Raw genomic sequence first — 249,262 nt, 5'->3', positions numbered from 1 at the left:
ATATTTTATGATGCTTTTCCTTTTTGGAGCTTGAAAGCTCAAGTTCCCATTCATTGTTATTGCGTGGAAAAGAGTGACTTTTCATTATTTGGGTGACCTGTTCCTTTAACAATATCCCAGCTAACAAAAATATGTTCTAAGAACGTTTTGCCAATGTTCATATTAAGTAAGAAAAAAAAACATTTTTTTGATTGTTCTCTGAATGTTCAAAACCAAATCTTCAAACTACATTCAGAGAACATCTGACTCTTTGGGCAAAATCAAACAATTGCCTTAAAACCATTTTATCTGTGCTCAAAATCAAATAATGCTTTCAGATCATATACACACAGCCAGTCAAAATATAAACACTACAGATCTTTCATTAGACACTACATCAAAAAATGGAGAACACGGCATCCAAAGCATGCAGTTACAGAAAAAAACGTAACTTGGCGAAAAGTAAAAGGTGAATTGCACTGCAAGTATTGTACTGAATACTACGGAATGTCTGTACATTCAGCATTGCATACTGTAAAAATACAGTAGTCCAACTGCAAAAGCCCAAAAGGTTAAAAAAATTAAAGTGTTACAGTTCACTCAAAAGAGTTGTGCGACTGCAAAATCAAAGTCAGTGAGAGATTCTTTCTGCCTCAGCATCACGTCTTTGTTCTGGGTCCAGCCTGAGGACTTTGTCCACATCACAGGCAATGTCGTCTCTTGCCAGGCAAAGGGAAAAACCCTTGTGTGCCGGATCCAGCCTTGACCACTGTCCACATCTTGCTCTTTCTCGTCCTCATCCTCTTCCACCACATTTTGTCTTCCTCTTCTCCCTCTCAGATTGTTTCCATCCATTGTTCATATCAACATTCAGTGCACCTGTGCACTCTGAGCTGGCTTATTGTGTACAGTTGGTTTAATCACAACATTAGAAATAAGTGTGAACAGTTTTGAGTCGTTGTGTGTAAACGATGACAACTGTGTTGTGTTTAACTTTTGCCTGCCCGTGTTTAGCGTTTTGCAACACAAGTGCATCACAGTGCGATATGTTTTAGTGAGTGAGAATCTGTTTAGAGGTTTGCAAAAAGAGTGCATGAGATGTGCAAATGGTGTCTAACTGCCTGAACTTGAAAAAAGAGGGATTTATTTGACCATTTGGTTTAGGCTATTGAAGATTTGACTCAGAGAATGGGGCTTAGTGTTTTAGCAATTACTAGACAATTTTCTTCCAGTAATGTTACTGTAATTGCCCATTACTGACTAAAACTGTGTTTTAGTTCTGTTCCTGTTTGCCTGTTTACCGTGTAATTTGACCCAGCTTCCTAGTGTGTTTGATTAATGATTCCGTTCACCTGTCGTTTGTTAATTACCTAATTTAATCTGTGGCTGAACCCGAAATTGCCCTCTAAACCCTCAATCACTATTCCCTAGGTTCGTCCACTAATACAGTTCACTTGAAGGAGTGAATGAAAATGAGTGAGCGAGTTCTGACAGCCGTTGAGCGTACACTCGTTACTGCGGTGCATTGTGGGATAGAATGAATGCACTTAATTACGTCCACTATGGTTTCGGACACCACTAGAAATGGCTGTCCCTTCAAATAATGCCCTGTTTAAGGTAATAGGCGGTGATTTCTGGTTTAGCCTGTTTCGTTCAGTTCTTTGTCCAGTCTCGTCTTTGTGAAGTGGGTGTGTTACCCCGTGTTTCCGCCCTTTGTCGATTATTGAATTAAAAGACTATTTCATTGCCTTCCTCGTCTTTGGGTGCTCTATGTACTGCCACTGTGACAAAAGACCGGACCAAAAATACAAAACTGGTGTGCACATCCCAAACACCCAGATTGGGCTCAGGTGCAGGACAACTAAGTAACATAAACGACAAAAGAAGCGTGAAGTCCGTACACTGAAAATAGCTGGTTCAAATTAATTTATTAATAGCACAATGTTTCGACCCTCAGGTCTTCATCAGGCACAAAAGACCGGACCAAAACAGTAGTGAATTTTGCCGCGTTTTCTTTCTCGCCTTTTGATTTCTTTTTTCCCCTCATGGATTTACCTGCCTTTCAAGTACTCTGCATGGAGCAAAGGGACCGTCCACTGGAGGACCTGGCGTGCCAGACTCGCTATCCAGACCGCTCGCTCTCTGCTTTCTTTTACACCAGCCTTAGCGAGCGGTCCAAGGGAAGAAGTGCCTGAGTCTGAGCTGTAGGATTGAAAATAATCCAATATATTTGAAATTAACCAAGACATTTGCTTTACTGTTTTCCACCCCTTTTTCTACCACAAGGATCATTTGGAGTTCCTAAAGGCACAGATGGGCTGATAGTGATCTAGGCCTGTAGGCCAAGATGTGTGTACTTTGGGGGTCGATGAATTGTCACACCTTTAGAACGGTGGGGGAAGTTGTAATTATCTGGGCCCGGTTCCCCAAAACGTTCTTATCGCTAAGTAGTTCTTAACCTATTCCTTAACCTCTCTCTTAACGTTATGGCACGATTCCCGACACGTTCTTACGCTAAGTATATCTTTTGTAAGTCACACTTTCGTAAGGTTGGTCTGGACCACTCTTAGCTTTACCTTATCACTGTTGCAGGTCTATATGAATATAATTCTGAAGTTTTAATACAACCAGACAGTATTCAGTTAGGCTAATTCAAGTGTTTTCATGCAAAGAATAAAATTGTCATTACACTGATTGTTGTTAGATTTTTAATTATATTATTATACAATATTATTAATTTAATTAAAAAGCGCTTTTAAAGGCCAGTGAAAGCATAGGCTACTGTCAGTTAAGTCCTATTCGGACGCTAATATTGTTTCTCATGGGCTTGTATGGTATTTTAAACATTTATAGGGGTGAGTCTGTGATTTTAGTGCCGTCCGAATCCATAATATCAGTGTTTTTTCTCACCCAACCCGCGTAAAAATCCCTGACCAAATTAGTACCTACTGTTTTTTGACAAACAGGTCGTGTGGTAATTTAATTGCCGTCTGAATCCACATCTCTGAGTTTACAAGAGATTCAAAATCCACTGTTTAAACCCTTTTTGATCACTGCCGAGCACCGAGATGTAGGCCTACACTTTTATTACTGAAATGCTGGAAAGTATTTCCAAGAACAATATTTCATCGCAGCTCCACCTCAGCGAACAAAAATGGGAAAGAGAAGAAAGCACGTACAAATTTGAAATGGTTATTATGGCAGCAATATATGATACAATTTAAAAATATGTAGGCTAGGCTATTGTAGTTTGGATTATTTTTTATAATATCCCATGAGTCCTAATAAATGCAATTTCAACTATTTCTGAAGTGCTTCTTTTATAAAGATCACCGCTTTCTCACATAAACAGCCCCTGCACGAGAGAATAATTGATTCTTGAGCCGTCGATATCAACCAATTCAGCACCATCGCCACGGACAGCGCCGGGTAACGTCGCACGTAAGAAGGTATATCTTAAGCAGCTTCCTAAGGTATGGTTCGGGGAACACACTTAGGAACATAAACAACTTTGGTAAGATATATCTTTCGAGTCTTCTTAGCGCGCTAAGAGTGAGCGTTATCGGGGAACCGGGCCCTGATTGGTCAGTTTGAATGTCTCATTTGGGTTTTAGTCACATGGTCACGGAAGGGGTAAAAGAAGATTGCTCTGTCTCTTTGGTGCTCTGGCTCTCTAATTCTCTGGGTCCCTTTCTTGGGGCTCTCTCTCTTTACCTCCTCTTTCCTCTTACTCTCTACACACTCTCTCTCTCTCTCTCTCTCTCTCTCTCTGGTAACATTTTACATGCTGGGTAAGATTAATGGTATAAGTTATCATCATCTCATACATCTATTTTGTAACTATTTTAAGTGTAACCATAACAATATTTTGTCATTAAACCTTTTCAATTACAAATAATGTGCTAAATAGATTTGATTTGGTATTGACTTTGAAGTATCCAAATTGCAATACAATATTGTCACTCTCTATAGCAACGCTCTCCCACATATTAAGCTATTGTAACTGAGTTTATTTCCGTCGTTGGTATAAGTAGCAGTGGGTGGAATAGACAAGAAATGTGCAGTTTTCTACTATCTTGCTAATAACATTTCTTTAGTCATTCGGCAGTCTTGCAGCTTGAACCCCTGCAGGAAATCCCCCCTTACAGAGCCAAGGTCTCACAGAGAGTCTGACCAGGTGTGTTCCCGTGGGGCTGCTCGTGGAGATCTAGGGCATGGAGTGGAGCGCCGTACACACCACCGCAGTCTAGGGAATGCTGGGTCCAGTCTCTGTGGACATTCATGGCATGAATGAGTTTAAATAGGATGCTGCCCTGTGTTTCCCTTTCCCTCTGGTCCCACCCAGCCCCAGTTCTCCTATTTCTCTGTTGGTTCCGTCCAGTTCCGATTTTCCTGAGTCCCCATCTAGCCTCCATCTCCAATCTCCTCTACCAAAGCCAGCCAGTGCGTCTGCCCCACCTTTGCTGATCCCCTCCTGCTCCCCTACTTATCCATCCACCCTGCTGCGCTGCATGATTGCACATTTGAGCTTCAAGTCACCAGTTCTGTCCTGGCAAGGGGATCCCCTTGCTCTGTATCAGTCCTCCAAGCCCTTGACTACACCTCAACCCTATGACCCTTCAGCATCTCCTTGGCTTCACGTTCCCTCAGCTCCACTGGGGTTCGTCAGTCCTCTGACTCCACCTGGCTCCCTCGTCCCTCCAGCCCCGCCATGGTCAGGCATCAACCCCACTACACCACGGTCTTCCACTTCTCTGGCTGCACCTCATCCCTCCATCCCTCTGGCTATGTCGGGCTCCTCCTTCCCTCCAGCGTTGCCTTGGTCCTCGTTCCCTCCGTCTCCGCCCGGCCTGCCGAACACCCGTCTCCACCTCAGTCCCGTGAGCCTGCAGTTCTGCCTAGGCCCTCACCTCGGGCCTCCGTCTCCTCCATTCCTCCTGGGACTCCTCCATCTCCATCAGGCATCACATGGTATCATCACGTGAGTCTCCACCATGGCTCCTCCCTCCTTCTACTACACCATGGAGTGTTTTGCTTGCCCTGACTGTGTCCGTCCCTCTCCTATTCATCCCTCCTCAGTTGGACTGTTACGGCACGAGGACACCTCTTTCTGGGAGGGGGCATACGGTCACATGTTCTGTTTTGGCTTAGTTTCTTTGTGTTTTAGTTCTGTTCCTGTTTGCCTGTGTGCCCTGTAATTTGACCCAGTTTCCTAGGCTGTGTTCAAAATCATCCCCTATATCCTCATTTACTATTCCCTGCATTACTTCACTAATATAATCCACTTGAAGGAGTGAATTCGGACACTGAGTGCGCCGGAAGAACTGCCGCTTTTGCATAGTTTATGCTTGCTGTTTAATAATAATTTGAAATTTAGCATACTGGCAGCTCCAGTAATGAAAAGATTAATCTTGAACTCTGTCATGGAAACTTGCATGTATACATCTTAATTAAACAATTTATTTATCAAGTACAAATTAATTTATACCTGTTTCATACATCGCTGTACCTACATCAGACCAGCTGTTTGGAAAATGGATAGATGGATGATTCAGCTGCAGGCGCAATCTTCTGGTCAGACGCGGGATTTAATTCGCCGCAACGTCACAGTGCATTATGGGTATTCTCTAGCCGTTGAGCGTACATCTGTTGTACACTCGTTATTGCGGTGCATTGTGGGATTGAATGAGTGCACTCAATAACGTCCACTTTGGTTTTGGACACCACTACAAATGGGTGTCCCCTCAAATAATTCCCTATTTAAGGGTATAGGGGGTGACTGTGTTTGATTAATGATTCCATTAATCTGTCGTTTGTTATTTACCTCACTAAGTCTGTGAATACTCCCTATTTCGTTCAGTTCTTTGTCCGGTCTCTTCTTTGTGAAGTGGATGTGTTACCCCATGTTTCTGTCCTGTGTGGATTATTGAATTGAAAGACTATTTGGTTACACTTTTATTTTGATATCCACTTTAGACATTCTACTAACTATAAGTAACTTTTCAACTACATGTCAACTAACTCTCATTAGAGTATTAGTAGACTGTAGTAGACTGTCAGTAGGTTATGGTTAGGTGTTAGGGTTCGGGTTAGTAGAATAAGTTGACTTGTAGTTGCCAAGTTACTTATAGTATACTATAGAATGTCTGTTGGAGGACCAACAAAATAAAGTGTTAGCAGATATTAAGCAGACAGTCTACTAATACTCTAATGACAGTTAGTTGACATGTAGCTGCAAAGTTAATTATAGTTAGTAGTATGTCTAAAGTGGACCATCGAAATAAAGTGTTACCGACTATTTTCTTGCATTCTTCGTCTTCATTTGCTCTATGTACAGCCGCCCGTGACACTTGCCAGAGCTTTGAGAACATTGCCTTTTAGCTGGATTTAAGTTAGATCTTAAATATACATCAACAGTATTGTTCTCTGTATTAAGACTAGAGAAAAAATCACTTAGAATAATAATGCATGCTAACACTTAAAGAGTCCAAGTTCTCATGCATTTTGCATGCACTACCATATTGCATTGTCACATGCAATGCACAAACCACTTTACTTAGGCATAAATATTAATGTGCATTAAAGAGAATCATTCTGCCCTATTTACATAAGTGCTCAAATCATGTGCGACAGTATGTAGGTGAAAAAAAAAACCTAATGGACCTGCAAGACGGTGGTTCTTGTTATCTTTTACAACATACAGTATGATCTCTCTTTCTCTATGTTGACGAGGAACCATTAGGCTATTGCAGCTCAGTTTACTCAGTCTGAGTGCCTTAACACTAAACCCAGTTGACAGACATGTGCGCTGGAGGTGAAGAAATTATGACATCTGATAATGGAGCAATAGAAGACTAAACACAGACTGCTACAGAGAGACTGAAAGGCTCTACAGAGTGAACATTCACCAAATTATCAGCTGCTCACAAATCAATCAGTCAGAAATATGAAATATCAGGAATTATGACGATGACACATTTGCTGGCCTAAAGATTCAGGGGTAATAAGAAGTTGAAGTTGTTTTTGTGCCAGAGAATAGAATAAAAGAACATTTTTTACTTTCAAGAGACTCTGGGAATGAATGTGTGTTCTCAAAGCCACCTATCCAGTCTACACATCAATTTTACTGTCAACACGACCACAGGACCTAGGCCTACTGTATCACTTTAGAATCATCATAATCAGGAAGGAAAGAAACAATTTCCAAGCACTGCAGCCTCGAGAACATCAGCTTTAGACCATTTTAGTGTACATTGTTTTTATTAAATGACTTTTCTTAAAAAATCTTTAAAGTGTTCTAGGCAAATTTGAACAGTTTAACAGTTTTAATCAGATTAAAATGTCCTTGATTGATAAAAAAAACCCTCTATATCAGGGGTTTGGGTTGCTTATATTAGTTCTGTGACATGAGTCACTGGTGGCTGTGTATTTTTGACAAACACTGCCACCTTGTGCCATTTGCATTGTCCTACAGCTAAAACTTTAACCCCCGGGTTTCACATACAAGGTTTAAACCTAGTCCCAGATTAAAATGCATGTTTGAGCTGTTTTAACCGAAAGCAACTTGCACTGATATATCTTAAAATATGTCAGTGCAATTGTTTTGTCTCAAGATGCACATCAGTAATGTTCTTTTTCTAAGGCATGTTTATAAAAGCTACTTAAAGGGATAGTTCACCCAAAAATGAAAATTTTGTCATCATTTACTCACCCTTATTCTGTTCCAAACCTGTATGAGTTTCTTTCTTCTGTTGAACACATAAGAAGATGTTTTAAAGAATGTTGGTAATCAAACAGTTGATGGTAGCCATTGACTTCCATAGTATTTTATTTAATTTTTGTTCAATTCAATGGCTGCCCTCAACTGTTTGATTACCAATTTTTTTTTAAATATCTTCTTTTGTGTTCAACAGAAGAAAAATAACGGCGTTGCTAACACAATTCTAAATCATAAATCAGATGTATGTACAATAACATTACGATGTCCAGCAATCGATTTAAATAGTACATTGGGTTTAATTTGTCGTTTAATGGGGTCTAATATGTTGTTAGTGGTGAGAATTTTCACGTGACTTTTGAGTGGGGTCTGAGAAATCTCTGAGTGAGGTTGGATAAACTTTTATTGTAGTTGTTTAATGCATTAATTATTAACTTCGATAATTAATTCAAGTTATTAATTCGTTTTGTGATGATATCGCGAATTATGAAACCTGCAAGGTTTAGTTCAATTTATAACAATTTGGTGTGGCAAGCCGAATTACTTTTTTCTACCGTTTCACAGACAGGAAAAGAATGTGAAGTGACCGTGTTATGTGCAATTTAGGGATGGATGGTATATTACATATTACAAATGGCAGAATTCAATCAAGGACAACATTAATATGACAACATAAGTTCAGTGTAAATGTTATGAAAATGGTAAGGCATTTATCATATTGGTAATTTATGTATCTATTTATTTGATTCAAACTCTAAACTCTCTCTTCCATCACACACGCCCTCTCGCCCCTGGAGTTCCGCCCCCTTTCGCAAGGCGGAAGTTGTCATTCTAACCGCTTCCTACTTCCTGCGTCAAAACATTCCGGTGTGTCTATGCGGCTCTAACGCTTTTTTTCGGATTTTATGAGTGATTATGGCTGCGAACTGCAGCACCGGTTCGGCTACGGAGCCTCCGGGATTAGAGACCCAGTGGCGGGAGATCGACAACCTGAACCAGCAGCAGCTCCGGGCCGGAGACAGCTGGTAAGAGAAACTTCAGCCTAGATAACAAACAAACAAACATTCATTAAACAACAACAACACAGATAAAGCTCTAGCATAACTCTATAAACCTGATAACATGTTTGGGTTTGTGTTGTTTGAGGGTTTCCAGGTTCAGTAGTAGCCTTGCCAAGATAACTGAGAGAGTTAAAAATGATTTAAATAAGAGAGCGAAACTAACATACAGGTGAGGTTTCAGGCCTGATAGATCTGTTAACCTGGTTAACAGCTTCCTAAGGATCATTACGTTTTGACATGTTGGTTGTCTGACCACATTCCCAACTCTGCCTGCTTTAAACTCTTTCATTTCATTTTCATTGAGCAAATGTATTAACACACTTGCTTTAAGTTTCACTTCCATCTCTGGAAGGTATGCCAATCTGTTATGGGAATGTTACTTTCGGTTTCTGCTCGTTCCTTGGAAAGGGAAGGCAGATCAGCCATAAATTCATTCTCGTCCTGAAAGACAGATGGGCAAGTGTCTTAATCCGTGTCTTTCACTGGTGCCCTGTGCAGTTTGCATTAAACAGATTTGTCCTAAAGCTCATTAAATGATGTTGGACTGATATAAATAAGCAGTGCAGAATGTGTGACAGGTGCAAGTGTCTTGTATCGCAGGTATTTGTTGGACAAGAGATGGTTTGATCAGTGGAAAGAGTATGTGCACACCGGGGACCAAAATTCCTCCTCTTATCCCGGAAAGATTGATAACACTGAGCTCTTTGAAGGTAAGTTTTTTGCTATTCTGAGATGTTAAAGTCACCATGAAATATAAATGGACAATTCTTGTTTTTATATGGACTATTGCAGTATTCCTTTAAATAATTTATCTGTGCACATCATTATTTAAAAATAATAATTTCGCCCTCAATTGGAGTTAGGGCGGGGCAACCTGTCAATCACATGAGATCGACCAATATCATATCACAACTATTAAAATTAACCAATCAGTTCCTGATGGACGAAATCAAGTCCTGTCCTATTTTTTTTTTTTACTTTTTTTTTTTTTCATTTGTATATATGTCACAATATGAAACAAAAAGAGTATTGCAACTTCCGGTTCATTCTGACTTTTAGAACATGATACCATAGTTGCCCCATGAAAATGTGTAATGTCTCATTCTCTGTAAATCTGTTCCCATAAAGGCAGGGTAGGCAATTTTCAGAGAGGCTAGCAATAGTAAGCTAGCATTGAAAACATAAGATTCCTTCAGAGCGTCTCTACAGCCACGCCTCCTTCAAAACACATGAACACGTACAGCAGGGATTAAAAAGCATCACGAGAGACGGCGTTAAACTACCTCATGTCTCAAAGCACATAACATTACAATAATAATGTACTTAAACAACTTAAAAGCTATCGTGATTTTTATTTTTTATTACGATTCTAAAATCATTTGTATTGATATTCATTCAAATTCAATAGCTTTATTTTTGTCCTTGCTTGTGGATGAGGTTGACAGAAGTTAGCCACTTTCCTTCCAAAACAGAGGATGAAATGTGTCGTTATCTATGAGTGTTTAGTGACGTAATATCCCAAGTGGACGCGTGGAAGAGTGAGACTGAAAGCACTGAAAAGCCCTCGCGCTACTCATGCTGAGAGAGATAAGACGATAGAGCTGCACGATTCATCTTTAAAAGACTGTGATCTCGATTCAAACACCCACGCGATCTTTCAATTCGTATGTCTATTAACCTTTGACAAAATCATATCGCAACATTCAAAGCTGTGTTGGCGCTGACCTGGAGAGAGTTGTCATGAAACAGCTTCACAAACAGTCTTTTCAACCTCATAGTATCATTATTTCTGTGATACAGTAGTTCAAGTTATCATAGAAGTACTTGGATAAAAGTTTAAAGTTCAAATATGAACACTGACGTCTACGATAGCGATCAAAATCAGCTTTTGATATAAACTTGGTGCTTAAAATAACGCATTTATCATTTACATTGTTTTGCCACTAAAGTGGCGACAAGTGACTGTTAAAAAATGTATTTATTATTGAATCATTTATTCAAGAGAATGTAGTATTGTATGATGCTTCTGAAATAAAAGTCAGAAAAGATGTGGTGATTTGTTTTTGTAAATATGACTCATCTTATAGGCTACATCATGTACAGTCTGTATAAGTGTATGATTTAACTTTTCCCGATGGTCTAGTGTTAAAAAAAATTGCAATGTATTCCAATATCGAATCGCAATACTTGTAGAATCGCAAATCTTAAAAAAATCGCAATACACATTGTAAATATAAAAAATAATTTAAAGAGCGTTTCAAAGTTGCCATTTAAACGCATAAATTCGATTCACGAACCGCTCCAAGTATAACGTCACAGGTTTCCAAATCTATTCCAAATCACAGTAGTTATGGCGTAAACGCAGCATTAGCTGACGTTGATGTCTCCGGAGGTATGGAGATACACACGTTGACAGGCAGGTTGGACATTGTATCATTGCATTTAGACCGAATGCAATGATTGGATGAACATTTTATGGTCCTACGCCTTCTACAGACGATATATGTACATATAAATACATTTAAGCCACTTAACTTAGTGATTGCTATCAGGATGTGAAGAGACTTTTAACCAGCTTCTGGTACAAATCACCTACCCTGCCTTTTAATAACTGTGGGTGAAGAATATGTTTGAGATATTTGTATGCTTTTTGTAGATTTGGATTCCTACCACCTGAAAGAGAGGCTGTCAGAGAATGAGGACTTCATCCTGGTCCCATCAGAAGCCTGGCAAAAACTCTTGTTATGGTATGACTTGATGGATGATCAGCCTCCTTTGGAACGAAAGGTAGTGTTGACCCGACTGTTAACTTTTCTTTGTATTGGAGTCCAATTAGGCAGTGTTTGCCATTTAACTGAAGATGATGTGAAAGTCTTCATCTTTCTCTTTCCAGGTCGTTGATCTTCCCAGCACTGTTAAAGTAGAGGTCTACCCTGTGGAGGTCTACCTCTGTCTCTCTAGTAACTTGGAAAGCACCGTAGCTGGACAGTTCAGTCGAGCAGACAAGATACGTGAGTAACGGCTGTTAATGTATATACTAGTTTCACAAAGTATTGGGACATTTAAAGATGCAGTCTCACTATGTACAATCACTGCAATGAACATCATAATAATAATTCTAATGAGTTCAGTCCACTTCATTCATTGTATTGAGCTCAGTTTGTGACGTTTAGATCTACTGGTGTACTGGTTTTGTTAGACAAATTCACAGAGTTAACCAAACTTAAAAAAGAAACTTCTTTGCATGTGCTTTTTCCCTCTCTCATGCATTCACATGCATATGGCGGGTGGCACAGATCCAGTGTTCATCCATTGGTTTATCATTTAATAGATAATCTTTTGTAGTAAAATCTTCTGCTTGTAAAGCTGCTTGTACTATGATCTTTCTTTAAGTTAACTCATCATGGTTTTATATGTTCTTTTATTGAATGACATTCATACACTACCACTCAAGTTGAGATATCATTACAACAACGTTTCTATTTTGTAATTTATTTCTATGATGCAAAGCTGAATTTTCAGCATCATTACTCCAGTCTTCAGTGTCACATGATCTTTCAGAAATCATTCTAATATGATGATTTGCTGCTCAAGAAACATTTATTAGTGTTAAAAACTGCTGCTAAATATATATTTTTTTCAGGGTTACAATTTTTAATGAATAGAATGTTCAAAAGAACCACATTTATTTAAAATAGGTTTTATTTGTAACATTACAAATGTCTTTACTGTAATTTCTGCTTAATTTAATGCATCTTTGCTGAATAAAGTATTTATTTATTTCAGTTAAAATCTTCCAAACCTTTTGAACATTAGTCTATGTTATTAAATGTAATGTTATCAAGCTAGATGACAGTAGCCTATATACCTCATTTTTTCTGCTCATACTAATTCATAGCTATAAACGGTGAATTATGCCTGATAAACTGCTTCTAAATGTCTTCTTCAAAGCATCAAAGGTTTAGCTCAAGCTCTGGACTGCCACATGTTTTACAGAATGTTGTTCTCTCAGATCTATTTTATATTTGGCGTGTAATTATGTTTTGTAAACGGATGTGTGAAACCCTTCACGACTTTGGCAGCCTGGTGTATCTGAGCTGCAGATCTCTGAATGTGTTTTCTCCTGTGTGTAAATCACTATCGTCTGTATCTGTGTTTCATAGACACTATACATCAAAAGATACGGCAGCATTTTACTGTGTCAGAGACTGCTGAGAGCCGACTGTGGATGAGGAGTACGGATACGAGCTCAGAAAGGCTACGCAACCTTAACATGACTGTCCTAGACGCCTGCCTCAGTTCCGGCATGGTAAAATACACACCTACCATTTACACTCCTTAACTCTGATCATCCGTCATTTTGCTGTAAATGTCACCAAACGGTTATGCAATAAGCACTGCCGGCAACCTCGCCCAGTTGGTTTGTCATATAGACAAACATTTCTACTAGTACTTAGAAAAAAAGAAAAAAGAAGAATGCTTTGTCATGGGCCACCCTGCTTGTGTTTGTGGGTGTGTTGTGTCTTAACATGCTCTACCCACTCCACAGACGGTGATTATGGAGATCAGGAATGTGGACGGTACGTGGCCCACGTCCAGGCCTCAGATCATGTGAGTATGAAGGCACCAGCTTCCTTCTCTCGTGCACTAGCGCAAGTTTCCTTTCTGTTTTTGTTTAGGTAAATGGAAAGTCACGTGTCTAAAGCACAAAACACCCAGTCATCCATACAGGTTTCATCAGCCGCAACTAGTTGTAGTATGTTAGACGCTTCAAAAATGGCAAGGAAAATGGGATCAGTATAGCACAAATAAACTTTACAAGATCAATCTCGTAGTTTGGGAAAAACATTGTGTGACAAAGATCTTCTTATATGCCCCTTATGCCAGAGTCCAATATCTCTGAAGCATATTTTGATTGACTGTAATGGTTTCTCTCCTCTAGGCCTCTACTTTTCGATTCATTCTTATTAAGATATTTTAATAAAGTGTGGGCAGATTTAGAGTTAGATTTTTCTTAATAAAAAAAATTTAAAAACCTTTTATAAATTGTCTTTTTATTTGTTGGTTATATAAAGGTTAGATTTTTTTATATTTATTTTTTACTTTTTCAATTTTCCACTTGTTTCTAACCATGAATATAACCATAGTTGTTGGCATGGTGCTAAATTATAAACAGACAAACAACTGTAGTCGGTTGCGAAGGAGATTTTACCCAATACAGATCAGTTTAAAAAGATATGGGACATGTTTTAAAGAGGTCATATCATGAGGAATCAAATTTTATCTGATTTTTTTGGAATTAAGGAGCTTAATGTGCTATTCATCCCCAGTTATCCCCAAATATTGAACCTAAGCTGCAAAAATCACTTGATCTGCACTGCCTCAACCTTATATTGTAATGCTGTATTTGGTTTCACTTTATTTCGATAGTCCACTTTAGACATTCTGCTTACTACATACTTTGCAACTACATGTCAACTAACTTTTATTAATTTGCAACTACATACCAACTAAATCTCATTAGAGTATTGGTAGACTGTTAGGTTAGGGTTAGTAAAAGAAGTTGACATGTACTTGCAAAGTTACTTATTGTTAGTTAGATATTTCAGGTGAACTATCGAAATAGTGTTACCCTCTATTTCAGTGTAGAAATATACTATATTATAGTCATATATTGTGTGTTGAGCCAGTCATTTAATATATATAAAAATAGTAATAATATAATGCATAGTATATATTTAGATCAGCTAATATTATAGCAGATGACGTTTACATTGAATTCCTAAAGGTAATCAAACCTAGCTTATTCTAGTCATCAAAGAGAGAGGGGGAAATAGTCATATAAAGATAAATTATGATGGTTTTCTCTGCAGAAAGCTTTAAAAAAAAAAAAATCAAAAAGAATTAAAACCTAGCTAGCATTTTCGTAGAGAACTTTCAAATCTAAAGTTGGTATGTGGCTATCATAACCAGAAATGCTCTTTTAGATGGGCAGTTCACTGGACTTTGAAACATAACTTTGATTTTATTGAATATTTGGAATTAATATGGAATTTTGTGTCTCCAGGCGGAACTCTGCTGACGAGGACTCGTATCGAGGGCCTCCTGGAGTGTGTGGCCTCACGAACCTGGGCAACACCTGCTTCATGAACTCAGCTTTACAGGTCAGAGGTCATGAACATCTTTTACAAAAAATATCTATAAGGCTCTTCTTAAAATGAAGTGTGCAATTTTTTCCCCATAGTGTCTGAGTAACACGCCGCCACTGACGGAGTACTTCCTGATGAACTTGTATCTGGAGGAGCTGAACTTCTCTAACCCTCTGGGCATGAAGGGGGAAATTGCAGAAGCCTACGCAGATGTCATCAAACAGATGTGGTCAGGGAGGCACTATTCTGTGGTTCCTCGGGTATTTAAGGTAACGTAATTGTAGTGATCACTCTGCATTAGCATTTTTAGTGCAAAACTTGTTTGCGAACACCAGCAGAGCTGAAATCATTTTGTCCATTTCGAATCTGGTTTGCATCAATTCCCAGTCCGGTTTCCCCCTTCTTTCATATTAATTAAGGTAAATCAAAAAATCTTAATATGCAAACGTTACAATAACGTGATCACCATTCAAAATAACTGTTTTCTATTTGAATGTATTTTAAAGTGTAATTTATTCCTGTGATGCAAAGCTGAATTTTCAGCATCATTACTCCAGTCTTCAGTGTCACATGATCCTTCAGAAATCATTCTAATATGCCGATTTGCTGCTCAAGAAACATTTATTATCATTAATGTTGAAAGCTGCTGCTGAATATTTTTGTGCAAACTGTGATACATTTTTATTCAGGATTCAAGAAAAAGAAAGTTCAAAAGAACAGCAGTTATTTGAAACAAAAATATTTTGTAACATTTGAAATGTCTTTACTGTCACTTTTGATCAATTGAAGTCATTTATAGGCTGTAAATATGGTAATTATGCGTGTTTGAGTTTTGTTTTTAGCTAATTCTCCATTAGTAGTGCAGAAATTAACCAGCATTGCCTTTGTGTGTCTGTGCAGACCAAGGTCGGCCACTTTGCGTCACAGTTTCTGGGCTACCAGCAACACGACTCTCAGGAGCTGCTGTCTTTCCTGTTGGACGGTCTTCATGAAGACCTCAACCGGGTCAAAAAGAAGGAGTATATTGAACTCAAGGATGCTGATGGAAGACCTGACCAGGTGCTTTTTACACATGAACACTATAGTACATGAAGAATAACTTGCATAGTGTGTACCTCATGCCATTTATAACATATAACAATATATATAATATATAACAATAAATTGTTTACACTTATGAAATCGCAAAGGCCCGGAATTTTTTTTTTTTTTAATGCGCAGCTTGTCAGTGACGTACGGCTCTGTGATCAGTAGTAAATGCTACTCCATTGGAAAGCACTGCGAGTTTGAGCATTTAACGTGCTTTTGAAAAAGCAACGCGTGTGAAACATCTTTCCAAACATGAGAAGCATTTATGAACAACAAAAGACAACATTTAATAAATCAATCAAAGCGTTTCAATCTTCTGTTTATTCAGCTACAGCAATAGTATTATGCCCATAGGGATTTCCTGGAATGAAGTGCATTATCTACTTCTGTTGGGGCATATTTTGGTGTGTATGCGTGAAAGCGCCCTCTGGCGTTCAGATGGAGCAGCATATACTACTGATCAGCCGTGCTGCACTGACAAGCTGCGCATAAAATAATCCCTTTGCCAAATCGCGTGCGGTTTTATTTAGATTAATCGTGCAGCCCTAATAATGATTTAAAAAAACATTGTTATTGGCCAGTTTTCCAGCTTAGTTTAGCAATATCTGTAAAACCACTATTGGTTGACCTCTTAACGTGTTAGAACAAAACAAAGTGTTACTATGGGAATCACATTTCTATTTTTGTGTTACAGGAAGTGGCTGAGGAAGCGTGGCGCAACCATCTGCGGCGGAACGATTCGGTCATTGTCGACACATTCCACGGGTTGTTTAAGTCGACATTGGTGTGCCCCGAGTGCAACAAGGTCTCTGTGACATTTGACCCCTTCTGCTACTTAAGTGTGCCCTTACCAGTCAGTAAGGAGAGGGTCATGGAGGTGTTCTATGTCTCACTGGATCCCATGGCCAAACCGACACAGGTGTGTATTATGTTTTATACACACAAAAAAAACTGCAAAATACCGTAATGCTCAGTCATTTCTAGCAGGAAACGCAGTATATGTGCAGCACGACAGACATGCTCATTATGAGTGAGCCCATGCTATGAGTTTAGCAGATGTGAATGATGTAGCGCTGCACATCTGTAAACAGGAAGACAGCTGGTGGTGTGTGATGTTGTCATCAGAACCAGTTTTGCTCAGGGCAAAATAGTCTGAGAGTTCTGTTGAACAGCGCTTAGTAAGGATGCTTTACATCTGAGTTTTGTTCATCCTGATGACTGATGAATGTGTGTGACTTGCCTCTGCAGTATCGTCTGATTGTCCCTAAAGCTGGCCGAGTGATTGACTTGTGCACGGCCCTCTCTCAGGCAACAGACGTCCCACCCAGCCAGGTTCAAACAAGTTCTTTCAACTATTGAAACATTGTTGTTTCGAATTATTAGATTTGGTTAATCATATGACCCTGTCATTTTTTCGGAACTAATAATTGATCTATTTCGCACAGATGGCTGTGGCTGACGTGTTCAATCATCGCTTCTATAGGATTTACCAAGCTGAGGAGTCCTTAAGCTGTATACTGGACCGGGACGATATATTTGTGTAAGAGAGGACTGAGTAAACAGCCTTAATAATACAAACACACCAACACACACAGATGTAATTAACTTATAGCAATTTTTACAGGTAATATTGTATACTGTAACTGTATATAAACTGGTTATAGAGGAAAAGGTGCGTGTGTGTGTCTGACTGTGTTTTTTCTGGTGTGTTGCTGCAGGTATCAGCTGAACAGTGGCGGTATGGATCAGGCTGATGAGGAGGTGATTCTGGCCATCTACATGCGTGAACGCTCCCATTACAGAGATTACGGCTCAGGCAGCAACAGCTACAGCACCTCCCTGTTCGGTCACCCGCTGCTGATGTCTGTGCCACGCGCCCAGTGTACGCGGGAAGATCTCTACCAGCTCCTCCTGAAAAGACTGGCGTAAGTCTAACCGGTCATACGGGTTTGTCACAAGCTAGATTGGACTTTCGAGATCATTTAGTATTCAATGTGCTGTACTTATATGATGTTTTTTGTTTTTTTTTACTGCAAAACTGTATCAGTATCTGCATTCTATTATCTAAGTTCCTTTGCATCTGATAAATAACTACTTCCTGTTACTTCTGTGATCGTATGGTGTTATTCGGTATCACTGTTTTTTGATTTAAAGTAAAGTTTTCTTGATCAGTTTTAGTTTTTTTTTAAGCCAGAGTTGGGTTGCCATTCATATGTGTCATGATTATATCCCTACACAGGCGTTATGTCCATCCCCTAGATCCCTCAGAATTAGAGGAAGAAGATGAGGATGAAGAGTTGTACACGGCACAGACCAACGGAGTTAGTGATGGTATGACTGCATTTTAACTGCACAAGTTAAACATTTTTGGGGACAGTAAGGTTTTTTATTTTATTTTTAAAGAAAGTAACAATATTAAGAATTAATTTATTCAGCAATGATGCATTAAATTGATCAAAATTGACAGTAAAGACATTTATAATGTTACAAGTGATTTCTATTTCAAATAAATGCTGTTCTTGAAATTTATATTCCTCAAAATCTACAAACATATTAAGCAGCACAACTGTTTTCAACATTGATAATAATAATAAGACATGTTTCTTGAGCAGCAAATCAGTATATTAGAATGATTTCTGAAGATTATGATACTGCACATTCAGCTTTACCATCACAGGAATAAATTAAATTTGAAAATATATTCAAATAGAAAATGGTCATTTTAAATTGTAATAATATTACATAATATTAGTTTTTTCTGTACAAATACAGCCTTGGTGAGCATAAGAGACTTTGGTAACTTTACTTAAAGCCTTTGTGTATAATGCATAATAAAGATGGTTGCATTATATCTTTTCATAAATAAACGTAACCAACGTTAAAATGCATTATAATATTTGCAGATTCCTTGTTACTTCTAATAATTGGTTGTTTGTCGTGTTTTAATGCATTATACTTTCTTAAGGGTTTAACAACGAATAGAGAAGTATTTATAATGTATTATAACTGTGGTTGCAATTATTCATGATATGCATTATAAAGTGCATTACAAGGCATAATTAATGCATTAAAATGACTTTTATAATGAATTATATATAAAGGCTTTAAGTAAAATGTCACTGAGACATCTTTCAAATCATAAAGAAATTGTACTTTCCCCAAACTTGTTAACAGTATGGTACTTATAATGATTAATTTCTGAACAGATGAGGGCGAGGAAGACTCGGAGGAGGCGGGGCCAGCCAAGAAAGAGGAACAGACTCAAGAGAGCAATCAGGCGGATGGGCAGAACAACGGCCCGTTAGAAGCCAGCCCGAGCAGCGAGGGGGAGGAGCGAGCTGAGGAGGAAGAGTCGAGCAGTGAACCGGACCGGGCCAGCAGTACAGAAGAGGGCCAATCAGCGTGCGGCAGCACTGACACCAACTCCCAAGATGCCAATGATGGGGACCAAAGTGCTGCCGCAGAACCTGCGGGAAAGGAGGAAGAGGATGAAGAAGAGGAGGAGGAGGAAGACGGGGAAGGGGCAGCAACTTGTGTGCAGGCAAATAAGAGGGTTCCGGGCAGACGGCACTACACCGAGAGACGGAAAAAAGCCCTCTTCACCATTCAGGCGGTGAACTCTAATGGCACCACGGAGCGAGGGATGGCAGAGGCGGGCAGCAGCTTCTCTTTCAGCTGTGAGTACACTAATGAGAAACTCAATTTATTACAGACCTCTCTACTTCTGATGCCTTTGTACAACTTCAGGGTCATGTGCGCACAAGCGAGGGTCATAACAAAGTGAGATTATATGTCTTATTTATCCGGCTGCTCAATTCACACCTTTTCAAAGTTGAAGAGCGGCTGTCATGGTGTCTTTTAAATCAGAGAATACAAAAGTGTAAATGTTCCTTTCTCCAAATGGCGTGACTCACTGTTTCTGTTTAGCTCAGCCATACATTGCCATCGACTGGGACCCTGATATAAAGAAGAAGTATTACAATGAGAATGAAGCCGAGGTAAGATTGCTAATGAGCTCTTTGATCCTTAAGAAATGCTTTGCGTCTGTTGTTCGCACTAGGAAATGAATGTCACCTGTCATACAAAGCTCAATACAGTCAATTCGATTCGAGGTTTAGTTTCATGCTCATTTTAAAGTATAGCTCCTAATGCAGTGATGTGTGATCTGTATTGTGTCACTGCTATAAATATGAAAACCTCATAATGTTATATGCATTACCTAGTTTTGTCTTTGTCAAGTGGTTTTCAACTGGTTTTGCAGCAACCCAAAACGGCATCAAGGCACAAGTAATAACGTAATAAAATAAAAATGTGTCTCTTACCCCCTGGGTAATATTTTGCAATCCTAAAAAATTATTGAACATTTTCTTATTTGCATTTATCATGGTTTTTCAATCAAACCTTTACTCACCAGTCAAGAACCACTGGTCTTAAAGCTTTTTGCTATGCTTAATTTGCTTAAATGCAGTATGAAATTGATTCTTTGATTAAATATAAATCAAAATCCATTGTTTTTAATGATCTTTTGTTTCCGTCTTGGTGGTTGAAGTTATGCACTGCATCATTTTTGTTGCAAACACATGTTGTTTATGTGTTAATGCAGAAATACATAAAGCATCAGAGCATGGACGTCCCTCACCTGCAAACGACAGTGCAGCTACAGGAATGTATAGAGCTCTTTACCACGGTAGAGACACTGGAAGAGGAAAACCCCTGGTAATTTCACAGATTCTAGGCTTTAATTCCAGTCTATCCTTTATTACATTTACAATTATGCTTTTATTCAAAACGACTTACGTTGCATTTCAAGGTACACATTTTACAGGAAAGCTTACTAGTTGTGCAGTGGCACTGTAATCACGGGTTTCCCGTTATAATGTAGGGAACCATGTTATACAGAAATCATGTAACAGTTCATGTTTTTACTTAAGCTACACATACTATGTAGTTTTAATCCAGCTGTCGCGTGTGCTGAGCAAGCGATCAGCAATCAAGCACATGCAACACACTTTACTTTCTTTGCTATTGACATATCCGACTCACCTACAAACTTTATGAAGGAAGGGGAACATCTTGTGTTGTTTGTTGCAGAATTTAGAGCCAGAATCATTCGTTTTATAATTTCTAGTGATGTATTGTAAGTTTGTGTTTGTTTATGTGGTTTGTAGGTATTGTCCGACATGTAAAAGGCATCAGCTTGCTACTAAGAAATTGGATCTGTGGTCTTTGCCAGAGGTTTTGATCATCCATTTAAAGCGTTTCTCCTACACAAAGTACTCTCGAGAGAAACTGGATACTATTGTGGAGTTCCCCTTGCGGTAAGATGAAGTACTGTTTTGTCAGATTAAGATGTACATACACTACCATTCAAAAATGTGGGGCCATTACTCCAGTCTTCAGTCACTTGATCCTTCAGAAATCATTCTAATATGCTGATTTGCTGCTCAAGAAACATTTCTTATTATCAATGTTAAAAACAGTTGTGCTGCTTAATATTTTTGTTGAACCTGTGATAAAAAAAAAATCAGGATTCTTTGATTAGAAAGTTCAAAAGAGCAGTGTTTATTTTAAATGTATATCGTTTTTGAGACATTATTAATGTCATTACTGTTACTTTTGATCAATTTAATGCATTATTGCTGATTAAAAGTATTCATTTCTTTCAAAAAAAGGAAAATCAAATCTTACTGACCCCAAAATTTGGTGTACATTTGTATAGCTCTGGTTGTTTTAATGGTGCCGAGAACTCATAGTTATAGTGGGAATAAATGCATAGTGAGTAATAAATGTTCCTTCACATCCAGTTAATATTCACGTTATTTTCAATGGTTGATTCTTAGACTATTGCATTTGTTTCCATTTGGTTAATATGTCTCATTCTCTGTCTGCAGGGATTTGGACTTCTCAGGTTTCCTCCTAAAGAAGACCATGAACAGTACTGAACCTCCCTGTAGATATGACCTGATCTCTGTGTCGAACCACTACGGCGGACTCCGAGATGGACACTGTAAGCATCAGTCTTCTCAGCTTTTATTAAACCGCAGATAAAAATGTCATGCCAAAAATGGTATGCAATTTTTAGGGATGCACCGATACCAAAAACCCAAACAATGCTCTTACTATACATTTTAACTGGCATAATTAATCCGTTAAAGGAGAACTCCGGTCAATTTTAACATTGAGCTCATTTTTTTGTACATTTGGAGTGCTGTCAGCACAGAGAACAACGACAAAAATCGGTGTTGCCTACACCATGTTATCCTCGTTTTAAAATGTGCACCCTGTTGACTTCAATGGGGCAAGTTTTAAACCTGCTTTTAGCCTCTTAACATCCTTGATGTGTCATTACAAGTGCACAGGTCATGTGAGTGATTCCTTCAGAGTGAACGCGGGTGAATCTGACTGCAGTAGATGTGAAAGAAATATATAAAAAATTATGTTTATTCAGCCAGCGCACATACCTGTATTTACATCCTGTTTTCGGTCGAAGTCCACAGTAATCGATTGTCGAGTTCACGCGCATAGGTTTAGTACCTATGATCACACGCGTGAACTCGACAATCGACTACTGTGGACTTCGACCGAAAACAGGATGTAAATACAGGTATGTGCGCTGACTGAATAAACATCATTTTTATTCATATCTTTCACATCTACTACAGTCAGATTCAGCCGCGTTCACTCCGAAGGAATCACTCACATGACCTGTGCACTTGTAATGACACATCAAGGATGTTAAGAGGCTAAAAGCAGGTTTAAATATTGCCCCATTGAAGTCAACAGGGTGCAAATTTTAAAAATAGAATAACACGGGGTAGGCAACACCGATTTTTGTCGTTGTTCTCTGTACTGACAGCACTCCAAATGTACAAAAAAATGAGCTCAATGTTAAAATTGACCGGAGTTCTCCTTTAAGAAAATAACTGAAGAAAACATCTATTTGCTCAACAAGTTAAAGGGATAGTTCACCCAAAAATGTAAATTCTGTCATTACTTACCCTCATGTCATTAGTTCCTTAGTTCAAGACCTTCGTTCATCTTCGGAACACAAATTAAGATATTTTTGATGAAATCCGAGAGGTTTCTGAACCAACCATAGACAGCAACATCATTGCAACTTTCAAGGCCCAGAAAGATAGTAAAGACATTGTTAAAATTGTCCATGTGACTGCAGTGGTTCACATGTAATGTTATGAAGCGACGAGAATACTTTTTGTGTGCAAAAAAAACAATGACTTTATTCAACAATCGCATGTGTCGTGGTGCTCACGTGAACAGCGTCGGTCAATAATGAGCTGGCGGAGAATGACATGGAAGAGAAGAGATTGTCGAATAAAGTCGTTATTTTTGTTTGTTTATCGGCGAGTGCCAAAAATGAAAGTATCAGTATCTGACTCACTCTGAGAAAAGTGGTATAGGTGCATTCCTAGCTTTTTTGTTTAGTGATAATAACATTACAAAAATATTTCCCTTTTTATCCCTTCTAGATACTAGTTATGCCCAGAACAAGGACAACGGCCAGTGGTATTACTTTGACGACAGCAAGGTGACCTTTGCAAGGGAGGAACAGATTGTGGTGAGATTGATGCTTCTCTGTGGGTTGAGTGGTCAACATGAAATCAAAACAGACCCTTTTTACTTTTTAATACATTTTCTCGGCCTTGCTGTGCATGATTCATCAGTGCATTCTCTCCTAGACAAAATTAAATGTTTGTTTTTCCTCAAAACACAATAACTTTCTCTGCCTCTTGGCTGCACGGGTCCAAAAAGACCGTTAAAAAAAAAAAAAAAAACCTTTTGAAATGGTCATATCAGTGGAGTAGAGCTGGTTTATTCTACATCATAAACTCATGGTGGCCTCCAGATTGAGATCACATGTCGTCCAGCCACATCTTGGGAGTTGACTAATATTAATAGGATTTAAAAAATACAATTTGTAAATTTACTATATGCTTTCACAGGGTTAAGGTGATTTACGAAAGTAAATCTAAACAAAACAAACCAACCAAACTGTATAAGCAGAAATGTAATTAAAGCTGGCACGAAACTTGTGATAGTCTTTTCTTTCCTAATGTGATGAATAATCCGAGTGAAACGGCTTCTCAAACAAGCAAAAATGTAGGGCGGGACTTGATTTTGGAATTAATTGGATGATTGCTATTGCTGTGATGTCATGTGAGTGACATGTTGTCCCGCCAGTAAACACATCATCAGCGAAGAGATGTCGTTGCAAAAGGAAGGAGAAGTTATTTTGATTAAAAAATAAATAAAAATGTGCACAGATAAATCATTTATAATAAATACTGCAGTATTCCCTAAAATAAGAATGGTCCATTTTGATTTCATGGGGACTTTAATGCTGTTTCTTGAGCAGCAAATCAGCATGATTTTTTGAAGGATAAAGTGACACTGAAGACTGGAGTAATGATGCTGAAAAATCTGTTTTAGTTACAATTTTAATAACATTAAAATTGAAAACACTTATTTTAAATTGTCATAATATTTCACCGCATTGCCGTTTTCACTGTTTTCGATCAAATAAATGCAGCCTTGAAAAGCAGTCACTGAAACGTTCGATCTCCATCTGCTCTTGTAGACCAGTGCCGCCTACCTCCTGTTCTACCAGCGCCAAGACAAGATCCGCCAGCCCACCGTCCCTCCACCCGTCCCAGAGAACCACATCACGTCCCAGACCCATGATGCCGTGGACGGAGCCTCGTCCTGTGTCAGCATGGAGACGGACTGATTTCTGTCGTTTTCCCACTCCCCTTCATTCTTTCTCACTCTTATCACTTCCAACTTTAATCTTTAATCTACAGAAACTTGAACCTCGGCCTCTGCTCTGACTCCGACAGGAAGTTGGCGAGGCTGGGGCTACTCTCTCAGGCTGGTGCACAAGCATCATGGGGTGGGAATGCAGAATTTTGTGTTTTTCTTAATGACGAACTCAAGGAAACGGGTTAAGCTGGTGGTGGCGGATGCATAGATCGCATACCGATTCGTCTGCATCGCTTCAGCAATGATTTAGAATTCGGAGAATGAGGTTTGCGCTGTTCGTCGTCACCAACTGTGTTCTTTATTTTTTTTTCCTAAGCTTGCTTTTCTGAGCTAGCTAAGCTGCTGTCCACAATGGTGATGTCTGAACGCCCAACCTTGGGGGAAAGCTGCACCGTTTAGCATCACGAATCAGGCCTCCTGTTTATTCCATCAGGCTTTTCAGCGAGGGCGCGATTAGCAGGGATGGTTTATCATATCAGGGACATCGTGATCAAAAATCCTTTTTCACTATGATTTCTGAGATCTTCTAGTAAAGTCTGTCCACTCACTCGTGATCTATTTATTTTCGTATTTGCCAGATGCTGATGTGGAGTGAGAAATAGAGATGGTTATAATTCACCAAATTTTTTTTCCGTCTGTCCGTCGGTCTGGGAAAAGCCCCTCCGTTGCGGGACACAAACGGAGGCCTGTTTTCCAGCGAGAATTTGCTTTTTTTTTTGCTTTTTTTTTTTTTTTTATCTTAAATGAAAGGAAAATGCGCAGCAAGATTTAAACATTACATTCTTTTTTTTGACTAACTGTGTTGAATTTATAAACTCTTTGGAGCGATGAGAATATTTCAGCAAAGTGCTTTCTGGATAGAGCTCTTTACATGATGATTTTTAAGGCACCTATGTACAGTATTTTTGTATTGTAATAAATGTTGTATTATCTTTGATCATTTGGATCAGATGCTGGGGATGGGGCGCTTTCATTTTATTTTGTTAATAATTATAGATTGAATATATAATTGTATACACAGCTTTTGATATGAATAAATGACTATAAAGTCGAGGTTAGATTGGACACATTTGGCTTCCATTTACGTTGTTTTACCTCTGAATGAAAGGACGCGTAGATCCTTTGGCAATGGGGAAATGCATTCATTTGTTTTTGTACCGACTGCATATGAACACTTCTCTGCAGCGTTGTAATTAATTTGGCCCACCGCGTAACGATCTTATAGAAAATGCTTTTTTATTTGCACTGCTTTATTGCATTCCTCAGATTATAATGTAAACCGTTCACTTTTCTGATCTCTATAAATATATCACTGTATGTGACAGGAGCACTTAATACCTTCAGGATGTTCTAATATAATATCACACGGGAATCTCACAAAACCTGTACAGAACAAAAGTAATCAAAACCAGGCAAAAATATGAAATTATATTTTTATACAATACATTATGGTAGTATTTGTTTACTCCTTTTAATTTATGCATATTTAATATTAAAAAATGTGGACCTGGACATGTTATTGACTTGGTTTGTGAGATTTAAAGAATTTTTCTTGTAGTCTGCTCTACAAATGGACAGTTTTCAAAATAATTCCTCAAAGATTTAGCACATTTATTTCTCACCTATAGTCTTCCATTTTGTACAAAGTTTACTGAATGCAACAATCTATTTAAAGATAGTTTCAGCTTTACTATTTTATAGTAATTAAATGGCTTAATTCTAGTATTTCAATATAAAATAATTAGCTAGTTCTGGAAAAGGCAGCTTCAAAAAGTCACATACAGCCTAATTTTTTTAATGCAAGCCTTTCAAATATCAAACCCAAATATTTATTAGAGCTACTGTTTGACCTGCAGTCGTTTCATGTTCTTGTGAAATTAACGAGATGGTCGGCTGTGTATGAACGATTGAATTGTGTGAGCGATTCAATTAGTTTGATTTCAGAATTAGACTGTCAATGCAACACATAATTTCACAATATTCTGAAGCCCGTTTCACAGTAGACTTCACCATATAGTCGCCAAATTTTCATATTTATGATTTTGCATTGTGGAGGCATTTTCTGTATATATATAAAAAAAAAAAAAAAAGTGATCAAATAAAAGCTTATTTGAATTTTGAGTATATGTAGTGTTTTCTCCAATTACAACATGAAGAATATGATCATTTCAAACAAGTTTGTGTTTGAAACGTGGAGTCATGCAAGTGTTAAATATATGATTCACCAATATTAGACAAACCATCTTCCGGCCCCATTTCCTCTCGAATGATTCGATCAGAGACGAGCACAAATTGATTTCCTCCTCACCTTAGGGTTCCATAATGTTTATTAAATTATTACATTCCTCTCTAGCACGGAGACCAAAATAGAATCTGTTTTTACATTCAATTTGCTGTTATATCATCTCTGTGTCTGAAACAATGGCTTGTCCATAAGGAACTGTGTGATGATCACCAACCACAAAGGAGAAAACTGCATAGCAACCATTTAATGCACTGACGTTTTAAGTGAAAAAAATATATATATATTTTTGATTTTTTATATTTTTTTCCCTTCAAGGCACCATTTCACACATAAACTATTAAGACATAAAACATGAGGAATTCTGTATTAATTTCTTTGGCTTAATTTCTATCATTTAGATCTTTACTGTGACTGTATCAAATTAAATGTTTATGCGCAGTTCACACACTTAATTTCAAACACATTGTAGATTCTTTGCAGGACATTCACATGGGTGAACAAAAGAAACTCAACACTATCAGGATCACTGCAGTCAACAAGTACCAACGATTGAATAATATTAAGAAATACCAGCTGGTTTCATATCAAAAAGGTGGTTTGCAATCAGGCAGACGTCAGAACGTGGTTGTTCTTACTGTAGATCTTAGCTAAAGAGTCCTCTGAAGTTCAGATCCTGACACATGAGTTCCTCTTCAACGTTCTCCAGGGCCCATTTGTGCTCCACAATCTCCAGGGCTTCCCACTCGCTCTGAAACCACCATAAAGGAGAAGACATTCAGAGCACCGCAGAGCTTTACACACGCACATCCTGCTAAACGCCACGTCTCCTTTTGTTTTCCGCATGGAAAAGAAAGCCATGCAGGTTTACATCGGCATGAGGGTGAGTAAATGAAGACCAAAAGATCTTATTGTGTATGATATATATATATATATTGTGTAATGGAACTGCATCGACTTATTGCACCTAATACAATCAGGTTTCAGTAGTTCTGTAATTATGCGAGCTTCAAAACAGCAAAGTTTAAGGTTTCACAATTATCTTAAGATGATAAGGTTATGAAATTAAAGCGAGCACGTTTCCACATTGAGGCTGCTGTTGCATACATCAATCCGTCCACTGGGAGCGTAGGCGTGATTTCCCAAGAAAATGTACTTTAACTAAATTTGTGCTAAACACAAATAACTGCTGCTGGCATTTTTTTTTAGAAAGTTTTTGTTTGTGCATGTTTGGCATGGAAAAAGAATTCATACTGATAAAATAACAAAAACAAAGATGTACATCACATAATAATAACGCAAATCATGTTCTACTCACCTTAAATGCTTTATTAGGATCAGGGGGCATCGCCATCGCAGCCCCCGTCATTTGATCCTGCATAATTCTTGACTGATCTGCAGCTAAAAATGAACAACTTTTAGTTTAAATATCTGAGATCTAAAGCTTATCTCAAATGCCATAGCCAAGATTAAAATGTAAAAAAAAAAATATATATATATATACACATACAATGGCCTGGCCAAAGTAGCTGTTTGGATTTAAATAGGCAAATGCTTAAGAGTCAATGATTGGATCATTATTGTAGTGATTATTATGTTTCTATCATGTTATACACAACAGTTCTTCTAACCCTAATTGATGGAGTGTGTAGCTTTTACAGGGACTTTACAGAGTGCTGGACTCTTGCATTGTCAATACAAGATCTTGACCAAAAATGTATGCACCTCTTGATGGAAATAACATCACAACATTTATTTGGTCAAGATCTTGTATTAACAATGCAACTCTGTAAAGTCTCCTCAAGCACATCCCAAACACTTTCAATGAGTTTAACTAGTTCTGGTGCCAATTCATGTGAGAAAATGATTCTTAATGCTTTACACAACCATTCTTTCACAATTTGAGCTTGATCTTGGCATTGTCATCCTGGAATATGGCCATGATGTGTCTTCCTACATGGATGTTTAAGAAATGAAAAGCTACACACTCTTAAGCATTTGCCTATTTAAATCCAAACAGTGACTTGTTTTGGCCGGGAGGCGTATGTATGTAAATATATATATATATATGAAGAGTTCAGATGCAAAAGCCTTTAAGTGCCATCTGAAAAATTCCTCTAGAATGGTCATTTTTATCAAGCTTGTATATTTAAGTTCAGTAATTTCACTTAAATGACAATTAATAGGTAATTTGCATTGCCATTTATGCCAAATATACAAGCTTGATAAGAATGATCATTCTAGAAGAAAATTTCAGATGGCACTTAGAGGCTTTTGCATCTGAACTCTTCATACATATATATATATATATATATATATATATATATATATATATATATATATATATATATATATATATATATATATATATATATATATATATATATATATATATATATATATATATATATATATATATATATTAACATTTAATATAATAGAATAAAGTTGATGTTCATAAAAAGGTCTAAATATCTTAAAACCAACCAACCATTGTCTTGTCCAAGGATGAGGGTGTACATGCTTCTGAGTCCAAACACATTGAGAAAATACCATGATGCTGAACTGACCCTAAGAGCGACAAATTCAGATTTTATGCAAAGTTTTCAGCTTCTGTCAACAAATAAAAGAAAACATCACATCAATACTGTACCATGAGGCGTCCAGAGAGAGCAGCTCAATTCCTCTCTGTAACATGGGCTTGAATCTCAGAGTCAGAGGAAACGGAACTTTAGCTGAAAGCAAATAAGCGGCACAACATTGAGGCTGCATTTATTTGATCAAAGAATACTGTAAAAACAGCAATAATGAGAAATAATATTACAATTTAAAAAAACTTTTCTATTTGAATATATTGTAAAAATGTATTCTTGTGATGCAAAGCTGACTTTTCAGCATAATTTTTTATAACTTTTTGACATTTTTAAAGTCCCCCTGTGTCGAAAAATCCAGCTTTTAATGTTGTTTATATGTCTATGTGGTGTTTTTAATATGCTTTAATACAAACTATGTGTAAATTCATAAGTCAACACCATTCCTGAGTATTTTCTCCTTAAAACTGCAGAGAACCAAAGTCTCAAAAAATGCGGTTTGAAATCGCTGGTGTTTCTGACGTCACAAACTACCTTGTAACCAATCACGTCAACGAGTGGATCTCCGAGCTGGTGGGAGTGAGTGGAGGCGGGGCTCATTTGCATATTCATAGAACCACTTATACTAAATGGGGCAAGGGTGTAGAGTTACATTCAAGCTATTTTAAGGCAGGAAGACTTTTTTTTCAAGGAAAAAACTTTGAAATGTATCATTTTGGTGATCAAAGATGAGTTTTTAAGGGATGAAATTATTGACTACAGTGGGTTTTGCTTGGTAACATTGAGAAAAAGCAAACTGTAACCACTTTAAGACCAAACACAAGCCTCCGCCAACCGCTTGCATCAGCAGTGGACTGAATAGGCACGTATGAAGTAATCCTACTATGGTTAGCGCCCACTTACCAACGTCTGGCTTTCAGAAAATGAGTTATGAATGTACTGGGCAAACGTTACATCACCCAATTAAAATTCATGAGCCGGCTGTTAAGGTTTAGAATGTCTCCCTTAACATTTCAGATCCTTCCTACAGCCCTGAATTCGATCACGTTTGCAAATGATTGTTTTAGGAATAAGACCACATTTTGCACATGATCATTCGATTCTTCTCTTCTAGTTTGCCATTTTAATTCTACCAAGTAACAAAAGCTCATACTTGTGACAAAACCAGAAAAGGCCCAGTTGATCCATCCTCCTATCAGAATCATTGGCAGCACATTGGTCAGATTCCCTTTCATCATGTCCATCAACATGCTGGGGTCTGGGAGCAAAAAAAGGACAGGTTTTCAGACATAGTGATGAAGCATAGAAGGTCATTTCCTCTAGTTCTGGGATGTTAGAGTAACATCTCACCGGTCATGGGGTTTTTGGGGATCACTTTTCTTTTGACCGTCTTGAAGAATCCAGTCTCAGGGTCATTGAAATAGTGTTTTCGCATGGCGAATGACTGCAACGGGACAGCATCGTTTATCAGTGACACATTAAATCAACAAATAAAGGCCTGGTTTAACAGACAGGGCTTAGATTAACAGAAAAAAACAGAAGCTTGATGCGTGAGAACCAATGAGGTTCATTCTCGTGTTACGCAGCACGTTTGAGCTTCTGCAAGAACCAATGAGGTTCATTCTTGTTGTGTCAAGCAGGTTCGGTTGGGCTTCTGTTTATGTTCGCTGATCAATGTTTACATATGAATAAAAGCTTAAATTCAATCTGTTCATCATATAAAGTGATAGCCTGGAAATCCAGACCCAAATCTAAAAGATTAATGGTCTGGCGTCGACTAATAAAAATTGGCCAGCTCGAGGGGCGGCACCAAGCATGCATTTGAAAATCTCACTGCACGCAATTGGATAACACTACGACCAATCACAACAAGCCCCATACGCTTAGCTACCAGCGGAGCTAACTGGTAGATTAGACTCTTGCCGTATCCGGTCGGCAAAACAGCAAAAACGTCCTTCTTGCAGAGGAACGATTCGAGCGGCGTCTTCTGTTCCTCTTTTAGATAAAAAGCCAAGTCTAACTCGGTCATTGTAGCCGTTTCAAACAACTGGTGTTCATTCATAGCCATCTTGCAATGTTTACTAATGACTTGGACGTCGCAGCGCTGTCGTCATCTGTTTAGCTCGCCTCTGGCCCGCCTATATCAGATAACCCGATGTGATTGGTGCAGCTCAGATCGAGGGGCATATTTAATGAGCATCATTACTCGACACCAGAGTAACTCGCTGAGCAAATTCAACTTGTGCTCTCGCGAGAACTCTGGATTTCCAGGGTAATAAAGTGATCGAGTCTCTTCAGAAAATTTGGACTAAACCGCTCATTTGGATTAGTATTACAATCTTTTTATGAACTTTTTGACGCGTCAAAGTGGTAGTTGCGTAGCTGTCAATGGAAGGACAGAAAGCTCTCAGATTTCATTAAAAATATCTTCATTTGTGTTTCGAAGATGAAAGTAAGTCTTACGATTTGGAACGACATGAGGGGGAGTAATTAAGGTGAACTAATCCTTTAAGCCTTGTCTGTGAAACCAGGGGAAAGATTTAAAAGCTGACTCCACGCAAATATCCTGGGAACTGTTATTCATAATTAAAGTAATTAATACCTGTTTGGGAATATATTTTCCATTTTCTCTCAAAATGCGGCTGCGTAGCAACACCTGGCTGTGGATTAAAACAACAAATGAATTAAAGTCTTAAACACCTCTGGTTATAAGATTAGACTAGATTAAAAATGTTAGTCGAGACAAATTTTATGTTGGCTTGAGAAAGCCTAACCAGAAAGTTTGAAGTGGTTTAAAAATCGTGAAGTTTGAAGCAGTTGGAAGTTTTAAATAGTTTTAAAGTTTAAGGTTTTAAGTAGTGTGAAAAGCTTGAATTTTGATTATTATTAGATAAATGCATATGTGTTAGGTGAAAACTGCAACAGCTCCAATGAGATTATAAAACACACTTCCCTCAAAATGTTTCCTGCAGCACTAAGTTATTAAACTCTTAAAAATAACTTCTCTAGGATTGAATGTGCTTGCAAGAAATTAAATTGATTCATTGCATTTCCATTTCCATAGTTCGTAATGGGAATGAATTAAAAAGTTCTGAATTTAAGAAATGTCTCCTTTTCAATTCAGTTGTATTTTGCATTATTAATTATACATGTTTATTCCCTGATAATGCAAAATACACAGCAATAAAAACTTTTATTTATTTTAACTGCCGAGATAAAGACTTTTTTTAACGTTAAGTAAATTCTAATTTACATATATTACTACATTGTAAATGTTTTCACTATCTATTTTCTATGTAAATGTTGTGAGTTTGATAACATGTTTATGGCTGAACATTTGCATCAGTGATCTCACCTATCGGACACCTGCTGCAGATCCACTTTCTTCTCATTATGAATCAGCTGAGTGACGTAATGCCGCAGAACTCCGACGAAGAAAGTGATGAAGACTATGGGCAAAACAACCCACAGGCGAATACTGGAGTCAAGCAGCAGCTCTGGACCTGCCATTCCTGTACTGACTACTCCAAAACTATCCTTTACAACTGTCTGAACTCAAAACACTGACACTTTAAAGTTTATTATAACGCTTGAGATTAAAGCACGGTGAAAATTCAAACTATGTTAAAACTATTACACTTTTATACGAAAGAAACGGCACATTGCTGCATTTACATGCGCCTTCTGCGCAGCTGCTGTTTGACCTTTGAACTAGTAGCGATGTGCGATTCGTGAACGAGTTCTATTGAGTCGGATCTTGAACATGTTGACGATTCACGAATTGGAATGAATCGGTCCGTGCGCTTCTCGCTTCTCGGGTCCCCATTGAACCGAGTCTCTTTTGAACTTGACAGTTTTACTATGATAATAGAGCTGGTTTTAATAAATAGTAATGTGTGTACATGCATACATATTTATATATATAGCTTTACTGACGTTTTGAGTATGTAATATGCCAAGCGAGAATGTCAGAGATCACATCATGAGATCAAAACGTTTTTAACCCGTTCCTTGAGACGAACAATTTCCAAGAACCGATTCGCAGAAATGAATCGGACCGTCGTCCCATCACTACTTTGAACTATGACGTATTTACATATGCATTTACGCTTTATTATTAAGATATTTTATATCACTAACCGATAGGTAAAATATGCCTTACATATTAAAAATTGTTTATATATTTTAAAGAAGAAAAATAAAAAGTTAGCTAACGCCATTTCCGGTTTCGAGTACGTTTCCGTGTGTGTCTTGTAAACAAGTGGAAAGCCACGTGACAGACATAGGACGGGTTAGCTTTGCACAGACGAGTATTTTCACACTAAAATAAATTAATCTGTCATCTATACGATTTTAATCGCTGCGTCAGCCCCGATGTTTGATGTAGATTAATAATAGAAACGTTGATTATTGTTCAAGAAAGTATCTCTGTATTATAATCTGTCTGCAACCATCTTTCTTCTTACATCATGACTTCTGGGACGCCAGATATTGATGAAAAAGTATTGCAGTATGAGACATTTATCAGTGAAGTGTTGAGACAAGACTTACAGTAAGTACCATCACTTGATTATGTCTTTGGTGAAATACATTTGCGTATTGCACGTACAAAGGCTGCCATAGTATTACCATGTTTGTACCATGGTAATCCCATGAGTTCAATCGCAATACCATATTTTTACATGTAGCATGGTAATACCATGGTATCCTTTGTGGTACCACTGAGTACCAAATAAATTCCCATAGTGCACAATAATGTATATTATTATAACCTATTGTAATATGATATGTATATCTTATTCTACATATTAAAAAAAATCATAGTTTTGTAAAGCTTATCTACTGCTATTTCGATTCTGACAGGAAAGTGTTGGAGCAAAGAGATGCTGTATATGAGAAAATAGCACAATACCTTCAGCTGAAGAATACAATACAAAGCATTCAGGTAGTTTTAAATCCACTAAACCATATTTTGAGCTTGTTCTAAAGTCCTGCACTTATGCGTTTCCACTCATATGAGTGTTTTCTTGCTCTCATTCTGTATTATGTGTTTATAATATGTTGTGTTGCTATATTTTATTCATCTTTAGGAAGCTGACAGCAAAGAACTCAAAACTGATGTTGACCTTGGCTGCCATTTCTATGTGCAGGCTCATGTGTAAGTATTGCAAGTCTGATGTCGGCTCACTGTGCCTCAATACCTCTGTCTAACATTTTGAAAGGGCAAACTCATAAACGATTCATTTGTTCTAGACCTGATGCATCAAAAATATATGTGGCAGTTGGTTATGGATTCTTTGTCGAATTCACCCACGCAGAGGCTTTGAAGTTCATAGAAAAGAAGACGAATCAGTTAACCGAGTAAGAGGACTTTTGGTTTTATCTTTTGATCGTTTTGAAAGTTGCATGTATGCCCAAAGATGTTTATCATTATTTAAATTCTTTAGGCATACCGAGGTTCTTACCAAAGATGCAGCAAAGATAAAGGCCAACATCCGCATGGTTCTGGAGGTACAAATTATTCTGCTTTATTTATTTTTGTTTGTTCCTTTTACAGTTTATTGTGATGAGTAAAAATAAATCTGTTCTCACAGGGATTGAGGGAATTGCAAGGTCTGAAGGATCTTCCAGAGACCAGAAGGAGGGAGGTGTTGTAGTACATTAATCAATCACAGCACACACAGTGTATTATTTTTGCACATTATGACTGTAATGTTTGTTTCAAACAATGTGAACATTATGGCAATCAGTTCAGAGGAACGTTGCCTTTTAACAGGTTATACTGTTGTTTTGAAAATTTTGCTGAATAAATTGTAACATTTTCAGTACAACTTTGTGGCATTGTGATCATTTTAGATTTATATCGCTGTTTTGTACATGCAATACACTAAAACACATAAATTCCTTCATATAAGATGAGATGATCTATATGAATAGATATGATGTAGAAAAATTAGGCTTACCTTGTTTAGGTATGACAAGCAATTTATTATTAAAATTGTTTTACTGGAAATGAAGAATGTCATGATCTGGTCACATTTTTGGTTCATTTGGTATCATGTATTCCATATGCATATATAACATTTAAATACAGTACCAGTCAAAAGTTTGGAAACATTACTATTTTTAATGTTTTTGAAAGAAGTCTCTTATGCTCATCAAGCCTGCAGTTAAAAAAAAAAACAGTAATATTATGAAATATTATTACAATTTAAAATAATGGTTCTCTTTTTTAATATATTTTAAAATGTAATTTATTTTTGTGATGCAAAGCTGAATTTTCATCAGCAAGTACTCCAGTCTTTGGTGTCTTATGATCCTTCAGAAATCATTCTAATATGATGATTTGATACTCAGTTATTATCAATGATGGAAACAGTTGTGCTGTTTAATATATTTTTTTGGAATACTTTTTTCAGGATTCATTGATGAGTAAAACGTTAACAGCATTTATTCAAAATAAAAACATTTCCAACAATATAAATCGTTACCATCACCTTTTATCAATTTAACGCATCCTTGTTGAGTTGAAGTACTAATTTCTTTAAAAAAAAAGAGTTATTGTTCCCAAACTTTTGAACGGTAGTGTATATTGTTACAAAAGATTTCTATTCTAAATAAATACAGTTCTTTTTAACTTTTTATTCATCAAATAATCCTGAAAAAAGTTATTAAAAAATATTAAGCAGCACAACTGTTTCCAACATTGATCATAAATCAGCATATTAGAATGATTTCTGAAGGATCATAAGACACCAAAGACTGGAGTACTTGCTGATGAAAATTCAGCTTTGCATCACAAAAATAAATTACATTTTAAAGTATATTAAAAAAGAGAACCATTATTTTAAATTGTAATAATATTTCATAATATTACTGTTTTTTTTTTTTTTTTTTTTTTTTAACTGCAGGCTTGATGAGCATAAGAGACTTCTTTCAAAAACATTAAAAATAGTAATGTTTCCAAACTTTTGACTGGTACTGTATGTTGGGGAAAAAACCTGGTAATGTGAGTACAGGCTGATTCGGAATTAAAAAAACATATTGAATCTAAAATACAAGTAGTATTTATTTGTTGGTTGTATCTACAAATAATAAGAGGATAAACTGTTTAAATCAGTTCTGTGCTGCATTTGGGATTCAAGAATTATGCTGAAATTAATTGATTATTAATTAAACTTTTATTTGAGCTGTTCTGATTGACGAAGACAGTGGTTAATGTTAAGTTTCTGCTGCATCCATATGATGGCTACCCTGTCACACTAGTAACAGTTGCCATGGAAACTGGATGTTGAATTGTGGCAGCACTGTAAGACTTGCTTCCTGAAATAGATTATTTTTCTTTGTACAAAGACTCACTGCCGCATTTGGGCACAATGACAATCATTATAATGTGACAGTATCAGCACTGGCTGTGGAATTACAGATTATATATTATTCAGGATTTACAGAGACCTTTCCTATGAATCAGTGTCTGAAGATCATTTATGCCTCCTATATTACTCTATTACATATGCAGTATGCATTGTTTTGGCCATACATTATGTCAGGGGTTTTCAAACTTTTAGATGTCACACGGACCCCCAAATATGATCAACTTTGTGCGAGGGACCCCAATCCTAAAATTAAATTGGCAGCTATAAATTATCCTGTTTAAAGACCCAATTTATACTGTGAAAAATTATCATAAATCTGTGTAAAATATATATATTTTGTTTACTATGTTACATTATTCATTTAGTTTCTACTTACTATAGTACTGTACAGTTAGATGTATTATTTATTTATTTGCTCAAATCAAATGTACATTATTTTTTCTTTTAATTATTTATTTATTTTTGATCACATTTATTTATGTATAGTTAATGTATTTATGAAATGTTTAACACTGTTTTTCTCTAAACTTCTCCACGGACCCCCTAGCACTCTCTTGCGGACCCCCTGGAAAACCCCCGCATGCAACATATCCGGCCAATCCTGCAGCAGCAACCTGTGTGTGTGTGTGTATGTGTGTGTGTGTGTAGGTAGTAAAATGTGAGAGAAAAAAAATTTATGTAAAAATGCATAAAGTTGTATGTGATGGGTAGATTTAGGGGTAGGGTTATGGTTAGGGGATAGAATATACAGTTTGTACAGTATAAAAAAACATTATGTCTACGTAAAGGTATACAACCTAGTTTATATGTGTGTGTGTATGTGTGTGGGTGAGAGAGAGAGATAATTTACGCATTTTCTTTGTGCAAAGATTTTCACTCGACCTTGGTGCTGAATAAAAAGCCTCTCTTTCCAAGAAGAAAGCAACACATGAAAGTTTGTCCTCTCATTCATTTTGCTCTGCTCTACAGCTGACTCACGTCATGCCTGTGCAGTGACGTCACGGCCGCACAGGGGACTCGCGGACCAAAGAGAGGTGGAAAAAAAAAAAGAAACAAGTAGTCGAGGCGTTCGTGGAAACAGGAAGCAAAGAGGGAGAAAGCAGAGCGGAGGTTGTTGTTGTTGTTACAAAAAAAAATAACTTCGGAAGGGAGCGCTCTGTCTTTTACTACCCCGTTATTTTGAGCTCTTTGGACCAACAGTGCAGCCGCGCTTGCGGTTGGCTAGATCGCGAGGACTTTCCGTCCGTTGCCTGGACACCGCTGAGTGAGGGAAGATCGCGCGCTTCGCGCCGAAGTGGACGGAGCAACGGCTACCTGATCAGGAGTCTCGTTTTATTTACCCTCCCTGACCGTCCACCACACTGGAATGAACCCCACATTACTGTTTCTTTATTACTTTAAAGGCAGGGCGTGACATTCCTCCTTTTAAACCGCGGCCCTAGTCGATTCTACTGGAGTATTTTGACGTTTGAAGAAGTCTTCAGTTCGTCTGACAGGAACGGTGCACGCGCAGGCAGCGTGAGCTAACGAGAGCTAGCGACTTAGCTGCTAATGTCAACTAACATGGAGGGAGAGGTGCATGTGTTACATAACAACCAAACGCAATTAAATCGCCGACTTCTGACACCCAGCAAGCACAGTAATGGACGTGATTTAATCTCCAAAGAATAAAACCGCCCATAGAGACATTTATTTGGGAGAGATGGAGTCCAACCCGCTGATCAGCGGTAAGTTTTATTCCACTTCAAGGAGGTTGGACATGGAGGAGTACGTTAATTGCATTCGAGTTTAATAAAGTGCTTGTTGTTAGTCAAATAAAGACATACATTCACAACAAGCTCTGTTTTATTCACGGTTAATTTGTCCTTGAGTTGGATGGTGATTAATCCTGGTGTGAGCCAGAACGTTGTATTCAAATCAACGTGATTGACCAAAAAAAGTATTAAAGGGACCATATACATTAGTGGCATTTACTCCTTACTTTGGTCAGGGTGGGTTAACAAAACCTGTTGGAAGCCTGATGCACTTCAACTGTGTTTGAGTACATGTTTTGAAATCCAAATGTCTGACAGTGTCTCCACATGCCGCTCTTTCTGAATCAAATACAGTATATCAATGTTTGGCTGAACGTGTTTATTTCTGTACTAACCAGCAAAAGATTTAGGATATATTTGACCAGAATTACATTTGTTTCAATTGTTGTTGTATATTACATATTTTGATATTGAGTATCAGAGTTGTCAAACAAGCTCGTGCCCTGTTGTAGTTGTACTTGCTGCTACATGATTGTGCAATGCACATTGCCAGCTTGTCTCCACTGTGTTTGTTTGTGTAAATAAAACCAGTGTCATCTTGATATTAACCAGCAGACAGCATGTTAACCCAGGGAGACAGGCTGGGCACATTGAACCTTCCAGGAACTGCAATGTATGCCCTACTTAAGACAAGAGTACATTTTTATTGGGGATTTGTTTGGTTTTTAGCACTGGATTAATTCTGCACACATCACAGTCCTGTCTGACTCTCTCCTCCTTTCTGATGGCAATTCATTCATTGGCTATAAAGTCATCATGCAGCCTGAGAGCTCAAGATAATTGACTATTAAGCATTGAGGTCCCCGAACAGTCTTAAGGCAACAAGGCGGGGGAAACGGATCTGTGTTGTTCAGTGCCGGTTTTTATTTGCTTTTCTCAGATGTACAGGCTGATTTAAGAGGCATTAGACTAAGGCAAGCTGTGCAGTGTTAGTCCCTTGATTAGTCATGCTGGAGCTCTTCAGCTAGAATGTAACACTGCAAGGAAAAATAGGGAATAATCAAAGTATAAATAAGACAAACGTGCATCTGATTCTTTGGTTTTGGCACCACTATGACATTTTTATCTTAAATACAGTGACCCTAGAGTTAAAATTGCTATTAGATTTGGATGGCGGAATTTAGTAATGAAGGTGTAGAATAGATGTGTGGTTAAATGAACATAGCAGTATAGGTTTTTCATGAAAGCTTCAATGTGTTATTGTGCTTTTGGGGAGATCTGAAGCTGTTTGTTTTACTGGCCTGAGCAGTTCAGTAGATTCTGCTGTTAGTGCTGCCTTTAAAGCACTTTATAATTTTTATACCATTATTTATTAGCCTATGTTGCCGCATTACAGAGGAGTTTCTCATGATGGTACTCGTTCTTTTAAAGTGCCCCTTTTATGCTATTTTAACGGCTCCTTATTTTGTTTTGGAGGTCTCCTGCAATAGATTTACATGCATCCAAGGTCAAAAAACACTTTAATTTCATCATAATATAAATTGCAGCATCACCTCATTTATTAAAGAGTCTGAAAACGGTTAGTTTGAAGATTCAGTCTCTAAACCCCTCCTTACCGAGAGCCTACTCTTGCTCTGATTGGTCAGATGGCTCAGTCTGTTGTGATTGGTTTACCACTTACAGCGAGTGTCGGAAATGAAATGCCCATTCCCGTATCTGAATTTCATCTCCAGAGGCTTCCTCAGCCCTTGATACACATTGATAGGAACAGTAATGTTGGTTTTACCCCAGTCCTCATCTTTTGGAGGTGCATGCAATTCGATTCGCAGTGCTGAAAAACAGCGTCTTCTCGACGTGACGACAACACGAACCAAACTCTTCCAGTCTCAGCTACAACTACAGTGTTTGAGTGTCAAAGTAGACATTCACGGGAAACCAATGAAGACCATGGACTGACGTTATGCAAATTTGAATAGGGACACTTTAAACAACTGGCTTTGTTTTTTTCAATGGCTGTTTATTTAGGGAAGTAACCAGATTCTGTCTGATATGTTAAGTCTATACTGTTTTCTAAGTCTAGTTTATTATTAGTCTAAACTTGAAAACTAAAACCAGTCATTCTTGTCAATGTCAAATCAATGTTGTGATGATTAAGTGAATTTAGACATCACAATATTATAAAGTACAGAATAAAATATTGGAAATACATTTTGAGCTGAATTGTTGATGAAAAATGTAAAATGTGGAGATGATACATTCCGATAATATAGGTGGGACTCTTAAATATTATATAAATGTTAAAATTATATAGCAGCTAAAGAACTCTAAAATATACAATATTGATTATATAGCCTATTTAAATAAATAATCTTGACAAATAACTGGTATGGTACAGATTGTTCATCTAAAAAAATAAAAAAAATACTTTTTTTCTTTGTGTTCATTTTACAGTATAGTTACACAAGCACTTTTTAAAATAATATTTTATTATACGTTTAGTAATAGGTGTAATTCTACATTTAACACATTTTTAATTGATCTATTCATATTTATTGCTTAAAACTAAAGTGATATGTATTCAGACAAATCTTTCATGTAATATTTTATGGATGAATAACATTGAGTGTTCACCGTTATTGGTCAAATTAATTCGACTTTCAAGCCAATCTGCATGTTCTCAATGCATAATTATTGTGTATATTTCTAGCAGGAACAATTATGAAAAGTGTTATAGAAATGTCTTCAAAAAACATATTTTTTATGTTCCACTTTTTTGTCAGCCTGTATGGAAATGAGTAACTTCAGCAGTATCGCAATGAGATGTTTGATTTGATTAGTAAGTGTCGATAATAGGCTAACAGGACAATATGACATTTAAATCCTGAAGTACAGCTTTGTAAAAACCCTCTGTTTGCCTTGGTGTGTGTGTGTGGTTGCACAAGCTGCCCACAGGATATTCTTCTGGTGTTTCAGGCCTAGAATGACACCGTTTATTAAAGACATTTTACTGTAAATGAATGCACTCACTCAATCACTTACAGCTCATTTTAATGACATTTTAATTAATTAATGTGTTAATGAGATTTTGTGTGCTGAGTTAAAATGGAAACGGTTCATCAGCAATGCCCTGCGATTTATTTGGTTCAGTGTGCTTAAAAGGTGGCGGGGTCTTTTATATTCCTTAGAAACTGTTGCTTAAATGCTTTTACCATGGTGATCGTTTCTAAGGTGTTGCTTATGAGTTACGTAAATGAAGGGGGGGGGAAATGGTAATCGGGTTCATTTGCATTCTCAACATGTTCTTCCTGAACTTGTGATACACGTCCTCTGCTGACTGTAGCGCCATTAATTCATGCCTGTTTTCCCTCGATGTCACTGCAGATAAAATGTTCACTCTCCATTTACACTCATCTACTCAATCCAACCATAAAAAATGCCTAAAGAAAGAGGATGTAATACTGTACTTAGTTAAATCCCAAAAGGCTGTTTTTTTCTCTCTAACATGGCTGCAGTTCCAGAACATATTTGCCATGACAATGAAATCTAGGTATTGTAGATGCAGTATTTTTCACAACATAGCTAGTAAAACCAGTGCCTTTGTTTTTACAGCACATATGACTTTGATTGTGAGATATCGGCATATATTTCAGTAAAAAGTTAGTTATCACAGGTTGTTTTACATTTAGTTAGAACTAATTGCATTGTCCTTTGTAGTAGTCCCTTTTTCAAATCTTAACATGGTACTTAGCACCCCTAAACTTTAAGCAGTAGTTTACAAATACTGCCTGGCTAACATAGTGTGTTTTCTGTGCCCTATAGCGATGGATCCGTCCATTACATTGTGGCAGTTCCTGCTACACCTGCTGGAGGATCAGAGTCAGAAGCACCTGATCTCCTGGACGTCTGGGGACGGGGAGTTCAAACTGCTGGATGCTGAGGAGGTGGCCAGACTCTGGGGGCTTCGCAAGAACAAAACCAACATGAACTATGATAAACTAAGCAGGGCACTTCGTTACTACTATGACAAGGTATGCATAGGAATCACTATAGAGCTGGTAAGTCCCGCCCCTTCCGCTAACCCCACTGGACCTCTAGGTTGAAAAATCGTCAATGCAAGTGAATGTGAGAAAATAGTTATTTTCTGGTCCCGTTTGAATTGTGCCATGAATGTGAACATATGTTGTCTGTGAATTTTTTTATGTAATTTTTCGTGTGAAGAATGCTACAATTTAGCGGGTAGAAGTTTGATACGGTTAGACTTTGTGTGAGAGCACTTTGTGGACTACAACTCTTCACTGCTTTCGATTACATCAGACGGGAATCTGAAGAAAGAACAGCCCATTTTGTTTGAATGGTGACATTTGGGTACAAAACACACAGGCATCTCGATCTGTCTCCATAGATTATCGCAGCATTAGCACCGTGATTTGACAAGTGGAGGGAAAATGTGTTATGGGGTGACGTCACATAGGCCAGGGGTTTTCAAACTTTTTGTGTGTGTGGACCACTATTTGTAATCAAGAATTTTTGCGGACCACCTCATAATACACATAATATAAAATATGTCTACACAGAGTCCTACCTGAATTAATCTGCACCTCTAAATAGGCTTACTAGCTCTAAAACTATCATTGGTCATCACATCAGTACAACAGGCTTGTTAAAAGAAAGTTTACTGCACACAACGGCTGCCACATATTTAATTTATTTATTTACTCAAGCGCCCGAGGGCATAATCAGGTTCATTTGAACAACAGGCTTATTCCCATAGCAATGGAGTATGAAATCTATACAGTAATAAGAACACTGGAATATAGTCAACATTTCAAAACCTTTGGCGATTTTAGGGGATTATTAATCTTCAGAGTTTTACAAGTCCTCAAAAAGTACCTAGGCTTTAGTTTGTCCACTTAACAGCACATCCGCAAAACATTTCAGAAACACGAGATCAAGAAACTAAATGGAAATTAAAATAATAACAGGCCTTATTCATTCCATTTATAAACATTTAGTTTCATATAAACTGCCTATGCCTAACTGTGCGTTCACACCGGACGCGAATAGCGCGTCAAATTCAAAAAGGGATCATATGTCAAATTCGCGCCTGTCGGCGTCTAGTGATATGCTTGACCACTTTGTATCAATTCACGCGTAAAAACAAAAGTTTGAAGCGAAATTTCGTCCGGTGTGAACGCACCATTAAAGGCTATGCGTGTGATGTAATAATGAGAACATATTTGCCTCTGCCCTTTTCTCTTCAGAGAACCTGTTGCTATCCACCGAACCAATGTTGTGGTTCTAACGGCACTGAACTTGAATGTCACGGCCGAACACCACTAGGCTATTTTAGTAATCACACAATAACTTGACAATTTAATTAAAATGTTATATCAATATAGGCCTACATATTCTTTTTACTTTTTTTTATGGGAATTTCCTGGTAAAATGAAGGTAAAAAAATTATTATTTTATTTTGCCTTTCCACGGACCACCTGCAGTACCCTCACGGACCACAGTTTGGGAATGGCTGACATAGGCGACATGTAGTCTTTCTCGTTATGTCTTTTCCACAACTGCTAGCCAAAGAATCATACAATATACTGTCAAACTCGTAACATGAAAAATTATATAAAAAATTCACAGACAACATATGTTCACATTCATGGCACAATTCAAACGGGACCAGAAAATAATTATTTTCTCACATTCACTTGCATTGATGATTTTTCAACCTAGAGGTCCACTTGGGGTTTTACGGATGGGCGGGACTTACCAGCTCTATGACTGTGAATCAGGCATTTGGTCTGTTTCATTTGGCTCTATTCGGGGTGGTATGACCATAGATATCTTTGTTATTAAAAATAAGGAAAAAGCTAATTAAAGACAATAGGACAAATACAATAAATAAACCGTTTTTTATGTACAGCAGATTTATTTAAAGGTGCTCTAAGCGATGTCACGCGTTTTTTAGGCCAAAACATTTTTTGTCACATACAGCAAAGCAAACATCTCCTCACTATCCGCTAGCTGCCTGTCCCCTGAACACACTGTAAAAAAACGCGGTCTCTGTAGACAGCCCAGGCTCCACAAACGGCAACAAAAACAAACTGGGCTAACCCGAACCACGAAACATGAAACATAACAAACTGTTCCAGCCAATAACAGACAAGAAGGATTTGGGGGTGGGGTTTGGGGGGTTAGTGCGCGGATGAGGAAGAGGGAGGGTCTAGCTAGCCTCCGTTTTGTTTGACAAGACTTCGATCGTCAACCAGAAGTGAGTGACGTCACCCAAACATCACTTAGAGCACCTTTAAAGGGATAGTTCACTTTGAAATTAATTTTTTATATGTTTTAGCTTACCTCAAGGGCATCCAAGATGTAGGTGTCTTTGTTTCCGCAGTAGTTTCAATTTTGATATTTTTAGGTCAAACCGTTCTTGTCTGTCATTTCATGCAGGTCGATGGTCACTGTCTCAAAACACAAGCACAGAGTCCAAATTAAAACAATTCCCCATCATAAGTACACATTGATGGCCTAAGACACGAAACGAGCGGTTTGTCTGAGAAAACGAACAGTATTTATATCGTTGTTATCTCTTGAAAACAGCACACGTCCCAATGATCTGACGGCGCGGGCGGGTATAGAAATATACATAGAAGTCGCCTTGGCTACGGTTTCGTTCCAATGAACCGTAGCGAAGGCAACATCTAGTGTATACATCTATACCCGCCAGCGGGCGGGTATAGATATATACACTAGATGTCGCTTGGCTACGGTTTCGTTCCAATGAACTGCAGTAGCCAAGGCGACATCTATGTATATATCTATACCCGACCCGCGCCGTCAGATCATTTGGACGTGTGCTGTTTTCAAGAGATAACAACGATATAAATACTGTTCGTTTTCTCACACAAACCGCTCGTTTCGTGTCTTAGGCCATCAATGTGTACTTATGATGGGGAATTGTTTCATTTGGACGATGGGGAATTGTTTTAATTTGGACTCTGTGCTTGTGTTTTGAGCCAGTGACCATCGACATGCATTATATGACTGACAGACAAGAACGGTTTGACCTAAAAATATCAAAATTGAAACTACTGCGGAAACAAAGACACCAACATCTTGGATGCCCTTGAGGTAAGCTAAAACATATCAAAAATTAATTTCAAAGTGAACTATCCCTTTAAGATGTAGTAAGAAATGCTACAGAAATTAAATGTAAAAATAAAACACTGCATGGTCTTTACTGTATAAATTAAATATAAATTGATTCTTATTAGGGATACAAAAGTTCATTCAGTCAAGAGTAGTGAGTGCTTTTCTCTTTGTCTTTTGGGGCTCAATGTCTCTTGAGCAATAAATCGGCATATTAGAATGATTTCTGAAGGGTCATGTGACACTGAAGACTGGAGTAATGATGCTGGAAATTCAGCTTGGCATCACAGGAATAAATAGCATTTTATAATATATGCAAATAAAAAAGACATTTTAAATTGTAATAATATTTCACAATATTACTGTTTATATACAGTATGTACTGTATTTTCGATCAAATACATGCTGCAATAATGAGCATAAGAGACTCCTGTCAAAAACCTTACTGACCCCAAACTTTTGAACAGTATAATAGCCTGTATATGTGATATATTAATTTAATGATTGCAATTGAGATTAAATAAATTGAATTAAACATTAAATTGACATTATTTACTCAAAATTCATGAATTTCAACCATTTAATCAGCCTGGACAATATCTTTCACTATTATTTTCCCATGAATAAATGATAAATTTCTGGAATTTTTTATTGTATAACTTAATAAAAAAGACACTAAAGATGAGGAAGGATTAATATAAGGTGAATATTATTATTGCTTTCATACTCCCACAGAATATTATTAAGAAAGTTAGCGGCCAGAAGTTCGTCTACAAGTTTGTGACCTATCCAGACCCCAACTCTGCTGATGGTCTGAGAGGGCCTGAGGATTCACAGAGGGCCACTGCGGGAGAGAAATTGGAGCTGTCCGTTCAGACCAAACCTCTAGGTGCTGCTAACAGCACCAGCCCGTGTCTCTCCAAGAGCCTGCAGGTTCAGCGCTCCTCCCCCAGCTCGGTGCAACGCAGCTCCCGCAACGATTACATGAAGTCTGGTCTCTACTCTACTTTCACCATCCAGTCCTTGCAGTCACCCTGCAAAAGCACTTCGAAATTCATCAAAACAGAGAACGTCTTGATTGACGGCAGCCCCAAACCTGCCCCTCTGGACAACACAGTGCACGAGGTCAGCTTTATTCTGGATTTCATGTTTTTGTCTCTGTTCTGATGCCACAAGTTATTAGTTAAACGAGTCATCAACGGGTTGTAAAACCTTGTGAGGCACATCAGGTATTTGATTCACAGTGATTATGTATGTGTATGTTTGCAGATACGAATGTGTCAGACAGAAGGGCAGCAGGGAACTGTTCAGGCCCAGTCGACTGTGGAGAGCAGCAGTCTGCAGGTGATAGTGACCCACTCCTCCCCATGTGCTACACCCGCTCTCAGCCCCCAGACACCCTCTGGCTCAGCCACTGCAACCACAGTAAGAATGGCTTGTTTTGGGCAAAATCGTCCGTCTTTGATTGCCTTGTGTGACATGTTTACAGTGAATCTCATCCTCTGACGAAGTTCTGATAATGTCAGAAAGCCCTTTTCCCAATTAATAAAATCAAGTCCCACACAACAGTTGAAAATGTCACAGTTTGGATGTAAAAGAGTTACACACTAGTTTTTATCCATTGCTCATTGAAGCACTCATTGTAGCCTCCTGGTCAACATGACATTGTTTGGCAGATTTATAAAAGATTATGCATTATGATTCGCGGAAAATGCCTAAATGTCAGCTAATCAGCATGCAATCCAACACCCATGATAAATACTGTTGTTATTAATAAGACATCTGTGCATAAAAACACTGTTTTAAATTAATCTATCCATCCATCCCACAGAATGCTCAAGCACAGAAGAGCCAGAGTTTGGGTGACCCGCCACAGATCTACTTGTCCGATCCCAGCTCTCTGACCTCGCTAATTCCTCTGGCTCATGGTGAATGTGTTGTCAACCCCTCTCAGCCTGTGTTTGTGGTCATAAAGCCTTCTTCTGTCGGGCTGCCCAAAGAGTCTAATCTCCCGCATGAGGAAGACTTGCTGGATATTGTCAGTCTGGATGAAAAAACAGATGTTGAGGTGAACAGACATGTCACGGTCATTTAGGAATTATTCTGTGTGTGTGGTTGGAATGAAATGCATATTTATTTTATTTGCCATACTCAGTCGGTGTCCACAGTGCCTGTCCCTGGAGATACAGATGCCCCAATCCCTGTGGATTCCCCGTCACCCTGCGTGGAGCCAGTGGCGCAGCCGGTTGGAGAAGGGGAAGTGGAAGAGAATCCTGAGTTACTTGGTTAGTCAAAAGTTCTGGTTGATTAAATGTTCTGGTTAATTCTGGTTTGTTAAAGGATAATTCCGGTATTTAACACTTTGAGTCTATTTTGTAATTTGTTTTGGATGAACAAGAGTGGTGGACAAAGAAATGTTGACAATGGTTCCTGTCTCGACTTTTTGACTATTTTAGAATTGCCCATGACCGCTTTAGAATGGGAGTCGATGGCCATGCACAAACATGTCCGGTTTTCAAAACTGTTCAACTCACCGAGTGGTTAGTGGTGTTCGTTGATGATTAAAAACAAATATATCGGCGCAATATATGATTTTCAATCCGTTTTGTTTCTATAGTGGAACTATTTTTTCAGATACCTCACAACCACGTATAAACTTCCGCTCGATATTTGAGTCTTTTTCATTCCCGGTAGCGCAGTTATATCAACGAGCAATGAGTCCTCCAACAGAAATCAATGGGATTTTACAAAATGGCAAATAAAACATGACAGAAACTGTATTTCGCAACTCTACTTGTTTTGGAACATCAACGAACACCACTAACCACTCGGTGAGTTGCACAGTTTTGAAAACGAACGTTAAGGGTTGTTTTAATGACATGTTTGTGCATGGCCATAGACTCCCATTCTAAAGCGGTCATGGGCAATTCTAAAATAGTCAAAAATTCGAGACAGGAACCATTGTCAACATTTCTTTGTCCACCACTCTTGTTCATCCAAAACAAACTACAAGTGTTAAATACCGGAATTATCCTTTAAAAAGACTTTGAGCTCAGATGGCTTGGCAACTGCAAACAGCCTAGTGTTAAGCTAATTAATTGCTGTTTTTGAAAGAAGTCTCTTGTGCTCACCAAGTCTAACTTATTTGATAAAAAATAGATTAAAAAAACAGAAATATTGTAAAATATTATGACAATTTAAAATAACTGTTTTCTAATTTAATATATTTAAAATATTTAATTCCTTTGATGACGAAGCTGAATTTTCAGCATCATTACTCCAATCCTCAGTGTCACATGATCGTTCAGAAATCATTTAAATATGCAGATTAGATGCTTAAGAAAGATTTCTTATTATTGTCAATGTTAAAAACAGTTACCATGATAAATGTTTTCAAAATGATTTTAATGTTTGAAAGAGCAGAAAACAGAAATCTTTTGTATCATAATACATTTTTTACTGTCACTTTTGATCAATTCAGTGCATCCTTTTCCTTTAAAAAAACTCTTAGTAGTGTATATTGAAGAATTTATTGTGATTAGTTCTTTATCAAATGTGTATGTCTTTTATCATATTGCTGATTCCGCATTTTTATAAAAACAATGAACAACTTCAAGGAATGCTTTACAGTTATTCAGCATAGTTACAGGTCAACAAAGACCGCAGTGTTTAAAAATCATTTGCCAATTTCAGCCCTTTATTCAAAACTGTTTTCAGAGGACACCAATACTTCATCAGCCTCCCTCTCAGAGAGCATGCAGGAAGTCCAGCCTCCTAAATCAAAGAAGCCACGTGTGCTGGAGCTGCCATCCTCGTCTACACTGCTGCCTGTTGGACTCTCACTGGATAAGGTCAATGCAGCGGTGAACAGCCTGCTGGCCTCTGGCAGTGCCACAAACACCTTAACACCCACAGTCATCACCTCCCATTCCCTGGTGAGCCATCCAGTTCATTATTATGGTTGTTTAAAAACGTGCTTACATGTAAATGTACATTTTTTTAATGCATTTAATTGAGTTAACAAATTTAAATTAATTTGTACTATTTGATGGAATTTAATTAGTGCTGCTTGCAATAGCATTGTTAAGATGAAACCCACATGAACACCTCAGAAAATATAAAAAATAGTTATTTTAAGCAGTTGACAGCCATGATTTCAACACAATGCCCTCTTTTACCACATACAAGGCACAAAGAGATGACTTTTAAATGAGTGATCACAGAGCTTTAGCATTATATTAGTCTTTCAATGGAATTGTGTTTTAAGAGCTAGATCTTTGCTTTTGTGATTCTTTTTATAATTATCAGCAATATCTTGTTTTGTTTTTTTGTTTAAGGCAACAATAGCATTTGCGTGGTATGAATGGATGCTTCACATGTACCAAGCTCTTACTCACACAGTCTGTATGTGATTTTAACAAAGCCAGAGAGATACGAATGCTTGTGTTACCAGATAACCAAGAACAAAAGAGATACAGCACAATGACCTTGGAAAATGGTTCATACACACACTCACTCACACACACACACACACACACAACCTCTTCAAATCTCTCTCTCACTTAGACTCCAGTGCTGTTGACACCGAGTCCGCTGCCATCAACCATTCACTTCTGGAGCACGCTCAGTCCTATCGCTCCACGCAGCCCTGCCAAGCTCTCCTTCCAGGTGAGACTTCCTGTCCACACAGTTTCTGTCCACAGCATGGCAGCAGCACACCATCTGTCTCCTCACACTCCCTCGGCTCATCACGTGGCTGAGAATTTACTCTCTGCCCACTCCATTCATAACCATCAAATGCATCACAACATATTTTCTAAACTTTTCTAATTGTCATGGTACCGATATCTTATTTACACATTTAGTTGACACTTTTATCCAAAGCTACTTGCAATAGAGATACATGCGCACTGTCACAGAGCCTGCAATATTCATAGCATACTATGGCAGGGTCATTAGAAAGCTGGATTAGGAAACGAGCTGGAGCAGAGGAGAAATGCAGAGAACCAAAAGATGACTCCCCCCCCCCCCCAAAATATTCATGTGATAATTTTTTTTTATGCTGAAATACAAGGAAATTAATATCACTACATCAGTGGTTCTCAAAGTGTGTGTGGGGGTGGGGAAAGAAAAAGATGGAAAAAAACAGCCGTGGCAACCGCTTCAGCGGACGGCATCACTAGTTGTTTTTTGTGAACTCTCCGCTCCCCTGCCGTTTTCTGGCTGGAAGACATACAGGAAGCTGAGCTTGTGAGGCGGACGATTATGTATTGTTCATGCAACACCACATCACTGGAATTTTTTATTTAGTTCTGGTCTAATAATCTCTCTTATTATTATATGTTTTAATGTTTCAACAGCGACACAAAGTGAAACAATTGCAGGTGTTTTTCATTGCAGTTTTTTCCACAAAAAAAAATCTTCAAATTTTCATACTTTTTAGTGAAATTATTTGGTAGTCAGAAGTGGGGTTGGGCACCCGATTTTATAAAAGTCAAATGTGGGGCGTCACCAAAAAACTCTGAGAACCACTGCATTACATGGATGATTTTTTGGAGGATAAATGGTTCTGTAAATTCTGAATGGATGAGAAAAGTTTCAAGCTGTTGTAAGTTAGCCAGAGATTCCCACACTTATGAATTGAATTATGTGTTGTTTATATTATTGTTTACAATAAAACACAATAAAACTAACCTTCAATTAGGCTAATTAACTTATTATTACTACTAATGATAATTCTAACAGTTCATCACTCTTAATTGTCGATTACAGTTTTATTGTTATTATTAGGCTATTTAATTATAATAAATGTCATTGTTACTGAATTTGGTGCCTTATCACATTTCTGTTGCCCGCTTTTTTTTAATTAGTTCATTAAATTAACTTATTATTACTACCATTATCAATAACTAATACTAACAATAAATATAATTATTACTAATTACTATCACTGTCTTTTATCATATTGCTCCCATTTAAAAAGAAATGACATAACCTTAAATAAGGCTCTGCATTGTAGTGATTTCACCATGTTGTCTTTCACTTATTCCTTTAGTGGATGTCAAATCTAGTGTGCTTAATGTTATGAAGGCTTTGGTTTTATTGGACTCTTGCTCAGAAAAACATGTGAGCATCCTCTGCTGGACAATAGCAGCAGCGCAGAGTTTGGAAGGTTTAAACCCTGTTAGTTTCACAGGAACAGGGCCATTAAACCTAATTCTACATCAACTAGTTATCAGTTTTGCATTTTTATTATTGTCTCTTTAATATTGTCAATGTACATATATTACTGTAAATGCGTGCATTCATTTATACTGAAAATGAGTAAAAATGATTAATAGCAAGCCATGAATGCAGTACATTAAAAAGTGTATTTTAATAGAGTCAAGCTTAAATCCTAATTAATACCGTGCCGTTATTCTTGCAGTTCCCCTCCAACGGAAGCAATCAGATCCAGATCCCGGCACTGAGCGTGGACGGCCTATCCACACCTGTCGTTCTCTCCCCTGGACCACAGAAACCTTGACTTGCGATTCATTTCGATTTAATTCATTTGTCTCTTGCCGTGGTGATTGGCTCACTCCCCAGCCAATAAGACGCTGAGGACGACCAATGAAAGATGAGACACTCCATGACAAGTTCTGCTTCGAGTTGGGCGGAGCCTCTGCTCCAATGACGACTCGACAAGAGGAGTGCGCTCTCAGCTGTCCTTTACGATTGGTTGACAGAGCAGCCCGCTTCTGGGCTTCATGGTGGTATTTCATAGACTATTTGCTCTTTTGTTTTTCCCTTTGCCTTTTTATATGATCATCGACGGTTATTTATTTATTTTTGATGTTTCTCGGTGCATCATGTGATGTGCATTCCGGAATGCTCAGATTGTGAATTTGGAACTCTGAGATCTCACTTTATTTTTTTGATTTCTCACCGTAACATTATGAGTTATGGACCAGACGAGGTAACCTCTGATTGAATCAAGGCATGAAATGCCATTTACAGACGGAGCATTGCTTTCTTAAAAACTTCTTTCTTTTTGTGAAAATAGAAAGCATGCATTTGAAATCTGACAGATTAAAGTGCAAGATTATTTTTTTTCTTTGCCATTACAAAGACACAAATCAGTTTTTTAAAGGATATGACACACTGTTGTTTTAAACATTTTGTGTTTTTCCATGGACAAAAGGAGTCCATTTTGCTAAAGAGGCATTGAAAATGCCAGAGGAATGTCACGGCCATTCCCGGGATTTGAAGAGGTGGAACCAGGGAGGAAAGGACACAAAAGAGATTCAGAATGATATCAAGATCCTGGAATGTGTCAATCTTTTTCTTCAATGAAATCATTCCTTTATTTCAAAATGTCCTTCTTGTAAATATAAGTTGCACCCATTCCGAGATTTGACAGATTCAATTTTTTGTTCTCACTTTCCTGTTTTTGTTGTTGTTGTTTTTTTATATTTCTTTTCAAGGAGCCCTTTCTCTGGCAAAGCAGGTTTCAGAAGTGTCATGGCGAAGCGTTGCAGTTTCATGCTTCTATTTTTTTGTTGCTTTTTTTTAAGGAAAATGCCAGAGGAGACCAAAGACCAGCTGATTATATACAATCCATCTTTGCATCTCTATCCTTTTTTTTTCTCTTTCGTTTCACATTTTCTCAGTCTCTTTCTCACGCTGAGTTTCTATTTTTACTCTGCCACATCAAAGGGCTATAAGAACCTTCACACAACCAAAACGCTCTCTTGTTCCGACACTGTATATAACTGATACGTCGACTGGCCAGCTATAAGTGTGAAACTCAATAAGCGTTGTAAATAGTCAAAGTAATTTATGCAGCTGCTTTTGATATGGTTAGTAGTTTTGTGCGGCCTGCCTCTAATGCTATGTTCGTCTGATGTGTTAAAATCACACTCACGGTTGTTACCTCAAAGCTGTCAAGAGCTCGACGCGTCAAAGCAGGCTCGCAAATACATTGCGACTCTTTCCTACTGACACACAAAGCCAACGATTATTTGCATATTTTCTAGCGCCTGTAGTTTGTGTATGAAGCTCAAGTTTCCTGTGGGGAAATCATGGTGGTTATATATAGCGTTCTACAGAAAGCTGTAGTCAGTGTTTATGGACAGTAACTGCCTCCACGCCATGCAGCCTTTTCTGTCGTTTAATTTGACCTGAGTTTCTAAACTCACGCATAACATACAACATTTGGGTGGTCAGTGTCTTTCAGCTCTTTAATTTGGTGCTTTTGTTGTTTTATATCTGCGTAATTGTAATCAAATCGGGAGGATTTTCTCGTAGCATGCTGCAATTGCCTACACGTGTCACCTCTCAGTCCTCAGATTGTTCTCTCTTGCATTTCGTGCAACTCATGACTGATTTTGTTACGTGCGATAACCAATGCGAACCGTTCTAATCTCAGTTGAATGACTGTTTGTTAATATAAAGCTTTTGAGAAAGGCCTTGAAGATCAGTAATTGTTCACCACGGCTTTCGGCGGGCCATGATGTGTACAGATGATGTCACATTGAAGTCGACACATTGAATGTTCAGTTCGAGGACGCGTTTCGGGAGTCGCCGCCTCGCGTGTTAAGCACATCGACCTGCTATATCAGCTTAAATAGCTCACACAAAACCGATCGACTTTCATTGGTGAGTTACTCGTGGTTCTTTTACGCCATGCATTGGGCAAAATAACAAGCCTGCAATATCAAATAACTCACTGTGACGATGAGTTTAGCGATTTGCGAGTAGTACTTTCCCCATCGGTGTGGTGAGTCTGCATACCGCTTCCAGCCGTCTTCTCAAGCTTGTCTGGATTTCTGGGATTGTTTGTGCCTCTGAATGTCTGTGCAGCTATGCTCTGTAATGCACTGCGAATGCGTTTTAACAGCTGGTGTCTTTGAGCTAGACTCCTCTTCTTTCCCCTGCTATGGTGCTGTCGTTACCTTTACCGTATAGATCAATACAGTGACAAGCACACTTCCCCGAATCAAACTATTACATAGTGATGACTTCATTTATCCCCAGATGGGTTGTTTACAAACTAGCAAGCTTAAAAGACAGAAATAGCGAGCCATATCTAAAACTATTTCTGTTCTACAAATGTAGAAATAAATGATTTAAAAATCATTGTGTTAGTTCAGACAATGTTTAATATTGTAATATTAACGAGCCTTTGTCATGTTGATGAAATCGCTGCCCCCCCCCTTTGAGATAATGAATCTAATGCTGCATGTCTCTGAACCTACAAAGACTGTTTGGATCTTAAGATCTTAATACCACATTAAATAGGCCTTAAAGTGGGATTTCTGGGTATGTGCTCGTCCAGTGACTATTATTTACTGGTATTAATAGCTTCTAAAAGCTTTGTTCTTTTTTCTCTAAAGTCATCCCAGAATATTTTAATGCGGAGTAAGGTTTATTGTGCTTGTAACAAGAAAAGCTCCAATTGAATATTAATTTAAAACGTGTTTTCCCCTATCCTATTTCCTCATTAGAACCAAAATTGTGCCGAAATTGTATTTGTGCAAGTTTTAATTGTGCAGAAAAAAAAAAAAAAAAATTGTTGTAAATGATTGTTGGTAACCAGCATGTGTAAATGTTCTAGTCACTGAAACCTTTATGCAAATGACATTACATAAAGCCATTTATTGAATAATTGATTGGACCGTAGAGATGGTGGCTGGGACGGTTTTTCTCCTTTGTGAAGGAGTCTTTAAATTATTTCCTAATACCAGCACAGATTTCGTACCATGTACAATTTTCCATTGTAAGACAGTCAATCATTTCAATATTTCTCATAGAGAAAACCTGTTTAATGCTTGTTACCTGCTTATGAAGTCACAAATCCAAGCACCAAACTGGAGATGGAGTTGAAACGATTGTGGCTCAAAACTGTTAAGACATTTGCCTCATTTTGCTTTTCAAGTTACTGAATTTGAACATCTGCGGTTGCCAGATGCTGTAATAAGTCTTTTCACTTGTTGTTTCCTCTTTGAAATGTTACGTGGGAACTGTTCATGTATTCTATATTCAATAATGTGTTGGGAAATCTTGCGCTCCGCATATATTTGTGTAAAAAAAAAAAAGAAAAGAAAAAAGTATGCTAACTTGCGAAGAAGGAACACGTGGTCCTGAAGGACTCTTGGACTGTTGGGAAGCAGATCTCTGCGGCCTGAGCTCCCTTTCCCGGATGAGAATCTCTCTCTGGGAGTTTATTTCATAAAGGGACGGAGAGGCTTTTATTTTTCTGAATTGTCTAAATACTATATTATATGTACTGGAAAGAGACAAAACTATTTTTCATCTGCACATTCTACTTTGTTTGTTTATGTGATAGATATTAATCTTGTTTTCTAAAGACAAAAAAAGACTCGGAACTAATATGAAAATGAATAAAAGGCTATTTTGTTCTTTACCTTGTTAAATATTTATTTTCTATCTATCTATCTATCTATCTATCTATCTATCTATCTATCTATCTATCTATCTATCTATCTATCTGTCTTTTGTTCTATCTGTCAATCAATGCATCTATCGTTCTGTGTGTGTGTGTGTGTGTGTGTGTGTGTGTGTGTGTGTGTGTGTGTGTGTGAGAATATATAGTCACACATTTTAATACTGACTTCTGGTTACCCTTTAAAGAAAATATATATTTTTAATTATGTCTTAAATGTGTATAGACAGTTATTCACAAATGTATAGGCTATAACTGATTGTAAGGTGTACACACACACACACAGGCCTCAAGTAGAGTAATAGAAAAAAATATTACTAAATTATGTATAACAACAATTTAATGTTATTGGTCTCGCCATATAAGCACTGTCATTTAAAATGTCATTTGCTTGATTTAAAAAAAATAAAAAGCATTATCAAGACACGAACTGCCTAAAAAACACTTGATCGAGCAAAGAGAGCAATATATCCATAAATAATCCCGCTTTTTTTTTTTTTTTCTTATAGCCTCAAAAATTGGATGATATTACTACACGCCTCTTCCTGGTGTGAGACTGTGAAAATTAACACACAAAAAAAAAATCCAAAGAAAAATCCCTGAGGGACTCTGTTTTGTATGTCATGCCTCCTCCGGGACAGCAGCCCTCAGGAAGCAGAGAACAGATATTAATTAAAGTCAGGCTATAAGACTCAGGCGCAGGAGGACCCGAACACAACGCTGATTAACCAAACCCCACAATACTCCTCCAAAAACTCACTTTCATTTCTGCTGAAATGCAAACAGAAAGAATGATGAAAGCGTCAGGCTTATTTCAACGTGTTGACGATGTCGGCGCCGTAAGCTACAGAGAAACTGGGAAGAACTGTTGATATGAAGAGATGCAGCATATACGAACCTGGAATAACCTCATGAAGATAAAGCACGGTTTAGAAAGTTTGTCAGGTAGAACTTTTAGTTCATGAACTGTGGCTGTGTGTTCAGGATAGTAGCTTACTTTTCTTTACATCAAACTGCATTTGTTAGAATGTGAAGTATAGGCTATACACTAGGGTATCGCTACACGGAATAACAATGAATAATAACGAGATAGAGTTACAGTCAAATAAAAGTGCAGGACCAAAATCAAACGATTCTTCTTTGTAAATTTCAAATAACAAAGCAGAGACTGTAGAATAAATGATATTTGAGAGCATAAGGCCTTGTTTTATTGCCCTGGTGCCTCGGGCGCAGCTGCAGATGCTCATAAGAGACCTGAGCATCGGGTCGCTGCTTTTTATTGCGCTGAATGGACTTCATGGCTTCACGCTGCAGGTTTGCTTTAATTGCACCTCACCCAAGGTCCCACAGATGAAGATCGTCAGTAAGGCTCATTAACTCCCAATTAACAGTCTGTTTACCCCAGCCACCACCTGTAAGTGCTCTCGGTTTATGTCTGTTCAGCATGGATCCACAACTCCAGCAACAATAATCCTGTAGATTAAATGAGCACGCTCCAGGGTGGAAGATGAAAATATGTGTCTAAACGCATATCAGGGGACTGAGTACGTGACTCCTCTGTTTGGTTTATTAACTGCTGATGTTTAGTTTTTAAGAACTGACAGCTCACTATCCGTGTAGAAGGCCTGATAATTGGGTTGTTCTTAGAAGGCTTTTGTGTATTACAATTGTTTTTATTGGGCATTTCATTTGAAAAGGTTACTGTTGAAATTATTATCATTGAAAATTACCTTTGAATAGAGCATATTTTCTCACTTCAGGCCCAAAGTACTGGAGATGTAGGCTACAAGTTGAAGTTCTCCAAAAGTTCAGAGTTTACATGTTCTTCTAAGTATGAGTTTTACAAGGATGTGAACCTTTTTTTTTTTTGTAATTACGGTAATTCCGACATGGCGTGAACGCAGCACACCTTATGCTGTGCGTTATATCTCCCAAGTTGCACTACACGAAATTGTTTTCAAACAGGTTTCCTAAAAACTCCAGATGACTTTCAGTCAAAGAATAGCTTTATAATAGTTACTGTATATTTTGTTGTTTGAAATCAAATCCTAAATTGCTATTTTAACTTTATTACAGTAATTTTAGAATTCATATGCTTATATGTTTTTCAAACCATGTGGTCAAAATCATTACCTTAAAGGGAAATGCATGAAATGGAAGTTCAGATAGTCTTTTCTTCCTTGTTACTTGTAGGACACATCAGGAATTGATTGGTTCATTGAATTGTTGTGGTTTGCCATTGGTCAGTCTCATATCTATGGAAGTCAACGGAGACCAGCATCTGTTTGGTTACCAACATTCTTCAAAATATCTTCCTTTATGTTCAACAGAACAAAGAAGTTCATACAGGTTTAGAACAACTTGAGGGTGAGTAAATGATGACAAAACCTTCATTTTTTGGGTGAACTATCCCGTAAGCAATTTTTTAAAAATAAATGATGCAATATTCCATTAAAAAAAGAATTGTCCATTTTGATTTCATGGTGACTTTAAACATTATGTCAAAAAGATTAGAAAAAAGGGACTGCCACAGCTAAGGAGAAAATGCATGAACATTTTCAATAAAGTGACAAATATGACTTATTAAAATCTGTATTTAATCTGTTAAATGTAATTGTGATAAATGGGGACCTGAAAATTTGCTGATATAAAAACGAACTAATGTTTTATTTTGCACTAAACACTATAGGTTAAATAGCATCAAATCTGTCATATAATTGGACTGATTTTTGTAAGTGGGAAATTTCAAAATCCAGTAATTATATCAGTAGTAAGTCATGGGGACACAAATGGCACCAATTCTTGAAAATGACCTAATCACCATATCAATTCGAAATCTCTTGAAATGGTTCATTCTGTAATAATTAATCTATCATTTTGAGCAGGTCTCTGAAAAGCCTGAGACAGCATGGTTAATTAGTGTCTGAATATTGGTTTCATAAGAGGTAAAATAGTTCTGCAGTGATATTTTTCTGTGCTACTTATACAATGACCTTTTCCTCTGTATAACAAAAATGAGTGGAGAAGAAAATGAGGCTGCTTTCAAGAAAAAAGAGAGAAAACCTTGTTAAAAAATTCATAATAACTCAGAATAGAAGCTTGCATGTGATTGTGCAAAGCCAGAGTTCAGATTCCTTTCAAACCCAATGTGAACCAGAGTCCTGCAGTGATCCTGGTTTGTCTCTCTCATGGGTTCCCTTCTCCTCGCTCCAGTGCTCCTGTGTCCTTTAGCATATACTGAATTACAATGACCTATTTTGTCAATGTCGAGCCCTAACGAGGAGAACAGGCGGTCTGCGGCGCTATGACAGTCATTAGAAGCCATGACTGCAGCAACGTCTCATAAACGCAGCAAACATCTTCGCATAAATAACTGCACTCAATCTACCGCACGAATGAGACGAGACGGTGGACATATCATATCAATATACACAAACGTAATGTGTTTGATTGTGCAGAGGTTTTTATTGGATTGTTAACTTTAATATTGCGGTCATTTGCTTTGTGAGCATACGATAGATTGAATTTGTACACTTTTACTTCACTTATAATGTTAGTCAAGGTTTCTAGTGCATTGCTATGCAGTTGCTCTGACATTTTGACTAGTTTCTAGGGAATAAAAGACAAAATGTGAGTGGTGTTTTTCCGTGCAGCACTCACTGGCACAATGCTAGTGTGTTGTGGGTGGTTGTTGTCAGGGCATTGCTATGCAGTAGCCAAGGTGGTTTCTAGTGGTTCTAGTGGTTGCTAGAGCATAAAGGACAAATTTGACTGGTGTTTGTCTGTGCACAACTCACTGCCACAGTTCTGTGGTGTTTATCAGTGGTTACAGGGTGTTGCTATGCAGTTTCTAAGGTGCTAGTGGTGTATAGTGCTTTGCAATGCAGTTGCCATAGTGTTCTGACTGTTTATTAGAACACAAAGGACAAATATGAGTGATGTTTGTTTGTGCAAAACTCACCATCACAATGCTAGTGTGTCGTGGGTGGTTGCCAGGGTGTTGCTATGCAGTTGTTAAGGTGTTATAAGTGGTGTCTAGTGCTTTGCTATGCAGTTGCCATAGTGTTCTGGCTGTATACTAGAGCACAAAGGGCAAATGTGAGTGTTTTTAGTCTGTGCAGCACAATGCTAGTGTGTCATGGATGGTTGCCAGGGTGATGCTATGCAGTGAGTGTGTTGCTATGCAGTTGCCATGGTGTTCTAACTGTATACTAGAACACAAAGGACAAATGTGAGTGGTGTTTGTCTGTGTAAAACTCACCAGTACAATGCTATAGTGTCGTGGGTGGTTGCTAGGATGTTGCTATGCAGTTGTTAAGGTGTTATAAGTGGTGTCTAATGTTTTGCTATGCAGTTGCCATAGTGTTTTGGCTGTTTACTAGAGCACAAAGGGCAAATGTGAGTGTTTTTTGTCTGTGCAGCACAATGCTAGTGTGTCATGGATGGTTGCCAGGGTGATGCTATGCAGTAGCCAAGGTCTTTTGAGTGGTTTCTAGTGTGTTGCTATGCAGTTGCCATGGTGTTCTAACTGTATACTAGAACACAAAGGACAAATGTGAGTGGTGTTTGTCTGTGTAAAACTCACCAGTACAATGCTATAGTGTCGTGGGTGGTTGCTAGGATGTTGCTATGCAGTTGTTAAGGTGTTATAAGTGGTGTCTAGTGTTTTGCTATGCAGTTGCCATAGTGTTCTGGCTGTTTACTAGAGCACAAAGGGCAAATGTGAGTGTTTTTTGTCTGTGCAGCACAATGCTAGTGTGTCATGGATGGTTGCCAGGGTGATGCTATGCAGTAGCCAAGGTCTTTTGAGTGGTTTCTAGTGTGTTGCTATGCAGTTGCCATGGTGTTCTAACTGTATACGAGAACACAAAGGACAAATGTGAGTGGTGTTTGTCTGTGTAAAACTCACCAGTACAATGCTATAGTGTCGTGGGTGGTTGCCAGGATGTTGCTATGCAGTTGCTAAGGTGTTATAAGTGGTTTCTAGTGCTTTGCTATGCAGTTGCTATAGTCTTCTGACTGTTTACTAGAGCACAAAGGACAAATATGAGTGGTGTTTGTCTGTGCAAAACTCACTGGCGCATTTCTGTGGTGTTTGTCAGTGGTTACCAGGGCATTGCTATGCAGTTGCTAAGGTGTTATAATTGGTGTCTAGTGCGTTGCTATGCAGTTGTTATGGTGTTCTGCTGGTTGTTAGGGCATTAAAGACAAATTTGAGTGGTGTTTGCCAATGCAAAACTGTATGGCACAACACTAGGGTTTTGTCAGGGGTTACCAGGGCATTGCTATGCAGTTGCTATAGTGTTCTGAGTATCGTTGCAAGGGCATATAGGGCAAGTGTGAGTGATGTTTGCCTGTGCAGAACTGTGCTGTGAATCCACATAATTTGATGTAACACGTCTGTTTTTTCCTTAAAAAAATTATACAGACATCACAGAAAGAGTCTAATAATAGATGTTTGAACATTCAGATTTGTTCTATCATTACAGAACAGACACCTACGTCTCTTCTCGAGTTCACACTGGTCCCCAATGGCCTTCACTGAGTCAGATGCATGGCTCATCCTTTTACACAGCACTTCATGATTCAGCACTCCAGCCCTACATCTGCTCCAACTACACAACTACATCACCAAAAGAGCACACAACACAAAACCGCCATACAGCACTGCATTGTTCAATAAAGAAAAGTAATAGCATTGAAAGGTTACTTGGTTGAAATGCAGCTCGAGCCTCATGAAAGAGCACATGTAGGACAGACTTTTCTCTGATCATGGTATTTAAAGGAAACACACTTGGCTGTGTGTGTATCAGCGGGCATCTGAAGTCACAAGCCTCTCCCACGGACCGGCCCTGTGGGAATTAATATTTGCCTGCTTAATCCCTCTTAATCCCAGATTTCAAAGGATGTGATTGTTTTTCATTGAGCGTGGCAAAGCTGTAAAACAGCCACAGGTTTCTCTTTGAGAGGCCATTAATGACAGTTAAAATGGGCTGCATAGTTTTTATTTAATACTTGTTTTAATACTTTAAATAATACTGCTCTATATAACAAAACATATAAAACAAGGGCAATCTGTCATTATTATTACGTTATCAAACTGGTCCAAACTTTTCCATAAAAAATTTTTTTTCAGATAATTTTTTCAAAATTATATTTTTATTATTATACATTTTATTATACATTTATTATGATTTATATATATTATAATTTTTTTTATTTACTTTGTTTTTATTATTATAAATTCTATTATAAATTGATTATGATTTATATATATTATAATTTTTTTACAATTTTTTATTATTATTTATCATTTTTTTATTATTTAGGCTACTTTGTTTTTTTATTTTATTTACTTTGTTTTTATTATTATAAATTTTATTATAAATGTATTATGATTTATATATATTATATTATATACATATAATAGCATAATATTTTCTTTTAATATTTTTATGCATTTACATAAATGTATTTTCATTATTATTATTTAATCAATCTGGTCTATATATATATTTATGTTTCAGATTGAATAAAAATTAGGCTCTAGAAAAATGGTCCCACCACCAGAATGATGTACCGATCAAGTAACAATTACTTTTATCATGAAAAAAGTGCTTTAACAAAAATATGAGCTGCAAGTTTCATATAGGCATCACTGTCTTATTTTTTCTTATGATTTTTCAAACTATGATTTATTTTCTCTGGCAATTGACAGCTTGTCATATACTGTCGATAGATCTTACGGGCCGTGAATTGAACCTGGAACATTCCTTTGATGTAGAGGTTTCAAGAGTGTATTTTTATATCTTTTGCACATCAAAGTTTGTGATGCTGAAATACAGCAAACCTGCGAATAAATAAGTGTTCTGATGCCTAGCACTTTGAGGTTTTGTCTGAGGGCTCGATTTTTATCCTTGGCTCCCTATTAAGCTGGCAGTACAAACACAAATGTCACTTTGGAAAGAGAGCATCTGCAGAGAACATAAATGTAAATTTAAAGGTTTCAGAAGCATATGGTGTTGTGAAATTTCTTTTCAGAGACTGACAATCTATGACAGTATGTGTGATCTGTGAAACGCATGCCGATTAAAAATAGAAAGAGAACGAAGGCCGTAATGATCACGGGAAGGTCACACACATTTTTCCTCCACTAGTGGATGAGAAGAGATACAAAAATGGAGCCAATCAGCTCAGCAAGATAACATGCATACAAATCAAATACCCAATGTTTCATTATCTTTCAACATCTTTTTAATCTGTTCTCAAACCAGTTCTGGTGTAGAGCACATTGACCTGTGGGTCCATCCAGAACGCATTTACATTTCAGAAAAAAATATAACATAGTTTGTATGCTTGAAACTTCATAAATGATTTTCTTTTGACATTGTTTTGAAACATTGAACAAATTCTCTCTTCGGTAAGAACATGATACGACCAACCATAATGACTCAACAATGACATCACATGCTTTACAAGCAATCGTTCCTTAGGAAGAGAGGAAAGATGACTTTTTGCTGTTATGTAATGAGGCTGTAAACATGATCTTCCCCTGGCAAAGCCCCATGGGTGACGCTATTAGTCACCCTTGGTTTTTGTTGTGTATTACAAGCTGCTTTCAAGAGCCCGAAACAGCTGGAAGAACATCCAGAGATAAATAAAATGTACATCCTCATAATGCAAAATGTTCATTAGAACAAAGGTTGATGGTTCTAATCTTTTATTTTACGATCTTATAAAGTTGCCATACATACAGTCTTAGTGACAAAACCAGCATATTTGATCAAACTATCAGCTGCTGAAGATCTAGAGAGGAGCGTTTCATCATATGAAAGGCTACACTTTTAATTATGACTAAATAAAACTGAGGAACTGAATCTGTCACAGTCAAAACACATGCAATGTTTGAAACTTGCAGGCAGAAACTGCAGTATGAATCATTATAAAGATTGCCTGATTATTTTCTGAATTAAAAAAACTAAATATTATAAAGCAATACAATAAATGTTACTACAAAGGATTTAAAAAAAAATAGAGAACAGTATAAAAAAATCTATATCCACATATCATAACATGAAAAATGTCAAAAACTTTTTTGTTTTCTTGGTTTCAGATTGTCACAATAAAATAGACAAAATATATAATAAAGGTTCAATTCATGAGGAAAAGAAAAACGAAATAAAAAACAGCACAATATGTAGTAAATCAAAATTTCCAAATAAATAAATAAATAAAAATCGAAAAAATAAATAAATTGATGAACAAAATAAGAAAAAAATAATAATAAAGAAAGAAAAATAATAGCCTATAAAATAACATTTAGGCTATAGTTATAAAATGGTCACTAAAAATACATATATTTTTATCTTTCTAAACAAAGAAAATATTAATATTTTCCACAAAGATGTAATAAATCTTAAAAATAAACGTTTCTTATTGAACACTGTTACGGATGCCAAAATCTTTTGTTTGCTTGGTCCCGAGAGGATAAAGGTTTACGAGTTATCTCTGACATCATGCTTTTGTGTTAAACAGAAACCCGAGCGTGTATGAGCTCAGCGCTGATGGCAGGGGTTATTCTTCATCCTTCATGCCTGACGCTGCCGCAGGAGCTCAACCTGGAGGGAGAGCGAAAACTCGACCATTACATCATTGCTATGGGATACACCGATGCCCCGCCCCCTGTGTGTCATTGGCGGAGCGACCTGGCTTGACGTTCCCATTGGTTAATGACAGCGTAATGGGAAGCAGCGAGGGGGCGTGGCCTCGGCGTGTAGGGGCGCTTCAAATACACTGTAAAAGATGCATAAGGGAGCGATGCTGATGCTGGTGATGCGAGAATAATTTCACACCGGAGGCAAGCTTGCGAACGGACCGAGATGGTGATGATGGACTTCATTTTTAGGTTAAAATAAGCACACGCAAAATCAAATCAACTGCCTACCGTAGACGCGGTTATTTGCTCAAATCGCAACATAATAGAGAAATAGGTGAGAGTGAGACCCTGGATCGGATCTATCCTACAATCGCTGGAGGTAAGGGCGTTTCTGAAAGCATCCCTTTGGCGTTTGTGGTTTCAGATCAGAAGTTACAAACTCACAAACTGATGCCCCTTCTAAGAGGGAATAAAACTGCTGGTAAATGTACTGTGTATATATTAAGAGTTTCTGAAGTTTCTGAGCTCGTGCCTTTATTTTGGATTGGCTTGATTTTTTTAATGGAGGTGATATAGTCACTTCGTCTTCACCTGCTCTCAGTGACCCTGTAGGAAGCATCCAAAGAGCCTGAAATATTCAGAACCACATTAGAAACCAGCCTTGCTTATTTTGTGTTATGTCTTTTTTTCAATTGGGTCACACTTTAAATAACAGTGATAATAACAATGTACACAGAAATTAGTGAGAAAACTATTCTCACTGTGTAAATTTGTGGAACTGTTATTATTGGTCTTACATGTAAAATATGACACTGTAATTTAAAGTATTACGTGCATGTGTATATGTTTAGAGGTCTTTCTGCCATGCTATAGCCTTTGACTTTTAATATACCAGATGGAGCCATCAAAACTCTTTACTGAAGTCGTATGTACTTTATAAGAATAATATTATTTAAATAATATTTTATCTGTAATTATGTTTCATCAAAAATGTAACGAAATAACATGACGTTATAGAAGTGCAGTTGTATTTATTTATATAATTTTATATCAGGCACATCTAGAAGATAATGCATCATAACCTATCGTTGATAGCCCAATTTCGGCGGTGATGTTTTCTTGTTTAAGTGCCTTGTGTTTGCATGCGTTGAACAAAAATGCGCTGTTTAATTATAGCTGCTCTAAATAAAACCGTGCAGAAGACCTCTGAAGTAACACACCCGGAGAAAATGGCCCATGGGAATAGGAGTGAACGGAGCAGAGACGGCACAGGAACCCTTAACAGTCGTAATGGATGCTTACATCCTCAGTTCATGTTATCTCACACTCCATTTGATTACTAAGTGCAGATTTATTTCCTTGGGCTGCTTTCCCTGTTTCTTCCTTTAATGATAGAATCCCAGAGTGAGATTTTATTGCCAGATCTTTGTTCTAAATTGACAACAGTTTTGGGCCACAATGGTGGCCAATTACTAAGTGATATTTCATTGCCCATGAATCTATTTTATTGTATTATTATTATTTTTACATTTAGGCATTTGGTAGACTTTCTCTAAAGCAACTTACATTGCATTCAAGGCGTATTTGGAAGCAGGTTTATTAGGCTGCTGTCACTTTAAGACCTGAGGCACAGATCCATTATAATGTTACGCATGCGTTTTCTTTCTCAACTGTTTACGTTCACTTAAAACATAATTGACTGTGTTTACATGAATACTCGACATTTTGACATTAGTTTGTGTGTATTTGACTGTTTAAGCGCAATAAGCAGCGAACAAGAACTCATACTGAGAGGCGGCTTTATGTGCGTGCACTTTAGGTGTGAATTAGTAAAATTATGCACAATATGCGCACTTCGAAATTCAAGCCCTGTAACACCAACAATATCAACCTATTATATCTATCTAATTCTGTGGAAAATGAGTATTAGAAGCATTTCAAATATTTCAGTGTCGATATGTCGATGATATATCTAAATAATCCAGGTTGGCGGGTGTTAATGTCAAGCCCTGTACATTTATAAATATATACTTTTTTTTTTCTTTAAATAAAATAAAATATTTCCTTGTTTGGGACCATGGAAAGCTTTTATCGAACAGTTCTCTAGTGGAGGTGTTTCTCAGGCATTATCAAATGCTAATGCCGATCTCTGTGTGAGCAGTGGTTGTGTGTTTTGTGTGTGATGAAGTGTCCCACCTCTGGACCATGCTGGATGTGGGATGCGTCTCTCAAGCCTGAGTGGTGAAAGGGTTGCTGCCGGTGCTTTGCATAATGCACTGAAGAGTTTGGGCTGTACAGAGGCACTGTTGCATTAGTTTGGAGAGGTTATTGAGAGCTAGCGGTGCTGTGGGTGGAGAAATGCATCAGGTCTTTTGTGGCCCAGAACAAAATGAACATGAAATAACTCTTGGACTTGTCCTTGAGCGAGTCCTGTCCCCTGAGAGATACTTTCAGCTCCATCTCTCTCCATGTCTCCGTCAACATTTAAGCTTATCTGTCTCGCTCACTTTCACTCTATCTCTCTTGTTCCGTCCACTTCTTATCTTTATCTTCTTAATCAGAAATGATTCTCGCCTTCACAGGGCAATGTTGAATCACAGGAAGAGGACAGTGAGAAAACAGCTCATATCACTTACCATTTAATACAGTCGATGAGTAAGAATCTAAATAAGCCGCACTCCACAGAAGTGGAATTGGAATGGCTGGAATAGGAATTTTAAATGAAAAGAAATCAAAAGAACTTTAACACAACAGATGTATTTCATTAGTCCAAAAATTATATAATTTTTTTTTTTACTAAACTCTTTATTACCCTTTTATTCAAATTATTTTACAGCACCATACATCCACCACACTGTTTTCAGATAACAAACAATAAATAAATAAATAAATAAATAAATATTCACAGTAAACTGTGGGGTAAAATAAAGGATTTTCAAATATTCTTAAATGAATTATACATTTTGAAACATTGATTATTCCTATTATCTTATATAACTCTTATGTTGTGTGATGTTTGCTTTTATGGGTATGAGTTCCTACTAAAAAAATAATTGTATTAAAACTATGAAAAGCTATAGCTTTTATATGCACTCCTTTGAATTTCATTCTATTTTCATTGTATTTTAACAAAATTCTGGATTTGAATTGGACTTTAAAAGGCATTCTCAGTCCGATCCAGAATAGCGCACAACTCTGTTTAGTAAACGCTGACTCTTGCCAGAGATTGCTCATGTTAGTTTTACAGCCTCAAATATTGCCAGATCCTAACTTTACTCTGTAATGTTTCATTGGAGACATTTAAACAGTGACTCATAAGTCTATTTTATTCACTCAGCCCACTCTCCCAGCAACAGTTCTCAGTCCTTTTTTATACACCAATAAGTGTATTAATGGACAGTTATCTGCTGTATGGTGGGTTTATGTTCTGGGCCTTTACATTTAATACTCACTGTTTTTTTCACCCCGACAGCCCAGTGATAGGGCAAATAATTTAGTGGGCCCTACAATTGCATTTATTGGCATAAAAAAAAAGAAAGCTTTGAATTTTAAGTGTTTTTCACTCGCAAAAATGCTTACGCTGGCTTTTCTTTGATTTAGCATGCATCCCATTTAATTTAAGCGCTGAACTAGCTCCACCGCACATTTTCAGCTTTTATTTGGCTCTCTTCACAGCTTTGGATGTTGCAGTGATGAAATGTATAGCGACACTGGCTCATGTCAACCTAAACATCCAGTTCTGACTGTTATACGTGTGTTAAAGGTTCACTGCTGGCAAAATGGGCTTTCAATAAAACTTTGCTGTCTATGCAGACACAGTGAAATCGGTACCTGACTAGAGAAAATTGAGAAAAAAGGCTTGTTGTCTTTCTCTTTTGCCAAAACTTCAACACCCATAATGCACTGGGCATGTTGCCATCCAAGACCGCTCCCAGTCTGCTATGGATACACTTAAGGCTTGCCCACACTAAAAGATTTTTAAAATCGTATCATATTTTCCAAATTTAAGAGACCACAAACATGACGATAAAAAATCATAGATTTAACAGTTGTGTTGCTATAGTGTGTGGAGTGCCGCGATGTGACCAGGAAAACACACCACACAGTAACAGATTCCATTCAGAAACAACCAAATTCCCGACTGTGAACACGGGAAATCTCACAAAATCTCTCACGGTCAAATGTGACTTTATAGTAAATAAACATGGCGGACGACGGGCAAGAGGAAATAATAGTGTTTAGATTGCTTTTTACAGAAAATTGTCGGGGGAAAAAGAAAAAGGTTTGGATGAAGTCGTGTTATGCTTCCGTCTTCTGTCAGCTCGCTTTCTGATTGGCTGTCGTTTCGTTCCATTTGACAATCTACAGAGTGTGTGCGCGTTTGTCCACACAACAGGATTTCTGATCTTGTTGGATATTTATTGTGATTAGAGATTGGTGCGGCCCCGACGTTCTTCCGTGCAGATTTAATAACTCTTAACACACCACAGGAAAATCTGATCTGTAGAACCATCAAGATAATCAGGACTTTACCTAGGATTGTCGGAAAAGGAGAATTGGGCCCAAAATCTGCCCGTGTGTAAAATTTGTAGTGTGTGAGTGCCTTTACTAGATTCAAATACCGCCTTGCTTTAGTAGGAAATACTTCTTAGCAAACTTTTAGTTATAATGGTGTCGACTTTATTGTTCCCGGTGCAAGAATTAAAAGGGTAAACGTTTAGCGGGAGTGAGTTCGGTTTCCAGTGAAGGATCCAGCGTGTTGTAAGCAGTGGCTCAAGAATATGGAGAGAAAATCTGGAATCTTGTTGTCAACATTTCAAACACGAACACAGTGTTTTTAGGCCAAACTCATCCAGGGGAAAAAACTGAAAGAAACTGTCGTTCCGTCAGTTCTGCACATACAGGAAAAAAAGCTGTTGCCATAGTCTTCCATTTTTACCACAATGCTGTTTGGAGTAGACAAAGTATGATATAATTTTCAGTGATAAACTTACAATAACTGTTTTATTAATAACCCTCTGTCGATCCGACTGTCTGTGGGTGGGGATACCAAAATGCGGATTTATAATATGTAATTTTTTACAAAATCCGACAAATTTTCTCAGAATTTCTCAGTCCAAGTAACGTGTAAACATTGTTCATTTACTGTACATATACTACCAACATTGTAACAATACAAAGCGGGTTGACTTTATACGCCGACGCATGTATCATTCCTATTTTGCACCCGCGCACAGCGGACCTTTCCCTCCACAGACGCACGTCTGTAAATTAGGAAATGAACTTGCGCTCCCGGGGCAGTTCAGCAAAAAGAGGAGGCATGTTCCAGCGCAAACGGTCCCTGGTGCTATTTTGCAGGTTTAGAAAACAATTCCGCCACAGACCAGGAAAAACCTAGTCTAAAGTCAGTGGCATGTTATTCATATGCTATTTTAAGGGCGCATGCTTGGCCATAATCAATGTAGCGTGTGCACAACGCACATACACTTTGCTTCTCTCATCTACACACAGACGCAGCAGTTCTCCTTTTTAGAAAACCATACATTATTACAAGGAAAAATATTACCACACGAGGGAAATCATTGTTGTGTCCATGAAGATGTGAAAAAATAGGCATAAATCTAGCTTACACATTTACCCAAATTATTATACGCCTGTTTAACCGAAGCTAATTTGGGTGGGTTTCTCCCATCCCCAATGTCACTTCTCTGTGTTTTACGGCCCTGACGAGAACGTCGGTCTCCTCGGCTGTGAACCGCTCCTGGTGTGCGCCTGGCAAATCCGCCGTTATAATAGCAATCGAACAATGGAACAAGCACGCCTGCTCTTAAAGGGAATGTGAGATGTCGCTCTGATTGGTTTATTTCACGTTACGCCCAAACCACACCTATGAATAATGAGGCTACTTCAGTGTCGGGCGCAAGAGTCATTTATCCCGCCGGTATAATAGCAACAGCGCCAAAGACCCGCCCACAAAGTTACTTGTGTTTCGTGCTTGATACTTGCGTTTCAGATCGTTAAAATAAGGCCCTAAGTCTCTTTTAAGTTTCATGCATTACCAGACATTTATCAGCCATAGACTGGATTTACATTAGTTTTACATTAGTTAGACAGTTTGTTGTTCAGCGAAGGTTAACCACTGTCATATTGATATTGGTAATTTATATTAATGCGCGAGAAGCCGATGAAGGGTCGGAAATGAGGTCACAAAGTGTTGACAGATTGTGACGGCCCAGATGCATCTTTCCTTCACACCAATTAACAGCTGCTTTTTTCCATTTTTTACCCAATAGTAAAAGGCAAGGATGAAAATTAAAGACCTGCCTGCAGTGCTCTCAATAATTAATAACCCATCTATGAATATTTCATCGGCTCCGATACGTTTGCAGATGTGAGGGGCTGTGTTCAGGCATGGCAAATAAAAAGGAAAGGAAAGTGTACTAAAAGAGAGATCAGCCCCAGAGGGTTATCGGCTACGCACCCTCTCCTAATCTCCAATCACCACTGTACTACTGCACATCGACGGGGAACAAACCCATTGTCTTGCTCTTCATTGTTGTACTTTGCTCTGATGTATGGAGTCATGTGAACCTTTTCATATCATTACGTTTTAATGGTTTGCAGTAGCAACGCATTATTATGTTCTGTGTACATTGCAGAGTGTGAAATGTAGGGCACCTTGTAAATACAATTGTCAGGATGCTTGTTTGTTTCCAGCAAATGTAATCACTTTTAAAAGCTCAAAGGCGAAGATTTAGCAGTATAACTTTTTGCACCAGACTCGTGAACAGCTGGCTGGATAATCTCGCTTAAATTACAATCTGAGCCATTCATTCAGTACACTTCGCTTGGCCACTGACCCGAGTGGCGCAACTTTTTATAATAGACACAGTGAATCAAACAACATCTGTATCATTTTTTTCCTTTCAGTTTTTGTATCATGAGGACTTTGGCACATGATATGCAGACACATTCAAAAATCAGATTTTTTGTTGTTTGAAAAAAGGAAAAATCAGGATCTGGTGAAACACACTATAGAGTAATGATTTTTTATGTATTCTAACTTATTAATATTGATATTAATGACAACATTAGTGTATATGTGACCCTGGACCACAAAACCAGTCACATGGGTCAATTTTTTTAAATCGAGATGCACACATCACATGAAAGCTGAAGAAATAAGCTTTCCGTGGATGTATGGTTTGTTAGGATAGGACAATATTTGGTCGAGATGCAACTATTTGAAAATCTGGAATCTGAGGGTGCAAAAAAATCGAAATATTGAGAAAATCTCCTTTAAAGTTGTCCATTTATGTTTGCGATTGTGCTGCATCACTCACAAAAATACATGTTTTATATATTTATGGTAGGAAATTTACAAAATATCTTCATGGAACATGATCTTTACTTAATAGCCTAATGATTTTTGGCATAAAAGAAAAATCGATAATTTTGACCCATACAATGTATTGTTGGCTATTGCGACTTGTGACTGGTTTTGTGATCCAGGGTCACAATATGTATGTACAGTGCATATTTAGTTTTATAAAAACATTAAGCATTACTATGCAGTGCAACAATTATATTTTCTATAAGTGTGTAATAGTGTAATAATATATAATATTGTAATATTATACATACATATACATTATATGTAAATAATGTAATATTTACATAACTATTGCAGTGCTATTTCTATTTCTTTTCTTTTAAATTAGATTATGTCCTTAACTGGATAGTTCCAAGAGTTTAAAGAGATTTATTTTTCTATCTATTTGAATTATTTTCATCTTTGTTTCCTTTAGGGCCTTATTACTGTAATCTCTCGACTGTGTATTTACATTACAGATTCACTAACCCACTCAGGTGGTTCTCTCTGTCTCTCATTCACTCTTTCATTCAGCTCTTTCCCAGCTCTCTCTCTCTCTCTCTCTCTCTCTCACTGAGTCTGTATGTCCCATCACACACATATGCACAAGGAAGCCCCAAGGGTTGGTCCTTTTTGCTTCTCTCCTGTCAGGTTGCCATGGCATCAGGCAAGGTGGCCCCATTTCCTGCCGCGCAGAGGGGCCGGGGGGGTTACGTCCAGAATGACCGTCCCAGTGTCTAATGCGATCGGACAGGCGTGCGGAGTAGTGTCACACGCTACAGCCAGACTGAGAGTCAGACTCTGAGACGCGCACACACACACTCACAGATACTTCTTCATCGCTGAAGGTGATCTGATCTCTGCAGCAGCAGGATGGGCGGAAACAAGATGGCTTCTGCTTAAGATGATCTGTCTCCAGTCTGTTAAAGGATCAGCACCTCTGAGGGTGAGAGGGGGCATTGGAAAGATATATCACTTTAAAATCTCACTTGCTTCTCTGAGACAGGAGTGAGCAAAAATAGAGAGCAAAAAAAGGAGAATTTGCTGAATTTGTTGATAAAAAAAAAGGCCATGCTGAGATTTTCCGTGATACCAAATAAGTAAGAAATCCCAATATGTACTCAAGATCAAAAAGATCTAATGATCTGAGCTGCTAGCTCTGTGTTCTAACTGTGTGTCAACTATCATCTTTTTGTCTTTTCTCCCAAGAATTCTTCCCCAGATGCTATTAAAATGCACGGGTTGGCAGAATGAGAGTTAGCGCACTGAGAATAGAGAAACACTCTAGCCTTAGGCAAGAAACACACGCAAATATGCTAACGCTGATGTAAATGCTTGGCCAACACATTGCTAGCATAATACTGGTCTCTTCTGAAAGTAGACACACTTGTTATTCTCAGTAGTGTTGTCAGTGTTAACTAAAACTAGATATGTTTTTCAGTAATTGAAATAAAGATTACAAAAACCTAGACTTAAAGAAAATGAATATCTGACAAAAATTTGAACTGAAACTTAAATGAAATATAAAAAGTGGAAAAATAAAAGCGAATTTAAACCATTAATAAATACTATAATAGTGTTTTAATAATAAAGCCACACTGATTTAAAGCCTGTAACTTCAGCTTCTATCTACTTGAATGGAGATAATATTAGAGAATATAAACACAGTATATAAGTAATATATAAAACTTTGTCAAAATGAATTTTTAATAACATTAAATCAGGAATAAAATCTGACAGCAATGGTATCATAAATTGCGCTTTTTATGCTCTAATCATACCAAAAAAAATACCTGGAAATAGCTGACAAGATGGCCACCAAGTGAACTGTGCAATGATGTTTACCAAACACTTGACATAACAGATACCAGATATTGAATCGTGATTGAGCAGGTATAAGTTTCTTTATTACATTATAAAGCTGCTACAGTATACCAACATTTATGATGATATAAATGTGACGAAGGCCAGCTAGTAAAGAGCTGTGCTGGTAAACCTCACTCCCCTGGTCTCAAGAGGCTCACTGGCGACTGGCGCTGTGGTTTTTAAGCATCTTTGTTAGCGCGCCCGCCTCCTATGCCGGAAACGCTGGTTCGAATCCCACTCGGAGCAGTGCGAGTAGAACCGGAGGGGTTTCATAAAGTTGGTAATGAACTTAATTGGTCAGATAGCTGCTATAAAATTGTGATTTCATTTGCTCAGCATGACTTTCCTGAGAGTAGTTGACCTGAAAGAGAATACAGTTAAATGCTATTATCAGCTAATAGCACCCCGCGCTCGGCTTGCATGCTTGTATTGTGTTATGAATTGTTGCTAAAAGCATTTGCTTTCACATACCTGTGTAGAGTACATTTCAGGCTTTATTCAGAAGATTGTGTCATTAGGGATTTTGAGATCTCAAATGTCATCATGATTCCCAGTAGCTCTGTTTCCAAAGAAACAGAACAGGTTGTACGTGAGTAAAAGTGACTCTAGTGTTGTTAAAATCTGATCCGTCCAACCTGAACTGCCTAGGAAGCTTGACGACAATTCGACAACAAGCTAATGCAAGAGATTGCATGAAGTGTTATGGACTTTTATGTTGTGACAGCACAAGTCTTAGAAGTACATCAGACGTTTGAGGCTCTTTGCAGCAAAGAGGGACACACCCCATCCGTCTGACTGTCCCCTCCCCCGTCTCATCTCGCCCCTCTTCAACACACCTCTCAGGGGAGATCATTTGTGTTCGACGCATGAAAAGATCATAGTGTGGAGGGGGGTGATCGAGGGTGGGTAATTTTTCCCCATCTTGTTTTCATTTCCAGAGCCAGTGCCGTATGAGCGTTCATCCACATTCTGGCTTTGTTCTGAGAATTTTGAACAGGCCTATCGCTGCAATCAAGAGCACTTTCTACAGGCTGAGCAGATTAAAAGACCCCCAGACTCAGCTGAATATAGGCGGCTCATGTCTCTGTGTGAAAAGTGTTGTATTTTCTTGTGTTAAACTGCCGCCACACGTGGAATTGTCTACCATTTAAAGCACACAGTCAGGTCTCTCTGAGGTTTATGACATTCATTAATGAAAAGCTCTTTCATATTATGAAAAGTATACCATGGTGTTTTCTGAACTTCTTGGAGTGTAAATAGTATGGTATATGAATATGGGCACCTAACTACGATACGCAATACGCATTCACTTGAGGAAAAATAATCTACTCTGTTTTTCTGAATTAATGACTTCATTATCTCAAAATTATGAGATAATTTTTCTTGAAAAAAAATGTATTTGCTCTGTTTTTCTGAATTATTGAGTTAATTATCTCAGAAATATGAGATCATTTTTCATTAAAAAAATATTTTGTTCTGTTTTTCTGAATTAACGAGTTAATTATCTCAGAATTACGAGATAATTTTTAATGAATAAAAGTTTTTGCTCTGTTTTTCTGAATTATTGAGTTAATTATCTCAGAATTATGAGATCATTTTTCATAAAAAAAATGTTGTTCTGTTTTTCTGAATTAACGAGTTAATTATCTCAGAATTACGAGATAATTTTTAATGAATAAAAGTTTTTGCTCTGTTTTTCTGAATTATTGAGTTAATTACCTCAGAATTATGAGATAATTAAGTCATTAATTCAGAAAAACAGAGCAAATATTTTTTATGAAAAATTATCTCATAATTCTGAGATAATTAACTCAATAATTCAGAAAAACAGAGCAAATACATTTTATTTCAAGAAAAATGTATCTCATAATTTTGAGATAATTAAGTCATTAATTCAGAAAAACAGAGCAAAAACTTTTTATTCATGAAAAATGATCTCGTAATTCTGAGATAATTAACTCGTTAATTCAGAAAAACAGAGTAGATTATTTTTCCTCAAGTGAATGCAATACGCTTCCGTACCTAACCCTTCATGATATTTGTCAAAATATAGGACACCATGGTATTATCATCATGGTAAATAGCATGGTACTTTTTTCTTTTTACTATGGTATTATGAAAGAGCTCTTTATTACCATGGTTTCACCACAGTACATTTTTAGGTCAGATGAGCAGTTAGGACAACAGATCACGTAGAAGCACATAAAACCCTGTGCTCTCCTAGTTATTGTCTTATTTTGCTTATGACATAACAGAAAGGGACGTTGCGCTTGATTGCATCACTGGGTCTATTTTAATGTGCAGGATGTGTGGTTTGTGAGAGACAAAACTTTGATCCTTTGAGCACTGATGTGCTTTGAACAAAGTTATTGTTACATTTGGTGCACAATATAAGTGTCACTTTCCATCTGCTCAGTGCTCCGTCATTCATCAGCTCTCATTTTAAATGTTCAGGACCCACATTTTACATTGGATGTCAAATGCTGACCAGTACAGAAATACTTTATCCTAAAAAGTAAAGAAAATTGTATTTAAAATGTTAAGTTATTTAAATTAAATTGATCTACATAGCTATCCAATAATTGACAGTACAAAAAAAAAAAAAAAAACTATACTGTAGTAGTCTGGGTCATGTTTTATTTTACTTTACATAGATTTGTTCATGGTTTTCAAGGATGATACCGTGTAACACTACTTGTCCATGTTGGCATCTGTCTTATTTGATAGTTTCTACCAAGCCATGAATTTACTTTGACTCTGATTGCATGATTTGAACTGATTGAATCAGTTCATGCATTCCCTGGTAAGCAAACCCATGACCTTTGCATTGCTTTTCTATTTAAAGTACAGTAACACAATAAGTGACAGATGTATTTGCATCAACAGACTGTAGAGTTTGATTGGAAACACAGCCTTTAACATCAACAACAAAAGATATTGGAATTGTTTTCTATTTCTATCTAGCCTATTTATTTTGCAATCCTATCTATGGTGATCCTCCTAAATATGGGAATTATTTCTATTTGTATATCTATTTTGCTATCCTAACTATACACAGTTATACAGTGAGTTTCATTTTATTATTTGAGTTAAGCATTGTTTTTTTTCTCTCTCTCTGTTCCCATCAGTACAAACCTTGACAAGAATCACTGTTACGACTCTTCTAAAGTCAGTTAGTGTTGCCGTTTGTTCTAATCAGTGCTGTCGTGCTTTAACTTCAATTACAGATTTGTGAAAACATATGGTGGGACTTTTAGATTTTCCTAGTTTAGTGTCTGTGTGAGTCATGCTGTAAAACCTATTAACAGCTCAGTCTTCAGTTCTTCTCTCGCGCCTCCTGCCTGTTAAATCCAGCTCATTAGCGCCGAGCGGCAATCAGGGGAGCGATGCATCACAAACCCTGGCATAGTGGGAGATCAAACGGTAGTCCATCACCAAAGGCTCCTGTTTGAACTCGGGGCATATTTCTTTCTTTTTATGACGTTGGAAACAAAATGCTTTTTATGACAAATGTAGGTTATTTTCACTCCAAATGTCTTGGTTTGTATTGCGGAAGATTGAATATGTGTGGTAAGCAAATTCAAAAAGTAGCCAAAATGCTTGAGGCTTAAACATGCTCTTGAGATCTCAAATGCCTCTGGCCTGGAGATATTTTGTCCGTTGGTTGTTTAGAGTGTGATAAAGTGATTGGAATCTGTTTTATTGCATTGGTATTCATTTTGCCTTTCCTGCCGTATAGTTGCAGCCCCTCTGAGAGCAGTTACACTCAACGGTTACAAGACCGTGCAATTCTTCCAGGCGCACTTACACTTATGGGAAGATGGTACTGAGACGTATGGTGGAGCACTCAGGCTTTGATGTGTGGCTCCTTTCATGTGTTTGTTGGAGCCTGTGTTTGGCAGGTGTATTTTTTGCATGCAGGCCGGAATAAGGCTGCACGCTCGCTAACAATTGCTCTCTGTTTGACTAGAATGAGAGATGACTGAATAATCAATTATCAGAGGGATCTCTGAGCACTGGCAGGGGAACGAAGTGTAGGATATTAAAAATGTCAATTCTGGATATTTACTCATTGCAAAATATGCTGCTTTGATTTGTTTGTGTGATCTTAAGGAGAGCAGAAATTGCAGTCTTTATGTTTAATATTCCTTCTGCGCATACTGCAACTGATGCTAATAAATATCACATCTAAAGTTGCCGTTTATGTCATTTGCACTCGGCTGACATCATATAATCTGCATGATTTATATGTCTTCTTTCTTTTTCATTTTGCAGGGCTGGATGAGAAAATTCCTGTTTTCCATTTCGCAGAAATCTTCCCTCCAACTGTCAACTACCTACTGGGCACAGCACTCTAGAGATGCTCAATATGGAGAGAACTGCCATTTCCACTTCACTGCTCACAGTCTGTTTTGTGTTGGCTGCGTGTCGCTGTTCCCTTGCGATTCCCTTCTGCCCTGCCCAATGTGTCTGCGAGACCCGCCCATGGTACACGCCTCAGTCAGTCTACCATCAAGCCAAGACTGTTGACTGCAACGAACTCCATTTGAGCAGAATCCCATGGAATATTTCAATTGATACTCAGGTGCTGCTTCTTCAGAGCAACAATATCTCCAGGGTAACCTCAGAGCTCCAGAGCTTGGTCAACCTCACGGAACTGGATCTCTCCCAGAACCACTTCACACAAATCCAAGACGTTGGCTTAAGTAACCTAACCCAACTGGTCACACTCTACCTTGAGGAAAACCAAATTAAAGAGCTCCCTGATATGTGTATAAAGGATCTAGTCAGCTTAGAGGAGCTTTATATTAATCATAATCAGATCTCTTCTATTGGTCCTAATGCCTTTTCAGGCTTGGGGAACCTGTTGAGGCTTCACCTTAACTCCAACAAGCTTGTGGCGATAGACAGCCATTGGTTTGAGTCCCTACCCAACCTTGAGATCTTAATGATTGGGGAAAACCCAATTCTTGGGCTGCAAGATATGAACTTCCACCCCCTCTCCAAGTTGCACAGTCTGGTTCTCGCGGGAATGGGGCTCAGGGAAATACCTGAGGGTGCTTTCCAGGGATTAGAGTATCTCGAGAGTCTCTCGTTCTTCGATAACAAGCTCACGGCTGTGCCAAAGAAAGCCCTGCGTGTTCTACCGAGCCTCAAGTTTCTTGACCTTAACAAGAATCCTATCGTCCGTATACAGGAAGGCGACTTCAGAGACTTTCCCCACTTAGAGGAACTCAGTTTGAACAACATGGAAGAACTTGTGGCGGTTGAGAGGGGCGCGTTCTCAAACTTACCACAAATGGCCAAATTGGAGCTCTACAACAACCCTCACCTGTTCTTTATAGACCGAGCCGCTTTCCTAAAAATGCGTGTCTTGCGCACCTTACTGATCCACAATAATGACCTCACACTTTTGCCCCATGAGATTTTATCCGCTTTCCCCAGTCTGGATGAAATCAGTCTTCATAGCAACCCACTCAGGTGTGATTGTCTCGCCAATTGGGGGCCCATCCTGGGCAACCAATCGAGCCTCAAAGTTCTGGAGCCCCAAATAACTCTTTGTGCATCCCCACCACATCTTGTCGGCCAATCCCTTCAGGAAGTGGTGTCTGCGAGTTGGAATGGGGCAAGCAATACCTGCCTGCCTCTAATTTCCCAGCATGCCTTCCCTCCGCTGCTCAATGTCACCTTAGGACAGCTTCTAACACTCAACTGCTGGGCCGTGGCAGATCCAGCGCCTCAGTTTTACTGGGTGACACCCACCGGTGACAAAGTCACTTCTGAAACTGTTTCCCCATCCTCAAATGAAGGAGGAGGAATGACGAAGAAGAAGCACCGGATGCAAGAACAAGGAGCTCTAGAGATCCCGCATGTCGAACCCGAGGATTCTGGTCTCTATACATGTGTTGCTTGGAATGCAGAGGGAGCCGACACCAGAAGTGTCTCTGTGTACGTGGATAGGAGCAACTGGCATGGTGGACGCTCTATTGGAGGTCATCATGGGGTGTTGAATACCACCGGATCCTTGGTAATCCTGGCAAAAATTGTCCATGCCCAGTCTGTGGTGCTCGAATGGAAGGTGCACCCATTTGGCGTCTCTTCCAACCATGAGGTGGCGCAACCCAAGTGGCTCAGCGCTACCGTAAAGATTGACAACCCGCAGATCAGCTACACTGCAATGGTCCCCGTAGATGTCCAAGAGTACAACCTCACACACCTCCTACCTTCCACTGAGTACCGGGTTTGCCTGACCATGGCCGGCACCGAGCAGACCCAGCACTCTTGTGTCAACGTGACCACTAAAGAAGCCAGCTTTGCTGTGGAGATGGTTGCCCAGCCGGCCAATGTAGCCCTGGCAGCCGTCATGGGCTCAATGTTCGCCATCTGCATCATGGCTCTGTTGGTGTTCTATATGGGACGGCGCATGAAGCAGAAATCTTGTCATCACTCTCTTAAGAAATATATGCAGCACACCACCTCCATTCCCCTGAACGAACTCTACCCACCGCTTATCAACCTCTGGGAGAATGAGACGGAAAAAGAGAAAGAGGGCGCTGCTGACCCTCAAAACTCACAGATAGACACTTCAAAAACGTATATGTGGTAGCTGCACAACAGAAAGTAGATAACAGACATTTTAAACAGTATATGAGGTACTGTTATGTACATAAATGACAAGTATGTGTTACTGATTTGTCATTGTGAAAAATATATGTATTTTTAGATTGTACCTTTCAATGCCAAGCACACTTGGTTGCAGTTGTGATTTGTTAGAAGACCAACAGACGTGGGCAGCAAAACACATTTTATGCTTTTGCATTGCATTGTATTTTCTGAGACTAATTCCACGTTAAGCATGCCAATGTGTTAATAATTCATATAATTTATTCATTCTATATCAGCACTTAGCACGATAATACACTAACACAGATCAACACTATTTATATCGCCTCACACATGTCAAATGCGTTCACATGACGTCAGATTCACAGTTTTTGCATGGAATTTTGCATGATATTTTGGTGCTAACAGGGTGAGTCCTTTCCTAGTTCTCTCACTTCTAAAAATACACCGGTGTGAGAAGGTGACATAAAGCGTGCTCGTCGCTCTCATTTGTCTTCAGCTCGTCGCATTTTATCACCTGCATTGTAATGAAAATAAAACCTGCCAGGTGCTATGAAGTTGAAAACTAATTAACTGTCATATGTAATTAATATCTGGAACACAACTGCGCAGCTGTGCTTATTTATTCTTGCATTGTTAAATAACTATTTATTGAAGAGTGTTTGAAAATGGCTGTGTTTATTAGCACTGCCTGAAAATGTATTTCATAATTGATAGAAAAAATCATTAGCCTATAATGATTATGTGGTTCAAATGCGTGACATTTACTAGCAGACGTTCACCTTCGTTCACAGTGATGGGGCCGTTTTGTGCTTTGCACCTCATCATGCGCTTGTTGTTTTGATTACTGAGAGATTGCTTCAGTTCTCAGTTAAATATGTTGCCAAACTCAATATTCACACAATTCAGTCTTAGTGTGGTATATTAGGTATCAAGTGAGTGTGGAGAATGAGAACTGAATTGAATGAAAATTGAAAACAAATCAATTTGGTTGTTTTTTTCACCTCGCATAGATTAATTAACCTTTAAATTGCACATGCCACCCTTAAAACAATATTAATTTTGTCTAAAGGTTTTAAAATGTTTAAAATTGAGATTTGTGCACAATCCTGCGTTATATTGATCAATACAAATGTTATGCAAGACACACGCTCATGTATTGTTGTTCTGTATTGTATGAGCAAATCCAACATCCATCCAGATATGAATGAAATATAACCAAATAAAATTCTGATCTATCAAAAGTGTTCTAAAAGGCTCTAACTTTAAAGGTGCACTCTGTAATTTACCCTAATTAAGAATAATGTAACCCTAAAAAATTACATTATATTTTATTTTTTACATTAGAGAGGACTCCAGTCATATCTAATCTAATAAAAGCTTTTAACATATGACTGTCTATAATGGCATTTCAAACCGGAAACTTTAGCTTTAGCGTGATGCTGCATTCACATTGCTAATTGTCAGTGTACTGTTAGTCCAAGAAGACTCAGTGCAATATAAAAAAATTATGTTATGAATTATTTGAATGGATGTCTGGGTATATTTATAGCTCTGAAGGACTGTGAGGAAAATCTTTTTAACATCTGTTTTCTTGCTCAGTTTTTGAGCTAATTATTGTAATTGTTTTTTTTGCTGAATTTTTTATTTTACTTTATAATTTGTGGGGATAGAAAATGCACTCAAGTTCATATGGACAACTTCTAGAATTGACACGTTTGCAGTCAGTTCTGATATGAAATGTATTTCATACACATGTCACATGATTTTAAGGTGTTCTTTCATCACTGACTGTAAATCACATTGTGTGTTATTATTACCGGAAGAAGAGCAGAGAAAATGTCACCTTAGATTAAGCATTAAATGTTTCATTGCAGCTCTGCCCTCTAGTGGTGGAGGACACTAATGACGTCTTAAACGATTTGCTGTCTCTCAGTGAATAGCAGGGTATTTTGTAATAGAGGAAAAATATTGTTATATTTCAAAGTCAAAAATAATGGTTTTACACTGTTAAGACGTGTTGTGACGTCCATGCGCAGTAGTTCAGGAGAAATGATTGTCTGAAGAAACATTTGAGAGAAATAAACACAATATCACTACAACTATAGGCTACAGCTTCTCTTTATTGGTTTTCCTTGAAGTTTATGTCTAAAACTGTTTGAGTATCAATACTTTAAAATGGCTTCTCCTGAAAAGTTTCCCCCTTAAAACTTTAGTGACAAAGTGCCATTTTAATATGTTTAATATTAATCGTTACATATATATTTTTTTAATTGCACCCTGATGATCCAACCCAGCATCAACATATTTTGGAAGCCTTTATTTTCATAAAATGAGTTTTAACTTTTTTAATTGCTATGTTATAAACCAAGATATCATCCAGTTATTTATGTAATTAACCCAATTACATTTTGATATATTGAGAAGTATTTTCGAAAGGTTTACATTTATTAAAGGCCTTCTACAACTCTTTCTGTATAGGCCTGTATAATAATAATGTAGAATGTTCACTCTTATTATATTATATTGGCCTATATTATATTATATTATATTCAGTAATTGAAACATTCACATCACAACAGAACCAAGAACCGTATTTTCAACAAAGTCTAATTAATCAGGATTTTTTTGTTTTCTAGTATAGTAGTATAAAGGATTTTTAATTTTTTATTTATTTAATACAACAGAAAGCAGGTTGAGGAGGTATAACAAGCATTTTATTATTTGCAAACACAAAATATGAGATATAATAGTGCATCTGTAGTGTCTGATTGATTCTAAAATGACCAAAGTGAAAACAAAGCACAATTGTTTCACTGTTTTTCACGTTGAAGTGTAGAAGTATGTGAACACTGGCCACACTTAAAATGCAGGAATGTCATTGCATTTAGAAAACAAAATATGAAGGGATGTGCCATTTATTTAAAAGACAGTATTTTCAAAAACACATACCATTTTTAATGATCAGAAGGTCACAAATGTTTGGCTTGAACACTTTAATGGGTTAAACCTTGTTATATTTCTACTTTGGAATAATATCTTACTTCTTAAAATACTTAATATCTTAAAATACACAGCTATAAATTCATAAACACACTTTTGCAAAATAATATCCTATGAAACACGATTTGGGTTACTGACATTTTAACTGTTGTTTACAAGACTATCACATGTCAAAACACATTTTTAAAATGATAATTAATTTATATTGTGTTTGAAGATGAAGGGTATTAGGCAATTTATGCTTGTTTGGCTGCCCATGAGTCCACATAGTATTAACTCCACTGTTACTAGTTTATTTAGATTTAATAAAACCATAAACATTCATAATAAACAGAATGTATGTATGTATGTATGTATGAATGAATGAATGAACAATTGAACTGACAGCTTCTGAAGCAGAGCACAGGAGAGGCGGAACGAGCGGCGAGACGGAAATGACGTGCCGGTGTCGTCAGCTGTATGTTGATGTTGTGTGGCAACAGTAGGACCGAGGGACGGAAGACAGTTTGTTTTTGTTCTGTTATCCGCTGTTTTTACCCTCAAAACCACCTCCTATTGAATTAAATTCGCTCCAGGGTGAAAGGAGCAAACATTACGAACTAAAAGACGCTCACGTTTAAATGTTAAAACGCGGTTGGAGTCGTTAAAACGGACACCCTCCCTGAACGGTCATGACGATCCTGCCGAAGAAGAAGCCGAACTCATCGGTCGGTGTGTCTGATCACCCCGACGACCCCGACCGCAGGACCGGCTCCGACCCGCATCAGCACCAGCACTCCCACGGGGTCCGATCGGGTGCGAGGCCTCGCGCTTCCCCGCCACCTTGGTCTTATCAAGCCGCTCCGCCGGCGTCCAGAGAGGACAGGCGAACTGAATCCAGCTCCCGGCCGCAGCAGGCCTCTCCTCCGCCGGTGGGCGCCGGGTCTCCGGTTGGCCCGGGGGATGCGGCAGGGATGGCGTGTGTGTCCGGGGGTCGGGCTGAGCTGTCAGGTGGGGTGGGTTGTGGAGGTGGGATGGGAGGGTGCTGCTCGGGGCCTGGGCTCAGTAAGAGGAGGAGACAGGCGACCTGCTCCGGTGGGGTGGCCGGTGGAGGGACCGTACCCGGGGCGACAGGGGGAGGAGGCGGTGGTGGAGGAGGAGGAGGGGGTCCCAGTCCCGAGCAGGAAGAAGGAGCCGGGTATAACAGTGAGGATGAGTATGAGAATGCTTCCAGACTACAGTCAGAGGATCCAGCGACTGTTGAACAGGTATGTGGATGGGTGATGTCACCTAATGCTGAGAACCATTGACATGCTGTTTTATTTAGATGTGTGACACGTGCTCTGACACTGTGTAGACACTGGTACATGTATATGTGTGTATATATATAGTTAGATAGTTAGACAAACTGTCAAATAGAAACTGACAGCAAGGCAGATATACTGTAAATAGATAGATATAGATAGACAGAACAACAGACAAAAGTATAGATAACGTTAGATAGATAGATAGATAGATAGATAGATACAATTATGGACTGACATATAATCAGATAGACAAATTTAACTAATTTAAAGATAGGCAGACAGACAAACAAATTAAAGCAGATATTGATTTTATAAGTGAAGACTGAAGATCAGTAAAAAGATGTTTTCCATTAGACTGCACTCAACATGCATGGTATTAGTGATGCAGTGGTTTGTCTTGGCAGGAAACAAGTGTTTTTAAAATGATCGAATTTGACTGAGTAAATGTAGTCCACATAAAGGTCCAGAGTAGACTGAGGCACAGCTGTGCTGAGCTCCATCTCCTCTGCTCTTTAGAAGAGGGAGTCTCTTTAAAGTCAACATGAAAGTAAAGTTGAGCCTATTTCATTTCTGCCTTATTTTTACTCAATGCATGATATCGTGAAATTAAATTCCCACAAATTCCCAGTGGATAAAACCCAAGGCCTGTCCTACATTTTCTTATTCACATCCTGTTTTTCTCAGAAATATGTGTTCATTACGAAAGTAAAATGGGTTGCAAAGGTTGACTTTAACCTTAATGGGTTAAACCCTATATATTTTCTTTTACAGTCTATGGTTAAACCTTAGGATAAAAAAAATCATAAATTCTGCTATAAATTCATTAACACTTTTGCTGTAAAATGATATACATTGTGAAACATGATTTATGCATTTTAACTGTTGTTTCCAAGACAATCACATGCCATTCTTGCAATTTCAACACGTGATGCACTTTTCAGCATTCCTTTGATAAATAGAAAGATCAAAAGAACTGCATTTATTTGAAATATGAATATTTTGTAACATTATAAATGTCTTTACTGTCACGTTTTAATGAATTCAATGCATCCTTGCTGAGAAAAGTATTAATTTCTTTAAAAAGAAAATGTAGTTTTGTTATACAATACACATTATAAACAGTCATACCTCAAATTATGATTTAGTGTATTTATTGTGTGTTTTAAATTTTAAGCCACTAAAAAGTTGCTAAACACAGACCTTATTTTATTCATAAATCTAAAACCGCTGTTCCAAAAACCCATTAGAAATTCTCAGAGGTGGACAAAGTACACAACTTCCTTACTTGAGTGATAGTACTATACTAATGTACTGGTCAAGTATTACTCCATTACAAGTAAAAGTTGTAAAGACCGATTTTTTTTTTACTTAAGTAAAAGTACAGAAGTTCTTGTTTTTAAAAGTACTCAAAAGTAAATGTCAATGCGTTGTTTTATTTTTGTTGTATTGTTACAGTACCTTATGCCTCTGAAGCAACCTAGTGAATACACCGACCAGTTTATAGTATCTGTGGAATTAAGAGCTTTTAGAATGTTACAAAACCTATAGAAATTAAACAACTGAATTGATAATAATAGACAGCCATAATAATCATCTTCATTTTTTTCTTATTTAACACTCCTACCACCCCCACAAAAGAAGTACGCATCTATGTGTATCCATTTATGCACATTTGAATCAAGTGGTCAGTAAATACAGACTGATCAGAAAAAGAAAAAACTCCCAGCTACACAACTATAGCTGTATAACCGCCCAACAGAAGTACTTATTTGCCATGAACAAAACTTTCAAACCATTAGTTCTGACAACGATACTGTTGCTCACAGATCACGAGTAAAGAGAAATCGTACTAGTCGTCGAACTTCACGACACGTGACCCTGCAAGAGTGATTACTGATCACCTGCAAAAATCCAATCACGTATTAGAGACGAGAAAAAATTATGCTTTGACTAACAAAACTACTTTCTACTCAAGGACCTTGACAGTAGTGAAGTTTAAGTAACAAGTTTCCAGAAAAAAAAAAAAGACTCAAGTAAAGTACAGATACTCAAAAAGTGTACTTAAGTACAGTACTCAAGTAAACTGTCCACCTCTGGAAACTGTCCAATTCTTGAGAGAACCGATGGGTCAAATGCTAATTCTCTTCTGGGTTTCAGGACTGCAGTCTGACTCTGAACTGGGCTGCATTTTCCTAAAGCATCATAAGCCTAAGTAGATCAGACCATTGATGGGATCATTTATACAATCTACTATGCTTTTGAGAAACGCAGCCCTGATTGACCTGTGACGCATATCTGAACCTCACTTTACCCAGACGCTAATATTAAACATCATACCTAAATTCTTTGCTTATGGTGTTAAATGAGTATTGCAATCATTAACCCCATTAAATATGAACATATTTGTCTAAGGCTGAGAAAATTGTAATGGGATGAATATGCATAAAATGTGATGATCTTAGAACTTCTTTGTGATGCTCTGTTGACAGTCTGAGAATGCATCAAATAAATGGCACTAACAATGACTTTAGCATCAGAAGTCCGTCTGTTTATCAAGCACGTAATAATGATCCCCCCACTGTGTCTGTCCTGAAGTTTTGCCTCTGTTACAGCAGGAACACTGGTTTGAAAAAGCGCTCCAGGAAAAGAAAGGATTTGTCATCAAAAAAATGAAGGAAGATGGTGCCTGCCTCTTCAGAGCTGTTGGTGGGTACATTATTAACCACTTGATGTTCACTCAAAGTCAAAAGATTCAGCATCTAGTTATCTAGTTCATCTATTGGCAATAATGTAGAACCTGGGTGATTGTCCTTGTCAATTTGGCAGAATGCCATCTTACATTTTTATTTGTTGTATGGTAGGATTTGTTCACTGTTCACACACTACTCTTACTATTTCTGTGATATTCATACTCTACACAGAGTATGTATATTTTCTATATGTATAGAAAAACGCAGATGACCTGCTACGTTTGGTAACGTGCTGCATCAAAGCAAATTACTATATCTCACGTTGCAATGAACCGGAAGTTGCAAACGACTTTTCTCCAATGTTAAGTGTCTGGATTTTGATTTCATGTCGACTTTTAACCTTCCATTTCCATTGCAACAAATTAAACAGAAATATTATCATCTGATTTTTTTTTAATACACCAGAGTTTAAAAAGTTTGGGGTTGGCAAAAATCTGTAATATCGAGACATATCATGACAGTTTTGAAATAACTGTTTTCTATAGTTAAATATTTGTTTGCATCTGTGATCATCAGCATCATCACTCCAGCCTTCAGTGTCCCATGATGATCCTTCAGGAAATGGTGCTCAAGAAAGTTTTCTGATCATTATCAATGCTAAAAACAGTTGTGCGGCTTAATGTTCTTGTGGAAACACTCTTGTGATGCAGGATTCTTATATAGAAATAGAAAGTTCAAAAGAACTGCATTTATTTGCAGTTATTTTATTGTAACATTATAAATGTCTTTACTGTCACTTTTAATTAATTTAACGCATCCTTAAAAAAAAAAGAACAAAAAAGCCTTACTGACCCCAAACTTTTAAATGGTTGTGTGTATATAGGATTTTTAATTTATATATACAATATTATGTTGCACGTTAAGACATTTGTACACAAAATTGAATGCAAGATTTAAAATAACTCTTTGTATTCCCGACACATTACCTAGATGCCATTTGCTGGAGAAAAATGTAGCAAACTGCTGCTTGAAATGGTTGTTATTACATAATGTGTTATGTTAACTAATAGTAATAGTTTACTTGATGCATTAGGCTAAAATGAACCATCTTTTTCTTAATACGTGGTCATGATCTTATTCTGCTTGATTCCACTGTAAATTTGCATTTTCCCCATGTTTCTTTTTTCCCCTTGATGGAAAACATTAAGGAAAACATTTTAGAAAATGAAAATGGGTTGATTTTATGTTGACTTTAAGCAGTGTGCTAGAAGCATAAAATTAATTGGTTTGTTAACAAAACAGCAATGCTTAATAGGAAACCTTAGACCTATCTACATAACAGTACTGTACCAGAACATCCCTCTGGATGGCGCTACTCATCTACATAAGTGAAGAGTGCAGTCAAGCACTCGAGTCAAAACATAACCTGTTATCTGAAGTTTCACATACTGTGAAAGTTGCATTACACTTCAGTTTCAGCTTGACACCAAGTTCTGACTTTTTCTGTTTGGTGCATTTCTTGCATCGTGAATACGAATGCACGGGTCTTTACAAGCCATTTTAATCATTCAGGGTGTGACGTTGCACCCCAGCCACTCTGAGGGTTCACCTTTGACCCGTTCCCATAATTTGACATGACTGTCCACTTTATATGTCAAAGTGGTTTTATTTTTGACGCATAAATTCAACATGACTGACACCAAGTATCTTTTTAGCATTTTTTTGTTGTTGTCCAGCATACAATGTATTTCTTTGTCGTTCACTTTCTGTAACTGTGTATTTGTTTAATCTAGTGGACACCATAATATACATTAAACAATAATATTTGTTTACTGGGATTTTTTCTCTCAGCATTCAGCAACTCTCTCTGCAACCACCATTGTGTGGCATCTCACCCTGTTTCCTCTTTCATTCTCTCTTTCATTCTCTCTTTCGTGTCTCTGTTTCCTTCTCTTGCTCTGTCTCTTTCTCTCTCCTTCATGCACAAAGCTTGCACACGTTTATTTCGTGAATCTTTTCCCTGTTCTCGTCATCCCACCTCTTTCCTTGTGCGAGTTTTATGCTAGACGGGCATGTGATGTGCTGACCTACATGAAGCATTCCCATCAGGGACACTGTGCCACAGTTCTTGCACCGCAGGTGTGAAACTATCCATCTCCAAACAATCACTCGAGTCAAACAATCCACGTTATATAACCGGCCCGATGGTAATAAGGCTCTCACAGCCAGTGGGATCATGATAACCCAGGACAGGATAGTTTCTTACAGGACGCTGTTGGTGTGAAGTAATAGATATGGATGTGTATTAGATTATAATTATTATTGTGGTGTACTAAAATGACCCTGTGGCTTATGAATCTACTTATGAATCTGAATCTACTCAAGACATTCGTTTCTTGCTCCCGAAATGTAGTTTTAAATGACCATTAAATGCAGCTTATTATTTTTTTTTTTTGGGTGAACTGTTCCTTTAAGACTACACTAATGTTGCATCCCATTTATGGATAACCAAAGCAGCATCAGATCCTCTTGTTATAATGGAGGCGTAGGTGAGACTTGGTCTATTTTAGTTCTGCTTTTTTGCAGAATAATGTTTATTGCACAGAATTAGGAGTATTCTTAACTCTCCTGTGTAACTCTTTTATTTAAAATAGAAGAAAAAAAATCGATCTTCCTATTTTCTATGATTTGCATACTTATAACCGCATACTTGACTTCAATAATGTATGCTGGCCGTGTTGTTTATGAATTTGAGATCGTTCTCATCACATAATAATTAGTCCGTGGCTGTCAACAAGGCAGCGGCAAACCAGATCTCCGCTATCAGATTTTGCCCTTATTTTCCTGTTCATCCTCATTGTTTTGTTGTTGTTTTGGTTCTCATATTATGAAAAGGTATAGGTCAGGGGAGCAGTGCTTATTTCCCATGATTATCTATTACAATCCTGCATGACTAAACAACTTTAGATTACCGTTCAATGTAAAATGGTTTTAAAAGAAGTCTCACAAAGGCTGCATTTATTTGATCAAAGATTCAGTTAAAAACAGAAATATTGTGAAATATTATTACAATTTGAAATAAATGGGTTTCTATTTGAATAGATTTTCATTTGTAATCTATTCCTGTGATGCTAAGCTGACTTTTCAGCATCATTACCTCCTGTTGAAAACAGTCGTGCTGCGTCATATTTTTCAGGAAACTGATGCATTTTCCTCAGGATTATTTGATGATTGGAAAGTTGAAAAGAACAGCATTTATTTGAAATTGAAATATTTTGAAATATTAGTTTATTTTACAGTAAAATTGAAATGTTTTATAAAATCCTTACGGTCATTTTTGATTAATTTATTGCATCCTTGCTGAGTAAATGTATTCATTTCCTTTTCTGTTCTTTTTTTTTTAATCTTACTGACCTCAAACTTTTGAACGGTAGATTTTTTTTTTTTTTTTTCACTAATGAAAAATGTGACTTTTGAAGAATGACACGATTTCTACATGTCACCTTGAATGACTCTGAATTTCAAATTCATTTTCCCATGTTTAGCACAACCAATCCTGACATCCGTAGGTCATATTCTGCAATAAAGAGGCTTGTGGCGATAGCGTGCAAATGCTTATGCAATGTTTTGCAAATTGGTTTGCAAATGATTTTCCAAGGTATTTTATCTCACAGATGCTTATATCCTGAGAAGTCCATTCCATGGTAATTTGTGGTAATGTTATAGACCATCAGTAGGACATTTAAACACACCTTCCAACTATTTTCCACCCGTCTTATATTTTATGCTCTGGACATTCTGTCTAAAACCTTTTTGAGCTGGAAACTGTATTGAAAGGATGTCCACATCTGTGGAGTGCTTTTTTTTCACTATCCAGCCAAAAGGCGTTTTACATATACATTTAAACAGATGCATTTATCCAAAGCGACTAAAGGTAGAGGAACAAAAGCAAAAGAATTTGTATTTGTCTGGAAATAATGAGTGTCCGCTGGTTTTTTGACAGAGTTTCTGATCAGACCCGTCACATTTCACAGCATCATGGGTGGGCGGACGGGGGGAGCTTGTTTAACTTTTACAGAAAATGAGCCCCAGGTCCGGACATATGGTCACACACACACACACACCTGTGTCTTCTGTTCGATAGTGAGAATTCTGCCACTGTGGTTTCTGTTTTGGTATTACAAAGAAAAAGTTTCAAAAGGTTTTGTGGTTTCACATATCTGCCATTTGGTTTGGTTGAAATGAGATGGATCCAGCAATCTACAACGTTCAACAACTGTTGTAATACCCAGCTTTAGTGTGGTTTTATAGGGCCACGTCCTAAGTATGAAAACAGTTTTGTTGTGAATAAGTCTGAATCACCACATCCTGACGAAAACATTGCAGCATGTAATCTGTTCTGTGCTGTAGTAGTTGTTGTGCAGGGGTTTTTGTGTAGTGAATGCGCTTCTCCTTTATGATGCGTGGGAAACAGTGTCATGTGTTAGATCCCTGCCCTAGCTCCCAGCATTCTCTCTCATTTCCAGTGCTGCTCTGCTGGTTATCCAGAGCACCGCCCCTCTTTCCAGAGCTCGACCTGGACTCTGGTGAACAGGGAAGCAGTTGACACCATTACCAGCACACACACACACACCGGCTGTGTACACTTATGAGCGGGGTGACCTGACCCAGCCAGCTAAACAAACATTAATTAGGCTCTTCAAAACGGCTTAACCAATGTATTTTCCAAACTTTGGCCGTAAATAGCTCAGCCATCCGCTGTGAACGCTTGTCCACAGTTCAGCAGGTTAAAAGGTGCAGATTCTTGCACTGTAATGGGAGCGCATTTAAATGTTTTATTTTTTCCAGTCTCCATTGAAGATTAAGGTTACATGGTAGATCGTAATCCTACACTGGAGGAAGTTGAATGTTTGTTCGAGTAACAGTGCACTTGTTTGCTTTTGGCTTGGATTTGCACATTTCTTCTGAAATGCGACAGTGCCAGCTGTGCATTTTATCAAAGACTCCCTCTTTCCGGGCAAACCTCGATACAGGGGGATAAAAGTGCCTGACTCAGTGACCAGCTATGTGGGCTGAGCTCTCTACTTGGTCCATAACAGTCTGGCTGTGACATTTATTTTGTGACGTATTTGAATAAAATATTCAAAAAGCATTGAGTTTTTCTCGGCTCTAAAATCTGATTGGACGATCCACGTTCAAAGGCATTGTAAAACAGCTGATATGTGCGCGCCTGTAGCCTCAGATCATTTGAATTTTACTTATCTGCCTACAGTTATTCTAATCTCTAAACTCTTTTACCTCGCAGAATAATTGTTTATACTGGAGAAAATCATGTTTCGATGTTGGGAATGGTTAATGGTGGTTGCGAAGCAGCGTTGTTATTGTTAACTAAAACTATTACAAATGGATTTCATAATTGAAATAAAGCTAAAATAAAATATATAGCCTAAATATTAGATGAAAAACTTCAATTCAAACTGATATCAGAAATGCTGACTGAAATAATACAATAACTAAAATTTAAAGTGGAAAATAAATGTTTATATATTTTTTTACATAAAAATAAATGCTCATTTAAAATATGAATAAATACAATAATAGTATTTAAATAATACTAAAATAACACTGCTGCTACGGTGTTAAAGGTGGTTGCGCCTTCAGTTTAAGGGTGTTTAAATCGTTAATCTTAAGTAATGGCAATAGTATTAGTTATGCTTGCCTTTGCAAACACCACTAATAAATGTTATTGTTTATTGAACTTCTGTGTAACTTATTATGTTGTGAATTTGATGCTTTTTAAAAGTTTAACCATGGTTTAAGTCACTGTAATGCAAAGCCTAGGCCTACGCCTTTTTTGTTTTGTTTTGTTTTTTTTACTTTTTCCAAGAACTATTGTAGAGGGTATTGCATCAAAACCCTGTTATTTGTGTAATCTAGGCTTCCTTTGTTCACTGCATTTCCTCAGAATTTAGTTTAAATATATGTACTTCCTTTTGTCAAGTCAGTTGTTGTTTCCACTTTCTCCTCATGCAAGCTGCTATTTCAGGAACAAGCGTTATTGTCTCTGATCGATCTGAGGGAGGCGCCAGTGTAGACGGAGGGCTAAGAACGGCCTCACCTGGGCCAATACTAACCCTAACCTCACATGGGCGAAGCTTTATATGAAAATCGCTGGGATATGCAAAGTGCATTCCAATCTAAGCCCTGTTTATTTTCCCCCGCACGCACTGTGGGATCACTTCCAGATACCTGCTTCGGTAGTAAACAATACAGCCTGTGCCCTGCCGGGAACCTCTGTCGGACAGCTCGGCTGCATTCCACTCGTTTTGTTGTTCGTCATCTTGTTGTGATTGTAGAGCAGATGCCATAAATGCCATAACATGATTTGACAGAGTGGGAAATGCCAGCCCGCTCTCAAAGCGAAGGTGGGGCCGAAATTCCTCTCCTCCAGATTCATTGGTGCTTTCTCCCCACCTTGCCCTTAGGTAATTAAAAGGACAGTTCACCCCCCCCCCCCCCCCCCCCCCCCAAAAAAAATTCTGTCATCATTTACTTCGCTCTCTGTGCCGTACACAGAAAAAACAATAACATTGGACTGACTTTCATTGTATGGATAAGATACACTTAAGTTGTGTCCCTAATGACATACTATACACTATGCACTGAGCTCTTTACTGTAGTGTATGAATTTTATAAGGTTATTTTGTCACCGAACATCGGAGTCGGATATAGCCCCTCCCCCTCCACTACGAATACAATGCTGCCACAGTTGAGTGCATGAAGTGTCCAACATTCCACACTGTTTTTTCTTTTCTTTTCATTAAGGGTGTGTTCACACTTGGCATGTTTGGTTTGATTAAAATGAACTCTGGTGCGATTGCTCTGTTAGTGCGGTTCATTTGAATAAGTGTGAACGCTGCTATCCGAATCCTGGTGCGCACCAAACAAGCGGGCCGAGAACGCTGAAAAGATGGGTCTCGGTCCGCTTCCAAACAAACACTGGTGCGGTTCGAATGACATATGAATGCATCACGGACCAAAGACGTAAACGAACCAAAAACGAGACATGATGTGTCACAAGTTGCGACCCTAAGATATGCTCAAGCATATCTGTTTTTTCTCGTCATAGTCGCGAAGTTGCCTATCATAGGTCTGTACAGGCATCAGATCGGCGGTTTGTGTGTGTGACGGAGGGATTCCTGCTGCTGTTTTGACTCCTTTTTACACATTTTATAAGCTCTTCACAAGTTCTCAGCTGGTCAAAATACCATCATATGTAGGCTACACACATACAATGTATGCATTTAGCCTAGCACACCGCATTGTTTTGGATGTTCTGTAAGTTCCGTCACCAAATATACATAATAAAAGCCAACCAATCAGGTTGTGAACATATCCCTTTAGGTTCGGTATCTTTAGGTTCGGTGTTAAAATGCCAATGTGAACACTAAGCGGACCAGGACTAGCCTTTTTTTTTTTTACAAACCAAGCCTAGCGAACCGACCCTAAGTATGAACTGCATAGTGCATAAGACCCTAAGTGCGTCATTTGGGTGTTTGAAGTGCATTTTTTCTTTTTGGAGTTTTCAGTGCGAACACTACTCACACTATTTATACTACAAAATGGCATAGATTAGCGTATAAGTACGTGAATTGGGATGCACCCATAGTCATAGAAGATTGGAACATGACATTGAGTAAATGATGACAGAATTCTCCTTTGAACTCTACTACTATCCCTTTGAACTCTCGTATTGATTGAACATAAGAAATTTCCCCTAAAACATGAAGTAATGAATTTTAAGGTTACATACATCTTCAAATCAGTCACATACAGGTCAGCACACTGGATTATTGCGGATGTGAAATGTAAAAAGCATAGGTCAGCTTTCAACGATCTTTTTTTTTTTTTTTTTTTATTGGTCCAGCATAGTATTTCACCCCTGGACGTCATGTACTGTAGCTTTGTGGCAAACATGGAGCAAAGTTTGATGCCATGTTGGAATCAAGGGTTGCTAGTAGATTCCTTGTCATTACATTGATCAACACCTTCTAGGACAGGAAAGAACAGGTTTCAACACACGGTGCACAGCTCACGTAACGCCTTTTAATAGTGCTTGGTTTCTATGAGACGGGAAATGGTAAAGAACTTGAGGATGTTGACTAGTTTGATCCAGCGTAAACCAGTGAGTTTTGAGTTTTCTGACATGATTGCAATTTGCTTTAGAGCAGATGTCAAGGAGCATAATTCAATAGCGAATGCTGTTTATAAAGTCTGTTTAACCAAAAACCATTTTGAAACTCAGTTGTAAAATGGTTTCAATCACTTGACTCGCAGACATTGATTGTGATAAGACCGTCTGCACCCTTTAACTTAGTTTCCTCGGGTCTTAGCTGCCTCGTGAACTTTTGCACATCTGGAAAGCAGACGCTCAGCAAGTCTCCCCAACTTTCACCTAGACACCACCAAGAGTGTAAGAGCTGCATCTTCTCTTGCCAGGATATAGAAAACAGTGTCATCACCGACACTTGGCATCGCCTCTTACAAAACCAAGCTGTTGACGAAATCGTTTAAGACACATCATTGAAGTCTGGAGTTTACGCTAGACTGTCAGTGGTCCTCTGTGACCTGCATTGGATATGCCAGTAGACAGCATGCCTGGTTGCAATACAGTCTCGTGAGCGTGAATGAGTGTATTTGACCGTCGGTGTGTTTCTGGGGCAATAGTAAGCTCTGTGTTACTCAACACTCTCATGATCAACGGCTGACTGTTCTGGCATTAATAAAAGGCAGTTCAGTCCGTACATAAGCCATTCTTCGATATCTAACTGTACTTCCTCAGCACAGGGTGTACTTTGAAAAGACGTTTGTGATCTGATCCCCAAATGTGCTTAAGAATCAATATGTATTGATCTATACGATCACAATCTCAAATTCATAGTCTATTGAAGCGCTGCAGATAAGTGAGCTGAACACACGGTAGTCAATAAGGCCATTGAGTGGAGTTACCTTTTGGCCTGCTGTAACTGCTGGCTGTTTTTAGAGTACCGCATCGATTTGTTCGTTTGAAGAGCATGTTTACTGATCAGCTGTCGAGGTGGACGTGGCCTGTTAGATGTTATTGTGACCACTGGAGTCAAGGAGCACACAAGTGCAGGACAGAGCGGTGATCTCAGCTCTTTCTGGATGGACTATGCAACTCATGTTCCACACTGTCATATTTGGACATGGGGATCAAGGTTTTATGAAGTAATTACTGTAGAAATATCTATTATGTCATATCTGTTTGCATCCATAAGCAAGTGTAAAATAGCCTATAGTTACAGAAATAGTTCACCCCAAAATGACTATTCTGTCATTATTTATATGCCTTCATGTTGTTAAATCTGTATGTCCTTTTTTTCCTTCTGTAAAACATAAAAGGTCATGCTTTTCGATACGCATTACTCTTTTCGTAATGATACCTGTGGCTTTAAAATGGCAAAAAAAAAAAAACGTACCATAAAGAATCATAAAAGTCCTTTATTTGACACGTGCATTATATTCCAGTTCTTCTAAAGTCATGTGTTAGCTTTGTGTGAGGAACAGGCTTAAATTTGGACTCAAAAACAATTAACACAGACATTACACAGGTGCAGATTTTCAATTAATGACCATTTAAATTATCAATCTGTTTCTCACACAAAGCTATCATATGACTTCAGTACTTGAAATGCAGCGCAAATATATATATATATAGTTTTTTGAGGTGCCTATTTTATTTTTTATTTTGGAGTTGACACCCTCAGTTGGAATTGGAATTGAAAAGCGTGGCCACGAAAGAAAGTCATACCAGTTTAGAATGACATGAGATTAATATTAATGACAGAAAGTTCATTTTGTTGTGTTTTGTCCCTATTCATGCCTTTTTGTTGCCTTTTATAAAAGCATTGCTCTGTGTACCTGTCAACCCCCCTTAACTATGGTCAAATTATTGCAATGCACATATTCTCTCATAGTTTATTGCTTCAGTAACATACAACCCCAATTACAGAAAAGTTGGGTCATTTTGTAAAACGCAATCAAATCAAGAATCTGTGATTTGTTAATGCTTTTGAACCTTTATTTAACTGACAAAAGTATAAAGAAAACAAATTCAGTGTTTTCACTGGCCAAATTAATTATATTTTGTAAATATTAACTAATTTGGATTTTGTTGGCTGCAACACACTCAGAAATTGGGACAGAGACAAAATAAAGGTCAAGTCATCTTCATTTATATAGCGCTTTTAACAATGTAGATTGTTTCAAAGCGGCTTTACAGTAACAAACGGATAATTTAAGGTAACAGAGGTTGTTTTGGCTTTATAGCAGTTCTTGAATAAAGATATTTTCCAGCTAAGGTTAGTTTTGATTGGTTCACTTCCGTCGCAAGGATCATTAGTTATTAAATTAGAGGCCGCTGAGACGACGTTCTCTCTACACAGACTTTAAACGCGAACCTGTGAGAAACGCTGATGACGCTCACGTGTGCATCAAGAATTAATTCTATAGTTATGCGCATTTGAATATATGTGCGCAGGTTTGTAATTCCCTACAAACCAAGCCTTAAACTACTTGTCTGGCCTTAACATTTTGATACAGAATTTTGTCCCTTCGGGGTAGATACACGAAACCGAAATTTTCCCGACAGCGCTTTATCTGTAGAGTGGTAAAGGGATCCTCCATAGGGAGAGACTAGTTGGCACTTCAGCACTGCGTTGTCATCGGGTCCAGGCGAAGGTCCTTTGTCAGATCTGGATACGGCCTGGATCCGGCAGGCTGCGGGAAAACCTCGGGATAAACAAAGACACTAAAATTAGCGTAGATGCCATTCTTCTTATGATGTAACGAGTACATCAGGATTTATGGGAAGTGTTCCCAGTTCCGGCTGATCTAATCTATGCAGCCTAACATTGGATTATAGAAGTCTATAATGTATTATGTGAATGCTAGGTCAAAGAGATGTGTCTTTAATCTGGCTTTGAACTGACAGAGTGTGTCTGCTTCCCGGACAATGGTAGGAAGACTGTTCCAAAGTATTGGTGCTAAATAGCCAGCAGTCTATTTTGATATTCTAGGTATTATTAACTGGCCGGAATTTTGAGATCGCAGTAGATGTGAAGGACTATAATGCGTTAAGAGCTCGCTCAAGTACTGTGGAGCTAAACCATTTAGTGCTTTGTAAGTAATCAGCAATATTTAAAAATGTATGCAATGTTTAATAGGCAGCCAATGCAGTGTTGACAGGACAGGGCTAATATGGTCATACTTCCTGGTTCTGGTAAGAACTCGAGCTGCTGCGTTTTGAACTAGCTGTAGTTTGTTTATTAAGCGTGCAGGGCAACCACCCAGTAGAGCATTACAATAAGCTGGCCTTGAGGTCATGAACGCATGAACTAATTGTTCCGCATTTGTCAATGAGAGCATATGACGTAATTTAGATATATTTTTAAGATGGAAAAATGCGGTTTTACAGATACGTGACTTTCAAATGAAAGATTGGTATCAAAGAGCAAAGTATCAAAGGTGAAAAGTTTACAGAATATCTAAGTTAAACTTTTGACAAAGTCCACAATTAGAAGGTGAATTGGTAATAGGTGAGGGTATCTACTTAGGTTAGGGTATAAAAGGAGCATCCACCAAAAACTCACCCCTTTGTGCCAAATTTCATGAAAGAATTGTCAAACAATTCAAAAATCGCATTTCTCAATGAAAGATTGCAAAGTATTTAGGTCTCTCACCATCTACCATACATAATATTGTGAAAAGATTCAGTGAATTCAGAGAAATCTCAGTCTGTGTAGGGCAAAGCAGGAGACCTCTGTTGAATGTAATTAAAAGGAAAGATGCTTTACTTTACTGGACCAACTTTTCTGGAATTAGGGTTGCACATTTGCACAGTATGCATGCAGGGGTTTAAAAAAAACCTTTACTTAAAGCCTTTATGTATAAGGTATTCGAAATGCACGTTCTAGCGCATATATTAATAAATAATTGTAACCAAAATATAAATGCATTATAATACTTGAAATTGAAATTGGTGGTTTGTCTTGTGTTTAAATGCATTATACTTTCTAAAGGTGTAACAATGAATAGATAAGTATTATAATGTATTACAACTGTGGTTACAATTACTCATGATATCATAAATTGTATTATATGGTGCATAATTAATGCATAAAAATACTTTTATAATGCATTGTATAAAAGTAAATTGTTACCGATTTGTTTTATTTAATCTTTTTTCTTAAAAAAAATAATTAATTTGCTTTCATGACAGAAGCACTTGAGCCGCCATGAACAAAACCTGATGATCACGTTCTCCAGCATGATTTGAGATGCTCCAAAGAGCATCTGGAGCTTCAGTGGAAGACAATCTGACCTTCCACATGACCAGTCACATATTTGCTTACGCTAAGACCTAGAAAAATGTGCAGAATTTCTCATAATTTGTCTCATAATGTCTCATAATTTGAAGCCCACTGTATATGCATCAGGTTTGGTTTAGGTTGTAGCTCTTGTTCATACTATGCAGTTTTTTTATTCTGTTATTTGCTTTTTCTCTTTGTAGCATCCATGTTGTTTAAACATGACACACTTCCTGCTGCTGAAGTACGTGAATGAAGCTCCAAAACTAACGTAGGGTGTGTAAGGTTCCCGGGAATCTTTGACAAATTCAGCTCATTGTGATGTCACTGTGGCCCTGCTCTTTGAGGATAAACCTTATCGATGACCCCCAGACCTCAAGGGCAGGTCTGAGCTCTCTCTCCTCTTCTCTGAGTTCAAGCTGGGCCTGCCCCTTTCTTAGAATCGAGACGCTATCTGCGGCCTACATTAGTGGAAGTGAGCTTGTGGTTTTGTTTTTGCTTGGTGGACCTCTGCTCTTCTCTTTTCTAGTGAACTCTATCAGCGGCATCAGTCTTTCGTGGTAAACCTACCCAGTGTATTTCTCTTTTCTGCTTTTTATATTCACTGTCGATCACTTCTCATCAAAGTGTCCGATGGCGGCAGAAAGGTCAACCACCAGCTTTTAGTGTTGGGAAACGTCCTATTGCAGGGTGATCGTTGCGGTGGGCTAGTCGCGTTTTCACTGCAGTTGAGACACAGTTATGTGAATGTAAACAGAAATGTCTGCCTGTTTTCTATGTTTGGTTGCGCGATCAGAAGAAACCTTATATAATATAATACTGAGATCACGAATTTCGTCTTCTGTACAGCATTATTATTATTTTTATTTAATTTTTTATTATTCTGTTAGAAAGACAACATAGATATTGTTTTTTTTCAACCTAAATTCTGATAAATCAAGCAAATGATAAGTTATTTGAGGTGCAGCTTGCATAAAATGGTTGGAAAATATCATGTGGACTTATCACGTATTATATCTTGGGATCAGAATATCATATCACTTATATTATACTTTTATTGAGCAAATACATTGACAGTAAAGACATATATATAATGTTTCACAAGATTTCTATTTCTAATAAATGCTGTTCTTTTGAACTTTCTATTCATCAAGAGTCCTAAAAAAGTTTGCAGAAGTATTCAATATTAAACAGCAAAACTGTTTCCAACATTGATAATAATAAGAAATGTTTCTTGAGCAGCAAATCAGCATTTAAGAATGATTTCTGAAGGATCATGTGACACTGAAGACTGGAGTAATGATGCTGAAAATTCAGCTTTGCCGTCACAGGAATAAATTATATTTTAAAACATTGTAATTGTATTTCCCAATATGACTATTTTTACTGTACAGTATTTTCAATCGAATAAAGCCTTTGAGAGCAGAAGAGATTTCTATCAAAAACCAAAAAATATTTTGAAAGGTAGTGTAAAGGTGTAAAGAACTTTTGGGCCAATCTCATTTCTCTGTCTTACCCCTTCCCCTTCCGCTACCCCTTTGTCTGCGTCTTCCCCTTGCCCCTCGATACCGAGTGAAGGGGGCTAGGGGGAAGAACGTTTCTCTAAGAAATGAGACACCACTCGATTACCGTTTGTGTCATCTTCCCTTTCCGCTAGCTGGCTGCTACGTCAACAGAGGCGATACGCGTTGACATAAACAAACGAAGATGCCGTCGTCTCGGGTTGTGATATCGATTGCCTGGTCTCTCTTTATCATTGCACGCTTGTGTGCCATCAGTCAAAGACATCGTTTCATTGTATTTAACGGCGGCGCCGGCGACACCATAGCTAAGCAAAACATTAGCGAACGGCAAATAGCTGCTAGCTAGCGGTTAACTAGCGATTCAAAACAAAAACATTACAATTAAAACCGCTTGAACATTTTATTAAAAGTATCATAAAACACGAGTGTCATTAAACTGCTGAAAATACTTACATTTGTGCGACTCACTTCTGGGAAATTCCTACCCCTCTTTCAAGTGTGGTCCTCCGCAAACTTCGTTTCAAGGGCTATGTAGCTCTACGCCTTGGCCCTAGCCCTTAATCAAAATGAGAATTGGGACACCACTTTCCCTCACATGAACGCGCAAAACCGAGGGTAAGGGGTAAGACAGAGAAATGAGACGCAGCCTTAGTATTGCCACCCAGAACACTCTTGGAAACACCCTAGAAACCACTCCGAACACTTTGATAAGTACTAAAAATTTCTTAGTATGAAAAACCCAATGATGCTTAGGTGTTTTAGGTTGTTTCTAGGGAATTGCTAGGTGGTTCATTATTGGACCAGGTCAAAAGAGCCTATGAAAAGTAAGTTGGGCTTGGGCGACAAAAGTATAAACATGCCTCTCAACATGCCACATGACTTTTATCATTGTCCATAGCATAATTCAGGATCTATTACATAATACAGTTTGTCATCATTTACTCACCGTCATGTCATTCCAAACCTGTAGAAGATATTTTAAGTGTCTCAAAATAAAAGTTTTTTTTTGTCTACAAAATAAAAGTCAGTGTGATCCAGTGTTGTTTGGACACCAACGTTCTTCAGAATTTCATTTGTGTTCCACAGAAAAAAAGGTCATACAGGTTTTTTTTTTTCCGTAAACTATCCCTTTAAAGTTGGGAGTTTTGGAAATCCAATAACCAAGTATAAATGCTGAAAATGCAATTTAGGTCAACATACTTAAGGAACTGTTTTTCTTGAGTACTGCTCACTGTTTGTTCATGCAAAAGTTCCAGGCCCCACATGGCAGCACCACTATAGTGAAGCTGTTTGTTATTCAAATTTTGGGGTGAAATCAGGAAAAAAAGCGAAGGCAGGTGTTGATCATCACACATGAGTCAGAATAATACAAAGGAGCCAAGGGGAATCCCTGATTCTCCCCCGCAGCACCCACTGACGACAAGTCTGGTTATCCACTGCACTGTGCTGTAATGAATGGAAAGGGTAAGACATATGGAAATACCAACAACAGACCAAATGGGGAACCAAAAACAGACCGAATCTCCAGCTGCTGTTCTCATGTGTGTGAGCTGAAATCTTCTAAGACAGCTTCAAATGTTAAGGTCCTGGTTTTAACAAATGAACTTGTGCCTTAAAGGCTCACTTCACCTATTTAGAAAAGTAAAAGCATTCATTGATCTAAATGGAGATTTTTACATGACAAAAGTTGGCTTCAGAACTAAACTGTAGTGTTGCACCAACCACATTCACCTTTAAATTAGCACACGTCCAGCTTTAAGCATTCATAAATGGAGGTTCCACTTTTCCCCAAACAAACCTTGGGAGTGACATCTATATCTAGCTCATCAAAAGCAACATGGACCTGCCAGAAACTGCAACTATTGTTCATTTCGGGAACAGAACGACCGGTTCTTTCAGATCAAATTAATATCCTAAGAAGCACAGAGCGTTCACTCATTGTTGGATGTTGCAGTAATGAACTGGTCTTTAATCAAACTTTATGAGAGCTTTTGCTGTGGGATATTCATTTCTGCACCAAGGACTTCCTCTTCCTTAAACACCCTATTCCATTTGATCAGATAATGTGTATGGTTTACTGGGCCTCTTCTGAGAACTAAAAAAGTGCAAGTGTCTTAAAATAAAGCACCTGTATTGGTATATTGGTCTGAACTGTCATTTGAAGCTTGTTTTTTTTTTAAGTAAAGCGAATGCAACTTCCTTAGTCTGTTCAGAAGTGTCACAACAGAAGTAGGCCGAAGCTGCGAAAGAGGAAATTGACTAAGAGATTCTCAGAATCTTTGCGGCAAGTGGTCACGTGACTAGCCGGAATGAGCTTTGAGGCTGAAGCTCATTTGCATATCGCTGCTTTTGCAAGGAAAAGGTGTCGACCTCAGAGTGGAGTTCATACGCCCGTTTGTTTACATCTGTTCCTTATTTGGGCCCCTATTCTTGCTTTGAGTCACTCACTGGCACTTAAATGAGTATGATAAAGCCCGCCAAAAGTGGCACTTGCAGAACGAGCCATGCAGCTTTTGCATGCGTGCATTACAGAATTTGCCTACAATCAAACCCCTCAAGGTTCCTCTGTAGTTGCTTGCTCCCTATCATTTTGTTAGGTGTTAAAAGAAAAACGATTCAGAAATTTCAAACAACCATAACTAACATGAACAGTATTTTGTTTTGCAACTCACCCTGTCCTCCTGTCTTGTATTTGTTATTTTTATGAGTTTAATCTAAAATTAAAGACAAAAATGAAATGCATCGAAAACATTGTCTGGCATGCAAAAAATGTGTGCTAAAATGAGGTGTACTGTGTATTGCTGCATAACATAATTCAGTTATAACTTTTTATTTTGCAGAGACACTACAATAAATGTAAGAAAATGTAAGAAAATGCAATAAAATATGAAATGCTCTTAACTGCTGTAAAATTATTGCATGCAGAGACCCTATTGGTAATTTGCACATAACCGTGGTATCATCCTCTTTATACAGCTGATCAGGTTTACGGAGACCAGGATATGCACGAAGTCGTCCGCAAACATTGCATGGATTACTTGGTATGTGATGTTCTTTCTTTGGGATCATCAGAGTGTACAAAACCTGATTATGTTATAATTTCTGTATGATTTTACTTGCAGATGAAAAATGCGGATTACTTTTCAAACTATGTGACAGAGGACTTCACTACATACATCAACAGAAAGAGGAAGAACAACTGTCACGGGAACCATATTGAGATGCAGGCTATGGCGGAGATGTACAATCGGCCAGTGGAAGTTTATCAATACGGCACAGGTAAGCGCAGTGTCTAATTTGCATTATAGTGTCCATAAAATTTAATTATGCACATTTAACTACACTGTAAAAAATATGATCAATAAGTTATGATAACATGTTTTTACATTGCTTTAACTCATCCCAAGTTTTGAAAAAAAAAAACCTTATAGATTCAACTCATTTTTTAAAAACAGTTTAATGTAATTTAAGTTGAAATGACTTAAACATCCAAGTTGATTGTACTTAAAAATTTAAGGTAGCAACTTTTTTTTTTTTTTACAGTGTCCACTATGCAAGTACACTTAGTGAATAGCGATGATGAATATGAAAATTATTTTGTGGATGTATTGTAAGGAATTACATGCACATGCAATATGTTAACCAGACACTGTAGTGGCGCATTTTGCTCGTATAGTGATGCAGTTGACCTGTATATATTGTTCTCGATGTTTCTAAATGTTATTTTGATGGCCTCTTTTAGAACCAATCAACACGTTCCATGGCATCCATCAAAATAATGACGAGCCAATCAGAGTTAGTTACCATCGGAACATTCACTACAACTCAGTTGTGAATCCCAATAAAGCCACGATTGGAGTTGGGCTTGGACTTCCTGCCTTCAAACCAGGGGTGGGTACCTGCAGCTGCCACTAAAGTCAACATGAAATGCCATTCGCAACCTCTTTACTTCCATAATATGTTATGTTAATGAGTGCAGCAGGATATTCAATGAGAAATAATGTTGAGTGGGTCAAGCTTACATATTGGGGTTGGACAATGAAACTGAAACACCTAAAACACTTGGTTTTAAACCACTATCATTTATTAGTCTGGTGTAGGGCCTCCTTTTGCAGTGAAGTTACTTCTTACTGTGAAGTTCTTCACAGTGGCCAGAGGGATTTTGAGCCATTTCTCTTCCAGAACAGTGGCCAGGTACCTATGTGATGCTGGTGGAGGAAAACGTTTTCTGACTCCCCTCCAAAACACCCCAAAGTGGCTCAATAATATTCAGATCTGGTGACTGTGCAGGCCACGGGAGATGTTCAACTTCACTTTCATGTTCATAATACCATTCTGTCACCAGTCCTGCTGTGTGTATTGGTGCATTCGGCACCAGCTTCAAGGTACAATGTTTGAACCATTGGGTGCACATGGTCCTCCAGAATGGTTCGGTAGTCTTTGGCAGTGACGCCCATCAAGCACAGTCGGGAATGCCATGATATCGCAGCCCAAACCATCACCGATCCACCCCTGTGCTTCACTCTGGGCAGCAACAGTCCAGATGTTACGCCTCTTTGGGGTTTCTCCACACCGCAACTGTGAAAAGACAGTGAAAGTGGACTCATCAGAGAACAATACATGTTTCACATTGTCCACAACCCATGATTTCCTCTTCTGGCACCACTGAAATTGACGTTTGGCATTGGCATTTGGCATAAATATTGACTGTGGAACTCTAATGTTATTTTATTTGGACCAGACTACTATTTTTTTAAATGTCCAACTCATTTGAACTATATTACATAAGAGATTCACAATACTTTTTGTAACATAAAGTAATCTGTTAGCGTTAGTCTCATTTAAGTGAGAATAGCTGGTGATTGTGTATTTTCAGTGTGAGATATGCTAACTGCTGTGGTTGACCCCTCTGAGTTTGACACTTTGGTGTGACTATTGTCTATGTGTATTCCTTCACGTACACCTCCATCTGCCTGCGCAAGAACAGCCATTTTTCACATACTTATACCGTAATAATAAATTTCACGTAATATATTTTTTAATTAAACAGCCTGCAGAGGTGGACTTGTATGTTCTACTCAGGAGTGTGTAACAAAGTCTTTGTGGGTTTTGGGAAGAGTTGTCAGAGTGTTCCCTCCTGTTCACTCGTGCAGTTCCGTCAGCTGATCCACAGTCTGAATTTGGAGACAGTCGTCATCAAAGCCAAAAAAAGACAACAAAGTGTGACCTGCAGTGTCCCATTTTCCCTGACTGCTCTGGGTGGAGAGGGAAACATTCCACACGTCGGTGGTTTTCGGGGGAGACCCATTAACAGCACACTGTTTTGTTTACGTGCCACATGCCTTGTGATAATTTAAGCCGAGCAGAACAAAGACAGATCATACCTTCCTATCAAAAGTAGAGCTGGTGTGTGTGTACATGTTTTTCTATCCCGGTGGGGACTTAAACCTGAATGCACTCGTGTCACTGTGGGGACCATCCATCCATCCATCTATCTATCTATCTATCTATCTATCTATCTATCTATCTATCTATCTATCTATCTATCTATCTATCTATCTATCTATCTATCTATCTGTCTATCTGTCTGTCTGTCTGTCTGTCTGTCTGTCTGTCCTTCCAATTTTTAACTCTTTTGACTTGCCTTTGTATGAAAAGAGATAGACCGCAGAGTGATATAAGAGACAAAAATATTTGACTACTCAGTGCCGTGACTGACCAATCAGAATCAAGTATTCTGGAGAGTTGTATAATGAAGTTCTTTAGGCTAAGTGCAGGTGGTTTACAGTTGTCATCAGTTAAAGCTCATCTAATCAGAACGCAGTCAAAACCTTCGGTTTAATGAGATGCGTTCTGTATGTCTGAGGTGGGATGGGATGAGATGAGATGTCTGTCATCCACGCTTAGAAAGTGTCTTAAAAAAAGATTTATTGCTCGGTTTGCATTTAGCTTAACAATGTTTTTCCTCTTCCCACAAATCGAGTCCTCTTCAGGGTGCTCCAACAGAAACATTCTGACATGTGTCACCTGGGGGCAACGCTGTGGTCTTTAGCCCATCTGTCTGTCAAATCGTAATAATCATAGTAAGCTTGCACACCATTTTTGTCGAACTGGCTTGACAGAAGTTCAGCACTCGCCATTTGGTTTTTAATGGTGAAATAGTTCTTTTTAAAGAGCCTGTCAAGATGGAGTGGTCTGTTACATTTATTTGCTCACCATGTTTTTTGCGTTCTTTCCAGAGTGAACGTGTGCTGTGTATGGATGCTCTCATATCTATCCATCCATCCATCCAATTTCTAAACCATTTTTGACTTATGACTTTTAATGAAAAGATATGGACTGTGGAGTGATATAATAGACAGACTGTGACTGACCAATTTGTAAAGGTATACTGTTTCTGGTTGCTGTCAAATGCAGCTAATCCAGTCAGAATGAAAAATCCATTTTTATGAGATGAGGATCATCATCAGTGTCTGTCTCTTAAAAAAAGATGTATTGTCTAATTTGCATTTTAGCTTGTTTTTCCTCCTCCCACAAATCAGCTCCTGTTCAGGAGACATTTTCACCTGTCACCCGAGGGGCAACGCTGAGGCCTTTAACCGCTTCTCTGTGTCTCTCTCTGTTTCTATGCAGTTTGCAGACCAGTCACTCATGAAGAATGCAATTAAAACATCAGAGGAATCTTGGATTGAGCAACAGATGCTGGAGGACAAGAAGAGGGCCACGGATTGGGAAGCCACCAATGAGGCTATAGAAGAGCAAGTGGCCAGAGAATCGTACTTACAGTGGCTTCGAGACCAGGAGAAACAGGCGCGACAGGTGTGGGACCTGCCCGTTTTAATACTAATCCTACTAACTCATGTCTCATTCAATCAGAACCTTTAGTTACATTCCTAATAGAGTGACTGTCGGTAGGAATCAGGTATTTGACGTGTGATAATTACAAAAACCTTTGGCGTCATAAACTAATCTCTGTTTTTTACGCTGATTGCACTGGAATTACACACACGTAAGCTGTGATGACTGCTTCATAGGCGAAGGTACACAAAGCCTTGGACTATCGGTTTCGCAAAGACGTGCAATCTATGTGGTTTGCGTTTTCACACTTAAACCAGCTGTGAACAAGACCCTTCTTCACAGAAACAATAGGCTTTCTTCTAAATCAGCTTTTGAACTGAGTGACACCGGTCAATCAGAGAGAAATGGTTGAAGATGTGCTTCTGAATTGAATATTGTCATATCATCAAAGCAAACAAAGATAAAATATTTTACGCAAACCTCACATAATCCTACTTTCCATAAATGTACTTAGTAAGAACGTTTACTGTTTTGAATGGCAAGCTATAAAGTCTTCACAATCACATACCAATTAGCCTGTTGACTTATGATTTGTGAATAAACGTGTTTACTTTTGTAACTCCCTCAGCCTCGCAAGGCCAGCGCTACGTGCAGCTCCGCCACGGCTGCGGCCTCCAGTGGTTTGGAAGAATGGAATGCCCGATCTCCACGGCAACGCAGCTCCGCCCCCTCTCCGGAGATTCCTGATCCTTCGCATTCGGACACATCCGCTAAGCCACCCTCCCCGGCCGGAGCGGCCCTCGCGCTATCCAAACCCCCGTCACCCTGTGCACCAGGTCTGTTATCAGTGTTTTGCAATAAGGACGGTGTCATTAAAACTAACAGTATGATGCATTTCCTTCAGCAAGCCAATTTATGGGGTAAATGGCACATGAGGTTCACGGATGATTAAACTGATTATAAGGGTGAATCTCCGGAAACCTTTCTAGAACATGTCTGGGTCGTATTTCACCCCAAAATCTAAAGGAATTCAATAAGAAATTGTATTTTGCTCAAAGAAAGCCTGTTTGTAAAATTGTAAAATAGTTTTTTGAAAGAAGTCTCTTAATGCTCACCAAGACTGCATTTATTTGATAAAAAATGCAGTAATATATTGTGAAATATTATTACATTTTAAAATAACTGTTTTCTATTTTTTTTATATTTCAAAATGTAATTTATTCCTGTGATGAAAAGCTGAATTTTCAGCATCATTACTCCAGTCTTCAGTGTCACATGATCCTTCAGAGATCATTCTAATATGCCGATTTGCTGCTCAACAATCTTTGATGCATAGGACGTTCAAAAGAATAGCATTTATTTAGTAAGATTATAAATGTCTTTCTTGTCACTTTTGATCAATTTATTGCATCCTTGTTTAATAAAAGTATTAATTTTTTTATTTTTTTTTAAACTTACTGACCCCAAATTGTTGCATATAAACAAAGAAATATTCAATATTTATGTAAAAAAAAAAAACAGTTATCAAAAAACATTATCGCAATTATTGTGTTACTGTATAACAATAATGCAAATATAATGAGAATTATCATTAAGAATAATGGTAACTAAAGCATCCAGATGCATTACAGTAATTAAAATGTGCGGCTAAATTTTAAATATTTGTTTTTGTAGGTTAAAATGTTACATGTCTTTTTGTGAAATTCACTCAAAACCACTTTGCAGGGGAAAGCCACATAGATAGAAACTAAATCTCTATACTTTAGTCTTTCAAAATAAAGATTTCCTGCGTTCCGTCTCGCCGTTCAGGTCCCAGTAACCAGGCTTGCGTTGGACCAGACAGACCCAGCTCGTCTTCTCTGGTGTCTCTGTATCCAGCACTGGGCTATCGGGCCATTATGCAAGAGATGTCCCCTACTGCTTTTGGTGAGGAAGTGGAATCATGCTTGCCAATTCGTCTAGCTGTCCCGCCTGATTCAGTATGAAAGAATCCTGGGCTCAGGAATGCCATGTTAATCACCGCGCTCGCTCGCCTTCCTCATGCGTCTCACACAGCTTGAATCTGTGATGTGATCCATGTGATTCAGCCTCGAAATGCACCCAGGACTCATGCAGAAAGCAGCGTGTACGGTTATTATGTGCCGTTAAATGCACTTGATTGTAGTGGAGTATCGGCACACCCCAGCTACTGTTGACAGCGGCTTTGTTTCGGCTAAGAACTTAAGAAGGTGCAAATAGGGAGTGAATGTTTTTCACAAATTGAACTCTTGTAATGGATCAGTCTAAAAAGTCTGGCCACACCTACTCGTTCTGTTTTGCACATTTGAGAATATTAGTTAAAGCATTAAAACAATAAAAGGCATTTTTTTAGGAAGTTCCAATGTATGTTGGACACTTGTTGCCTGCTTTTCTTTCACTATAACGTCAAATTTATCTATCAAAAAATTTAATCATGTAGACTCAATGTGTATTTATGTTCAAAGCTAATTTCAAGCATTGGCTTTTGATAAGAAATTCAGTCATGTGTGTTAAATGTTTGGACTTGTAGTGTATATAATATGTTTTTATCTATGTGACCAAACCGTGATTTGTTTTGTTGCTCTTGTTTTGCAATAGGACTAACAGACTGGGAAGACGATGAGATATTGGCGTCCGTCTTGGCCGTGTCACAACAGGAATACCTCGATAGCATGAAGAAAAACGCCATGCATAGAGAACCTTCTCCAGATAGCAGTTGATAAAGGAGGGTGAAGGCACAATCTGCAACCGAAGCAGGAGGCAGATACATGGGGATCAAACCAATCACATTCTCTCCATCATCATGCAGTTCACACTGTCCTTCCTTTCCTTCACCCATCCATTCATCCATCCATCAGTCCATCACTGGCCTCAGCCATCCAGCAGTAATGGCCCATTGTTGTGATACTCTCCTAACCACACTCCTTTTCTTTCTTACGCCATTCACGCCATCATCATCATCATCATCGGACTTCTTTAGGTGCATGTGAAAATAAACATGACTGATATCATTATTGAATACATGGGGAAATAAAAAGTTATTGAAAAAAAAAGTCATACTTTATCCTCTTAATAATTGATTAATATAATCTTGTTTTATTTTCTTGTTTGGGATGAAAATGCTCTTTTTTTTTTTTTTCTTGGAATAAAAAAAGAACTTTCTGAAGAAATGTACTTCTTTGTTGGCGTCCTTTTTGTGACATATCACTAACAACATTTGGACACACTTGACTGAATTTGTTTCTCATTAACTTAATTACCTGAAGCACCTTTGCAAAACTAATTTCAACATTTAAGGTTGAACTTTTTGATCTAACCCACACCAGTTGGAACTAGTTGGCACCACTAGGGTGCACCTTACGATGTTGGTTGAGAGAATGACAGAGCGCAAAATTTGCATTTTTACTTTCATGTGTTGAGTTCACTGAGTTCACTACATCACAAAAATGTTTTTTTTTTTTTTTGTCTTAGATGCATGTGATTTTGTCGTTTTTGATGACTACTATCATTCTCAAATGTGGAAAATAGTTTTATTAAAGAATGAGGTGTGTGCATATTTGACTGGTAGTGCATGTGGAAGGGTCTTTGATGCATGCAACTTTAATGCATTGCTGAAATCTACCAGTCAAGTGTCTCAAAAGGATTGCAAGGACATTAAAGTCTGTTAAGTCAGGTCTGCATAAAGTATTGGCAGACGCTATCATCTATCTATTAAAAGTTCTGTATTTTTTTTGCATGTCATCATCATGGAGGTGAAACCACATCGGATTTTGTAAATAGCTGATGTGGGACTGCCCCACATGCACAGAGCATGCTGGAGAATGAGTCATAATAGCCTTCAAACCAGTCTAAGATCATCCCTGTTTATATCTGCAAATGTGCGCAGTGTTTTTCCTAAATGATTGTAATTTCATTCAACTACATTATATAGTATTTACATTTTTGACGATTTTTTGATTACTACCAAGTAATTCAATAGTGACTATGTTTTTCAATGCTATTGCGATTCATTAATTACAAGTGCTTATTACTTTGATACTAGTTACTGTCCAAATGGGGATTCAATTCTAATGTTACTGTTAAAAACAGAATTACTTTCTCATTTTGTGTTCAGATCTATTCACTTCCAAAATGAATGCATACGAATTGTATACCATTTTTTTTTTTTTTTTTATGGTAACTATTCGTTTAGTACTAGTAGCATTTATTAATTACTAGTATCTATTCCAGGTTTATTTGTACCTATTTGTGAGACTCAATCGGCTTTAATCTCTACTAACTGATTTTAAAATGAAATTTCTTTTTAAAGAAAATATAAATATATATCAATTTAGAATAGTCGTCATGTTTATTATATGGATTTCGTTAAAAATTCTACTAGAAACAGTTGCATTAGTGCATGGATGATTTAAAAATGTACGCGTTAAAAAAAACCTCAACTGTATTCCTGTCATCGCGCGCGCGCGCGCTCTTTCTCCGGTACGTTAGGCAAACGGGAGGTGGTGATTCTTAGAATTTTAACCACCGCTCATTAATATTCCTTTATTTAAAAGTTTCAGCGCTGTGATTGGCTGTCATTTCAAAACACTCGAGCGTGTTGGCCGCGATTAGGCGGGTTCGTGAGAGTGGGCGTGTTTACACATGTAAACTTAAAACATAAACAAACTGAGATTATTCACAGTCAGTGCGAGCGTTTGAAGGAGAGGTCACATACGCTCACTGAAAACGGCGGAATTTGAACTGAACTGAAAACAGAATCATAACAGACTAACATGGATATGCACTGCTGAGGCGGCTGACGGTGATAGCTGAAGATATCATTTGGGCTTTTTATTTGTATTCTTATAAAAACTGAAAATGTTGGATAAACGTATTGTTGACCTGCGTTTGGATCAGCTGGAAGAAGTTAAAGCGAAAAATGGTGAGTTCATTATAATACCGAACAACAAAAATAATACAGATTTTACTTGTATGGCAATGTTTGAATTATTGTTTTATAGTACTCAACAATAATAAAAAAAAAAAAAACGCTTTTTCAATTTCAATGTAATCTTAATCCAAGATGCATACTTTAGAAAAAACGCCATTCATTCCTGGTTATGTTGTTTCTTGAACATTATTGTGTTTATTTTCAGTTAAAGAGCACTTTGAGAAGCAGTATAAGATGGGAACCCTTCTGGGAAGCGGCGGGTTCGGGTCTGTGTTCTCCGGACAGCGCATTTCAGACGGGCAACAGGTAAAAATGATAGAAAAAAAATATATATAAAAATGTAAATTATTTCCCCCCTCATAAATGTAGTATTCTAAATTACGTATGTTATGATTTTTAGGTCGCTATTAAACAAATATCCCGTGACAGAATTCAACAGTGGGCAAAACTGGTGAGTAATCTTTCCTATAAATGCTTCTTTTTTTTTCTTTTTTTTTTTTTTTTTTCTTACAAGTAATTTAGTTGTCTTTTTTTTTTTTACAAAAAGTCAGGACCTGCTTGAATAGCTTACGTACCAAAAAACGAAGTAAAAGAAATATGATTAACAGCGCCCTCTACTGTTTATTATTATTATTAAAATTGTTACCGGAACAGAATCGTCTTAATACAGAAAGTGACGTAGGCGTGACGATTCGGAACAACCTAAAAAGGGAAACTAAGTGGACTTTCCCTAATGTGTCAGAACCGGTTTCATAGACCTAATCACCAAGATAGAATTAGTTTCAAAACAACAAGTACATTTATAGGTCCACAAATGTGACATGAAATTGTAGTTCCCCTTTTAAATAACATTTAGGGAGTTTACACCTGCAGTAGGGAATTTTAGCAGGGAAAATACACCTGTAATAAAACCATTTTCAGAATTAAAACGCAATAATGATCATTGTCTTTTTAACTCCCACAGCCTGGGGAAGCAAACGCGGTCCCCATGGAGGTCGCTCTCCTCCTGTGTCTGGGTGGAGGGTCGGGGTCGGTACCCGGTCACCGCGGCGTCATCCGGATGCTCGACTGGTTTGAGATGCCGGGTCAGGGGTATCTCATTGTGTTTGAAAAACCCCAACACTGCCAGGACCTGTTTGACTTCATCACTGAACGTGGGGCCCTGGAGGAGCCCATTGCACAGAGGTGCGAAAAAGGAGACAGTCTTATTTTGACAATGAGTTCTAACAGTAAACTCCAGTACTGATGAGAATTGTCTTTTTCAGGTTCCTCAAACAGGTCATTGAAGCCCTCCAATTCTGCCACTCCAAGGGGATTGTCCATCGGGACATCAAAGATGAGAACATCCTTATTGACACCCGCACCGGTGACATCAAAATCATCGACTTTGGTTCTGGCGCTCTGCTGAAGGACTCCATTTACACTGACTTTGAAGGTAAGGCAGCTTTGGGGTGGTTAATGCGTATTTATGAATGTAACATGAATGTGGATCAGGTACGAATGACCCCTCTGTCTGTTTAGGTACCAGAGTCTACAGCCCTCCAGAGTGGATCCTCCACCAGCGTTACAGCGCTCGTCCGCTCACTGTGTGGTCACTGGGCGTACTTCTGTTTGACATGGTGTGTGGAGACATTCCCTTTGAGCGGGACAGCGACATTGTACAAGCCACTCCGAGTTTCACTAAACGCATCTCCAAAGGTGAGCCCTCAAACAAAATGAAACGGGAGTCATCAACCCTGTCTACTTTCTTAAAGGGGGAGTACATACAATGGGAAAGTGTGCCAATAAACTATATTCAACCTTTGTTCTGTTTCATTTCAGAATGCCAGTCTCTGATTCGCTGGTGCCTATCGTACAGGCCGGAGGACCGGCCGAGTTTGGAGCAGATTTTGCTGCACCCTTGGATGATGGAGACCTCTGAGGACATGGGAGATTTGCAAGCGGAAACCAATATTAAGCCAAGCCTTTAAAGGACTTTTCACACTCACTGTTTCGTTTTACACTGGACTTACTGAACTCTAGTAGCTGGCTTCTGGACACTTCCTTATTTATTTTTGTTTGGCTGCCTTCAACGCTGGTTTTTGTTTCATATGGACTTGGGTTCTGTGCTTCTCGAAGCTCCGGATTGATGCAGTTTTACTTTATGGGTGAATTTTCCCCACGACTACAGCCATCACAGCTCAATGCAACAGCGGGAAACGTTACTTTTTCTTATTTATTGCTGATTATTTATTTTTTCAGCCACGTACTAATTTATTTGTGCGCTCTGTGGTTCATGAAGTTTCAGAAGCAGCAAACTGTGTTCGTTTTGTTTGTCTGTTCGTGTTGTTTTAAGTTCAAACTGACTTAAATGACAGTGGGTGGACTTGCAGTCGCTTTATGTTAGACTGCCATGATACCTGGTTTTACAGGTTTTTGCTGTACAGTGATATTCTCTCCCTGTTCTAAGGGGTTTCAAAAAGACTGGATCTGCTTTCCAGTCTTTTGATGGGAGGCCTGCCGTAACACACACTCTCAAAGAAGGTGCGACAGAAGAGAAGAGGAACATTCCTGTGGATCCTGTTTACTCTAAATTAATCAAATCACTAGGTGGATTCCTCAGAGCCATTAGCCAGGCAGCTTTTGGTTTCTGTTGGGATTGTTTGTGAAATACCTGGTCTGTAACTTAAAGAATGTCGTCAGGACGCTTCGTGCTGAACGTGCTCAGATATGTGTCATTTTGTTGAAAGTTCCCAAAAGTTTGACTAATGTCATGAGGGCTTCAACCACTAACCCACTAGTGATGTTTACTAAAAAAGGGCCAAGTGAGTTTTTCCTAATTGTTTGATTTCATTATAACACACCAAAGAGATCTGCCTTAGTGCTTTATGTGAGGTAAACAGATACATTTTGATGTGACCAAAGTTTGGGTCCAAAACAGCATTGCTGTGTTCAGATCAAATTCTTTGATTTGAGACTTTGAAAGTGAATGTATGTGAATTGGACCTCTCCTAACATAATGTGTAATGCATTTGTGTAAACACTGGGGTATTTTTTGATACAGTCAATTTTATGAAAAACAAAATCCTTGCCTTTTTTGCTTGGGTTGGCACAACAACTTTGCTGTAAATACTTGTGTATTGAAATACTTGTGTACTGTGGCTGCTGTCACATGATGTTTAATTTATGAGATTCTATAAATAAAAAATATAGAGGTGAAATATCTATATTTAAAGAAACATCTGTCTTGTCTTTCATATTGTTTTGCTCAAGCAAATTAATTAAAAGAGGAACTGCTGCCAATTTAGTGGTTAGATCTAAATAGTGATCATCGTTTTCTGTTCATACTTCAAATTGAGGAGATATTTGAACAGAACAGGTATCTCCAGTCAAACCATTCAGGTCACTAGAGTTAACACATGAGTTAAACTTATCTTTTGACTCGCATTGGATCTTTATTTAGGAAAATGTATATTTACATTATCTATAGGAAAAACTACATTTAATTGTGATGTTTTAGATTTAGAGAATGATGAGACTATGCGAAATCTATTAGGTGCTGCTGCCCCCTACTGGTCTCTGTGGTGCAATACAAATCTGGCTTCTTTACTGCACCCACCAGGATGTATTTGACTGTACTTTTCCCCTTCCAGTTTACATGTACTAATGTATTAGTTCAGCTAAATAGAAATGAAGCCATTGTGGATGGCTATGAAAGTATCAGATTGGGATAATTGGAAAGGGAAAATAAATGCTCAAGGGAAAATGTGTTAAAAAAAACAACAAAAAAAATCCCATGGACAGTTACGGGAAGTGATTTTGTGAGACGTCAGTCATAACGACATCATCTGTGCTGTTTCACCAAAGTCTTTTAAGGCTAAAGTATTTGGTTTAATTGAGCAGCGGCGTGGAAATTATATAATTTAGCCCTGTATCATTAAAGATTGAGCGGATCGTGTGAGTTTGTGGGTAGAAAAGTTCATGTTCGATGACGATGATGGCAGAAGCAGGCAATGAAAGTCCAAACAAAAGCCCTGAAGGTAAAACATCTGCCCACAGACAGAAGGAAGGTAAAAAAAAACAACTTAATTTCATCTACTATCTCTCTGATTCAAACACAGGACTCGATGCTTTGGCTGTCAGATCAAATGCATTTATCATATAATTTTTTATGTGTAGTTTTTACATGGTATACTAATTTCGTTTCAAGAATGCCATGGTGCTTTTTGCATTCAAATAATAAAAGTATAAAGATGTACCATGGTAAGGAGGATTGTCGACGTGAAACGCAAGTTGCGACAGTTTTCTCTTTCCTTTTGTGGCGTACGAGTTAAAGAAACTGGCTGCATCCTAAATCACATACTTTCCTACTAGAAGGCAAAAACAGTATGTGACAAACGTAGGCTACTGTACGTTAGGCAAAAAGTACCCGGATGACCTACTAGTTCCGGTTAAATTCTGAAGTGTGCTTATGATCTACATTTTACTATCCCATGAGGCCACAGGAGAGGATGTGAATGGAGGTTAAGTAATGCAACTGATGCTGGTAGGTCACATGATAATGACAACATGTTGAATGTAGTACATACATCCAGATTAAATTAATACTACACATACTATATAACATACTTTTTAGTGGTCGTGAAATGATTTCTTATTCAAAATAAGTACCTACTCGAGAGAGCATGTGTTTTCGGAGGCAGCCACCGCTTCTCAAATGAGATAAAAATGTATGACGTCACTTTGTAGGCCAGTAAGCATGACACTGGTTTCCTCAAGAAAACCCAATAAGATTTTCCCATAGGCTTTTGGATTATCGCTAAGAACAAGATTTGTGATCAACAAAAGTTTATGATACTTGCACGTTTTGTCCATCAATATAATTATCACAGATGAACACAACTTTTATGAAGTCTGAAGGCTAAATGCAGTCGCCAGAAGTAAAAAGCTAAAGGTAGGCTATAAACGAACTACACCACGGTCCCACTAATTCAACGTCACCATCACTAAGCTTCCGACAACTTTTTCAGTTTTTATCTAAAAACATTTTCCCAGACCGTTTGAGTTAGAATAGTTTATAAGAGCACAATTATAAGCATAACGATGCTGTAAAGCACCTGTTTGGCATGATGACGTTTAACCTCCTCGACAGCCTATGTAGTCCGATTTAGCCACTTGTTAGCAACCGCCTTTTTCAAGACACGTAACAGCTTCGAAAAATCCAGAGTGGGGTAATATTGATGTATTTTATGTCGTAGAATAAAACGTGAAAAGTGTCTTGAGCTTTTGTTCACCACAGACCAAGGGGGTAATCTTTCAGAAAAAAACTGAAGCTACTCCGGGTGCCGCCATTGATTAGCAGACCTGCTGTTAGCATTCCATTGACTCCCATTCATTTTTGGCGTCACTTTGACAGCGAATAACTTTATATCTGAGGCGTTTAAAGACTCCATTTGTCCATTATGTATTTCTAAAGAAACACGAAAATGTATAAAAGGCCCCATTACCTTGTATCTTACGTTATGGCCCCGTAGAAGCAGTTTTTGTAAAAATAGGCTAACGATTGCGTCATAACCACGTGACTCTCTGTCGCACAGTAGAGAGATAACCGTATGGACAGGAGGAGAAGCTCGCGGGCAATCGGGGGGACGTGGAGGCAAAATGACAAAATAATTCATCAGAATACTTAGCAAAAGTTGCTCCTGCTCCTAGCTCATGGACAGCTCCTACTCACGCTCTCCGTCTCTGCAAGTTTCGGAAGGGAATGATTCAGATTTCTCTTGGCACAGCTATTAGAAGACAGACGGGTTGCTCACGTCACATCTACGTCGTCAAGCTCAGTTTGAGTCTGCGCAGTACGCTCAGCCATCAGGAAGTGAGTGCTTCTAATTGACTTCACTTTTCTCCGTTGAATCCACTGTCTATGCCACAGACCTTATTTCAGCCATTTAACCAAAATCCCAATAAAAAAAAACATTTTCTTCGGGACTATGGAACTGGAAGTGCTAAAATGCTAACTCGCTTCCGCGTTTTGGCCTACAAAGTGATGTCATACCTGCACCACTCGATCGATTGGATGGTTGTGGTTTGCTGTTGGTGGATCTCATGTGAGTGACTGGTTGTGCCGCCCTCACGCTGAAAAAGCGATCATCAGAGAAGAGATGTCGCAGCAAGAGGGATAAGTTATTTTCATTAAAGATTACGAGGGCAAATCAATTAAAAAATAATATTATGCACGAAAAAAAAAAAATCATAATAATGCAATATTCCATTTAAAAATTACAATTGGAGTTTGATTTCATGGTGACTATATTACCATATTAGGCCAATTACTTTCTGATATATCATTTAACAGGATAAATGAAGATTCAAAAAATAGCTTTGATAAATGGAGAAATCAGATTTCCAGTTTTTGAAACTCCCTTTCTTCTCGTCTATATGGTCCACCTGACCTAATCATATTTTTGAGAAGATTTCTCAGGAAAGTGTTTGCCCTTCTCACATTCTATTATTATTTCTTAGTGAAAGCCATTGATAAATGAACTTGCCTGCCAGGACATAGTTTCCACACACAGCAGCGTGAATTGAAGTGTGTTTTCATCTGTTTAGGTGTGTCTTTAACTGATGATAATGACTAGCTACATTCAGAAAAGTGAGAGACGTCCATGCATGTCGGTGTTTGTCAGTGTGTATTATTTCCAGATTTCAGTAAGTCTTTACAGATGCGTTTGTGCCTATAACAACAGGTAAATGATAACTAAATATCCCTGACTTTTGTCTCATGCAGTTAAGATAATGAAGTTCATCAGTCTGGCGATTCTGGTGATCCAGAATGCATCGCTCATCTTCAGCATCCGCTACGTGTGGACACTGGCTGGAGATCATTGTCTGGCCACATCTGCTGTCGTGATGGCAGAGATTCTTAAAGTCCTCACCTGTCTGTTTCTCATCACCATGCAGAAGACAGGCCAAACATCTTCCAATGGTATTGCTTGGGTTGGCAGAACGATTTTACTCTAAATACTGAACAATGTAATGTGACTGTTGTCATGTGATGTTCCGTGTCAGAGATTTCATCGATAAAACACTTGTCTTCTTGACCATTATATATATTTTCTAAAGATAATAAGAGAGAACTAAATAATGGTAAATATAAATATCGATTATATGCATGTACTGCCTTTTTGTATAAGAATTTGTTCAAATAAAAACTATGCAATAATGATACAATTTGTCTTTGCCTTTATTTTTAATGTATGTATTAAGTCACTTTAACAAATATACAATCAAAATCAGCTGTTAATAAATCTGATCAATGTCAAATATTATTACTTATGAGGAGAAATGTGTATTTAAGCAATAAAGATGGGTATTTTTACTTTTATACGCCACATTTCTCAGGCTTTATAAATGTTATATTTGTGGGGGTGTTTGTTCAGCCTCAAATAATGCCAGTTAAAACTCATTAAGTTCAATATGAATCTATCCTGTGTATATTTCTTCGCTATAAACTATATTTATCACTTTTTAATAACTTTTTTTTTACCATTAACTAACATTATTACATTATAAAATGCTTAAGACTATGCAATGATTGTGTGCTTCTGCCATCTAGAGGTCCTTGTAGAGCAACACATCATTCTTCTTGAGAGACAGTTGCAATGGATTTTTTGGATTATTATTGAGCAACAATATTTTAGTTACCTGATTACTTTTAGTTACCTTTGTATTGGTATTTTTTTCTTTTCTTTTTTAAATTCAGACACAAGCAAGCATTTTTTTTTTAGCACATAAGTATGTGGTGTGCAACAATTAAGTCAATTAAACGTTATAGATATTAACAATTAAAACTAGATTTTAAATGTAATATATGTAATTTAAATATTTTTAGTAACAATATATTATTATACAAAATATTATAGAAAAAAAACCCCGCTTTTTTCATAATTTTCTTTCAGTAACTGTAAACTAAATTTCTTTGGATTTTGTCAGTAAAGTCTCATAATTCCCTTACAAAAATACTGTGGCTATATATGAAACCACCCTAATACCACCGGAGGAACCATACCATCCTAATACCACGCCATTTGATTACTTCAAAGTGCATATTGCAGAATGCAATGCTATTGCTAATACCATAGTAATTTTGAAGTACTTTTTTATCATAGACAGTAGCTTTTTATGCCATGTATTTGATTCGAGGCTGCACGCGGGCGGCGCTAATACGTTTCCGTAGTTCAGATCGCGACAGAGCGAAGAAGAAGAGCGAGAGCGCGTGTGATTGGTCGAGGCTCTCGCGAACGGCTACAGGAAGTGATTGTGTGCTTGGGGACGTCAACACTTTTCCTCGAGCACCTCTGATGATCATTCCGACCTTATTCACCGCATATTTGAGCTGTTTCATGGAGCAGCGGTGGGGAAATTATCATCAAGCTCTGTAATCAATACAGATCGAGCGGATCGTGTGAGTCTGTGGGCAGAATTAAGTTAATGTTCGACGACGATAATGGCAGCACCAGGCAATGAAAGTCCAAACAAAAGCACTGAGGATAAAACATCATCCCGCAGACAGAATGAAGGTAAAAACAACAACATAATTTCATCTTCAGAATGCTATCTCTCTGATTCAAACACATGCCTGTTTAAGGACTCTGTCAGAATAAATGCAATGAAGTATGAAAATGCAACATGGTGACCATAGTTACCTACCCAAATTCCATGGTTACCACATCCTACTATCATATCACCATGTGTTTTGGACATACACCATTGGAGTGTTTGAAGTACAATGTAAATAACACGGACCATGGTATCTGAATATAGGACTATGATATTGCTGTTTGATACTATCACTTACAAAAATGTACCAGTGTCTTGGAGGATGTACATGAGTATGACAATCATTCAGGAATTTAGCAAAGTGCCATGGTATTACCATCTGATATCACTGTAGCATGGTAGTACCGTCACAGTATTTTTTGTAAAAGCGAAAGAATATTAAAATAATGAAAAATCAAGATCAAAATAAATGTTTTGTCATCTCTCTCCTTTTTAACCCTCTGATGTGTGAATTATAAAATCACAAAGGCAAACAATATCTATTTTTTTGCTTTACTAAAAACAAAAATATAATCGCTCCCAATTTACTTTGAGGGTGTTGCACATTTGTCCACATGAACAAACATTAAAAAATTAAAGTTAGTTAATGCATTTGGTATCATGAACTATCTGAATATTTTTGATTATGTTCATTTCTACACAATTAACCATTTATTATGAATATGAATAAACAATTATGTATTTTTAATTCAACAATCTACATTAATAAAACTGGTATTAGTAAGTTCATACCTAATGCATTAACTAATGTTAACAAAGTGCCTGATTTTTCGCACCAATTTCTCTGCCATTGAATCATCTGTGAATGTGTAAAAATGGCTCTACATTGTAATAGATGGCATACATAAAAAGGGATAATCGTGGCTGTGGTTTGCTCTTGTAAAGCTCTTTGAATTTCCTCAGACAGTGTAAAAATTCCTTTGTCATCTTGCAGATAAAAGCTCTTTTCACATCATCATGTGTCTTAATGAGTTTTGACGGCGTGGCAGAAGGTGTGTGTTATACGTCAGTCTGTCTAGATGAATGACTTTCTTTACAAAAAAAAACGAAAACTTGCGAAACAGGATCACGGTTTCACAGTTCCTGTTCGTCGTGTCTAGAAACTGTCTATAGTTATTTTTTTTGTCTTTCATCTTGTCTTCTCCCATTTTAATCCAATTTTAGTTCTATAATCGTGTAGTTTTGGCCATTTGGTATCCAGTAATGTGTCAGTGAACTGCATTAATATGTTTCTACACGCAGTGGTGTGAATGAATGAAGCGTCTGTAAGCAGGGTGTTGGCACCGGATTGAGCAAACACTGGCCAAAGTGTTGACGTGTATAGGTGTGTCCTAACTGAAAATACAAGCTAAACATTGACTAGCTGCATTCAGAAAAGTGAAATGCTGACGTCAGTGTTCAGACCCGTTTCCAGTTTCACGCTTTCAGTGAAAAACCTGCTTTTTGTTGACCAAAAATATTCTCGTGCTTGTCTCTTGCAGTCAACAAGAAGTTGAAGTACATCAGTTTGGCGATTCTGGTGATCCAGAATGCATCGCTCATCCTCAGCATCCGCTACGTGCGGACGTTGCCGGGAGATCATTTCTTCGCCACGTCAGCCGTAGTGATGGCAGAAGTTCTTAAATTCTTCACCTGTCTGGTCATCATCATGATACAGAAGAGAGGTGCGTTCACTGGAGTTGTGTTACGTGTATAATATGTCTTAAAGGGATAGTTCACCCAAAAATGACAACTCTCTCACTTACGTTGCTCTCTCACGTCATGTCGTTCCAAACCTGGAACACAAATGAAGATATTTTTAATGAAATCTTGAGAGATTTCTGTCCTTCCATTGACAGCTACAAAAAGTTCATAAAGACATTGCAAAACTAATCCATATGAATCGAGCGGTTTAGTCCAAATTTCCTGAAGAGACTCGATCGCTTTATATGATGAACAGATTTAGTCAGTGGAGGCACAGAAATCTTTTAGATTTCAGGGTGAGTAATTACAGTAGTTACACAACTAACCCTTTAAGTTCAAAGATGGTTCTAACAAGATTAATGTCTTATCTCACAATACTTTTCGTGTTGAGTAATAGTTATGTTGATTATTATTTAAAATAAATGCCATTTTGATATTCTGTTTTATGCAATGACACTCATATATCATACATGTTAAAGGGATAGTTCACCCAAAAATGAAAATTAGCCCATGATTTACTCACCCTGAAGCCATCATAGGTGTACATGACATTACTTTCAGACGAATGCAATCGGAGTTGTATTAAAAAATGTCCTGGCTCTTCCAAGCTTTATAATGGGAGTGAATGGGTGTATGTCTTTGGAAGTCCATCAAAGCGCATCCATTCATGATTAAAGTGCTCGACACGGGTTAATAAAGGTCTTCTAAAGCGAAGCGATGCGTTAGTGTAAGAGAAATATCCATATTTAAAACGAATTTTTTTTTAGGTAGACGGCCGTACGCATCGATTTACGCCAAAAGAGTAACCCTTGAACTTGACGCACAACGTAATGACGCGGTTGCCCAGCCCTGTTTGAACCGCGAGAGGCGGCAATTGGCATCATTACGTTGTGCGTCAAGTGTACTAACAAAAAAAACACCACTTCTACTATTATTATTGCAGCAGTGTGTGTCTGATAACAACGTGTCTCTTCTCATTTTTGTTGTTGTAAATGCAGGTAATGTGAAGACCTTCGCATGGTTGTTGTATGACTCTATATTCATCCAGTATTCGGACACACTGAAGTTAGCAGTTCCGTCACTCATCTACACTTTACAAAACAACCTGCAGTACGTGGCCATTTCCAATTTACCAGCAGCCACTTTCCAGGTAAGACTTCTCCACAACTTATTTATTTGTGTGTGTGTGTGTATATGTATATATATAATATAAAGTTTAATGATATGAAAATATGTAAACTAAACGAACATGTATTTCTCACCCCGAAACATGTTATGTTTAGTAAAAAACAAGGTTGTCAGTGTAGATTTGGTTGCAATGATTCATTTTGTTTTTGTAGGTCACATATCAGCTGAAGATCTTGACCACAGCATTGTTTTCAGTGCTCATGCTGCGGAAGAGTCTGTCTAAAATCCAGTGGATCTCACTAGTGCTGCTGTTCGCCGGTGTGGCGATCGTCCAGGTGGAGCAGGAGAGTGGGAAACAGAAGGAGGCTTTGACCGGCACCAACCAGAACTACTTCAAGGGCTTGGTGTCCGTGATTGTCTCGTGCTTGTCCTCCGGGTTTGCCGGCGTTTACTTCGAGAAGATCTTGAAGGGCAGCTCTGCCTCGGTGTGGATGAGAAACATCCAGCTCGGGATCTTCGGGACTCTTTTGGGTCTCCTCGGCATGTGGTGGAACGATGGCGCCGCCATTGCTGAGAAAGGCTTCCTGTTCGGATACACTCCCCTTGTGTGGGGCGTCATTTTCAACCAGGCGTTCGGCGGCCTTCTGGTGGCTGTTGTCGTAAAATACGCAGACAATATTCTCAAAGGCTTCGCCACCTCTTTTTCCATCATCGTGTCCACGATCACGTCCGTCTACCTCTTCGGCTTCCACGTGGACCTGATATTCACGCTGGGCGCGGGATTGGTCATAGGAGCCGTCTATATGTACAGTCTCCCCAAACCAAACACCAGCACTTCCAGCACCAGCCCATCTTCACCCAGCCACAGCAACGGAAGAGACTCGGAGCTGGATGCTTTCCTTCCAAAGTCAGTGCTGGTGAAATGAAATGAGCCACCTTATCTGTGTCCCCTTCCATTAATCGCTCTTTACCTCTCTCGGTGGAAGTCCTAACTCTCTCCTCTTTCTCATTTCTCTCTGCTGCTGTGGGTTTGGGTGCTTCTGTGAACACGTCTAGGCCAGATTAATTCTTTAATTAATTTGGAAAGCACAAACCAGAGAGACGTAGACTTAGTTTTCACTGTTTTCAGTGGTTTTTTTTAATACCAAAAACAAACAGTGGCATTTTTCACCTGGGATATCTGTTGAAACTCTTTCTAACATCTTCACCTCCCTTCCCTGTTTGCCTTAAACAGCATTTTCCTGTTAGACAGCTCGATCTCGGGGGAAGAAGACGTGAAGCAGGATTTGGGCTGGATTGACTTGAAATCTAATGGAGGAATCTCACAAAACCTGTAAATTCCACTTCAAAATGAAGAGAAAAAAAAATCAAAGCCTATTAAGTGTTAAATTTGTGACATTTAAGCATATAATTAAATTCTCTTTTAAATAAATAAATAAAATATATTTTTTGCACTTTATGGTAATGCAAATTTAGAAAAGGAATGTGTTTATTTCTTGTGAAACCAATGCAAAAGTCACAATCTTAATGGTCCACATGACGCTAGGCTTAATTTCTTCACACAAAATATAATTGATCAAGTTCCTCTTGGTGTGAAATTTACCCAAGCATCATCTTCGACAGGTTTTGTGAGATTCACCCAGAGCTTCTTCTACATGCTAAGTACTTCGCCCCCGAATCATTGTCTCGTGTAAATAGAGAAAAAGAAAAATAATGGTTGAGAAAAGCTGTATGAATGTCTGCCATGTTTAAAGCATGGCAATACCTCTTAGGTTTGTACAGTGGCAAGGAGCTTGTTTCACTCGTATCTGTAGCAGTAATGTGGCACTTTGTCGTCTGCGTGTTGGCTTTGGTTTCATATGCTGGGTGATTTGGGCTGATATAGTAGAGGAATCAGATCAAGGGAAGCTTTTAAAATCAGCTTGCAGGGAATTATAATATAATTTACATTAATCTCAAACAATTTTTCTCTGCAAGTCCTAGTACTCACCCATAATCAATGTGTTAAGCGATGCATGTCTGAAAATGAGCTTGAGATTGAGCTCCATCAATGCTATTAAAACGTGTTTTAAAATATTTGATGGACAATCACTTAACACATTGTTTCCATGTGGATTCTTGCTTTACCACCCTCGGCATTTTCAGCTCACAGCTCTTTACTGTTCAGGAAACTGACTAACCTGGTCATTTTCTAACCAAATGGCACCTTAGTGAAAGCTCCTCTGTTTGCTTTGTGTGTGCAAATGCCTGCGTCTCTATGCGAGGGGGACTAGTTTTGCTTAACCAACAACTGGTTAATGCTGTGCCTTTCTCAATCAACTTGTGACTGAATGGTAACTATTAATATAGTTCTTACACTGTACATAATATCAAAATAATATCTTCTTTTTATGATGCAAAAAAAGTCAAGATTTGTGGATTTATCTTACGTTATGTATTGTACAAACAAATTTGTGCACATATTTGATACAAATATGCCAAAACTGTTCTCAGTAAATCCCCACACACCTCAAGAGAACGTCCTGATGTAAAATGAATGTTTTTTTTGCAGTAGGACATATGGAAATTTGGTCAACAGGTGATGGGTCATATTGGGGAAATGTATTGTTGTGGTTTGGTAAAGAGGCTTTTGTTGCTCTTTAAAAGGGTTTAATATGCATGTCAGAATTCATATTTAAGCTTAAAAGAACTGGGTTAAGTGCTGTAAAGTAGATTTTAACTCCTTATTGTTTTGGGTGAAGAGATGTTAACTTTCTTTGGTGGTTCATAAGCACTAATTGACTTTAAGTCAACATGAAATCAGAATTAGCTCTGTTTACTTTATCTGGTGGCTCAATGTGCACAAATTATCTGTGCACATTATTTCTAAGAAAGAAATGTTTGTTTTATCTCAATATAAAGTTTTCCCCATCTTCAAAATTGCTTTCTATGGAAGCTTGTTTCCGCCACAGAATAAAAAATTTAAAAACGTAATTGCGACTTTTTATCTCACAATTCTGACTTTTTTTTTTCATATCTCGCAATTCTGAGAAAAAAGTCAACATGAAACAAGCTTCCATAGCTTTCCTTTTTGCCCGTTGTTAATGTAGAAATTTAAAGGATGCTTAATGTTAATGTAATAAATAATACTACAATAACAGCAAATAGAAACTTCCCGTTATATGTAATACCTGCTTCCCCGATGAAACCAATACCTTTTGTGATGGTAAAAAGGCTTGTGAATAACGTTTCATGTTGACTTTAATTCAGAAATTGTGATATTACTAGTTCCCTTCAGCTTTAAAGTTGATAGTCTAGATCTTAAACCCCATCATGGGATTGTTTTTAGAGACTTTTTCAGAAACTAATGAGCCGAGAGTGGCCTCAGGCAGCTAAAGCGATTTTGTGTGTGTGTGTGTGGGGGGGGGGTAAAATGTTATCTAGATATGATTGTGTGTGTGTTTGGGTATGAGAGAATTTACTACAAGCCATTTTACGACACAAAATCATGTAAATCTTTCATATTTGTTTATGAGAGATTATTATGATGGTGTTTGACATGATGGCCTTGAAGGATATATCATCATGAATATTAATATGGGTCACAAAAGATAGAAGCATTTTCAGTGAATCACAAAAGAAACAAGTACAATGTGAACTGAAAATGCTGTGTGTGTGTTCTTTTGTATGTTCGGCTCATTGGTGAATTGATCTGATTTTAAAGAACTTGAGCTGGAAGCGATCGCATGTACAAAAATATGAAACGATGCACATGTCCAGTTGAGATTTGTTCAATTTTGTGTTCTGTAACAACTGTTAACACCTCATCATTGCAGAAAGACTGCAGAGATTTCATCATCACAGCTGAGCAATCAAGGACGGCCTCTGTTAAAGCCCTGTCTCTGGCACTATGATGAATATTGTAAATAGTCTGTGAAGAGTTGAAGTACAGCCCCTGCTGGCTAATTTCTTATAGTGGCCTCTTTCTTGAGGCTGACAATAAACATCGAATAGAGAATAGAGTTTCTGTTTCTTATATGAGCTTCAAAATTTTATCTTTCTTGTGTGAGCGTGTGTGTGTGTATAATCCCAGTGTAGACTTGAGAACTAAGTGAATACATGAAAACGTAATTATATTTCGCCTGAAAATTAAAGCAAAAACAAATGTTGTTGTTTTTTTGCATGGAAAAATACGAAGACTATTTTTAGGATTTTTTTTTGTTTGTTTCTTTTGTTTTTTTGTTAGGGTTAACGTTAGTTCACCCAAAAATGAAAATTCTGTCAGTAATTACTCACCCTCATGTTGTATCAACCCCGTAAGACCTTCGTTCATCTTCGGAACACAAATTAAGATATTTTTGATGAAATCTGAGAGCTGGATCACTCCTCCGTAGACTTCTAGGTGACCGAAACTTGCTGGCCCAGAAAATGTATTAAAGAGATCGTTAATATAGTCCAAGTGACTCCAGTGGCTCAATCTTAAGTATATCAAGCGACGAGAATACTTTTTGAGCGCAAAAAACAACAAGTTAGGTCTGGGCCTCGAGTTAGTTCACGTAGTGTTTTTGCGCAGCGCGTCTGTGTTGTGCGTCACACGCATCACACACATGACCAGCGTCGGCCAATAGTGAGCCTACGTGGTGACGTGTAACACAGATGCGCTGCGCAAAAACACTACGTGAACTAACTCGAGGCCCAGACCTAACTTGTTGTTTTTTGCGCACAAACAGTATTCTCGTCGCTTGATATACTTAAGATTGAGCCACTGTAGTCACTTGGACTATATTAACGATCTCTTTAATACGGAAGCGTATTGCATTCACTTGAGGAAAAATAATCTACTTTTTTCTTGAAATAAAATGTATTTGCTCTGCTTTTCTGAATTATTGAGTTAATTATCTCAGAATTATGAGATGATTTTTAATGAATAAAAGTTTTTGCTCTGTTTTTCTGAATTATTGAGTTAATTATCTCAGAATTATGAGATCGTTTTTCATAAAAAAAATTTTTGTTCTGTTTTTCTGAATTAACGAGTTAATTATCTCAGAATTACAAGATAATTTTTAATGAATAAAAGTTTTTGCTCTGTTTTTCTGAATTATTGAGTTAATTATCTCAGAATTATGAGATCGTTTTTCATAAAAAAATGTTTTGTTCTGTTTTTCTGAATTAACGAGTTAATTATCTCAGAATTACAAGATAATTTTTAATGAATAAAAGTTTTTGCTCTGTTTTTCTGAATTATTGAGTTAATTATCTCAGAATTATGAGATCGTTTTTCATAAAAAAATGTTTTGTTCTGTTTTTCTGAATTAACGAGTTAATTATCTCAGAATTACAAGATAATTTTTAATGAATAAAAGTTTTTGCTCTGTTTTTCTGAATTATTGAGTTAATTATCTCAGAATTATGAGATCGTTTTTCATAAAAAAATGTTTTGTTCTGTTTTTCTGAATTAACGAGTTAATTATCTCAGAATTACAAGATAATTTTTAATGAATAAAAGTTTTTGCTCTGTTTTTCTGAATTATTGAGTTAATTATCTCAGAATTATGAGATAATTAAGTCATTAATTCAGAAAAACAGCAAATATTTTTTATGAAAAATCATCTCATAATTCTGAGATAATTAACTCAATAATTCAGAAAAACAGAGCAAATACATTTTATTTCAAGAAAAATGTATCTCATAATTTTGAGATAATTAAGTCATTAATTCAGAAAAACAGAGCAAAAACTTTTTATTCATGAAAAATTATCTCGTAATTCTGAGATAATTAACTCGTTAATTCAGAAAAACAGAGCAAAACCTTTTTTTCATGAAAAATTATCTCATAATTCTGAGATAATTAATTCGTTAATTCATAAAAACAGAGTAGATTATTTTTCCTCAAGTGAATGCAATACGCTTCCGTACTTTAATACATTTTCTGGGCCAGCAAGTTTCGGTCACCTAGAAGTCTACGGAGGAGTGATCCAGCTCTCAGATTTCATCAAAAATATCTTAATTTGTGTTCCGAAGATGAACGAAGGTCTTACGGGTTTGGAACAACATGAGGGTGAGTAATTACTGACAGAATTTTCATTTTTGGGTGAACTAACCCTTTAAAGCAATAATTTTCTGATAATTTCTCCTATAGTCTCATTGCTGTGATTAAGGTAATATATATCTGGATTTTCCACTTTGGGGTTTTTGAGGTTTAGTTACTTTCTTTAGTGATTCTCATTTCTGTAGTTTAGTCATCTTTACGCTAAAATAGTTATGTAATATTTAATTAACTCCGTATAAATGAAATGCAGTAAAACAAATGCTACCCTGATGCATAAATATTAATAGTTAATAAATGAGAATTAGTTGATCATTGACTTCTCATGATTTGCTGATTGAGCTTTTCATACATCAAACTACTTTTTCTCACTTTACCTGTAAGTTTAAAAAAAATTTAACAGGCTTTTTATGGCACATGCTGACATAAAACAATATAACCAGAACAGGTTATCGAGAGGTGATTTTGCTTCATTTCTGCACGAGCATAACTAACAACTAACATAATGTTAATGCACCCCTTATATATAAACTGCATGGCCAAAGTATGCGGAAACTTGAACACCACATCCATATGTAGTATGGACTTATTGAACTTTTAATTTCATATAACCATTGTAATTAATCAGGCAGTCGGTCCTCCCATTGAAGCTTTCATCTTTATGGATTTGCATTAGGGATGTTGTCATGCTGGACCAGAAAACGGCACCATTATATTATCGTATTGTACTTTTATAGATTCTTTGTTCCTGTTAGTAATGGGCGTCGTTCAAATAGCCAAATCTGTTCATTACACATACTTTCAGTCATGTAGTAATGATCATTTCTACCAGATACCTTTAAAAATATGAGCACAACTCGAATATCCATTTCACAGAGGAGCAAAGTGAGATCGCTGGGTATTTACTTCGGCATGGCTGTATGATATTCAAGAATGCGTTGCATGTATAAAAACGAGCAAACACAGATAAATATGTATGTATATATAATGTTTAAGTCCACATATAGTGGAGAAATGCATTACACCATATTATTTCTCTGTTTCTCTTTAACTGTACAATTAATGTGTCCTTTCTCTCTCTTTTCTGTTACCATTAGTCCCAAGGCCCCAGGAAAGAAGAAAGGAAATTGACAAAAACATGATACACGAGAAGAGATGATGAGAACACGTTGTGCCTACAGGTCCTACACTCCTGCCCTATATTTCCAAAGGAAAAGATGAGGGTTATGTTTCAAGTGCCTTTTTATGCTCACAATATTAACTCCGTTACAAGTGATCGTACTTCTAAACTAAACTGTGCTGACTGACTTTATGAAACCTCATATTTATACTGATACCTCACTATCACTAATGTTATGCATTTGATATTGTCATCGATTGAAGGTGTGATATTAATGTAAAAAGGGAATTTTTATGTTTTGTGTGCTGGAACTGGAAAAGTACATCAAATTAGGAATTCAGAAGCTGCTGCCTTATTATGAAATATTTTCTTTCTTCTCTTATTGTAGTTTTGCTTTTTTACTAATAAGTGTTTTAAGTGTAATAAGTGTGTGTGTGTGTGTGTGTGTGTGTGTGTGGTGGGGGGGACGTTCATGGCAATAAGTGTAGGCTATTGTGATGTCAAAACATTTGGTAGCTAACTAAACATAATTTTATTAAGTTTAGTGACAACATGTTACCATGTTTACATGGTGCAATGACTGGTAGGCTTCTGCTTTTATTATTGCTTAATACAATTTTTACAATTTCAATTCAATTCTTGTGATTTGATTCCGATCTTGATTCAATATCGATTCAGTTGGATTAATAGTACAGTAGATACATGTTAATTTTTCTCAAGAAAGAAATTCTCAAATAATGGCAATAGAGAGCCCTGTCAGCTGGTATTTAAAGGTTAAAAATAACAACTCAAATGTAAATGTGGTTAAAATAAACATAATGCGTTTTTTTTTATATAATAATTTTTTTTTATTATAATATTTTAATGATATACAAGTAAAAAATATAATAAATATGTAATATAGAGTACATATTTAGCAAAATATTAATTTATAGGCTACTAATACTAAATGGTTTCTATGGTCATTAAATGGCTTTCCTGAGGTAAATGTAACGTTATGTGACACATTGTTCTCCAGCTGTTTTATTGACCTCTTTCCGAGGTTGAAAAACACTGATTGATCGATATTATGTGAGGCATAACATTTCGATAAGTTGTACTGTATCTTTCAACATACCTATTATTTTTAATTAGTATTTACTAACTATTAACTAGTAAAGAGAGATGATCGGTTCACGTGCCGCTTTAACTGAGGCGCTACAGTGATCGGTCACATTTAAAAGCGCCAAAACGGTAGGGGAGAGTGGGGTGATTTGTGCCAGGGGGGAAGTAGTTCCACCCTTGTTTCTGGAAAACCATAGAAGAAATTGGTCATGTGACCACATCATTTTGAAAAGCAATCACTTTTACTCATCCTCCAAAGAAGAGAGACACATGGCATGAGAGTTAAGCATATTTTAGTGCAAAAAACAGTTTTTTCCCTTTCAAAGTAAAATTTCTATGATTAAGGTTTTTTGATTGTAATGTCTAAACAATTATAGACAAGTTTGAAAACATTTCACACGTTTTAGTGCTTTAGTAGGCTACACAATGAGTCTATACAGTTAGCATGATGTTAGCTCTTAACTGCTGGATCAAACTTGTGGGTCTGGGGTGATTTGTGCCAAAGGGCCTGGGTTAAGTTGTGCCAGATCCAGACCACCTAGACCTACATACTCACAGGGGATAATCTTGAGAAGTGAGGAGATGGGCATGCCTCATCATTGTTTGACTTAGGCCTGCCTGCTATTTGTTTAATTTAGCTAACACTGATTTCAGTTTTGAGTTTGCACTATGTTATTAAAGAAAAGTTTTATTCCGTTTTTAAGTGACCTATGTCACAATAGGATGTTTAGAAATTAGCCTAGTCACTTTATTCTTATGTTACATAATTGACAGACAGCGCTATGTCAACAGGCATCTATTGCCAAAGCCTTTTTGACTGAAATGATTCACAAATATCATATATTGTGTTGCTATGGTGCTCTAAATGGTTGCTAGGGCGTAGCTTGATAGCTTCACAATGATCCTGAGAGACTGATTGGTCGTCTGAGTAAAATGAGCCCGCCCCCTTGTCTCTATGACACTGTGATCCAGAGATATGTTCAATACAAAATCCCTATGCAATTGACCATAGTAGGAAAAACGCATGCTATGGTATTCCAGGGTGACAATATCTAAATAAACCTTAAATTAGTAATTTTGTATTGAATTTATCTTGCTTTCATATAGCATTACGGTTCATAACATTAAAATGTTCTGTTTTACTTCAGAAATCACTGGCACAATTTACCCCCAATGTATTCCCCCAAAGGCACAACTTCCCCCGCACCAGGGGCAAGTTGTGCCATGAGACCACTTTTTTCCCAAGAGCTATATTTCTGAAACAATTTATTTCAGATCCAAAGTTATTGTTCTCAGGGATGCACCACATCCTGAAATATATGTACATCCTTAAGTTGAAGGCATTACTGCCATGGCCTCACTTTAAAGTCACTTTAAGTAAAAACTGGCACAACTCACCCCACTCTCCCCTAGGCCTATTTATTGTTTGAATTTCATAATAAAATTGACAGAATTTGAGAGCTGAGAATTAGTTTCATAATATGAAAAGGAACGTCTTGTCTGTCAGTGTCAGTGTCTTCTGCTCGATTTATCTCTGCGTGAGAAAATGGATGCGTGGCGTGTGAAAAGTGAGAGTTGCCAGCTCTGCTTTGTGTATTAGTGCCTTTAACATTTCAGCTGTGCTATGTGTGACAGAGTTTCAAATATGCTTTAAATAATCAAGCACATATTTCTTTCTCCACAGTGCACTTCAGAAACTCTATTTCATGTTGTATTATCATGTTATATGCCAATGAACTTTAGTTCACCTTTTTAGAGTACAAAAACTGCATTTCTGATCTAAACATATGGTGTATGCATATCACCGTGATGTAGCCTACAAGTTTTGTTTTAAAATATCTATTCTAGATTTTTTTTTTTTTTATTATTGGCTGAGCAGCAGTAAAATGTGACTGAATTGCAGTGGGCATATTTCAACCTTGTAAACATACAATTGCCTTATTTCACAGTCCAGGTGTGGGGACCTAAAACTAAACTAAATGTTTAATCATTTCAGAAGATTAATCAATATTATTGTTGTATTTGTGTTTGGAATAAACATGTTTTTGAATGTGATTTGCCTTGTTGATATTAATACAAAATTATGTTATAATATTGTTAGCTTGAGTGGGTTTAACCCCCCACATTTATCACCTGATATGATCTTTGAATCTGGCAAGAATTCCTCGATTTAAGGTGTAATTTTTCAACAGAACAGTTTACATTTTAAAGAGAGCATTTGAGCGAATTAAACGACTTTTTGAAATTGATTTGTTATAACACTTTATTTTTTAAAAAAAGAAGAAAAAAAAGAATATATATATATATATTATATATCCACATATCCTATTTCTTATATTTCCTAAATATATTCCTACCCAATTGTTTAAAAATGATTATTATATGATTATTATATTTTATTGTACAGAGACTTTTACACTAGCATTTTCCCGGCTTCGACACAGGAAGTTGAGTCATGCCGTAGAGTGAGTTGGCACGTATACCGGAAGTACATTAGTGTGAAGTGGAGTCAGGGTGCAGCAGAAGTTTTGACAGATTCTTGTAGGCCTTTCTGCGAATATTACTGATTTTACTTCACATTCTGTAAGTTCTAATACAGCTATTTATTTAATTTCTCTTAAGTCAAATCAGAGCTCTTATGAATGCGAATAATTGTGTGTGCACCTCAAATAACAAAGCGGATTTTCTGATATCTTGTAACGTTACTGCTCTGACACATGTTTATGTATGTAAGTTTGTTGACATATATGTATCCCTACTATTCACACTTTTTTTTCTTTTTTTTACCGATATATTTCTAATTTTATCTAGTAGTACAACGTCTTATTTTCTCCTCATTTGCAGTCAGTCTAAATAGTTCTTGACTAATTACATTCGTAATTCGTTATATTTAGTAAGATCTGTCAATAAATGTTATTTCTCCCTTGATTATAAAACAATTTAGGTGTGAAATTTTTATTTTCTGCCTTTAAATTCTAATCTATTATTAATTATTTGGCAAATATACCTGGTCTGGCTAGCTTTCTTCTGTTTAATGAGCGAACCTGCTCTCTGTGAGCAAGTGAGTTTGGATGATTTACTGCAAAACCAAAGAAATTTTCCCTTGTATTTGACATGCATTGGTTTTTGATCATGTCTCAATCTGTAAAGACCTCAGATGGTCTCATCTTGTGTCTGGGGTTCTCTGTTGTAGACATAAGATGGTGCTGTTGTATCACTTTGATGATTTAATGAGCATCACCTGAGGTCTTGAGTGTCTAAAAAATCTTTTCATGATAATAAAATAATATGAGTTTAATTTACTCCAAAGATTTCGTTCAGACGTTGTACATATAGGCCTGGTTTCACAGACAGGGCTTAGACTAAACCAGGATTAGACCTTATTTCAATTAGGGCATTTAAGTAGCTTTTTATAGTCAAAAAAATGTGCTTCTTGAGACAAAACAATTGCACTGACGTGTTTTAAGATATATCAGTGCAAGTTGCTTTCAGTTAAAACAGCTCAAACATGCATTTTAATCTGAGACTAGCGTAAGCCTTGTCTGTGAAACCGAGTGGATAATATCCCAAATCATGTGCCTGTCACATGCTTTATGCTAAATTATGTTCACAGGGTCTGGTAATTGATGTCCATCTAATCAGATAGACTGATCACTTCTGATATGTCCTCACAGACTTGCAGGTAGCCGTCATGAGTCTTCAATGGACAGCCGTGGCTACGTTTCTATATGCCGAGGTATTTGCGATACTACTGCTATGTGTCCCGTTCATCTCCCCAAAACGGTGAGTTTCATGTGTTAATGAAGTGCATGTTAAGTTAACAGTCCACATAGTAATCTTAATAACATCTGATAGTCGTCAGGTTCTGATAACTTTCACTTCTGATCCATTTTCTTCTCTCACACTAGTCTTTCTTCAACACTGGCCTATTTCCAGGAAAGATCTTTTGATCTTTAGCCTAAAAGAGTATTGCCAGTACTGAAATGTGTCCATTTGTTGCGAAATAATGTTGTTGTGCTAAAGCCCTAAAAATGAATTACCCTGAGCATTTAGTTTTTGATTTGGATGTTTTTGATTTCAGCACTACCAGGATAATTCAATTCTGTTTTTAAAAGGTCTTGTGAGGGAGTTATTTCTTAATCTGAGAGCATTCACATGATCTTCCAGACATTTCAAAGGTTGTTAGGTTGGGGCACTTGGTAAACATTTTCCTTGAATCACAAAGAAACACTCTTGAGAAGCATTTCTTTTTGTCTTTTTAAAGAGTCGCACAGATTCTCAAATACATTTGTTGGTGCTCCCTTTTTAAGTGTGTTGTAAAAATGTAAACCTTATGATGTTCTTTGGACTTGTTGAGAAAGATCAGTGTTATCTTATGTGCCTTTTTGCCCTCTGTGTATTAAGGTTTTATCTCTGTCGTTGCCTTTGTAGATGGAGCAAATTTTTCAAGTCTCGACTGGTCTCTGTCATAACGACATATGGAAACACCGCCTTCATCGTCATCATTTGTATCCTTGTCTTTCTGCTCATAGGTGAGCTTGAACACACCTCACCGCATCGTCTTCTTCAAACTTAACTGCATAAATGTACACACACCAACACACGGCAATGAAGTCAGTATGATGTTAAAGAGGATATATCATTAAAAATACTATTCACGCCGTCCCCAGTCCACACAGACCATTTGTTACAACTAAGTTGCAAAAGCGAGTCATTCAGGAACAATCGCTGTATTCATGCCATAATGCGCTCATTAGCATATGACTGTCTGCAATTACATATTAATGCTTATTTAGTATTCAGCAGCTTCGCAGGGTTAAAGATGTTGTACATTATATTCATTATATAAAAATGATATGAAAAAGTATTTGAAAGTATGAAAAAGTTAGTCATAAAAGATGATTGACACACACTACTGTTCAAAAGTAAGTTATATTTATACACACGCAACTGTTTTCAAGATTAACAACAGTAATAATAAGACATGTTGAGATGTATTATAATGATTTCTGAAGGATCATGGAGTAATGATGCTAAAAATTCAGCTTTGACATCACAGGAATAAATTACATTTCAAAATATTTTAAAATAGAAAACGGTTATTATAAATTGTAATAATATTGTAAAATATTTTTTTATTAAATTAATGCAGCCTTGGTGAGCATAAGAGACTTCTTTCAGAAACATAAAAATATATATTTGGCAATTTTTTGAATTGAGTATATGCAATAGTTTAAATTAAACATTTAAAGTGTAAATTTTGACAGCCCTACAAACATTACATTTGTGCAAATTCTCTCTTTGACGTTTGCATGGAATAAACTAGATTTATGAATGGAAAAATAGAAACCAAAGTTTGTGTTTCTGCCTCTACAGATGCATTTAGAGAAGTGAGAAAATACAGTGTGTCTGAGAAAGTGGATCTGAGCAACAACCCTGTGGCCATCGAGCACATCCACATGAAGCTGTTCAGGGCCCAGAGGAACGAATACATCGCCGGCTTCGCTCTTCTCCTGTGTTTGTGAGTGTTTTCTCTCTCTCTCTTTGCCATGTTTGTCTCATTTTCTATGACACTTGCCCCCGCAGGTCTCTCCCGCTTCTGTATTCTACCCACCTTAACATGTACATCACGTCTCGCTTTGGCACTGGTTTTCTGAACACGATCACTTACACGGCCTGACTTCATTTTAGTTGATGGCTCTCAGCAGATTTTCTGGACAAGCTTTTAAACAGAACATCATCCTTTCAGAACAGGGTCGTTGGGTTCTCCACGATCTGTGCCAGAGGAGTATTCAAAAAAGATGTGCAAGTTGTTTGATTTTGACTGTGTGTTATGTTACAGTGCCTAATAAAGTTACCAGCCAGCTGGCAAATAACGTATTTACTCACCAAACACCTTTTCATGAGTGTGAATTTAGGACCCTGGGTGTGCAACTACTGGTTGCTTTCAGTAGGTTTTGTCCTCAACTTGCCAAATGTTTCTCCGCTGTCAGTGTAGCCAAGCCCAGCACTGCTGACCTCATCTGTCTCTAAATGAGACCATTCACCGACTCAAGGACATTCAAGACACATCGATTACTTGCGTCAAATCAAATTATGTTCAGTTAGAATGTTTATCAGTGATATTCAGTTCAAATAGTATCAAGGTTATATTATTGACATACAGCGGGGGAAATAAGTATTGAACACGTCATCATTTTTCTCAGTAAATATATTTCCAAAGGTGCTATTGACATGAAATTTTCACCAGATGTTGGTAACAACCCAAGTAAGCCAGACATACATTTCATACAGAAACAAACAAAAATAAGTTCAGAAATTAAGTTATGTGTAATAATGTGAAATGACACAGGGAAAAAGTATTGAACACATGAAGAAAGGGAGGCGCAAAAAGGCATGGAAAGCCAAGACAACTGCTGAAAACTTCCAGTAATTAAAAAGCAATCCAGCCCCCTGTCAGTGGAAATTAATAACAGCTGGTTCAGTCCCGAATGATGGCCTACAAAAAGGTCTCATTGCCAAGGTGTCACACAAGACACATCTCATGATGGGTAAAAGCGAAGAGCTGTCTCAAGACCTTCGCAACCTAATTGTTGCAAAACATAATGATGGCATTGGTTATAGGCGCCATTCTAAGCTTCTGAATGGTCCAGTGAGCACTTTTGGGGCCATAATACGGAAGTGGAAAGACAATAATTTCACCATAAATTTGCCTCGACCAGTGCTCCTCGCAAGATTTCTGATAGAGGAGTGAAAAGAATAATCAGAAGAGTTGTCCAAGAGCCAAGGATCACTTGTGGAGAGCTTCAAAAAGACCTGCAGATAGCAGGTACTGTTGTCTCAAAGAAAACAGTAAGTAATGCACTCCACCGCCATGGCCTGTATGCACGCTCACCACGCAAGACTCCATTACTGAAAAAAAAAAGCATCTTGAAGCTCATTTAAAGTTTGCTGCACAACATTTGGAAAAGCCAGTGAAATACTGGGAGAATATAGTGTGGTCACATGAGAGCAAAATTGAACTGTTTGGATGCCATAATACACACCATATTTGGAGGAGAAATGGCAGTGCACATTACCCTAAAAACACCATACAACTTGGTGTTGGCTCTTGGACAACTCTTCTGATTATTCTTTTCACTCCTCTGTCAGAAACCTTGCGAGGAGCACTGGTCGAGGCAAATTTATGGTGAAATTATTGTCTTTCCACTTCCGTATTATGGCCCCAAAAGTGCTCACTGGACCATTCAGAAGCTTAGAATGGCGCCTATAACCAATGCCATCATTATGTTTTGCAACAATTAGGTTGCGAAGGTCTTGAGACAGCTCTTCGCTTTTACCCATCATGAGATGCGTCTTGTGTGACACCTTGGCAATGAGACCTTTTTGTAGGCCATCATTCGGGACTGAACCAGCTGTTATTAATTTCCACTGACAGGGGGCTGGATTGCTTTTTAATTACTGTAAGTTTTCAGCAGTTGTCTTGGCTTTCCATGCCTTTTTGCGCCTCCCTTTCTTCATGTGTTCAATACTTTTTCCCTGTGTCATTTCACATAACTTAATTTCTGAGCTTATTTTTGGTTGTTTCTTTGTATGTATGGCTTACTTGGGTTGTTACCAACATCTGGTGAAAATTTCATGTCAATAGCACCTTTGGAAATATATTTACTGAGAAAAATGATGACGTGTTCAATACTTATTTCCCCCGCTGTATATTACAGGTCATGTTATGAAAAGTATATAAGCTTAAGTAGAACTACTACAGGTGCAACTCTGTCATATGACAATAAATAAATCAGGCTTGTTTATAATTTAAAATATGCAAATTAGTTACCATGTGCATATTTGATATTAAAAAGTATATAGAATCCTCACAAGACTTTTTTTTAAAACATGATCCACAACTATGTAGTATGTAATGTGTGTTACAGGAATCCTAAAACCCAGACGCTTCCGGTTCCATCAACCCAATGTCTTGACATAATGTCTGTGGTTAACACTAGCTCGAGATATTTTCACGCTTTATTCTACGAAATAAAATGCATTAGTAACACCCCACTCGTATTTTAAAAAAAAATCCTTTTATGGATTGTGAAAAAGGCGGTAATAGAGGTTGTCGAGGACATTGAACATCATCATGCCGAACAGGAAAACTCATTAATCCACTTTCACAGTCACGTGTTTATAATCATGCTCTTAAAAGACTATTCTATCTCAACTTTCAGCGAAAATAAAGAGTGAAAAAGCTTAGGGAGGATCACGTTGAGGTCATGTGACCGTAGTGTAGTTTGTTTATAGCCTAATATATAGTCTAACAATTACCGCTCTATTAAAGCACCGGCCACCTTGAGCATCAAAATACATGTGACACATTTTGTGGAGGTGGGCGTAGATACAGTGCAATGAAGTTGGCCAATCACAGCAGTGGCCGTTTACTTGCATTTCTGAAAGATTTAATGCCCCTTGAAATGAAGTGTTTATGAGTGAAAAATTTAATTTTCACAAATATTAAGGCATATTAATGCAAAAAAAACTTAGCAAACTTCATAAGCTAACCTATAGAAACATTATAAAGATCCCTTAAAGTTAGTTAAGAGACATGAGAAACTGCTTATGCTCCATGCAAGATGTCGAGATTAGCACCAGTGCCAACTGGAAAAGGTCATATAAAGTCAAACACATTAAGTATGTGAAAAACATGGCTGGATATTATTTTGTATGTTTGCTATAGTTCAAGCTTACTAATTTTACTAGCACAGATTTATCTTGCATCTCCACCTTGTTGGAGACAGTGTCTTTATTTATAGTCATGAAAGGTGAATGAGTTGTGTACGTGTGAGGCAGACAGAGAGCAGAATATGTCGCTATATTACAGTAGACATGGAAAGAATCTTATGCTGATCCGGTTAGGGGTCCCCCACACTGTTTCCGTTCACAAACCATGGGTACTGAACTTCTCGCAGCCCAATTGGCCGGTTCGTTGTTGTGCACTATACGCAACGTTTAAGAGTCTGCCAGCTCCGCATAGTTTTTCCTTACAGGGGTTTCACCATATTTTCTCTGAATGGCATGTTATTTATATCCTGCTGGATGACTACTACATCCATTAGCGATACTACTTCCCCTGACTGCTGGGCTTGAGTGTCGTTTTCGTAATCACACGGACAGCTGCAGGACATGTGATCAAGCAACTGGTGACGGGTATTATATTTAGCCAGTGTTCATTGCATTCTCACTGGCCGAAAGGCCATGACTCCTGTTACAAAATGGACCTCTTCATCCTTGGCAGCAAACGCGCAGATGCCACAAAGGTGATTGAAGCAGCGTATGACAGTTTGACATGTGATTCAGGCGTGTTATGATTCAGTAGGCACCACGCATTTCCTAGTCCCACTAGTTCATATAAACTTAAATTAAACTTTCAAACGTTAGGCCATGTTTAAGTATCGTATGGCTTGGAGATAGGTGCTATCTCTGAAGCGTGATGTTCTGCTGATGATGCTTCTTTACCTCTTCCCTCGTGGCAGGAGAGGGAACAGGTGATGTGCTGGGTGGTATGGGGCGGTGGTGATGTTTCTCGCCTTCCTGATAATTCTGGTATCGTAGTGTTATGCCTCATATTTGGCCAATAAAAATGTTTAAAGCACAGAATAGGTTAAAGTGAATGCAGGTCACCTCAGATCACCTTGTTACCTCATACAGAGCATTTGACCAAGGTGTGGGCTTCTCTTGCATTTATGCAAGTTGTGGCTGTCCATGGTTAAACCAATCTGCATTATGGTCACAACAGCCTTTAACAAAACCTTGACCCCTTTTACACATGTGGACATTGACATGAATGCATTGCATGCCGCACGCCTTTAGCCTCTGCATTCAAGCACACGGTTCAGATGTCATCAGCCTGCATCTCTCAGCTCATCTGGTTTTATGAATTTGTAATTTTAGAAGACTGACCATGTTAGGTGAGGAGAGGAGAATAGCCAAAATGTGTACACTGGCTTTAGGTTGGCAAAAACCATTTGATATTTGACTATGGTCAAGTGGTCGTGACTCATTTGTTTATGTAATTTTGATCACACTTTATATGTCCTTAACTACTACATCAACAACAACAACAAAAAAGTACTATGTACTTTTTGTGTTCATGTTGTGTTGTGAAACGCTTTTGCTGCTATTGAGGTGGGATACGGGTAAGGTTAGGGACAGGTTTGGTGCTATGGGTAGGTTTAAGGGTGGGTTAAGGTGTAAGGGAAGGGTCAACCGTGTAATTATAGAGAAATTATTACAGCTACAATTACATAATTACATAAGTACAATGTAAAAGCACGTATGTACACAATAAGTGCATTGTATCAAATGATTAGTTTAAATGTTTAGTACATGGTAGTTAAAGACACCTAATATAAAGTGGGATCCAATTTCTTTGATTAATGAACATTAATGTTTCCTAGAAATGTTTCTAGGAGGTGTTGTGCTTGGATAAGAAGTGTTTCATGCTTCAGGAGTGATGATTAGTAACCCAATCTCTGATTTTGGATGGACCATTTGTCCTGAAGTGGACCGATGTTATTCCTGCAGTCCATAGAAAAGTCATACAGGCGTCTATGCTCAGCATCGACTCCTCCCTTTTAGATTTGCATGTTAAAATGACCCATATGGTATTCAAATGAAGTTATGTGTGTGCCGAAGTACTCTTACTCTGAAATTCAATATACATATACAATAACGTGTTTTGGAGAAAAACATTTATTTCATAATGTGATTCCCCCCACTTTCAATTATTTTACTTCAATGAAAGGTTAGATTTTTTTTAATTTTTTTTTTTATGAAAGATCAAAAGGATAAACAATGCAGATTTATGTATTACAGCCATTTTTTTAATCATATTTACCAGGGGTGCCATTCATTCTGACCACAACTATATATTTATACAGTAATTACAGTATTTTACAAAAAAAGTAAATTTGATGTAAACATTCTGCAAGAAATGCCATATAAGAATGTTATAGAGTGTTTAATATTTAATCCATGTCTAATAACATAAAGGTCTGGTTTCACAGACAGGGCTTAGATTAATCCAGGATTAGGCCTTAGTTCAATTAGGGCATTTAAGCAGCTTTCATAAACATGCCTTAGAAAAAAAACATTACTGATGTGCATCATGAAACAAAAAACAATGGCACTGAGATATTTTATGACATATCAGTACAAATTGCTTTCAGTTAAAACAGCTCAAACATGCATTTTAATCTGGGACTAGTTTTAAGACTTCTCTGTGAAACCGGGGGAAAGTAGTACTGCTAAACCAAAGGATTGCTATGCTGTTGATAGGGCCTTTTGGGTAGTTGCTCTGTGGTCAAAAGGAAGCACTCAGCCCTAAATCTGTATGATATTCTGGTCTCTAGATATGGCGAAGGTCCATATCTGGGATTTTTTTATTTTTTTTCTGGCAAGTGAAAATTATGCTTCAAATCTTAAAGAATCATTCATGTTCAAGGACAAATGTGTGGGACGAGTTACACAATGAAGTTCAATGTTTAGATTTGGGGGTTTGTTCAAATAATAGTAATAGAGATTCTTGCCTCTGCAAGCACTACTAATTATGGCAAAATCTGTGTCAGTACAATGCAGTGTAGGCTGCAGCGGTGAGCCGTAATGATCAGATACACAATGACTGTTTAGTAAATCCACTTGAGTCTGAGTTGATGTTGTTGTTTTCCCTCCAGGCTGTTGAGACGTCTGGCCACACTGCTGTCTCAGCAGGCTACACTGATGGCCTCTAATGAAGCCTTTAAAAAGCAGGCGGAGGGAGCAAACGATGCTGCGAAGAAGTACATGGAGGAAAATGAGAAACTGCAGGAGGTGAGAGAGAGAGAGAGAGTTGTGTATGGCAGTGCCGGTCCACTAAAGCTTTTTCATGACCCCCAAAGGCTTCCAAGGTGTGGTAACTTTTACCTGGTACCTGGTTAATGACCGATGGTGTAACTACAGGAAGTGTGGCCAGGATGAATGTGCTATATAAAGGAACCGTTCACCCAAAAATAAAAAATTCTGTTATTGTTTACTCATCCTCATGTGGTTGTCTATGACTAAATGTCTATGACTAACACAAAAGAAGTTGGTAAGCTGCTCTAGTCCCTCAATTCAAAAAAGAAACAATGAAGTGAGTGACTACATGATGACAGAATTGTAATTTTGAGATGAATTGTTTGTGACTGCTAATCTGTTTGTGCTTTATTTAAAATTCCACATGCACTTCATTAGAAATGATTTGATGCTCGCATGAGTCATTACGGTTTGTTAGGTGTTCTCCATCTCTCAGACCTCAGAGAAACTGTCAATATCATAGTGCTGCAGACTTTGCACTTTACCTCTAGATGGCAGAGTTTCACATTATGTCTAGAATTAGAATTAGAATTTCAAATAACTGGTGTCTGCATTTTAATATATTTAAAAATATAATTTATTCCTATGGTGGCAAATCTTAAGCTGATTTTTGAACGTGTCCATGAAGTAAAGTATTCATTTCTGACCCAAATTTTTTGATTAGCAGTGTATTTACCTCTATTTATGGTCAGAATAGATGTTATACAAATATTTTAAAAGTTACAATGTTAATTTTTAGAAATGTTTTGAGTAGGAATATATTTAGGAAATATAAGAAATAGTTTGTGTGTGTATATATATATATATATATATATATATATATATATATGTATATATGTGTGTATATTATGTATGTATGTATGTGTATGTATATATGTATATATGTGTGTATATTATGTATGTATGTATGTGTATGTATATATATAGATAGATAGATAGATAGATAGATGCATACACATATATATACGTGTGTGTATGTATGTATGTATGTATGTATGTATGTGTATATATGATATCATAAATATATATAAGGTTCGGTTTAGTGGTTGGTAGCTCAAAGGTTATAGGTGATGATGACCTTTCACCATTGTGAACTTGATGCACTTAAACTCATTTGCGTCTGACAGACTTCCAGGGAAATTCAAGGGAGCTGCCAACCACTTTGTATATTTAACATCTGTAAAATAACCAGCAGCACAAACAATGTAGAGGGGAACTATAGTTCATTAGATCACTTCCACATTGGCAGGCCTTTTCGAATTCAGTGGAAAGAGAAAGTGGCGAGTGTTATTCTGCGCCTTTATATATATATATATATATATATATATATATATATATATGACGTTCAGACCCCACATAAAACAGGACTCTATCAGAGAACCACCGATGACACTCGTTTGCTCGAGGCAGCTTTGACATCATCAAACTTTGTCATGGCTGCATTTCAATAACTAATCATTCTTATAGCACTATATTAATATTTCTCGAGCATTCTGGTAAGGGTTTGTTCTCAGTCTCTTAACCCTGAGTATTAAGCTTCTGTTGGTAATTCAGCCTGAATTGGTTAACAGGCTCAGTTCACGCTTTGTTTGGTAGACAACTACAGTATTGCATATTCTGCAATAAGTAGATTTGTAAGTGATAGACTTTTAAGTAGATTTAAGTTTGGAAATTTACCATTTGCCTTCATGGCACGTTTGAGTGTTATTATAGATTTGAATGATTAATTTAATTATTATTTCTGTTTTATTTACTGTTTTATTTATTTTTTCAGTTTAGTTTTCTATAATTATTAGTTTAGGTTTTCGTTTAATTTGTTGATTTTTATTTTTTATTTATTTTTATTTTTAAAGTTTTAGGAATGCCAAAGTTAATACACTAACTAGTATCATTTAAAAACAAAAATGAACATCATTACATTCCTCAGCAGAGTCTAGTTGTTATCTTGTTGCATTTTCATGTTTAATGCATTCAATTATTATTAGTTGTATTATTTATATACTATTATAGTATTTATTAATATTTTGAATTAGCTTTTATAAAATTTTTTATTTCTATTTTATTTCATTTTGTTTTAGTAAATTTATTTGCTTTTGTCATTTTTAGTAGTTTTTGTTTAAAAAAAAAAAAATTCTATATAGATTTAATATTTATTTCAGTTTTAGTACTTCAACCTTAACTTTATTTCAGTTGGTTAAGTCAAGTCATTTCTAATTATTGTTTAATATTTTTTAAGTTCTAATATTTCATCTGCATTGATCTGGTCTTCCATGCATATATTTAGCCACTTTTACACTTCACCATGTCCGTGCCTTTTGATTATTGTAGCCAAGAGAAACAAATAAATGCACTGACTGTCATAACAATGGCAAAACAGCTCGGATGTGGTATGCCATTTGCAAACACTGCTATTTCCTAGATATGCATGTCTAGTTAGTTATTACAGCCCTAGATACGGTAATCACATGCTGTATCATTGGCTTTAGCACATGTAGTTTGTTAGTATGTAGATGCCTGAGCGTGGAGAATGCTGGGATAGATTAGCACCGCGTGGCTCAATTACAGTGCTGACGTGCAGTAGGTCACCGCTTTGATGTTTGCATGCAGAAGCATGGAACACGTGGGTTATCAGACACATGGACGTACGCATGGCATTCTACCATAATTTACATCTGTCAAATGTTATAACACCATAAACAAGAGCACAAGCCATACTGAATGACAGATGGTGAAATATTTCAATTTAGTAAATGAAGTTTGACTCTAGCAGAATGAGGCCTGTAAATCTCATTGTGTTTTCGAAGCGTCTGGGCTGGATGCGTGTCCTTGAACAGGGCGAGATGACCTGACCGGCCTCTGTGATCCGTTTTGCTGCGGTTATTATTGTTTGACGCAAAGGTCACAAGAACCAGCATCGGTCCTGTCGTGATCTCTGATCTCTGTTTAGGGTCAATCCATCCTCCATCACTGTCCCCAAGCAGGTGTTAAAGCACTCTCACATTTAATCAAGTGAGAATAAGATCATGCATGATTCTGCTTAATAAAACGAAGTTATATTGCAGCTATTAGTTACGTGAAATGGTTTTTAAATAATTCATAATGCAATTAGCCAAGACGACTCCTTCGGTAATAAAGCACTGATCATTTTCATGAGGGTGTGGTGGTTGGAATGGATCATATTCTACACTTTATGCACTTTACTTTTTAGCAAATCCACTTATAATGTTAATCAAGGTTTTAAGGGCGCTGTATATGTGAACAAGCTTGTAACGAAACTTTAAAAAATGAGACCCTCCTCAACTTCCTAGGTTGTCTATGAACGTCTTTAAACTGATTTTTATTTTTATTTTATGTGAAGGATGTTTTTGCCTGAAAATCGCGTTACTATGGACTGACCCACGTCTTCGGAAAAGTCTTCAAATACATGATCTGACCCAGATTTAGTTGTCCCCAGGGGCCAGAAAACAACTTTCTCCTGTGCGACGTGATTTAAAACACTCTCCTGGGTTTGTACCCTTTGTCCAGCTCACTTTACAAGGGGTCATTTCAGAATGTCCACGTGCCTTGGGCTGCAAAACTTGAGCGGTTTAGCATTAAATATTCACTCAGTCAGGTTTTTTCACATATGAGAAACTTTCATTACATTAACAATCTTACAAGAATGCTCCCCATGGCATTATGTGTTAATTTTTAAGCGGAACAAGAGTACAGCATGTCTGTAAGCAGACTTGAGTAAGCTTTGACTATTATTGAAGTTTATTATTGACCTCTTGAAATCAAAATTTCAATGAAAACTCCAGGCAGGAAATGTGTAACCAAACGTGTTGATCAGCGGTTTGCAGAAGCAGCAATGCAGGTTATGCAACAAAAATAACCATGAAAGTTAGTGGTATTTACACCCACTCGAGTGATTTGTTTGCTAAAAAGAAGCCATTGAGCATCGTCGAGAGGTTAAAAGGAATTGGACAGAGCCGTAACGGCTCTGGAATTGGATTGGATTAAACCCGCCAATAGCGCGCCAAGTGGATAAGCCAGTTTGTGATTGGTTCCCCCAAATTTGTAAAGGAAGCAGCAGAGATAAATGTACAGGTATCCAGCCTGAGCTGCATGGCGAAGTCTATATTTAGCATTTACACTTTCTCTTTCTTGGAAATATTGATGAAGTCTTGGTCTCGGGACTGTTTTTTGCCAAAATGTGCAGTATATGACACGTGGCTGTATCCCACAATGCAGTGCACTCATCTTGACCTTTTCCAACTGATTTCCACTGTAAACCAGAATATCTGCTGTGATTTCCTTTTTTCCTTACTTTTTGTATGAGATGATAATAGGATGCTACTTGCTAAATTAAACATGCGAAGTGGTGAGGTCATGTGACACATTTGCATATTGCATACTCTTTCACTGTTTAAATAAAAATAGTATTTAAGTGTGCACTGCACAGTATGCTGGCCACTATTGTTAAAGTCCAAACTTACCTACTGGCTCTATCAATAAAATAACCAATAAAACAAACAAGAAAAATCTCTAAATAATTGAAGCCATGGCCTACCATTTAGCACACATGCTCTACAAAAAAACGATGTTGTTTACTATTGGAAGATAATTAGCATACAGTTATTTTATTACTAGTATTTACATTCGATTTTGCTGTTAGAGGTTATTGTATTTAACAGCTTATGTTGTTTGATTTGATCAGACCATTTATTCTGTAGCTTTCTGGTGTTTGAGTACAGGCTAAAATCTTTCTAGAGAATGTTTTCTGTTTGTAGCAGGAATGGGCAGGTCAGAGATGAACGTAGGTCAACATATGATGGTTACTCACTAACTGAATCTCCTAAGATGATGACACAGATATGGAGATCATTGATAAACCTAATTTTAACTTGATTGCAATCCCTGGAAAATAGAGCACTTGTTCTCTCCGTAACTTATGGCCTGTGAAACTATCATTTGTCCCATTAAAAGTTGGGCCTACAGGACAGATGATTGGGTTTTCTGTGAAATGTTTTGCAAGTCTTGCAGCTGAATTCCTGTCCTTGTGTTTATCTGAAAACATCAGAAAACGGTTTGCAAACTATTCGGCCTGTTTTCCTGAAAATGCAGGATGGAACCTGATTTTAGTAATTGGAAATTGAGTCAATAACAAATTGCACAATATACCATGTATTACCAAATGAAACATAGGGGCTTTCGCACAGGAGGAATCTTTTCATAGTTCCTTTGAACTAATGGCGGAAGTAACCGGTTTTTGGTGTGTTCGCACAGCAGGAACTGGGAACGATTTTAGTTCTAGGGACGGCTTTTGGGGGAACTATATTAGCTACCACTTCAGAATAGGGTCTAACCCAGCACAATAGGTACTACCAGTAACGTGACTGAACGGTGATTGGCCAAACGTGCGCGAAACGGGCATGCACCATTTAAAAAAAAAAAAAGAAGCTGTGTACACATACAGATTATAACCTATTTACTCCATGAACTAACTCTACAAACATGGAAAAAAATGATAGATGGACCTCTCAACCTTTATGCTAAGGAGAAAATCCAACACAATTTAGAGGGGGCCAAGCGAAACATCATTATGTATTTCTGCTCAGTTAGCGACATTGGCCATTGACCACACGGAAATCGCTAATACTTTTGAAATCGCTAAGCCGTTAACTTTCTTTTATATAATAGTTCTATCTAATAACATATTAGACAGGACTGTTAAACAGATCATAATCTAATGAAGACTGAGAATGGGAGCGCTGTGTGTTCAGACTCTGGCGTTCCCAGCGCCGTCAAAATAAAAGTCACAACAACAATCATGGCTTAAGCTGAGTTCACACTACAAGCGACTTTGCTCGTTCGTTATGTTTGTGAGTGACATTCACGGATGGTACTCCATGTTGTAGAATAAATCCGTTTTCTTGCTGCTACAAACAAACATTTTGGATATAAATATAGATGGAAGCAGTACATAAAATGCATAATATTAAAGATGAACAAGAAACAGCGAGTGCTCTTTGCCATCATGGCTTTTTGACTGCAGCAAACGGCAAATGCCGGTCTATCTTGGTTCACAAAACCATTCAGGCTCGGAGTCAGCATGGCGAGTACCACTGTATGCGACAAATTCTAGGACAATTTCTGACTGCTAAAATGAGCTTTTCATTCATCTTGCCTCGGTCGGACTCGGCACTGAAGAGTGACGGATCATGCGCGCTCCACTGACTTCACTCCTATTGGTTGTCACTCTCGAAAGTCACTCTTCATTTGCATAACGTTAAACGGATCTCAACTTTGTCGCGTCGGTGGACACGCCCCATCCGGTCGCCAAAGGTCACTGTCTCTCCATTGAAATGAATGTATTGTGTCGCTTTGTCACTTGTGGTGTGAACGCAGCGTCAGAGGTCCTACTGTGGGTGTGAATGCAACCAGGAAAAGGGCCCTAGAGAACATTTTAGTTCTCGGGGAACCGCCCTGTTGGTTAGTTCCTTAAACTACCCGGTGTGAAAGCCCCTTGTGTTGACATGAACTGTTTCATCACATAATCTACACCCTTGATATTATCAGGCAACATTTTTTGAGAAATAGCTGATCATTACATGAGATGACTAACAGAAAGACTGACTGTTTTTCATCAGAAACTGCGGCAAGCGGGCGTTGAAGTGCCTGAAGTGGGTGGGAAGGCCAAGGGTGGCGTGGAGGAGGATAAGAAAAATCTGACAGAAGAGGTCAGGAAACTGAAGGATGAACTCGACGCAACCAAGAAAGGTACTAAATGGTTCTGATTCACTCGTTCACTGAACCGCTCTATTAAGCCCACTGCCGTTTGCATGTGTAAAAAAAGAATTCTATATTAATGCATCAAGTCGCTTGGTGAGCATAAATGGCCTAAAGTTTGGCAAATGAACACATTTCTTCATGGAGGTTGTTAGTATATATATATACACACACACACACAGACACAGACACAGACACAGACACAGACACAGACACACACACACACACACACACACACACACACACACACACACACACACACACACACACACACACACACACACACACACACACACACACACAACCTTTCCAAAAAATTTTAATATCATGGAAAAGTGTTTTTATTTCCATAATTCCATTCAAAACGTTAAACTTCCATAGATTCCATAGGCCCACAACTTAAACGATTTCAAGTATTTAGTTGTTTATTTGTACATAATTTGGGCTTCCAGCTCATAAAACCCACAAAAACAGGATTTCAAAAAATTTGAATCTTACATGAAATCACACAGTAATTACACAGTGATACCATGTTCACTGAACCAGGTTTTGGTTATTTTGGTAGTGTGGGCAGGTGCAAATCCTGCTGGAAAATGAAGTCAGCATCTCCATAAAGCTTGTCTGCTGAAGGAAGCATGAAGTGCTCTGAAAATGTCCTGGTAGACGGCTGCGTTGAGTGGACAGCACAGTGGACCAACACCAGCCGATGACCAACACAGACTGTGGAAACTTCACACTGGACTTCAAGCATCTTGGATTGTGTGCCTCTCCATTCTTCCTCCAGACTCTGGGACCTTGGTTTCCAAAATTTGCTCTCATCAGAAAAGAGGACTTTGGTCCACTGTGCTTTATTAAATCCAGAGTCAACGCAGCCCGTCTACCAGGACATGTTCAGAGCACTTCATGCTTCCTTCATTTTCCAGCAGGATTTGCACCTGCCCACACTGCCAAAAGAACCAAAACCTGGTTCAATGACCATGGTATCACTGTGTAATTACTGTGTGATTTCATGTAATATTCAAATTTTTTTGAAATCCTGTTTTCGTGGGTTTTATGAGTTGGAAGCCCAAATTATGTACAAATAAACAACAAAATACTTGAAATCGTTTGAGTTGTGGGCCCTGAATCTATAATCTATGGAAGTTTAACGTTTTGAATGGAATTATGGAAATAAATAAACTTTTCCATGATATTCTAATTTTTTGGAAAGGGTCTCACAAACATATATAAACTCAAACTTTTATGTTAGATGCGATTTAATCGATTTGTCATCACTAATTTGAATATATTTTAAAATGTAATTTATTCATGTTATGACACAGCTGAATTTTCAGCATCATTACTCCAGTCTTCAGTGTCACATGATCCTTCAGAAATCATTCTAATATGCTGATTTGCTGCTGAAGTAAAATATTTTCAATGTTGAAAACAGTTGTGCTGCTTAGTATTTTTGTGGCCACTGATGCTTTTTTTTCAGGATTCTTTGAGTAGAAAGTTCAAAGCATTTATTTTAAATATATATATTTTTTTGTATAAGATTATTAATATCTTCACTGTCACTTTTGCTGAATTAAAGTATTAGTTTCTTTAAAAAAAATCTTACTGACCTCAAACAGTAGCATAGTTGGCTTCTGTTTTGATTTCATGTTGCCGGGATGTGGTTACAGAGTAAATCTAAATAATTCAGAGTTAGGAAAATCATTTGGCCCCTCTGGTGACCTTGCAGTGAGCAACACAAGATGGCTGCAGCTGAACGAGACTCCTCCTCACAGAGGAATGAGCTTAGTAAGCTGGATTCCCATGCCTCCTTCCACATCTACACTGTATTTAGACTGTGCTTAGGGGTTCATGACCCTTTGATGACCTCCCAACGTTCTCCGTAGGGTGAATGGGGGTCATCTCGTGCCAAAGCCCATTTTGAGGGTAGTGCACAAAGCTGTCAGTGAGCTTGCAATGAAGTCATTTTTATTAATTTAGTAATATATTTCAGATCAACCTGCCTTTTAAATGTCCTGTAAATAAAATTAATAGTGTTATACACTTCCATTCAAGTCAGTAAGATTGTTTTAAACAAATTAATCATTTTATTTATCAAGGATGCATTAAATTGGTCAAATGTGACAGTAAAGACTTTTATAATGTTACAAAAGATTTCCATTTCAAATGAATGCTGTTGAACTAGAACTTTCTACCCAACAAAGAATCCTGATAAAAATCAATCAAGGTTTCCACAAAAATATTAAGCAGCACAACTGTTTTTCAATATTGCTAATAATAAGAAATGTTTCTTGAGCAGCCAATCAGCATATTAGAATGATTTCTGAATGATCATGTGACAAGTTATATTTTAAAATTACTTCAAATATAAAAGTTATTTTAAATTGTAATACTATTTAGCAATAATACTGGTTTTACTGTATTTTTTGATCAAATAAATGAGCCTTGGTGAGCATAAAAGACTTCTTTCAAAAACATTAAAAATGCTCACTGACCCCAATCTTTTGAATGCTAGTGTACAGTATATCTATCACATGGTCTCTTTTGATCTAAGTGGGCAGTGTTTGCTCAGAATAAGCTGCAAAGTGGACCAGACTTGCTGAAAGTCCAACATCTGACTCTGTGATGCTACTGTAACCTGGAGACATGTTTCTCTGCTGATTCTCTACACTGTTTGCGCGTGTGTGCAGCTCTTCAGAAGTCTGACAGTGATGTGAAGGCCATGAAGAAGCAGGCCGAGAACCTCACAACAGAGTACGACCGTCTGCTGGAGGAACATGCCAAACTGCAGGTCAGAGCTCACGCATGTCACCCCTCTAACATCTTTCCCAGCCTTCTAAGGCAGAATCCTAACTGAAGTGAAACCTGGAGTAACCTGAAGAGAGCTTAATGATTCCAATAGCATCTCAAGTATGTGAGTTTAGACGTGGCGTGTCTCTGGTTAAACATTTATTCTATTTCTGAACCTCATTGGCATAAATACCTATCGAGTTTAAAGTCTGATTTATTGCTGTGAATCTGTTATTTTCAATGAACCATTTCATTGAAAGATGTTGTAAACCTGTATGAATTTCTTTGTAACCAAACAGTTGATGGGCCCCATTGACTTTCATAGTATTTTTTTTCATAGTACTATGGAAACTTCAGGGTTTCCAAAAATGTTGCCCAAATTGATAGCTCATTATGATTTGTAACTAGCTACTTTTCTCAGCAGTGTCATCTTTTAATCTAGATCATCAGAACAGATAAAATAACCTGTTCCTGTTTATTCTGAGGCAAGGTCATGGATCATTTCCAAGGACCATACTGATAAAATCTATGCCTTGATGCAGATGAAGTTGATAAAAGCAGCTGAGAAATGAGTAAATGCAAATCTATCAAACCACTTTGAATGTACTGAGTTTCTGTTTCCAGTCCGCCCTGATGCCAGCTGTTTAACTTGGAGTGAAGTCAATCTGCCAGTCTTGACAATCTTTTTTTTGGCTGAAAGCGCATTGTTGACATGAGTTGACATGTAGTTGCAAAGCTACTTCTCGTCAGCATCAAAATAAAGCGTTAGCAGATGTCAAGCAGACAGAGAGTTAGTTGACATCTAGTTGCAAAGTTACTAATAGGTAGAACGTCTAAAGCTCAAAAAAACAAAAAACTATACCGTTAGAGCTATGCTTTAATCCATTGTCTTGGTAAAAGCAATCTCAGAGATATTTTAGGTGTCACACACACACACAACTGCGAGGCACTGTACAGCGGCACCACTGGCACGTGTCCAGTTGGTGTCTGTTAGCATGTAGAGTGTGAACGCTACATTGAAACCCGTTTAAAAGAAACTGATATCAGTATATTTAGTAAAGTTAGAAATTTCACACATGCTGTCATCAGTCTGCTACTAAAATCACACGTTGAGAGTCAGTTTTCACACATGAGCACTATAGAACCGTAGTTGCACTTCAAGACCCGAGACACAATGTTTCTCTAATACACACAAGGAAGAATGTTTAATCTTTCTCATTTTGACCATTTATATGGACCAATGTATCAATGCCTTAATAAACTATAATCTTTAAGCTAAATATATTTGCAAGTAAATATTGCAAAGCAAGTAAATTACACACACGTTCTCCTCTCCACCTGAAGCGGGTGTGTGTTTGGGTGCGTTCTGCTTCACTGTGGCAGATTGTGGTAGAAGAGATTACCCGCACTTTAATCACTCGAGCGAGGGAATCGCTGCATAAAGGTTTTTTTTTTCCCTGAAGTCCATCTGATAAAGCTTTACCATACATTTTTCTCTCAATGAAAATAGCCTCAGAAGCCGGCATGGCGTTAAAAACAAACATACAAACAATTTCCCTGAAGTCTGCCCTTGTCAGCCGACTCCTGGAAAAATGTATGTGACGACCGTGTGTGTATGTGTGACACAGAGGGTGGGAGTCTGATAAGACAGGCTTCTCTGGTTTACGTGTAAGTCAGCTGCTCATAAGAGACTGACACATGAACACATGCTGCAGTTACGGCCGTTACACGCTCAGCAAACAGCAACAAGGTGCTTGATTTCAGACACCGCACTGTAAAGCCCATCTCCTCATTTTCATTGCATGACATCACTGTTAGATGAAATGTTTTTGGCTATATACAGTGGTGGTCAGAATTGATGGCACCCCTGGTAAATATGAACAAAAATGGTTGTAAAAAAAATAAACCTGCATTGTTTATCCTTTTGATCTTTCCTTCAAAAAAAATTGAAGTAAAAGAATTGAAATTGGGGGGTAAATCACATTATGAAATAAATGTTTTTCTCCAAAACACGTCGGCCACAATTATTGGCACCCCTAGAAAATATATGAGAGTATATTCTCATTAATATTTACCTTTATTTAGCACACCAGGGTGACTAGGAACATGAAATTGTCCAGCTATGACTTCTTGTTTCACAGGAGTTTCAATATGAGGAAACACAAAGGCCAAATTCCCTTAATCATCCATCACAATGAGTAAAACCAAAGAATATAGTTCTGATGTGCAGCAAAAGATTGTTGAGCATCACAAAATAGAAAGTGGCTGTAAGAAAATAGCTAAAGAATTGAAAATCCCCATTTTGACCATCAGGGCAATAATTAAGAAGTTATAATCAACTAAAGATGTGACGAATCTGCCAGGAAGAGGACGTGTGTCTATATTGTCTTTATGGACGGTGAGGAGGAAAGTTTGAGTGGCCAAAGACTCTCCAAGGATCATAGATGGAGAATTGCAGAGATTACTTGAGTCTTGGGGGTTAGAAAGCCTAAACATTTTTTATCAAACAACCCCTACATCACCACATGTTGTTTGGGAGGGTTTCAAGAAAAATCCTCCTCGCTCCTCCAAAAATCAACTCCAGCATATTCAGTGGTCAGACACGACTGGATCTTCAAAAGGGACCGGATTCTGTGGTCAGATGAAACAAAAAAAGGGCTTTTTGGCAGGAAACCCACCAGATGTGTTTGGTGCAAACAGGGATGAAGAGTACCCCATGCCTACGGTTAAATACACTGCTGGATCTTATATGTTGTGGGCCTATTTATTTGCTGGAGGTCCTGGACATGTTGTTCAGATACATGGTATTATGGATTCTAGCAAATACCAACAGATGATAAATCAAAACCTGACGGCCTCTGCTAGAAATCTTATAATGGGCCGTGGTTGAATCTTCCATCAGGACAACGGTCCAAAACAAACATCAAAATCAACACAAAAATGGGTAACTGAGCACAAAATGAAGCTTCTGCCATGACCGTCCCAGTTCCCTGACCTGATGAGTGGAGTGAACTGAAGAGAAGAAGCACCAACATGAACTTGTGAATCTGAAGGATCTGGAGAGATTCTGTATGAAGGAATGGTCTCTGATCTCTCGTCAGGTGTTCTCCAAACTCATCAGGCATTATAGAAGAAGACTCAGATCTGTTATCTTGGCAAAAGGAGGTTGCAAAAAGTATTTAATAACAGGGTGCCAACAATTATGGCCAGCGTGTTTTGGAGAAAAACATTTATTTTATAATGTGATTTACCCCACACTTTCAATTCTTTTACTTCAATGAAAGGTTAGATTTTTGTGAAATTTTTTTTAATGAAAGATCAAAAGGATAAACAATGCAGATTTATTTTTTACAGCCATTTTTTATCATATTTATCAGGGGTGCCATCAATTCTGACCACCACTGTATATATTATAATATTATATCAAATTTTATTTTTCAATGCACAAATTCCACAATACAATTTTCACAAGTATGAGAGTTAAAAAATATTAAGATACAAATTAAATTTGCTTACTAAAAATACAATTTGAAAAATCTTTGCCTTTTAAAGTTCACTATTCAAGAAATTTAAATCTGGTTTCTTATTTGGAAAAATGAAATGCATATATTTATGTGTATGAATGTGCTTGCGAATGAGATTTTCACAATTTTTAATAACTCTTTTGCCTTCATTTTGAAAGGTCTTTTGGTGAGTGGTGAATTTTTACTCAAAAATATTCTGTGTAGTTCCTCAATTAATACACTTTTACAACCTACATGTATAATGATTATACAAAATTATGACAATATAGTATAATATGATTATGTTCTAAAATAACGTATAGCATGACACATTTCATGACACTACTGAGATTTCTTGTCATGTCAGCCACTCAAAACCAGCAGCCAAATCTTCCAGGATTATGCAAATCTCTGTCAGCTGGAGATGATCATCTTCTTTCTGCTCTGTCTCTGAACACAGGCCAGATGTGATGCTCAACAGGACAAGAAGTCAGACTGAACGAAGACCACCATGCACCCGCTCTCTTTCCTGCATCCTCATTGGCTGATAGGAGCTCAGCACTCCTCTGGCTGTGTAAGAACAGACTTCCGTTCTTCATTAATGTGCTTTCCATGTGATTCATTAAAGCCTGCGCAGGGTTTTCATTCACTTTTTGTTTTCTTTTCGGTTTTTTGCTGTGAACTTCTGGTGTTTCATTTTTATTTCCAACGTTTTGGTTTATAAAATGTCCGTTTAGAATTGACAATCTGCTGACATGAGTATTACATTTAATTTCTTGATTTCACAGTTTGTATGTCAGGTACATTGAGCCTCATCCATGAAACACAAGCCGGGTGAATTTCTGGTTAAAACTCTTACGTTGAATTAAAATCAACGTTTTACATAAGCATGATTTTACAGTTTACACAAATACATTCAGCTTGTGATTCATAAATGAGGCCCTTTGTTTCTATAAAAGGACCAAGAAACACTTTACTGGTTATTCTAGCTGAGATGGTTTCAGTATGATAAGTGTTGGGTTTCAAACTTTAATTGTCTGCATTTTTATGAACAGTTTGTCTTGCCATATGGGGGAAAGCTTCGATCTTTCCTTTGAATATGGAGATTTGGTTTCAGTACAGATGCATGTCTTGGTTAATTTTAGATCTTTGATTTATAGGGTACACAACGCTTTACACCCAATATGCACTTAAGAAAGAAAATCCCTCCAGTTTACGACCGACGAGCCTCGTGCTTCATGCTATAGGAAGATATTTTTGTTTGTTTTTTATGTTTTTTTTGGTGCTGGGTGTGGGATAGCTCCTCTTTTTCTGGGCTATTGTAGAACAGAACGAGTAAACTGCTTCTTTCCAGTCCTGTCTGCTTTGAGGCCACTGAGTCGGTATAATCTGATACGAGCCTGGCAGGGCTGTTACAGTGGGTAAGAATGCCACTTTGGCAGGAACAGTAAAGCATCCCCAGCTGATATTGTGTTTCAAAACACGGCACGCTCTGTCTCTGGTCTTCTAGGTATTGAAATAATATTAATGTCACATTTGAGGGCCACGCAGTAGTTTTGCATTTAACATGCAGGTAACGTTTGGCATCGCTAAAGGTCACCGCGTTTCGCTCTGGTTTACAGTTCAAACGTCCTGGGTTTCTTCGGGTCTCGTCTGGCGTGCGCAAGCAAATATCTTTGCAATCTTAGAGCAGTGTGACCTGAAAAAGGAATCAACCGGAATGACGTCATAGCCGTGTTAAATTAGGGATCTGTGGGAACAACATTAGTGCTTTTTTTGGGCTCCCAGAGGAAAGGGCATCGGGCTCACTGGCAAAGTGTCGGATAATTCATAGTCAAGACCTCCTGGACTGTTACCGGTCATAAGAACACGAGGAATGCCATCTGCTACCGTGACACTGGTTTACCATTTCATTCGCTCAACGATTGGTTAGATAAGTGAAAAGTTAACCAGAGCCCCAGTTCAGTGAAAATGTCAAGCCTATACCTGAAGATCGTGCATTTTACACACGTGCTTTGGCCGTCATTGTGTAATTTTTCAAAACCGTAAATGAATGAACTGTATGATACTGTTAAATGGGCTCTTTCTTTATATGCATTCCTAATTGTAGCTTCTTCTTTCTTATGTCATGTTTTTAACTGTGATTGCAAAAAAAACTAAAAAACATGCACTGTTGTGTTTGCAATGACAGAATACTTGTTGTTGCGTAGTTTTGATAGCGTAATGCTGTTATCTGCCTTGAATATCTTCAGGAAAATGTCATCGGTAATGTCAATCTGCATCACTTCACTACGAAATTTGTGAATTTATGTGTTCTGGTGATGTGCTGTAGGTGGGATATTGATCAACCAAACCAAATAAATTCTACTTCATTCATCTTGACTTGATTGAGTCTGCAGTCTTTTTTATTCTTTTTAATGTTTGTTTGAACTATTTTAATAAAGCCAGTCAAACCGGTCATTCCATCATTCAAATGATTCATTCAAAAGATTTTTTTCCCGTTCCGTTCTTCGCACGCATCTACCATGTGACTTCAGAAGACTTGAAATATTAGAAGTTTTGTGGGAGTTTTGTGTCATTCCTTATTCATTGTAATCGCATTGAAAAAAAACGACAAATTGACGTGTTTGAAACGACATTACTCGGGTGAGTAAATGACCGCGAACCATTCCTTTAAATCTCAAGCAAAACTCAAAATAAACTGGTTTCCTGAAAAGGTGCGCTTGCTGTGGGCTATTTCCTCAGGCAAATTGAGGAGAGAGGAGCTGTATTGTAAAATATGTGAAAAATTATGTTTTTTAAACAATCAAGCCCCAAAAGCAAGACTTAACCCACAGGTTCATGTGTTCAAACACATGATCGTACTGCACATCTGCATAGAGAGATTATATCATAGAGATATTAACAATATATGCATGCCAACATCATTTGCACAGTTAACATGTTTATCAAGGTGGTCATTTAATAACATGCACTTAAATTATTGATAAACTGTATTGTAGTCCTACAAGAAGGAATTTATTAATTAGCCTTTTCACATTGTATTCTCGCTGGAGTTGTTAAATCATTCATTTGGCTTTTGCTAAATGATTCACAGCACTGAAATGAGGTCGGACTGAATTGCGTACAGCAGGATTTTTCCTCCTTACGGTCCGGCACACTTATCATCAGTATTCGGTGGGTAATTATTTTAGCTGTTGATATTAAACAGATGAATGCTTGGTCTATTTCTGTCTACATACCACAGCTAAAATCTGGGCCAAAGTCTCATCAGAGTCGTGAACTATGCGCTTCAGACCCGGTGAGGAGGAACGCTACTTGAGCAATAACATTTGTGTTATTGCAAACTTACACACATATTGCGTATAGGCTGTTCTGTTTGTTTTGTTAACTGAATGAGCTCAGTATATGTACAGTGTAGAGCAGGGGTGTCCCATCCTGCTCCTGGAGGGCTACTGTCCAGCAGAGTTCAGCTCCAACTCCCAATTAAACACACCTAAACCAGCTAATCAAGCTCTTACCTGGCCAAAAAGTCAGGGATTTAAATATAACATACTAGAAACATAATCACTACAATAATGATCCAGTCATTGACTTACTAAGCATATGTTTGGCACAACAGTTTTTCTAACCATAATTGATGGAGTGTGTAGCTTTTCATTTCTTAAACAATCATGTAGAAAGATCCATAATGGCCATATTCCAGGATGACAATGCCAAGATTCTTCCTGCTCAAATTGTGAAAGAACGGTTGTGAGGGAGCATGAAGAATCATTTTCACAGATGATTTGGCACCTCTGAGTCCAGACCTTAAACTCATTGAAAGTCTTTGGGATGTGCTGGAGGAGTCTTTACAAAGCAAGAATCCAGCACTCTGTAAATACAAGATTTGACCAAAAATGTATGTACCTCTTGATGGAAATAACATTTATTTTCATCTAGATGCATCAATATTTGGTCAAAACCTTGTATTGACAATGTAAGAGTCCAGCACTCTGCAAAGTCTCCTCCAGCACATCCCAAAGACTTTATTCAGAGTTTTGGTAATACAAATATTTTCTTGTTTGCAAATCAATAAGTAGCTGCGTTTCCATTACCCTTCAAATTGCGCCCAAATGGAAAATGCGCCCAATGGAAACACGTCAATTTCGCACAAACTCCCATATATCGCAAAAACGTTTTTCCGCTCGCATGAGGTGGTTTGTCAGGCAATTCGTATAAGGAATAGTTCGCAAAACTGCAATGGAAACAGTTTATTCGCATTCACAGGTCACCTGCCGTACGTAAAAGTCACATGATCATTCTTTAAAGATATGTTTGGACAGAAGACGAGTTCTTCATTAAACTCAAAAGACAAAAGTATTACGGGAATACTGGACTCTAAACAACAAAGAAATGCCACAATTGATCAAGACCTCGGAGCACCTTGGATAACACACCTACGTCTCCTTTGATTAAATGGAAAGACTTATCGCGAGAGAAAAAAAAAATTGTTTGTCTCATAACATCAGTTAATGGAAACGCCGCCATTTTGTGTGAGTTTTTTTATCGACATTTAGAAAATATCGCAAAAGTTTTGCGCAAATCTGTAATGGAAATGCGGCTACTGTCTGTTTAATCTTCCTTTGTCTAGTGCTGGCTACTTAACAATTTAATAATTTACAATGATGTCAGATTAAGTTGACACACACACACACGTGTATTTTGAGCAGTAGCATTAATCATTCAGTATTAATCAACCATTCCTGGCCACATGTCAATGTCCAATGGTCCACTGGTTCCATGGTAAGTTGTAAGCAACACCCTTAAGTCTAACTACCTTTAATTTAATAGTTGTTTATTTGTCTCCTGTTTTCCAGTTTCCTCTATTAAATCCAGTCATGCTTCAGGATGTTTTGCTCCTCAGCTCTGCTGAAGGAGTGTGTTCCTTCGGGAAAGTGACGTCAAAGCAAACCCTCTATGGGGACAAATGAAATCAGTTTGGATTTTGTCATCAATCGTCTTTCAAAGTGTGCAATTACAGACTGAACCTTTTTAAACCTTGCATGTCTATCAGATTTCGTTTAGATCAGATTTGTTTCTCAGATGCGTTCTGTTATGTAATTAATTGTGCTTAATTACTGCGTCAAGAATGACGGCACAACCCACTTTAAATACCTTGTGATGTACCATAGTGAGCTAATGTCCATGCAAACTGCTTCAAGCTGTGTAATCCATCGTTGTTTTTGAGTGTAAACAGCGAGTCATTTTCATCATCATGGTTAACCTGCTCGTGTAAACGTGTTTAAGCGAGTGGGAGCTGATTTGAGCGTTTGTGCTCCAGGACTGAACGGCCAACTGTTTCAGGCTCTGGGCAGAAATAGAGCAAAGGAGCTCAGCTAAACATAGTCAACAAACTTCTGCCAGCCGCAGCCCGGCTTAATATGGCAGCTGCGCTCTCCTGACAAACAGGCATTTGTCTTTAAAACCAGTCTGAACCGCATGAGAATCATGCCTGGCCCTCCTGCCCGCTCCGGTGAACAGGCCCGACACAGACAACAACTGCGTCGCCAGGAAAAAATGATGTGATCATCTCGTGGACAGTAAACCTGACAAAGATCTTCACTCATTTATATAAAAGCTGCACTAATGGTGATCAAAGCCACTGTAAATGTGTATGGCTGTATGGCTATTTAACCCTGTAATAGTGAGAAAAATCTCATTTTATCAAAGGAAATGTTTTTGTTTCATGTTTTCTGCCGAGAATCATATTTGATACATCGGGCTTTAATGGCAGTGGCCCAAACTGAGCAGAAATAAGCAGTTTGTTGCGGTTTCTAATATTTAGCCCAAGTAAGATGAACTTCTGATAGCTTGTCATGTAAATCAATGACATCTCAATGTAACAGTACTTGCATAAAAAAAAACAGTTGTCACTCTATATCTCAAACTAAATTATATTTAAATGCTTGGTTTTATGATCAATACAATGCAATGCAGATTATATCATACAATACAATGACGATTGACAGATGAACAAATAAATGTTCATTAAAAGCCTGATCGTATTTGATACATTTTAAGATGAAAATGATGTAAACTTAAGTTGCTTCAGTCCCAGTATGTGTTCATGTTGAAATATTACTAACAATATAAATGTTATTATGTGGTTTTGATGCTCTTTAATATGGTGGAACATCAGAGGGAAAGATACCGAAATATATCATTTAATGTAATCGCCCAATCAGTGTTTCAATTGCGGAAACACTTTGAAAGGCTTGTAAACAACATCACCTGACGTCACCTTTACCTCAGAAAAACATAATTATGTGTACACACACACACACAGAACAACCCACGTCTGTAAATGAGACAACGACAAGAAAGCACATTTTTCATGGAGTTAGTTTATTGCCTTTTGTTGCTTTGATTTGGGCAGGTGGAACGGCACAAGATCACAGTGTGGAGCATGAAGCCCTTCTTACATGAGAGGGATCCTGTTTGACAGATGGGACACTAACATACACAGTACAGTTACCTTAGCTTTACTATTGTTAGATTTAAAAACGGACTACCATGGTTACATCACAGTGTGTTACAAAGCACAAGAATGAAAGACGTCAATGAGCGTATCACCAGATCAACTGTGAAGTTTCAAGACAGTATCGTCACCCAAAGCTTTGGATTGTTCTCTCGAGGACCGCTTCGTCGTTCGGCTCTCCTCAGAGACGCTCTGCGTCTGTGACCGTCTTTGGAATCAGAGGCTAAAGCGAGTTAATAAACGAATGTGTTCGTTCATCTGTGATTCTACTGTGCCATTCACCATTCCCTTTAAGGACTTCACTCTCGACAAACGGCACCATTCAGCAAACCTTCAGTGCAAAGATACTGTCGAGATCATTTGGCAGAGCACACAAAATGACAAAAAATGTTCGTTTTGTTAACATGTATTTTTCTAGATAAACATTTATACTTAATCACTATTTAATAACTGATCCACTGACCAACCCAAGCTCTTATTTGGATGGAAAGAAAGAAATGGTTTTCTGATGCCAAAAATTGGTGCTTGACTTGACTTTGATTCCTTGTTTGCAGTTTTTGGACTAAAATCGGACTAAACGGTTAAAGAGTAAGGCCTTTGGTAAACCAGTAGCTCCTAATGTGAACCGCAGACGAGGTCTAACTCGGTCCTCAGACATCTGAGGGGCACTTAGATCATTTCATTCTCACTACACACAGTCATAAAGGCATTTTCAACTCTATGGGAATCAATGGATGCGCCGCTAAAATGGGCAGGGCTAAATATTGTATTACCCATTTAAAGGGTAAATAAACTGGTGGATGCTCAAATTTTCCACAAACCCACAGAACGCATGTGTTTCAAGTGGGAGAAGAAATAAGCAGAACGACCAACTAAATGGCTTCTCAAATTGAAAACCAAATGGAGCTGGGTGGTCGGCAGAAAATACTGGAGTTTTACACACACAATCTAACACATTTAACAACTGCAGCACTTGATATTTCAAATAAAATCAGATTCATGTGCTATCTGTCTCATATGCCTCCCTGCAACTGCATTTCAGTAAGAATTCCCACTCCCTGTTATCATCTTTATCAAAAGTACATACGGCATCAAACGTTAAAATATAACACACAAGATATCATTTATATTTATATGCATATAAGCAAAATAATAGCCTTCACAAAATAAATCTCTGATTTATTTTACAGTATGTAAATCACCAAAAAAAAAAAAAAAAAAAAAAAATTGCTTTCTAACACGATTAAAAAGTGCTAGCAGATTATTTTACAACAATGTGCAAATGTATTCTGAAGCCTTACATTATGTAGTCTAATTTGTACATTCTGATTACATCTATAACGCCACAATGATTTAGTGTTCGAGTCGATTCTCCCACAGGGCAGAATTCCCACAGGTCGGAATGAGGCCGGTTTGTCTTGGTATAATCTTGGCTATTTGTCCATGGGTTCTCAACTTAAGACAAATAAAGGCAAAGTTTGGCAACTATGTGTCTATAGTTCACCTGCTGTCACAGGCATTACAGCAGAACGACGGAGATCAAGCGTTCTGCACCTGACATTGGCAAAAAAAAAAACCTTGGTGGTTCTAGGTCAGGGAAGTCCAATCCTGCTCCTGGAGGGCCACTGTCCTGCAGAGTTTAGCTCCAGCCCCAATTAAACACACCTGAACCATATGATCAAGGTCTTACTAGGCATTCTAGAAACTTCCAGGTAGGTGTGTTGAGGCAGGCTAGAGCTAAACTCTGCAGGACAATGGCCCTCCAGGACTGAGTTTGGACACCCCTGTTCTAGGTGGAAACCATTTGACTATGTTATTTTAAATTGTCCTTTTCAATTCTCTGACAACCTGCATTCAAACTAGGGCTGTGCAATTAATCGAATTCATGATAAAATCGCGATGTGAGCATGTGCAATTTCTAGGGCGGCCCCCTAATAGTCGACTAAATGTTAGTCGACCAGAAGAGGAGCAGTTGACCACAATTTTATCAGTCGGTAAAAACTTTGAAGTCACGGGACAGGTCTGTGCGGGACAGATGGCTAACAAAGGGCCATGCAGTAATTGCAGAATGTTGGGCAGGAAATCTAAACGTTCTCCTATCATCCATCAACCTCAAATGTGGCTTATTATCATTCGAAACGTGTAATTAGTAGCAACTTTACATAACTAAAATGAGCAAGACCTGTCAAACTATCATTGCGGCAAAACAGAGTAGGGGCCATTCAAACAAATTGAAAAATTTTAAAGTTAAAAAAGGCATATGCAAATGTATGGTGCTCGCAAAGTATGTGTGTAAGAAACTATCGTCAAAAAATAGTTTTGTTTTGTCCATATTGCACAGCCCTAAGTTCAAACTGTGGAATATTTCATTGTTAGTTGAAGCTACAGGAATCTTTACGATAATGTGAAACTTTATTTTAAATGTCTCCATTAAGATTTGAAAATCATAAAATATCATAGAACATATTAATACTGGCACTCAAAATGTAGAACTGAAACTAAAATCAAAAGTCGTCATGAAACATTGTTTGCAACCGATTTGAAATCAGTAATGTGATGTTATTGGTTGCGTTATAAAAAAAAATGTTGAATAACGATTCAATCCTAAACAAAATGCAACGTTTGGTTCACAAGCACCTTAAGGAAGTGCCACTTTTCTTCATTTGAAAGCCTGCCTGTGTCTAATAAAAACTCTCTCGATGTTTCCAAGCGTGAAGCGCGTCAGGCTCGCAGTACACTTCAACTCGACTATGAAGATGTTGTTTTTTTTTATGGCAACCGAAAGCATCTCCTGACAAACTTGAAGAGAGATGGAAAGTGGCACATACAGTAAACGCTGTAATATCATGCACCAGGTATTGAGGTCACCTGTCTCAGATGAAGACACGTTGAGAAAGCGACAGAAATTATTTTGCATCGTTTGGCAACCACCAACTTATTGACATGAAATCTGCAAAGACACATTTAATTTGATGGTTAGATCTGTATCCATTTTTGCTGATCCGTTAAAACTCAACATCGTTTATTAAAGCATAGTTGAATTTGAGAAAGTGAATTACTATTTATCACAATTGTTCTGGATGTCATTATGGGCCAATTTAAGTCAAGGTTGCATTTGTAAAAAAAAATAATTCTCGCTCAGATTTGATACTCGTGTGTCAATGCGAAGAGACCTTTATCATGTTCAGGAAAGTTGCCTGTGGGAATTCTGCCACTCTATCAAATGAAGCTACACTATACTGTACCCTACCTCCAAAGACACGCTGATTTCGTCCTGCAAGTCTTGATATCTCCACTGAAAATTGCACATCTTTTTTTTCTTTTTAATCGTGAATAGACTGCAGTTTGAACTGGTGGAAGAGGAAGAACATCTGGTAATGTGCATGCTAGAGGATCTGTAGTTTGAAACAAATGTAACCATCAATATCCATCAGCTGTTTTAAGACTGTAAGATGATGCAGAATTCCATAAAATGTCAAATAAATACTGAGGATTTCTTCAACCAGCTTGCCTTAGGAGGGTTGTCGTATTATTTCCCTTTTGATCTACATAACACTCTCAAAAATGATCACCTTGTTCTCCTCCGTTCCAGGAGACAGAGAGGTCAGGCTTTTAATGTCAGTGTCAGGGGCCATGTATTCGAGGTGATGGCCTCCCCACACTGGTTTGGTCAGACTTTCCCAACGCTGCGTGAAAAACAGAGGAGACAACCACAAATAAGCTTAGCTGTGACAATTGCAATGAATGACCATCAAATGAAGCTTTATGTCAATTTAGACATTTAGAGTGTCAGCAGGTGTTCCCTCACTATCCTACATTATTTTCTAAGGGGTGTCACAGCGAACATGGTAACGCATGCAAATGATGGGTTATTTATTTATAAATCAGGCCCTGACAGACGTTTAACAAAAGCAAAGTCATTTGCGTTCTTTGTAAGGTTTTTCTTTTTCGTAATTGAAATAAAGCGTCGGAATTTTAGGTAATGCTAAAAAACATACAACAAAGCTTAACAAATGAAATATCACTCATTAGTGAAACGATTCATAGAAAATGTTCACCAAATATACAGTTGTTTATGGAAGCTTGTTTCTGCCATGGAATAATTTTTATGTCACAATTTTTTTTTTAGCTCACAATTGCGAGTTTACATCACATAATTGTAAGAAAAAAAGTCAAGCTTCCATAGTTGTTTTCTGTAAAGCTGCGACGTGTATTGTGAAAAGCGCTACACAAATAAATGTGAATTAAATTGTTCTATTGAATTCTGCAGATTTAAATGGACATTTCCTGTGTGTTGTGATGCACTTTGAAAAATAGGAATATGATTGTTTTTAGTCCAAGCGAGACGAGCAGAGAGAACTATTGCATAAATATACCTCTGGCCAGTGTGTCATTCATGCAGTTTGCTAAACCCCAAAATAATCTTTCTTGATGAATCACATCTACTTGACATCCCTATTATTTTCCTGTGCTAGTTTTCCCACAACATACATGCCACAACCCTCAGCTGCCTTCTGTGTGTTTGGAAGCAAACACTGAGGGGGTGAAGCATTGTGGTATATCTGCAGAGGAATGACAACCATTAGCCTAGTTACTATAAATACACGCGTCGTTTTCTCATGAGTAATTCTGATGCTTTTCAGTGAGGTAACTGACCCACAGTCCAAGTCCAATGGCACCCAACGGCTAAATTACACTGCAGATTTTGGACTGTTTGCACTAACTGCTGTTGCTTTATGTGTTTATGGGGTTGATAGTGTTATGAATGGATCACTTAAGCAAACAAAACTACTCTTTCGACGCCCTCCGCAACTCTTATTGTATTATAGCTAGTGAGAGCAGCGGTTTGAAGAGTGAAATGTTTGCAACGGTGCACACCTCTCTGAATGTTCCCTTGGATCCAGCGAGTTTGTACACGAGGCTAACGGGGATACAGAGCATGGAGGAGAGAGCCATACACCATCCGATCACCTCTCCCCACCACGGGTACACGTACACATTGTTGTAGGTCAGAGGTTTGTAGTTCAGCAGGTGAAATAGGAAGATACCCTGAAGACATAGAGAACAACGGCATCCGTCTGATTAAATTATACAGGCATTAACATGCATTATCTATCATTTTAATGGCTGACAGACTCAACCTTTTTTAAAGGCATGAACAGGTGGGAGTATTTTCCAGCACTCACCATGCAAACACATGGAGTTATAAAGGACCAGCACCACTTTATCCACGGGAATGGCCGGTAACCGATCATACGGGCAATATCGTCCATGAACCTGTCAGCACCTGCACACAGTGGCATGAAGTCAGCACTCTTTTGGGCGTATGCAGGATTAGAATAGTGTTTGTGTCAGCACAGGGTCCTACATGCTATTTGTATCTCTTAATGCCTGCAGTACTCATGATGAACCGATGAGACATGAAGCGATTCTTACCATAAACCCACGCGACAACCACGCATTCCCAGAATGCTTGCCACAGTAGAGTCATTCCACTGGCTGAGTAGTAGTCAAAAAGCTGGAAGACGTACATCCCTCCCTGCAAACGCAAATGTATGGAGAAATCATAAATTGGTATTAAAATGGACCCTATTTGACTTTCAGGATGAATCTTTGATAAATAAAAATAACAGCATTCATTGGAATATAAATATTTTGCAACAATGTAAATGTCATCGATTTAATGTATAATCTCTGTATAAAAGTTTCTTTAAAAAAAATCTCATTTACAGTATATATATAACCTGACATAAAAATTTGTAACGTAATCAAAACCTGACTTCCATTTGTTATTTTCTAGAAATTAACATTAAATAAACATCAAAACAGACAACTTTGATCAAATTATATTTTATGCAGCAAATCATTTTCCATAATGGTTATGGGTAAATGGGGTAGTTTAAAATAGTTTCTGATTATTATTATAGTTTTTATTATTATTTCCTGTAAATTATTTTCCCAAATTCAAAAAGTAACATTAACCAATTATACCACAGTTCACTTTTCACAATCCAATCAAATCCCTAGTTCCACCCTATATTATTCCCCATTCAATATTTTAGTTTTACCCTGAAATGGCAACATTATCAATGTCTAAATCAATCTGCAGCAGTCAGGTGGTACAGCGGTCACGTGGTACAATTAAGAGCTCTCAGAAAAATCCCAGCTTACAAGTTGTAATTGCAAGTTCTACAAGGATGTGAACGCTTTTTACAATTTGGAATCTCATAATTACGGTAATTACGATCTTAAGTCACAAAATGTAAGTTAAATGCATCGTGAATGTTGTTTCAAGCTGTCTTTACACAATATTTTGTATCTGAATCAATCTCACAAATGCTTCTTGTCAGGTCGTTATTTTCAGTGAGATTCTTTGAAGCTTTCCTGTGTAAACATTTGAGTGATTGTGAGCTTTATGAGTCACATCACTCCCACATACAGTAACAATTTCTCATGGAAGATCAGCTCTAATATTCAGCGAAAGGGCTTGGGATAAACCATTATATTCTTATCTGACTAATGGGGGGTATAACACTACTGACTGTGAGAGAATAAGATGCTGATATTCTCACACCTGACACTAACGCTTATGAAGGGGTGTTTCATTAAGGGGACTAACCTGTGTAACCATGGAGAGATCTATAATGAAGCATAATAAACAGCAGATCGCCACAGCGATTTCGCGCTGATAGCGCATGTAATACTTTCCAGGGAAAAGATCAAGAATGCCAGTTACGAAACCCTCCACACCAACAAACTGTGAAAAACAAGATGTGTTATTAATGGATTTGCTTTCAAATATTTTCAGTTGTGTAGTGATATACAGTATGAATCAAAAACACACAAGGGTGATTCTATGCTAACTGGAAAAAATGACCTCCAACAACTCAATAATAGTTCAATTCAATAATACCACATTTGGCACTCTAGACTCACGTCGGTTTTATTTTAGTACATTTAGTTTTATATATATATACACAACACACATCATCTTTTAGCTGTTTCCATGTGAACTGACCTGACTGTCCAGTCCCAGCAGTAGCAGCATGATGAAGAACAGTGCAGCCCACACCGGAGCCACGGGCATCATTGAAATGGCTTTAGGGTATGCTATGAACGCCAAACCAGGGCCTGCGGGGAGAAGAGAAACATGAGAGACGCGTCACCACGGGCTACAGGTCGCCCGCAACTCAGACACACATACACACGTACAGCACCAACGGAACAGAGAGAGACAGAACTGAATAAAAGAGAAAGAGAGAGTATGAGAGATAGAAGCACCTGGATGAGGTGAAACGAAGTGATAGCTTGTGGAAAAAAGGGGACGGAGGGATTTAGTTCGTTCCTATTTTGTATTGTTTTTTTACTGCTCCTCTATATTGAAGGCAGGTTTCAATTAGCCATTTAGTTGTTATTAATGTCTAGCATTTGTGCATTTCAGTCTGAACCGTAATGTAGTGTAGGCAATGTCTCATTAGAGGGCCTGTAAGTGCATGTTAACATCGAGGGCGTCTAAATCTATCAGCGTCAACAGTCATCGGCTACAATACTGGTAAGTATCACAGCACACTGTTAGTTCACGGTCAGACAAATATAAAAAGCTGGGTAAATACAAATTTTAGTCTTGCGTTTGTCATCTGAAACATCTGTGTGTCCTAAAATATAAAAGGGACACAAAAATGAATAAATGTTAATGTAAACTAAACTGAGCTGGCAATCAAATGACATGGATTTCTGCATTTCCGTCTACAATTACTGTTTAACTATTAACTATTTTAATCATAACAGAAGCAAAACTAAATACTGTACTTAAAGGGGTCATATAGTATACTTTTTATCATTTATTTAATTCCACTGATACTGCTTGTAAAAATATCTGTTTTTTTTTTTTTTTTTGTGCTGGTTTTGCCTATAGGACTTCTATGTTCCCTCTTTGCATGTAAAAAGAGATGCAAAGTTTCCAATATGGCTTTAAGCTGCTCCATCCATCAAAAACAGCCTCTTTGCAAAGCCTGAATTACATAGTGACAGATTTATAAAACATTTTGACTGTCAGAAATTACCAGTCATCAGTCGCTGTTATACAAAACAAGAACAGCACATGGTTTAACATATTTTCTGTACATTTTACTCTAGTTAGCTCTTCAGGTGTTAAGGAATGATATCATACTTTGCCATGTTATAAGCGTCATTGATGTGTCAGTTGTGTTGAGTTCAGAAAGAGTTATTTTTACAGCCTAGTTTTAATAGATTCTGGACTGGATTCTGACAGTTTTCATATATAATCAAACTGATTTGTCAAAAGATCATGCAAAATTGAATTTCTCATTATATGACCCCTTTAAGAAACTGTAGAGGTGGGAAATTCTTGCATTGCCAGCGATATATTGCCAACGACACACTGTTTTTACATGACTTTACAACAAATATGCCTGTCATGATAAGGAATTCTGTGCGGACAATTTTGAAGGAGCTATATGTAAGAATTTTCATGTATTAATCGCTTTTTGTATTGTCATTTGCTAAAGCTTGTAACGACACTTAAAAAACGAGACCTTCCCCGACCTCCTAGGTTGTCTATGAAATTTTTATGTAAAGGACTTGGGGCGGTTTTGCGGGGAAGATCCAAAGGATGTGACGTTTATGTGAGCTCCCGAGAGCCTCTCTTCCGTTCATGAATGCTTATACAATGTTCAGGATAATACCTAAAGAACCATTCTGTATTGTAATTTCAATGTGTCACACAAAGAAAGGGGATTCATGCAAACTAGAGTCTCACATAGCCAGATCTACAGGGCTTGACAATAAGGACTGCCCGGTGTCAGCGTGAAAGACGCTCAGGACAGTTGGTGGAATTGTAACTTGCTCGATCGCCAGTGCTGCGTTGTCACGAAAGTTTATCATTTGAACATGTTTGAAGTCAGGTCAATTTAAACATTCACGCGATTTTTAACCATTCAGATTCAAGTGAAAGAGAACTTTGGCACACTGTTTTCAGTGTGTGCACACAGAGAGCCGAGTCTCACAGCTCTCAGTGTGCGCGCGCACAGAAAACAGCTCGCGAGTACTGAATCAAGCTCTCTTTTGCGTCTACTCGCACTTGAACGGAAAAATACACACAACAAAGTGTCAAAATGGCCATCTTGGGAATATGCACGTAAACACTATCGGTTATGTCTTACTTGAACGTAAACAGATAATGCATGTGTAACAGTATATTGGATCCATGCATTTGGTCTTAAAGTGACAGCAGCCTAATAATCCTGCTGCCGTCTTTTTAAATAAAATCAAACAAAAGACGAAGAGAAAATCACTCAGTGCTCTTGACTGAATAACTTTTGTAGCTTTAACAAGGATTAATCTATTAATCCTTGTTAAATTAAGCGATTTTTAATCTATATTTAATTTATAATTTCTTTACTGTCTATAGTAAAGTGAAGACTATGCAGTGTTATTTTATGTTTGATTATTCAGTTTCTATAATCTACTGACCTGAAAACATTAAAGCACTGTTTTTTTTTTTTTATATTTGTATAAATAAAACACTTTTGAGCTGTTGCTTGTAATAAACAGTATAATAAAATAATACTGAATACACACTTGCCTTCAGAAATGTTTTAACTTTATATTAGTTAGGCTAGTATTTTTTGCTGGGGTATTGAAATATGAAGCACAAATATTTCAACGGTATCTACAATTTTGGTGACTTAATTATTAGAATAAAATGTTACATGGGTCAAAACAACAAAAGCAAAACTTTTTATTTATTTTAATTTTGGCCCAACCAGGCCGGTAGAAAAAATCGTTAGCGTCTATATAGTCTGAAGTCTCAAAATATACTTTGTAATTTTAATTACCAGTTTTAACTGGACTAACCTGTTAAACTACTAACTGGTCAATCTTTACCAGTTTTACAACACATGTGCTCCAAATGCTCGCAACACAACCAAATTTCTTATTTCATTGCTGTAAACATGTTATATACCTGTGTGTGAGAGTCTCAACTTTAAAACTTGCCTTCTCATCTTTGGACCCTGCATTACCTAACATTTCTTATGAAACTTTTTTAGACATAACATGACGAAATGTGTGCAATGTAACTTAAGATTAATATCTTCATTTCTCTATCTTTTTTTATTTTGTATTTATTAAATTTTTTCAGCCATTGTTAACTCCACTTTTCTCTTTTGTATTCTGAAGACATTGAACATATTGTTAATACATTCTGTATATTGTATACAAAAGTATATGTCATAAACATGTCATCTCTGTATGTTTTGCACAAAAAAAAGAAAGAAATTTTAAAATAAATATATATAAGCACGTCCCAGCCGGGTTCATCACTTATTGGGGTCCCCTGGAAACATTTCCGTTGTGGTCTGTGGTATTTGTAGCGCGTTTCTGTATTTGGTTGTGTTGTGAGTATTTGAAGCACACATGTGTTTTTTCTATTTGCATGTGTTTTCTTCAGTCGCAGCGCGTTGAGCTCTCTCGGCCACCGTATACCTCATCTTTCGACGTGATGCCGATGAATTGCAGAGCTTGTGCAAACATATCCACATCACTGTGATCAGTTGCTTTCTTAACTGCTGCTTTCTCACCGCTGTCATTTTGTTGAGTGTTTATTTTGTTATTGAGGAAAGCGCACAGCACACATTTACATATTCATTTAAACGTCGCTCTCAGCAGTGTGGAAGGAGTTGGGATGTTCATTAACAGTATATCGCTGCAAAGGTATTTCCAAATTTGACTACTAATCGATGAGCGAAAAAAAATAAAATTGCAGTGAGTATATAGGGGCCTTGAATCACATTCAGTATCTTCTCACTTGTAGGTGTGTACGAGTGCGAGCACAAGCAATAGTTGCTGGCTGCAGTTCAATTAACGGCCACCGGTGTCGCTAATAACAAGGGTTTCTGAATTCTACATATAGCCCATTTAATTGTCATTCAAATAATTGCGATTCTGTTGTGTTCATGTCACTTACAGTGTAAGCCTAATATGTTATTGTTTTACTATGAATTATATATAATACAATAATAATATTATAATAAAATAGGCCTATATAATAATAATAATATAATATAATATAGTCTGATTAAACCCACAAACCCTCATTTAGCATGAGGGATGACCTTTGACTATCTTTGTTTACTTAACAGTGTTTTTTTTTTTTTTTATTCTTTGACAAAATGTGATGCACTATGATCTCAATTAACTTTGATTAGATGGAATAACCATGATTAATCGATAATTGCGGCAAGCCTAACAACAAATCTTCCTTTTTTTAATTTGATGGCTGATAAATGAAACCACGATACAGGGAAATTTTATGGAAATACAAGGTGAAGAGCCAGAAGAAGGATGTGTCTTATTCTAACATCAAGTGACTGTTCTATGAGATTCAACACTGAACTGCACTGAAGTTTTTGTGCTGACAAAAGTTTGGAGAATGTTAGTGCTAGACATTAGCATGTTTCTATTGTGTTGGGGTTAAAACAGACTTGAGTTTACAGCTTTTCCACACTTTGGCTTTGTCTCTCAAGATGGATGACCCTAATTGTGAAATGGCGCTAGGCTACGCTGTGCATGTCGGGCCTGCCTGGTGTCGGCAGACGCTCGTAGGTGCTGACTTTAGGGCTGGGCTGTAGTAGTGGTGTAAATGCTAACATTAGATATCAGAGGTTTACCTGCGTTGGCAGACTGCTCCAGGACCCCTCTTGAAATCGAGATGTGCACATCTCAAGAGGCAAAGTTCCTGGTTAAATAATCCTTAAATTAATACTTAAATAAAGCCAAAATATAGATATAGAGATATAAATGAATATATATGAATCACAAGATATATAGATATATATATATATATACGGGACTGAAGACAATCAAGGAAAACTAGTCAAAGCATCAAATTTATGACGGGGAATCTGGTTCGCTTTCTAACTGTAACTGTCATCCGATTGTGTGCTGCAGGAAAATGAAAAATAAGAAAAAGCCACAAACAATGTGTCAATGGTTTCCTTCTCAAAGTTGTCTGGAAGTACAGCACATCACAACCCACTCGGACATCACAACACAAACCCACTGACACAAAAAGGCTCATTTAGACCTTAGGATCTGTTTCTAAACATCATACTGACACAGACAACACACTAGAAGACAAGGACCAACACACACGCAGATGAGATTTCACACACTCTCACTCATTCTGACAGACACACATTCAAAACATGTCTGTGTGTGTGCATATGTGCGTTCTGGATGTATTCTTAAAGGGGTCATATCATATTTTTTTTCCCTCGTTTATAATGTTTTTGTTCTGGAAACATCATATTTCAGAATTATTTTCATCTTTTTTTTTTTTATCAGTGGTAATAGTTTGGGTTTTATGATTCCTGAAATTCAAGGATTCTAAAATGACAATTTACAGCTGAAATTGTATTTGTCGCAAAAATGTATAACTTTGCAACATTAAGGGCCAGATTTACCAAACAGGGCAAATTAGCGTGAGAGCGCAATTCCATAAAAGTGCCGATGGGAGAGGAGAGTTCTGCACGTGATCTACTGACGACGCGCAAAGTAAAGAACGCAGACGCAGCCGGATCATTTCCATAATGACCAACGCAATCTACAAAGAGCAGCGCAAATTAGCATCTGGTTTAAGACATGCTTTTTTTGGGTGGTAAACCTTTACCTTAGTAAATCACCTTGCATGATTCATTCAAATACTCTCTCCACCCATACATTTTGCGTCTGAAAGGGAAACTCCTAAAAATGCATAAGGTCAGCCACAAAAATAACTGTGTCCTTGCAAATTTTTCACTGCGTTTCTTTAGTAAATCCAGACAGTAGTTTTTTAACGCCAAAAGAGGATTTGCGTCGCAGACGAAACACAACGAACGCTCTCATGTTATCTTGCATTTGGATGCCTGGTGTTTATAAATGCAAAAGTGTGAGACACTTCCGGGAGGGAATTAAACCAAATCATTTTGATGACAGACTCTGGCTCAGGCATTTCACAATGACCAAACCAACATTTGAGATGCTGCGCAATGAAACTGATCCTCTGGTTAGTCCAGTTATGCAATCACATCCTCTGTTGAGCAAAGTCACGTACGTTTTTTGTTGCGCATTGAGAGAACGTTTTCAAACTAGTTTATGCGCATGTCTTCTTATTGGATGAAAAATGTTCCACCTCAATTGAGCATTTTTAGAATTGATGTGCATCTTAGCGTTTCCATCCAGTGTTTCTTTTCCCGCTAACCCAAAATTTGCATAAAAATAGGAGGATGGAAACATTGTGAAGCTGCTAAAATAATGTGACTTGACTTGATTTAAATGCCATCTCTTCCATGTGTTTAAACCAGTCATGACTAGCTACATTCAATTTAATTTGTTAATATTTACATTAATATTAAACTTAACTGAAAAGAGCAAGGACATGATCTGACCCCTTTAAAATATGCAGTACACCGGTAGGATATCAACAACACATTAAAGCTGCGATATGAAAATTCATTAAATGCAAGGACGTGAGGGTCAACTTTGTATGAAGTCAGTGGCATCTGGCCAGGTTATTCAAAAATATTATCACTTCATAGTCATTTAGTCTTTCTGTGAGTCTCCTTCAGGCCAAGAACATGCTGTCCTTTACTGAGCCTCAACAAACCAGTGCACTGCTTCTGTGCCGCCGCAAGCTGAAACTGATTTTAAAATGACAGTACTAATTTACTATGCAGGAGAAAGAGTAATACCATTTATACAAAATGGAGCTCAGCAACAATTGAAAAACTGTACAATTTTAAACCAGGTCTAATGAGGTTTATTTTGGGGCGGGGGAGAGGGGGGGTGGTCTTAGATTTCTTAGATGCTTAGGAGGTTAAACTATTTCATTTTGATTAATTACATTTTTATAACTTTTGTACACATCAATGTTATAATTGAAATTTCATGCCCAAAGGTTCATTATGATATAGTTCTGATTAAAAATCCTGTTAAATGCAAATGCATGCAGACGATGGGCCGACGAGTCAGTAAATCTATCAAATATCATCTTTAGTTCTACAGAAAACACTGTTCAGTTTTCTAACAGCCAGATTGTATAATGTTGCTTATTAAAATGACCAGGTTGTGTTTTTTTTTTTTTTTAAGAGAAAAAATGGTATTAGCAAGCCTTTATTAAAAGTAGTTTCTTAATAAAGCTTTAAAGGATTTAAATGTCACGAAATTATATCTTAATTATGCTAATGTCCATGTGTCTATAGAAAAGTTATACACAGTATATATATATATAGTTTGCTTTGAAACTATTTTCTCTCAGAAATGAGTAGTAATAGTAAATTTCACAAATTATTAACAAGAAACACATTGAATTAAATGTGAAATTTTGAAATAGAAAGACTGAAACTGAATTTTCTAATAAAACATGCTCCAATAGCCGCTGTTTTCTTAAAAAAAAAAAAAAAAAAAAATTAAGTGTATGAAGAAGATGGCTAAAAAATATAGATGACCTTCAGCTAACCGTCACTTTTTGGATATTTAGTGATTTCCGAAATCTTCAAAGGGAAAAACGATTATAGTGTGCATTTTTTTCTTTGTGCAACAGATTTTATAAAGACATTTATGCATATATTTCTTTTTTGTAAAAAAGACATGAATCTAGTGCCAATTCTAGAGGATGGTCATGTTATGTACAGATCATTAGTGATAACTTCATAAAAATCTATGTGACAGATGGCCTGGTATTCACACTTTAAATGTGAAACATGTAGGCCAATGTGTTATGAGCTACAGTAACACCTCTGCATGCGTGAGATGAGTCTATCCTGCACATCCTGCTCTGCATGCACAGATGAGCGATAAATTCATGCCGCATACTATTAGTCTAGTCTGTGATGTCTGTTCATTTCTATTAGAATGATCAGTATTTCACTACAGGTAACATAAACATAAGATTAGACTTGAAATGCCAATAAATGTCTGCTTTTATGTGTGCAAATCGAGGGATTGCATTCTGGGAATCAAGTAGTCCTCATAAAGTGTTTGTGTTCATGGAGGACACAGCACATAGGAAGAAGACTGCACTAATTGTGATAGCAAAAACTCACAAACATACGCACACACACACGTACGTACGTACGTACGTACGTACGCACACACACACACACACACACACACACAAACACACACCTTCATTCAGAACAGACACATTAACACACACACACACACACACACACTATTCCACCCAATACAAAAATGAGTGACATACAGTTGTGTTAATTCATGAACCATTATCTGTTATTTACCATTATAAACTCATAACACACACAAAAAAGTATGCATACACACACAAACACACACACACACATAAAACGAACTACTAATAGTCTGCTCCCTTTCACAGTAATATGACTAAGAGCAAATAGCATTGTGTATAAATATAAACACGCTCTTCATTTACATTCTGTTTTCAGTGATACGGTCAAACCAACAATAAACATTTATAGTAATACACAATACAAGTCACATGTCACACTGCATTGAAATTAATTTACAATAGAATATCGTCATCATAGCACATACGTTCATGACTCACACAATGCATGTTTCATTCATTTTCAGCAGATCTTTTTTGCATAAAATATTGATCTCATAAATGATTTACAAGAACCAGCCCCAGGTCAGCAATGCTTATGTGCACTAAAAACAAGGAGAAGTGAATTATTGAACACCTGCATTAAGAGGCACGTTGTTTCAGGCCTGGTACTAAGGTCAGGGCTGGGTGGCACACACATGAAAAAGCTTTAAAAACATACATATGTTTGTCTTACTTTCCATTATAGTACATACATAATCTGTCACCTGTATTGAAGTAAATGACTGTAGACTCTTACCCGATTCAGCCACTTTAGAGATGTCCACACCTTGCTCAGAGGCCATGAAACCCAAGATGGAGAAGACCACGAAACCAGAAAAGAAACTGGTGCCACTATTAATAAAAGCCAGAACAAAAGCGTCCCTGAAAAGAGAAGAACAACACGTTAACTGCAGCTCGGTTGTGGCATGTGTGTTAATGCCAGGTGGTTGTGTAACACATTTGATGAAGCATATGCAATGTTATAATCTTTATGCCATAAATGCATTCATAATGTATAATAATAATAATGCCACCTTACTATCAATTATATTTTTTCATAGTTATACATTAAAGAGTCCACTGCATTAAATAACATGATTTCAGAGATATCATGTACTTTAATGCACAGAACCTTAAATTGGTACATAAAAAAAATATCATAACTGTGGTTACATGCACTCATTTATTTAGAATTATTAATAATTAAACTATTTCATAATTAACAAAACCAATTATTTAATCATTAGTACAATTAATTATTTCATACTTAAAAAATAAAAAATAATTATACATTTAAATTAATACAAATAAATGATTAATAAAATATTAAATGGAAATATTTATATTAAGGCATGTTTTATTTTTGTAGTTTACTAATAACATTCACTTCTAAGTGAACACAATTTTTTATCAAGAGCGAAACATTTTTTATTTGAATAATGACTTAAAAATAATGCAGAATCTTCATCAAAATAAATTCCACTTGTTACCAAACTTTGTTTGTTCAATATTTTTTATTGAATTTTCAGGATAAAAAAAAAAGAAATCGCAGATTTTGAATGCATATTTATATATATCCTGCCAAAGTGCTTTGTACATTCAGTTCAAAGCAAATAACTGCTGATTCAGTGCATCTGGAAATTTGAGATCTATTAAAGTGAGAGGCTGTTTGCTCTTTGCCAGCCACACAATCCAGCTTCTTATAGCACAAAGTCAGGGCTCTCTGATTGGGTAAACGTACTAGACACAACGTCTTTCGAAAAGAAAACACACTGGTTCAGAAAGATCGCAAGGCGACATAACAAAATGTGTCCTTGTCTGTTCAAGGCTGTGACGGAGGCTTACTTATAGCAGTCGTTGTTGAATCTGTTATAGCTGCCCAAGGCGGTGAGGGCTCCGAGCCCGATAGCGTAGGAGAAAAAGATTTGAGTACCGGCATCAATCCAGACCTGAGAGAGACGGAAAGAGTAATGGCAGTCAGACAACTGAATATGAGCTCAAAGTGACTCCAGGTACTCTGGAGAGAAGTTGAAAAGTGCTTAGAAACAGAATTAAAGTATTGTGTATCAGACCGATAGTAGAGCAAGAAAAGTAAGAAGAGTGAAGCGTATTGAATTTACATTTATTCATTTGGGTAAAAGCAGATGATTTAATCCAAAGAGAGGTATGAAGCTAAAGGAGAAAACTAAGTCTCACCTGTGCCTCTCCTAGCTTAGACCAATCAGGTTTGACATAGTACAAGATCCCATCATAAGCTCCAGGAAGAGTAACACCCCTCACCAGGAGAATAATCAGGACCACATATGGGAACGTGGCAGTGACATACACAATCTGTGAAAAACAAAAAATAAAGAGACACAGTCATTTTAACTGTTTTCATTGCATATAACTCGCTGCTTAGCTTATTAACTTTTTGCTAAGGCTATTACTGTTAATATTGCTAATATTTTAGTGGGGTATTTGAAGCCGCAAACTCATCCTGCATCGCATGTGGAACCGCCGTGACCCTCAAGTTGAGCAAAATGATGCTACTATTTCTCCAACATATCAGAATGATCAAAACACCCTAGCAATGATCTTGCAATGTCCTGAAAACCACCCGCAAAACATTCTAGAATGGTGTTGCATGAGAAAACACCACTCATATTATATATTTATTCACTCACACAATATTGTGTTTGTCAAAGTGTTTGACAGTGTTATTTCAATAAACGTCCTTGTTTGCTTTTTGCCGTAGAAAGACACATAAAATATAGATAACATAATCTAGTTTAAGCCAACATTATCTGTAGATTTATATCAGGGAATTTGCTGCATTGCATCTCTAAAATACTCTTTATCTCTCTCAGGTCTCAGCGAGGACAGTGTTAGTCACATGCTGAGCATTCTGTCATGGGAATAAAGCTGAGAAGCATGTACCGCACGTCTCACTGCTTTCTGTTATCAGATCATTTGCTGATTTTTTATTTTTTATTTTTTGCAAGGAGAGGTTTATTGATTCAGTGGCTGGGTCCAAACGATGTGAACTTTGAACTCTGACAACATGAGACGGATTGTTATCAGGGAGCATTTAAATGAGACCGGCTCATTCCAGGTGTTGCTGGTTTATGGACTTGGCTCGCAGTATGGTCTTATGAGGCTGGCAGTCTTCAGTAATTGCTCCACATAGACAAATAAAAAGTAGGACAGCCATTCTAGATCAAGCCCATCACATTAAAGCACTCCGCTCAGCCCCAGCTCTTCACAGACTTCAATTGTTCTTTCAAAACTCTCGCCTGAATTCCCTCAGGAAGGCGAGCTCAACTCAAAAAGTACAATGCTGCACAGTTACGACAAAAACGCGGTCACTGTTTATGATGCGCTGTGGATAGTAAGCGCTTTTTGAATTCTCCACGTCATTCTAACATCTTTGTCTGTCCAAAGTCCAGAGCACCATGTCATCTCTAGTAGTCCTGACAAGAACAATAATGCACAAATGCTCCAATTACCTCTCAAACTCATTAATCAATAATGATTGAATCAGCCTATTACGATTATTTATAAAGGATCATGTAATACTGATGTTTGGAGTAATAATTCAGCATTGCCATCACAGGAATAAATTCCATTGAAAAATATGTTAAAATGAATTATTAAAGTTATTTTAAATTGCAATTTATTTTGCACAATATTCCTATTTTTTATTGTATTTTTGATCAAAGTAATGCAGTCGTGGTGAGCATAAAATACTTCTTTCAAAAACATAAAGAAATTTACCAACACTGTATGGTTTACTGTACAATACCATACCATTCAAAAGTTTAGGGTTGGTAAATACTGCAGGACTATACATTTGTATTTTAATAATAGATAGCTGTCTGATGCACAGCCGTTTAAATCAAACACTTCTACCAAAACTCCATTACCAGATCAGACTTTAAAGGGATAGTTCACCCAAAAATGAAAATTCTATCATTGTTTACTCACCCTCAAGTTGTTCCAAACCTGTATGAGTTTCTTTGTTCTGCTGAACACAAAGGAAGATATTTGGAAGAATGTTTGTAACCAAACAGATCTCGGTCCCCATTGACTACCATAGTATATTTTTTTTCCTACTATGGAAGTCAATGGGGACCGAGATCTGTTGATTACAAACGTTCTTCCAAATATCTTCCTTTGTGTTCAGCAGAACAAAGAAACTCATACAGGTTTGGAACAACTTTGGAACAGAATTTTCATTTTTGGGTGAACTATCCCTTTAAGATTCAGTACATGCCGCTTTCAAGTGTCAATTAAGATGCAGAAAAAGACCTGAACTAAAAATACTGTCAGTAAACAAACTCGGGTTTAATTCCCATGAGGCCCGTGAATCTGGGGTAATCTGCCACTTAGTATCTGTGCCCCGTAATAAATAATCAGATTCTGAAATAGCCAATTAGCTCACTGTGTGTGTGTGTGTGTGTGTGTGTGTCAGTCATCTGAATGAGCTTGACTCAACGCTTTACTCACAGTGTCCTTTGCATCAATGAAAAACTATGAATTTGGCAACTAAATATTTAACTAAATAAACAAGTTTAGATAACCTAAATTCCATTATTTACCTTCCTTAACTGTTTTACTAGAAACATTAAACCCTGCTTTGAGCACACACAGGAGTAACACAGCGGAGGTATGTTGTAATACGAGAATGACCTTCTACACGGCAATACGCAGCAGGAATAAAATGAAGTTATTATATTTCTAAGGGCTCATATGATCCCGCCTCCCAGAGAGAGAATATGGCTGTTGGCCATTTGTACGAGCACCTTATCACGTCCCACTGCAGACACCGGCTCGTGACCGACCAATCTCAGAGTGCCTTCCTGACAAGGCACTTTGTAATATTTCCCGCCACACCCCCATGGCAAATAATGTTGCTATGGCTACCTTTCTGTCTCTCTTCAGCGCTACTGTGACAAAGCAGCAGTGGGTGGAGCTATGCCAATCAAGGTTACACAAGAAAGTCACATTGCACTTGAGCTAAACAAGGGAAATGAAATAAGACGCATAAGATGCAGTCTTTGACAATATGTTTTTATGAATTTATGTGAGGCATAACAACATGGTAAGATTACATAAGAACATATGAAATGACCTGCAGAGTGAATTAAAGTTAATTAAAGATTCAGATAAGATAAAAATGTTGGTTTCAACTGGCTGTTTGAATTACACTGAAATTACTAGGAATAAGCAGTATGCTCTGTTCCAAAACATAGTGAGCTGTTAGTGAGCACAGAGAACGTGATACTAGTGAATTAGTTTGTTTGGAACTTTTTTTTTATCACAAATTTGAATCCCTAAGCAGTATTTGAGGTCTTTTCTTCAATCAGTGATCAAAATACAGTGAAATATTATTACAATTTTAAATAACTATTTTCTATTTGAATATATTTTAAAATGTAATTCATTCGTGTGATGCAAAGCTGAATTTTCAACATCATTACTCCAGTTTTCATTGTCACGTGATCCTTCAGAAATCATTCTGATATGCTGATTTGCTGCTCAAGAAACATTTCTTATATTAATATTTTCGTGGAAACTTTGTTTTCAGGATTGTTTGCTGAATAGAACAATAGAAAGTACAAAAGAACAGCATTTTGTAACATTATAAATGTCTCTATTGTCAGTTTTGATCGATTTAATGCGCACTTGATGAATAAAAGCATTAATTTCTTTCAAAAACAAAACATAACTGACCCAAAACTTTTGAATGGTAGTGTGTATTTAAAAATGTATCATCTCTTTACCAAACAGTAAGCTAGTTATTGTTAGTAGCTTGTAATGTAGCTAGCAATTTTTCCAAAAAGTAGCTCGACTGTAGTTTAACTAGTGGCTAGTAGCTTCCCTAATACAAGTAAACAATAAGCTCTGACTGTTATGTAACCAAGCTTAAGATGCAGTGCAGGTATTTGATTCTCTGCTGTCCATGTGACTGCTTTTACCCGTCTTCAGGGTTCACACGTGTTATGAGAAGCACTAAAGAAAGAAAGAGTGTCCTCACCTTTCCTGTTGACTTCACCCCCTTCCACACACAGAAGTAAACCATCACCCACACGGCCATAAGACACAGCACCATTTCCCAGTTTATGACGCCTGGCTGGTCCAGCCCATCCGAGATGTTCAGAACCTTGTTCCTGAAATGGAGATAAACATTCATGAATGAAAGCACTGTATAGCACTCACAAAGTTTTGCTTCATTGCAGGTTTTATTTTAATTTATAACTACCTAACTCATATGAAGCTTGAAAGTGGTGACTTTCCAGAGGTATAGTCTACAGTCCCTGATGACATGAAAACTAATCATGAGCCGTTTTGAACGGTCAATCCATGTGCTCTGTGAACAGATGTCCTTCCAAATCTGAGATCTCACCTTGCATAGCCATTATGAAATGCCTGTAGATTCATAAACCTCATACACAGATCCAGATTGTACAGGCAGCACCATGTGACCATATGTAATGCCACGGGTTCATTATAGTCAGTGAGCGAATTATGTGTTTAACCGGCTCTGACATGTGGGATTAATTAACAGTAAATCAACATGTCCAAGTAAGAAAACCAAGTTAAATTTGAACAACAAAAACACATAAATCTTGTAGAGAGTGGTTATTATATCAAAGGCATTTCAAATATTGCAGAGAGAAATGAATGGCTTAAATAAACAATCACTCACTCCCAAAATTCAATAATAGGTGAACGCCCATTAGCAAGCTCTTCGCACGTCATGTTGCCAAATGTGGAGTTGCCAATGGTGCCGTTGTGGCAGTCGGAGTGGTGGAAGATCTCGATGCAGTTCTCTGAGTTCCACGGGTTGTCGCAGGTGGACCAGGGCAGCGTGGAATTGAAGGACTTTATTAAGTAGTAGAAACCCCAGGCAAGTACCATGATGTAGTACGTGTTACAGAAGAACACAATGACCATGGAGGCAAAGCCAAGTCCTAAAACAAACCAGTGAAAGACAGCATGAAACAGCACTCGCAATGCATTTAACTTGAATCAGTTAAAAATAACCCCCTTCAGGTGAACAGTATCCCTTATATAACATTTACTGATGAATCATGAATTCAGACAGGAAATAGAGTCAAATTTGATTTCAACTACAGAATAGTATTTTTTAAGTATATAATTATGAAATATATCAGAACACAAAGTCTAGATATTATGTGATATATATATTATGTACAGGTGATATTAGGCGATAAGATATTATAATATATTATATATAAATATAAAATATTGTATTATATATAATATTTTTGTATAAATTATCATTCAATCAAAATATTACTACACATAAAATAGCTACTTTTAATGTGTTCTATTTTAATTTATAATATAATACATTATAATATAATATAATAATAGGATTCAAATGATAATATATATTATTAAATTCAATTCAATAAAGAATGCATGTGCAATGTTTTAAGGAATAACCTAAAAAAGCATCATAACTAAAAAAGATGTAGAGCAAACCTTTAAAAAGAGGGGCAATGTTCCACACATTGATGCTTCCAGCTTTCATAAACTGACCCAGCGCAATCTCCAGGAAGAATATCGGAATGCCTCCCAGAAATATGAACAACACATAGGGAATGAGGAACACTCCTGTGAACACACAGCAATAGAGAATGACAGAGAGTGATGTTAAAGGCAACATGGAATGACATTCACAACCTATGTGAAGTTATTGCATTTTGATGCAATAGGAATAATTGTTAGAATAACATGCACTTACAAATCATTCACAATAAGACAAGAAATGTGTACTAAAGGCTCGATGTGAAGGTCAAGCACTTGATATGAAATACGAAGAATTGCATTTTCCATTCATTCAAGTCATAAGATGTCATACAATAAAATAATACCTAGAAACATAAACTGAGGTCTCGTGATGCATATAATGCCAATTAATTATCTGAATTGAATTATCTGCTATTTGTGCACAACACCTCCACATGTTTGGATTTGACTGCTGCTGGCTGCGTTAGCATTCATCATGTGGTCTGCGGCAGCACGCTGACGCGTCGGCAGCAATAAACCTTCGCTCGACTGATCTGAGATTGACAGCCACAGTAGCGGCTTAGTGAGGGGGTTGGTCGCCGGTGTGATGCAGATTATCCACTGAAAACAGAGCTGGCATGCTCAATGAAAGTCTTGTTGACGTCACCCGCCAATCATCGGTGAGGTGACTGCAGGGGAGGATGGGTGCGTGTGACAGACAGAGAAAAAAAAAAGGATACGATGGAAAAAAAAAGGCAGAGTGGGACGCCGCTATACAAAGTGACATGCTTACATAATGCTAGCTCTGCAGGCTAGCTGCTACACGGCCAATTTAGACCTGATGCAAGTCAGATAATCTAAAACAATAAAATAACAACAACCCCTGTTGCTAATTTAAAAACACTGATATGAATGAAGTGGCTTCTTTGGGAGCTCTGCCCGGCTTTCCATTCAGAAAACAACAGCTTTCGTTGGACTCGTGACTCAGAAAGAAGCCTTTTGATGAACTGCCTACAGAAGGAAGCACCGAACACAATGTGCTGCATAGATCTCCAGACCGCAGCTGCTATGTGAGTCTATTCCTCTGTGAAAAAAAGGAAAATATGCATATGTGGGCTAGTGTCGGGTTGATTTGCAAACAAAAGGGAACACCATGGCAATGCCCCGTGAGCGGATGATGCATGAGAATGTGACTGCGGGTCAATGCGTGGACACGTACACAGCTACAGCGGAATAAAACAAGCGTGACTCACACACACACACACACACACAGTCTTGCGCGTACTGCAGTGGCTGACGTCGTGCGCATAGAGCACCTGACTCTGTGTCAGCGTGTGCTCAATATAATGCTCTCCGAAAAGTGAGGAATCTTTTCAGCTCTTTCTCTTCCAATACTGTACATAAGACCAAGGGTTCCATTCCTAATGGTGACTTACTGATTTAATTCAAGAGGAAGTAGGTACAGTACACCAGAAGTACACAAAGTACACATCTTCCCAAAATGTAATACTAACTGATAATCGCCATTTTGATGTAGCATTTTCTGCTTGAGATCTCATGTTTAGAATGTTAGAATTGTTTTTGTTATTATTTAGAACTGATGTGGGAATTACCTGGTGCGTCACTAATCAAAAATCAATCGCGAATCAATTACTAACTTTTTGTAGTCACACTAAATTATTTTTAAATGTTTTTTTCTTTTCTTAATTTGTAACATGAATGTTTTTTCTGTCACTTTTGATCAATTTAATGCATCCTTACTGAATAAAAGTATTAATAAAAAAAGCAATTATTATTGACCCTCAGTAGCATCCGCAAGGCATCATTATACGCTACAATTAGCTTTTGCATACTACTCTTTTTGTAGCGCCTCCACAGGTGTGCAGTATACATGGTAGTGCAATACGCCTTAAAGAGTCTGTATTTGACGATGATTTGAATCTTATTGACCCCAGACTTTTGAGATTGTGATCAGAGTTGCCAAGTCTGCTTATGATACGTGACTTTGGGCTTCTTTTTTTTTGCTAAGTCTTTTAAATAAAAATCACAAACCATGTTTTTTTGGGGGGCTTATTCGTTTCTTCATAACGAATTTAACATAAACTTTGTTTCTTTACATTTATGGCCGCTGTTTTCTCCAATACATTGATTGACGCTGTCCGCTCAGCTATAGCCAATCAGCACAATAATAAAAGTGCTGCAGCGTAATTCGTCCTCCCACATCCCGCCCCCCTCCTCCCCCTAATTGGAGAAAAATCACATTCAACGTGCAGGCATGTAATGTTGTAATCCAAGCGATGATAGTTTGTAGACGAAAATTGACATATGTACATATTTTCACAAACAACGCCACCAACAGAGATGTACATGATGGAGAGGAAACATGGGAGATGATGGACGGTGCAGGGGAAGAGAGGGACCTAATTTAATTTTAAAATAATAAAAAGCTAATAAAAATAATAAAAAGTTAATAAATTATAATCAACATTTCATGTCCATTTACACATACACTTTAAAAAAGTCATTAAAAGTTATTTAAATGTAAATTACATTAAACTGACTCATATTACATAAGAAATTAGTTGAATCTTGTATAACTTAGAAAAAAGTTGAACATTGTGTAACTTATTTTGATGAGTTGAAGCTATGTAAAAACTTTTGTTGTCATAACTTACTGATGATATACTGTAATTTTTCTTATAATTCTGGATATTATTCAGTCAGCTGCTCGCTATGACAAAATAAACCCTATACCGGAGTATTTTGCAATAATGACTGAACACTGACAGTACATTATCCTTTACGTAACTTCCACTAGCTCACGACTAGACGGCCACCTCAGGTGTGGAGAAAATTTTGGTGTCCACCAAAGCGTTTTTTCACGCGGCTGGCGTATTTTTTTCAATTGTTTTCAATGAAGCACTGAGCGTTCGGCGTTTTTTACAGGTCGCCGAGAGTTGAAGAATGTTCAACTTTGGGTAAAACGCAGCGCTTTTTACCTAACCGTCCAATCACAGTGGAGGAGGGGCGGGACTAATACCACACCGACCAACCGCTGCATTATGCTTGTACAACGTCAACAGATGACAACAACAAGCATAATAACGGAACAAAATCATTTAAAACAAGTGCCAGAGAAAATACATTACATTGTATCGAAATTTTAATATGGAATCAACACAGAAACAAAATATGTGTGAAATGAGATACTAGTAACACTTTCGCGGATATTCCGTATCATAACAAGCATGTCTCAACTGAAAAAAAAACGCAACGCTGCCAAAACACTCTCAAGCGCCCACAGCTAGGCGTTTGCAGCAGAGCGCCTAGCGTTTTCAGCTGGCTAAAAATGCTTTGGTGGACACACAGCCTTAAGCTTTCTATTCTGGATGGGCTTAAAATGCATTGAGAGTTAGCGATCGCAACGGTGCTGAAACCTGTTTGCCAGTTTGCCTGTGAAGCCCCGCTGAGAAGTTCGCATAATCCTGTAAAGCACACCCAGGAAGCGCTTTCACTCCTTTCTAACGAGCAGCCCTTAAAACACGGGCAGAACTGATTGGATTCTTGGGTAATGAGGGGAGGCTATAAATATAGATTCCCACACCTCCCCCTTACAGAACAGATGGATATGGACACTCTGTCAACACATATGGCTCACTCCACTCAGAAGCCAATGATATTGTTTGCATGTATTACCAGGTGAAAATCGACTTGTCTCCAGCATCAGTATGTACTGTCGGCTAGCTAGAACCACATGCATTCAAATAAGAAAAACACTATTCTAGAAATGTAGTATGTTGGATTAATAAGTGCATTATTCATTTTAGTCCCTGTTTGGCTTTTTGGTAGACTCTCACTTGCACCTACATACTGGAATGCGCTTGAGAACTTAATTTATATTTTAAAGGCTCATTATTATGATTTGTATGAACAATGTTAGCAATGTTATAATATACTATTCTTATTCATTCATATAATATTCTTTCTCAGTCCTGAAACTCAGACCATTTTTGATGGTTTTTATCACCTTGTTTAAGATACTACAACAACAACGATATCACAAACTGACATGATCCCACGATCATGGGAAAAATAAGATGAAAATGCACGTAGTTTTGCATGATTTGAGGTATTAATCATGTCCTTATGCAAATTTTTGTGCAAAAAGGGGACAAGTTATGCTTCATACTTAAGGTTTCATACTTTATTCAAAGTTTATTCAAATCCCTAACTGTAAGTATTAGCAGTAGTGATGGTGCTCAGCAAGAATCCCTAATAAATGCTCTAAAACAAGAATATTGCAACTAGACTATTAAAACGACTAAGCGCAACAACAAAATTGTCAGCATATTGAAATAACAAGAAGATGAATTTACGGAGAATCTAATACACAATGGCTGAACCCTAAAGCACCCACGGTTAGGCCCCAGTCAGAAAAAGGGGATTAAAAGATTAACAGACGCTCTTCTTAATCGCCCGTCCATGTGGAGCGAGGAACTGATGTCAGTTAGGCAAGACGCCAACATGTTCTAATGTGCTGGCATCACTGGCCTTCTCATGCCTAACCATTGAGAAACAGACACATTGAAACAATGCGCATTTTGAAATGTCATTTGCAATATAGGAATTTGAAACTAATCCACTTTGTAGGCTTGGAAATGTTGGAAATGACATTTTGCCAAAGTTTTCACTGGTATTGATGATCATCGTGATATAAAAAAAAAATTAATTAGGGGTATGGCGATAATCATGATATTTAAAAATGAGCTGTACACATGATTATTATGACACATAAATAAACCAATAAATAGGGTGAAGTGAGATGTGTTCCATAATGCTCACGTGTAATTTATGTTAGCCACAGAAAGTCCACAAGTGAGATTATAGTAATAAAACGTATGACTTTCCAGAAAAACCCTTATATGGACAAAGGCATCCAGATATTGCTGCAGCTGAATAACTTGACCTTATTACATACCTGTCAACATTTGGGTACCAAAATACGGGAGACCTGGGGTTGGGGGTTTCAGTTCAACCACATGCGGTTTCATGTCATCTACATTACACACCCCATCGCCAAATCATAGAAAAATTCAGTTAAGACAGTTGTATTCATCTTAACAATACACAACAAATCAATATACAGAAAAACTGATTTCTAAAATAAGGTATAGGCTACAAATCTGTGAGTAGGCTACAGTTTTCAAAACTGAACAGGTGATGTTCAGCGGGTGGAGTTTACTGGTACTGAATATTACACATCATCTGTGTATAGCCTACTCCATTAACTGGAACAGATTTTCACTGGAACTGAATATTACATCCAAATATTGTTATGTAGTGAATCAGCATATTGTTGTGTAACTTCATCTATTGGAACAGTATCTCACAATTTTTCACAGGGACTGAATATTACAAGCAACTATTGCGAAAGAACGATTTACAAAACAACGATTGCGAAAGCGTGCACGGATTATGAATTTGTTCACTGTTACCGTTGTACGTATTTCTTTTTCTGTATAGTTCAATTTTGTTATACATTTTGCATTCTATTTTGGCTTTCTCGGGTGTCCCTATTTTTGTTGTGTCCCTTTTGAGGCACGGGGCGAAACGGGTATGGATTGGAAAAACCAAAGCAACTGTACGGTTTACAAATCTGAGCACAGCTGAGACTTTTTCTCTGGTAGCCTACTTTTGGCGTAGGATATTTATTTCCGTCAAGGTCAGGCTGTGACGTCAAATGTATTCCCAGGAACAAGTGATGCGCTTTCCGCTTTCAAAGTTTTATAAAATAAGTAGCCTATATAGCTTGAATGGTTTAAAAGCATTAGCAAGAATAAAAGCGCATCATGTAATGTAACGCCATGCAGCCAAATGATGACAGAAAAAAACGGATGCTGCGTTAATTGCGTTAAATATTTACTTAACACAGAGTCTTTTCCCATTTCTACCAGTAACACTTCCCGCGTCTACTACCTGCGCAGATATCGACGGCACAACTGGGTTGTAGGTTGCCAGGTTGAGCTCACAAATGGGTTGAAATTTGTATGATGTGTTGATTGCGCGAGTAGGATGGGTTCAGTGGTGTAGTCTAGTTTTTTGTAGTGAGTATACTCTATAATAATTCTGTTATAATTTCTTCAAGTTATACAGAACTTTTATTTTGACAGGTTGTCGTAAAGACATAACAGTTTCTGTGTGTATATGAAACGAATGAATGACGATAGTTTTATCAAATGAAATGGTGAAATTCTCATCAAGTGACTCTCATAGCAGCTCTGCGATGAAATGCACATGTGTAGCTTACATCATGTCTCAATACAGTGAAACGCTGAAAACCCCACGAGCGTGAGTCAGGCGTGCTTCTGTGTGTGTGTGTGTGTGTGTGTGTGTAGTGGAGGAGCACACACTGAGCGCTCATTCCCAGAGACGCGTAGAACAATTGCAGTCTCTTTTAGCTTTAATATTCATAGACACTAGTCCATATCGAGATTTCATTCATTGTACAGCAGCTACTTTTGATTTATTCATTCAAAAATAGCAAATTCCGTGACGTTCTGCTTTATATAGCAAGTTCCATTTGTGACTGGATTCATTCGATCCGTCGCTTCGCAAACACAGACGGGGTGAATTTATGAATGAAAGTGTGAAAGTTCTGACACAAAACGAAGTTGATACGTATCCTCACGCTTTTTTAAGTGGGTATACGCAAATCCTTGGCATTTTCTAGTGGGTATACGGCGTATACCTGCGTATTACGTAGACTACACCACTGGATGGGTTTCATACAAGATCTGGCAACTGGACAACCTTGGAATAATATATTGATGTGATTATTCATATAACGACGTTTGGGCCATACAAATAACAGGAGTTTCACGGGATAACAAAACGGGACATAAAAAAATAACAAAACGGGAAGGGGGGGCGGGAGATGGGTGTGAAATACTGGAGACTCTCGGCGAGTGTTGACAGGTATGCCTTATTATATATTAGAATCTATATCTTAAACATATATATGTATGTATATTATCGATGCATTTTAAAATGATCGCGACGTGGACGATTCTGCATCGATACAGTCATAGACCATAATCGATTATAGCCTACTGATGTTTCTCTGATGTCATTGCAATTGTGTTTATTAATTGTAACTTAAGTACACTTGACAGTTTCATGCGCTTTTAGTGCTAGGTTTGTTCTAAATGGTCCTTCAATCGTGAGACCAGTGACGATTCACACCCCTAATATATAAATATGGAAAGCAGGTCAAATCTAATGCAATACATATATACAAACAATTCGGTGTCATGTTTCTTAGAACGTGACATTTCCTAAAAAAAAAATTTGAATACCAGGAAGATAAAACCAATCTGCTTTGTTTGTGTGCTGAAGCACAATCACAATGCCAGATTGTTATTAAAGACTGTCAGATCGGGGAGATTTTACAATAGCTGTGATACCGTATTACAGACACAGCAGCCAAGGACGGGTAGAGGGCTTTACTGCAGAGATCATAAATCTACTATGTGGCCACCATTCTGTTCAGCTTGGCCTCTCTTAACTCTGAGACACCGCTACATAATGCTGTAACCTGGCAACAGAAAGACTGGACTGTGTCTGCATCTCACATGTACATTCTGTATACGAGTTAGTGACACCACAGTGTCAATCTGAGCAGCTCAATGAAAGATTTGTTACCTTAGATAGCAGCACAGACATAAGGGTGAGCACCTCGCTGAACTGACTGCAGAGCTGTATAAAGAAACAGATAAGGCAGCTAATGTGACCTATGACCTCTACCATAAAATCTTGCAGTACAGTATGCACTATGTAATCTAAAATTGTTACAAGTATAAGAGATTTGACCTACAGATTAACACAACAGGGTGTCTCTTAACTTTAAGTGGTTCACATCAAGAACTTTAGACTTGTTTTAATATAATCTGAGTTCTCTACAGGGAATTAGGAAAATTAGCAGACCTTCACTACAGGTGTGGAGAAATCTCTTGTGAGGTCTATGGGAAATAAATTAGCTCACGAGTGATTTGGCTAGAAACGGATTAGCAACACTGTGTCAAAACTGCAAAGTCTCTAGATACAAACAACTGAAGTTATGGAGGGACGCAGAGAAACACTGTCCTAGAGGCTTTAGCAACCCGATATATTAAATGAAGTGTTCACCCAACAAAGAAAATGTACTATTTAGTCGTTCCAAATCTGTATGACTTTGTTTCTTGCATCAGTGTTCTTATTCTTAACTAAAAAATAAAGCATTTTCCTTAATGGAAATACAGCTGAAATAAAATTAAATATAAATATTAGATTTAAAAAAGTAAAATGTCACCTTGGCAACTTATTGAAATATAACAAGTTGAAGTACTAAAATTACTAAAACTAAAATCAAAATAAATTACAGATAAATAAAAAATATTAAAAAAGTAATAAAAATGTCAAAAGCACTTTTACTAAAACTAAAAAAAACACTATCTTGCATGGAGCACAAAAAGGGGTGTAAAGTAGAATGTTAAAGTTGATTTATTCCAATGAAAGTAGATCTCAAAGATAAAGTGCATTCAAATTCATAAAAGTGTTATAAAAGTAGTAAATAAAACTCATGCACTCTGTTTCAAGTCTTCCAAAGTCATATGTACATATTTTTTGGTAACACTTTCCAATAAGGTCTCATTTGCCTAACATTAGTTAATGTATTAACTAACATTACCTAACAATGAGAAATACATTTGTAACAATATTTATTAATCTTGCCGGGTCGTGGTCACCATTCACTTTCATTGTATGAAAAAGAGAAACTTGGACATCTCCTTCCAGTGATACAGGTTAATAACAGTAAATAAGCTTTTTTTTTTTTTTTTACGACAAACTTAAAAGATTGCATGGGTTGGAATTTGACCTGTGGCTAAATTTGTCTTCTGAGAGTGAGGAAAGTAAATATCACAAGTATCTCACAGACTCAACCTGTGAACACTGAGTAAAAGAATGTGTGACATGATCTGTATTTACTCTCCTTTTGCCAGCAGGACCTTTTTGGTCTTTGAGAGGTCTGATTTGATTTGGCATAACAATTCAAGATCCTGTCAGTTTTACAGACAAAGACGACACATTGTGTTTCGAAACCTGTACCAGGACACTGTAATTCTGTTACCTTAGAGATCCTTGTTGGGGGTAAAGAAAGTATTTGAGCACGAAGAGCTCTACGAGTCAGCCAATTCTCACTAGACACTCATGCATCCCATATTTCTCAAGCTGGCACGTCTTATTTGAATCACTTATTGTTTTCGGGAGAATTGATGGTCTTCGTGAAATGTTCCCAGCAGTCGGTTTCCATCACCTTTCCCCTCTACCACAGGTGGTGGAGATTTCAGATCCAAAACACACTGACATCTTCTCTATCTAAATAACCAGAACACAATGAAATCAAGTTATCCGTCAAGACCAACTAGAATTGCAACCCAAGTGCTAACACAACATTGACCTAGTCTTGACATTTCACTCACAATAGGGATTCAGGGCAGTGCCAAAGACAAACACTGCTTTTAGACATGAACACTGTTACAGTTCACATATTCATCTTGACAAGATGTTTTTAAGTCTATAAGTGAATAGGACAATATTGGAATTTTCCCAATGATAGTGGGAGACTATCCAGATTAGCATTATATTCATTCTGTTTGTCATTTCTAATCATTCTCTCTAATTAAGATCTAGCGAGGATGCCGCTATTAAGCAAGTTATTCTGTAAAGTGATTTGTAACTATCCCATATGTAATCAGGATTCGACAATGATGTGCAAATGATCCACGACTTCATGTTTAATAAAGGTAATTTTTCATTAAAGAGGAAATTGTATGCTCTTTTAAGTCTTGATTTAGTTTTTAGGGTCTATTAGAATAGGTTTTCATGCTTGAATGTTCAAAAAACATTATTTTTCACATATTTTACATTTTTGCAGCACTCTCTTCCCAGTCTGTCAGTATCGCTCTGTTTTGTTCCTGTCTCTATGAAGCCCTTCCTTCTGAAAAGCGCAATGTACTCTGATTGGTCGGCTGGACCAGTGTGTCGTGATTGGTCAACTGCTTTGAGCATGCTTCGGAAAAGTCACACCCTTACCACAACCGTGAGTTTCAACACACTACTACTAACACAACTCAACTAGGGCTGTCACAATATCAGATTTTTCACCCCGCGGTTATTGTGGCCAAAAGAATTCACGGTAACGATATATAGCGATACCCATAGAAACAGTCAGTCAAATTCATCTTTACAAGTATTTGTTTTGTGTTTTGCTTTCTTTTTTAGTCACACCATTGCATACAACAATTACACCAATTAAGACTCTGGCTTTCTCTGGCTTCTTTGACACTGCCACGAGAGAGAAAATACTGTCAAGTTCAACAGTATTATAAATAAGCTTTAACAACACAACTAATAGCTTAACCTGTTAACTTGCGTTCCCATTTGGAACCCAAATCCGAGAAATTACACAACCAACTGAAATATAGTTCATTATGCCTTTGGACCTTAAACATTGTAGACTCATTTTAACAGAGAAAAGATCATTTGGAAGCTTGCTGTCATAGCGCAGCTGAGATCTGAACAGCACACGTTGCTATTTGTGTCTAAACTAAACTCATTTAAGCCTTGCCAATTTAAACATTCAAGCGCAAGAAGACGCGAAAAAGAACTTGATCATTCTATGAGAAGATTGTGGGTGCGCCCTCATCCACAATGTGTTTTTAGTGTTAATCTATAACAACAAAAGACAAGGAAATCACTCACTGCTCTTCACTGAATAGCTTCTTTAACTTTTATAATGATTCATCTTTATTTAGTTTCTACAGTGACTATTATATGTTGTTTTACGTTTGATTACATTATACATTGTCTGTACCTGAAAACTACTGTTAGATACCTGAAAAGCTGTGCTGTTACTTGTATTTGAATAATTTGTTCCCATAAACACATACCGAACCGTGCCGAAACCATGACCCTAAAACCGTGATAAAAACTAATTTGAACCGTTACACTCCTAATCCCCATACATCAAGACAAAAAAGTATGGCCATTCATTCAGCAAATGCTGGACGGCATCCAGAGCGATGGGGACACGGGGAGACAGCTTCGTCATTCAGGCAAACACAATGGATCTCTTTCTAATGGGGTCTTAAAGTGTTACCCAGACTTGGCCTTCACATTCTATAGCCATCAGAAGATGACTCATAGTGCAAAAAAGAGAATCAATGGCGAAACAGTGAAGATAATGATGAGAGGCTCACCATGACTACTAATGCTACTCGAATCCGTCATTAGCCAGCAACTATCACCCTGTAGCCAAAGACTGGTTGTCCACTGAAACTAAGCAGGGTTGAGCCTGGTCAGTACCTGGATGGGATTCCTCCTGGGAAAACCAGGTTGCTGCTGGAAGAGGTGTTAGTGAGGCCAGTAGGGGGCGCTCACCCTGTGGTCTGTATAGGTCCTAACACCCCAGTAAGGTGATGGGGACACTACACTGTCAAAGAGCACCGTCCTTCAGATAAGACGTTAAACCAAAGTCCTGACTCTCTGTGGTCATTAAAAATCCCAGGATGTCCTTCGTAATAAGAGTAGGGGTTTAACTCTGGCATGCTGGCCAAATTTGCCCATTGGCCTCTGTCCATCATCACAGCCCCCAATCATCCTCATATACAGTATATAATGAGCTTCATCACTCCTGTCCAGCATTAAGCTGGCGTGTGGTGGTCTGGCGCAATACCGTCGCATCATCCAGGTGGGTCATGATGCACATTGGTGGTGGTTGAGGAGATTCCCTCCTTCTATATGTAAAGCACTTTGAGTGCAGACAAAAGCACTATATAAATGTAACTAATTATTATAATTATTAGACAACGGCTGTGTCCCAAAGCCTAATAAGCTGACTACTTAGACAGCATTTTGAGCATCATAGGCACCTTTGTGTTTAATAAAGACATGTTGTTAGCCAAATTAAAATTGCACTAAAGCTAAATGAAACTATTTATAAACTGTTTACACACATATATTTTTTCAATTATATGTACTTAAATTTAAAACTCAGCCAAGATTTGTCAGATAAAACCCTGAATTTGATCTTAAAGCTATTTTTGTCAGGTCATGTGTGACCTCTAATGGTTGCATAGAAATGTGTGACCTCTACTTGTGCTTTCATGCATTGCATTCATAGAGCATTTTCACCTTCAATATCCATTTATAGCTGCATTTGCCACTCTGAAATACAAGAGTACACGCAGAGTGAGCGGTAATAAATGAGTGCTGATTTAAGACACTAGTCTAAAGTGAAAGTGAAAAAAAAAAAAAAAGCCAAACTGGATCATCTTACAAACATTCGATCCAGCACGTACTATGCGCACTTCTACTGTCTATGGCTAAGTCATGGGGAACTGGTGTACAGACACATTTGACATTCACACCAGCTTTATAATAATAATTAACAAACTAATCCAGTTTAACAAAAGAGTTTGAAATGTCATTAAACTTGAATTCATTCTGTATAGTCAATTAATGGCCCCCCAAGTAGTATTTAAACTGAATAAAACAAAAAATGCGAAAGCTTTTTAAGATTCATTTTTAACAGTATATATATTGCTTTATCATTAAAAACCAACTAATCAACTTTAAAAGCAAAACTTTGCTGGTAAAGTGTGTTTGTGCTAGGCTACATTTCGTTAGCCTCATAGCATAATTGCCTAAGTCATTTTTTAATGAATTATTTCTTAGGCAATTATGCTATGAGGCTAACGATTTTTTTTTTTAAATAAATGCCATTTGGTTTTATTTATTTTTTTTTTTTTTATCTAACACAATGATATTCAGATTATGAACAGAGACAGACTGACATTGCCTGCCAATATTAATTTAATCGCTTATTTAATATCATGACTAGCGAACAATGGCAACACTGATGACACCAAACTAGCCCTCAACATTAAACCACTGGACGTTAAACAGGAAACAACAGTGTTCACAGCTTACTATTTTAAGGTATTGTTTGCATTTGCAATTTTTGTTCAGCCACTGAGTGCATGCATGAATGAATGAATGAATGAGTCACACACACAGGAGGTGTCTTCCACCGTGCAAATGACGTCACAGACTAATGACGTCTCATCCAAAGGGATCTGAATGTGCTGCAGAGAGTCTTACCTCCACCATTTTTGTAGCACAGGTAGGGGAAGCGCCAGACGTTCCCCAGACCCACGGCGAACCCCACACAGGACATGATGAAGTCCATCTGTCTGGTCCAGGTCTCTCGCTCAGGGTAGCCCTGCCTCTTCTCCACCGCAGAGATGGCTCCAGTGGCCGCGGGTCCCCCGTTGAGGGTCCCATTGACGCCTTGATGCGCGTTTCCATTGGGAATGAGATGGCCCTTCTTCTCCTCCACCAGGACCATGTTCAGGGCGCAGTCTGCGTCCAGAGAGGATTTCTCCATCTCTCGTGTAAACAAAGCAAATCAACCTCCTCACGAGACTCGAGAAGGGCTTGAATCAGCAGTCAAAAATAAATATTTGATCTCTTATTGTTTTTGGACTAAGTCAGTTTCAGTTGTCTTTTTACACCAATATGTCCCTTTTGTTCCTCTTTAGGTGCACAGGATCTGGTCCTTTATCCTTTTATTTAATAAAATCAGCTGTGTTATTCTTTACGAATGTATTTTTTTTTTCTTTTTATTTTTTTATTCCGTTGGCAGTTTGATTTTCTCGGCGAAATTGGCAACGGTTTTGTTGGTTCGTTTTTATCAAAAAGCGCGTTTGTAAAATAAATAGTAGACTTTAAAAGAAAAAAGACACCGATTTAAAACAGCACCTTCAAAAACAATCCACGAAACACTTAAAGGTGAGTCTGAAGAATCGCATGGGAACGTGAATCTCTCAGAGAGAAGGCGACTGCGGAGACGGTAAAACCAAAGCGGCCCTTTGCGCGCGCGGATCAGATGAATGTAATGGAATTACATTCACGAATTGATCGCTTAAATCTCTTCAGACCATTGTTCTCATCGGTATTAAACACCCAGAATGTATAAATGAGACGCTATTCGGTGTCTACAGGAGGTGCGGCTGCTGCTGTCCCTCTGCGTGCTGACTGACTGTCTGATGCGTCCGCGCGAAGCCGCTCGGTGTTTTAACGGGCTCGGTAACGTCATTTGAAGCTCATCCCTCCCCCTCTGTCCCGCTTAAGGAAAACAGGGAATGGAGAGCTCACGTACGCCGCACACTACATACTGTATACTGCATACTACACCGCAAGTGCGATTCTAGCTCACTGGTGCGCTGCGCGAGATCAGATATGAAAGATTTTCAGTGCAGTCTGATCGCCACACAGCGCATTTTTTTTAAATTTTTTTTTATTTTATTTAAGCTGAATAAATCGAGGGCAGTAAAATGTGATGTACACAAGCATAGGTATAGATATATAAAATATTTTTTCTTAAAAAAAAAATCTAAATGAGAACCACACAAAATAAGCAAATAAAAAGTGAATCAAAAATAATTAGATAGGCCTATAAAAAATAAATCATTAAAAACAACTTGTTTTCAAAAACTCATCATTAAAAATCTGTAAAAAATGTATTATAAAATAATTTAGAATTCTTTTACCATTACATTTCACATGAACTATGCTTATCCATAAACCTTAAATAAAATAATGCTTATATAAATAATATAAATATAATTTGAATTGAAAAAAAAAAATATATAGGCCTATATATTCATTTTAATGTTATCTCTTGGGACTAGAAAGATAGCAATCAGCAGAAGTGGGAAGGGACTTTTTAGCACATGCGGGCAGGCTGCCAGTAAATGTATGGTATGGCATTCCAAACATACCCACAGCAGGCCACGTAGTGCCGTGAGGACTATTATTCATCAAGTACACCCATCGTTGTTTTTTTTTTTTTTTTTTTTTTGCATTTCAAAGTACATAAGCCTCCGTCTGACCACAGGAGATCCTGTTGTTCCATCTGGAAAATTACAAACTTCCATGAATCACTGCAGATTTTTCATTGATTTGAGATGCTCTGCCAAGAGGGATAATATATATATATATAAGTGTATATATATATATATATATATATATATATATATATATATAGAGAGAGAGAGAGAGAGAGAGAGAGAGAGAGAGAGAGAGAGAGAGAGAGAGAGAGAGAGAGAGAGAGATGTAGACATCATTCAGTTGTATCTCTTTATTCCCAGTTACAAGTTATTGTTACTTCAAGAAAACTATGGTAACAATTGTTATTCACAATAAGTAATTAGACAGTTTCACTGTATGCGATCCATGTTAATTTATGATGGATTAAAGGCAGGGTAGTCTTACTATATAAGATGTGATGTGAAGAGAGTTTCAACCAGTATAACAAAAAGTGTTTATAGAAAAATTGCCTATACCCTACCTTTAACAGTAACAATAACTAGTGAATTACTATGGTATTTTGGTGGTAACTGGATACCATGGTCATTTTTTTTGTAAAGGCTATTTCTACTAAAGACAGTAGCTGGTATTAAGTTTTTCCTGAGACTGTTAAAGGTGGAAACAGTTTGTCCTTGTGGGATTATAAAATTAAACTAAGGTCAGATTTGTCTAATGACATGCCTACAATTTTCACAAACACGTTTTTGGATGGATTATAAGATTCTTGAAACCCAAATTCTAAGAAAACCACACATGTGAGTCATACTGTAAACATCTCTGGATCATATTCTCCCTAAAAATGTGGCAAATTACAGCGGCACGTTCTGCGAAATGTATGTGGCTGTTCCCCTGAGATGGTTCGAAGAAAACTCCTAATTTGATCTCTGTGATGAGTGAACTATTTTTCCTCGTAAATGAGCTGATTCCAGGGCATATGATAGGGAAATGTTTAACATTTATAAAGTAAATGGTAACGCTTTACAATAAAGTTCATTAGTAAACATTAGCTAAGTTAACATGAACTAAGAATAAACAATACTTCTTCAGCATTTATTAATCTTAGTTCATATTAATTTCAACATCTACTGATACGTTATTAAATCAAAATTTATATGTTAACATTAGTTAATGCACTGAACATGAACAAACAATGAACAGCTGTATTTTTATTAACTAACAAATATATATTAAAAAATACTATCTCAAATGTTTTGCTCATTGTTAGTTCATGTTAGTTAATACATTAACTTATGGAGCTTATAATATGACAAAATGATTTGAATTTGAATTGTGTCAATTTGAATCATTGACAAGTGTAATTAACAGAATGGAATATTATGTGGAATTTTAAATAGTTCTGGACTTGATTTCTTTAAAGGAATATTGAACATTTGAAATTTAACAAATTGAAATGTTTTTATTGCTGAATTTTATAGACATGTATTTTCAAACAGCAATTTTTTTTTGTTCTGAATTCTTAGACTGCAAATATTCAGTTTTAAAAAATACAGATTCAAGTTTACAAGATGAAGAAGAAATTCAGAACTTCAAATTCAGTTTTCTAAAATGTTCAATTCACGTGTAGATATGAATTTTTCCATTCAAAAAATTTAATTCAGAAATATTTCAAATCCCACATAATATTAAATTTTGTTAGATTATTTGTCAATAATTCAAATTTACACAATTCAAATTCAAATCATTTTGTCATATTATAAGCTCCATATTAACTAAGGTGTTACCAAGTAAATCAACTACATTATTGAACTGCAATGACATCCCAAGGCTAAAAACTCAACCTAGCCTCATGCAATTTTAGGAATTTATTATGCAACACATATTGTTATATAAAAGCAAAGAATGCCATAGAAGCGCTGCACAGGGTGTAAATTCTCGGTGCTCTTTGGTTGTTTGGGATAATTAAGCTCTAAGAACATAGGAACTCCAAGGCACTCGTTGAAAAAAGTTAAAAAGCCTTTATTTTATTCATGGCTTAAACATTAAAATTGTTGACAAGTACACCTATGCGTTGCGGCTTTACATGCATTTGTCAGGGTGTGTATCCACCACATAACTGTCCCTGACGAAGGCATGTAAAGCCGCAACGCGTAGGTGTTCTTGTCAACAATTTTAATGTTTAAGCCATGAATAAAATAAAGGCTTTTTAACTTTTATATATCGTTTTATTAGTTTTCCCTTAAAGTTTCACAAAACAACAGTATTGCAGCAACATGCTAAATTATAAAGCAAACAGAATCGAAGCGGCTATACAGCATTCCTTCCACTTGACGTTTGATCAAACCTTTCCTCTCAACATCATGGTAATTTTCACAACTCTGAACAAACACTATATTGTAATAAGTCTGAGATTTAAAAAAAAAAATGGAGAAGTAAAATAAAGAAGCAAGTATAATTTACAGGTTTCGTGTTGACTCATTCGTCAGGTGAAACACAAACCCCACATGTTAAAATTAGACAGCTTTGCTCTCTGTAAACTTTAAAATAGCTTCTTCCTGCCATCTTTCTTCTTCCTTACCATACTAGGCTGTTCATTTACTTGGCCACAATATTAAATAGGACCTATTTGGCTTTTTTACATTTTCAACTTCATTTATTGTGTAATGTTGCTTTGGAGTCACTCCAAAGGCAGTTATTTCTCTATCATTGTTGCACTGTTTCTGAACTACCTGAAACACCTTGATTGTGGTCTTTGAGTTTTCTTCCGGGAATGTCACATCACAATATCCCTTAAATCCCGCCCAAGGTATAAACAGGGGCAAGAACTGGTTGAGATGTGTCAGTAGTGTTTTGCAACTCACAGTTATGCTAAAAGATGTGACATGTCCAAAAAAAAAATCTCTAAGCGCTTGACCAATCACAACACACTGGTCCAGCCGTAACAGAGAGTTCCTGACAGACTGGGAAGAGAGGTGCTGCAACCATGTCAAAAATAGTTTTTTCAAACATTCAAGCATGAAAACCTATCCTAGTAGGGCCAAAAGAACAAAATCAAGACAATATGTAAAAGGGCATATAATTCCTCTTTAAGTACTGTAACAAAACACAATATCAGAATCCTCTTCACTTTCAGAAAACTGTACAAAAATTGTTCCTTTACATGTGCAACAGCTTGTCACTGTGGTGCTGTTATAGAGACTTTGTTCATTATTTAAACGTAATATTAAATACTATCAGAAAGCATCCTTATTTGCCCCTAAAAGGTGCATATTAGTACTTTAGAGTAACTATTTAATATAGTTAACTAAAGAACTTAAAAGGCCCACACTGAAAAATAACTCAGTCATAATATTCAATACCCCCCCCCCCCCATTTGTCTGTTTATTAAATATTTTGCTCAATTTAACAATTTCAGCTACAAATATGAATCATTTCACCATGTTTAAATGCATTCTGCAACAAAGGTTTGCAGCATTTTCATGCATTTAACTATATTTTATTGAAATACTGAAACCAACAACAACAACAAAAAAAAAGCCTGTATCCACTTTATTTATCCGTGCACTGCAGAAGTAGGCTATTTTCGGTGAATTTGCGAGACTTTTGATCCATTAGCTACTATGTTGTAGGTAAATAACCAGAAGAATAACAGGAAGTTGTTCCATTGTCAGTCATTGTGGGATGGGGAAATGAAGCCTCATTAAGCACTGAGGCTTTCCGTACAGCAGATCTAAAAATTCGAGTGTTTAAAACAGCGCCATCTGCTGGCTAGTGAAAAATAAAGCAGCCAAAAGCCTGTGAAAGAAAAGTTCCGTTAGAAAAAGCATCCACCATACACGTGTGTGATGACTTTCTCTCTCTCTAACCCATTCAAGTGTGGCATTAAATGCCAGTATGAATATCAATATGATGTAATAGAAAAATAATATTCACATACTAACAGAGTTGCATTTGTCTAGTATTTTATTTCCTGAAATAATTGGTAATCTTCGAGTGACTGGGTATTTTAAAATGTAATTGAATAGGTATTAGTCGTAAAATAAGATCTGGGGTTCGAACATTCCAATACGCAAAGCGAATAGCGCACGTGATTGGAGTTGGACAGAAAGTGAGGTTTCGTTTGTACTCGTTCACGTGACTCATTCAGTGAAAAGAATAGGCCTACACTCCCCGATACTGGGGCTTCACTGGAGATTTTGCTGCGTGCTCGATTCATGCTACGAAGGTAACTCCAATATCAGTCACACACTCACAGCACGACTGAGAAAACGCCACGTTCCACGGCAAACAAATAGAAATATTAGCTAGGCTACATGATAAATAATGGTTAAACGATTACAAAAATTAGGGATAGCCTAACGTTAGTTCACCCCACAAATGAAAATTCTGTCATCATGTTGTTCATGATGTTGTTGTTCCAAACCTGTATTAAAGTGCCCCTATTATGCTATTTAAAAGTTTCCTAATGTTGTTTTGGAGTCTCCTACAACAGGTTTTACATGCATTAAAGATAAAAAATAAATAAAATAAATAAACTGCCATAACTGTCGAGGTTTCCTACACCGTAAACTAAACAGTAGCGAACAATGACGTCGATTTTACCATATCAATCTGGGGTGCGTTTCCCGAAAGCATCGTTGGCCAACTATGGTCGCAAGTTCATCGCTATGTCCATTGAACTCTATTGGTAACTAATAGGGGTGTGCATTGGCACTGCCCTCACGATTCGATTCGATTACGATTCACCAGGTAACGATTCGATTCAATTCGATTCTACGATGCATTGCGATGCATCAGAATTCTACTGCACACAACAAGGCAAAATTTTCATCAGTCATATAGGCAATACAAGCAGTCAGATATTGAACAACAGATTTTATTGGCTGCTATGTGTGTATTATCACTCTCCTGTATCTTTGACATAAATGTCATTAAATAAAATAAAATTGAATGGTACAGGGTATTGGATATGGCATTTTCAAACCTGAAAAAGAAAGCATAAATCACTGCTTTCAGTGCTTTGAATGAGAAATGTTTCTCTTCTCTCTGCTTGAGAACCATTTGAAATTAAATTTCAACTTTATTGTCCAACTCAAGGCCAGAAAATAAACAGTATAGGGGTGTAACGGTTCACAAAATTCATGGTTCGGTTCAATACGATACACTTGTGGCACGGTTCGGTACGTTTTCGATACAGCAAAAAGAAAGAAATGCCAGAGAAATTTCCTTGATTTTTTTTTTATTCTTTTTTTATTAGAACTAACATCATAAAGTATGAATTTTTTTTTCTTTGAGCAATGATGGAGCTATGATTGACTCTTCGTAGGAGCATATAAAACAAAACAGCTCCTTGAAAAAAATTAAATGTAATATTTTGTGCTTATAAACAGATGTTTATTTTAGTTCAGATTAACATTTGAGGGCAGCAATGTTATTCATAATGTCGAAATAAATCCGACATAACGTTACTTGAAAGCATTATAGCCTACTATTCCTGCCAAACTTCCAAAGTTGCAGTTAATGTTACTACAGTAAATCCATGGTGAATATTGCAGATCTGTGGACACTGGATAGTTCATTCATGTCACAATGTTTCTTCCTGGTTTCCACGTCAGCGCTGTTTGATCCGTTAATAACGGAGTAGGGTTAATGTTTCTAACTAGATCTCGCAGCGATGTTATTACTTTAGTGGCGAGTTCAAATGCTTTCTTTACTGGATCTCTTAGCGTTGTGTGGTATAAGATCGGCTCGCGCTGCATTGGTCCAAACTGATAAACAGTCCGTCACGAGTAGCTCAGTTTCGTTCCGCTTACATTGCGTTTGCCATTTGATGTTGTGGTCGCGCCAGCGTCTACATTATGAGCGCGCTCGCGACGCGCTTACATTTGAAATAACCGTTCGGTTTGAAAATGCGTGCCTTGTACCGAACGGTTTAGTACGAATACGCGTACCGTTACAACCCTAAAACAGTGACATAATCGATTATGGCACTTTGCCGCATCGATGCTGAATCGTGCATGCCCCGCATTGCGATGCATCGCCGAATCGATTATTGTTGACACCACTAATAACTAACGACAGAACTTGCGACCATAGTTGGCCAACGATGCTTTCGGGAAACGCACCCCTGAGCGCGAGTCCGATGATGAAACACTGAAAGAACTAGTTCTTGCTCCTCAAAGTAGTGAGAACGACAGACAATCTGCATTAATAGACACAGTTTTATGACTGTTTTAAAAATTCATGCTACGTTACACACTAGTCTAGGCTACATGAAAGGTCATTTTCAAAAATCCATAATAGGGGCACTTTAATATCTTTCTTCTGCTGAACAAAAAATACGATATTTTGAATGTCGGTAACCAAACAATTGATGGGCCCCATTGACTTCCATATATATTTTTTTTCCATACTATGGAAGTCAGTGGGGTTTATCAACTGTTTGGTATTGTATTCAGCAAAACAAAGAAACTCATACAGGTTTGTAAAAACTTGAGGGTGAGTAAATGACTACATTTTCATTTTTGGGTGAACTATCCCTTTAAGGCTTTAAAGTGTCTTGTTTAACATTATACTGTATAATCCTTCGGAATGAGTTGGCAGCAGAAGTCACAGAACAGAACGTAACAATAATTTCATATTAAGTAAACTGCATTTAATAAGTGCAGTAGAAAACATTATGCCATTGATATAGCCTAACAGCTGAAATACAATATAATCAAAATGTTAATGCCACGATTTCAATATTCATAAGAATTCATTTGTACATCTGTAAAGTTGTTCATACGTTGTTTTAGATGCTGTGTCAATAAGTCAACTTTGTACGTTTAGATGCTGTCAAAATGATAATATTGTACTTTTCAGTTTTTATGTAAACGTACGTAAATGGGGTAAGATGCCCCACGGGGCAAGATGAACACCCACCCCCACTTTGATTTTTCTCCAAACCATAGATGGCACAAAATTTCATATCAGCGCTTTTGATGAATGGCTATGTTATTTTTTAATATTGTCATTTCATCTGAATATCAACATTTGTGAGATTTAGTCAGCCGAAACAGTTTTGAGGTTAATTGATCTAATTTTGTGTCTCTGAAAAATAGTGATCTATGACATTGTATTATGTTAAGTTTTTTGTGTCTATTGGTTAATTAGAGATTTGTGGACACATTAATGTTTTAAGATTTGTGGAATAAAAGTTAAGAAAACTCTTAAGAAAAAAGATAAAAAAAATTATACCCCACCCCCTAGTATAATTTTTTCTAAATGTAATATTTATTATAATTAATGGGTTTATTATTTAATATTTCCATGAATTAGAAGTAAATTTCAGACATCTTTGCTTTCATTAAAACCTATTGAGTGAAATCATTCAATTTGATTTCACAGTGTTTTTATTATGATATATCTTCAATTAGAATATGGGCAATTAAATATGTAAATATTTATATGCCTGTACATAAGTCATAGAATATTATTCCATTTCAGATAAATCTCTTTTACTGGGATTCTGCGCTGTCAGTCAACGGTCATTCAATTATTCAACTAAATTGTCAAAATAAAATTTTAAATAGAATAGTTGATTTATATTAATTACACTTTAAAAATATAATAAGAATTATTAATAAGAATAATTATATCAAAAGTAATTTGTACATTCTGTAAAAGTATATCCAAGGAGGGCTTCTTACCCCAGGTAGGGGACCATCTTACCCCAGTTGGGGCCATCTTACGCCTCTGTTAATATTTTAAATTTTGGGTTCTATATGAGAAAATTTAGTACATGCAAAAAGAGTGGCCTGCACACTGGAGCCCTCTTCAGAAAAAGAAAATGTGCGCAGAAGTCTTTGTTAAAGCCGAACGGAGTAAGCTAACCTGGTTCAGGGCCTCCAGGCACGGGTGAGCACTATACGATTGCACTTTCACGTTTCTATCTATCTAAGTTTAGTTTAGAATAGACCCCGTGACTTCAGGAGCAGCTGCCTTGCAAAGGTTATGGCCCTTTTTTATAGCGCCTTAGAAATAGCATCTGCGTGGAGTCATAACCCAAGCATGACCATCACCCCACAGCCTGCTACTGCTCAGACTTTGACATACACGCTAATTATTTATTTATTTATTTATTGTTTATTTGAATAGGGACAGATACAAAATAAACATAGATTATTACATAAAGAACAATCTGATGCATGTATCACAGTGTTTATAGCCATGGCTAATTCGCAACACCTGTCCCTAGAAGAGCTTTTTACAGTCAAGATAATGAATAAATAAAAAATAAAAAATTACAGCGAATACAATGAAATGTCCAGAAACCAGTTAGCACCAAGAGTGATAAGTATAATAAATAAACACATTCACAATTAAACAGTAGAATAATACAACATTTCAACCTTGACAAATGTTTTATCCTATACACAACCATTCAAAAGTTTGGGGTCGGTAATATTTCTTTTTTTCCCCTTTAAAAAAAAGAAAGAAAGAAATGAATACATTTATTCAGCAAGGATATATTCAATTGATCAACAGTGACAGTAAAGACATTTATATGGTTACAAAATGAGTCCCATTTCAAATAAATGCTGTTCTTTTAAACTTGCCATGGAAAAATGCCATGGTTTCCACAAAAATATTAAAAGGATAGGTCACCCAAAAATGACAATTCTGTCATCATTTACTCACCCTCAACCGGTTCCAAACCTTTAGGAATTTCTTTCTTCTGCTGAACACAAAAGAAGATATTTTGAAGAATGTCGGTAACCAAACAGTTTATGGCCCCCATTGACTTCAATGGTATTTTTTTCCCTCCATACTATAGAAGTCAATGGGCCCCATCAACTGTTTGGTTACCGACATTCTTCAAAATATCTTCTTTTGTGTTCAGCAGAAGAAAGAAATTCCTAAAGGTTTGGAACCACTTGAGGGTGAGTTTTGGGAGAAGTATCCCTTTAAGCAGCACAAATGTCTATTCTCCAACATTGATAATAATAAGAAATGTTTCTTAAACACCAAACCAGCATATTAGAATGATTTCTGAAGGATCATGCACTGAAGACTGGAGCAGTGATGCTGAAAATTCAGCTTTGCATCACAGGAAGACTTGTTAAAGGAGAACTCCGGTCAATTTTAACATTGAGCTCATTTTTTTGTACATTTGGAGTGCTGTCAGTACAGAGAACAACGACAAAAATCGGTGTTGCCTACACCGTGTTATCCTCGTTTTAAAATTTGCACCCTGTTGACTTCAATGGGGCAAGTTTTAAACCTGCTTTTAGCCTCTTAACATCCTTGATGTGTCATTACAAGTGCACAGTTGATTGTCGAGTTCACGCGCATAGGTTTAGTACCTATGATCACGCGCGTGAACTCGACAATCGACTACTGTGGACTTCGACCGAAAACAGGATGTAAATACAGGTATGTGCGCTGGCTGAAATAACATCATTTTTATTCATATCTTTCACATCTACTGCAGTCAGATTCACCCGCGTTCACTCTGAAGGAATCACTCACATGATCTGTGCACTTGTAATGACACATCAAGGATGTTAAGAGGCTAAAAGCAGGTTTAAAACTTGCCCCATTGAAGTCAACAGGGTGCAAATTTTAATAAGAGGATAACACGGTGTAGGCAACACCGATTTTTGTCGTTGTTCTCTGTACTGACAGCACTCCAAATGTACAAAAAAACGAGCTCAATGTTAAAATTGACCGGAGTTCTCCTTTAACACATAAGATACTTCTTTCAAAAACATAAACATCTTACTGACTCAAAACTTTTGCATTTATAGTGTATGGAGTAATGATCTTGGAGGATTTCTCTGTATGACTAACTCTTACAACACGTCTGGGAAATCACATGAAAGATGACTATTCACATATTCATACAGACATTGAGTCAATGTGAGTACAAAGTTATCAAAACACATATCACATCAGACATATTTACAACTAGTCAAGACTCATTTGCATAAAGGGGTCAAATCATTTTGCAATTGCAGTGAATGCCCACTTTATTGGCTGTAGTTCACGGTGTTACTTTATAAAAGTAAAAAGCTGGGGGTACAAATTGTTCCTATTTAGGTCAGAAGTTTAGTATGCCACAGATAAGGACGGGCACAAAAATCAATATGGCCATTCACAGCCGTACTGTTGTCACGCCTTGAACGGCACACGGACGGTCTTATCCTACAGCGCAACACTGTTTACAAGAACAACTTTTTACTTCTCTTATAATTTTCAATCTGACCTTTCCAGACATTTCTATAATTACATTTCCTGTAAAACAGCATCTCCTGTTTTGAAATGAAAATTATAGTTACAGGTTTGGCACTGAGCATTTTCTGTATCAATGATCAAGTGACAAACATCAGCACTACTAATTGGATTCGCTAAAATTTTAATCGGAACTATTGATTTCCTGAACAAATAGCAAAACACTCCCCCCTGTCTTCCATTGGTCAGACAAACAGATAGTCCCACCCTGAACTCATGCCATTGGCTGAGTCGGTGTTTACACAAATGCTTTTCTTATAGCTGTCTCTGCTTATTAAGTTGGGTAAGTATTTTAATATCCAAAGTTAGCCAGCGTTAACATGTATGTTGACATGCTGCATGGTAGCAATATTAGAGCTCTATTTGGTCATATGTGACCCTGGACCACAAAATCAGTCTTATGGGTAAATTTTTCAAAATTGAGATTTATACATCACCAGAAAGCTGAATAAATAAGCTTTCCATTGATGTATAGTTTTGTATTGTTAGGATAGGACAATATCTGACCGAGATACAACTATTTGAACATCTGGAATCTGAGGATGCAAAAAAATCTAAACATTGAGAAAATCGCCTTTAAAGTTCTCCATTTATGTTGGCGATTGTGCTGCATTCACTCACAAAAATAAATGTTTGATATATTTACGGTAGGAAATTTACTAAATATCTTCATGGAACATGATCTTTACTTAATATTCTAATGATTTTGGCATAAAAGAAAAATCGATAATTTTGACCCATACAATGTATTGTTGGCTATTGCCACAAATATACCCGTGCGACTTATGACTGGTTTTGTGGTCCAGGGTCACATATAACAATATTACAGGGTGGTTGGTAATTGATGGGGGGGGGGGGGTTATCATAAAAAAACATGAAATGAGAGATCTGTCATATCTGGAGACCAGAATATAATAGATACTTATTTTGAACTTTCTATTCATCAAAGAATCCTGAGGGGAAAAAAGGTTTCCACAAGAATATTTAGCAGCACAACTGTTGATAAGAAATGTCTCTTGAGCAGCAAATCAGCATATTAGAATGATTTCTGAAGGATCATGTGACACTGAAGGCTGGAGTAATGATGCTGAAAATTCAGCTTTGCATCACAGGAATAAATTACATTTCAAAATATATTACTATTATTATTATTTATTTTATTTTATTGCTTACTCACAATTTCTGAAACTATGGCTCCATTTCTCAAAACTCTACCCACAAAACACACAGAAGATGCAAAACCTCACATCTCTTGCAAAAGCAAACACTTAATTCAAGAGTTTATATATTCAAAATGTTTATATATATATAAACAGGGGGAGTGTTTTGCTATTTGTTTAGGAAATCAATACTTCTGATCCAGTTAGTAGTGCTGATGTTTGTCACTTGATCATTGATACAGAAAATGCTCAGTGCCAAAACTGTAACTATAATTTTCATTTCAAAACAGGAGATGCTGTTTTACAGGAAATGTAATTATGTCTGGAAAGGTCAGATTGAAACTTATATAAGAGAAGTAAAAAGGTGTTCTTGTTAAAGTCTGCTAGTAAACAATACACACACACGTATAAAGTCAGTGTGAAACTGAAAAATGTTATTTAGATAAATCTATTTCTTTTTTTTGAAGCACAATCTGAGAAAATTAAGCAGGTTGTTGAGAACATCACTGTCATAATATACATAAAACATTTTTGTAATTTGTACATTGACTGCTTGGACATGGACATCTTGTTCAGCATCACACAAGATTGAATGCGAGCCAGAGCTGCAGATTCCTGTGGACTCTGAACATAACGTTCAGTTCTAAGGTTAAATAGCAACATTGTGAGATTTAAGAATTATGACTCAACAAACATCACCAACTAAAGGTTCAAGTGTGTGTCATATTAAAGGGGATAGGCCTATATAATGAAAAACAGAATTTTCGACCCTGCCTGGATAACAACACAATGCGTACTATTATGCAATGGTACGCCAATCATAACAGAGCTCAATTGCATGTAGAAATCCTAAAGGGGCAGCAGCACAACAGTCTGTTTAACACTCATGATCAGAAAGAGGGTAGAAAATGGAAATTTCCGCCATTAATGCTATTACAGATCTTTTGAAAGATTACTGAACCTCCTGATCAAAACACAAGCGAAGAAGATGCAGAAGCAGACGATCTCATATCTAACCATATGCATATGTAAAATAACGCGATCATCAACATTAAACAGCATATAAATTAAAACTGCCGGATGTTACTGAATGAAATGTCGACAGGATAAGACTGTGAAGCTTTGGAGGTGTTGATGGACTCGATCTATTCCATCTGTGTTTTGATTATCGTTCTGAATATGATCCAGATGTAGTCTTTGACAAAAAACATGATTTTCTCAGCTTTTTGAGTGAACTTGAACTTACCCACATTCAAGTGTTGATAAAAAAAAGAATGCATAAAGTTAGAATAAAACATTTTTTGTTGTTGTTTAAAAGCAGAGGGTTTGTTCTTTCTTTTGACATATTGCATAGATATTCATACAACAAAATATTCTGGAGGCCATGAAAATAATGTGAAAATGATCAAAAAACGCTGGCGGTGGCTGGCAATGAAACAAACAAAAAAAACGCTGGCGGTGGCTGGCAACGAAACAACAAAAAAAAAACGCTGGCGGTGGCTGGCAATGAAACAAACAAAAAAAACGCTGGCGGGGGCTGGCAACGAAACAACAAAAAAAAACGCTGGCGGTGGCTGGCAACGAAACAAACAAAAAAAACGCTGGCGGGGGCTGGCAACGAAACAAAAAAAAAAAACGCTGGCGGTGGCTGGCAATGAAACAAACAAAAAAAACGCTGGCGGTGGCTGGCAACGAAAAAAAAAAAAAAACGCTGCGGTGGCTGGCAACGAAACAAACAAAAAAAACGCTGGCGGTGGCTGGCAATGAAACAAACAAAAAAAACGCTGCGGTGGCTGGCAACGAAACAAAAAAAAAAAACGCTGGCGGTGGCTGGCAATGAAACAAACAAAAAAAACGCTGGCGGTGGCTGGCAACGAAACAAAAAAAAAAAAACGCTGGCGGTGGCTGGCAACGAAACAAACAAAAAAAACGCTGGCGGTGGCTGGCAACGAAACAAAAAAAAAAAACGCTGGCGGTGGCTGGCAATGAAACAAACAAAAAAAACGCTGGCGGTGGCTGGCAACGAAACAAAAAAAAAAAACGCTGCGGTGGCTGGCAACGAAACAAACAAAAAAAACGCTGGCGGGGGCTGGCAACGAAACAAAAAAAAAAAACGCTGCGGTGGCTGGCAATGAAACAAACAAAAAAAACGCTGGCGGTGGCTGGCAACGAAACAAAAAAAAAAAACGCTGCGGTGGCTGGCAATGAAACAAACAAAAAAAACGCTGGCGGTGGCTGGCAACGAAACAAAAAAAAAAAACGCTGGCGGTGGCTGGCAACGAAAGAAACAAAAAAAAACGCTGGCGGTGGCTGGCAACGAAACAAAAAAAAAAAACGCTGCGGTGGCTGGCAACGAAACAAACAAAAAAAACGCTGGCGGTGGCTGGCAACGAAACAAAAAAAAAAAACGCTGCGGTGGCTGGCAATGAAACAAACAAAAAAAACGCTGGCGGTGACTGGCAACGAAACAAAAAAAAAAAACGCTGCGGTGGCTGGCAATGAAACAAACAAAAAAAACGCTGGCGGTGGCTGGCAACGAAACAAAAAAAAAAAACGCTGCGGTGGCTGGCAATGAAACAAACAAAAAAAACGCTGGCGGTGGCTGGCAACGAAACAAACAAAAAAAAACGCTGGCGGTGGCTGGCAACGAAACAAACAAAAAAAAACGCTGGCGGTGGCTGGCAACGAAACAAACAAAAAAAACGCTGGCGGTGGCTGGCAACGAAACAAACAAAAAAAACGCTGGCGGTGGCTGGCAACGAAACAAAACAAAAAAACGCTGGCGGTGGCTGGCAATGAAACAAACAAAAAAAACGCTGGCGGTGGCTGGCAACGAAACAAACAAAAAAAAAACGCTGGAGGGGAAAGAGTTAAAGGGTTGCGCTTTAGACTTAAGTGGAATCCGTATGTTCGTTTGGCCAGAAGCTAGTTATTTGACTTTATACAGTTTTAAATATTGATATTTTTCTCACCCAACCGCATGGCTTCGCTTCAGAAGGCCTTTAATAACCCCACAGAGCCGTGTGAATTACTTTTATCACGGATAGATGCACTTTTATGGGCTTCAAAACAGAAATGGCCATTCACTGCCATTATAAGCTTGGAAGAGCCAGGATATTTTTTTTTATATAACTCCGATTGCATTCGTCTAAAGGAAGAAAGTCACTTACACCTAGGATGACTTGAGGGTTAGTAAATCATAGGCTAATTTTAATTTTTGGGTGAACTATCCCTTTAAGATCTAATATGACCGACTATGAGTTAGGCCGGGGCAGTCAGTCTTCAGTATCAAATTAGGCCAATCTATTTTTTTATGTAACGGATTTAAAAAAGTTATGAACAGTATTAAAAAAGAAAAAAAAGAAAAGATGTTTAACTTGTAAGACTAGTCTTAGCGGTTTATGCAACCGGCCCCTGCTGGACTAACATTGTAAGAGGATTTAGGGAAAAAAAATTCTGGTTTCTTGCACCAAATGCAGTCATATTTGTTTTCTGCATAATCCAAAATATAGAAAAATAAACTGATCATGAACCTTGACATTTTGTGTGTGTGTGTATGTATGTATGTATGTATGTATGTATGTGTATGTGTATGTATATGTATATGTGTGTGTGTGTGTGTGTATACATATATATATATATATATATATATACACATTATTGTATTACAATTATTGTATATAATACATTTATTATTATCTCTAGACAACAATAATTTTCTCTAATAGTGTAGGGCCCTTTATTATGGAATTAAAGTTAATCAAGGCTTCCCTCTAGTGGTCATTCTCCATTTCAACATACAGTATGTGGTGGTGGAATATGACAAATACAGTTACTTTGTTGCAACGTTCATCAACAAGAGATGCCAAGAATTTTACAATGGTTTGTAGCTTAAAAAAAATCTTAAAAGGTAAAATTCTACAGTTCATCACTGTAATTATTTATCAAATCAAATCAGATTTTATTCATATTCTGCCTAATAACGCATGCCATATTCTTTTTGCACATCGTTTGTTGTTTGGTAAAAGCCTGGCATGATGTCTCAGTATGTAGTGTATGACTAATGTCAAGTCACATTTCACCTATTTACCTTTGATACCTTGTTAGAAAGTGTATATTAAGGCCAAAGCGCACAGCAGGTGAGAAAGTAACCGTCATTCAGGGTTTATGAGTGAGTGTGTGTACAGTGTTCACAGATGGGTGGAATGATAATACTCGAGTGGAAAACCCCTGTGCCCATACAAGGAGAGCTGCGAGAGCTCTGGATCTGTGGGAGCATTACTGAAAACAGACTCAATAACGTAAACAGGGACAGTGGCTTCTGGCGATCTCAAGGCATTTTAAAACAAACTGTAGCGCTTTCAGTTCAGCAAAGCCTGACTGTAATGATGAAGAATGCTTATTTAATGTGCAGCCGATCAGATATATCCTGGAGACAATGTTCATCTGTCTTTATCGTACATTAAAGCATTGCATTTGAGGAAGTCTGAACCAGTCTTAAGGGGCCTGTTGGAGTTTGACCAACCCACTCCTCTATCTCCATGACTTTTTTTTTCTCTTGATCTTTTTCCCCCCCGTCACTCTCTCTCTCTGCTTTCTGTGCCTACTCTCCTTTTGTCAATCTCTTTTCAACGTCAACTTCTCTTCTATAAAGGATGTGGGCGTTCAAGGTCATCAGTGTAAAATGAATGTGATTTTCGATTAAAGAGCAGAGAGGCTGTTGGGAGTTTGGTGACGTGAACAGAAACTGTTGCATTCCAGATTTTCACAGCAGCAATCAGCAGGTAATTGAGCTTTTGCTTAGATCTCTTTTCTAAAGGGTATTTTTTTAGGGAGAATGTCACTGATTATTGATCTACTTTCAATGAAAAATATTCCTTTATTTGTAGATATGTCAAGAGCAACTGAACTGAATTGCACTGGTTATCTGCATGTCAAAAGTGAGATGTTTTTGGTAGAAAATAAGAAGTTGTGTTAATGGCGTCTTTTTATGCCAAGGAAATCAAACACCAAGGAGTGCGTTCAAAACTGTTTTCCCAGCAGAGCTTGTGTGACGGAAAAGAAAATCTGTCAAATCTCATTGCTAGTCATTGAAAAGGAATCAGAATTTGGCTTTTGCATGTAATGAAAAGCATATTCTTTAGTGCTTGTTGCTGTAGAGTGCATGCAAAATGTGTTGCTTCAGGCTTAAAAATGAATGTGCTGATGATTTTCAGTTCAAATTTACATGTACATATTAGTGTTGTGTGTGTTTATGTATATAATATGCAGCTCGCACCTACCCTGCATTACCATGCCTCTATTGAGAGATCTTCGGAAAAAAGATGACATCAATGCTGTTTATCAGCTGAAAGAGAAACTGGGAGAGTGAGTTTTCCTTCCTTACGGACTAATATATTCAATATTTAAGAGTATTCTGAACACGTAATGACTTGAGAGAAGATTTTCACATTTTAGTTTACCAAACACATTTAAAGACTTGTCGACTACAAACAGAAAATATTAAGACTCAGGAGACTTCACAATGTGCTCATGGCACTCAAACCCACCATTAACCATTAATTGAGAACAAAAGTGATTATAACTGTTGTAAATGTATAATGTCTCAGGGGCTCGTTCTCTGAGGTTCGAGTGGCTCAGCACAGATGCTCCCAGAAGCTTGTGGCTGTCAAGTGCATCCGCAAGAGAGCGCTAAAGGGGAAAGAATCCATGCTGGAGAATGAGATTGCAGTATTACGCAGGTCAGTGACTTGAGCACAAAATGCTCTGGATTGATTTAATTGTTTGACCTTATTAAGGGTTGTTTACATTATGTGGATATTATTAAAACACAGCTGCATTTTACAAGTCTTTTCTGATTTGGTAACAAAATGCATTTTTCTTTTATGTCCCTGTGATTTCTTTGCAGGATAAATCATGAAAATATTGTGTCTTTGGAGGAAACCTTCGAAACTCCTTCTAAACTGTATTTGGTAATGACACTGTGAGTGGACCAAAGTGTGAAAAATGAAAATATTGCAGTTAAGAATTAATTTAGTTTAAAGTTTTGTGTTTTATAGGATTAGACAGATAGATAGAATGATATAAATAAATAAATGAATGAATGAACAAACGATAGATAGATAGATAGATAGATAGATAGATAGATAGATAGATAGATAGATAGATCAAACAAACAATAAACCGAATGACAGACAGACAGACAGACCGATAGATAGATGATAAATAGATAGATAGATCAAACAAACCGAATGACAGAGACAGACCGATAGATAGATAGACCAAATGACAGACAGACCAATAGATAGATAGATTGATAGATAGATCAAACAATAAACCGAATGACAGAGACAGACCAATAGATAGATAGACCAAATGACAGACAGACCGATAGATAGATAGATAGATAGATCGATCAAACAATAAACCGAATGACAGAGACAGACCAATAGATAGATAGACCAAACGACCGACAGACAGACTGATAGACAGATAGATAGATAGATAGATAGATAGATCAAACAATAAACCGAATGACAGAGACAGACCGATAGATAGACCAAATGACAGACAGACCGATACATAGATAGATAGATATATATAGATCAAACAATAAACCGAATGACAGAGACAGACCGATAGATAGACCAAATGACAGACAGACCGATACATAGATAGATATATATAGATCAAACAATAAACCGAATGACAGAGACAGACCGATAGATAGATAGACCAAATGACAGACTGACCGATAGATAGATAGATAGATAGATAGATAGATAGATAGATAGATAGATCAAACAATAAACCGAATGACAGAGACAGACCGATAGATAGACCAAATGACTGACAGACCGATAGATAGATAGATAGATATAGATCAAACAATAAACCGAATGACAGAGACAGACCGATAGATAGATAGACCAAATGACAGACAGACAGACAGACAGATAGATAGATAGATATAGATCAAACAATAAACCAAATGACAGAGACAGACCAATAGATAGATAGACCAAATGACCGACAGACAGACAGACAGACAGACAGATAGATAGATAGACCAAATGACAGACTGACCGATAGATAGATAGATAGATAGATAGATAGATAGATAGACAGACAGACAGATAGATAGACAGATAGATAGATAGATAGACCAAAAGATAGATAGATAGATAGATAGATAGATAGATAGATAGATAGATAGATAGATAGATAGATAGATAGATAGATAGATAGATAGATAGATAGATAGATGGACAGATGTAATGAGGTCAGTGTCTCATGCAGATTGACAGGAGGAGAACTACTGGACCGGATTCTGGAGAGAGGCAGTTACACAGAGAAAGATGCCAGTCGGGTCATATCTCAGGTTCTGCAGGCGGTGAAGTATCTACACCAGCTGGGTGTTGTTCATCGAGACCTAAAGGTACCTGAGAACAAAACACTTTAGTCTCTGTTTTTAACCGTTTTAGTCTCAAAGCACTCATGATGATGGTCTTTTTAGGTAATGTTTTGAGAGCATTAGAATGTTGGATATAGTTTTAATTCCAGCCTTTCACTGTGGGTGCTTTGCATGAAGCTGAGTGGATATTACAATCATAATAAAGTTCTCTCTCCATTAGCCAGAGAATTTATTGTATGAGACTCCATTAGAAGACTCCAAAATTGTCATCAGTGACTTTGGTCTGTCTAAAATGGAAGAGCAGGGGACTCTTTCCACGGCCTGTGGGACACCTGCCTATGTTGGTAAGAGAGACAGTTTATGATCATGATTATGAGCTAATATATTGTGCAGTAACATACAGAATCAAGTCTGGTCTGACAGCAAATGATATGCAAAAAAAAACAAAAAAACAAACAAATGCACTAATGTAACACCAGGAACTTTAATTTCCAAAGAATGAACTAAAGAACCCCATATAGCCAAAGATGTTGTCTTTCTGAAACTAAAGTGCTGAGAAAAACCACTGAAGTTTTGAAAGTGTAGTCTTTGCCACTGAATAACGTATGACTGCTGATGTTCACTATATGTATAGCTCCTGAACTTCTACAGCAGAAGACGTACGGTAAAGAGGTGGATCTCTGGGCCATTGGGGTGATTACGTTCATTCTGTGAGTGATGGATTAATATTGTTCACTCTACATGTATAAACTGTGTATGATAAACAGCATAGTGCAGAACCGAGAGTCTGTATCAGCAGTTCTTCGTTTTCTGGCAGACTCTGTGGCTATCCTCCGTTCTACGATGACAACGACACACAACTCTACAAGCTGATCATAAAAGCTGAATATGAATTTGATTCACCATACTGGGATGACATCTCTTACTCCGGTATGACCATGACAATTCCTAATCTCTCATACACTCTTAAAAATAAAGATTCCAAAAGGGGTTTTTCACAGAGATGCCATAGAAGAAAGAGTTGGTTCTCATTTTGGTGAACATTTAATAATACGAATAACCTTTTTCCAATTTAAAGAAACTTGTGTGTAATGCAATGATTCCATGGATGTTAAAGATTCTTTATGGAATCATCAATGCCAATAAATAACCTTTATGAATGTACTGTACAGAATAAATGACCAAATCACATTCATAGCCTCCTCAGTCCAAACGCCCGTATACTGGACGAATCTGTTTTATATTTTCTTGGTCTGTGGCAAAAGTATTTTTAGGTGAAAATATGTCAGACCAATGTATTGTTTTTTTTGCCATATTTATATCTGAGATTTCTTATTTACATTTGTCATTATTTAATGCTACTGTTGTGAAATGTGCAAAAACTAATGCCATTTAGTTTTTTTCGTATTTTTTTTTAGTGATATTTGGACTGAGGAGAAAGGGTTATGAATGTCTAAAATGTGCCCCTAAAATATATATATATTTTTGCTTTATGATTTAAAACCTATATAAAAAACTTATTTTTGTGAAATGATGTACTTGAAAAGCACATATTTTTATTTAAAGTAAATGCCTCTTGGTTTGATATTTTGTTACATAATGCATTTGCATTATGCATATATTATACAGTTACATATACATTTTTAAATGTCTTAAAGGAATAGAAATCAAAACTTGTTCAATATAAATTATAACCAATGTTTCTGGTTTCTGCAGTTGCCTAGGAAATACTTTTATGGGATGAAACAGAATTGGAGCATTAAAGCTTTCACAAACGGTTTTGAAAACTTCTCCCATTAATGCAGAATGTTTTATAATGCAGCCCCTAAACACGTCAAATGCTGGCCACATTAACCGGTATTGATCTTCTTGTGTTCTCTGCCTCTTCCTGCCTACTAATGCTTCAGCGAAAGACTTCATAGTTCACTTACTGCAGAAGAATCCAGTGAAGAGGTTCAATTGTGACCAGGCCTTGCAGCATCCTTGGTGAGTCCATAAATAGCAGGAAAGAGGCGGACGGGTTGATCAGCAGTGAAAAGAGAGACTGTCCTTGAAGAACAGATGAAGAGTTGGGTCACATCTGTGGGAGGGAGTGCGCAAACAGGAAGATGATTATGAAATGTAGAATAAACAGATGTCTCTTAACCTGCAGATCGCTGAGATTGTATAAGATCTTTAAGAAGCACAAAACAATTATGATTTTAATTGCGGAAATGAAATGGAACAGAGAGGAATGCTTTCAGAGAAATGGTACTGGATTATTGTGGTACTTGTATAACATACATTATAGTTACCTAGAAGAAAATGTTAGTTGCTCAGATCTTGGCTAAAAAGAGTCCTTTGAGTTTCCAATTATGCTTAATTCTCTGGCCATCATCTTTGTCTGAGATGTTTCTAATGTTCCTTAGGAGGCCTAAAAATAGACAAAAACGAGACAACTGTTGCCATACAGTAAAACTAGAGCTATAAAATCATCTCAGATCAATATGGTCTCAGAAATAATATTCGGTGAGACATTTTTGAATTTCTATTGAGATCTCTGACTTGGTTTTCATATTTTACAAACTGAGCACAGTTGGAGATCAGTGTTGAGATCTCTTATGAGCTCTTGAGGAGACACATACTTTTTACAGACTTAAAAGGGATAGTTCACCCAAAAATGAAAAAGTTGTCATCATTTACTCGCCCTCAAGTTTTTCCAAACCTGTATGAGTTTATTTCTTCTGTTGAACACAAAAGAAGATACTTTGAAGAATGTTGGTAACCAAACAGTTGATGGTAGCCATTGACAAAAAAAAAAAATACTATGGAAGTCAATGGTGTCCATCAACTGTTTGGTTACCAACATTCTTCAAAGTATCTTCTTTTGTGTTTAACAGTAGAGAGAAACTCATACAGGTTTGGAACAACTTGAGGGTGAGTAAATGATGAGAACATTTTAATTTTTAGTTGAACTATCCCTTTTACAGTCCCCATTTTCTCTGCTTTTAATTTTAATTCTGTAGTCTAGGAGAAACAATTGAGATATAAAAGAGATCTCATTTCAGATTTCTTCTCCCATGGAAACTTAGATACTATGCTATATGTTGCATGATATAAGTTGTATGTGTTCTAGTGAACACTACCATTCAAAAGTTTGGGGTCAGTAATATCATTTTTTACATTTGTTTAAAGAAGTCTCTTACGCCCACAAAGGCTGGATTTATTTATTTATATTTTAAAATCTAATTTATTCCAGTGACGCAAAGCTGAATTGTCAGCATCATGTCACATGATCATTCAGAAATCATTCTAATATGCTGATTTGCTGCTCAAGAAATATTTCCTATTATTAGCAACATTGAAAACAGTTGTGCTGCTAAATATTACGTAAACCTTTATTCAGAATTCTTGGATGAACAGAAAGTTCAAAAGAACAGAATTTATTTGTAATTTCAATCCTTTGTAACATTATAAATGTCTTTACTGTCACATTTGATCAATTTAATGCATACTTGCTGAATACAAATATTGATAATTAATTAATATTAATAAAAAATAAAAAAAAACTACTGACAAACTTTTGAACAGTAGTGTACATGTTTCATTTTGAATGAATATAGTTTTGTCGTGGCAGGATATCAGGAGGTGCAGCTCTGGACAAGAACATCCATGGCTCAGTGTCAGAACAGATTCAGAAAAACTTTGCCAAGAGTCACTGGAAGGTAAGAGTGATGAAACAAACCTGTCAACTATAAAATCATCATAAAATCAAAGTTGACAACTCTTGTTTTTTATGGAATATTGCAGTATTTATTGCAATATTGTAGTATAAAAATTCATGTTTCCACATAATCTTCATTTAAAATAACTTCCCCCCTCCCTCGTGCAATGACGGCTGCATCCGAAAGCTTAAAAATGCTGCCTTCGGAAGATGCATCAAGGCACCAATGCTAGTTCAGATGCTGTCTGAAAGTTGCAGTTGGTGGTCAGTTTGTGTAAATGTACGTTTTTGACCAACGTTATCCACTTCTGATGTCATTTCTAGTAAGAAATTATTATTATTATTTTATTAAATATTTTCTTAGTTCTCACCAAAGCTCGCTGTTTTGCTCATTAAACCATTACTCTGCCACAGAAGTCTATCAGGAATCAGTTTTGTGTGGTACCTTTGTGCACAAACACTGCCAACAAAGTCATTGCCTGATAATTCAGCAAGGCAACAAGTCAGCTGCCTAAGTTTTCGGACGCAGCCGACATCTCTTCTGTTCTCTAAAGATGTGTTTACTACCGTGAGGGTGGAACAACCTGTCAGAACAATAGCAAACAACAACCATCCAATCAATTCCTGATGGACAAAATCAAGTCCCACACTACATTTGTTCGATAAGCCATTTGATTATACGTCACAACAGGGAAGAAAACATGATCGCAAAACAGACCGTCTGGTGCATATTGTACACAAAAATAATTGAAATCACCAGTTCTCATCTGATTGGTTGACTGGGTTCTTCTGTAACACGTTACAATACGGGTGCACTAATATGCATTCATTTATGCATAAATAATGCACATATAATCACATGTTAATGTAGACTCATGAAGACCATTAATTAATTAATTAATGCATCAGCAACTAATAAAGAGTCTATGATTAATAGATTAAGTAATATATGAATTGTTATGAATTAAATGTGTCATAATGAATTAATTCCTTAATAACATTAATTAATACTGTCAAATGTGTTAATTACCACAATGGGTCTAAGCTATGTACTTCAACTTCCAGTTGCCTTCTATAATTAATCATTATGTTATGACTTTACTTGTTGAGGCACATGACTATTAACTAATTGCTAAGTAATATGTCATTTTGCTTTTGACATCCACACTAAGCCATGGATTTCAATTTCCACCTCCACTATGCCAGATGAACAGCCGCATCCAGTGTCTTCTTGTTCATTGCACAGAAATATGTCAGGACAAGCTTGAGGTCTAGGTTACAAAGGCGGAACACTGAGAACATGCGGTCTGGCACTGCTTTTTCTACCACTGTGTCTAGACCGGACAAAGACAATAAAACCCATTATATAATCTGTGATACTACACTGGATGCGGAGCGACGCTACACAACACAACACAACACAACAAAACCCCAACAGTAAACTGATGCCGTATTCTATTTCTGATATTCTCCAAGCTCTTGCGCTACTTCTGTTATGAAGGACAAATGGACTTGCAATGGTCTGTCATGTCCAGTGTAGACAGCTGTTGCGGCATGACACGATAATAGTTATGTCCAGTTTAAACATGGTGTAACAGTGGTCAGTGGCTCAGATTAGGGGCTTTTGCACCGGAGGAACCTTTTCATAGTTCCTAGAACTAATGGCGGAAGTACCCGGTTTTTGGTGTGTTCGCACCTCAGGAACTGGGAACGATTTTAGTTCGAGGAATGCCGTTTGGGGGAACTAAATTAGCTCCTGCTTCAGAATAGGGTATAATAACCCAGCACAGTAGGAACTACCAGTGACGTGAGTGTAAGCTGATTGGCTGAACGCACACGAAACACCGGCACCGGCCATTTTTACCAGTGATAGATGGACCTTTCAACCTTTACACTAAGCCAAGGAGAAAATCCAATGCAACTTTGAGGGGACCAAGCGAAACATGATTATGTATTTCTGCTCAGTTAGCGACATTGGCCATCAACCACACAGCAAACGCAAATACTTTTTTAATAAACCGTTTACTTTCTTTGTATAACAGTTCTATCTAATAGTAGACAGGACTGTTAGACAGATCGCAATCTAATGAAGACTGAGAATGGGGTGCTGTGTGTTCAGGCTATGGCGTTCTCAGCGCCGTCAAAATAAAAGTCACAACCAGGAAAACGGCCCTAGGGCAGTGGTTCCCAACCTTTTTTTGTCTGAGACCCCCTTTTCCCCAAGAAAATATTTTAGGGCCCCCCTTCACATTTAATGATATTATCGCTCTTGTAAGCTTGCAGCAAGGATGACAAAAATATGTTGTTTTCAAACAAACGGTATGTTTACTATAATCAGATATGTTTATGCACAAATAATAGCCTATAATATTGAAAATACAATAACAAAAACATCAGTAGGCCCTTTGTAATTTAAAAACCTAAGCCTAGGAGTAGCCTATAAATTGGCCCTATTTGAAATGCAATAACAAAAATATTCACACTGGTGTGTAGGTAAAAAAAAAGAAAGAATATAGGCTATTACTAAATGACTGCTGTCTGGGACCTCAATACTTGCATGTTATTTGTGAGGCTTTATCAATGTGAGGCTTTATTTTTGACGCTTTTGGCGCTATAGCGAGCGATAATAAACTTTTTTATAAGCGTTTATTAACAGAATAATGCGTCTTTTGGAAGAACATTGTATCCGGAACTACTTCTCTCTGTGTCTCTGTGACCCCCCACAGAGCTCGCTGAGGCCCCCTTTTGGGCCGCGACCCCCCTGTTGGGAACCGATGCCCTAGGGGAACATTTAGTTCCCGGGAAACCACTCTGGTGGTTAGTTCCTAGAACTACCCAGAGTGAAAGGGGCTAATCTGGTGTGCTGATCATTGTGTGCATTCTCTGACATAGCATTCACTGTGCAACTGACCCACAGACCTTTAGAGGGGATGTCAAACTCCATAACCATAATGACATATTTCTTTACAATTAGTTTGATAGTCATGTGCCTCAACAAGTAAAGTCATAACGTAATGATACATTTGCAAATCATTAGCTAATGATTAATTAAAGCGGACAACTGGAAGTTGAAGTAGATAGCTTTGACCAATTGTGGTAATTAACACATTAATTTACACTAATACTATATGTTATTAAGGAATTAATAAATAATGACATTTAATTAATAGCAATTCATATGTTACTTAATATATTAATAATTTAGACTCTTTATTAGTTGCTGATGTAGTAATCATTCATTTATGGTTTAGTTCATTAACACGTGATTATCTGTGCATTGGTTAAGCATGAATTCATGCATATGCCCGTTTTGTAAAGTGTTATCAGCTCAAATCTGGGTCCTGAAACAAAACCATTTGAGAACCACTGCATTAGTTATAAGCGGACGATTCTTGAGTAAGATCAAAAATGTACCAGACTACTGAAGTACAGTATAAGACTCCCAAGAGCATGTGTGATGTGTGAAAAGCTCTACATGACCTGTGTCAGGTGAACTGTGGCTGAAACAACACTTTGCTTTGGTAAATGTATGGCTACTTTAGCGGCATATGGAGGCTTTGTTATTATTTGACGCCAGTCTTTGTTGCTCGACTTCTGAAAGTCTGCCCTGCCGTGCAATTATGGCTTGTACCTTTAAAAGGCCAAATGCTGTAATTGCTGTAACTATCAGGCTTTTAGTTTTAGTGCAATAAATGCCCCTTAACATTAAACAGACTCTTCTGCTCTTATGTGTAGTGTATGTTCACTGTTTGCCATTTAAAGATATTTTATATCACTGGATTCTGCAGCATTATCGCTGGTGTCTTGTGTTCCAGAGAGCCTTTAATGCCACTAACATCGTGCGTCATTTAACGAAGAAAACCCACTCCGGGGAAGATGATGAAGGGAATCACTCCACAAGTACAGGTGAGGAGACGTCACATGGATGTAATTACCTGCACATGATATAACAGCACCAATATGATACTGCTTTTATACAACGATTCACAAGAGTAAACAACATTTCTGACTACATTTGAACAGTTTGAATATATTTGTCCTCCACTGCTTGGTCAATCAGATTGGATGACAGGAATAAATTTGCATAATCATTAGATCAAAAGTACAAACAAAACATAGCTGAAAACAGTTTATGAATCAAAGAAATTGCTACAATTTTTCACAATGTTGACATGAATGTCAATAGACTGAAATGTTTAATCTCATAATTTCTGCTAAACTCAATTTGAATTTGATTCTAAAATATGCTTTATTTTATTTTCCCTGAGAGTCATTGAATTATTTCATTTAACTTTTTCTGTTTAGGGACCATCTGACAATCCACTGGCAGTAAACCGAGGCTCTGTAAAAAAAAAAAAAAAAAAAATCATCAAATATGAAACCTGTGTCATTTACTCAACCTCATATTGTTCCAAACCTCTATGACTTGGTTTCTTTCCAAGACAAAAGGAGAGGGTATAACAAAGAGCAGTGTGAACAATGAAAGAAGAAATGAACAGGTTCTGTGAACATGGAAAAAAAAAAGAAAAAAAAAAAGAAATACAAATTCAAATATGGCATCATTTGGTTATGGGACATGTGAGAATCAATAGTGTTCAGCCTCACTGACAAAAAACTTGTCTTCATGTGCATATTCAATTATATGCAAATGAGAATGAATGTTGAGAGGGTCAGATTTTAAGAAGGCCAGACTTTTTATTATAGGAGATTGGCAAGAAAAATCATTCTCTGAAAATAAAAAAAAATGTTATCTTAAAAATTTACTTTTTTTTTCCCAGCCAAAACTGAATAAACTAAAATAAATAAATAAAAATGAATAAAAACGACACGTTTTAAAAATAAAATAAAAACTATTAAAAATGGCAACAAAATTACTAACACTTTAGGCTAAATTGAAGCCAAAAGTATAACTGCATATCAATGACGATACTAAAAAACACTGACTGACAATCCCTCTCATTGTTTGCTTGTTTCATAAGAGAAAAGAGCACTTTGCTAAACCTCTTCTTTTGTGAGAGAAAAATCACAGGTTTGGAACAACACAAACATGACATCATTTTGACTTTTGTGTCTGACCGCAGTGGTCACCGTGTTTGTCAGGATTGACACAGACTGAATCCGAAATCACCCCCTATACCCTCAAATAGTGCACTATTTAAGGCGACAGCCATTTGTAGTGGTGTCGAAACCATAACCATATAAACCAAACCAGTCATTCTATCCCACAATGCACCGCAATAACGAGTGTACATCCGATGTTCGCTCAACCAACGGCTGTCCGAATTCGCTCGCTCGTTTTCATTCACTCCTTCAAGTGAACTGTATTTGTGGACTAACAAAGGGGATTGGAATTCCGTGATTTGGGATTCAGCCAGAGACTCTGAAACACACCTGCGCCGCTGTCAGTGAGCCTTCTGTCAGAGCTGCTACACTTCAGTGGGCTGCTACTGTAAAATACCCTCAGTGGAGAACAGCTCCTTCACAACTCGTGTTTTCATAAGTGTTCTACTCCCCGTCTACTTGTATTTGACGCATAACAGCATGCATGCATTTGACAGAACGCAACATTTAGCCATGTAGTACTGTCTCTCAGCTGTAAGGACTGTCACTTGAAGCTGTATCAGTGCATTACAAGAACAAAAATGGATATTACAGTGGATAAATGAAGTAAATATTGTATCTCTTGTATCTCTGCTCTCATTACACCATGGAATAAACAAACCGAGTGTTGTGTTGTGAATCTGTCACCGGGATGATATACAGAGAAAAGGACAGAGCCAAAAGAAAAGATTTAAATTTTGAACGCACGCCATCAATTGCCATTCCCTTTGTAAGCAATCTTATCACAGCCCCATAAATTAAGAAGAACAACAGAGTATCTCGACCACTGACTGTAATGATACGCTGATCAGACAGAAACGCTGCCCCCTCTAATTCATGGAAAGAGCTTATGCACGGACCAGCTGTCGACATAATGAAATCTGGCCCAAACTGATAATTCAATCAATTATGTTTAAAATAAAAATAAAAAAACTAAAATGGGGCAAGATACATGAGCTCATGATCTGAATATCAGTGGGATGATTGTGATTTTGGACACAACAAATAAATAAATGGACAAAACAACAAATACGACGTTTCGAAGGGGGAAATCTATGGAAAAAATCTCTTTCAAAAATCAAGTCACTTTGTCCCATATCTTTCTGTGTAAGTTTAAGTTATTCATTCTTCATTTCGTATTCCAATTAAATGTAATTTAATTCAGCTAATTCAATGTACAGTACCAGTCAAAAGTTTGGAAACATTACTATTTTTAATGTTTTTGAAAGAAGTCTCTTATGCTCATCAAGCCTGCAGTTAAAAAACAAACAAAAAAAAACAAACAGTAATATTATGAAATATTATTACAATTTAAAATAATGGTTCTCTTTTTTAATATATTTTAAAATGTAATTTATTTTTGTGATGCAAAGCTGAATTTTCATCAGCAAGTACTCCAGTCTTTGGTGTCTTATGATCCTTCAGAAATCATTCTAATATGATGATTTGATACTCAGTTATTATCAATGATGGAAACAGTTGTGCTGTTTAATATATTTTTTTGGAATACTTTTTTCAGGATTCATTGATGAGTAAAACGTTAACAGCATTTATTCATAAAAACAGCATTTATTCAAAATAAAAACATTTCTAACAATATAAATCGTTACCATCACCTTTTATCAATTTAACACATCCTTGTTGAATTAAAGTACTAATTTCTTTAAAAAAAAATAGTTATTGTTCCCAAACTTTTGAACGGTAGTGTATATTGTTACAAAAGATTTCTATTCTAAATAAATACAGTTCTTTTAAACTTTTTATTCATCAAATAATCCTGAAAAAAGTATCTCAGGTTATAAAAAAAATATTAAGCAGCACAACTGTTTCCAACATTGATCATAAATCAGCATATTAGAATGATTTCTGAAGGATCATAAGACACCAAAGACTGGACTACTTGCTGATGAAAATTCAGCTTTGCATCACAAAAGTAAATTACATTTGAAAGTATATTAAAAAAGAGAACCATTATTTTAAATTGTAATAATATTTCATAATATTACTGTTTTTTTTTTTTTTTTTAACTGCAGGCTTGATGAGCATAAAGAGACTTCTTTCAAAAACATTAAAAATAGTAACATTTCCAAACTTTTGACTGGTACTGTATATATAGTGTTTTTAAATACTGGGGCATCTCAAGGATGTGTTCTGTCACTTCTGTTGTTCTCTGTTTATACAAGTGAAATAAGAATGCAGAAAAATGATACAAATATGCAGATGACATGGCACTTGTTGCAATTTTATGGAAAGACTGTGTAAATGCTGAGTATGAAGAGCAGGTGTTAAAACTAGAAAAATGGTGTGAAGCGAGTTCTTTATTGATAAATGTCAGTGAGACAAAATAATTAAATTACCCAGAGCCCCTAACTAAAATAGTGTTATGTGATCAACCTGTTGAAATTGTGAAGACTTACCTATATTTGGGAACTATGATTGACTGTAAATTGAATTTTTCTGATAATGTGGATCTTATCTTTAAGAAAGCAAATCAGAGGTTATTCCTGAATATGGAAACTGGGAAAATTTTCTGCAAGTCAAGTTGTTTTGCAAAGAGTTAATTCAAGTTCAAACAGAATTACAAGAATGGCAGGTAAAAATCAAAGGATCCAAGCAAATTTGGATCAATTAAATGAATTTGCTGCTCAGAGAAAAGCTTTGGCTACACACCCTTTGAATCATGCTTTTGAACTATTACCATATCGTCATCATTATAGAATACCAAAAGCAATTAAAGAAATATATTAAACTTTTGTACCAAATGCAATAGGTCTTCTGAATAAGGGGTATGAAATGTGAATATTTTAGCTTATTATGTGGCAGTAGATGTGTGTGTGTGTGTGTGTGTGTGTGTGTGTGTATGTATACACACACATACATGCATTCTTTAAATTTGGAAGACATTCATTTAATCTCTCATTATAGATCCATCCATCCGTCTGTCTGTGTTTTGTAATATTTGAACAAGCAGTTACACTTTAATCCAGTAGGGGGCACTTTAGGTCTCTTTTTAACAGGTTTGTATGACACATTTCCAAACATCAGTAATTGCACCTTTTTTAAAATGATCATTATTTCATGTATAATTATTATTATTTTGTATTTGAATAATTAACCTAATTATTTAAACTAGGTACTTGATAAACCTTTTGTTATCATTTGTTTTAGTAGCAATGACCATTTCTTTTTCCATAAAAATAACTTAATGTAATGTTTTGTTTGAATCAAAATTATTTCTACACCTTCTCAAAATTTTAAGCACAATAGATATATACGTTTACAGTAATGGCAGTCACGAAATGATTGCCTGGTCTCTATATGTAATGATAATGCCATTTGGCAAAGAAGCTTAAGCCTGCCCTAATTATCAGATGAATGGAGAGTGATTAGAGATTAATGTTTTATTGATGTTAAATAAGATAATTCACTCAGCATGATTTACTACCCGGCTCAAACAGACATCACACAGTAAGACTATAAAACGATCAACCTCGGCACTCCAAAGCGGTGCAGGGGAGGAAACAGAAGGCCATTTGCACTGAGAGTTATCCATCCTTATCCTAAACTAATGAGACAGACTCCTGAAAGCTTTTCACTGTACATAAAAACAGAGGGAAAAAAAATGTCCCAGTGACCTGGAGACTTTTAGCAGCTGTAGTCTGAATCCAAGGGGAGTGCACAAATACGTTTCATCACACTTTTTTCTTTTTTTTTTTACATAGTGCAAATGGCTTTTATGAAATGAAAGTGTTTACAACAACAACAACATTCTGCTGGTGTCAAAAGATAGCAGCTTTAATAAAACAGCTCTTGGTGGAACATTAAATATCCTGAAGTATTGCGGTTTCGAAGGAACCATGAGAAAGCAATTTACGGCACCGCAAGGCAATTACATATTAAACAATCTCAAAATGGTCTGCCAGTGTTGTCATGATGTTCCAAGGCAAAGAATGCAAGTGAGTTCTCTGATTGGTCAGTGGAAATGTTCTGCTGGCCAATTAGAATGCAGCGCCCCCAGAAGCATGATTTGAAAGTGCATGCATACCACCAGAACAGCCACAGCTAATGCAGTGAATATCTAATGGAGAGGTTTTTAATCAGATGTGGAAAGGCACGCCTCAAGTAATGCACAGCGTGACCTGGATTACCTCTAACAGCTCCAGACACCTGAACTGTCTAGTCCACTTAACTGCGGTTGAAAGGTCTGCTTTCCCAGCACGTGTTTATGTGGGTTCGTGTCTAGGTCTGCCTGTGAATCACACATTGGGTGTTTTCCCAAATCTACAACAACTTAAAAAATGGCAAATTATGGTCCCATTCTTGGGAGAGTCTTGTCCCAGAAAATCAAAGCAAGCATTTTTCAACTCTGGACAAAAGGAAACTCTAATTGTGAATGCATTTATATTGCTTAGTTATTTATTTTAGAAATAAAGGTCAAAATCATGTGCATCAGCATGTCAACTATATATACAGGCAGACCATTTTGAGATTGTTTAATATGTAATTGCCTGCGGACAGTGCTTTCTCATAGTTCCTTTGAAACCGCAATACTTCAGGATATTTAATGTTTCACTAAGAGCTGTTTTATATATTATATATGAGCATAAGTCTTATTATATATAGCGTGAGTCTCTCTCTGTGTGTGTGTGTGTGTGTGTGTGTGTGTGTGTGTGTATGCATGTATGTAAATGTAAATCCAAACGTCTACAAATATACAATGATAGACAGAGAGACAGAAAGACAGACAGACAAAAATGTGCAAAAGCATACAATGAATTTGACGCTGGTATAAGCTATATAAATAAATGTACTACAGACCTGGGCCTGTATCCACAAAACATCTAAAGGCTAAATGTATCTCCTAACCTGCCGATTTAATCCAGGTTCACACAGTGCGATTTTGGCCACGATTTGGAGACAAATTTTGCAAATCCTAAAAAATTCATCTGATCCTAGACTAAAATCTGAAGTCTTTGATCGCTAGTTTGACATGTTCACCGACAGCCGATTAATGACCGTTGCGATCAAAATGTAACCTTCGACGAAAGTCTGGCAGTGTCAGAAGATTTGACTCACAGCCCTGCAGTGTGACTTCTCCTACGACGACCGTCAAATTGTCTTCGTTTTTCAAGACAAGCCGTGACCAAAAGTAACGTTAGAGATTTCTATGTAGCCATCGTTTCAATCCCGCGTGTAATGCAGCTCACCGTCACCGAACGTGATTCCATTACCCTTCAAATTGCGCAAATTGAAATTGCTCAATGGAAACACGCCAATTTCGCAAAAACTCCCATTTATCGCAAAAATGTTTTTACGCAATTACAGGTCACCTGACTTAGTACGGTGTGTTTGGACAGAATACGAGACAGAGTTCTTTATTACATTCATAAAAGACAAAAGAATGACAGAAATACTGGATTCTAAACCTCAAAGAAATGCCACAATCAAGACCTCGGAGCAGAAATGAGTGAGAAAAACCCAGAAACACTTCATATGTGCCGCTCACAGACACAGTATGGGTCTGTCCTTGCCATTAATGCTTAGATAACACGCCTATGTTTCCGTTAATAATAATAATGTCTAGTGCGGTACGTGGCTGTGATATGATATATACAGTGAGTAAAATAAGTATTTGAACACCCTGCTATTTTGCAAGTTCTCCCACTTAGAAATCATGGAGGGGTCTGAAATTGTCATCGTAGGTGCATGTCCACTGTGAGAGACATAATATAAAAAAAAAATCCAGAAATCACAATGTATGATTTTTTAACTATTTATTTGTATGATACAGCTGCAAATAAGTATTTGGACACCTGAGAAAATCAATGTTAATATTTGGTACAGTAGCCTTTGTTTGCAATTACAGAGGTCAAACGTTTCCTGTAGTTTTTCACCAGGTTTGCACACACTGCAGGAGGGATTTTGGCCCACTCCTCCACACAGATCTTCTCTAGATCAGTCAGGTTTCTGGGCTGTCGCTGAGAAACACGGAGTTTGAGCTTCCTCCAAAGATTCTCTATTGGGTTTAGGTCTGGAGACTGGCTAGGCCACGCCAGAACCTTGATATGCTTCTTACAGAGCCACTCCTTGGTTATCCTGGCTGTGTGCTTCGGGTCATTGTCATGTTGGAAGACCCAGCCTCGACCCATCTTCAATGCTCTAACTGAGGGAAGGAGGTTGTTCCCCAAAATCTCGCAATACATGGCCCCGGTCATCCTCTCCTTAATACAGTGCAGTCGCCCTGTCCCATGTGCAGAAAAACACCCCCAAAGCATGATGCTACCACCCCCATGCTTCACAGTAGGGATGGTGTTCTTGGGATGGTACTCATCATTCTTCTTCCTCCAAACACGTTTAGTGGAATTATGACCAAAAAGGTCTATTTTGGTCTCATCTGACCACATGACTTTCTCCCATGACTCCTCTGGATCATCCAAATGGTCATTGGCAAACTTAAGACGGGCCTTGACATGTGCTGGTTTAAGCAGGGGAACCTTCCGTGCCATGCATGATTTCAAACCATGACGTCTTAGTGTATTACCAACAGTAACCTTGGAAACGGTGGTCCCAGCTCTTTTCAGGTCATTGACCAGCTCCTCCCGTGTAGTTCTGGGCTGATTTCTCACCTTTCTTAGGATCATTGAGACCCCACGAGGTGAGATCTTGCATGGAGCCCCAGTCCGAGGGAGATTGACAGTCATGTTTAGCTTCTTCCATTTTCTAATGATTGCTCCAACAGTGGACCTTTTTTCAGCAAGCTGCTTGGCAATTTCCCCGTAGCCCTTTCCAGTCTTGTGGAGGTATACAATTTTGTCTCTAGTGTCTTTGGACAGCTCTTTGGTCTTGGCCATGTTAGTAGTTGGATTCTTACTGATTGTATGGGGTGGACAGGTGTCTTTATGCAGCTAACGACCTCAAACAGGTGCATCTAATTTAGGATAATAAATGGAGTGGAGGTGGACATTTTAAAGGCAGACTAACAGGTCTTTGAGGGTCAGAATTCTAGCTGATAGACAGGTGTTCAAATACTTATTTGCAGCTGTATCATACAAATAAATAGTTAAAAAATCATATATTGTGATTTCTGGATTTTTTTTTTTTGATTATGTCTCTCACAGTGGACATGCACCTATGATGACAATTTCAGACCCCTCCATGATTTCCAAGTGGGAGAACTTGCAAAATAACAGGGTGTTCAAATACTTATTTTCCTCACTGTATAAACCTACCAACGTCCGTTGCCATGATTTTTGGAATGACTTATCGCGAGAGGAAAAAATGACGTTTTAGTCGCATAACATCAGTTAATGGAAACGCCGTCATTTCGCAATAGTTTTTTATCGATATTTAGAAAAAAATCGCAAAAGTTTTGCGCGAATCTTTAATGTCAACGATGTAAAACTCCGGACGAGTTTTCTTGCGTCCGTCCGTTTTTAACGCGTCTTGACTGTCGTAGCCTACAGTCTGACATTAACTGAGATCTTACAGTGTGACATGGCTTACAGCGATGATCATGTTCGTACAGTCGGACAAGCAACAATTGTAAAGGACTATTATAAATCGCACAGTGTGCACCCGGCTGAGAAACTCTTAAAAATAATAGACGTGTCAGTCCTAATAAGTATTTCACAAAGCATTTTAGTACTAAAACCAGAGAGTAAAAGATTGAGGTCAAGTTAAAAATAATGTCCCATCGTCGGCACTGATAGCCTCGTGGGCAGCTCATGTGACCCGAGTTCAAGTGCCGGCTCATGGACCTTTCCCGATCCTGTCCCGCCTTTCTCTCTCCCACTTCGCTTCCTGTCTACTTACTGCCCTCTCATTATAAAAATAAAAAAAAATCTTTAATAAATAAATAATGTCCTATTACCTGTTGCAGTTTCTTCACAAGTTCCCACTTACAAATGGCCAAACAGAGTAAACGAGTAAATAAGTCTGTTTGGCATTTTAAATATGGCAACATGATACCTCGTTCTGCAATATTTCTATGATTAAATCACTGACCCAGACCCCTACCCCATCAGCCAATCACTGTGAGCATAGTTAGTAAACATGTTGACATCATCCACAGCAACGGGGTCAACCCCACCCTTTCTCTTAGCTTAAGATTTCTCTTTATTCCTTAGTAAAAGTTGGTCTCAAACTCTTTCCTGTAGTGGTAACTCTTAGTGGTAAGATACAATATTTTGTGAGTACGGCCCCTGATCTCTATATCAATTTATCTATCAGTTTACTAATAAAAACAGGTAAAGACCACAAACATTTTTTTGATGTCACAACCAAGACAGCCTCCTCCTCTTTTAATACAAAGGGACGCTCAAACAAGACAAATTAAAAATGGAACTTCCATGGCCGCCCCCTATTCTAGAACCAAACCACACTGTCCCAGACACTTAACCCAAAGCTGAGGTCTTAAAACACGACCGTCACACCCCATTTCAGGTACGATATGGTATGTTAGTTGGAGAATGTTCTGTCTTGTTAACAGAGCTGTGTTTACTGCCTACTTGGCTTATTTCCCTACCACAATCTGCTACCCATCTGGCATAACTCATTTTAATTAAGATGGTGATTTTCCTAAAAAAAAAAAAAAAAAGAAAAGAGCAAAGGGAAAAGAAAAGTTTGTGTGTGTGGGGGGGGGGGGGGGTCTTAGTCGCATGAATTTTTTGCAGATTCTGGTCGTGCGATGACAATGGAAACTGCAATTATGCTGAGGTGTGTTTGAGAACACCTGCCACTGTCCATCTCCATGACTGGTTCCAGCAGGAGCATCCTATAATGCTTCACTGCCCAGCAATAGAGCCAGATGTTTCTAACATGACAGAGCCAATGGAAAAATCCATTAATGCTCGAAAAGAAAAAGAAATAGGAGAAATAGCTCTTGGTCTGTCCTCCGCTGTTGCTGAAATCACAGATCAGAGGGTCTTCGAGATGGTGCTCAGGTAATCTGTCTGGAGTGGCCACTTTTGCTCACTTTTGTTGATGACAATCCTCAATCCACTTATTCTAGAGTTGGGGAGAGTGTGAAAACACACTTTGACTTGACCGAACGTACCTGTGTCTTGCTTAAATACAGACTCATCTGACGCAATACCAAATTGCATCTTACCAAATTGAAAAAATCTTACTGACCACAAACTTTTGAAAGGTAGTGTACATCAATGAAACAGGTGTTGTGATTTCTCTCTGACAATATGCTCTGTAAACAGCTAAAAATCGAGGAGGTGGCCCACCCTTTTTTAGCCCATCAGAAACGTTCTCTGTCTGTAAATCATTTTGGAGAGAGGGCGTATGGCTGAAGTTAACTAAATGGTTGACATTACTCTTATGACCCTAGGGTTTGAGGTTTCAACCACAGAAACAAAAGTATGAGTAAAGCACATCATGGGCCCTGAAACGTAACTATCAAACGCGAAACGCAAGTAACTTTGTGGGCGGATGTCGACACAAATCTAAAATGGGTTGGTCTGAAGTAGCTACATTACTCATAGGTGTGGTTTGGGCGTAAAGTAAAATAAACCAATCAAAACATCATCTCACATTCCCTTTAAGAGCAGGTGCGCTTGTTCCATGGCGGCTTGCTATTATAACGGCGGATTTGCCAGGCGCACGCCAGGAGGGGTTCACAGCCGAGGAGACCGACGTTCTCGTCAGGGCCGTAAAAGACAGAAAAGTGACACTGTATGGGGATGGAGAAACACACCCAAATAAGCTTAGGTTAAACAGGCGTATAATAATTTTGGTAAATGTGTAAGCTAGATTTATGCCTATTTTTTCACATCTTCATGGACACCACAATGATTTCCTTCTCCCTCACGTGGAATATTTTTCCTTGCAATTATGTATGGTTTGCAAAAATGGCAACTGCTGCGTCTGTGTGTAGATGAGAGAAGCAAAGTGTATGCGCGTTGTGCACACGCTACATTATGGCCAAGCATGCGCCCTTAAAATAGCATCTGAACGCGCCACTGAAAACGCGCCACTGACTTTAGACTAGGTTTTTCCTAGTCTGTGGTGGAACTGTTTTCTGGAACTGCAAAATAGCACCAGGGAACGTTTGCGCAGGAACACGCCTCCTCTTTTCGCTGAACCGCCCCCGGGAGTTAAGTCCCTAATTTACAGGCGTGCGTCTGTAGAGAGAAAAGTCCGCTGTGTGTCGGGTGCAAAATAGGAATGATACACGCGTCGTTGTACAAAGTCAATTGCGCTGGGTGCAAGATAGGGCCCCATATCAGTTTGAATATCCAAATATACCCTGGTATTCAAGGAAATTTAGTAGTGATGTCTTGGTTAAAAACATTTATCCAAAGTAAAGTGAAAATAAATGTAAATATCAAAATTTTAAGAAACTTGTAAGGGAAAGGGAAATTTAGACCAAGCATTCGAACCCATTGTGAAAACATTTTTGCATGTAGAAAACAAGAAAAACAACATGAAGTTAAAGACTCAACAAATTTATCAAATTCAACGAACTGAAAACATTAGCAAAAAACAATAAGAGCTCAGCGTGTTAGTCTGATATTCTGACAGAATATGTACTGCAGTGCTCAAGGCGAGCAGCATGTGTTCGGTGTTTAACGCTCGAGATCTAAAGATTTAACACTAAAATAGAGAAACTACACTGCCTGACTCATTCAAAACAACAGAAGCCAACCATAAAAAGCACATCTAGACACGATGACAGAAAACAGCCTGTTTTGATTTTCACTCGCACCTCAACACAAGCTGCACGATTTGAATTAATACAATAAAATGAAACCGTGCCGCCCCGTTCACAAAATAAATGCAGGAATGAATAATAAAATGAAGTCTGAGGAAAGGAAAACAGCCCTTCTTACAGGAGCTATAATAATAAGTGGGCTTGAGCGCAGCAGAGTTGAGTTTTCACCGCTTTCCGCCGTCGCTGTCCTGCCAAAACCTCTTATCTGCCCAAAACAGCCCCTTCGCTCTGGCAAAGCTTTAGCAGTTCAAATCAGGGCTAATGTCTTCCTTTTTGTATGCGAGTCCGATCACATCGCACGGATGAAGTGATTATGGAAATGTCGGGGAGGTGCTGGAAACAGCTTTTGGGGGAGATGTGAAGAGAGCTGACATTGAGTCGCCAGCGTGGAGAGAGGAGAGCAGGGCCATTGTGTCGTCGAGTTAGGATGATAAAGGACGTTTTGTGTGTGTGGACTGTTTTCATATTGAGGGAGACATACTATTGCGATTCCCTATTGTGAGGCGAGACAGGAGAAAGGAAGTGGATCTTTCTCGACCCATTTATTGATCAGGTCCATTCAAAGCCTTGTGTCCATCAAACAGTGTGCCTGTATGTTTCCTTTTTGCAATGTACAATCAATGCACTTATGTAGCTAAGCATGTGATTGACATTTGTAAATGGCAGTTTAGCAATACAAACAAATATATTGACTCGTTTAATTAACCAGCATGATTGTGTAACCACTCACCCTTGTGCATTTACATTAAAGGGATAGTTCACTCAAAAATAAAAATACTGTCATCATTTACTCACCCTCAAGTTGTTCCAAACCAGTATGAATTTCTTTCTTTTGCTTAACACAAAAGAAGATATTTTGAAGAAAGACAGCTAATGGACCCCATTGACTTCCATAGTTTTTATTTTGTCAATGGGGCCCATCAACTGTATGTAAATGAGGAACTATCCCTTTAAGCAGATGTTTTTATCCTATGCATCATAAAAGTAGTCCATACAACTAATATTCCAAGTCTTCTAAAGTCAACCAATATCTTTCTTGAAGTCTAAGCTGGAATTTAATAACTTCAAATAACTTCTTCAGCCCATTTGAACGTACGCAAACACAATATTTCATACAGTCAAGATTTGAGGGAAAAATCTAAAGACTGAAACCTATAATGTACCACATACGGACCACTTTTATGGTGCTTTTTTTTTGTCATTTTTGGAGCAGATGTGGTCACTATGAACTGTCAATGTATGGAAAAGAGCTGTGAGAAGGTTCTGGAGAATTCTCCTTTTGTGTTCCACAGTAAAATATAACAGCATATACATTTTTTATTTTATTTTGCAGAATTTTCATTTTTGGGTGGACTATTCCTTGAAGTGAGTTGATAAACACATCGAATGGACTTTGGAATAATTGAACAGGATAGGTCTTGCTAAAATCACATTTCTGTTTCTAACATATTTGATATGCTAAGACGATGCGTTTCTGATTTTGACCATCAGGGATACCTTCAAAGCAGATGTGATAGATAACACTGACGAAACACACTGAGATGCAGTTTGAAATGAGCTTTTCATGAATAATCAGCATCATTATTTCACATTTCGCAGTAAGATATTCAAACTGAAAATGATGATAAATTTGCCCGATGTTATCCTAATTGCTTGAGGTTTTGGGGGAATGGCTTTCAAAATGAAGGATTAGGAAAATGCAATTTCAGAAAGCTCACCAGTGTGACACATGATGTAGGAGGGCTGCGGAGATAAATGAGTCACATGGGTGACGTGGAACGACAGCACAATGCCGCTGGTCTAGTTCTGAGTCTTGGTTTATTCACAATATGACCCATATTTAATCCTAGTGCAAAAGGTCATTGGTGAGCATATGTTTGTAATACAACCAGAGGGTGCAATGGTTTGGGTCATACAATAAACATGAATATGCTGTTGTGCTGCTACTTTTTAAAGGTATATTACTAATTTGATTTGCTTAAAGGGACTGGGGCCATATTTTAAATCTTCTGAAGCTTTGTGTGAGCAACAGACTGAAATTTAAGTAATACTCTACTGCAGCTATATGCTATTTACACTACTGTTCAAAAGCTTGGGGTCAGTAAGATATTTTATCAGCAAGGATGCATTAAATGAATCAAAAGTGACTGTAAAGTCATTTATAATGTTACAAACTATTTCTATTTCAAATAAATGCTGTTCTTTTGAACTTTCTATTCATCAAAGAATCCTGAATAATCAGCAACTTTTTTCAAAAACGTTAAAATCTTATCGACCTCTAAATTTTAAGGGGTAGGCTAATATAAGCATAATCAAATTTTCATTTGTTCCTTGACAAAAAGCAGTTGTATGGTTCAGAAGATTTGTATTATAGCGCACGAGTCATGTGGTCTACTTTTATGCTGTTTTTTTCCCTCTTTACAAGCTTGACAACATCCATCCTTGTTCACTTTCATTACACAGAAAAGAGCAGCATGAACATTCTCCTTAACATCTCCTTTTGTTTAATGTAAAGAAAGTCACACAGGATTGTAACGACAGCGTGAATTTCATTTCTGGGTGAACTAACTACTAAATAACATATCTGGATAATGTATTAATGTTCACATCTGAAGAAAATATATCATTTTTTCCCTCTTTCCCTACAGAGGACTAACATAAAAGACAAATCTCTACTAAAGATTATTTGCATTAAAGATCTTCTTAGAGCAAAAACTTTTGCAAAATTAATCCACGCCAAAGACTTAACAAATCGATGAGCTCTGGACGCATGAGCATTAGAGTTATATAATGAAAAACTGACAATGATTGACGTGTTTCGTCATAGCCAAGTATAAGCCAGCTGAGATCAAACAGGAGGATTGTGCCTGTCAAAGCACATTTCAGTCGTTAGGTTATTAATCATGCAAAATTTTCCAATCACAAAAGACGTTCAGTAGACAGTGCCGTCTTCCTCTCTCTCCGACAAATCCAGAGAGTATTAATGCTTTTAAAGGAACAAAAAATGGATTGTGCTCTCAAATCAATGTTCAAGTGACAAATGAAACCCCAGAAAATATGAAAAGAGGAATGGGAAAAGAAAGCGGAGAGGGGAGCGAGTGAAAAACTGGAGCTGGGAAGAACTGTGAAACCGTGACCTATTCAAAGGGATAATTTGCAAAGATCTGTCATGTCTTGATGGAAAAGCTAAGCACATTAATTTAAGACGCCCCTATTTTTTTCTTGCTGTGGTTTAAGGAGAGAGAGTCTGCGAGAGAGGGTGAGACGCAGAGTAGGGGATTTGCCATAGTCAGGGATTACGTGCGAGAGCCTTTGATGGTTTCAATTATTACCCAGAGTTTGCACACTCAGAGGAGGACGACATCAAAGGCGGGTGTGGGCGATTAGCACACTCCGAACTTCCAAGCGGATGGGCGCTAATCTTTAAGGTGACACCAAACATATTGTTGGAAGTCCGATCCAGATTCAGATGTGTCAGGACGCCGCTACTAGGTTAATTAGACCTGCGACCTTTGGTGGCGACGGCTGGCACCCTGAAGTGGTCTCGACAGACACACCTTGATCCAATGAGCTCCGGGTCCCTCACACGGCTGAGACTCTTATGTAAACACGGATGAGCCGCTGCTAGAAACGTAAGGGGATTTTGCACACACAAAGGCAGGTAGTGCAAGAGAAGGTGCTGGCCAATAGAAAAAGACGGAAATTAGCATGAAACCACAGTTTGGATTTTTCTGATTCGTCACGTAATGATGACGCTTGTCCTGACTCTGACGTCAAGCATAACAATTTAAATGGCCACATATGAACAGAGCTTCTTCAATGTCTCGTTCTACAACATAAATTACACATACTCAAATATTAAACGTAAAATTATGAAACGTCTGTTGCTACATATTGGTTGTTTGATTCATTAAGCACACACAACTCACATCCTTGTGGTAATTGTAGTCCTTATTTAAAAAACTTGTTGGCAACTGTTACAAAATACATGCTCGAAGTGTGATTGAGTGTAATTTATTTTCTATAGAGCTAAATGAAACAAAAACAAATAACATTTCTGAAGGAAATTGAAATCTTAAAACGGCCAATTGTTTTCTGTACTGTGAGTCATAGAAATAGGACATAGCACACACACACACATATGGAATAAATATTTTTGTCATCAATTACTCACCCTCATGTCATTCCAAACCTATTATTTTCTTTCTTCAATGAAATGTAAGATGTTAGGCAGAAGGCCCAAGCTTCTGTTTTCCATATGAAATATGATGCCAAAGTCTAAAAAGGACAACAACAAAAAAAAAAACACAATTTGAAGTCCATACAGGTTACAGGCATGAGTTAATAAGATATAGGTTACAAAAGTGGGTTTCACAGCAATGCCAACACAGAATGCCATTTTTGGATTCCCCAAAAAACATTTTCTTCTTTTTTGTGAAGAATATTTTAACAACATTTTTCCACTATAAAGAAACTTTTGTGGAATTTAATTTAGCAATGTAGTGAGGTCGTGTGGCAACAACGTTCTATTGTTTGGATTTGAAATGGTTTTCATTGTGTGTGGGGTTTTAGGTTAAAGTAGTTCCAGGCGGGTCTTGACCGCATTACATGTCTATATCATTTCGCCAAATGATTTCAGTTATTTCAAAGGTCCTTTACAGCCTACAACAACACAATAAAACCAAAACCCAAACAACACTTACCAAGCAAATAAATATAGTAAACAATAGAATAAAAATGTTTTTCTGTCACACAAAATTAAGTTTTATTAGGCCTATGTACGAAAAGCACATACTTTCTTTCACCCGTTCTCTCCATTTAAACACACACACATTATGCAGCACGGACACGCGCTGCTCTGACGATATTAAATCATGTATCTATAAAATAGTTTAGCAACTTAAAAGCTACATGACATGTCTCACTAGCGAGGTAATAACGGCTCTTGGAGCAGATAAACTTACAGTTTCGCTATTAGTAGAGATGCTGCTGCCGAACACTGTTGAAAGACGCACAGACTCGGATAATTCATATTCATTCATAATTCATAGCTGCATTCCGTCCCTTTTTGGGTTAAAAATGATCAACATTTTTTTTTTAGCAAGTACATAAACAGCCATGGTTCAAACTATCTGCTTGCCTTAGCTCGATTTAAAACGGTAAGCTTGTAATAATGTTTTTAATTCCAGCGGTACTGGTGGATTTCCGCAGAAATTCGAGCATGTCTTTGCGTCATTACGTCACATCTGTACTCAAAAGAAGGTGTCCGCGTGTGAGGATGTTGGAGGTGGACATTTATAGCCTTTTTCTCACAGCAGACAGCACTTGATATAATTAAACGTATAAATTTGATGGCGGATCCAGAAAGGTTCAAACGACAATCACCAGTGACAACTATAGATTCACCCGTTGCAAAATGCAAAAGACTTCGGACTTCGGAGTGGCTACAGAAAAAAAGAGACTGCAACCGGCCCATGCGAAAACAAGGATAATATCGGAAGTGTAGTCACGCATTGCTGATGTTGTTAACATTAACATTTTGAGAACAAAGTATAATTTTCACAGTTTGACGTGATATGGTAAGCGATCTTTAGATTTAATCAGCGCAATTTACTGCAATGCTTTTTTTCCCTTAGCTGGTCAGAACAAAAGTGGATGTTACTTACTTGTTCAGATTACATTTACATTTTTACAATTTCTGTGATTCCGAATGCCAGTATCCACACCTGTGATTGACAGCCGCACATTCTCCTCAAAACATTGGATTCATCCGCGCTGTGCCGAGGCACAACCCACGTAAAGTTGATAATTCCGCGAACAACTTTCGAACAGAGATGGCGACAAAGAGGAAAAACTATGGAATGCAAAATTGCTTTATTGGCATGACTGTAAATAATACAATAATGCCAAAGCTTGGAATACATAAAATAATAATAATAAAAAAAACATAAAATAATAGAATAATAAAATATTATAACATAACTTAAATTTAAATTTAAATAAGCAGTGTAACAAATCTCTCTCTCTCTCTCTAATAACTGCATTACTCTGCTGTCAATGGCTCAAGCCTCCATTACTAGCTCTATAATGACGTTTTGGAATTAGCAATGGAGGAGCGTGGGATGGGATGCCTAAGAAATTAGTCATACCTACACACAAGAGCGTTTTAAATGGAAAAACCCTGACAAATATCTTGAAATACAACATCTGAACAATGTCTTATTAATCTAACAAATGTCTATAGTATCCTAGTGTTCCTTTCCGAAGCACTCATTAATCAGATTCTTTTAAACTTACAGTACATTTACAACTGGGACAACCCCCCTGGAGTAACCTGACCTTAAGTGCCTTGCACAACAGTGAAAGCTCATGGGTGTTGCAGGGTTTTAATGACTACACCACACCAGTCCAAAAAGCACCGCTATCAAAGCTTCTGAAATTGCAATAACACCAATTAAGCCATTTATAAAGTGGCTTAAAAATGATCAGGCAACCACAAGCAGCCAGCAGGAAATATCACTGCGTCTCCAACTCCAAACACAGTAAGTACAACTCAATTCATCAAACGGCAAGACATTTGGTGGATAGGCCAATTATACCCTTACCCTCTGATAAATGGTTTTATTTTCCTGCGTCATTTAAAAACTTTGTGTGCTAATGTTTTATACCGTCCTATGGTTACATTCTGCCCTTTTCCTTATTACGCTGAAGGCCATACGAGGGACTGGACACTTACTGGAAGGTACATTAACTAAGTGCGTAGAGATAATGATTTTTTCCTACTACCCTACAAGAAGACATTAATTGATAAATGAGAGCTATCTCCTTAGCAATTTTATGCTTTCAGCACTGAGCTTATTGGAGCACAAATATACTCCATGATATTTATCATTTAGTATTAAAACGACAAAATAATTAATCACTGGACCTCATTACAGAAATGGGAAAACATGAAACAGTAGGATGAAAACCTGATGACCATGTTTGCTATACGGTCGAAACGTTCAAAAAACTTCATTGTAGAAAACATACAGTGGCCTTTATTCAAAAAGTTGTTTGCAAAACCATTTTAATGTAAATTGTTGCATTAAATTCACTGACAATTTACATAAAAATGGATTTATGAGCATTACACAGAAATTCTGCTCATGTTTTCTGAATAACTTTCAATATGACCTGCAGCAAAGAACAAAACAGAGCACTTTTGCCAAGGTTTTACATCCTAGGTGCCATATCCACACATTAAGACTTTAGCCAGAGTACAGTCATGGTCAGAATTATTGGCACCCTTGGTAAATATGAACAAAGAAGCCTGCTTCATTGTTAATCCTTTTGATATTTTATAATAATAAAAATAAAAAATAAATCCAAACAATTTAACCTTTTGTAGAAGAATTGAAACTGGGGGGATATCTCTTTATGAAATAAATGTTTCTCTCCAGTTGGCCACAATTATTGGAACCCTTTTATTCAATACTTTTTGCAGCTTCCTTTTAGCAAGATAACAGCTCTGACTCCTCTCCTAGTGCCCGATGAGTTTGGACAATACCTGACAAGAGATCAGAGACCATTGCTCCATAAAGAATCTCTCCAAATTCCCAGGTCCATGTTGGCGCTTCTTCTCTTCAGTTCGCCCCACTAATTTTCTATAGGGTTCAGGTCAGGGGACTTGGATAGCTTCAATGAAAGGTTCGATTTCATTTTGAGAGATCAAAAGGATAAGAAATGCAGATTGATTTTCACAGCCATCATTGATCATATTTACATAGGGTCCCAATCATTCTGCCCATAACTGTAGAAGCCATATTTCATTGGACAACAACAACAACAAAAAAGGATGCAAAAGTACAGTTTCTTCAATGTTGGTTTTAATCAGTCTGTCAATAAAACTCTAAAAATATGCAATAGACAGTTTGAAAATGTACAAAAATTTTTTGGAGGGCTGAAATAATTGAACAAAACAGTAGCTGCTTCTCTAATGAAACTTTAGAACGTTACTACTTGTGATAAACACGACACCCTGAACAGAATAGATCTCAATTATCCATAATTAATCATTGAAAATGTATTATCGATTTTGGTTTTCGGCTAACTTTAATTTTAGTTTTGGTGAATCTGTAAAAAAAAAAATCATTTCTATGCATCACTTACCACAACAGTACACACAGTAATCGTACTAGCCTGAAAAACTTCAGACTCTGCAAAAGTCTGCATGAAGTATCTTTAAATTCAAGCCGAGTTTGCTGGATCGTAGAGGCATTCACACTGATTTCAAGGTACAACCTTCATTTATTTTGTGGCTGTGGGTCAATGGATCTGCGGGGACGGTCGGGGTCCTTCAACAGCACCTGTAGTTGTGTTGATACTTAGCTTAAGGACCACGCGGGGGAGAGATTTGGCAATGGCTTCTTTCAGGCTGTGGTTCATTGACTCCACCATGGCAGAACTTGGAGGGCGATAAGAGTGTCAGAGTCCTGCAGGACCCCCGGCTGCTCTCTCAACTGCATCCAGTGTTAAAGAAACACTTGCGCTCGCTTACTAATGCCAGGATTTAGAGGTCAAGTAACCATCGCTGTTTTTGCTGTATTTAAAGCTAAGCTGTTGTTCTTAATATCTGAAAATAACATGCATGCAAGGTGGGTTCAAATAAATACGTAACCCAAGTGATAAATCTTTTGCTTTCTAAAGAT

General features: G+C 37.5%; 11 protein-coding genes across 18 annotated transcripts; 9 read left to right on the top strand and 2 right to left on the bottom strand.

Annotated features, from left to right (window-relative positions):
• The first annotated feature begins 8,543 nt into the window (after nt 1-8,543).
• On the top strand, nt 8,544-25,838 carry usp11 (ubiquitin specific peptidase 11). Its single transcript, XM_084389444.1, has 21 exons — nt 8,544-8,721; nt 9,358-9,467; nt 11,414-11,544; nt 11,651-11,768; nt 12,921-13,066; nt 13,307-13,368; nt 14,825-14,921; nt 15,002-15,175; nt 15,807-15,965; nt 16,690-16,914; nt 17,244-17,327; nt 17,441-17,535; nt 17,714-17,920; nt 18,235-18,326; nt 19,202-19,672; nt 19,923-19,993; nt 20,599-20,711; nt 21,164-21,313; nt 21,887-22,002; nt 23,483-23,571; nt 24,592-25,838. The coding sequence occupies exons 1-21, from the start codon at nt 8,612-8,614 to the stop codon at nt 24,739-24,741; spliced, it is 2,970 nt and encodes a 989-aa protein (XP_084245570.1). The 5' UTR covers nt 8,544-8,611; the 3' UTR covers nt 24,742-25,838.
• A 1,244-nt stretch (nt 25,839-27,082) lies between these two features.
• On the bottom strand, nt 27,083-33,322 carry LOC311278534 (ER membrane protein complex subunit 3). The gene is made up of 8 exons (XM_084389445.1): nt 32,962-33,322; nt 32,209-32,266; nt 30,957-31,050; nt 30,760-30,864; nt 29,669-29,750; nt 29,507-29,586; nt 28,334-28,416; nt 27,083-27,766 (listed from the first exon to the last, which is right to left on the bottom strand). The coding sequence occupies exons 1-8, from the start codon at nt 33,114-33,116 to the stop codon at nt 27,662-27,664; spliced, it is 762 nt and encodes a 253-aa protein (XP_084245571.1). The 5' UTR covers nt 33,117-33,322; the 3' UTR covers nt 27,083-27,661.
• A 514-nt stretch (nt 33,323-33,836) lies between these two features.
• uxt (ubiquitously-expressed, prefoldin-like chaperone) lies at nt 33,837-35,437 on the top strand. The gene is made up of 6 exons (XM_084389443.1): nt 33,837-34,158; nt 34,470-34,551; nt 34,697-34,764; nt 34,860-34,967; nt 35,054-35,117; nt 35,201-35,437. The coding sequence occupies exons 1-6, from the start codon at nt 34,076-34,078 to the stop codon at nt 35,261-35,263; spliced, it is 468 nt and encodes a 155-aa protein (XP_084245569.1). The 5' UTR covers nt 33,837-34,075; the 3' UTR covers nt 35,264-35,437.
• Nucleotides 35,438-38,013: 2,576 nt separating this feature from the next.
• Nucleotides 38,014-55,427, top strand: elk1 (ETS transcription factor ELK1). Its single transcript, XM_084388583.1, has 9 exons — nt 38,014-38,709; nt 42,556-42,764; nt 46,627-47,016; nt 47,161-47,316; nt 47,723-47,959; nt 48,047-48,176; nt 49,609-49,826; nt 50,458-50,559; nt 52,319-55,427. Exons 1-9 carry the CDS (start codon nt 38,685-38,687, stop codon nt 52,415-52,417), a joined length of 1,566 nt encoding a protein of 521 aa, XP_084244709.1. The 5' UTR covers nt 38,014-38,684; the 3' UTR covers nt 52,418-55,427.
• A 1,186-nt stretch (nt 55,428-56,613) lies between these two features.
• LOC311278843 (leucine-rich repeat neuronal protein 1) lies at nt 56,614-82,950 on the top strand. Of its 3 annotated transcripts, XM_084389934.1 has the most exons (5): nt 56,614-57,283; nt 58,099-58,159; nt 58,532-58,705; nt 64,874-65,373; nt 78,508-82,950. In XM_084389934.1, the coding sequence occupies exon 5, from the start codon at nt 78,593-78,595 to the stop codon at nt 80,837-80,839; it is 2,247 nt and encodes a 748-aa protein (XP_084246060.1). In that variant the 5' UTR covers nt 56,614-57,283; nt 58,099-58,159; nt 58,532-58,705; nt 64,874-65,373; nt 78,508-78,592; the 3' UTR covers nt 80,840-82,950. The 3 variants fall into 3 exon arrangements, with proteins under 3 accessions (XP_084246060.1, XP_084246061.1, XP_084246062.1); XM_084389935.1 differs by lacking the exon at nt 64,874-65,373; XM_084389936.1 differs by lacking the exons at nt 56,614-57,283; nt 58,099-58,159; nt 58,532-58,705; nt 64,874-65,373 and adding an exon at nt 72,989-73,312.
• Nucleotides 82,951-84,241: 1,291 nt separating this feature from the next.
• On the top strand, nt 84,242-111,737 carry otud5a (OTU deubiquitinase 5a). 3 transcript variants are annotated; one of them, XM_084389937.1, is made up of 9 exons: nt 84,242-85,106; nt 87,758-87,851; nt 104,724-104,788; nt 104,870-105,026; nt 105,490-105,638; nt 108,381-108,566; nt 109,174-109,381; nt 110,355-110,471; nt 111,162-111,737. In XM_084389937.1, exons 1-9 carry the CDS (start codon nt 84,531-84,533, stop codon nt 111,281-111,283), a joined length of 1,674 nt encoding a protein of 557 aa, XP_084246063.1. In that variant the 5' UTR covers nt 84,242-84,530; the 3' UTR covers nt 111,284-111,737. The 3 variants fall into 3 exon arrangements, with proteins under 3 accessions (XP_084246063.1, XP_084246065.1, XP_084246064.1); XM_084389938.1 differs by having other exon boundaries at nt 84,318-85,106; nt 87,761-87,851; XM_084389939.1 differs by lacking the exon at nt 110,355-110,471 and having other exon boundaries at nt 84,296-85,106.
• A 1,503-nt stretch (nt 111,738-113,240) lies between these two features.
• Nucleotides 113,241-116,711, top strand: pim2 (Pim-2 proto-oncogene, serine/threonine kinase). The gene is made up of 7 exons (XM_084389536.1): nt 113,241-113,484; nt 113,699-113,799; nt 113,894-113,944; nt 114,458-114,678; nt 114,759-114,928; nt 115,015-115,191; nt 115,315-116,711. Exons 1-7 carry the CDS (start codon nt 113,421-113,423, stop codon nt 115,461-115,463), a joined length of 933 nt encoding a protein of 310 aa, XP_084245662.1. The 5' UTR covers nt 113,241-113,420; the 3' UTR covers nt 115,464-116,711.
• Nucleotides 116,712-121,765: 5,054 nt separating this feature from the next.
• On the top strand, nt 121,766-132,886 carry slc35a2 (solute carrier family 35 member 2). Its single transcript, XM_084389225.1, has 5 exons — nt 121,766-122,051; nt 123,573-123,755; nt 124,773-124,924; nt 125,115-125,809; nt 132,025-132,886. Exons 1-5 carry the CDS (start codon nt 121,979-121,981, stop codon nt 132,056-132,058), a joined length of 1,137 nt encoding a protein of 378 aa, XP_084245351.1. The 5' UTR covers nt 121,766-121,978; the 3' UTR covers nt 132,059-132,886.
• A 2,724-nt stretch (nt 132,887-135,610) lies between these two features.
• On the top strand, nt 135,611-160,480 carry bcap31 (B cell receptor associated protein 31). Its single transcript, XM_084388955.1, has 8 exons — nt 135,611-135,734; nt 136,826-136,934; nt 137,583-137,683; nt 138,528-138,672; nt 144,878-145,013; nt 151,670-151,799; nt 154,496-154,596; nt 158,559-160,480. The coding sequence occupies exons 2-8, from the start codon at nt 136,843-136,845 to the stop codon at nt 158,595-158,597; spliced, it is 744 nt and encodes a 247-aa protein (XP_084245081.1). The 5' UTR covers nt 135,611-135,734; nt 136,826-136,842; the 3' UTR covers nt 158,598-160,480.
• A 7,399-nt stretch (nt 160,481-167,879) lies between these two features.
• Nucleotides 167,880-201,437, bottom strand: slc6a8 (solute carrier family 6 member 8). Of its 3 annotated transcripts, XM_084390085.1 has the most exons (14): nt 200,473-201,437; nt 187,246-187,377; nt 186,443-186,707; nt 185,771-185,903; nt 181,948-182,082; nt 181,597-181,700; nt 180,509-180,633; nt 171,637-171,749; nt 171,238-171,375; nt 170,055-170,157; nt 169,805-169,905; nt 169,497-169,667; nt 168,191-168,304; nt 167,880-168,013 (listed from the first exon to the last, which is right to left on the bottom strand). In XM_084390085.1, the coding sequence occupies exons 1-14, from the start codon at nt 200,756-200,758 to the stop codon at nt 168,005-168,007; spliced, it is 1,929 nt and encodes a 642-aa protein (XP_084246211.1). In that variant the 5' UTR covers nt 200,759-201,437; the 3' UTR covers nt 167,880-168,004. The 3 variants fall into 3 exon arrangements, with proteins under 3 accessions (XP_084246211.1, XP_084246210.1, XP_084246212.1); XM_084390084.1 differs by lacking the exon at nt 167,880-168,013 and having other exon boundaries at nt 168,035-168,304; XM_084390086.1 differs by lacking the exons at nt 167,880-168,013; nt 200,473-201,437 and adding an exon at nt 196,439-196,570 and having other exon boundaries at nt 168,035-168,304.
• Nucleotides 201,438-206,376: 4,939 nt separating this feature from the next.
• On the top strand, nt 206,377-229,266 carry pnck (pregnancy up-regulated nonubiquitous CaM kinase). Of its 2 annotated transcripts, XM_084389689.1 has the most exons (13): nt 206,377-206,425; nt 211,992-212,103; nt 218,907-219,002; nt 219,245-219,376; nt 219,544-219,618; nt 220,935-221,073; nt 221,270-221,393; nt 221,684-221,759; nt 221,867-221,979; nt 222,957-223,035; nt 224,666-224,753; nt 228,568-228,658; nt 229,058-229,266. In XM_084389689.1, the coding sequence occupies exons 2-13, from the start codon at nt 212,060-212,062 to the stop codon at nt 229,066-229,068; spliced, it is 1,068 nt and encodes a 355-aa protein (XP_084245815.1). In that variant the 5' UTR covers nt 206,377-206,425; nt 211,992-212,059; the 3' UTR covers nt 229,069-229,266. The 2 variants fall into 2 exon arrangements, with proteins under 2 accessions (XP_084245815.1, XP_084245816.1); XM_084389690.1 differs by lacking the exons at nt 206,377-206,425; nt 211,992-212,103 and adding an exon at nt 217,874-218,419.
• The last annotated feature ends 19,996 nt before the right edge of the window (nt 229,267-249,262 follow it).

This window comes from Rutilus rutilus (assembly GCF_951802725.1).
Source record: "Rutilus rutilus genome assembly, chromosome: 19".
NCBI lineage: Eukaryota > Metazoa > Chordata > Actinopteri > Cypriniformes > Leuciscidae > Rutilus > Rutilus rutilus.
The sequence above is the reverse complement of the archived record's forward strand: the minus strand, read 5'-3'. Positions and strand labels throughout refer to the sequence as shown.

Bases quoted from the DNA above. Each gene is read 5' to 3' on its own strand.
- pnck (XM_084389689.1), top strand. From the start codon at position 212,060: ATGAAAGATGACTATTCACATATTCATACAGACATTGAGTCAAT. The intron at 212,104-218,906 runs GTGAGTACAAAG...TATAATATGCAG, and splicing joins CATACAGACATTGAGTCAAT to CTCGCACCTACCCTGCATTA. The intron at 219,003-219,244 runs GTGAGTTTTCCT...ATAATGTCTCAG, and splicing joins CTGAAAGAGAAACTGGGAGA to GGGCTCGTTCTCTGAGGTTC.
- LOC311278843 (XM_084389935.1), top strand. From the start codon at position 78,593: ATGCTCAATATGGAGAGAACTGCCATTTCCACTTCACTGCTCACAGTC.
- LOC311278534 (XM_084389445.1), bottom strand. From the start codon at position 33,116: ATGGCAGGTCCAGAGCTGCTGCTTGACTCCAGTATTCGCCTGTGGGTT. The intron at 29,751-30,759 runs GTATGAGCTTTT...ATTTGCTTTCAG, and splicing joins CTTTTCTGGTTTTGTCACAA to CTAAAGTTCCGTTTCCTCTG. The intron at 28,417-29,506 runs GTTGGTTGGTTT...GTTCATTTTTAG, and splicing joins CATCCTTGGACAAGACAATG to CTGCAGATCAGTCAAGAATT.
- uxt (XM_084389443.1), top strand. From the start codon at position 34,076: ATGACTTCTGGGACGCCAGATATTGATGAAAAAGTATTGCAGTATGAG. The intron at 34,159-34,469 runs GTAAGTACCATC...CGATTCTGACAG, and splicing joins GTGTTGAGACAAGACTTACA to GAAAGTGTTGGAGCAAAGAG. The intron at 34,968-35,053 runs GTAAGAGGACTT...TAAATTCTTTAG, and splicing joins AAGACGAATCAGTTAACCGA to GCATACCGAGGTTCTTACCA.
- elk1 (XM_084388583.1), top strand. From the start codon at position 38,685: ATGGAGTCCAACCCGCTGATCAGCG. The intron at 42,765-46,626 runs GTATGCATAGGA...ATACTCCCACAG, and splicing joins TTCGTTACTACTATGACAAG to AATATTATTAAGAAAGTTAG. The intron at 48,177-49,608 runs GTTAGTCAAAAG...AACTGTTTTCAG, and splicing joins AGAGAATCCTGAGTTACTTG to AGGACACCAATACTTCATCA.
- usp11 (XM_084389444.1), top strand. From the start codon at position 8,612: ATGGCTGCGAACTGCAGCACCGGTTCGGCTACGGAGCCTCCGGGATTA. The intron at 11,769-12,920 runs GTGAGTAACGGC...TGTGTTTCATAG, and splicing joins CAGTCGAGCAGACAAGATAC to ACACTATACATCAAAAGATA. The intron at 16,915-17,243 runs GTGTGTATTATG...TTGCCTCTGCAG, and splicing joins CCATGGCCAAACCGACACAG to TATCGTCTGATTGTCCCTAA.
- bcap31 (XM_084388955.1), top strand. From the start codon at position 136,843: ATGAGTCTTCAATGGACAGCCGTGGCTACGTTTCTATATGCCGAGGTA. The intron at 136,935-137,582 runs GTGAGTTTCATG...TTGCCTTTGTAG, and splicing joins CCGTTCATCTCCCCAAAACG to ATGGAGCAAATTTTTCAAGT. The intron at 137,684-138,527 runs GTGAGCTTGAAC...CTGCCTCTACAG, and splicing joins CCTTGTCTTTCTGCTCATAG to ATGCATTTAGAGAAGTGAGA.
- slc35a2 (XM_084389225.1), top strand. From the start codon at position 121,979: ATGGCAGCACCAGGCAATGAAAGTCCAAACAAAAGCACTGAGGATAAA. The intron at 122,052-123,572 runs GTAAAAACAACA...TGTCTCTTGCAG, and splicing joins ATCCCGCAGACAGAATGAAG to TCAACAAGAAGTTGAAGTAC. The intron at 124,925-125,114 runs GTAAGACTTCTC...TTGTTTTTGTAG, and splicing joins TACCAGCAGCCACTTTCCAG to GTCACATATCAGCTGAAGAT.
- pim2 (XM_084389536.1), top strand. From the start codon at position 113,421: ATGTTGGATAAACGTATTGTTGACCTGCGTTTGGATCAGCTGGAAGAA. The intron at 113,485-113,698 runs GTGAGTTCATTA...GTTTATTTTCAG, and splicing joins AGAAGTTAAAGCGAAAAATG to TTAAAGAGCACTTTGAGAAG. The intron at 113,800-113,893 runs GTAAAAATGATA...TATGATTTTTAG, and splicing joins GCATTTCAGACGGGCAACAG to GTCGCTATTAAACAAATATC.
- otud5a (XM_084389937.1), top strand. From the start codon at position 84,531: ATGACGATCCTGCCGAAGAAGAAGCCGAACTCATCGGTCGGTGTGTCT. The intron at 85,107-87,757 runs GTATGTGGATGG...CCTCTGTTACAG, and splicing joins ATCCAGCGACTGTTGAACAG to CAGGAACACTGGTTTGAAAA. The intron at 110,472-111,161 runs GTGAGGAAGTGG...GTTTTGCAATAG, and splicing joins GATGTCCCCTACTGCTTTTG to GACTAACAGACTGGGAAGAC.
- slc6a8 (XM_084390084.1), bottom strand. From the start codon at position 200,758: ATGGAGAAATCCTCTCTGGACGCAGACTGCGCCCTGAACATGGTCCTG. The intron at 186,708-187,245 runs GTTTGCTCTACA...GGTTTGTTTTAG, and splicing joins CATTGCCCCTCTTTTTAAAG to GACTTGGCTTTGCCTCCATG. The intron at 185,904-186,442 runs GTGAGTGATTGT...TCTCCATTTCAG, and splicing joins CCTATTATTGAATTTTGGGA to GAACAAGGTTCTGAACATCT.